At 34.0% G+C, this 288,358-nt stretch overlaps 25 protein-coding genes, 3 non-coding genes and 3 pseudogenes across 56 annotated transcripts in view; 17 read left to right on the top strand and 14 right to left on the bottom strand.

Annotated features, from left to right (window-relative positions):
* Window positions 1–10,462: 10,462 nt before the first annotated feature.
* On the bottom strand, window positions 10,463–17,838 carry LOC129899278 (flavonol synthase/flavanone 3-hydroxylase-like). Its single transcript, XM_055974183.1, has 3 exons — window positions 17,355–17,838; window positions 11,195–11,516; window positions 10,463–10,925 (listed from the first exon to the last, which is right to left on the bottom strand). The coding sequence occupies exons 1-3, from the start codon at window positions 17,738–17,740 to the stop codon at window positions 10,653–10,655; spliced, it is 981 nt and encodes a 326-aa protein (XP_055830158.1). The 5' UTR covers window positions 17,741–17,838; the 3' UTR covers window positions 10,463–10,652.
* A 311-nt stretch (window positions 17,839–18,149) lies between these two features.
* On the bottom strand, window positions 18,150–24,877 carry LOC129899279 (NAP1-related protein 2-like). Of its 3 annotated transcripts, none has more exons than XM_055974186.1 (11): window positions 24,665–24,877; window positions 22,222–22,344; window positions 22,081–22,131; window positions 21,838–21,909; window positions 21,625–21,738; window positions 21,475–21,536; window positions 20,524–20,605; window positions 20,324–20,380; window positions 20,179–20,223; window positions 18,452–18,463; window positions 18,150–18,421 (listed from the first exon to the last, which is right to left on the bottom strand). In XM_055974186.1, the coding sequence occupies exons 1-11, from the start codon at window positions 24,773–24,775 to the stop codon at window positions 18,362–18,364; spliced, it is 789 nt and encodes a 262-aa protein (XP_055830161.1). In that variant the 5' UTR covers window positions 24,776–24,877; the 3' UTR covers window positions 18,150–18,361. The 3 variants fall into 3 exon arrangements, with proteins under 3 accessions (XP_055830161.1, XP_055830162.1, XP_055830160.1); XM_055974187.1 differs by having other exon boundaries at window positions 18,150–18,415; window positions 24,665–24,876; XM_055974185.1 differs by having other exon boundaries at window positions 18,150–18,463; window positions 24,665–24,876.
* Window positions 24,878–32,070: 7,193 nt separating this feature from the next.
* On the bottom strand, window positions 32,071–33,949 carry LOC129899525 (protein PHYTOCHROME KINASE SUBSTRATE 3-like). The gene has a single exon (XM_055974525.1). The coding sequence runs from the start codon at window positions 33,636–33,638 to the stop codon at window positions 32,238–32,240; it is 1,401 nt and encodes a 466-aa protein (XP_055830500.1). The 5' UTR covers window positions 33,639–33,949; the 3' UTR covers window positions 32,071–32,237.
* Window positions 33,950–35,001: 1,052 nt separating this feature from the next.
* Window positions 35,002–40,740, bottom strand: LOC129900579 (probable methyltransferase PMT2). Its single transcript, XM_055975581.1, has 7 exons — window positions 40,542–40,740; window positions 39,113–39,770; window positions 38,684–38,894; window positions 37,613–37,901; window positions 36,545–36,934; window positions 35,767–35,844; window positions 35,002–35,549 (listed from the first exon to the last, which is right to left on the bottom strand). The coding sequence occupies exons 2-7, from the start codon at window positions 39,761–39,763 to the stop codon at window positions 35,315–35,317; spliced, it is 1,854 nt and encodes a 617-aa protein (XP_055831556.1). The 5' UTR covers window positions 39,764–39,770; window positions 40,542–40,740; the 3' UTR covers window positions 35,002–35,314.
* Window positions 40,741–43,846: 3,106 nt separating this feature from the next.
* LOC129901092 (60S ribosomal protein L34-like) lies at window positions 43,847–45,593 on the bottom strand. The gene is made up of 4 exons (XM_055976211.1): window positions 45,450–45,593; window positions 45,157–45,236; window positions 44,198–44,307; window positions 43,847–44,094 (listed from the first exon to the last, which is right to left on the bottom strand). The coding sequence occupies exons 1-4, from the start codon at window positions 45,526–45,528 to the stop codon at window positions 44,001–44,003; spliced, it is 363 nt and encodes a 120-aa protein (XP_055832186.1). The 5' UTR covers window positions 45,529–45,593; the 3' UTR covers window positions 43,847–44,000.
* An 18,270-nt stretch (window positions 45,594–63,863) lies between these two features.
* Window positions 63,864–66,297, top strand: LOC129901168 (myb-related protein 306-like). The gene is made up of 3 exons (XM_055976293.1): window positions 63,864–64,173; window positions 64,377–64,506; window positions 64,967–66,297. Exons 1-3 carry the CDS (start codon window positions 64,041–64,043, stop codon window positions 65,820–65,822), a joined length of 1,119 nt encoding a protein of 372 aa, XP_055832268.1. The 5' UTR covers window positions 63,864–64,040; the 3' UTR covers window positions 65,823–66,297.
* Window positions 66,298–78,637: 12,340 nt separating this feature from the next.
* On the bottom strand, window positions 78,638–81,585 carry LOC129899522 (uncharacterized). Of its 2 annotated transcripts, none has more exons than XM_055974523.1 (3): window positions 81,431–81,585; window positions 79,115–79,817; window positions 78,638–78,873 (listed from the first exon to the last, which is right to left on the bottom strand). In XM_055974523.1, the coding sequence occupies exons 2-3, from the start codon at window positions 79,742–79,744 to the stop codon at window positions 78,790–78,792; spliced, it is 714 nt and encodes a 237-aa protein (XP_055830498.1). In that variant the 5' UTR covers window positions 79,745–79,817; window positions 81,431–81,585; the 3' UTR covers window positions 78,638–78,789. The 2 variants fall into 2 exon arrangements, with proteins under 2 accessions (XP_055830498.1, XP_055830497.1); XM_055974522.1 differs by having other exon boundaries at window positions 79,115–79,812; window positions 81,431–81,582.
* Window positions 81,586–82,292: 707 nt separating this feature from the next.
* On the bottom strand, window positions 82,293–85,338 carry LOC129898635 (protein STABILIZED1-like; annotated as a pseudogene).
* Window positions 85,339–85,437: 99 nt separating this feature from the next.
* LOC129900144 (kinesin-like protein KIN-14E) lies at window positions 85,438–90,991 on the bottom strand. Its single transcript, XM_055975089.1, has 15 exons — window positions 90,971–90,991; window positions 90,734–90,865; window positions 90,409–90,647; window positions 89,974–90,301; window positions 88,676–88,775; window positions 88,418–88,599; window positions 88,193–88,308; window positions 87,913–88,015; window positions 87,212–87,364; window positions 86,981–87,127; window positions 86,672–86,872; window positions 86,184–86,348; window positions 86,005–86,109; window positions 85,765–85,905; window positions 85,438–85,675 (listed from the first exon to the last, which is right to left on the bottom strand). The coding sequence occupies exons 1-15, from the start codon at window positions 90,989–90,991 to the stop codon at window positions 85,463–85,465; spliced, it is 2,346 nt and encodes a 781-aa protein (XP_055831064.1). The 3' UTR covers window positions 85,438–85,462.
* A 5,544-nt stretch (window positions 90,992–96,535) lies between these two features.
* Window positions 96,536–97,596, bottom strand: LOC129899020 (uncharacterized). The gene has a single exon (XM_055973766.1). It carries the CDS (start codon window positions 97,594–97,596, stop codon window positions 97,027–97,029), a length of 570 nt encoding a protein of 189 aa, XP_055829741.1. The 3' UTR covers window positions 96,536–97,026.
* Window positions 96,614–103,587, bottom strand: LOC129899019 (N-acylphosphatidylethanolamine synthase-like). Of its 3 annotated transcripts, XR_008769461.1 has the most exons (6): window positions 102,430–103,587; window positions 100,562–102,273; window positions 99,966–100,093; window positions 98,761–98,846; window positions 98,223–98,438; window positions 96,614–97,599 (listed from the first exon to the last, which is right to left on the bottom strand). XR_008769461.1 is itself a non-coding variant. In XM_055973765.1 (5 exons), exons 2-5 carry the CDS (start codon window positions 100,771–100,773, stop codon window positions 98,277–98,279), a joined length of 588 nt encoding a protein of 195 aa, XP_055829740.1. In that variant the 5' UTR covers window positions 100,774–102,336; window positions 102,430–103,587; the 3' UTR covers window positions 96,614–98,276. The 3 variants fall into 3 exon arrangements, 2 of the variants coding, with proteins under 2 accessions (XP_055829740.1, XP_055829739.1); XM_055973765.1 differs by having other exon boundaries at window positions 96,614–98,438; window positions 100,562–102,336; XM_055973764.1 differs by having other exon boundaries at window positions 96,614–98,438.
* A 905-nt stretch (window positions 103,588–104,492) lies between these two features.
* On the top strand, window positions 104,493–110,200 carry LOC129900767 (protein STABILIZED1-like). Of its 3 annotated transcripts, none has more exons than XM_055975798.1 (4): window positions 104,493–107,674; window positions 108,005–108,212; window positions 109,847–109,946; window positions 110,023–110,200. In XM_055975798.1, exon 1 carries the CDS (start codon window positions 104,602–104,604, stop codon window positions 107,659–107,661), a length of 3,060 nt encoding a protein of 1,019 aa, XP_055831773.1. In that variant the 5' UTR covers window positions 104,493–104,601; the 3' UTR covers window positions 107,662–107,674; window positions 108,005–108,212; window positions 109,847–109,946; window positions 110,023–110,200. The 3 variants fall into 3 exon arrangements, with proteins under 3 accessions (XP_055831773.1, XP_055831774.1, XP_055831772.1); XM_055975797.1 differs by having other exon boundaries at window positions 104,494–107,674; window positions 107,995–108,212; XM_055975799.1 differs by lacking the exon at window positions 108,005–108,212.
* Window positions 110,201–118,020: 7,820 nt separating this feature from the next.
* On the top strand, window positions 118,021–125,971 carry LOC129900769 (protein STABILIZED1-like). Of its 17 annotated transcripts, none has more exons than XM_055975806.1 (7): window positions 118,022–120,946; window positions 121,266–121,483; window positions 122,249–122,374; window positions 122,467–124,023; window positions 124,171–124,316; window positions 124,452–124,509; window positions 125,289–125,971. In XM_055975806.1, the coding sequence occupies exon 1, from the start codon at window positions 118,105–118,107 to the stop codon at window positions 120,931–120,933; it is 2,829 nt and encodes a 942-aa protein (XP_055831781.1). In that variant the 5' UTR covers window positions 118,022–118,104; the 3' UTR covers window positions 120,934–120,946; window positions 121,266–121,483; window positions 122,249–122,374; window positions 122,467–124,023; window positions 124,171–124,316; window positions 124,452–124,509; window positions 125,289–125,971. The 17 variants fall into 17 exon arrangements, with proteins under 17 accessions (XP_055831790.1, XP_055831781.1, XP_055831789.1 ...); XM_055975814.1 differs by lacking the exons at window positions 124,452–124,509; window positions 125,289–125,971 and having other exon boundaries at window positions 122,467–122,608; window positions 123,680–123,725; window positions 123,881–124,023; window positions 124,171–124,403; XM_055975810.1 differs by lacking the exons at window positions 124,452–124,509; window positions 125,289–125,971 and having other exon boundaries at window positions 122,467–123,239; window positions 123,680–123,725; window positions 123,881–124,023; window positions 124,171–124,403.
* A 6,949-nt stretch (window positions 125,972–132,920) lies between these two features.
* Window positions 132,921–134,346, top strand: LOC129900368 (polygalacturonase QRT3-like; annotated as a pseudogene).
* Window positions 134,347–137,917: 3,571 nt separating this feature from the next.
* On the top strand, window positions 137,918–138,891 carry LOC129899364 (uncharacterized). The gene is made up of 2 exons (XM_055974309.1): window positions 137,918–138,584; window positions 138,670–138,891. The coding sequence occupies exons 1-2, from the start codon at window positions 137,922–137,924 to the stop codon at window positions 138,751–138,753; spliced, it is 747 nt and encodes a 248-aa protein (XP_055830284.1). The 5' UTR covers window positions 137,918–137,921; the 3' UTR covers window positions 138,754–138,891.
* Window positions 138,892–146,206: 7,315 nt separating this feature from the next.
* On the top strand, window positions 146,207–147,296 carry LOC129899363 (uncharacterized). The gene is made up of 2 exons (XM_055974308.1): window positions 146,207–146,979; window positions 147,064–147,296. Exons 1-2 carry the CDS (start codon window positions 146,275–146,277, stop codon window positions 147,145–147,147), a joined length of 789 nt encoding a protein of 262 aa, XP_055830283.1. The 5' UTR covers window positions 146,207–146,274; the 3' UTR covers window positions 147,148–147,296.
* Window positions 147,297–150,843: 3,547 nt separating this feature from the next.
* On the top strand, window positions 150,844–151,962 carry LOC129899365 (gibberellin-regulated protein 6-like). The gene is made up of 3 exons (XM_055974310.1): window positions 150,844–151,277; window positions 151,361–151,394; window positions 151,612–151,962. Exons 1-3 carry the CDS (start codon window positions 151,182–151,184, stop codon window positions 151,791–151,793), a joined length of 312 nt encoding a protein of 103 aa, XP_055830285.1. The 5' UTR covers window positions 150,844–151,181; the 3' UTR covers window positions 151,794–151,962.
* Window positions 151,963–152,833: 871 nt separating this feature from the next.
* LOC129899362 (uncharacterized) lies at window positions 152,834–161,494 on the bottom strand. Of its 5 annotated transcripts, none has more exons than XM_055974307.1 (8): window positions 161,168–161,494; window positions 159,082–159,374; window positions 157,902–157,973; window positions 157,373–157,440; window positions 156,286–156,442; window positions 155,315–155,398; window positions 155,115–155,204; window positions 152,834–153,445 (listed from the first exon to the last, which is right to left on the bottom strand). In XM_055974307.1, the coding sequence occupies exons 2-8, from the start codon at window positions 159,352–159,354 to the stop codon at window positions 153,299–153,301; spliced, it is 891 nt and encodes a 296-aa protein (XP_055830282.1). In that variant the 5' UTR covers window positions 159,355–159,374; window positions 161,168–161,494; the 3' UTR covers window positions 152,834–153,298. The 5 variants fall into 5 exon arrangements, with proteins under 5 accessions (XP_055830282.1, XP_055830277.1, XP_055830279.1 ...); XM_055974302.1 differs by having other exon boundaries at window positions 152,834–153,481; window positions 161,168–161,493; XM_055974304.1 differs by having other exon boundaries at window positions 152,834–153,481; window positions 156,286–156,439; window positions 161,168–161,490.
* A 3,369-nt stretch (window positions 161,495–164,863) lies between these two features.
* LOC129900898 (protein EMBRYO DEFECTIVE 514-like) lies at window positions 164,864–167,175 on the top strand. Its single transcript, XM_055975980.1, has 2 exons — window positions 164,864–165,339; window positions 166,612–167,175. The coding sequence occupies exons 1-2, from the start codon at window positions 164,956–164,958 to the stop codon at window positions 166,912–166,914; spliced, it is 687 nt and encodes a 228-aa protein (XP_055831955.1). The 5' UTR covers window positions 164,864–164,955; the 3' UTR covers window positions 166,915–167,175.
* Window positions 167,176–171,888: 4,713 nt separating this feature from the next.
* LOC129899721 (cyclic dof factor 1-like) lies at window positions 171,889–174,563 on the top strand. Its single transcript, XM_055974754.1, has 2 exons — window positions 171,889–172,286; window positions 172,850–174,563. The coding sequence occupies exons 1-2, from the start codon at window positions 172,071–172,073 to the stop codon at window positions 174,110–174,112; spliced, it is 1,479 nt and encodes a 492-aa protein (XP_055830729.1). The 5' UTR covers window positions 171,889–172,070; the 3' UTR covers window positions 174,113–174,563.
* A 29,589-nt stretch (window positions 174,564–204,152) lies between these two features.
* On the top strand, window positions 204,153–205,184 carry LOC129901165 (probable calcium-binding protein CML45). Its single transcript, XM_055976288.1, has one exon. It carries the CDS (start codon window positions 204,506–204,508, stop codon window positions 205,076–205,078), a length of 573 nt encoding a protein of 190 aa, XP_055832263.1. The 5' UTR covers window positions 204,153–204,505; the 3' UTR covers window positions 205,079–205,184.
* On the bottom strand, window positions 205,126–206,502 carry LOC129901163 (chlorophyll a-b binding protein 4, chloroplastic-like). Its single transcript, XM_055976287.1, has 3 exons — window positions 206,159–206,502; window positions 205,519–205,934; window positions 205,126–205,417 (listed from the first exon to the last, which is right to left on the bottom strand). Exons 1-3 carry the CDS (start codon window positions 206,359–206,361, stop codon window positions 205,284–205,286), a joined length of 753 nt encoding a protein of 250 aa, XP_055832262.1. The 5' UTR covers window positions 206,362–206,502; the 3' UTR covers window positions 205,126–205,283.
* Window positions 206,503–211,602: 5,100 nt separating this feature from the next.
* Window positions 211,603–211,671, top strand: LOC129901773 (small nucleolar RNA Z267). The gene has a single exon (XR_008769947.1). It is a non-coding gene; the product is annotated as a small nucleolar RNA Z267 (small nucleolar RNA).
* A 465-nt stretch (window positions 211,672–212,136) lies between these two features.
* On the top strand, window positions 212,137–212,219 carry LOC129901774 (small nucleolar RNA R44/J54/Z268 family). Its single transcript, XR_008769948.1, has one exon. It is a non-coding gene; the product is annotated as a small nucleolar RNA R44/J54/Z268 family (small nucleolar RNA).
* A 3,757-nt stretch (window positions 212,220–215,976) lies between these two features.
* TRNAI-AAU (transfer RNA isoleucine (anticodon AAU)) lies at window positions 215,977–216,050 on the top strand. The gene has a single exon. It is a non-coding gene; the product is annotated as a tRNA-Ile (tRNA).
* A 9,358-nt stretch (window positions 216,051–225,408) lies between these two features.
* On the top strand, window positions 225,409–227,218 carry LOC129899534 (NAC domain-containing protein 100-like). The gene is made up of 4 exons (XM_055974537.1): window positions 225,409–225,468; window positions 225,678–225,875; window positions 225,964–226,241; window positions 226,329–227,218. The coding sequence occupies exons 2-4, from the start codon at window positions 225,683–225,685 to the stop codon at window positions 226,869–226,871; spliced, it is 1,014 nt and encodes a 337-aa protein (XP_055830512.1). The 5' UTR covers window positions 225,409–225,468; window positions 225,678–225,682; the 3' UTR covers window positions 226,872–227,218.
* Window positions 227,219–232,721: 5,503 nt separating this feature from the next.
* Window positions 232,722–235,631, bottom strand: LOC129901553 (pentatricopeptide repeat-containing protein At5g61400-like). The gene is given in 2 exon segments (XM_055976772.1): window positions 232,722–233,493; window positions 233,496–235,631. Coding segments are annotated over 2 exon segments (2,001 nt in total). The 5' UTR covers window positions 235,465–235,631; the 3' UTR covers window positions 232,722–233,461.
* A 10,577-nt stretch (window positions 235,632–246,208) lies between these two features.
* Window positions 246,209–252,302, top strand: LOC129901732 (two-component response regulator-like APRR1; annotated as a pseudogene).
* A 92-nt stretch (window positions 252,303–252,394) lies between these two features.
* Window positions 252,395–259,045, top strand: LOC129901731 (uncharacterized). The gene is made up of 2 exons (XM_055976991.1): window positions 252,395–253,961; window positions 258,852–259,045. The coding sequence occupies exon 1, from the start codon at window positions 252,845–252,847 to the stop codon at window positions 253,847–253,849; it is 1,005 nt and encodes a 334-aa protein (XP_055832966.1). The 5' UTR covers window positions 252,395–252,844; the 3' UTR covers window positions 253,850–253,961; window positions 258,852–259,045.
* Window positions 259,046–259,361: 316 nt separating this feature from the next.
* On the bottom strand, window positions 259,362–280,628 carry LOC129901730 (formin-like protein 20). 2 transcript variants are annotated; one of them, XM_055976989.1, is made up of 17 exons: window positions 280,039–280,628; window positions 278,530–279,236; window positions 278,228–278,449; window positions 275,169–278,134; window positions 274,965–275,088; window positions 274,611–274,682; window positions 273,215–273,313; window positions 272,995–273,036; window positions 269,079–269,159; window positions 268,958–269,008; window positions 268,795–268,879; window positions 266,158–266,252; window positions 263,505–263,576; window positions 263,311–263,427; window positions 260,994–261,062; window positions 260,825–260,891; window positions 259,362–260,171 (listed from the first exon to the last, which is right to left on the bottom strand). In XM_055976989.1, exons 1-17 carry the CDS (start codon window positions 280,109–280,111, stop codon window positions 260,020–260,022), a joined length of 5,094 nt encoding a protein of 1,697 aa, XP_055832964.1. In that variant the 5' UTR covers window positions 280,112–280,628; the 3' UTR covers window positions 259,362–260,019. The 2 variants fall into 2 exon arrangements, with proteins under 2 accessions (XP_055832964.1, XP_055832965.1); XM_055976990.1 differs by having other exon boundaries at window positions 268,795–268,876.
* Window positions 280,629–287,349: 6,721 nt separating this feature from the next.
* Window positions 287,350–288,358, top strand: part of LOC129898547 (probable LRR receptor-like serine/threonine-protein kinase At1g74360) — a 4,191-nt gene continuing 3,182 nt past the window's right edge. Inside the window, exons 1-2 of the mRNA XM_055973129.1 lie at window positions 287,350–287,568; window positions 288,056–288,358. The exon at window positions 288,056–288,358 is cut by the window's right edge and continues 3,182 nt beyond it. Of these exons, the coding sequence (XP_055829104.1) occupies window positions 287,499–287,568; window positions 288,056–288,358 (373 nt within the window). The 5' untranslated portion in view covers window positions 287,350–287,498. The remainder of the gene's footprint in view (window positions 287,569–288,055) is intronic.

Raw genomic sequence — 288,358 nt, 5'->3', positions numbered from 1 at the left:
TGCACTAAATCATATTATTATGTATTTTTAATCTAATTATCACTAATAAGTGGTGCACTAAATCATAATGGTGCACTAAATCATAATGGTACACTAAATGATGATAATGATGGCATTCTATTATTTTTTCATCTTTGAATGATTTTCTCTCCTATAAATAGAGAGGTCTTCTTTGTTTTGAAATGGAAGAAAATGATAAGAAAAAATTGAGAGAGTTAAGTTTATATAAAAAAAAGATTTCTTATTAGTTGAAGGGAGGTATTCTTTGTGAAGAGCTTTAAACTCAACTCTTGTCCAGAGTTTGTTGAGTTACATTTTTGTGATAAGGCTGTTGTATCCTCGAGGGGACAAGTCAAGAGGACTACTGCTGGACCAGTGAAAAGATTTACTGCAGTGGGCTTGAATCTCCTTAAAGAGAGCGAGATATCCGCGCCTCAGCCAAGAAGTGAAGTTAATTTCTTCATTTTATTTTTCAATTGTAATTTGTAATCTTATAATTTCACCAACAATTTTAAGGAGATTCAATATGGCTACAATTGAAAAATCCGCGGATATCAAGATGGGAGATCTAAACAAACCATTTCGGTTTAATGGTAATCATTTCAAGAGATGGAAGGGTAAAGTACTTTTCTACTTAAGTCTTCTCAATGTTTCATATGTGTTAACTCAAAAAAATCCTAATAAAGTTGACATCCTCTCCATGGATAATGATGAACTTATTTCTCATCAAGAGAAAGTGGAAAAGTACAATAATGATTCCTACAAGTGTCGGTATTATATTCTGAATTGTCTATCTGATAATTTTTATGATTATTATGATAGAACTTACTCTAGTGCAAAGAAAATATGGAAAGCATTGCAGAGTAAATATGATACCGAAGAAGCTGGAGCGAAAAAATATGCTGCTAGTCGATTTTTTCGTTTCCAAATGGTGGATGATAAATCAGTGATAGACCAAGCTCAAGATTTTATAATGATCGTTGGAGAGCTCAGGTCCGAGGAAGTCAAAATTGGAGACAACCTTATTGTTTGTGGCATAATAGACAAACTTCCACCTTCATGGAAGGAGTTTCAAAAAACTATGCGCCACAAACAAAAGGAAACCTCTCTTGAGACTTTGATCATGAAAATCCGCATGGAAGAGGAGGCAAGGGGCCAAGATGCACTTTTACAAAATGAAGAGAGCAACATCACAACGAAGGTAAATTTAGTTACTTCAAAATATATTACTCCTGAATCTAACAAAAATACCTCTTTGAAGCCTAAGAAGAAAAAGTTCAAGAAAAATAATGGTAGACTTCCCAAGAAAAATAATGGTGAAAATAGCCAAGCACAAAATCAACAAGTTTATGATAAAGGATCGTGCTTTATCTGTGGCAAGAGTGGGCATATTGCTCGATTTTGCAGATACCGGAAACGTGGTCCTATACCTCAGGCAAACGTTACCGAAGAACCTTTTGTGGCAATGATTACAGACATAAACATGGTTGAGAATGTTGATGGATGGTGGGCTGATTCTGGTGCAAACCGTCATGTTTGTTATGACAAAGATTGGTTTAAAAAATATACTCCTTTTGGAGAGCCCAAAACCATCATGCTCGGTGATTCTCATACTACTCAAGTGCTTGGAACGGGAGATGTCGAATTGTGTTTTACCTCTGGAAGGATATTAACTTTGAAAGATGTACTTTATACTCCTTCCATGAGAAAAAACTTGATGTCTAGTTTTCTTCTTAATAAAGCAGGCTTTAAACAAATTATTGAATCTGATCAATATGTAATTGTGAAAAAAAGTATTTTTGTGGAAAAGGGGTATGCTTGTGATGGGATGTTTAAACTGAATGTTGAAATGAATAAAATTTCTACTTCTGTTTACATGCTTTCTTCTACTAATTTTTGGCATGCTCGTTTGTGTCATATTAATGATCGTTATGTTGCATCATGAGTAATTTAGGATTAATCCCAGTGATTAAAAAGAATTTTGAAAAGTGTGAAGCTTGTAGTAAAGCAAAAATCACTAAAAGGCCTCATTTTAAAGTTGAAAGAAAAACTGATTTATTAGAATTAGTTCACACTGATATTTGTGAACTTGGAGGAATTTTAACTCGTGGAGGAAATAGATATTTTATCACTTTCATTGATGATTTTTCTAAGTTTACATATGTTTACTTAATGAAAAATAAAAGTGATGCTTTTGAAAATTTTAAATTTTTTCTCCATGAGGTTGAAAATCAGTTTGGGAAGAAAATAAAAAGAATTAGAAGTGATAGAGGTCGTGAATATGAGTCAAATGAGTTTAATTCTTTTGTTAAATCATTGGGAATAATTCATGAAACTACTCCTCCTTATTCACCTTCATCTAATGGTGTAGCGGAAAGGAAAAATAGAACTTTGGTTGAATTGACTAATGCCATGCTTATTGAGTCAAATGCACCTTTGAATTTTTGGGGTGAAGCTATTTTGACTGCGTGTTATGTGTTAAATCGAGTGCCTCATAAAAAGACTAAACTAACACCTTTTGAGTTGTGGAAAGGTCATAAGCCAAAATTGGGATATCTAAGAGTTTGGGGTTGTCTAGCCTTTGTGAGGCTAATGGATCCCAAAGTTACAAAATTGGGTAAGAAAGTTACTACTTGTGCTTTTCTTGGTTATGCTTCAAATAGTACAGCCTATAGATTTTTTAATCTTGAAGATAATATTGTAATAGAATCAGGTGATGCTATTTTTCATGAAAATAAATTTCCTTTTGATTCTAAAAATAGTGGGGGTCAAAGAATTGAACAAAATATTTTATCACTACCTAGTTCTTCTTCTTCCATTTTAAAAAATAAAGAAATTGATGATTTTGAGTTAAGAAGAAGTAAAAGAGCTAGAGTAGAAAAAGATTTTGGGCCTGATTTTTATGTTTTTAATGTTGGAGATGACCCTTTCACTTTACAAGAAGCTTTATCTTCGTATGATTCTATTTTTTGGAAAGAGGCTGTAAATGATGAAATGAAATCACTAATTTCTAATAAAACTTGGAAGTTAGTTGATTTACCACCAGGTTGTAAAACAATTGGTTGCAAATGGGTCTTACGAAAAAAGTTAAAACCAGATGGATCAATCGATAAATATAAGGCTAGACTAGTTGCTAAAGGGTTTAAGCAACTAGAAGGCCTAGAGTTTTTTGATACTTTTTCTCCGGTTACAAGAATTACATCCATTAGACTTTTAATTGCTATGGCTGCAATTTTTGATTTGCATATTCATCAAATGGATGTAAAAACTGCTTTTTTAAATGGAGAACTTAATGAAGAAATTTATATGGAACAACCTGAAGGTTTTGTTGAAGCAGGCCAAGAAAGCAAAGTATGTAAACTTACTAAATCCCTATATGGCTTGAAACAGGCACCAAAGCAATGGCATGAAAAGTTTGATTCCTGCATGATTGAAAATGATTTTAAAACAAATGAGTGTGATAAGTGCATATATCATAAGTCTTGGAATAATACACATGTTATTATTTGCCTATATGTTGATGATTTATTGATCTTTGGCTCGAATATGAATGTTATTGATAATACTAAGAACATTCTTAGAAGCCATTTTGATATGAAAGATCTTGGTGAGGCAAATTTTATTCTGGGAATAAAAATTACTAGAACATGTGATGAAATTTTCCTTGACCAGTCACATTATGTTGAGAAAATTTTAAAAAAATATAACTTTCTTGATTGCAAGCATGTTTTAACTCCTTTTGATTCAAGTGTACACTTGTTTCCTGTTCAAAGTGAAATTGATGTGATAAATCAAAAGGAATATGCTAGCGTAATTGGAAGTTTGAGATATGTGACTGATTGCACTAGGCCTGATATTGCATATGCAGTAGGAGTACTTAGCAGGTTTACTAGCAAGCCAGGTAATGAACATTGGCATGCTATAACAAGAGTTATGAGATATTTAATTGGAACAAAAACTTGTGGTTTGTTCTATAAAAAATATCCTGCTGTACTTGAAGGCTTTTCTGATGCAGATTGGAACACTCTAGCAGGTGATTCCTGTTCTACCACTGGTTACATTTTTACATTGGGTGGTGGTGCTGTTTGTTGGAAATCAAAAAAACAAACTATAATTGCTAACTCTACCATGGAGGCTGAACTAATTGCTTTAGCTTCAGCTAGTGAGGAAGCGAATTGGTTAAGAGATTTATTATTTCAAATACCTTATTTTGAAAAACCAATTCCTCCAATTTTAATTCATTGTGATAGCACTGCAGCAATTGGTAGAGTTCAAAATCGTTATTACAACGGTAAATCCAGACCTATAAGGAGGAAACACAGTAATGTAAGATCATATTTGACAAGTGGTACCATTAATGTTGATTATGTCAAATCTTGTGAAAATCTTGCAGATCCTCTTACTAAGGCCTTAACAAGAGAAAAGGTCTGGAGCACATCGAGGGGGATGGGATTGAAGCCTATAAATCCATGAGTCATATATGAGGAAACCCAACTTGGAGACTAGAGATCCTATAACCAGGTTCAATGGGAAAAACGAATCATATGATGACTTGTTGTGAAAAAAATGCACTATTTTTATTCCCTCCATATGATGTGAGTGCATTGTTTCCTGTAGTAAATTGTGGAGGTTGAGTTTAAAAAAAAAACTCTTAATGAAAATCTGTAGCCCGTATGGGTGGAGTGTTAAATTTACAGGAGCACTCTCGACAGATTTCACCTATGTGAGTATGGAAGTAGGCCGCTTCCTATGAGAATTAGGCTTATTCTCAAAAGCACTCATAAAACCGGGATAGCACAAGGCCGTAATGTGCTGGCTTATAAAGCTCGTGACAATACCTTGATTATTATGTGTGAGCAGTAATATTTTATGTCCCTTAAGCAGTCATAGTTCAAGTCTGAGACCACTACGACTCTGGAGTAAAAGTTATTGTTTCACTAAGTGGAGGTTCAATGCAGAGCACACCTTCATTATGTATAGTAATCTTCCTTCAGCTGATAAACTCTCTTATACAATATTAAAATGAGTGGGGGATTGTTAGTGTGTGAACATTTTAACATTTTATTAAATTGCAATTTTAGCAATTGTCCATTGATGACATTTAATGTCATCTTTATTATTCTTTCTTTAGTGCATAAAAATGTCTTTCATTATCATCTTTATTTAGTGCAAGACTAAATCATTCCATTATGTATTTTTAATCTAATTATCACTAATAAGTGGTGCACTAAATCATATTATTATGTATTTTTAATCTAATTATCACTAATAAGTGGTGCACTAAATCATAATGGTGCACTAAATCATAATGGTACACTAAATGATGATAATGATGGCATTCTATTATTTTTTCATCTTTGAATGATTTTCTCTCCTATAAATAGAGAGGTCTTCTTTGTTTTGAAATGGAAGAAAATGATAAGAAAAAATTGAGAGAGTTAAGTTTATATAAAAAAGAGAGTTCTTATTAGTTGAAGGGAGGTATTCTTTGTGAAGAGCTTTAAACTCAACTCTTGTCCAGAGTTTGTTGAGTTACATTTTTGTGATAAGGCTGTTGTATCCTGGAGGGGACAAGTCAAGAGGACTACTGCTGGACCAGTGAAAAGATTTACTGCAGTGGGCTTGAATCTCCTTAAAGAGAGCGAGATATCCGCGCCTCAGCCAAGAAGTGAAGTTAATTTCTTCATTTTATTTTTCAATTGTAATTTGTAATCTTATAATTTCACCAACAGACTGCAATGTCAATGATATGACATTATCTAAGTCTTCAAATTCAATAGTGACATAGTTGTAAGTTTGTAATTTTCTAGAGATTGTACATGACACGGTTGTATGTTTGTAAAAAAAAAACGTAAATAGGATTAATATTTTTGTGAAGGGCAAGAATAAAGAAAACCTATTTTAGGACTTGTTTGGCCATGAATATTATTTTTTTTTGCTTTATTTTTAAAATCCGCATTTGGCCATTAATATTCCATAAATCAGCGTTTTTCAATTTCATATATGTCATAAAATGTTACTAGCAAAAAATATCAAAGAGTTGTTATGATTTCTTTATACAGAATTACGAACAGACCCCACTGGTTTTGTGCGTGTTTGTCAGTTTACTGTTCCTTTTCTCCTCGAAAAGAAATAAATCAAATTAGCAAAAAGGCCTAAGGGTCCATTTGCTCTTTTGCAGGAGTAGTGCTCTTCTTTTTTATTTATTTCTTAACTTTTTCTATTTTTGTAAAACATAAGTACTAATTTGGTGTGTTAAAGAGGGAAAAATTAGTATGTTCTGTCTATTATTTATTCTTTAATTTTATCTTTTTTTAATTAAAAAAAATCAGTAGAGCAAATTTGTCCTTTCCAACAAGAAAAGCACAAATCTCCATTTAGTTAATTAACCATCCGACCACTTAACCAGAACGCATTATAAACCATCATTCTTCTTTTTTTTTTATTAGAATTATTTAAAACGTTAATTTGTCTTTTTGTTTGATAATCAATTTATGATTTACATTGATCATAACTATGAGCTATCATCTAGCTCAAAATTTGTCAAAACTTACCCTTATTTTTTGTCAATAAGAGAGATTTGAAGATGAGAAAAAAAATTGATTGAGATACGAAATAATAGGTCAGGAGGTTGACTTCTGATACTTTCAATCAACTCGATTTCAATACCAAGTTCTAAAATTCAACTCGAAAGAACAAAGAAAAGGGAAGAGCAGAAACCTCAAATTCCTGGATATGAATCAAGGTGATAATTAACGAATCTGAAAGTGGGAATAAGATATTCAGAAAGAGATGTAACTATCAAAGAATCGCATTTTGCAGACAAATCAATTTAATAAAAGTCATTTTCTGTTGCCTTTTAGTGTCTTGTCCCCACCCTAAAACTCCCCACCTAGCTAAGAAAAGAAAAAATAAATATTTTAATATCTTATCTAGACAAGCTTTATGTAAGCCAATCAAAACACAGATATAATAACTAGTATCTCCATTCTGATATCTAAGGATCTACAGGGACGGACAGCATCTGGAGATTTGGAGAAAAACACCAACTCATATAGTTCCAGAAGCAGGAGTAGTTTGTTTGCCATCTTATGTTTTTTCCTATTTAATTTATTAATGTGACAAATATTATGTCATTTTGACCTTTTTTTTTTTAGAAAGTCCGTATAACTTCAAAAGAAAGTGAATTTATAACTAGTTCAAGTCAAAAACCAATGTAGTATTTTTTAATCTATCGTTTAAGATTTTGACACACGTGTATTAAAAAAATTTATTTAAGGTATTCGGTCGACTGTCCTCATATCTTCCTTAAACGGATAATTTTACTCCCCATGTCACATACATATTTATTGTGTTTTTCATTTACACACTTGTTAGAAAATATTAATTTATAACTAAAATTAAATATGATATCATTGAATGTTTACTTATGTATGATAATTGAGATGTTGTACTAAATATTTTGAACTGATTTTTCTTTCTCTAAAATGAATGACTAGAGGATAAGACAGAAGAGAGAATACCAAATAATTATTAGGGAAGCAAGAGATATGAAGTTGTGGACCGCGTGTTGCTAATTATACACCTAGGTCCAAGAATTAAGCTGGTGTTTTAATTAGATAAATTTGAGGGGTTTAAGGTTAGAGATCCAAGATTGTGCGTTACGTTGGTTGAATGATTAAAGAGGAAATGATGATTACTCATGGTTGTTCATAATAATAAAGGCAATACCCATACTTTTTCAATCACAAGATGAAGACAGCGCCACGTCATCCCAACAATAAGAAAAAAAAATACTTTTATAGTATTAATATTCATGACAAAAGTCAAGGGTTAATACAAGAAAGCAATTTTCCAATTAAAGTGCTCTAATAATATGATGCATGCAAACACAAGTGTGCAAACAAAACGATATAACCAAAAAAAATACTACTCATGATTTTGTTATGTTACTCTGGATCAGCATTAACATTACTTTCATTTCTTTTTATTATTTTGTTTTTTTGCAAAATGGGACCTATCAGAAATAATTGATTGTGAAACTGAGCATAGAGAACTGTGGTAGGTAAAATAAAGGTTATATAATTAATTAAAGCTTATACTATCTTTCAATTATTTTGCTTGTGTTATGAAACTTATCTTAGCCTTTGTAACCTCTTTAGCTTACAAGCTAAGTAAACTCGGTTTAAATTTCTTCATTATTAGTCAATGAAAATCTACTGAACTCCCTTTTACATTCTGCTGGATGTTAATTGATTCAAGGTAATAGGAATAAGGTAAATCCAACTCATAAGTCATTGTGTGAAAAACTCTCACCGATTCTATTAGGGTGTAATTTAAGATTTGACGGTCCATTACTTTGAGAAGAGCCAATTCATTTAATTGCGTAGTTTGCACTTTAAATGGACTGCTCTTTAATTTTTGTTATTAGAAAATCGAACTTATTCCTAACGAGACATATATAAATTCTTTAAGAGCGTGGGGTATAATAACTCGTAGGATATTGACCGGAAAATATAAACTTATGTCATGCGAAAAGTTTATTTGTCTTGAGGACAAAAGTGCAAACGACCCGATCGAGCCGATTACGTTTTGCATGTTGGACTGCTATCTCTGGGCCTAATTTGAAAAAAAAACTATATTGTGGTCAGCCCCTTTGATCTAATAGTGCGCCCAAGGCCTACTGACATGCACAGTTCAAATTTCTACGTTGCCGGTGACCATTTAACAGTTTCATTTATTTTTTTTTAAGGAAAAAGTGAAAAAAGAACACTTTGGGATCCATTCACCATCTTTTTGATCCTCAAAGGTCATCCTTTTCTATGCAATGGATAGGTAGGGATCTAGGCCTACCCCCCCCCCCCCCGGTTTCTCACCCATGGTGTATTCGGATTATAAAAGACTTTCTCATGTAAATAGGTCTTAAATAAACGTTTCACCTAACTTGATTCCGTATCATATTCTATACATGTTTTTTTTTTATTCAATGAAAAATACGACAAAGTTTTAAGATTGTTCATAAGCTACCTTATTTAAATCTGTCAAGAGCAAAAACTCCATTTCCTTGATTTGTATTATCCCACAGAAGCAAAAATTCTATACATGTCATGGACAAATACTAATCCACAAAGTTTCAACAAGCATATTACCATTTCTTTTTTCCCCTAAATTAGGCAAAGCGTTTTCAAGACTAATAAAATAAGCATGTTACCTTTTAATATATCTCTGGAATCTTGGAACTTGGACACTAGCTCTTGTTGGAAAAGTTTATTAAACAAAAAATGTGGACCTTAAATGACTTTACTCACGTTCCCATCAAGAGAAAAGAATGTCAAATACAGGAGTTGTGGCTGGTTGGCAGGAAAAAAGTTGGTTTCTCTTTTTAGGCTTAAGCAGTAAGAGGTGCTCCTGGCAAAGGCCTGAAGTTTGTTTTTTTTTTTTAATTATTTTTTTATTTTAATGACAAGGGAAATCTGCAGCCGCCCCCTAGGTGGGATAAACTCCGCTCTTATGCAATAACTCGCAAACCAAACAGGAGAGGTAACCCGCACTAGCCAAGTCCGGTGCGACGAGCTCGATAAAGAAGTGGCAAGGGGTTTCGAACTTGATACCTCCAACATGGAAGTCCCAAGCCCAAACCACTGGGTCACCCCGAAGGGTCAAGGCCTGAAGTTCAAGTCTGATTGCAGGAAGGATAAGATCTTACATTAGTTAAACTGAATAACTTAATTGTACTGTACTGCACCATCTAGAGATAGAGTCTTTCGAAAACGACCTCTCTACCTCAACGAAATAGGGGTAAAGTCCGTGTACACTGCACCCTCCCCAGACTCCACCCGTGGGATTACACTAGGTTTGTTGTTGTTGCACCATCTAGATGCTCTTTTTAGGCATATTTCAAGGGGTTTACTGTTAAAAATCTTAATATTCTTGATTCAATCTGCCTTTAATCAGGTTAATCTAATCAGAAAAAGATTGATGAATGTGATGTAACAAAATGGATTGAACTCAATGGGGGCAACTTGGAGACCAAAAAGAAGACTGCTATACTCTCTTTGACTATTGTAACTGCAGGAGGGAAGACACTCAAGACTCAACTACATAACCTAAGCTGCTTCTTTTCTTCAACCTGCAGTATACACTAAGCTAATTGGTTTGTAACAGGGAACTTAATGCAGTATATCATTCTTTGGAGCAATCTTAGAGAAAATCATCATTGGCGACGAGCCAATATGGACATATATAATTAGAAGCATTCGTCGAGGAAATCATTATCAGCAGCGAGTGAATATGGACTATGAAAGTTCCTACTCTCTGATACCATATATATCTCAATAACCTCTTCTCCACATAATCAAACAGAAGTATAAAATGATTGAGTTGTGTTATCGGGTCAAAGATAGATGAATGAGTCAAGACTATCTCAAAATGATAAGGGTCGAAAGAAAATTGACAGTTGAACTGAAGAGCTTGAACACTGACTATCAGAAAGAAAACTACACGACGGGAAATACTATTGAATTTGAGAACTCCAGAAGCAAACAAGGAAATTGTAAGTTATAGCAGTCAGTAACAGAAAACTATGAAAACGGCGAGATCATGAGCTAATGTCTTACAAGTTACAATCCATTACCTTTTTATTTTGTCTAACATCACTCTTCAGGGATTGCATAATGTGATATGGTAATCTCATCTTCAAGCCTGGTAACGTGCTTAGACTTGCTTTCTCTTCTTTTCTGCAGATACTCTTTATACAAGAATGGCCTGTATTTTGGTGGTTCTGCAATCTGTTTCGTGAACTGGGGCAGTGGTTGAATCCACTTATCCCCTGACAAATTGTGGAAGAATGCAAATGAATTCCTTGATCTTCCATGTGGTCTCAGCACTCTATGGCGTGGACTCTTGAATTTATCATTCGTAAGGACCTGTTCAGTTGTAACAACCAGAATTCCATTAAAAAAATTACATTCCAGCTAAAAGCCACTATAGGAACACATAAACTTTCATATCCTGAATCCTCCTCCATAGCTAATTACATCATTTATTTATCCTTTTTGGGGTGAGGAAGGCCCCGATAGTGAGAAGAAAGGGATTTGACAAGAATGCATTTTTTACTGTTCTACGAATGAGCTGCTACTCGATTGTCTTCGAGAATCAGCTATAGTTAACCTTTTTCATTCACAAATATATTTACCTGAAGAACATCGCCAATATTGACAACAAGTGCACCTGGTTGTGGGGCTATTAGGATCCATTCCCCGTCCTTTTCAACCTCCAGGCCTGCAACTTCATCTTGTAACACAATTGTGAAGCAACTGACATCTTTATGCGGATTTGCCCCTATCCTTTCTTTCTCTGTTGCCGGCAAATAAGATATAGCAATGAGGAAATCCCAGCTTCTGTCATTGTTGAATTCTTTAAGAACACAGGGGGGAAGCCCCAGACACTCGCTTAGGATTTTCTCAACAACCATCCCTATCTTCAAGAATTGGGAGAATAACTCTTCCATCACCTCTCTGAAATGTAAAACAAATTCATCATATAAATCAATGATATTGTTCTACTTCCAAAACTAGCCCAAAATATGAAACACCAAATTTCATTTCCAGCCCCTCTGCAAGGCAATTGAAGGGCTAAATGCATCATGCTATTATGTGTTTTTTAAGATCAAATGTATTGTCTTCTATTTGGGAAAAGAAGCATTAGATATGTAAGATAAATGACAACAACATATCTAGTGTGATCTCATAGGTAGGGTCTGGGGAGGGTGAGGTGCATTTTTTACACAGATCTTATCTCTACCTAAAAACTATCTAATTAAATATGCTTAAACGATATTTAAAAACGAATCCTTTGACAAAGCTCTCAATTCTCAAAGGTGGAGCTGAAATCACATTCACTACCATCTTAGTCTAGATCCCGCGAGGAGAAAGCCTAAAGCCTGTCATTGACTTAACATCAAGCAGAGAAGCCTGAACCAAGAGGGGATCAATTAGAAACATGTTATTTTCTGATTGACACCATTAATTAACCAAAACCAAGAGAGGGTTCTTTCGATATTCTCAAATTTCCTGTAAAGCTAACCATAGGTTTGTTAGACTTTTAAACTTATAAGAAAAATAAGGTTCAACAAAACTTCTTTTCATTCATATGGCTTATTACAAAAGGCTTAGATGCATATAACTATGTAAGCTTTTCAAAAGTAAGTAGAGACCATATCTATCCAACCACTATTTACTTTCTTACAAGACATATTCCATAAAATAAGGACTACCTTTCTTTTACAAACTAAACATAATATTCAAAAAGAGAACTATTAGACTAAAGACTATCTACAGAAATCTCATTTTCTAACACTCCTCCTTGAGATTTTTCTTGGATACTCCCACTTTAGCCCTTAGAACTTCAAATTTCCCCTTAGGAAGAGCCTTGGTCATGATGTCTGCAATCTGCTGATCTGAGCTGCAATGAACAAGTTTAACTTCGCCATCCTTCTCTGCTTGCCTGATAGCCTGAAACTTCACATTTATATGCTTGCTACAATCATGTTGCACAGGATTTTTGGCCATAGATATTGCTGACTTGTTGTCAACCTTAATGACAGTAGCTTTAATGTCATTTTGCTTCAGATCACGTAGAATCTTTCTTAACCATAAAGCCTGATTTGTTGCACCAGCAGCGGCGATGTATTCAGCTTCTGCAGAAGATTGAGCTACCACCTTTTATTTCTTTGAATTCCATGAGAACATGCCTGAACCAAGTGTAAAAGCATATCCAGAAGTGCTTTTCATATCATCAACGTTTCCTGCCCAATCACTATCTGAATAACCCATCAATTTCCCTTGCTCTTCCTTTCTAAACCAAATACCATAATCAGCAGTTCCCTTGATATACCTCAATGTTCGATTAGCGACACCAAGATGAACTTGACTTGGAGCATGCATAAATCTAGACAGAAGACTTGCGGCGAACATGAGGTCGGGTCTTGTTGTTGTCAAATACAACAAACTACCTATTAGACTTCTATAAACTGCAAGATCAGCCCTATCACCTCCTTCAAACTTCAAAATCTTTTCATTGTGAACCAATGGGGTCGATACAGGCTTGCATCTCTCCATCTTGAATCTTTTAAGAATATCCCATGTATATTTTCTCTGTGAAATGAAGATTCCATCAGTAGCTTGATGAATCTCCATTCCCAAAAAGTAATTCATTTCACCCGAATCTGACATTTCAAACTTGGTCTCTATTTCTTGCTTGAACTGATTCATGATAGCTGCATTGCTTTCTATTAACACAAGATCATCAACATAGAGTGACACCACAAGCACATCTCCTCTTTTAGCCTTCTTCACATATAAAGTGGTTTCATTTTCACTTCTCTTGAAGCCACAATAAATAAGATGAGAATCAATCTTAGCGTACCAGGCTCGAGGAGCCTGCTTTAATCCATATAATGCCTTATGTAGCTTGTAGACTTTATCCTTCATTCCTACAACTTGAAAGTCTTTTGGTTGGTCGACATAAATCTCCTCCTGGAACTGTCCATTTAAGAATGAAGATTTCACATCCAGATGATACAACTTCTAATTTGATTGATGAAATCTCCATTCCCAAAAAGTAATTCATTTCACCCAAATCTGACATTTCAAACTTGGTCTCTATTTCTTGCTTGAACTGATTCATGATAGTTTCATTGCTTCCTGTTAACAGAAGATCATCAACATAGAGTGACACCACAAGCACATCTCCTCGTTTAGCCTTCTTCACATATAAAGTGGCTTCATTTTCACTTCTCTTGAAGCCACAATAAATAAGATGAGAATCAATCTTGGCGTACCAGGCTCGAGGAGCCTGCTTTAATCCATACAATGCCTTATGTATCTTGTAGACTTTATCCTTCATTCCTACAACTTGAAAGTCTTTTGGTTGGTCAACATAAATCTCCTCCTGGAACTGTCGATTTAAGAATGAAGATTTCACATCCAGATGATACAACTTCTAATTTGATTGAGCTGCCAAAGCAAATAGAAGTCTTATTGTATCATGTCATGCAACAGGTGGAAATGTGTCTCCATAATCCAGACCTGCAACTTGTGTGTAACCCTTCACAACAAGACTTGCATTGTATTTATAAACTGAACCATCTGGATTAAGTTTGGTTCGATAAACCCATTTCACCCCTATTACATTTCTGTGTTTGGGTTTATCAACCAGCTTTCAAGTGTTATTCTTCTCTATCATACCAATCTCCTCCTTCATAGCTTCAATACAAACTTCATGTCTTGATTCTTCTTGATAGCTATTTGTTTCCGAGATTTCAATATTACATCTTTCATATATCTCAGAAAGGGACTCTGTCTTCAAAATGGGTGAATCAAGTGAGGATTCCCTATCTGATTCTTCATCTTTTCCCAGTTTTTCAGAGCCAAATGATTGGATTTTAGAAAGCGGACTCAAATTCTGAAAACTTGCATTATCTTTCTCAATTTGCTCCTTATCCCAGTTCCAATAAGCATTCTCATCTACTATTACATCTCTTCTGATGGAAATACTTTTTGCTTGCAAGTTGAAAACTCTATAACCCTTGGCTTTCGATGAATAACCAATAAAGATCCCCAATTCATCTTTCGGTTCAAGTTTGCTTCTTTTGACTGAAGGAACATGATAATAGCAAATCGAACCAAAGATTTTTAAGTGCTTGGCAGATGGTTATATTCCACACCATGCCTCAATAGGAGTTTTTTATCCACAACTTTAGTTGGCAGCCTATTTTACAGATACACTGAAGTATAAACAGTTTCTGCCCAAAAGCTTTGCGGTAGTTTTTTTTCAAACAACAAGCATCTAGCCATTTCAACAACAGTCATGTTCTTCCTCTCCGAGATTCCATTTTGTTTGGGTGAATAACTTACTGTCAACTTATGATCAATCCCCATATCTTTACAATACTTATTGAACTCATTTAAAGTGTATTCACCACCATTGTCAGTCCTCAAAGACTTCAATTTACAGCCACTTTGTCTTTCAACAAAAGCTTTAAATTTCTTAAAAACTGAAAATACTTGAGACTTGTTACTCAAAAAATACACCCAAGTTATCCTTGTTAAGTCATCAATAAAGAGAACAAAATATTTATTTTGTCCTAAAGATGATGTCTGCATAGGTCCACACACATCAGTGTGAACTAGTTTAAGTTTTTCAGTTGCCCTCCAGGTAGCACTTTTAGGAAATGTTTTCCTGTGTACCTTACCCATTTGACATGATTCACAAACTTCTTTAGATAGTGAAATCTCAGGAATATCCTTAGTCAAGCCCTTTTCATACATAGACTTTAAGGTAGCATAGTTAAAATGACCATATACTTTGTGCCACAACCAAGACTCATCCATACTTGCAAAATTTGCACTATCAAACTTCCCGTCTAAAGGAAAAGTTTTATCCACCATTTCTACTTTAACAACCAAACTATCTTCAAAGTCAAAAACCAAACAATGTTTTCCCTTAAAAAATAAGGAACAACCTTTAGACATCATTTGAGCCACACTTAACAAGTTACATGCTAAACAAGGAACATACAACACATCATGTATAAAACCTTGTGTAGTTTGAAAGGCAACTGAACCCTTTCCTTGTGCATCGACTGTTTCACCATTTCCCATCCTAACTTTAGCTTTGAACGACTTGTCAAGTGTGTGAAACAAGAGCTCATTGTGTGACATATGACTCGTACATCCACTGCCTATGAACCATGAGGATTTGTTGCTTGTGTTTTCTTCTTGAGAAGCCATAAACAAGCTTTCTTCTTCCTTTTCCGACTCTTCAACAAAATTTGTCTGCTGCGAATGATGTTGTTGTGGCTGATTCTGCTTGAATCTATAATTTTTCTCAGTATGACCCATCTTTTTACAAAATCTACACTGGATTGATGTCTTTCCTTTGAACCAGCAGCTTTTGCTTGATGATTGGTTCTTTTACAATGGTTGCAAGATGGAAACTTCCCTTTCTTTGAAGATTCCTTCCATGGTTTTCCCTTTGCTACTTTATCTAATTCCATTCTTCTATTGCCCTTCACAGGCTGCTTGCATTTATGTTGTGCCTGAAATATCACTTCTGCTAATTCTCCATCTCTTATACTTGATCTTTGTTCTTGGGCTTGCAACTTGCTGATCAGTTCTGCAATCGATAAAGTCGTCAAATAACAAGATTCCTCTATTGCTGAAATCTTGGACTCGAACCTTGCTGGTAAGCTTATCATCATCTTCTCCACCACCTTTGAATCTGAAAAGGTTTTACCAAACAACCTTATTTTGTTTACGATCTCCACAAGTTTGGCAGAATACTCTTTCACAATAGCTCTTTCTTTCATCCTTAACATCTCAAATTCTCTTATGAGAGTTAAGAGTTTGACAGCCTTCACTCTGTCACTTCCATCGAACTCCTCTTTTAGCTTCTCCTATGCTTCTTTGGGTGTTTCACAAGCCATTATTCTTGTGAAAATCACATCTGAAAGTGTTGAATGAAGACATGTGAGAGCCTTTGATTTTCTTGACTTTGCATCTTCATAAACCTTCATTTGTGCAATTGTTGGATTTGGTCCAAGTGGAGGAGGATTATCTTCACTTTATATTGTTTCCCATAGTCTAAGAGCTTTGAGATAAGCCTTCATCTTTATCACCCATATGTGATAATTTTCTCCCGTAAACATAGGAGGACCTGCACTTAAGAAGTTGTTGGATGCCATGTTACTGCTGCTCAGCTCTCACCTTAGAAGAACTGGAGAAAACCTTAACTTTCTTGCCTTCACAGATCCCTCAAGAAGAAGGGCTCTTGATACCACTGTTAGACTTTTAAACTTATAAGAAAAATAAAGTTCAACAGAACTTCTTTTCATTCATATGACATATTACAAAAGGCTTACACATATAGCTATATAAGCTTTTCAAAAGTAAGTAGAGACCATACCTATCCAACCACTATTGACTTTCTTACAAAACATATTCCATAAAACGAGGATTACCTTTCCTTTACAAACTAAACATAATATTCAAAAAGAGAACTATTAGACTAAAGACTATCTAGAAAAATCTCATTTTCTAACAAGGGTCTTATGGAAGTATAAATATTAATCTAAGATTACACTTAGAGCTCTTATACACCCTTAAAACACATAAAACGAATCCACAAACTAGAGTTACTGATTTTTAGATTTAAGTATGATCTTATTATATATACATTTTTTCTTTACGTACATATACATAATTCGAGTTGAAAGCAATTGAACCCTGGATCCGTTCTAGATTCACTTATGAATATGAAGTAGAAGACTGAAAAGGTAAAAATTATGGTCATACCGAAATTCAGGAGGATTGTCCGGGAAGATGTTAAAATCAGAGGCAGGTGGAAGCATAATAAGGTATTCATTGAACTCATAAGAAGGATTAGGCTTCTTGTTATAGCCTGCAGGAACAGGTGCATTAGGCAGTGGACAACATTTGAGTTTGGCTTCAGCTGGAGATTCAAAGAAAGACTTGGACACCTTCAGAGCTTGACTGGTGAGATCAAGAGGTACCCCATGATTCACAATTTGGAAGAATCCATACATGCAACAGGCTTCACTAATGGTATCTACAATTTTTCTCTTTTCATCTTCAGATCCTTCTCTCAAAAATGGACTCAAATCTACAGTGGGTATTTTTGCCATTTGTTTTAGTGTCAACTTGGTTTGGTTGCTCGACATACTCTGTCATGTGGACAGACATTATAAACATAAAAACAAGTGGAATAAAATAATCTCAAGATACAAACATGAGATAAAATTAATCCAAAATGTTATTTTAAAATTATTGTCCTTATTCAGTGTACCAAACGCCAAATAAGAAATAATAATATTTTAGTCATTAATAACTGTGTTGGACCATTATCTTCACAATAATATTGAGTTTCCACCTAATACGGATTTGGAATCAAGTGGATATTTTAAGGAAATACATGACGTTGTTAATGCCACGACAAATATGTGAGGTGACAATTTACCAGTATGTTATTTCCTTAATGAGGTAAGTACCCTTCTTTTCCCTAAAAAGTTTCCCCCCATTTATAACCCCCACTTCCTTTCTTTTCCTTTTTGCATTGGAAGAATCATGAAGTTAAAAAATACAAACTTAATATTAAAAAGGTTAAAAGTAAAGGTTAAAGGAAGAAGAAAATGTAAGAAAAAGCTCATTGTAGCCAAAAAGAAGTCACCCCTATATATAATTCCATTTTTTCTGCAATATGAAGCTTCTTTCCAGATACCAACTATGATGATTGAAACATTGAAGAAGAGAATTCTAATCAAATACAAGGCCCATTAACAGTATCATTTGTCTTTTTCGTCATCTTCATCGTCTTCCTCTCCTTCCTCTTCCTCTTCCTCTTCCTCTTCCTCTTCCTCTTCCTCTTCCTCTTCAGAGCCTTCGCCCTGCATAGGAATTCAAATTAAATCAACCAAACCATACCAAGGCAGAAAAGAACATCTTTCATTTTAGCACCATATACACAACTTATTTTCACATATTATACTGGAAAAATCAGGAAGAACTTTATGACCGTAGTCAAATATCCACGACTAAACTAATCAATAAGTTTACTATCTGAATGGTACATTCATCTTCCAAAAAGAATGATGAGCATGCAGTGATAGACCCCCATGAACAATTTTTCAACCATAAAATATATTTGCATTGTATCCAGAATATATGCCAAACGCCAAATTCAATCAAAGTACCCAATGCTGATCCTTGTCAAGCTTCAACCATGCACCACTCTTTAAGTTCAGAAACAGCAGAGGAAAAGGTAAGAAGATATAGGGGCAATTGCACATAATTGCATATCTTCCTACTCATGTTGTTCGGTGAGGTGAAAATCCCAACTCTTGAAGGAATCATACATGTTCCATTTTTACCTCCTTTTGGCTAGGAAAGTGAAACAACAGTAAGAAACCCAATCCCTCCTCTTATCCTAAGCAAAAAGTGTAAGGTTCCAACAGGACCTCTCTCCCTAGGCCCAAGGGAAAGAAAAGAAGAAAATAAGCACAAATTCTTTGTCAGAAAAGATACTTGATTGTTCTCAAAAACAAAGATAACTTTGATCTTCTGAAAGAAAGAGTCCCCAACCAATACCCTCCTGCCAGATAAAACCAAAAGCTATGGTTTCATCCTCTTCCTTATTATGCATTTGTTTTATACTCCCTCAGTCCCATTTTACGTGGCACCGTTTGACTTGGCACGGTGTTTAAGAAAAAAAGAAAGACTTTTAAAACTTATGGTCTAAAACAATCCTTACATATTTGTGTGGTTGAGATTCATTTCATTAAAGGTAAAAAGAGAATTTTAAAGTTAAATTGTTTCTTGTTATAGTAAGGTGACATTCATTTTAGGACGGATTAAAAAGGAAAGGGTGCCACATAAAATGAGACAGAGGGAGTACCAAGTTAACATATTTTCATTGAATAGCACCAAGAAGGTGGTGAAACAAATGTATTTACAAGTATAAAAGAATCCCCTACTCCCCTTTATGATGCTTTTAAGATGGCATCTTTAGAGACTTCGATCCAGGACTTCCTTCACAATACCCTTCCCTTTTCTCCCTCACATGTCTTGACTCCGCCTTCTATTACACCCAACTTGATATCCACCCAACTTCTCGTCAAAACGCTTCTTTTAGACATACATAACAGAAGGAAAGTTCTTGAAGAAACAATGAAAGCCTACTAACTTGAGTAGAGACTCTTTCTACTTGACGTGATAGTGAAGTGGGAGGTAGGAATAAAATTATATCTAGTACTTGAGAAAACCATTAAACTACGTATTGGAAACTACAACGTAAATTCTGAAGTCAACATGAGCAACTCAACTCACAAGGACAACAAATCGACTTATACGACAGCAAAATCACCCAAGGCGACAACCAAGCAGGGTCAAACACTTGAATTCTACTACTAAAGTTACTAAGGCCTTATTTAGAAACTTTTTCCAATAGTCCTCTTTCACCCTCATACCATGTGGGCCTAGGAAAGAAAAAAAAAAGTAAGCCCAAAAGGAGGACATATTACAGCCACAGATGACTAAGTATGACTTTTATACAGCAAATGATGTGCACAAGTTATGACGACAATTAGCAAGAATGTTGCTTTACCTCATCACCACCTTCATCACCCTCAAAATCTTCTTCATCAGGCTCCTGTGGTAAGGTAAATCTTGGATAGTGTTATCAAGTTAAAAATGCATGACTAAATCTTGATTAACAGATAAAGGAAATAAGAGCCGCAGTACGGACTAACATTGCTAAAATAAGTCAAAGGGTTTGGCCACAAGTCATCCTTGATTATTTCAGCAACCTGCAAACCAGAAAACAAAAGTATAACTTTGAAGTGCAAAAGACTTTATGCACCATAACACCTAAATTATGCTCCCCTTCTCCCATCCAAAAAATAAAAGAGCAACAAAAATCTTAATGATCTGCTGAAGATTTAGATTTTACCTCATCCTGAATCTCAAGAACCTCATTTTCATCATCATCGCTGTCATCCTTTTTATTGGCTTCACTGAACCAGGTGAAGAAGCTGTATGGAAAAACAAGTGAAAAGCAACTGAGTTAGGATGACCATGAATATGACATTTAGCTTTTATTTACAGTACAGCTACAATTAAGAGAACAGAAGACAAAGCATCGAGCACATGTTCAGTCCCTGTACCAACTTTGTACTGAGTGATTTGTGACTTTATGAGGATAGTCACAGAATGTTGTAGACAAAAAACTTAGTGAGTGCACAGAGTTGTAAATAGCTTCAACATAGCTGCACAGCCTGCACTAACTGCCATATTTTGCACTTACTATTTGGGAACTCAAATCGGTTTTCTTGAGAAAGATTTTTTCCAAAACGTTTATAAGTAATATTTTTAGTTATAATAAGTTATTATTTGTTGTACTTTTATATAGTTCCTGAATTTGTCGTACTTTTATATAGTTCCTGAATATGTAAATTTTATTTCAAAAATTTCAACAATTGGATGTCAGAAATCAAAGCGAAATTAGTGATTTGGCTTTTATATTTGATCCTGTCATTTCTTTTTGTGATGGATGGAGCAATATATTTCGCACTCGACTCCATAGAAAAGTAAACACATAACAGCAGGCAATTCTGCCCACTACTGGAACATAAGATTAGGTTGGTATGTTATTTCAAGGATCAGACTAAAATTAACCAGCTATAGGTGAGCTTTAATTACGAAAATGCGCTATACAAGATTATGTATTCCTGAGGTAGAGATCACAACCTGGTTTAATGTGTGAGCAAACCTATTTTTCTATTGTAAGATGAACCAAGGTTCCGACGATATATCAGTTGCAAATTGAAAGACTTATTACAAACAATTAATAGCCTTACAAAAAAGATAACATTCCTAAGAAATGCTAGATCTGTAAGCTGACCTTTCTTCAGCATGGGATCGCTTGCTTCCTTTCTTCTCCCGAATAACACCATTAGGAATGCCCTTCAAAAGTCAAACAACATATATAGTGAGAGTAAACGGATAAGCTACAGATGTGTAACCTTTGTCAAGTAGCAAATGGACGACTCACCTTGCCGTCTTTCCATTTTATTGTTGTAGCTGTGATTTTTGTAGGTCCATCTTCAAGGAAGGTATAGGTCTTTGAGAGCTTTGAATTTTCAAAGAAAGGATTGGGCTTAAAGTTCTGTGAGGAAGACGAGGAGTCATCAGCATTCCACATCCCAGCAAACACAAGATTCTAATGTACTAATTATTTTCATTCTCAAGAGAGTAATGAACTCACAAATGTGATTGAATAACCGAATTTCACATCTTTCGAGTCTTCCACTTCAATAGAACTTAAGAATTTGAAAATCTAGCAAGAAAGAAGGCAGTAACATTACGAGATTCAGATCAGAACGTAAGCAGCCATTCAAACTGTACTTTGACAGAGTATCAGATAAGAAACTTTGCTAATTAAGCGGGTGTTAATATTGGAGAAAATGGTTTGTTTCAGAAGATTATATACAACAAATTAGAATCAAACCTTTTGGTCCTCTTCAGTTAGAAGGTCGCCAAGAACAGGATGACTATAAAACTGCAAGCAAATGAGATAAATTATTGTGTAAAAACTACTTCAGAAGTCCAGAAATATATAGAGAGAAAAGGATCAGATGAGGCCACTAACAGCAGTCAACCAGAAGTCAGAAATAGAGTTAATGATATCATTTCGCTTATCATAAACAGGCTTGCGGATCTTGTTGTACTTCTGTTCTACTTCCAACACTTCGTCACTTGCTTTCTCATTGATCTGACAGCAAAATTGATATACCGGTTAACAATTAAAACCAAGGGCATCCCATCTTATCTTACAGAGTTAAACAGCAAAAGAAAAACTTCTAGCAAATTGATCCAAGCTAGTTATTGTGAACCCGTAAAAGTTGATAGTTTGCCAAATGATTAAACTTTCAGTGTGTAGCTGCAAAAGATAAAACACCGCGACACTGCCAGTGATATCATGTATGCATAGTTACATATGACATACAAATAAAGAAATCCCATAAGTGCATAGATTTGTAGCTTGTACTCTTCGTATACCCTTCAGATACGTGAACATGAATTTCAATTTATGGCGGAGGGAGCAGAGAAAGACATGTATAGAGAATAAGAAGGAAGGGACGGATTGGGTGGTAGACACTAGCATGCTGAATCCTATTGGGATATCTCCATCTATTGATCTTCCTGGATTCCATGTATTTGTATTTTGATCGTAATGTAACAGAGGAACCTAGCAGCTCTGGAAAAGAGGTTCTTAGAATTGAACTGCAACCATATTGGAAATAACACCTCAATTCAACGGAATTTTTTTTAGAAGCTTTTAGACTAGACGTATTTATTAATTTAAAAAAGAAAAAAGGCTTCAATATTCACTTGAACAAAGAATACACATAAGACAAACAGATCACATTATTCGAATAGCAATTACTCCCCCAAAATCTTTTGAAATAAAGTTACATACATTGCAAAGAATGAAAATTAGCATGCTCTAAATTCTGTTAACTGCACTTTGTTCTATTACAAGAAATCTAAGGCAGTACATGGCCAGCGAAGATCTCTCAAATTTTTGTTTCCATCTGAAAGAAAGACAAAAAAGCTGATAACTTTTTCTGTTGGTCAATAATATGTTGAGGTATTTATCTGAAAATATTCATAGAAATATGCTTCGATGAGGTTTGGTAGTTGAACTTCGATAGATCCCCAAGACGGGACTCTTTATATTCTTTATTATTCTTCTAACATTTTCTACACCAGTGAAGTTTCACAAATTTTTTAAACATAAAAGATAAATTAGAACTAAAAAAAAAGGGCAGCCCGGTGCACTAAAGCTCTTGTTATGCGTGGGGTCCGGGGAAGGGCCTGACCACAAGGGTCTATTGTACGCAGTCTTACCTTACATTTCTGCTAGAGGCTGTTTCCAAGGCTTGAACCCGTGACCTCCTGGTCACATGGAAGCAACTTTACCAGTTACTCTAAGGCTCCCCTTCATAAATTAGAACTAACACATCTAATAATTCCAATTTTCATCAACTTTTGATGCCATGATTTGGACATTTTACTCAATTTAGAAATAAGCTATTGGTCACCTATCTTGTTAAGAACATACAAAACGCAGCTGAAATAGTAAAATGCCTATGAATAAAACCAAAAGATGAATATCTTCCGTGCAAGATATGTGCTATGTGGCCTCGCCAGCCTAAAGCACAATTATCTCCCTAACAAGCTCACCTATTGGTGAAGGGAACTTTGGAGGTACGATGAAATAAAAGCATATAAACAAGATTGCTCTCATTGTTAATTTAGCTTTAAAGTTCTACCATATGATTTAATAAAAGCAACAGTTTATGTCCACTCTAAAAAGGAATCATATTATGGTCTTCCAAATTTCTCATGTCAGAGTCATGGACAAACTAGACAACTTTTGGAGCAATGTTAGAATACATACAAGGATGTTTAATGTATTAAAGCTTACTCGGTTTAACAATGGAAAAAGTGGAATTAAGGAAGCTCCATCAGTAATATTCTGGCCCATTTTTATTGACAGCATAAATTCAAGACTCCCCCCCCCCCAAACCCAACCCAAACACCCAAAGAAGAAAAAGAAAGTCAGAGACTTTCCACTCGGACAACCTGCTCTGCATTGAGATTAACAGCTCAATGCACACCTAACGAGACCAGGGACGGATGCACGGGTAGGGTGGGGGTTCCAGAACCCAATGACTTTTGGGCAGACACTAAATATATACTAATATTTGTTGGGAACCCACAAACAAAGTAAGTGCTTGGTTCAGTGGCAGAAATTGAAACTGCTAAATCTAACCTACCCCCCTCCTAATCCTCTCGGATACCTTATAGTACTAAAAAAAAAATTAAAATTAAATTTGAGATCGTTTGAGAACCCATAAACTTCAAATCCTGCAATCGGCCTCCGAGCAAGACTTAGCTACTACCTAATTTTCTACAATAAAAATGGAATCTTTTCTTTAAGGAATTTCTAGTTTTAAAAAAATCGACAAATTACCAAGTATTGGAATGAAAAGGAATATTTCCAGGATTTATTGATAGAAATTTACCCTTTCAAGCTCGTCTTGTATTTCTTGCAATTTTTCAATGGATAAAATGAGCTTTTCATCAATGTAGTCTTCCTCTTCCACTTTCTGCTTCTTCCCTTTGTCAACCACCATTATCACACAGCAGCTTAGGAACAGAGCTGCCTAACTGCTTTTTCTTGATTCTGCTTAAACCCTAAACGGCAATAACCTGTCTGTTTGAGACACCAACATAATAAGGGTTTTAGGTTTTTTCAAAGCCAATAAGTAAATGACACGTTGCCATTTCGGCTTTTTGCCGTAAGCTGTGACTTTGACACATCTAATATATGACAGTATATAACTGGAATTACTACTACAGTACTATAGTTAAAAGATTACTTAACTGCTGACTTGAATATTACTTATATTTTAAAAAACAAACTTTTTCTTTTTTAAAAAAAATTATTAGTATTATTTTATTGTAGTATTTCCCTTGTCATTAAATAACTATATAGTAATCAAAGTTAAATTTAACGTTAGAAATTCCTTGCTTCTTTCTGTATTTGCTTTTTTTGGTGCATAAACTAATAATAAGAAAAATGTAATTGATTAAAATAGAAACAACAAAAAATTATTGAAATTTTAACATATATGAATTCTTTTAGATTAATTATTATCTTTTTTGGTACCTTTTTTATTACCGTCTATAGCCTAATAGTTAAAATCACTTATTGCTCCAATCATCTCTCTCCTTCTTAGGCCAACCTCGACGGAAATGGCTTTGCTAGTGTCATTCAAATCCATGTTTATCGTTTTCCTATTATTTTCAACTTCAAATCCATATGATCTTCAATAGATATCTTTTTTGATTAGTGTATAGATTATCCTTCATCTTTTTTGATTAGTGTACATATTTGGCTAAAAAACTCTATTCGGCAACTACTTCTTGGATGGAATCTCTTGATTTGGTGTACACAAGATGGAGAACGTCAAGATCGATTAAGTGAATATATTGTAACGTTGTTTGTTAACCACTTTGACGTCGTGAGTTTGTCGGAGAAGACAAAGAGGACGAAAAAGGAGCGGAGTACGATATGGGTGGTGGTGTTTGCACAAAAAAAAATGGGGTAAAAGGGAGTTTTAGACTTTTAGTGGTTGTTATGGCTTTGACGACGTCGTTTAGATCCATGTTTTCGTTGGAAATACTTTCATAATTTTGGTGGATTTTTTTGGGTGCATGGGTGGATTGCGTGATAATTTAGAGCTATAGTGGTAGTCCCGTGATAGTCTGGTGGTGGTGATTCACCGTAAAATAAGAGATGAAACTCTGAAAAATTATATTAACTATAAACAATAATGTAATACGATTCGAATTCAATATATATATTATTATGAATGGGTGAAAATCATTTTCACCCCCAAACTTTGCGTTTAAACTCAAACACTTCCACCTCCACCCCCTCAACTTTGAACAATAATCAAACTCCCCTCATTTTAGAATAAACATAATACATTTTTAATAACGTAAACTAATTTAAATAAAGCTGAAATGTTGAAAGTCACATATAATATTTATAATATATTTTGTATTAAAAAAAAATTGATTGTATATTCACACCTATAATATTATAATTTATTAAATTCAAAATGTATTACAATTATTGTTTATTTTTGTTCTCTTAGTAAAAATGTATTATATCTGAATTTCAAATATTCAAATTAGTTTATGGGGTACTATATAAAAATTGAGTTAGATATGTATTATATATGTGTTTAGCTACTTTTGAATATAGAAAAAAAAAGTTAAAGCTATTTTTTGTAAGAATAAAAATAGTACTATAATTCATAATTAAGACAATATAATATATTATTAGGAAAACTACATAAAATAGACCTTTTAAACAAACTATTTACCACCCCATACCCACCCCAAAATAATTCCTTCGAGTACGCATATGGCCAAACTAATTACCCATGTACCCCTTTTAATTATTTTTAAATTCGTGAGTTGACGTTAGCGCCCACCCTACATGATACCGATATGGTATCATATACCGATGGAATATCATAAAGGATTAAGCGCAGTCCTATATGATATCGATATGGTATCAATATACCGATGGAATATCATAAAAAATATATTTACTAATTAGTTTAATAAATAAGATTGTGATTCTAACAATTTTCTCTTAATTATTTTATTTTTATTTCTTAAAAAAAATAGTTCAATCCTATATGATACCGATAAGGTATCAATATATTGTTATGGTATCATTGAGGATTTTAAAAGTGTCATTCATGTAATATCGAATGATTTAGGAAAACATTTATGATACCATCACAATATATATATATATATATATATACTATGATGATATCATTCAACATTTGTATGAAACGGTCCTTAATGATTATATGAAATGATTCTTAATGATATCATGTTAGTTACATGAAAATGTAGCCGAAGGATTGAAGTAGACATCAATAATACCATGATGATATATAGATATACTGTGGTGATATCATTAAGGATCAAAGTAGATTCAATGATACCATGTCAGTATATGATACTACGATGCTATCTTGGTCGCGAATCTCATGCTTTGGGGGGTATGAATTGTAAATGAGTATTTGTCTGTAATTATTTTGCTTTTATGGGGCATGAACTTAATTTTTCCTATATTGTAGTATAAAGGCCAAAATCACATCACTTGGAAGAATTTGGCCCAACAATCTTTCCATTTGGACTTATGTTTGCTTGGCACTAGAATGAATGGACTGGTTAAGGAAATTAAGGCCCAAAGGCTACGGTCCCTTTTGATGATGTTTTGAAGAATAGGACTGAAAATTGCATCTCTTTCATGGGAGGATAAAATTAAGATTCTTATCTTATCTTTTTTGACAAGGATGCTTACCATTAATTACTGACGGAGATAAACTATAGTATGTGGCATTTAATTGTCTCTCAAGACTGTTGAATATTCAACGTCATAATTTTAACCACAATATCATGACTTCACTATCCCTAATTTCTTTGTTTAATTTTGTTTACAGTGCATGCACTCTCTAGTTATAGCAAGTTAATTACTTAATTGTTTAGACTACCATTGTAGGTAATTTTAACCTAATAATAATGTTCATAAAAGAAGAAGCAGAATAAATCTGCGTTGCATTTAAGTTAAACTCTACATTTATTTATTTAATTAAAATAAAAAGTGAAATAGTGAACAACAAAGAGATACATTTAAAACATACGTTGTCGAAATTAACTAGTATGTCAGTCATCCTCAAACCTTAACTTCGACATTGATATCCAACTTCCAGTGGTCCTTTTTCTGCAAAACATTCCCATAGCTAGGCCTACAAATTCATTAATGCTACAGTGGGGCTGTTATATGGCCAAAAAGTGATGGCCCGTCCAAATTGCCCAACATTTTAAGGGGTGGGCATAAGATTATTTCATATTAGGCTGATTTTACCTCGTCCTAACCTAACTCATTTTGAAAGTGATCTTCAATTAATTAGCTCAATATTAGACTATTTCTAGTCTATTCTTAAGATTTACTTTAATTTAGATTTATTACTTGAGATTTACTTTGATTTTTTTAATGAGTCAGGATTTGGGTCCCAGTACTTTGGTCCCAACTCGGGGTCAGGTCCCAAATCTGGGTCGAAGCTCGGGTCTCGAGTTCTAGGTCAAAATCGGATCGAATCTCCAGTGGCAGAGCCAAAATTTTTAATAAGAGAGTTCAAAATCTGAAAAAATAGACACTAGCTGAAGAAGGTTCGACATCTTTTATATATACATAAAATATTATTTTAACCATGTATAAATAGTATAATTCTTCGCCGAAGGAGGTTCGGATGAACCCCCTGATTGTAAGGTGTCTCCGCCCTTGCGGATCTCGGGTTAAGGTCAAAATGGAGTCTTGGGTACTGAGTTAGGATCGGATCTCAACTTCTGGTTAGTTTAGGGTCATCAAAGTTGGGTCTCGAGTCTCGAATCTGAGTTGGATCTTGGGTCTCGAGTTAGGCTTAGGTATCAGATTTTAGGTCAAAGTCGAGCTTGGTGCTCAAGTCCTGGATTAGGTTCGGGTTTTAAGCTGGGGTCAAAATCAAGTCTTGATCGAGTCATGGTAGGTTCATGGGTCTAGTGGCTCGAGTGTTGGGTTGAGGTCGAAGGTTAAGGCTAGTGTCTTGGGCTTTGAGTCAGGATCGGATCAAGGTCAGGTCTTAAATTGTGGGTCGAGATTGGATCGAGCGGGGGTCAGGGTTGTGAGTAAGACCTGAAGGCTTGAGTGACCTGAGTAAGGGGTGGGGCAAGAAAGGTGGACCATTTGAAAAAATTAGATCAAATTGGACAGGTAATGATGATCAGCCCACTTTTAGCCCGTTCCGTTTCAACCCAAGTAATTTGTGGGCTTATTTTAGCTTAACCCATTTATTGACTTAGTCTATAAGTTGAAAAAAATTACTTGAGTGGGTACCTTTTAATAAATAATCACTAATTTTAACGATATTTTTTATTTATTACCATTTGTAGTAATACATAGCAATACTATAATAAATCTGCAGTAAGTATTAAAAGTGAATTATGCATGTGATATAAATATATTATAAGTGTTTTAAAAATATATTATGCTTGCTTAGTAAGAAATTGATACAGTGTATTATAAGTGTGTGATAAATGTATTATTCATTAATAAAATTTGTATTTTAGGTGTTTTATAAATTGTTTTCTGTCATATGTATTAAAACTACATTATAAATGTATTATAATTGTTTACTGAAAATAAAAATGTTACTGCTATAAATGATAAATATTTTCTTAATATATTATATCTATGTAAATTTCCCTATAATAACTTGTTCAATTTCATCTCAACCCTCCCATTTGACATCCTTATTGCTACCCATATGAGTAGGAATAATTTCCACTCTCGATTCTTCGGTGCTAGATATTGTCGACACGTCAATCTTACAGTTTTTGTCCACACATTATATTAAATATTAATTTGACAGTTAATTCATTTATTAAATTTTAAATTCTGAATTCATTTCTGAGTTGACAGTGATACTATATATACCACCTTTACAAGCATAGGTGTGTGTAGTACTATTGGCCAGATTTTCATCAATGCTATACAGTAGTTGACACCTAGAGCAAATCCAAGTAGTTGCAGGGAAAAAATCGAGACAATCTTTTGAGAATGAATATTTTAGTTTGATGCCTTCTTCATGCAACTACAGCCTAGCGCTTTCGTCATCTTCTTATTTATAACTTTGTTGACAATAACCACATGACTCCGTATGGTAGTTACCTTCTCCATCATGAATAGTAGTTTCTTTATCCTTGTGAGATTCGTATAGGTCTCATGAATTTATCCTTCAGGCTGCGTCATCGAGCTAAAAATCGTGCATATATGAACTTGTGTTATATCTTTTAAAGCTCTTACTTTCTTCTCTTATTTCAATGTGATTCACCAAATTAATGGATCATGTGCACCCCTTTAAGCTTATCTGTCTAGAAACCTCTTAGTTATTCTGTATGACTCGCGCCCTCATCGGTCCACTACCCATCATCATGAGTATCACATACACCCCCTGTATGATTGGCGCGTTCTCTGGACTACGCCATGATCGAGTTCAAATGTTTTAGAGTTCAAACGTGGGCGGAGCTTGTGTAGAGCTAGGGAGTTGGATCAAACCCAGTTATAACTTTAATTCAAATCGTATAGTTTTCTTAAGAAATTCATTAAATATGCACAAATTATTTAGTCTAGAACTCAACAACTTTTTTTTTTAAAAAAAAATATTCCAAAACCACAAACTATAAATTCTGATTGCGTCTCTGATTTCAATGTGTGGTTCGCCTAACATATCACGTCCACATCAAACATTAAGAGTATTTCTACTTAAACATTATTGATAGCATGGAATGCTAGTTGTTGCTGTTCATTATCTACAAATCGTTAGGAGTATTTCTACCCCTTTGTATATAATTTCATTTTTCTTATGAAGTACCCAATATGATTTTTTTTGTTATAGCACATCAAACACAAGTATCTGCTTGTTTGGTTTATTGCTCACCAGATTTTTAGGCTAGAGGATTGTTTGGGTGAAAGCGAGAGAAGAGAACTAAGACAACCCCATCTTAGTTGTTGGATGGGTACAAAATTGAATGTTGGTACCCAACACGTTTGGGCTGCATGTGGTATTGTCATTCCCTTTTCATCCCAAATTATTAAAATCTCATATTATTCTACAACATATAATATAACTCTACTTAAAAATTCCAATTTAAAAAAATATCAAAAGTCATCTGCTTCAACAGTTTGAACACGTGGTTTCTGTCGAGAACCTAAGGAATTGTGTTTTTAAATAAGATAATTGAAACTCTAAACTTTTTAATTTAATGTCTCAACATGATACGTCAACGCTTATCTTTTGTACTTGTTTTGTCTAATATGGTTATTGTTTGTGTCCGTCCTTATTTCTTTTTATTCAATTACTAGAACCAATATTTAGATAATGGGACTGTCTTGTATATTTATGTTTTCTGAACACAAAAATTAAGGAACAAATTAAATAGTTAGATGGATTTGATAACTGTGTTGATTGGACCAACTTGGATGCACTTTGACTATTCCACCACATAGCTACTACCTCTTGTGCGTATATATATCATATAGTATATAGGCAGAGTTGGACCTAGAGGGCACTAGGGATTCACGTGCCCAACCAACTTTGTCCATTCTTTGACGTTGGTCACTGAGACAAGTACAGAATTGCAAAGTCTCAAACCTCTAAAGATCAAAAGTTTGCTAGTGGAAAAAAAGAAGAAGATAAAGCATCCTTTAGGGACATCAATTAAAAGTCCAGAGGTATATCAGTTTGAAGCAAGATTCTGTTTAGGTAGGGAAGAAGTCTTTTGACATTGGTGCATGCCAACTATTGGATTTGGATTTACAGACTCGTAAGTAGTGGTAGAGTCAGATTTTTCATTAGTAAATATACATAAAAAGAAATCAGTACCTATCTACACCGTGTAATTTGTCAATAGGCAATTTGGCTATCCTTGGACAAAGGTGGCTCCGCCACTACTCATCATAAGTAAGGCAAACCTGTCTAGAAAAAAGTAGCTTTATTTCCATTAGATTCTCAAATTGGATGAATACCAACTATAGTATCAAGTGAACACAAGGAAAGGAAAACATAAACAACCAAGATACCTTTTTTCTTTAGACAAGGGTGGCCTCAGGTGACAATTTTTTTTAAAAAAATATACTCTAAACTGGGCCTTTGTTGCCTCTCACTGAAAAAACTTCTTTACTTTCTTGTATTGAGGCTGCTGTGTCTTTTCTTGGCAAAAAAAGATAGTCATGATATAAAGCTTTGTTTGATAACAAGATAATTAGTAGGTGCATAGCAGTTAAGTGGAAGACAAATTAGCTAAAATAATCAAACTATTTCCTTCTCTAGAGAGACAAGAAAAATACCCATTCATTACTAAGATATTACAAAGTACAAACTCCTAAAAAATCAACCGAATCATTTATTTCAACACTCTTATTTAACATGAAAACACTGATTAATTAGGGGCTAAACATCTCGATTAACCGCGCTGGTGATGTTTTGTGTTCTCACCAGTCTTGTATACAGTTTCAACCACACTTACTGCTTTGTTGCTCTTGCAACCTAAAAGCCCGCCTGGACGGGCTTTTTGATCTTCTTTGCCGACTGCATTCTTAATGGTTTTGGTTTTTGTACAGGCTGCATTTCTTGAAATAGCATCACCACTAATGCTAATTCTCTTTTCATCATAATCTGACATAACTGAAGAGTAACCAGCAGCACTGGCTGTGATAACACTCCACTCAATACTGGCCTCACTTGGTGCATACTGAGTTGTTGGGGACATGCAGCCAGGCACATAATCTCTAGTTTGTGAGTTCATGAGTCCATATCCACAGCTAGATATATTCTCAATTTCGAATAAATCAGAGCTAGCATCACTAGCCATGTCATCGCAAACTGTACTGCTTCCGATGGTTGTAGTAGGCAGGTTTTGGGCTTTAGGAATGGCGTCCCAAGATAACATGGAGAGTTTCCTTTCTAAATTCACTGCTATGTCTCCTTTTCTCATTTTTCCGGAGCCAAACACTTCTATTGATTTTCTTTGTTCTTCGATGGTTTGATCTTGATCATTCAAGTGTTTTTTGACTACTCTCAATTTTTCATCCACAGAAGCCGTGCCAGAACTTAATGCAAAATGACCTGCTGAAGGCTTTGATCCTGTCTGGGAAAGTCCAGGTTCCGAGCTTTTATCCACACAAACTGCTTTTTTTCCCGAACAAGGTCCTGGGCAACCAAAGCTGGCGAAAAATCTCCTTCTGGTCAACTTCTTCTGGTTTGTTTGATGTCTATTTCTTTGAAGATTTTGTAACAGTGCACTTTGGCTGTTAAAACTGCTTGCTTCTGAATAAATGCTTGGAGTTCCTGTCCGGGAACTAGATTTCATGTGAGGCAGATCCACCATCCCTTTGTTCGTCTGCCCGCCATACTTCACCTTAGTTGTAGGGACAGCTCCATATTCCAGTTTCTTGTTGAAATACTTGTCAGCTCCAAATATGCTTAGTTCCCCGTCTTCCAACTTGGTTCTTTCTTGGTGTTTCTGAGTGCCAACCAAAGTCCGCTGAGGAAAAACAAATGCAATAGTAGGATCTTGAACAGGAGCAGCACCTGAGGTCTTAAACGCGAAGTTGTCTTCTTCATTCTTGAGATAAGAAGAGAAAGACTCAACGCGAAGATTGGCAAGGTTATCTTGAGTTTTATTTGAGGATGGCTTAATAGTAGATGCCTTAGTAGCTCTTACAGAAAAGGGGTTCTCAGCAGCAGGATAAGGCTCTTCATAAGAGCCTCCTAGTTTATGTAAAAAGCTCTGATCATCAGGGTTGCTGAGGTAACAAGAAAATGATGCTACGCGAACGCTGGTTACATTATTATTGGCTTCCATGGAGACAAAATGCTTCAGGTTTCCGTTGTTTGATGAAAATTTTGAAGAAAGTTTGATCCAGAAGCAGCAATTTTTGGGAGAAGCTGTATTGGTTAATATCTTTACAAGTGTTGAAAAGTTTTATGGCAAACTTTGGGACAGGAAGGGACAGAACAAAACTCACAAAAAAACAGTTTACCAACAAACAAGAGATGAAAGACAACAATGATTAGAAAGCTCATAACCTATAAAATAGGAAGGAGTTCACAGACTTATGAAAGCTATAGATCAAGATCCTTATTCAATGATTTTGAGAGAAGCTTTCTTATTCTTTTTTTCAGTTAGTTTCTTTACAAGCAGCTCTTTATAATTGGCTCTTTCTTGGAGCCTATGGGGTTGAAACTTGTATAGCTTTAAGATGGTGGATCCTACATGTTTGGAGAAGCATAATATTTGACAGTCTTGTCACTTCTTTCCAATTCTCACATGACATGTAATAGTGATTTTACAGTACCTCTGTTGTTTTTTGACTAATGATACGATCTTCCATAATAATAAGAAAATATGGATATCTATCCATGTAAAATATGTAATAAATGCTAACGGGGTCAAGGAATTGGCGGCAGAAAAAGAAGTGGCTCCAAAGAAAACTCAGAAAAACAAAAATAAAGTTACACCACTTATTCAAGTGAGCCCCAAAAGTAGGACACCAACATTCACATCATAATGAATTCTGATGCATTGAAATTCCATTTTTTTTAAACTAACAACTACTTCCATGATGTAGGTAATTCAATCATTTGGCTGCTCTTTGGTTGTATCAAGATTACAAGCTGAGTTTTTACTTTTGGCTGTTATGTTAGACATATGCCAAGTTGGCTTACAAAGTACAGCAACAAAAAATGGAAGAAAATATTGGAGCAGGTGCTTGCATCTGTATTCCTTTACTGATTGAGTTGCATCGATTTTGAACCCTCAAAAAGCCATTCAATTTTCTGCTTTTTGTTTCTGTTATCTCAAAAATCTATGTTGTTCGGACTCTTCAAGAATGTGTGTAGGATCCTCCAAAAGTAGTGCATTGCTGGTACGGATGGTTTATTTATCATCAAGTAGAGATGAATACTATATGGTAGCAGCAGAAAATTCTTTAGCCTCAAATTAGGATATTTAGGATGCGACATGGGTGTGGCAGCATTTTTGGAGAGTCCGAGCAACATAGCCTAAAATTGCATTTGGTCCATTTCTAGACTTGTCATCATATATTCAATAAATGGAAGATGAATGTGCAGAAAATTTACAATAGTCGGTAACATCAAAAGAGATTACTTGATCTTTTACCACAAAAACTCAATTTACTTGCTGAAATTACAGAAAAAATGCTGGTAAAGATATGGTACAACTGTGAATGAACTAAAGAATTAATTGCAATAATGTGAAATGAAAATCAACAAAGATAGGAAGAAAGCAGTGTAAGAAAATAAACTAGCCATAGATAACCTACTCATATTTCTGCTCTGCAACCGCCAAAAATGGAAAATGAAAAATGGTTACCATGATAATTATCAGAGTTCTCTGCTTCATTCATCAATTCTGAACTCCAGTGGTGAAAGAATATTATCTCTGGCGCCAGTGAACCAAATACTGCAGCATTGACTGCTCTGCTATTATCTGCCAAAATGCTGCCTAGACGATTCTATTCAATCTGAGACAGTTGAGTTGTTATCACCTACAACCCAATATCTTCTGACAGCAAATAGAACCTTTTCAGGGATCAAAGGACCATCCTCATGATCCACCATTTTTGTGGTCCACCTCATACCAGTCCCGATTCTTTTCACTTGGGTGAGGACATCTACATGGTCTCGCAATATGATTGCACCTTCTGGCCGAAGAATCCTATCCATCTCTAGTAGAATGTCTTCAGCATTACATCTGCATTGGCATATGGCACAGTTAGCAACTTTAACAAGATCTAACTTGAAGCACATACTGGTTAGGCGTTCCTTATTGTTATCATCACTGAAACTAATAGCAGTGACAAATACCAAGTGGATATTGACTTAAATTCTAAGAGGAAACAAAAATACATGGCAATTATCTCCCTTCTATATAGATATTTTCTATGTATGAAATAGTATATAGAACTTACTTGTCTTTGTATAAGCTGAAAACTCTATTTGCATGAATAAGGTCATATGTCCGAGGGTATGTTGAGAAGGCTTCACACCTGAATGAAAGTTGGAAAGAAGATGAAGTAAGAAACTTCAACGTCAGGAAAGAGAGTAAATTCAAATCATATGATGGGAAGAAGAGAAGGGTCAGTGCATAAATTTGCAATTTTAGCAATCACAAAACTCAAGATGTGATATAAAATCTTTATATTAAAAGTCAATTTTTTAAATACCAGTGTTATCCTATCTCAGAAAAGGAGCAATGAAATATTGATGCATTTTTCTGATACAACAAATTAAACAGTCATATAGGGACTTGGGAATCATCAACTAACTACTCAGTGGTAAAATTGAGTTGAAATTTGATGGTGTGATAATTGACTGGAGGAAAACAATGTAATCGAACACATGAGAAATGAGTTAATATGACTTCAAGAAATCCAGTTTTAGAGGACCCTGAATTTGCTCTGAAGGCCAAATTATTTCTCAGTGTTGAGATGAAAGAATAATTCGCTCAAATAGATAGGAGCAAAGTATAGGATTCATACAGCCAAACCGAACCCTTAACTGATCGAATTAAAAACATTAAGCCTAGCAAGATCTATCATATGCAATTCAGCTACAAGCCTGAATGAATTATCAAACTATTCACATGTTCGCTTTCTTCAGTTCACCATCAATAAGAGAACGAAACTATAGGCGGGAACTGGGAATGATGCTAGAATCCACTGAAAAAGATAGTTTCAGAAAGTTTACCAGTCATGATATATGCCGATCAAGCCTCGTTCATATACAACTCCAAGAGTGTCTTTCTCAGCTATCGTTGGCACAACATTCATGACCCATAACTTGGGCGATTCAAGTGATGCAGCAAAACTTCCAAGGCCAGCATTCATATCCATTATATTTCGATATCTCCCACTGTCGAGGATTTTATTAACTCTCTTGTAAGAATTCACATGCTTTTTCCATAACTTGTTGTCCTCCTTGAATGACTCAACAGATAATCCAGGGACAGATCCACTTGCTATTCTCGGAGGAACAGTATTAAGTCTATCTGGAAACGGCTTAAGTTCCCCACCAGCAACTTCGTCTGAATTAGTTGTCTCAGGATAAGGAGTTACGCATGCCTCCATCTTCTTATACCTAAAGCCCCAGAATGTTGGTTTAGTATAAAGTAAGGAAGGCAATCAACTTATATCAAATGACCAAATATATCATTAAACTCACAGAGACCACGTAAACCTCAAATTGTTGGTGGATAAATGTTAATAAAGAATTTTCTGTTTTTCATTGAACAATCATTCTCCGGAAATCTCCGTGGTTTCAACATCCTTCGCTAATTAATGCTCTAATTACTTATACAGGAACTGCAAATTATTTTTTGGCATGGAAAATTCAAACCATGCATAATATAGCCGGGCATGACATGAGTTTAAATGAAGTAACAAGGCCAGTGAGGATTCATATAGCCAACCTCAACTTGTTTGAAACTGAGGCTTTGTTGTTTTAGTTTTGAAAATTCAAAACCATAATGAGCAAGTCCATGTAGATATTCAATATGCTTGCTGGCAAGAATATAAGACGCAAAACATAGCAAGAAGCAACATTCACATATATGTATTACTAACAACAAAATCTACCACAATGCAATCAAATTACTGTACAATTCAAAGTCAACTGTGAATTAACAAAGATAACAAGAATTTTATGGCAAGACTTTATCAAACATGCATCGACTGAAGAAGACAATCTCCGTTGCTTTGGCTATTTAACAATTGGATATTTTGGTTAAATAATAGATTATCAGGTGCAAGATTTTACCAGACATTTGCTGCATTCGAGGATTCACATAGAGTTACACGAGAATCACGTTCCCCGCAGAACTCATTGTTTACTCTTTTTCTCCATATGGCAATCTCACCTTTCTCATGCTTCTTTTCCCAGCAGAGAAGTTCAGCCATTTCTTCAATCTTTCTCTGTTCCTCCTCCAGCTCTTCCTTGGGACGTTTCCACGCTTGATAATTAACCCGCCAGTTGATGGGAGGACCTGAAAGTACCCAGTAGCCCCCTGGTCTGAGCACTCGGTCTACCTCCGTCATGTACAGTCCATCTGTTAAGAAACTAGAATTTTGTTAGGAAACAAACGAACAAACCCAAGCAGCATTTGTGTACTAACTCTTATCTTATTAATGAAGTCCTTTCCTCTACCCAAACGAACTGCTGGAAGAACATCATGTAGATATGCATACTGGTGCAGACACTCCACACTGAATTTGCTCATTCTACTCGGCACCATTACCAAAATGAGAATTAAAAATGTGTGTTGATTAATAGGGAGAATATTATGGCCACAAGGCAACTTTGATTTTTCAAGATTAGTGACAATTTTTATAAAGATGATAGTAGAGGATGGAGAGAGCAGTAAACCAGTGATTTTGTTCTGCATTTCGATAACTATTGCAAGATGTAAAGATATGGCACATGTGCCTAACTCAACCAAAAATCTAGCTCGAGGAGGGTTGCCCAAGTCCATTTAGGTAGACCATAGTTCATTCCCCAACCAATGTGAGATTTTTATCCACTCTAACACCCCCTTCACGCTTAGGCCCAACTAGAGCGTAGACCGCGAGTCCAAACGGGGATGGACCTGACTCTGATACCATGTAAAGATATGGCATCTAGGCCTAACTTAACCCAAAAGCTAGCACATGAGGGAGAATTGCCTAAGTCCATATAGGCAGACCACCAGTCCATTCCCCAGCCAATATAGGACTTTTTATCCACTCCACCACAAGAGAAGGAGCTATAAATTTACGTTTGCAAGTGGGCATGCATCATAAATACAAGCTGCACATTCATAACACAAAAGTGTCAAGAACTACAGATGCTTACCATTTCCACCCCAAGGAATCAAACAACGTGAACAATGCGCCATATCAAAAGCTCTTGATGGATATGGCAATTTTATGGTTCCAAGTACACCAATAACTGCTGGAACACCTCTTTCCAAAGCAAATTGAACTTGAGCTTCATGCGAGTCTCTGGGTGCGAAGGACATGGTTAGAACATTCTTCTTGAAAAGGTATGCACCCCAACTTGCAACCTAAAATATCACAAATCATACACAAACAATCAAATTTAAAACTAGTACACAATCAAACACATCTTAGGAAAACCAAGGAATTAATGCAAAATTTTATAAAGTACCATTCACAGTCATGAACTCTTAACTAGTATGGAATTCATTCAAAAGGAGTAAAACTACTAGACAGATAAATCCATGGAAAATAGTGCAGAATACTGTAGAAAGCTTTGACTCACCCCACATCCGGTATCCAATGCAGTTCGTACTGTACCATTTTCAATCGGTATAACAGAAGCAAGTTCATCAATATATGCATCTGCCCCGTTGGGGAATTGTGTTCCACCACCTGGAAATCTAAATACATTGCCTTCATATTGGACCCAATTTTGTACTGCCTTCTCAACTGTTAAGCTCTTATGTGGTGCATTCGCGAAAGGCACATAGTCACGACTCTTTGGCCACGAAAAAGGAGTCACGTATCCTTTTGGGGCTGGAATGAGACAATGCAGCTTCTCTTCATCTGGAGGACAATGTCTCTCCCTATAGTTCATATTTTCTCGAGGGAATGTCATTGCTCGCATTTGATCATGACATGGCGTATAATCAATGTATTGCTCACCACATGGCTCAATCTCCTTGATATCTTGTTTGGGATCATCGAATGAGGTGCTTTGATTCCCATGGTGAGTTTCATACTCCAAATTGGGAAGGATACCGCAGTCCTCTGCCTTCTTTGTTATCTCAAGAGCTATGCTGTCTCCCTTCCCAAAACCGCTTCTTTGCCACACTCCAAGAACATAAAAGAAACAACAGAGTCCAGCTACGATAAGTAATGATGGTAAAGAGCTTTTACTTCTGTTATCCCCTGGATTTCCTTTTGTTGCCATGATCGACCTGAAACTCAAACTTCACATTTCAGACTACATAATTTTGAAGCAACATTGAAGCATATAAAATGACTCTCAATGAACTAACTCAAAAGGAAAGAAATCATTAATGATGTAATGCTGAGAAGCTTATTTTCGTCAATAATTTTTGTCGGGTTTAAATAGGATCTTGCCAAAATCTAGATGCTCATGTTGTGTTATTTAACCAAACAAACAGAAAATTACTCAAGTAACTTCATTCAAAAGTGACTTTCCAGTGTATGATATGGATTGCTACTACTTTCTTCTTCTCACCTTTTTCCCTTTATCCTGGACATACAACGTTTAGATGAATCAGAGAATAACACGAAAAGTGGAATTGTTTTACTTCAAAGGTAGCGCTTGAAGATCTCAACAAGAGAAAGAATCTAGACAATAATCACATCACATATAACTCAAGGTTTTAAAAACTAATAATACACAAATTGATCTCAAAAAAAAAAATTACAAGAACCAACAAGCATTTAGTAAGTCACTCAATACATGGTCATCAAACTTCAAAAATTAACACTAAAAGCCTGATGCACTAAGCATCTCGTATTCACACATAATCTTGTGCCCTATATAACACTATATATCTCTTATTAATGTGACAGTAGAGACCTAAAAGAATTTAAAACAAAAGAAATCATTAGGAAGCACAATCATTATAGTGGATCCAAGATTTAAAGATAGCAGTTCATAACCTACACAAAATAAAGTAAATAACTTTAGGTTATTTGCATAAAAGAAATCTTACTGGATATCAGAAAAACAGCAATCTTGCAGTTCGTTCGGATTAGATCAAATCATTGTTTGTGTCAAGAATGGATAAAACAATATAATGCGTTGTTGTTTATTTTGGTTAAGAGAACAATTTACACTAATTAGCACGGATTCCAATGCAGTTTGGGACATTGAACAAAACCAAATCCGATGATTTCAACGATGAAGAGTGAATGTTGTTATTTTCTGTTAACTAATTGTCCTATCGATTATTACGCTTTAAACAACAAGAAGAAACCAAATTTCCCGCGAACTAGGGATTCCTATCAAGTCTCAACCAATTAAATTAATTTTTTCAATTAATTTGTTATATCATGTTATTTACTTTATTTTGTGTGTAGGTTAACCTGATAGTATATAAATTATTTCTAGTTGATGTGTAAAGGTTAAATTCTTAGGTAAATTCAAGCACCTCCCTTACTATATACTCCTCCATTCATGCCAAAAGGAATAAAAGAATTTGGAGTGAGAGAATCAAATTGTCTATAAAAAAAAAGAATTGTATGAAATCAAATAGATTATTTGAATTTTTCAAATAAAATTTATATAGTTAAAATCTACATAAATAAACAAAGGAAATTTTTTAACTAGTCGAAGTCAAAGAAAAACGTGTCTCCTCAAATAGGAATAGAGATGAAATATTAGATTACACTAAAACCTCACTAAATTAATACTAGATAAATTAATAATTTCTTTAAGATAATATTTTTCTCTAGTCCAAGACTTGGGCCAATGGAAAAAATCACCATAAGATTATAATATATTTTCAAAACACCCCTATATAAATATGGGAAACTTACATAAATATACAATATTAAGAAAATATTTACCATTTATAGCAATAAATATTTTTTTTCAGTGAACACTTATAATACATTTATAATACAATTTTAATACATATTGCAGAGAACTATTTATAAAACATATATAATACAAGTTTTATAGATGGATAATACATTTATCACATATTTTAATAGATTTATAATACATTGTGATAGTTTTTTACTACACAAACATAATATATATTTTAAAACACTTATAATACATTTATATTGTATGCATAATTCACTTTTAATACAAGTGTAGATTTATCATAGTATTGCTATAAATGGTAATAAATAAAAAATATCGCTAAAATCGGTAATTAATTTTTAAAAAGCACTCAATCAAGTAATTTTTCCTATAAATATATGGTCCCATTAATATTATAAATTAATAATTCTTTAAAAGTACAAATATATCTAAGACAAAATAGTGAAATATGATTCTATTGGTTTTTTTTTTGTTAAAATTCAAATCTAGTTTAAGCTTATCTCTATTTTTTATCATTGCATTCAAAAGTTTCGATGTTTTTTCGAACTGCACCATAAAATCGTGAAGAGCTTTAGATGCAATAAGTGCTTTCTTACACAAACTTCATCATCAACATTGTTTTTTCCAATGATATCCACAATTTCTTCTAAGCTCTGGACCTCTGGACATGTATCATTTTCACTCGGGTAATCCAACAGGTTATTGACGTCAAAATCATTAATCATGACCTCAAGTTCATGAATGGCGTTTTTCACAAATGAGTTCATTCAAAAAATGACGTTTTTTCTTATGGATTCTAATTTCGTCTTCATGTCTTGTCTATCAAAATTAACCTTCATTGAATCTCAAAACACTGTTTAAATTAATAAATTTTAATTTATCGATTAAATAATACCTCTACAAAATAATAATATGTCATGATCCACCTATATTAATTTAGTAAGGTTTTAGTGTAATTATATGTCTAACATTCCTGGTTGAATTTTTATTACAAAACAGTAGTTCCCTGCACTTGCTTCTGGTATCTGTTATATATGGCCTGAAATTTCTTTGCTCTTTCTTGTATTTATTCATACTTTATGCAATACATAATCTAAAACTGAACTTAAAAAATCCAATCTAATGCGAGCTTATTTTGATTGGATTTGGATTATAATTTCTTCAATCGAAATCCAAATTTTGATATGCAACCCGAACGGTGACCCTACAAATTAGTATATTTCAGTTAAACTTGTCACTACATGTGAAGTTCGACAGGCATAATTGGCTGCTATTATATAAAAACAAAGACAGGCTGCCAGTGGAAGTGCATCATTTGATTTAAAAAAGTTTAGATTGCTTTCATCCAGTATAATTACGAAGGCTCATTAGTCTTTGGAGATTAATCAACAAAGTGACAAGAAACTACTACTCCAGTATTTAGATGTTTCTCAACGACCTTGAGAAATCAGTTTGTGAGAAGGTGCAAGAAGAAAACAAATTAATGCCTCTTGCTCCCCCCTATTCGAAGAGAGTTGAACTTGCTCTCAAGATCAAAGGCATTTGAGTTTGTGAGAGAGGACTTGAGCAACAAGAATCCCTACACGACCTAAAGAAAGAGCCAAAGTCGTTTCTGGGCTGGTGAGATTACACAATCTGCATTTCAAAGTCCTTCCCTTGAACAGATGTTAAACTGTACTCTCTAAATTCTCAGTTGTTTGACACAGCATATCCAACACCATGGGTGAAGCCCAAGAGAAAGCATAGAGATGCTGGAAGGAGTGAAGCATTTCACCACAAAATCCACGGGGAAGAACTAGGTCTTCTGGATATCATGATGGTAGCAATACCATTTGCTTAGAGCTCAAGAAGAGATCCTTGCCCTGAAGATTCTGGACAGAGAAGAGAATCCACTGGGTGACTTTACTAAAGCAAAGGTGAACAAGAAATTAAGTGACATAAAAAACCTCCATGTCTCTATTCATGGCTCTAATGGCATACTGTAACAAGTTTACACCTTACATATTTGGATTGGGCATTACAAATTTGTATAAAGACACATCACAATAGCCACATATGGTGGAACCTTTATATTTACATTAATGGCTCCAAACTTTCTACCCTTATAAAGTGCTGTACCAGCAAGCTAAAACTTTATCCCAAATTCAACAAAAGAAATGGATTTACTTATGTCTCTGTTACAAGCAATGCGTGTATAGTTATCCTTTTAAAAACAGTCCAGTATGTGAATATAGTGATCCGAGTTGCAGCTTCATGAGTAACAAAATAACAAACATGACAGACCTCTATCAATCAATGATTGAGGACCGACCACAAGCATTTTAGTCAACCCTCACATCTTAATTGCTAGTAAGCCCATTTCGTTCACCAGGCAATGAGTTTCTCATATTAATGATCCAACTAGCTAGATGAAACCACTGCAATATAACAGGTAAATTAAGACTAGATTAACAACTCAAACTAATATAGAATGACAATGGAGTTGAAATATAATAAACTAAAGCAAAAAGATCCTTAAATTGTTGTAGCAATCAGGTCAATCTGTAGCACACAACTAGTAAACACTTGAATGTCAAAATTTCACCAAAACATAAAAAGGAAATTCCTCTAAACTCTCTGCTTAGCTCTTCGCTGCCAATTTTTCTTTGGCTTTTTGGATCTTCAAAACCTTCTTAACAATTTTTTGCTCTTCCACCAAGAAAGCTCGGACAATCCTGCAAACCAAGCATTACTCAATTATTAAAGTTTAGCACAAAAGAAAAAGAATGAGACATATAACATATATGGACAAGCCAACAAGCATTTAAGAGAACAAACCTCTCCCTCACTGCTCCGCCAGACAATACTCCACCATAGGCACGGTTTACAGTCCTCCTGTTCCTAGACAACCTGGACCTCTTATACTCAGCTGGTCTCAGGTGAGGAATCTGCAAGACAGCAAAGCTTAAAGATAAAAACATTGCTCCAAATGCTTAAATAATTAACTACCGAAGATTTTTAAACAACGACAACAAGGACGGAGGGTACTAGATCCCCCAGCAGTGCTGAAGAGTGTTTAAGGCAATACCTAACATCACGTACAACGATTCACGGAAAGAAGCAAGAAGAAAAGCCAAAGTTGGCACTAGTCAAGTGATAAATATCAAATATTAAAGTTCTGCTGATGGATCTAGTACCCATCTCCATTAGACGAATTAGAAATACATAATGACACCATATTTCTACTCAAATCTGGTAGTGGCACGATTTAAAGGAGCTAAAAGCTATCTCATTTTAGGGGCATAACAACGATGGAATTGAGCAACTAAGACTCAACTATCTTTATAGTGGAAAAAATGAAAAAATGAAATTCAACATTCATGCTCATACTAAAACATAAGAGATGCTTTAGCTTCGGTCTGAGATGGAAAAGGTCCAAAGAAATTAAACAATTACCGTTAAAGGTGAAAAATAACAAATTGAATACAAGTAGCAAACCAAAATCTACTCTTGCAAAATGCAGTTGATAAATCCACAGTGAAATTTAAGTCAACAAAATCCGATCAAGTAGATGATACATCAGAATCAACAACAATTTCTAACCCAAAGTGTAAAATGAAGCTCCTTTAGGAAAAGGTGACCTAATGACAAGACAAAAAACGTGTGGTGAACAAAATGCAGCAGAATGCTTAGTGCAAAGCACAGCCTTAGTTATGATCTAAATAACAAATATTAAGCTCGGGCAATTGAATCACGAAATGCAAAAGGAAGAATATATGAAAGAAAGATTGCATTACCCCCTGAATCCTCTTTCCAGTGACAGGGCACTTGGGACCATTAGCCCTCTTCTTAGTAGTCTGATACACCAACTTCCCACCTGTAATCCAATCAATCAAACATTAAATCAAATACGACTCAATCCAAAAAAGCAGACATCTCTATCGATCGTCTACATTCATTCTGCTCTATTCAGGCCATATCATAACAATACTAATGTATACTTAAAATTGAATGAATAAGCACAAATCAAACTAAAAGAACTACGTAATGAACAATTTAAAGTTGAAAGAAAAGTTATGGTTATCTGTACCAGGAGTTTTGACGACGCGGTGCTGGTTGGATTTGGTGGCATAGCTATGGCGCTTCCGGTAAGTGAGTCTCTGCACCATCTTTGGAACCCCTCTCTCTCTCTCTCTCTCTCTCTCGAGGCTCGGACGGAAGAGGAAGTGTTGTTTTTGAGATAGCAAACTTAAAAACCCTGCTCGGGAATTTGCCCTAGATCTGACGGCTATTAACAAATAAATTTGGACGGTTTTGATTGATAGAGGTTTGGACCTATTTTTTCCTTTTGGGCTGAAATCCAATCCAACCCAACTAGTTGTTTGGGCTGGTATTTCATGGGTGTTATCACAATTTCTTACATATGTAGCCTATTTGGACTGACTTATTTTTAAACAGCTTATAAGTTAAAAACTGTTTATAAGTTAAAATTACTTATAAGTTGAAAATTGCTTATAAGTTAAAGAAAAAAAAAAGTAGGTGCAGGTCAACTTTTTTTTTGATTTATAAGTTGTTTTCAACTTATAAACTGCTTAAAATAAGTTCATCCAAATAAACTCAACCATTTATTGGAGCTTATTTTAAGCACAAAATGACTTTAAGTTGGTCAGTCAAACACTCAAAAAAAAAATTGAAAACAGCTTATAAGCACCTTATAAGTCAATCCAAACGGCCTCATGACCTAACTCCATATTATCATGTGTATAAAGAAGAGAAAAGTTATTCTACTTCTTTTAATCGAATTAAGAGTGGTAAGATTCCAAAATCATATAGTATAGGCTGATTTTCTGCACTTTTATTTTATCAGTGTATTATATAAAAATAAAAGAATTAAAAAATGGACTAACAATGGTAGCAGAGAAATTGAGATAACATAATAAGAAGTCGTTTGGTACGTAAAATGAGATGAGATATTTAAGAGTAAGTCTAATATAAAATTTATATTGTCCATTCAGATGTAGCATAACTTTTATCACATGCTTAATCATGAAATTTGATCGCATACTTAACTATGGATGTCCACTTTATTTTATCTAGTTTGGAATTATTTACCTCATCTCCCAAATGAGATAAATTATTCCAAATTTAATTTCAAAAAAATAATCTCAGCATAATTTAATCCACGTATCAAAGGACCATATAAGTTTATTTTTACCATTGAGTTATCTTTGATATTCTTCCCAGAAGTCTCTTATAAACAGGGATCTTAATTGAGTTGCTTAAACTTCATGAATGTCTTGTGTTCTAATTTTTTTTTTTTTTTATAAACCTCTCTTTAAGAAAGTCGGCCCCAAAATGGACACTTTTTGGACATCATTTATCAAAAGGATTCCCTCTAAAAATATAGATCAAAACGTACACTTCGCCCACAAATGAGCGAACAGTCCTTACCACAATTAACTTCGTTAATTTTACTACAAACCAGGCTTTGCCCATAAAGTTTTAAAACACAAATATTTTCTTGTTAGCTTTTTACATAAAGAAATATATATTTTTACCAAATTTTAAGTGTATTATCACGTCTATTTGATACATAAATTTTTGAGCTTATTATAATAAATATCATTCTTATTCACTTTAAACAGTATTGTAAAATAAAAACATCGAGGACTTCGGGAGTATTATTGTTAAACAAGTGTGCTTCTCGATCAGTTTTTTGGCCACCAAGGCCAGTTGATTTTGCATGCCTCAGAGATAATGATTCAATTCGGATTTGATGTATTATTTATAGAATATCTTACCCGACTTAAGATATTTTGGATTTTTGGGATTCCATAGTTGCAGTCCAAAATGAATCATTATCTCTAAAACATGCAAAATCAACTGGCTTGGAGTCCAAAAACATGATCGAGAAGCACACTTGTTTAACACTTTGTTTGGATGATTGTTACATATTGGTTTATAATGTATTGTATTGTATTATTTTAATAAATACAGTATTTGGATAGATTGTATCGTACTCTGTTATTAAATAATGTCACTCATTCATGATTCAAATGATAAAACTTACAAGAAAAGTAGGATACGGGTTGAGTTAGTATGAAAAGATAGGTAAAAGATGAAATATAATTATTAAATAATAAATAAAGACAAAATGGAAAGAAAATATTAAGGCAACGACATGAACACACAAAATCGGTTGTTACATAAAATGAGTCTTTTCGTCATTATCTAACGATTGATTTAAACAGTACGATACAATAGAATTAAAGTAACAATTAAAACAAATATTATATTTAAACTAATAATACAATACAATATAACGATAACAACCATCCAAATAAGGTGCAAGAGTCCTTGATTTTTTTTACTTTACAATAATCTTTGTAATACTTTTGCAGTTACAAACATTCGGTTCAATTGAATATACAGACCTTCTGAATTGTTGAGACATGACTATATCAATTTTCAAAGATCAAAATATAAAGTAATAAAAAATATAAAAATGAATGAGAAAAAGTGAAGTGAATAACCCCAAATTTATTGTTGAAAAAAGAGAGATAGCTTCACATGAGAAGCTAATAAAAAGAATTGTAGCTTGTTTGAGTGAACTATCTTTAAAATTTTTGTAATGTATTTTGGTGAACCGACGGATTTCACTTCGTTTGGCACAGTTCGTCCATAAATGGACAAAGTGTTCATTTTGATCTGTGTTTTTAGAGAGAGTTCCTTTTAATATGTGCTTGTTCCCTATTAGTTGTCATATATACTAAAAATAGTTGTCAATCTAAAAAATCAACAAAAAATTAATTATATTTTTCCAACTTTAGCCTTAGCATTAATTATTTTAGATTTAAAAGCCACACAAATAAATAAAGATTAAAGAATAAATAAGAGGTATATTAATCAAATAATACTCTTAATTAATATTTTTCTTAAAAAATGTGTAAAATCTTATCATGCAACTAAAATAGAATGGAGGGAGTAAATCCAAAAAAAAATGTTTGTTTTGGAACTTGCAATAATCCTCAAAAGCACAGCCACAACCAATTTTAATATTGTAATACTACTCTCTTTGTTTTATATTAATTAATTTTTTAAGGAATTTTTTATTATTTAAAATAATTGAATTATTTAAAGTTTACGATGGATGTTTAATTTTTTTTTTATATTTATCTTTTCATTTATTGAAGTTTTATATTTTTTAAGAGATAAATCATATTACTTACAAAGTTATACTCCAATTAAAGGACTACTTGTATTTATAATTTCACATTTAATCATCTTTATGAGGTTGATTAAACAAAAGAATAATATAAAAACATATAATTCAAATTTTATCCTTAAATTATTTTTTTTAATATATGTGCATTACCTTAAAAATTGAGTTAATGTGGAATAGAGGAAGTGTATGAGATGTAACTTGTGTGCAAACTTTTAAGAAAATCTTTGATATTTGACAAAGATGGGAAAATGATGTGACAAACATTTTTTGTGTACCCAAATTAAAATCTTTTCCGAACAGTATGTAGGTAGGTGCTACCGTCGGTTTTAATGAATGACAAGTAATTGAAAAAAGTGACTATAGCATCAGTACCTTATGCCGAAGGGGTCATTCGAACCCTCTTCGAGGGAAAATTGTATTATTTATATATGGTTAAAATATTTTTATATATATATAAAGTAGATGTCGAACCCCCTTCGACTAGCTCGTGCGTCTAGTTATTTAGATTTTGAACCCCCTTATTTAAAATCCTGAGTCCGCCACTGTATAGCATAATACTAAAATCGTAAGTTACTAGATCGAGCTAATGTTTAGAAGCAACAGCACTTTTCGATTAAACCTTATTAGTTCAATTAACACAAAAAAAATTACTGTGAAAATATTGAACGTTTATTTGATTTAAGAAGAACGTACTATATCACTTTTTTCAATGATATAGTGAAAATTGTTCAACGATTATAATTTTTTTCCTGATGAAAAGGAGTCAAGAATGTTGGACTATAATCTAATTTGTTAATATGTATCATTCTTTACGAATCAGGAGAAAAAAGTTTTATTACATAACATTTGTCATTTTTTTTTTTTTTAAGTATCATATGTAAGTATTTGTTGTAATTATTTTGTATACAAATTCTCTAGTAGGGATGGCAATGGAACTGGACGGGTTGAGCTTAACTCGTAAATAAATTTTTTATATCGTTTAACCCTGCTTTACATAATAATTTTTTTTCATTTTCAATCTCCTCGTCCCGGACAAATCCATTTCGCATAATTTTTTATGTTTTTTATTTTTTAATTGAGTTTAATATGAAAATAAAATTCATGTTTTTTTTCATTTTTTGCTAATTAATATCTCAACAACTAATTAATTGTTTCTAGTTAATATTTCAACAATTATTTTTTGATGGCTAATTAACTCTAATTAACATTTGTCTAGTTTAATTTGTTTAAAAAAAATTAAAATTAAAGTCAAAGTTTGATATATAAAAAATTTATATCTTTAATTTTCAAGAATCAAAAAAATTAATTTTCTTCGAATTTTTATTTGATATCTTAAATCCGTATAAATTCATTATTCATCCCGCCCCACATTAATTTTAATGATAATTATTTTAACCCACCCGCCTTATTGCCATCACTATCCTCTAGAACTATCGAACTCACTAGAGACCATGTCAAAATTGACATTCTTAATTGTCATGCATTTAAGCAGAAATTGGGTCGAATAAATAAGGTGGCAGAGGTTTAACTTATTATTAACCATCCCCAAAAGCAATTAAATGCCTATTAACATAAGTCAACACTTGGCATTTTCGCATTCGCACTAATCATTTGTCGGTTGTTCGTCCACGTGGCACCAGATCACATAGATCACACAGTTTATGCTCTGCCACGTGTCCGACTGACTGAAGTTGAAATTGGGCCTAGTTTAAATTCTTCTCGATTTGGAGCCATAGGGAAGTGGACCCAAGGCCCATCTCACAGCTCTTATCTCCTTTGCTTTGGGTTTCTGATTGGTGGGCTCCAAGTGCAGCAAATACCTACCAAACACAATCATTTCTTAATGGGAAATTTATATAAATGTACTACATTAAGAAAATATTTATTATTTATAACAATAATATATTTTTTAATAAACACTTATAATACAATTTTAATACATATTAGCAAAAATAATTTATAAAATTCATATAATACAAGTTTTATTCATGGATACTTTATTTATCACATACTTTAATACACTTATAATACATTGTGTCAATTTCTTACCAAACAAGTATAATATATTTTAAAACACTTATAATACATTTATATTGCATGCATAATTCACTTTTAATACATAGTAGATATATCATAATATTGCTATATATTTTTATAAATGATAATAAATAAAAAACATCACTAAAATCAATAATTATTTATTAAAAAATATTTTTTCTAGTAATTTTTCTTTTCTTAATTGCTCAAATAGTAAGCACGCGGTTTGGTAATATTGGGCCCATTGGGCTATTTGTGTGGGCCTAGAAATTCGTTGACTTTTGAGCTACAACTCAAGAATTTCCATGGGTTGACTTCTTAAGAAGTAGTAGTGTTTAACTTTTGATTGTTTAAGAAAAATAGTGAAGTAATGTGTTTGTGAAATTTTTACACTAAAGTTTGACGATCCGTTAGGATTTACGACAAGGAAGGTTTAGCCTATCAATTTGAAATCCGTTAAGTAAGATATATGACCAAATTCTAATTGTTCATCATGATTTGGTCAAAAATTCAGAAAATTAATAACATACTTTTACACATTAGGATTTTGTAATCTAATATTGATCGCGATTTTTTAAATTTTTTTTGCAAAACTTATCAAATGAGAGTAAGAAGTAAATTGTGGCATTGAAAGACAATATATAGTTGTGCAAAATCTTTCATCTTTAACTATAGTGAACTTGCACTCAATAATCAACTTTGATATGTACAAGTGCGAGCTCACTATAGATTAGAGCTGTCAAAATGGGCTTGACCTGTGAGGTCGGTCCAACCCAACCCTTGAATTAAGTGGTATTGAGCTAAATTTTTACAGTCTATTTAGGAACGAGACTTTTTAGCCCAACTTCATCTGGCCCGCCAGCCTCATGAGCTCAACCCGCGAACCTCAGAGGCCCGCCCGTGGGTCATGAATTTTATAAATATTTATTATATATATTTTAAATAGTGTTTTATTTTGTCAAATCTTCAGCAACTATGCAATTGAGTTATTATAACTATGAATCTTTGACTTCTTTTACTTTTGTGTTTATGCCTAATTTTTCGTTTCTTCTTTATTGTCTAGTTTATAAAAAATGATCATGTAATGTATGTTGTTATGATAAACCTTATGATTGTTGATTGTTCTATCTTGCATGTTCTATTGTTTTGTAAGTATTCTACTAAAGTGTGTGGAACTCATGGACATGTGAATTTTTGACATATTAGTGTTGTGTTGATCAATGCTCGATAGTCTTTCTATGAGACCAATATTGTCCATCTTTTGATTGAAGGGCCAACCCATCCCAACCCGCAATCCGATTAGGGCTGGGTTAGACTGTTATTTTATAGGCTCTTTAGTTAAAAAGGTCAGTCCGTCTTAACCCATTTAATGCGCTAATTCTTTAGATTTGAATTGAATTAGATTGGACCAACCTATTTTGAGAGCTCCACTATAGACTATAGAGCCATTAGGAAGCTTACTCTATGAGACAATGACACTATGAGCAAAGATGAGGGATAAGGTGCAGATGTATACATTATCTTTGATTTTCAATCACATGTATATGCAATTTAAAACTTATATTAGTTTTACTAAATCTATAAAATCTCTGTCACCCAATAGTAATGACATCTCATACTCATTGACTTAAATTATTTTCTTTGCGTTTGGATTATATATAGTTTACTCCGTCAAACATTTTGGCCAGGTGATAGTTTCTTTGTCTTGTCATAAAATTCGAAATCGTTTGATCGATCCAATTACGTACTAGATCGAAACAGTAATCTTACGAAGACTTAATCTAGTTACTTTAATTAGTAAAACATTTATTTAAAATGGTATAGACACTTATTGTGTCATGCATGATATACATGATATCTGTGTAATTAATTAGTAAAAATCGATTCTTTTTTGTTTTTGGTTTTCAATTTCAAATCAATTCGAACTTCTCCTTTTCATCATCAATATTATTTTTTGTGCCTCAATTCATTACGTTTTCTCGAGACTTTTTTTGAGAAGACATCAGCCAGGAAAGGACATCATATGCACGCATGCATTTTTAAAAAAATTATTTGGCTGAACCTTCAAACTATAGAACCTTTTAGAATAAAATTTGTCGAATCAGTAGTGAGTTTTTATTTTTCAGTTATTTGACTCAATTAAATTATGTTTATCACCAAGGGTATAGTGTGATCTCGACCATCACCTTTGACCAGCAGTATAGAATTTGAGAATTTTTTGACACCTATATAGAACAATATGTAATTTTCATAGCCAATCTGCTATCGTCGGAAAAATGAACAGTAACATGCTGAATTAGTAATCAAATTACGAACTGATGGAGAATTTTTTTGATACTTTCTTTATCTTATAATTAATTTAAGTGTTTGTATACATGTTTCGTGTTTATACTGGAGATTATAATCCCCATTCCATAAGCTAATGTCATGATTTGGTTCTTTCCTCCGTTCAAGTCAAATCTTAATTTGAAAAAAGACACATAATTTGGTAAAATACAGCCAAAACGAGTTCCTAAAGGAAACTTTCAATTCACACTTGAAAAAGTATGTATCGTTAACTCTTGTATTAAAGTTAGTAAACTAGAAACGTTTAAGATGAAAATAGAGAATCAGTATTCGAGTCAACAGAGTTCACTATGTGTCATTAAAGAAATAACGATGCTTGAAAATAATTTTTCAGATCATATTTAAAATGTAGGGGTTTTTTGCCTGTGATAAAGACAAAATTAGATTTGGTGTCTAATTTAAATGTGAAAGCACTAGATATAAAATTGAATGACATTCTTAGACCCACAAAATTCTTGAAGTATATTTTGATCGTTAAGTTTCTCTTTTACTAGTATATGATATAATATGAGTAATATAAAACTACCAAATTAAATATATATACTTGTTCAAAAGAATTGTGTTCTCTTATGAAAAACTGTCACTTAAAATGTTGTGATCTTTCATGAAAATATATGTCTACTAAAATATAATTATCTGTATAAACATGAATATTGGTGAAAAAATATTTGTCATGTTTTGTGTTATAAATGAGCATTTGGTTCATATACTCTTATTGGACCCGATCATACTATGTTCATGGGTAATTCTGCAACAATCAAAATATAAGGTTATGGAAAGATCCTCTTGGAAAGGACTTCTAACAAGGTTTAGAGTTGTTACAGTCTCATTATACTGAAAAGGTACTTACACAAGTACAAAAATTTGAATTTTAGTACTTCTAAGACTCCAATAGATGTGAGCTTTGCACTTCAAAAGAATGAAGGTAAAATTGATTCACAATTGGATTATGCAGGAGTGTTTAGAAGTATGATGTATATCATGAATTGTACGTGATCAGATATAGCATATTCTATTATTTAACTGAGTCGGTTCACGAGCAATTCCAATAAACTCAAATAAACTCATTGGATGACAATGAAAAGAGTGTTGGTGTAGTTAAAACATACTTAAAACTATATTTTGTATTATAACAAATATTCAGTAGTACTGAAAGGATATAGTAATGCAAATTGGATCACTGAGTCAAATGAAGTAAAATCCACGAGTGGATATGTATTTACTCTTGGTGGAGGAGCAGTTTCTTGAAAATCTTCCAAACAGACATGTATCGCTCGCTCTACAATAAAATTTGAGCTTATCTCTCTAAATAAGGCCGGTGAAGAAACTCAGTGGCTCCGAAATTTCTTGGAAGATATTCTTTTTTGGCCCAAGTCTTTGGCACTAGTATGCATGCACTATGATAGTCAAATTGCAATATGTAGGGCAGGGAGCATGATATATAACAAAAAATCTTATCAAATACGATGAAGACACAATACCGTTAGACAACTACTCTCTAGTGGAATTATCACAATTGTCTATGTAAAATCAAAGGATAATATGTCGAATCCACTTACAAAAGGTCTAACTAGAGAGGGAGTTGAGAGATCATCAAATGGAATGAGACTATGGCCGAAGACAAATCATCGTGGTGGTAACTCTACCTAGAAGACTGGAGATCCCAAAATCCAGGTTCAAGGAGATCAAACAAAGTCATTGATGACGATTCAACATTGTCAAAATAAAATTTAGGAATCATTTTCATGATGCGACAATGTTCAGTAACAAAGATAAGGCATTAGGACCTTTTAATGATATTTAAGTTTGATACATGACATATCAAATGGTGTTTATATGGGATAATACATTTAGATATCACCTATGGAAGTGTGAAGTGTAAGCCGCTTCAAGGGTAGTCTGGTAAGGCCAGTTCTCTACGCACTTATAAATGAGAAAGTGTTCATGGCTGAAACGACCAAAACAAGAAGAACCACAAAGAGTTAAAGGGTTAATTGTGTGATTTATGTTGTCTAGGTATACACCAAAGCTCGACGGTTTAAAGATATCAAATCTACTGATTGACCGAGTATATTCGATTTATGTTCACTATGGAAAGTTCAAAGGAAAACCTACTTATCATAATGCAATTAATTCTTACTTACGAATCACATAATTTTTCATGAATATGTTTTTAAACAATAACCAATCTCCATTCATGTGGGGGATTGTTGGGTTTAAGTGGAGTGTGAATGGTAAAAAATGAGAAATAAGAATTGAGAAATGTGGGAAAACCAAATGAAGGAAAAATGAAAAGTCATTTCTCCCTCATTGGTAGAAAAAAAGAAAAGTATTGTCCTTATATTAGGAAATACTTCCTTTAACTCATAAAGAGTTAAGTAGAGAGTGCCCCTCGTGCCGTTGTCGTCGTCACTCACTAGCCACGGCTACGACTTCGATTTTCTTTCAAGAGTTAACAAGTAATGAATTACTTTCTTCAAGGATAAAATGGATAAAACATTAACGAAGTAACGGTACCTCAAACTTCTTCAATTTCAGCGAACTCAGAAAGCAACAATGTAATCATACAAAGACACAATTTTGTTTGTAAGAAAATATATGCAGAAGAGAGAGAGATTTCGATATCGAAAACTGAGAGGATGTCTCTCTATTTGTAGCCAACAATGGGTTAGAATATGTCTTTTCAGAACAGTCTCATCTGTTCAGAATAGACATAGTGTCTTTTGGGAAGAAAATGTCTTTTCGGAAGGAACAGGTCCTTTTCGAAACATTTTCGTGAAATTTAAATAAATTCCGTTTTAGTTAACTCGGTTATTTAGTTAATTCCGCAAATTTAATCAATTCAAATTAATCTGTGAATTAATTAATTAATAATCAATAATTCCGAATTAATACCGAATTAATATTAAGAAAAAGAAAATTAAATAATGAGATTAATAAATAAATTTTGTATAAAAAATTATCAATCAATCACATCATTTGCCAAAGCCAAAGCCAAAGTCGAGCGAGCGACGATGATGACGGCGCGAGGAGACACCCTTTTTGAGTTATAGGAAGTCTTTACTAATATAAGGACAAGACTTTTTCTTTCTTCTAACCAATGAGACAAAAATGACTTTTTATTTTACCTTCATTTGATTTTTCCACATTTTTAAATTCTTCTTTCCCATTCTTTTTCATTTACACTCCACTTAAACCCAACAAAGTTTACCTGCATTGTTAGTGACTAGAGTCTAGAGAAATCTTCACATTACTATAACTTTTTTGTTCTTGAAATCTAATTAATTTCATATGCAAAAAAACTTAAAATCAAGATCTCTAATTAAAAAGAAACAATAGCCTGATGGTCACATTACTATATTTCCGTACTCAACAATCACTATATTAGAAAAACTAAATGTATTTTTTTTTACTCTTAAAATACAATAAAACTAAATAAAATATTTTCAACATTTCTCATTCAAAACAAAAGTTAAAGTATTATTTGGAAATTAAATTATAAAGTAGAGTATTATTTACCCATAAAAATATATGTAATAATATTGGTCAACATGTCTTTTACTCAATCCATTTATTACCCTATTCATTTTTATTAATATGAAAAATATGAGTAATTTTCAACTCTTTCAAATGTGAACCAACCCGATCATTCATTTCCCACCACTAATTGGTACATATACTAATTCTGTATAGGAATTTTTCGTATATCTATACGTATAAAACTTTATTTTAGGTTGACTTGTTGACGCAAGGGTATACGTAAGTCAGAAACCTAGTGAGTCCACATCCTTTGAATTAATCATTCCCACATAACAATTAAATTTTGGTATTTGACTATTTATACATATAATATTAAGCAAATGATGAACCAGTCAAAACGGAAAGCCTAAAATCTGTGTGTTTCTGCCGATCTTCTTAAGTTAACTAGATCGATCGACCAAACTTACTAGTAATATTAGGGCCGTTCGCAATAAATTTTATAGTGCTAAAAATAAATTGTAATTGAAATAAATAAAAGAAAAAATAATTTTATTGATGAATCTTTATGAATACAATTTTGTTGTTCTTTTGATTCTTTTTTTCTAATATTTTCGTGGTTTGATATCTGATAGTATCATATTTTTTGAATGTAGGATGATGCATGTAGACCTCTTTGAGATGTATTTGAACTCCGAAAAAGTCAGAAAACACTCCGTCGTTTCAAGTCGATTTCCGGAAAGAACTCCAGAATGACAAGTCACCTTAATACGTGGCATGAATTTGAACTTCAACGTGAAATGAACCTTGATCTTAAATTACTTAAATGAACTTATTTATTTATAAAGTCCAAATTAATTACTCAAGCCACATGACACATAAGTTTTATCCAAATTAAATTTGATATGAATTTAATCGAATAAAATTTACGTGTCTACAATTACTCCCTCATTCTTCTTTTCAAATTAACTAGATCAAAAATATTTTTTTGTCACTGATTATAAAAGAAAGATAGGACAAAAGAAGTAGCAATAAATATATCTATTCCGTTGAATTGAAGATAAGTAGTGATCAACACATACAATAGGGTCCAAAACAAGATTTTATAAAATAATTCATGTGTGAACGTACAAACTCAGGTCCATCATGTAACGGATGAGAACTTCTTGATAAATATGTCATTTGTTTCTTCTACTATTTTTTTATAAAGCAGTGTTCAACCTTGAGTAACTATTTATTAATGGATATAATGCCAAGAAAAAACGTCATATATTATATTAATTTCTTAGTCTCCTAGTTAAACGTTTTTGCAGAAATTGTGTATATTAAATAGAAAATAATATGACAGTATTTCTCAATACCGTGGAAAATTATTGTGGACAATTCAAAGTGAGAAAGAGCTAGCTTCTTTTGAGGTCATGTGGTCATAATGCGTGAACTATTTACTGTGATATATTTTATACTGTCAATATATATAAATTAAAGTAAATTTTACTTTAAGTGATATATCCGAGCAAGGATAGAACACACAATATCAAGCAACTTTTACAACTCCTTAGCCATTACACTAAATCTTCAATTTGTGCTAAAAGATATCAATATTTATATATATATTTATTAAATCAAATTTTGGCCTATGTATACAATGTAATTTTCTGACGAAGGGGTGTCGCTTGACACCCCTCGGGCAAGGGTAGCTCCGTCCATGCCTGATACATCACGTAAATGATGTATCCAACCGATACATCGTGTAAAGTGATGTATCTGATGTCCTAATACATCGCGTACAGTGATGTATCCGAGAACAAGAAAGAGAAGATATTTTTGTAATTTTTTCAAATGATAGAAAATTTTAGAGAAAATGATAAAATAAGTTGTGTATTTAAGTAATTTTTTCTAAATTAAATCTTTTATGACGACTACTTTCAAAAACCGTCGACTCAAAATTAAATACTTATCCGGTAGTCTCCAATAGATGAACTCATCATATGCAAACTACAGTATGAATATGTTGGCTTTCAATTAATAAGCATTATTTCAGGTTTTCTATATTTGCAAGAAAATATAATGAAAAGAAATCTAGTCTTCTTTCTCCACTCTAAACTCCAAAAGAAATTAATTCGTAACTTTGAAAAAGAGAAAACCGAATCCCATAGATTGTAACTCTCACAAGCTCACAGAGTAAAGCTACATGACCAAATAATTACTTTGGCGTCACGTCTCACCTTCTTGTTGTCAAAATAAATTAACTCGAGTAATTAAAATTTATCACATTGTTCCAAATGTAGTTAAACATAGATAAACTAGTGAAAATTGCGCTTGTTTTAACAATGGAGAAGTTGATTTAACGGAGTTTTAGTAGGAGATTAACCTAATATATCTTGAATACCAAAATTTTATACCGTTATATCAATATTCAAAAACATTAAGAAATCGAGATTCTTAAAAGATAACAATTTTAGCCCAAAAATTCAATAGCGAGGAACCAAATCAACTCAATCCCCCCTCATGTAGTCCGGTGAAGGTGCAAGTTTATGTGGAAATCAATAAACGAGCTATATATGTTCCTAAAAAAAATGACCCTCCTTATTTTTGTTTAATTTGTTCCCTTCCATACTTTTAACGAAGGGTAATTATACATCTTTTCGCAATGTATAAGGATAACTTTAAACATTTTCCCTATATTAACAAATTAGTTTCTCTAATTATGAAATTTATCTACATTATATTATTAGTGATGGAACCAGAATTTTCATCGAAGAATTTAAAATCAGAAGAAGTAAGCACACAAATTAGTTGAAAGGGGTAAGACATCTACTCTATATACATAGAATATATATTTGATCATATATAAATAGTATAATTTTTTGCCGAAGTAAGTTCGATGAACTCCTAACCACAAACAGGCTCCGCCCTGCATATTATCCGTCTATTTTATTTCATCAAGGAAAAGAAAAAGAAAGGAAAAATTACGTACGTGAATAAGCAAATATATACTAGTTAATTAGTTAATATAGCTATAGTTTAGCTAATTTACAATTCGTCACTAACATTTAGCGTTAATCATGGTTCGAGTTTGTATAATTCACACATTTGTATAATTCGAAATTTGTATAACTTTTGTATTATGTAATTTTGTATAATATAATTTGTCTAATTGCATAAAGTTCATATGTTTGTATTTGTATAAATTCGTTATTTCAAGTTTATACAAAAATAGCTCAATTATACAAACTCACCCACAAATTATACAAACCTGTGAATTATATAAATGAGACAGGTTAAACTATAGCTACAAGCCTACAACTCGTAAATATACAAATTATAGTTAAGGAGCATAATTAGGTGCTTATAGTAGCTATTTGTGAAATTTTTTGAAAAAAAAAAACTATATTAAATCTTGGCCCATGATCTGAAAGGTATGCAACATACCAGGTCGGGTCACATCTTTCCCCACACTACTATTTCACTTCATACATCAAATATAAGAACAAAAAGGCCGATTAATTAGTAGACTTTTAATAGCTGTTTAAATTTGTCTTTTATTTTAACACGTTGCAACACAGATTTCTTCTTTGACTTTTTCTTTTTTCTCTTCATTTAAAAAACTTATCCATTTTTTTTTGTTAATTATTAAAACCATTTTTGTCTTTCCCTCTAGATCTTCCCAACCACCTTGCCGAGGGTTATGGAGAAGAGGTTGCTTGCACCGATTCACCAACATTTTGCTATTTACAAATAGGCCTCTTCACTAACATATCATACAAGAGCTTGCTTGCGCCATGCCTATTCAACATATTTAGGGAAGGAAATCAACTCACGCATAATTTAAATGAGAGGTTTAGACTGAATTAAGAGACTTTATAATTAATGTGTTGATTCAATAATGGGAACTTATATATTTGGCCGTTCGGTCAATAATATTTATATTGATTATCAATATGCATGTATAATGCACTTATATTATACATATATTATATATATATATCTCAGCTATTTAAATTAATTTTATCTTTCGGTAAATGTTTTTGTCCATTTTTACTTTAAAATTAGTTGGACTGAAATAAACTGAATTAATTTATTATAATACATCAACCCACCTTTAAAATTGGTTGAATTTGTACTGTAGATCAGTTAATAAATAAACAAGTTATATTCTTATGAGCTAATCTTACCTCTTCTAGTTTAATCGAAATGTCAATTTTTGAAAATGGAGCTGGAAATTATTACAAGATGCAAATGTAGCTAGAAATTAAATGTTTATGCAACTCGTCCTTACATTGTCAACGATTAATTCTGAGGTACAAGTTGGACTTCAGGTATCTTTCCTAATTTATATTGTTGATTATTAGCTAATTGCAAGTCCGATCCACAAGAATAGTACGGTTTACGTTTATTTATTGAAGGGTGACTAATGGAGACCATAGTCCATACAATTCAAAATCATCTTAAATATTATGAACCTAATCTAACAAAGTTGATAGTGAAGCTAGCCAATATAATGATCTTCAGTGGACCAATATTTTTTAATTGAAGTGATATTTTTATGTAACAACTAAAACTAATAATAGTACATGAATATCCTAATTGGTTGCCAATATAATCATCGCTTTGACATTTTTCTGGTCCAATTCAATATGCATGTATTGTCCTAATCACGTTGAAATTTTACTAAATAACCGTGAATACTTTTTATCTTGTTTCGTTTTTTCGCTTTTTAGACTTTAAAGACCACGTGATTCCGTCTTTCTATCAATAACAAAACTCTTAATTTCAATTAATATATAGTTACATATGTCAAAATTGAAATTCACTTCTTTCAATATCGATCTCTCAAATAGATATATACTTTATGTATCTGTTTTAATTTATTTATTTGGCTTTGGCTTGTCATAACGTTTATGAAAGTAAGAAAATTTTAGAATATATATTATGCTCTTAAACAAAAGATAGGTAGAATATATCAATTTTTTTAATGTTATGATCTTAAATATGCTACATGAAAAGTTAGAATTAAACGTGACACATGAAACTTTTGTTTAAGTGTTAGAGCAAATATTAACAATAATGAAACAGGGTCGTCCCAACAGGTCTGGGGGCCTAAAGCCAAACTCCATAAAGAGGCCTTATTTTTTTAGTTAACATATATAAATTGAATAATTATAGTATACTCAGTGTAACCCTACGAATGAGGTCTGGAGAAGTAGTATATATGTGGACATTATGAAGTAATAATATAAACAATGTAAATTTTCAATGAAAAATATATAATATAAAGTTAGAATAAATAAAACCTGACTCGAAAATTTGAAAAGTTTATATAATGATATCGAAATAATGTTGCGGTGAATTTGATAAGTTGATATAATGTTATTAAAATAGTGTTAGATTAGTTTTAGTGCTTGAAATTTGAAGAAGATATCAAAAAAAAAATTGATCTCTTTATAAACACAGATTGATAGATTTTGCATAATGTAGAAAGTTTGACCATTTGAGAGACTTTAGAATATTCAATAATGAGAGAATAAAAATAGTGAAAGAGGAATAAAAATGTTAAATATAAGAATAATAACGTTGGTTCATGTTGGTGAAATTACAAGATTACAAATTACAATTGAAAAATAAAATAAAGAAATTAACTTCACTTCTTGGCTGAGGAACGGATATCTCGCTCTCTTTAAGGAGATTCAAGCCCATTGCAGTAAATCGTTTCACTGGTCCAGCAGTAGTCCTCTTGACTTGTCCCCTCCAGGATACAACAACCTTATCACAAAATGTAACTCAACAAACGCTGGACAAGAGTTGAGTTTAAAACTCCACACAAAGAACACCCCTCTTCAACTAATAAGAACTCTCTTTTTAGACAAACTTAATTCTCTCAATTTTTTTCTTCTCTTATCTTACATTTCAAAACAAAGAAGACTTCTCTATTTATAGGAGAAAAAATCATACAAAGATGAAAAAAATAATGGAATGCCATTATTATCATCATTTAGTGCATCATTATGATTTAGTGCACCATTATGATTTAGTGCACCCCTTATTAGTGATAATTATGTTAAAAATACATAATGGAATGATTTAGTCTTGCACTAACTAAAGATGATAATGAAAGGCATTTTATGCACTAATGAAAAATAGAATAAAGATGACATTAAATGTCATCAATGGACAATTGCTAAAATTGCAATTTAATAAAATGTTAAAATGCCGCACTAACAGTTCATGATAATCGACAGAATATAAATGAGGCAACAAAATAGATAGCCACATAAGAACCGATGCTACAATTAACTAACACTATTCCATTCTAAATTATTACAACAATCCTTATATTGAATGAGGTAAAAGATTATTATATTTTCTACCCAAAGAGTTCTTTTCAAATTTATCAATAAATGAGATTTTTTAACAATATATATACATATACATACATCTTTAAGAGAAAGTGGGAGTCCCCAAAGATTGGGGCCCCAAAAGATTACTTTAGTGGCCTTATGATCAAGACGACCCTGTGATAAAATTTTACATAATTAATGCATGGCCCTAGAAAATATAATCAAATAAATAACAATATATTTTTACAACCGTGGAATAAAAGTTGTGCCTCGACAAGAAGCCTTGCATTTAGCATGTGAATTCCAATTCCAAAACTGTGACAAAACTGTGGGCTCATGACCTTTTCTCTAACATCTTATGCTTTTTAGTGAGATAATAATACATTTCTAAAGTACTAAACGTAACCAAAAAAATAAAATGCTGCTAGACCTGAAAGACCATTAATAGTGTGGAAAGATTCACTTGGTATACACTGATTTATTTTTACTTATCTACCATATTGAAAATATATTTTTAATTTTACTTGTCATTTTTATCTTAACAAAAGATAAACATATGTTTTTTTCATGGAACTCTCAATATTAATTATTTATTTCTTAAAATCTAATAAAATATTTATATTAATTATTATTTTTCAAAGGTGTGCACCATCCAAAATAGATAATTAAAAATGAAGAGAAAGTGTATAAGTATATACGAGCTTAATCAAAAACTAAAAGGAACAGTTATTTTTACATTTAAGAGGGTAATAAAACTTACGTGAAACAAAAACGAGCTTCATTTAAATTTTTAAATAATGCGTCATAATTATCGTCATTAGGATGAATGCCACGTGGTTTAACGAAAAGGAAAAAGATAAATATACAATTGCTAAAGCACAAGTAAACAGCTTGACTTTTTTTATTTTTTGCAAAGCAAAGGAGTAAATGCTAAGTGCTGTCCAGTTTTGACTCTTTAAAGATTAGCCACATTTACCCCTCTCTTCATCATCTTTGGTCATCTAGCGTAATAATACACACTTTTGGTCTCTTCTATATATCCCCTTCTCTCTTCTCCTAATTATATATATAGAGAGAGAGACAAGGACCCCTCTTTTATTTAGACCCTTGTCTCAAACATTTCTTCATAGAAGCTGTTTTCACTTATGTCCTTTAAAGATATATAGCTAGAGAAGAAAAAACAATCAAGAAAATCAAGTGCTTTTTTTTGTGTGTGTTTTGAATTAATCAAAGAAGATTTATTTGTTTGATTTTAGAAATGGGAAGGCCACCTTGTTGTGAAAAAACTGGGGTGAAGAAAGGGCCATGGACACCAGAAGAAGATATCATTTTGGTTTCATACATTCAAGAACATGGTCCTGGAAACTGGAGAAATATTCCAACTAATACTGGTAAATTTTTTTATTTTTTTCAAAAAATCTCTAGCCCTTTTAATTTCTCCTCTTTTGTGAATATTTTTTTTCTTCTTCTTTATGTTTTTTTTTTGGGGTTGGTTGGAAACATTAAATACGTGTAATTAATTTTTCTGCAGCTCCATCACACATCTTCTTGAATAATGAATATGTGTCAATTAATTTGATCGATTTTTTTTCAGGTTTGCTAAGATGCAGTAAAAGTTGTAGGCTCCGATGGACTAATTATCTTCGGCCGGGAATCAAACGTGGAAACTTCACTGAACATGAAGAAAAAATGATTATCCACCTTCAAGCTCTTCTTGGCAATCGGTACTAAAATAAATCAACCTTCAAACTAACTTATGTTTGTTTCTTTTTTTACTTTTAGGGTTAGATCCAAATGTTTTTAGCTTAGTTTGGTAATGATTGGAGCAACAAACTCGAATTCAGCAAGAATCTTGATTTTTTTGGTAGTACAAAAGGGAATTGGCCCAAAAATATCGATGCAAGTGTCACACACATTATGTGCTAATTCAATTTCCACTAAGCTTTTTTAGTATGAAAACCTTATGTTGCTGATCCGTTGTTAAATTGCTCATAGCTAATATTTTTATATATATATATATATATAATAATTCATTGGTAAATAGGATCATCGGCGGAGTTTGTTGTTGTTCGTCACCAATTTCTATTTTTGATAATGTTTATTTAATTTTGTATTACTTGGGGTTTGATCTTAAAATTCTTATAGTGAAATTAAGATTTATGTTGTTGTTTTTTGTTGGTATAGATGGGCAGCTATAGCTTCATACCTTCCGCAAAGGACAGACAATGATATCAAAAATTACTGGAACACTCATTTGAAAAAGAAGCTTAATAATAATAAGAAGGTTGAAGGCCATGATGATAATCATGACGAAAACAATCACCAAGAGGGAAATTCAGCATCATCATCATCATCTCAATCAAAAATCTCAAAAGGACAATGGGAAAGGAGGCTTCAAACAGACATTCACACTGCTAAACAAGCTCTGTGTGATGCTTTATCACTTGACATTATTCCAAATAATAATAATAATATTCCCCCTCCTCATGATCAGGAACAACAACCAGCATCAGTTCAAACATCTACTACCTATGCTTCAAGTGCTGAAAACATTGCTAAGTTGCTTCAAAATTGGATGAAAAATTCACCCAAATCGACCTCGTCAAGTAGTTCGAAAATTACTCAAATGTCTTCCTTGAACAACAATTTATCAATCGGTGCGGTTTCAAGTTCTAGCCCCAGCGAAGGGACCGTAAATGTTACAACCGGACAAGGTTTGGACTCGCTCTTTAGCTTTAATTCATCTAATAATTCGGATGTTTCACAATCCGTTTCGGTCGATGAGGGTGGTAATTTCAGTACACCTGAGAATAATAATGCTGGGATTTTCCAAGTTGAAAGCAAGCCAAATCTGCCTGATTTCAAGCCAGAAAATGGGAATATTCAAGAGGAGAGTAAGCAAAATTTGGAGACACAAGTCCCTTTAACTATGCTGGAGAAGTGGCTGCTTGATGATGCTAATGCACAAGCTGAACAAGAAGATCAATTAATGGGAATTGGAATGGGAATGGCCTTGGCTGAAACTTCTGATTTGTTTTGAAGAAAAAAAGAAAGAAAGATAGTTTACTAGTACTCCCTCCGTTTCAATTTATCTGCCTTAATTTAATTGAGGTTGAAGTTTAAGAAAATAAGTAAGACGCATAAATTGAAACGTAGGGAGTAGTAAATATTTCTTCAAAACAACATAGCACAGTTTCAGGTATAGTTGGTCTTTTGGCTCTTTTAATTAATTAGTTGTTACTGCTTGTTAGGATTTGGACTCCATAGGTTTTTATTTGAGTACTTTATATAGCCAGAGCAGATCTAAAACTCTGATATTTGCAAGAGCATAAAGTGTATATTCCATGTAATCTTTAAACTTGGGAATGTATTGAGTAGCTAGGAATAATGAACCCTCACCAGTACTCTATCAAGAGCTTCAATTGTTTTTATTTTGGGTTCATTTTTTGTGTAATTTCTGAGAAACCTGACTTGATCTATATGAAATCCTTAGTTACAAATTAAATTGGGGTCAACTATATGAAATTCTTGTTTGTTTATCATGTTCCCCATTTAAATTCGTCGCTGGCAAATATTATACCAAATTTGTCAAGTACTTAATTATGTTGTATATTTGCATCCAATTTCTTCTCTCTTTTTTTTTTTTTTATCTAGTAATTGTTCTTTTGCAAGTCTATCGAAAAACATCTTTCTACCCTTATAAGGTAGGGGTAAGACTGCGTACATATTATCCTTTTGATCAGACTCCATTTGTGAAATTTATTGAATATATTGTTGTTGTCGTCGTAATTGTTCTTCTGAAACTGCTTCATTTCCTTGGATATCAACATAGATAGATGATTATTGATGAAGTCACATCCTGGCTCTATCACAATCCATTAATAGGTAGTTCTATCTTCACCACATAATGGCAATGCACCGAGCAATTAGGTATTGTTTTTGACTTTCAGAACCTCCTGTTAATTTTCTTAAATCTTGTCGGTAAAGCAAGGGCTAAGCGCACAAGATTTTGCTTATATACATCGATAAAAACTTTGTACACTATTATTCTACTTTAATTTATTGTACTATGTTATCTGTCTTATTTTTTCTAGGTTACTCTTTCGTGTATTATTAATAATTTCAGAGCGTATGTGATTTAATAATATAAAATTTATTTTACATAGCTAAAACTATTTCGTGAGCTCTGATAACCATTCCTTTTGCACAGAAGTTTTACCCCTAAGACTATACTGATTTATTAAGTGAGTAAATCACATTCAATGAGAGAAGATAATGAGTCAGAAAGGCATTTAATCATGTGTTGTGTGGATGAGTGAGTAATAAGCAAGTCAATGTGTTACAGTATATATAGCAATTCTAGGAGTAGTACGTGTTGTTTTTGATTGATTTCTTTTTCTTCAATGTTAAAATCCTTTAAGAAAAAGTCCAACTTCATTAACTAAGGGAGTCAAGTTACTTTTTGCATTCTCCAGTCATACTAGTCTTCCTTCCGGTCCATACTTATTTTATGTTTTCTTTTTGTACGCATGTTAAGGAGTAAACATTAACTGAAGATATTTCATTCGTCTCCTATTAATTGTCATTTTTTGCTTCTCGATAATTAATTTTGTTAATTTTTTAAGTTAAATAATTAATTCTATAATTTAAAATTACAAATTATATAAAAAATAATGTAAGCTGCAATTTTTCTCATACCATATTGTAAAAAATATATCTTAAGTAGTTGGTCAATGTTCATGGAGTTTGACACTCGAAAAATGAAATATGACAAGTATTCCCTCCGACCATTTTTATTTATCTAGCTGACCTAGGCACATTTCTTAAGGAGCAATAAATAAAACAATAATTTTATTATATCACCCTTCGAATATAATAAATTTAATGCTTTAACAAATACATCCAAAAATAACTATAGTAGTTAATAGTAAGAGAAAAATTGGGATGAAGGAAATAATTTGACGTAATTGTGTCAAATTGGTTTTATAATTTAAAAATGAGTTAAGGGGTATTATTTCAAAAAATGGATCTTAAAAAATAGGTCGTAAATGTCCTTAAAATATTTCATGGGATATGAGAGAGTTGTTCGAATGGTAAGCACCCTTCACTTCCAATCGTGAGTTTGAATCATCAATGGAGTGAAAAGAGTGGGACTTCACTTTCCATTTGTTTTTACTTTATTAGAGACACGAGTATAGTTCGATGATCTTATTATTCAAAAAGATTCAAAGATTACATGTGTTATTTTACAAATTGAATGACCATTTAAGGAATTGATTCTATTTTGATGAAAGATAATGTGATTTAACTAATTTCTTTGCAAATCACTACATATTTTTCATGATTGTAATTTTAGTATTATGTGTGTTAAGTTATCACGTGATCTATTTTTAAGTTTTGATTGTCATTAGTTTTAATTTAAAGTAATATGTTTTTAGTAGTTACAAATTAAATCTATCTCTAATTTTAATAACTATTATTTTTTGTGATTTTCATTGTGTATATAAAAACAAAGACCAATACGAGAAGATTATTTTTTTAATTTGTTTATTCTACTAATAAACTTGATTACTGCTTTTCACACTTTGTCAAACCATTGATTATCATAGTATTATTTATTGATAGTCTTGGATTTAGTTTAAAATTTTGACTTCTTGATACGAAATTGAACTTCAAATAATTATTAAAGACAATTGATAAATATGTCATTGTCATGAAACAGAATCAATTTCCCGAAGGAAGTTTAGCATTGGATGTAAGGAATGATCAAAGATTATTAAATTGCACACTAAAAGTAAACTCATACTACCCCCCTCAAATTATCTGTGATTTAAAAAAAAAAAATTATTTCAAATTATTTGTTATTTTAGAAGTCGAAGACAAAATTAATCATTTCCTACTTTATCATTAGTAGAGTAATAATTTATTTTAATACTACAAACACCTACACATAAAAAGAGCAAATATTCAATGAAAATTATTTTAAGACATAAATAAAGATAAAATAATTAAAATAAAATTAATTAATATTATTTTAGCAGATATATAATATTTTTATGATAGATAATTTGAAATGGAGAAAGTATATCACATTTTCAGCTGAAATTGACTCATTAATTTCCTTTATTAAGTGTAACAAGAACTAAAACATCTCTTGTTTCCAATTACCTGCTGACTTTGCTAATTTGACAAAGTCTTAACTCAATGGTGTTGTCAAAATCTAGTAAGTCTTCAAGTGAAGGTTAATCAATTTAGTCTGTTCTTTTTAAGTTTAGTTATTTATTAGTGAATGTCATGAAGCAACATATAGCAAAACAAAAAAAATAAAAAAGATTATTACTTTTATAGGGTGGTGTTTGACTAGTTCTACTAATATTTTTCCTCTAACCATAATTACATGCATACCTTCATTGTGAAGCTAAGAAGGTTGACAGAAGCTAGACAGTGGTAGGGTTGATGTTAACATGGGGAACCAATAGTTAGAGCTGCAATTTTTTTTTATATATATAATGCAATTTTTCAATAAAATATATCAAGGTATCAATTCACACCACTTGAATAGAAGTGGCTCCGATCCGCCGCCAGACACAATGAGTTTTAAGTTAATTTTGTAAGGAGATGGCCGGTAATATTTTTACACCACATTAGATTAAGTTAGCTGTAATAACATATAGTAAATGTTTATAACAATTATGATATCATAACAAAGAAAATAGATCAAACAACTTGTTATACGGAGTAATGGGTTATTATACGATAGTATAAAAGTTCTTTATACGATTCTCAGTTCGTTGGCAACTATTTAGTTACGTTTAAGCTCACATTTACACAAATATAGTTTTGAGGATTATTTTTGTGTGTGTGCGCGCGTATTTTTAATTTCTTTATTTCTTTGGTTGGAGAAAAATTAAAGATCAGCTAAATGGGAACAGTAACTTTTTTCCAGGCACAGGAATAATTGGATTGGATACATATATACATCAAGAGACCAGCTAAAAGTGAACTTTAAGGAATTTCTCAAATTGAACTTCCAAATAGTAGTAGTTACTTTATTAGAAACTTTCAACAACTAAAGCTACCCTTAATTAAATTGAAGTTTATTGTTTGAGGATGAGAATCCTCGCAGCACTTGCCTTTTTCTTATCATAATAATTATCATTGAAAGCAATTTGAATTCAGGGGAATAATTATAGCCAGGAAATTTATATTGGGAAAATGCAATTTTAATTTGTATTAAATGCAAAACATGTGGAGTGTTTGACTTTGCTTGCTCCTAACCACCCACAAGGCCTAGGCCAATCCTGCCTCTCAATCAAGTGTTTGGGCTAATCTAACCCAAAAATACTCTTCTTCACGTGGTTTGATATTATCTACTTTGTGTCAATTATATACGCTTTTTCCCCAAAGCGTCACACTCGATCTTTTAAATTATAAATAGAGACTTTGTTGACACTCACATTCAGTGATCTCCATTTGAACTAAGTAAGTTTCATGTAGCCCATCACCATAATCCACATGTCTCTCCCTCAAATTTCTTATTCTAATTAGCCCATTGTTACAATGACCCACAAGTAAATTTTCCAAATTTACTGTCCTATTTTCTTTTACCAAAATCCATTCAGGGGGGCTTTCACTTCCTGTGGTGATGAGGGATTTAGCATGACTCCTACGATGCACGTCAATGAGACTAAAAAAAAATATTACAAACCAATGGAGGGAAACATACAGCCTAACCACCTTTTACATCTAACCCCAAGCATTTATGATTATGATCATCGAAACCCAAGGCTAGCTTCTTTTGTTTTGTTTGTGTGCGTTCTTAAGCTACCTTTAATTTTACATGGTAAAATGTAGTAAAGTGAATCCTAAGCAATCGCCTCGTCATCTTATACTTATTTTGTCAAATCATTTGCTTTGATAGCAGTTATTGGGCTAATCTAATCAAAAATACACTTAACATATAGTGTGATAATAGTCCATTTTGAATCAAAATCGCACTTCGAAAAGACCTTGCACCACTAAGAATATAGTTAAAATTTCTGGATGTGACTTCGCTTACGTTATACCTCTCTCCTTCCTCTTGAAAAGGAACAATAGAATGCATAAGTCCCTCATGAGTAACACCAACAAATGACATATACCACAATACATGACATATTCACCTTTTGAAGTGTCAATATACATAGAGAATTTATTGAAAGCACATTATTATTTTCTTCAACGCTGACATATTCACTTTTTGAAGTGTCAATATACATAGAGAATTTATTGAAAGCACATTATTATTTTCTTCAACGCATGAAGAAGTAAAAAGACGTAATTTTTAATTATTCCACCTGCAAAAGGAAACTTCACTTTATAAAAGACCACACTTGAGAATTTACGTATGGTGGAGGATAATAAAATGGAGTATAATTTAGCTGTCATACTATATATTATAATTGCATAGTTACAGCAGGTCATGAGCACCCATGATGTTTCTTTTCCAAATGTAAGGAAAAAATTAAACAGCTAAGCTAACTGCATATATTTTTTTTTTATCAATCTACCTTATAATATAGTCTTAACAAAAATATTCACAATGCATGCAAGTGGGGTTGCTAGACCATATAAACCATATGATCTTTTAAAAGAGTGCTATTTCATTTCATTTATACTCCTATCCCTCTGTTTCAAAATAAGTGTTACTTTAATTACCTTCTATTTATTAGACGCTCCTTGAGAAATATTGAGCACTATTAAGAAGTAGTAGATTTTTTCATACAGGAATATAATTAAAAGGATATACTAATTTTTATTTTTGATTTCTAAGATAATAATTATCTTGGAATAATTTTATTTTATTTTAAAATGACATTTACGGAGGAAAAAATTTAACACACACATGTGCATCCAAAGAGAAGCCCCTTGCCTTTTCCAGGTAAAGCTTCCTAACCCTTTATATGATGAAAGTGTGTGAACTTTCAAAAAGAATATCATAATTTAACTTGACACAAAGTTTAAGAAAATAAAATAAAATTCAATTTTGTGGTCCTAAATTAAAGTTATTTCAAATATATCAAAATGTCATTTGATCTTGTGGTTTTAAACATGCCATATAAAAATTTAAAATTAAAGTATTGCAAAAAAAAGGAATTATTCTTTTTTAAATAGACTAACAAAAAAATAAATAATTCTTTCTTAAACGCATAGAATATTTTTTTGTTGAATTTTTGTCCAATGAGATGAGAACCGTCAAGGCAGGTAGTATATACGGATGCGGCCACTCATCCAGTACCTAACTTATACCTAATTTATACCCATTCATATTGTAAAGATTAAAACTGATAGTACACAAAAATTCAAATTGAAGTTGAAGTTTTGTTTGAATGTTATAAGCAAACACTGATTCCTATTAAGATCTTAGGAATGAATCTTTTAGAGTGATAGTCGGGAGTAGATGTAGAGGCTTGTATATGGATTCACAAAAATCTAATAGCTTTACTAAATATCAATGAATACTTAATCTAATTATTATTATAATATTAACTTGAAATATAGTAGAAATACATGCCGCCTCCGGTAATTGCTAGGTAGTGATTAAATGTGGTAGGGACATATATATATATGTCTATTTCGGATGAGATGGCAATTGGATTTTCTAATCCTTCACAAGCATATATACGTAGTATTCAAATGCATGCCCAAGAAATAGTTAAGTGTTCATATTGAGGTGCTATTCTGTCCTACCGTTTTATTAATACTATAATATAATAAAATAATAAATGACAACTTGGATTCTAATTATTTTTTTTTTAAAAAAGATCCTATTCTTTAGATACATTTAGGGCTGAACACGAAAAATCAAAAAATCGAACCAAACCGATAACCAAACTAAATCGGAAAAAAAAAACGACATTTATTTGGTTTGATTTGGTTTGGTTTTTAAATTTAAAAACCGACTATATTTGGTTTGGTTTTGATTTCAAGTCTAAAAAAAATCGAAAAAACCGAACCAAACCGACTTTATATATACATATTTTAAAAATTAAATTTGTATATATATGTGTGTGTATTTTAATTTTTTTATGAAAAAAATACAATTTATATTGATTTTTTATATTTTTGATCTTGGGCCATTCTTTTGAATTATACTAAATAAAGTAAAAATAAATAAAATATAGACTTCATACACAGAAAAGCTACACACAATTACAAATAGTAAAACTTTAGGTGAGTCATTCTCTATTATTAAACATGTATGCGTCAATCTTGGCTAGTAGCTACTGGCTACAATGAAATTTATAATAAGAAAATACTTTTGAAATTTATTTTCTGTTTATTCAAATAGTGACTACAAGGTATTTTAAAAACCGACAAAACCCGAAAAAACCGATAAAAACCGACAAAAACCGAATAGTAAAAACCGATATCGTTTGGTTTGATTTGGTTTGACAATTTGAAAAATCGACTCAATTTGTTTGGTTATTTTTTAAATAAAAATCGATCCAAATCGAACCGTGAGCACCCCTAGATACATTATATATATTAGTATAATTTATAGTAATCAAATCAAATGTCCTTGTGACTACGCAATCACTTTCATTATATATTCATGATTATAGAAGGAGAGCCGTGCATGAGAATGTTGGGAAAATGTGGACTAACACAAAAATATATATGGTCAAAATAATGAAATAAAATGGAAAAATAATGACACCAAGAATTTTACGTGAAAACCCTTTTAAATAAGGGAAAAATCACGGGCCAAGAAGAGCAACTGATATCACTATAGTAAGGAATTTTACACTGGGTAGTACCGAGTGCAACACTAAAAAAAGACTACCACACACTCAAAAGGAATAACACTCTTTTGATCTCACACCTTACTAAAAAATATCGCTCACACTCTATTTTTCTTCATAGTCTATTTTCTTATAGTCTATGGAATACCTCACAACTCAAATATTTTTCTCTTTATCTGTGAATTGGATGTCTAAAATGAGGAGCTGAAGAGATCCTTTTATAGGAACTCTCTTCACCATTTTTGACAAACCTTTGCAATTGCAAATTGCAGAAGAGATTGTCTGTCATTTTTAACCAAGAAAAATGGTGCAAATTGTCTAACAGTTTGGCAGCCATTTTTGATTTTGGGGACTCGACTCCACAAATTTCCCCCTCCAGTCCCGTTCACTAGAAGGAGGTATCTTCATATTCTTAGAGAGAGCTCATGCCAACAAGTTCTTTGCACAATTTGAACTTGTCCCTTGTTACCACTTTGGTCAGCATATCTGCAGGATTCTCATTTGTAGAAATCTTTTCAAGGTCCTGTTCATCCCCTCAACCAACCCATTAAGCTGAGGAGTCTTGGGAGGAGTTTTCTGGTGTCTAATACCTTGATGCTTGCAATATTCGTCAAATGGTCCACAATATTCACCACCATTATCAATACGAATACATTTCAGTTTTTTTCCAATTTCTCTTTCAACTGATGCTTGAAACTTCTTAAAGACACCCAACACTTGGTCTTTAGTCTTCAAGACATAGACCCAAAGCTTTCTTGAGCAGTCATCAATGAAAGTGACAAAATAGAGTGCACCACCCAGAGTCCTTATCTTCATTGGACCGTATAAATCAGAATGCACCAACTCAAGTTACTTTGTCTTTCTTGAAAGAGGGTTAGACTTTAAGGAGTCCGTATTTTGTTTTCCCATCAATCAGTGCTCACACTTTTCTAATTTAGCACTTTGGAAATCAAACAATAATTTTTTCTTGGCCAAAACATTGAGTCCTTTCTCATTGATGTAGCTAAGTCTTTTGTGCCACAACGTTGAGGAGTTATCGCTCTCAATTGCATTCACCATATTGGCACAAATAGAAGTCGTAGTGCAATATAAACCATGAAGTTTGTTACCACGAGCCACAACTAAGGAACCCTTAATAAGTTTCCATTTTCCATCGCCATTGGTCTTAACATATCCTTCATCAGCTAGAACACCAACAGAAATTAGGTGCAAATGAATATCAGGTGCATGTTTTATATTGTTCAAAACTAGTTTGGTTCCAATACTAATTTCCAAACAGATTGTACCAACACCAACCACCCTAGATACAGTCTCATTATCCATACTCAAGGTTCCAAAGTCACCAGAAGTATAGAAAGAGAAAAATTCCTTCCTTGATGTCACATGAGATGCAGCACCAGTGTCCACAACCCAACTTAACTCATTACAAGAAATATTTATCAGATCTGCATCAAGGACTATAACAAGATCTTCGATGGAGATGGTGGCTAAGCAAATTTCATTGCCATCTTCTTTAACTTCTTCTTTTTCTTTGTTCTCTCTCTTCAATTTCCGACAGAACCTCTTTGTGTGCCCTTTCATGCTACAATGATAGCACTCAATATACCTAAGTCTGCCTCTGAATTTGCTTCTGCTATGTTCTCTATTTTGAGAACCACGATTTTTATTTCTCCGCCTTGAGCTAGTTATCAGGACATAGAGATCACACCATTCAAAGCAGAATTTAACAATGAAGTTCTACATGTTTTCCAAGAGTCTAGTAGAAAACCAAGTAGAAGAAGGCCTTGAATTTTTTCGTCAAATTTAATGCCCATAGCAGACAATTGGTTCATGATTCATTGAAAATTATTCAAGTGATATTTTAAACTTAACATCTGTTTTATTAAGAACATTTTGTTGTTCTCAATCTCCCGAGCATACAAGCTTTCAAGATGCTCCCATAGGGTACGAGCATGTATCTTCCTAGAAATATGGTTCAACACATTATTGTCAATCCATTGTCTAATAAATCCACACACCTGTCTGTGCAACAGATTTCATTCTTCATCTGTTTTATTTTCAGGCTTTACGGTGGTAAAGACTGATTGATAAAAATTCTTGACATAAAACTGATTTTCCATTTTTCCTTTCCAAATGATATAATTAACACCATTTAAAGTAACCATTCTACTAATGTTGGCTTCCATCGTTTTCCCCCAAAAAATATAACTATAGCAAATCAAAGTAAATCTTTTCTGATGTGAAAGTTCAAACTATGCTGCAACCACAGAGCATACTCAGATAAAACTTTGCTCTGATACTAGTTTGTTGGGAAAGCGTGGACTAACACAAAAATATATATGGTCAAAATAATGAAATAAAATGGAAAAATAATGACACCAAGAATTTTACGTGAAAACCCTTTTAAATGAAGAAAAAACCACGGGCCAAGAAGAGCAACTGATATCACTATAGTAAGGAATTTTACACTAGGTAGTACCGAGTACAACACTCAAAAAAAGACTACCACACACTTAAAAGAAATAACACTCTTTTGATCTCCTACCTTACTAAAAAATATCGTTCACACTCTATTTTTCTTCATAGACTATTTTCTTATAGTATATGAAATACCTCACAACTCAAGTATTTTTCTCTCTGCCTGTGAATTGGATGTCTAAAATGAGGAGCTGGAGAGCTCCTTTTATAGAAACTCTCGCCTGCCATTTTTGACAAACCTTTGCAATTGCAGAAGAGATTGTCCGTCATTTTTTACAAAAAAAAAATGATGCAAATTGTCTAACCATTGGGCAACCATTTTTTGACTTTGGGGACTGAACTCCACAGAGAAGTACATCCAATTAATTATTTTGACATTTGAATATTATAAGTGTTAGATATGTTCGTGAATATAAGTGAAAAAAATGAAACAAGGATAATAAAGTAAGTAAAGAAAGTGTATGAAGTATGAAGCAGTATAGTTTCGGTGACGAATGCTTACGCTGGATTCGGTGATGTTCGAGTGATCTTAGCTTCAAAACGGGATCGTTTGAGTATATAAAGACTTAGTAAAAAAAATTACTGTGAAAAGTTTGAAGCACAAGAATATGAGTGTATCGTTGTTATATTGTTCAATATCAGATCCCTTTATAAATGTATTAAAATTACTATTTATAGGTTATAAGACTAACACATCAAATGACTTGAAAGACCAATTGAGACCGATTTTACCGAAACTCACATTCGAGACTAGTTCACTTCATTGAACCAATAACCTTGAGCATCCTGCCACGTGTCCGTCCCTTATTCTGCAACGTCTACAAGGTGCTTTTTGTCCAATACAAATTAATAAAACGTTAATTATTTTTATCTTTTTTGGCCATGAAATTAAAACTCACCTTATTTAGCAATGCAACGAGGAATAGAGAGGCTACAAGCAAATGAGTAAAAGCATGTTATAAGCCATGGTCCTACATGGGCCATATTTAACGGGCTATGGAAAAGGATGGGCTGGTACTTGTCCAATCTTGGGCTCAACAGATGACTTGTAAATAGTTGTTTTGCCAAACCTCAAATTCAATTTGTTGCCAATCTGCCTAATTAAAAGGTGATTTAAGTCGCAATTAATGGTTGTAGGGTTTTATTGCCAGTAGAAACCTATTCTTTTTTATTTATTTACTTATGAATGACTATAATAAATTCACTTGAACTTCACTTGCCATGACTACAAGATTTTATAGATTCTTACAAAAGAATATATAGGATAATTACTCGAATAAATAAATATATACTACTTAATTATATGTCATAGCTGTAGTTGTAACTAATTACACCTTGCCACTAATCTCTAATCCTATTTACTAGAAAAAACTTCCGTATTTGTATATTACCATATATTTCGTTTCCCACAGATATACAAATAGACTTTCTCTCTCATCACAATCTTTTTATTAATTTTTCTCCTTAATTCACTCAAGGATAATTAGATTTTAAAATTTCAAAATTTTGGGTCTCCCTCTCATATCGTGTTCCAATATTTTCAGGTAACCTCTTTCGGGTTTTTTTCGGGAAAATTGCACATATAAGCAAACATATACTAGCAATTAGCTAACATAGTTATAGTTTGAATTAATAATGACTCGCGAAAAACATCTAGCTGCAATTACAGATTGAGTTTTGTATAATTCACACGATTTATACAAATGTGTGCGCGAATCGAATTGTATAGCAAAATATACAAACACTACAAATTGTATAGCGATTTAGACAAACGTTGTGCATGAATTGTATAATGAAATATACAAACGTTATACAAAAACTCGAAAGAAATGAGATTATCGCGAATACACACATTAATTAACCAAATTTGCCCGACGTAGAGGCAATCAAGAATTATAACTATAGCTACGAATTGTAATTAGCAAACTATAGCTATGGAGCATAATCAAGGTATTTTTGAGTGGCTATATGCGAAAAATTCCTTTTTTTTTCTTTTTTAATTTCCTTTTTCTCTTCATGCGGTTTTCAATCTCTTTTTTTTATTTGTATATCCCATTGATTTCTTCTAATTTTCCCAAGAATATACTTGGACTTAAAGATGTTTGGGCTGGGAGGATTCGAAACTATAAGCCCAGATTTTATTGAGCCCTAGCTACAATGAAGGCGGCATTAAAAACCTTTATCTATTTACACGTTTGCCATTTAAATAGGTTGCTTTTAATTTTTGCATTTTAATAATTCAATATGTTTAGTGAGACGTAAGTTCTTTAGAAATTGAAATCACATCTGAACATAACTTACGAGATGTTATAATATAAAAATATAAATTTATGTTATTTGTTATAAGGAGCGCAAATTAAAGACCATCACAAACTAAAGTCAAAACGTGCAAACGACCCTCTCTATCTGACTATTCTCTTTGATCTCCTAATTTGATAAGAACTTTACATATCAAAGAATCACAAAATTTTAGCATTCTTCTCATTTTAACATTCCATAGCACATTCCATTACACATTCTCATCTAGTTAAAAGATATCAATGCTTGAGAGGATAGACATACTCTGTAACAAAAGGATGAAAGACACAGAATATAACAAAAGCGTACTACTTTGAACACAAATATGGTTTAACAATAGATTTAACCTAGAAAATCAGAATCAATTCAGGCGGGAATCAAACAAAAGGAAACAACTATTTATATATATATAGAGAGAGAGAGAGAGAATTCCATTTTGTCTTATGACTATTTCTCCGATTTGACGCGGCTCATGAAAACACTGGTCAGAACTGTTTCCGACTCGAAAGATGCCTTCAGCAACTCCACCGCCTGCAAAATAACAGTAGGAGTTCACTAAATAGGCATAATTAACCGAATAGAAAATGATATACAAAAGACACGAGTAAAATTTTGAGTTTATTTCAACACATTACTACAACAACTCCCAACACAATCCCAATAGTTGGGGTTTGGGAAGGGTGGTGTGTATGTAGACCATAAGAGACTAGAAGCATGTTAAAACACGGTGATAGTATAAAAAAATCTTTAAATTTTAAGGATAATTGATTACCTCTTCCATTCCGAAACTTACTATTTCCTCCTTTAGCACACCTAAATCCCTGATATTAAACTTGTTGAGAAGGGCAATGCAAGAAATGGTGGACATGGGCTTAACCACCAAGTCATCTGCCACCATGTATGTCACCACATCCTTCACAAAACCCCCGGTTGCTTTCACAGCTCCACTCGCTGCTACCGGCGGAGCAACATAAACTAGCTCTGTTGACATACGATTTTGACAGCTTGTACAGATAGCAGTAGGGTCATCAGAAACAGTTAAGTGGGAACTAATGCGGTGACAGCCATAAAAAGTCTTCTCATGTGTCGGAACATCGCCATTAAGCAAAAGAAAAGGAGCTGAAGAGATCCCAACTGAAGACTTGGGTTTTAAAAGGATATCCTTGCATTGGTTCGGTTGAATATAGGTGTCCTTCAGATTTTCTACGCTTTCGTACAGGTTAGGCAAACATCCGTTCATTCCTTTCTCCTTAAGAAGATTGATAACAGTTCCCACAGGCAATGAAAGAATGTGAAAGAGAAAATCAACACAATCCTTTTCAGCCTCAGCAAATAGGACTTTGCCAGCTTTGGTGTCAATCAAAAGCTTCATGCTCAATTTGGTATCAGATGTAGTCGTCATTATCGTTGGCTGGCAAATTTTGTTCTTGGAGAGGTAGTTTTAGTATTTGTGTTCTGGATGTTGAGGACCTACACTTTATCAAAGCACAAACACAGTGAACAAAGAGAGCTAAAACATGTGTAGAATTACAATTGCAGCAACTATGATAAGTCCTACATTATCCTAGGAGATTTAGAATTTCTTTTTCAAATTGAATTTATATAGGTGTGATCTAATACACTTATTGCAATTGCTTCATCATCATATAATTTTTGACACAACAGTGAAACAATCACCAATGTAGTTGAGCCCATACACTATCAAAAATTTTCTTCGCTAATCTCAAAAAATGGAGAAATGCAAGCAGTTTGCAATGAAATACAAAGTGTATCTAAAACGTATCATCTCAAAACGTGAAGAACTTGAGAGTTGAGAGTACTGCAACAAAGTTCTCAATTCTCATTGCCCCTACTCACTAAAGAGAAAGTAAACTGTTTTCTCTAAGGACTTGTTTGATTGGGAAATAAGTTATCACGGGATTGTTATCTTACAATAACACTATAATCCCGAGATAAATTATTCGGTGATTTTATCCCAACCAAACATTGGATAAACTCATCCTTAAATCAATCTCGAGATTAGTTATCCCTTCTCTTCACACCAAACGAGCCCTAAGTCTTATGATTAAAGCATGGAACCAAAATTACATTCTTCACTCTTATTTTGTACTCATATACTCTTACCAAAATTACATTCTTTATTCTTATTTTTGGCAAGCTATTCTTGGTGACGTTCAAACATGCGTTAGGCCATAAATTTTTCGAAATTTTAGTGAAGTTTCAAAAAATATTATTTTGTAGCTGTGAGTTCTAAAAATTATTTAAAATACCCATAAGTTTGTGTTATCATTTTATAATGAACATGTTCCGTTAAAAAAAAAATTATAACATAATTGATAACAATCAACAATAACAACATAACAATATGGACAAAAGTAATACATTAATTGAATTAAAAACAAATTATTATTTTTCTCAATCTTGTCACTCAAACTATTCTTTTTCGAGAAGGTAATAACAAACTATTTTTTTATAAAATCTTTCCACATTGTATGAACAATCTCTTTTCGACAAGCTTTCATTTCTAGATCTGATGACCGAGAAGACGAAGCAACAGAGTAAGTTGGTAAATAAATACTTAGTTAGAATTAATAAATGATAGGTGTTTTTATGAAATATAAAAAATTGAAATAATTTTTAAATTTTTAAAACTTCCTAAATTCTAGTTTTTCCATTGCAAAACTTCCTCTCCTAAGGGATAAGCAAGAGTAGGATATAGGTTGAAAGGATGAGTAGATTAAAAAGAAACTTTAGGAAAATATTTTTCATTCATATATATAGGATGCGGAAAACATTTTTTGTTGGTCCGAAAAAATATATTACAATTTTTTAATATTTGGTTGGTCAAAATAATTTCACTCATGGAACAAATTTTATAAATAACCTTCCTAAGTTCAACTCTTCCCCACCTCTCCAACACCCTCCCCCTTGACGATCCCCCACCCCATCCAACCAATACTGGATTAAATCATATTGAGTCAATTTCTATTAGATAACATCCAAAATTCAGAATCTTAGAAGCTAGAATGAGCGTGCTCTTTTAAACTTTTAAGAGCAATTAATAAGGAATCTACATCAGAAAACTTACCTGCTAGGCTGCTAGAAAAGGTGAAATATTGGAGATCGATGGACCATAAACCCTACGTTCGAAAGAGAGAAAAAGGGCAATAAAATTTAGTGAAGAGAAGTTTCAGAATCTCCTCGAATTGCACAAAGGAATACATGTGTTTTCAGCAATAAAAATGAATGTATATACATAAAGAGAAAATAAAATAATGAGTTGGGCCCACTATGTTGGATCAGCAACATCTGAAGAAGGGTCATTTTTGTAGAACATAAACATCCCCTTTTTATTTTAAGTTTACAATTAATATATATGTTGTTTGAATTATCACTTCTTAACCAACTTCAAATATAAGTTTGTCAGAGTCAAAACTTCAAACATTAGTATTTTCTTGTCAGGAAACTTCAAATATTTTTGTTTAAAGTTGGCGTGACAATCTCAAACATTAGACATTTTTATTTGAACTTCAACTTTAACAATCCAAACGGACATTAAGTTTGTCAATTATTTGTATTTCACTCGTGATATCATATTTCATTTCTTTTCACTCTCATTTCATCCATATACCTCAATTTGATTTATACATTTTCAACCCTTAATTTATTTACTATGGTATCAATTGCCAAGCTGGTTGATCTAACGAGGTTTGCGATATTGTGGCATCGATTGCAAGTAGAAAATAATGAGGTTACTGTAATTAAAACAAACTGAACATGGAATTGTGTTTACTGTTTACTACTTTGTTTTCACGGGACATGGGCAGTTGAAGGCATTTGTGCATCGTTTATAATGTTCTGGAAAAACTTTAAAATTAAAATGCTTGAAAAGAGATGCTATGTAAAATAAGATGAGGGCAGAGAATAGAACTAAAAGAAACACAAAGGTATACACAAGTGAGACTTAACAATAGATTTAAGCTACAAATCAGAATCAAGTCAAGATGGAATGAAACATCCAATTCCATTGTCTTATGACTAATTCTCAGCTTTCACGCAGCTCATGAAAACATTCATCAGAATTGTTTTCGACTCGAAAGATGCCTTCACCAACTTCTGCGCCTGCAAAATGATACCAGTAGGAGTGTTCACCAAGTAGTTTAATAGACTCACACACTGTAGCAGATTAGTTGTGGTTATTTTCAGCCAGAGTCTCCTCCTTCTTTAGTGTGGCTACCACCTTCTTCAATATGCTTTCAGTCGGTTCATGAGAGTTCTCTACGGCCTTTGCAGTAGCTTGCCATTTTTCACCATGCTTTGGCTCTGCAGCAACACATCTCTTCAGCACATCGCTCATCTGCTCTTCTGCTCCATGCTGCTGTTCAAATTTGAAATGCAATGCCCAGAAATCACCAATATCTGGTGCAAGGGTCACTGCCCTGTTGAACCAATTTCTTGCTTTGTCTACTTTCCTCTCCTGCCAAAACAGCTTAGCCACAGCAGCAATAACATGAGGATCATGATCACACTTCTTTAAAGCGTCAGAGCTCTTGGTTTTTCTTTGAGGCCGAGGAGCCATCTCAATTGAAGCAGACCATAGAATGCCACTGTTGGGGCACTCCTGCAATGCTTTAGCCATCAGAACATCAGCTTCCCTTTTGTAGCCATGCCTAGCTTCAGCCCGCACAGCTGCAAGCCATAGCTCAGGGTTTTGAGGATTCCTCTTCCTGGCCATGGTAAGAACTGCTCGAGCTTTGCTTAGCCCATTCATCTTCTCCTCTAGAGAAGCAAGGGATAGCCAAAGGGGTATACAATTGGGGCAATTCTTAATGCCAGATTCAAATGCATCCTTTGCCTTGTTAGAATTACCAAGTCTTTCTTCCAACTGTCCCAACATCAACCAAAGTTTGAAAAATGAGGGGAAGCGCCTCAATGCTTCATCCAGTAATCTCCTCTCCTCATCCACATTTCCAAGCTCTCTCTCCACAATGACAGACTTCATCCAGACCCGTTCCAAGCCTCCCCTTTCACGTGCCTTAGCAAGAAGTTTCCTTGCCCTCTCTGTCTCACGGTTCTCAAACTCTAGCTTGAAAGCAGCAAGCCATATCTCCTCAGAGTCAGGAATTGCAGCAAATGCTTCCTCCAGAATTGCTCGAGCTGCAGGAACATCACCAGCAAGCCACTTCTCCTTGGCACCCATCAACCATAGAACCTCAGCCTTTGGAATATAGGTAACTGCTTTTCGAAGCAGTGCATCAAGCGATTCCCTGGTGCCATGACTTTTCTCGAGCTGTGCAGCTTTAAGCCAGATGCTTTTCTTAGTTCTAAATACAGTAAGAGCATGTGCATAAATGTATTTTGCTGTTTCAATAGAACCCCTTTTCTTGCACTCCTCAGCATCAGCAACCCAGGTCCTCTTCCTATCTTCTTCCTCAACACCAACCCCAACAGTGTTATTTATTATAGCTTGGCAAGTCCCAAGAGAACCGGCTCTTTCACATCCTTCAGCCTCCTTCATCCAAGCCTCCCTGTCAATCTCCAAACCTTCTCTCTGCAAAGCCCTGATTGCCCTTTCAATAATTTTCCCAACTGAGGCAGTATTCCCATCGGCTTCTTCAAGCCTAGCTGCAGTTATCCAGATGGCAGGCTCTTTAGGCAGCTTTTCTCTAGCCTTGTTAAGTACCTTCTTAGCATTTTCATAAGTTTCCAACTTAGCAAGAGCAAGCCACAGCTCCACATGCAATGGACAGCATTCCACAGCCCTCTGAAGCAAAAGTCTAGCATCTTCTTCATTGGCCAACTCCACAACAGCTTTCCACAACCTCACTGAATCGGGGATATGCTCTAGACCTTTCCTCAACACACGGCTCTTGTTTGCCGTATCATCCTCCAACTTTGAAGCCTGCATCCACAACTTGACTGAATTAGGATTTGCTTTAACACCTTGAGCAATCACTGACTTAGCCTCAAGGGGGCTCGCCAAACGGCACGCCTCCAACCAGACATCCTCATTCTTAGGACACTCCTCACAACCTTTCTTTATCAACTGTTTTGCTACCTGCATCTTCCCTGCAACCTCCTCCAATCTAGCAGCTGCTATCCAACCAGGAGGATGCTTTGGATTCGTCTGAGTAACCGACTTAAGCAACAATCGAGCCTTCTTTATATCGGAAATCTCAGCATCGCTAGTAATCTTCATACTCTTCAAATCAGTCAAGTACCCTTAGGATCCACAACAGTTTGCCCAGTAACAGAGTCCAAAATCCTATCCAACCTCACTGACAACACAGTTCCTCTCCCTTCACCCACCGCAGTCAAATCTGCAACTGGCGTCTGTGAAGAGGGTGTCTCCATGCCACCAACTATCCTGCTCCTCGGATCCAATGCAGTTACATGCTCTTTCTCCTGCCTAGCCTTCTCCAAAAGGGTATCAGGAACAGGCACAAAACTCTCAAACCTCTTCTTCTTGTTTCGCAACGAATAATCCCCTATTTCAGGTATACCGTCCCACTCATCACTTGACAATGTATACAATTTCCTCTTTAAATCAGCAAACTGTTCAGTAATTTTCGGATTCGATGCTCGATACTTTTCAATTTCTTGCTTTAACCTGGCTTCTCTCCTATCTTTCCTCCTAGAATCCATCCTCTGATCAATAGATTCCCAAATAGCATCAGCTTCTTTATCATCTTCATCATATTCAGCAGATGCAAACAACCCCACATCATTACCTTCAAATTCATCGAATTTCTGGTTCTCATCATACCCCTTTTCCTCAGCATCATCCTCTTCATCTTCCTCCCCTGCACCCTTTCCACGGCCACGTCCAACTCCAGCTGCCGGTGCACCGCCAACCGCTGAACGATCAGGGAGGTCAGGGGCAGCACGGGCCGGTCCAATATCAGAACGGGTCGTGAAACCCGTGGCACCACGACCTAACCCAGCAACATAACTCTGCCTGTGTGAGCTTGCTAACATTGCTGGTTCCAAACACATCTAAAGGCAGAGGTTCTTGTAAGTGTACTGCCAGCTTAAAAATAGTTACTGAATCATGAATCCTTACAATACAGAACCAATGGGTATTGAGGATCATATAACCGATAGCAACTAGTTGTAAATATCAGTACAAGATGTTCACCTCTTTCATTTCTCTCAGCTCCTCAAGCTCCTTCAAATTATTCTGTAACATTTCTAGCTCCTTGTCTTTAGCTTCAACACCTGACTGTGCACCAATCAAGTCATGTTTGGCCTCTTCTAGTTTCCTTTGAAGTTCAGAGACTTGGAGCCTCAGCCCCTTACATTCTCTTTCAAATTCTTTCTGGAGATTTTCCATCTGTACTTCAAAAAATCAGTGCAGTCAAATAAAAATATCAATACAAATACAGAATGCATGCTAAACACAAAGACATTAAGGCAGCATACCTCATTTGATTTCTTCTTCTCTAGTCCTATAACTTTTTCCTCAAGTGATGCTTTTTCACTCAAAAGCCTCCTCTTTGTTTCTTCTGCAGTACGCAAATCCATAGTACGAGCTTTCAACTCTTCTTGGATCTTCTGTAAGACGTGCAAGTGAAAGCCACATAAGTTTGTTTTTTGTAGGTTTATTAAGCTAACCAACTAATTTCGACAAAAATTTAAGGCCAAACACAAATTTGTAGCTACCTGGTTATTTGCTTCAACCAACTCTTTCGTAATATTTTTCTCCAAACCTTGAGAACTTAACTTTGAAAGCCGCATTTCCAAGTTTCGCTTCTCCGTTAGGGCAGCCTGTAAGGAATGGACTAATAAAATGAGATGATTGTTGCCTCAATTAATCAAATTCAAGGACATTTAACAAACACCTGAAGCTCTGCATCTTTATCATCGCATAAAGATCTGAATTTATCACAATCATAAGCAGCCGCTGCTAAATTTTGCTTCTCGGAACTCAAGTTATCTTTTAAGTTGTCCAATTCTTCTTGCATCTCTGATTCTTGTTTTTGCCTTTCATGTAAATCTTCCAGCAACTGCTTATCATTACAAAGACCATGAGCTCAAAGCAAATGTGTGCCTAAAATTACATCTCATTGTATTTGACTATTGTAATTGAAGAGATGGATGAATGCATAATGGGTAGAGCAAATGGGTGACGTGTACATTTCACCATAGAGACATCTGATAGAAGGAGATGAGAAATCTATTCTACTATGGCGAGTCAACTTATGTTAACATAAAAGAACAGACCCTGTTTTCATATTACCAGCAGCATATACCTTATACATTATGTATTTCAATTCTAACTTCGCAAAAAGCAAAAAAAGTTTCTTCTACAACAACAAATACCACTCACATCATTCACTTTCTTCTGAGATTCTTCAAGGGCTCTAGACAAATCCTGAATGCGTCTTTCATTAATATCAGTGTTTGCAGTTTTGAGATTATTTGGAACATCTCCGTTAACAGAACCGTTAGCAGAAGAGCGGGCTTTAGAGTAGCGGCGTAACATCACATCATCAATATGTGTTTGCAGAGCAACACAAATTTCTTCTCCCTACATAGAATGGAGATGTCAAGCTATGCAAAATGGTGAGTCAGATTCAATGACAATCTAAGAACACATAACATAAGCATGTTCCTTGGTAATAGAAACACTTGGAACCTGTTTCGTTTCAAACTGAAATATGTGCAAGACACCAGCAACTCTCATCTTAAAGAACACAGCAGTGTTGCTGCTACCAAATTGCATTATGTCCCTAAGCTCAGCTGAATGCAAATATTCCTTTGGAACTGGACGGAAAAAATGAACCTGTGGAGAAAAAGAAATCATGCCTAAAGTAAATACACATTGCACTTCTAAAATAGTTAAGCAACGCCATACATTATATCATACCCCACGCTTATTAATGCCCAAAATGATTTTCCCAGGCAAAAGTCCAATAGGATCATCAATCTTTCGAACAGCCAAGAAAACTGAATTCCCATAAGGAAGCGTCCTCAGGATCTGCAAAAATTGTTGTTTGGCATCATCTTTTGTCAGATTTTCCTAAAGAAATTAAAAGAATGAACCTTATGTTGGTAGCATTTCACAAACACAGGCAATTCATGGCTAAACTATAATCCAAGTAATTTAAACATAAATCATGGGATAGCTGGTTAGCAGATTTTCAAATAAATGAAGGGAAAACTAGCCAGAATGAAAAGAAAAAAGAAACAGATAGAACAAAGTGAACGGTTGAAAAGGAACTCAGGGACAACAGTCGAGAACTGCTGGTAGTTCTCTTTTCCTGCTCACAAAAATGGCTTCGAGAAATGCAGGAAACATAAATAATCTAATATTGATTGGAGAACACTTGTGTGGTGATGACACGAGCTTAAATGGAATAGCAAGGATCCATCAAGCTGACCACGATTGTTGGGGACTGAGGCGTAGTTGTTGTTGTTGTATTGATTAGAGAACACCTTTTAGTATGAATGAAAACACATATAGTTAAGCATAAAAAACATCATTAAGGAAAAAGTCGATAAAAGAGCTTCTATTCAATTTCTTATAACATTATTCATTGACCAAGAAGACCCAGATAAAGCTCTTACCATCACTTTGTAACGAGAAAGGATATCCAATTCCCATTCCCTCTTTGCCCGTGTCATTGCAATTTGTCTGGGTAGAAATCGCTCCAGCAGTGATGTCCAGTCAACTAGAATAAAAAAAACAATTTAGAATATAGAAAAGGCATAAACACTATAACATGTTCAAGCTTTGAAAGGAAAAGTACTAGTAAGAAGGAATAAGAAACTGGATACAAGTCAAATTTGGGAGAAAAGCATGAGGCATAATCTAAAAGGAACAAAAGTTAAAAAAGGAACTACTGACGTGCAAGATTCAGGGCCATCCACATATCCAATGTCAACCAGAATCTGCAAAGCAGACATCTGTGCAGCATCTTCCTTGCCAACAGGATAATTGCCCATTATGTAATCATGTTGCAACTGTGAACACAACAAATATTATCACGAAGTAGAATCAACTTAAATTTGAAGGTATACCAATGACTTAAACATTTAGCATAGCTCAATTAACTAAAGCAAACTAACGTACTTGAACATACGATAGTTGCACGAACATTGGCTCTGTAACAGCTTCATCTAACTCTCGAAACATCTTTTTCTTGAAAATCAACTTACAATGCAAAATCTCCCCTTTACTTCTATCTTTCGATGCCTTAAAGTCCGCCAGAAGATCTCCAATATACTTATTTTCATCCAAACCAATATACTCCTCTGCAGAAAATATACATGTTTAAAATGCAGAATATTCGACCTTAAAAGAATTTATAATGTGGAAAGGAAATAGTACCATTCCCAAGGTCTGGAGATTTAGAACCAGTAACAACCTTACGGCACTCGAACAAACTGAAGCTAGCATGAGCAGACAATTTGATTATCCCTGCAACCTCCTGAAAGAGAAGGTATGTCAAACAAAAATTATAAAGGGAATACGTCATATCATCATATCCAATGTTAAAAATATTTGTTTCCCCAAGAAACTAAGAATGCTTAAAGAGGACTTTCTTAAATAAAGACTGTCAAATTAAAAAGGTGACAATAAACCATGTCAAATGATCTCAAAGACCTTTCTGAAATTCGAGTTACAGAGACTAAGCTGTCTGTGACTATACGTCTATACACAAGTCACAACTATAAAATTCTGGAGTCTTAAGAAAAATGAGTCTAAGAAAGAGAAGAGAAAAAGAAGTAACAGACAAATGCAAAAAAATTAAGGTTCCAGAATAAGAGGCTGTCCATTTGACTGATCAGAAGTCAATTACTACCTAAACACTAAGCCAAGTAAATAAAAGATTCAGAACAGCCATGAGATGTATGTTGGAAGGAAGCAAATATTGATAAAGAAACATATACGGAATAGAACAAAGAAGAAAGGAAGAGATAAAAGAGTAAAACTGCCAATGCAAATTTTAGTGTTAAAGAACATGTCCCACATGGGTTGTGTAAGTGGAAAAATGGTTTATAATGGCCTAGGCTACTCCAATATTGCCTTAAGGTGTTGGGTTGTGTAAGTCAAGACTGTTAAAGCTATAGGAAATGAAGGCTCGCTATACCATCTTAAACTATATATCATCTATCAATTAGGTTTATTCAAGGATAACTATTTTTATGAAAATTATTTTACTAGGATGTTTCATTCAAGAATACATTTGGAGATGCAGCATTATCTTACTCCCTCCTGCACATATTGTCGCCTCCCTCTTATAGCATAGTATCTTCAGAGCAGTGTTTGCTTTCATGAACGAAGGAAAGATATATCACATATAAATTAACCAAGAAGTTACATCTATCCTACTTTTTACCAGGCAACTTTTCTCATTAAACATTACACCTGAATACCAAGGAGTAACTAGTGAACCCCACATAGTCCACATGTAAATAGAGATTTCCCAACTCTCATGTAAAGTTCATACTGAGTCAGAAATGGCCGTTAGCTCTTGGATGAAAGATTGGAGAATAAAAACAAGGATCTGCTAAATCTTGTTTTGCCCTACCAAATTATAAATTCCATTTGTATTTCTTGTTGCATAACTCAAACATTAGCATCAAATTTATCAAAAGAGTAAACTATATGGAAATCAGCAATACCTCAATAGCATCAGCAACAGTGGTGGCCATGTCATATGTAATTTCCTCAAAGGTTTCATCCAAGAAAAACACTATTGTAGTAAGCTTTTTACCAGTTAACTGAGCTTCAATCTCCTCACGACCAGGTATCGTGTGCCTAGGCCCAGCCTTAATAGAACATTTCAGTGCATTTAGAGTATTTATAGCAAAAACTTGAACCTCGGAATCAGTATTAGTTCCATGTGCTACAGTATGAATATATTCTGACAAGTACCCACCAATTTCCTTGCTCGGAGGCATGCAAGATGCGCACAAGTACATTAGCTCCCATGCTTTAATCAAAGAATGCCTGTATGTACGAAACAAGCATGTGAGGAACATCAAGTTAAAAAGCAAAAGAATCAGCAGAAAGAAGAGAATATCTTTCTCAATCAATAAACTTGATGGTCAAAGTACCGCTCCGGATTATTCCTTGTTTGTTTTGAAATTTGTGCAAACATTTCATCCCGAAGCTCAGACCGCTTCACGGCCTGCTTAAATAGCTTGCCAACAAGCTCAATCCGCTCATCCAAGCTGATTGGAGCCACTCTATCATAGGAATCAATACCCATATACTTCAGAATGGACTGAAATAACTTAACTGCCATGCTAATGAGATCACCATTTATTTTCAAAATTGATGTTGGAATGGATTCCTGCCAGGATGCAAGCTGTTTTTAGTGTGCAAGTGTCAAGAGATACATTTTCCAAAAGTGTAACAAGCTAAATAGCTTAATCTCACCCTTTGGAAACACAGCATATCCTCAAATGTAATTTTTTCTCGAACTTGTGGCCCAACAGATTTTTTCAGGAAGAACCCACGTTTGCCGGCAGAGTGGATCTGCTTTTGCATAGCCTTCAAAAAACCCTCAACCTACAACCACAAAGAATCTATGTTACCTTTCTGTAGTAGCAGCAAAGCATAATTGAGGTTGAACATGCCATTCTTAACAAATTCAGAAAATGAAAAAAAAGTCACTCCAATCTTTGTTGTGTGCATACAGACTAAAAAGATTCTCTTTTTCTACAATATATGGTATTGCACCAGCAAGTTCGGGTGACAGTACTGATGAGAGGGTATTTGGAGTGCTGCACATTACATAACGCAAAAACGCAGTTGGTAATGATAACTTGTAAGGTAGGAAATACAGCATTAGATAACACTAACCATTTTCATCAAAGTATGAAATAAGACCAAAGAAGGAAATCTAATGATAAAATTGAACAAACAAACTTACGGAGGAGGGAAATTGGAACCATCACTATCATAATCATCCCCATTTGAGGTTGGAAAGGAATAATGAGAAGGTGTTTCATATCCGTTACTTGAGCCAAAAGAAGACCTGCTTGACCTCATACTAACTGGCGGCATATCAGAAGTCATGTTCCAAATTTATAATCTCTCCTCTATACAACTCTCAGAAAGACCATCCAACTCCTCAATTAAACGGCAATCTTCAATAGCTTCAGCAGTTACCTGACCAATTTATTAACACCATGATTACTAAAAATCAAAGAAGTTCAAAAGCATAAAACGATTCATCAAATTTGAATCAGATACAGAAATAATCACCCCCACATTAAACAAGATGTCAATTTCAACAAATAGTCAACAGAGGTCCCAAACCAAAATCAAACTTGGGAATTTATTACTTGGATCGTATTTGCAAAATCCTAACAGAATCACAAAAATACGATCAACATTGCACCATAAGCTACAAAGCTTACAGAAAACTCAAAAAAATTATATATAGTTTCAATAATATTATTCATCATTACACTATATGCAACCGGATTTAGCGGTAAACTGAAGATGTGAAAGATTCACAATTAATTATTTGCCAATAAAAACTACATATTCTGTCGGTATTGCCGACGTACCATAATAAAATACTGTCACTTGTTTTAGCATTAATAACTACATAAATCTTCATTGACTGACGTATTAAAAAAACGGTACTAACTCCGTCTCATATTAGATAGGCACTTCCAACTTTACACGGTGATTAAGAAATCATTAATACATTGGAAGACTTTATCATTTTGTCCTTTGATTATATCAATGCAATATACATAGAGTATAGAAATATCTAGTATTGGGAATTGCTTACATTCAAAAGGTCATATTAATTGTAGGAGTAAAATAGAAAAAAAATAATTATTATATCTTGATTTAGTAAGTGATCAAGTAATATGGACAAACATTTTTAATAAGATGCTCATCTAATATGGGACGGAGGTAGTACTTAAGAGAAATTTTAATGTTAATGATTACAATTTTTTCTAGTATTTTGTAAGTATATAAATGCAAAATGATGGTTGCATCGATCTATCTTCAACAAATGTGGAACATGTTTAACACTCCTAAACCTATTGATAGTTGAATATCATGTATAAGTTGGTGTTTGTTTGGAAAATACAAAACTAATCTAATTTAGGATATTAAGGAATTAATCTTGTTAAATTAAATTAGATAGGAATGAAATTTAAAATTGTACTAAGGAAAGACGTGTTTAAGTTATTGATCGTTTACTCACGTGAGTTGTGGTAGGATGATTGCCTTTCAAATTCCTTCGCTCTTAATCAGGGTCTCGAGTTCGAGCTAGTATGAGAAAAAACATGTTGGGAGTGTTAGTCCCAGTAATGGTTCTTGCAATGTGCAATTTCGAATTATACGAATATCGAACACCAGGTAGGAAACAAACAAATCATATGTGCTCAATTCTCTATTATGAATGAATAAATCATATTCCTTTCGGCTCAATTTATGTGACACATTTCAATTTTTGAAATTAAAATAAGTCTATTTTTTATCGTAATTTTTTCATATATTTTTTAAATATTTAAATTTGACAATCATTGTGACTTATGCTACTTTTTACTTAGTTTCCGAATATATAATTTTTGTTTCAAAAAAAATTATAGATTCCATGACCAAATTGACGATTAAAATTAAACTGTTTGATTCTTGTAAAGCGAAAAATGTCACATAAATTGAGACGGAGGGAGTACCCGTTTTCCATATGAAAATAGAGGGGAAACTAAACTAAGCTGCAAGTGAAAATTGTAAGAAAAACAAAATCTATTGAACCAAATTTGTGAACTTCAAAGTGGTTAAATCTTGAATTTCTAGTCTTTCATCAACTAATCTCTTGTTGCATGTACTAAATACTAACAAACATACGTAATTGAACAAAATGCATTGGATGTCATGACACAAAGAATCTAAGAAATTTTGAGGGTAAAGTACAAAAAAATATATATATATAGGGGCAAAAAAATGGAAATGAAAAAAAGATTCTTTGCCTATCCATTTGGTAATGAACAAATTGGATTGAGACTTTGCAACTTTAGTAAATGGGTAGCATGTACTAGCTAGGACCAATGTCCCCTACCACATAGTGTAATATTCTAGTATCCTATAATATAATTGTCTCTCAATTTCATATATTCATTTGAGTACTCCCTCAACTATCGAGGAAGGGATGCATGATTAAGCTTTGATTTTATATTCTTAGTGTCATCGCACATGTAACGATTTGAGGAGGGAAAAGTATACGTAAATCTTAATGTTATTACCTCGTAGAGATTAAAAAAAAATATTTATGATAGACCTTTAACTCAAATAATATCCCAAGATACAAAAAAAAAACATGAAATAAGAGAAAATGGATGAAAACAACATTGATGAGTTGAAATGGAAGTTGGATTGGAACACATAAAAAGATTAACTGACGTACAAGAGCAATGCTAAGCCTTTTAAGAATTTTTGCGATTTTTTTTAATGAAAAAAGACATGATCTTATTGCTTTAATCTTGGAAATATTTCTCTCTCTTCTTATACGTCTTACTTAATTAACATTCCACTAGTTGTAACAATATGGTAATCCAAAGAATAAATGCCTTATTGTTTTGTTTAAAATATCAAATATTTTAAAACAGATTTAATTAGTTAAAACGACTAATATATGAAACTAGAAGATGTATTTGAGAACTTCACACAAATAATTGTAACAATCGTTCATTTATATATTCACCAAATTAAACATCATTGTATGTTATCTTGTATCGCTTTCAAAATATATTAATCCAATAGGTAAGTAGTATCAACGTAAATAATCATTTTTACTCTCAAGTGGCATAAGATGGACTCGTTGTGTCTCTTCTATTATGGTCGAGTTAATTAGAAGCGTATTTTGAAAATCACTTTTATTTCTTTAATTGAAAATGACTACAAAACAAAGGGATGAATAAGTATTGAAAACAACGTAACCTTTCTAAACTACAAATTAATGAGTTTTGAGGATTTGTGTGGATTCGAAATATAAACTTTATATGTTTCTATAGTCCTCTAAAGTAAATCTACAATAACAATTGGATTTACAATCAAATATTTATAAATATTTAATAGAATTTTTAATATATTATATATGTAGAATTTATAAGTTTCATGTGAATTCGCAACAACTCACTGAAAATATTTTTTTGGAAAACAAGTGAATTTCTAACTTATTTTCTCATGTAAGTAGAAAATATTTTTCAAAAAATATTTTTTAGTATTTGGTTTGTGAATGGAAAAAACATTTTTCTAAAAATATATTTTATTTTTTGCTAGAGAGTAGAAAATACATTATAGGAAAATAATGTTTGACCCAAAAAATAATTTTGATGATTGATCCAGGACCCACCCCGACATCCGATTCAAGACATGACCCCGACGATCGATTTGAAATTCGACCTTGAAATCTAACCAAGGACCTGACCTCGACTTCAAATCCAAGATCCGTCATTAGAACTAGGACCCAACACCGATCCTGACATTCAACCCAGGACCTAACCTCCAACTTCTGACCCTGACTCTAACACCAGCATCCAACCTCGATAACTAATTCAAGACCCGATCCGAACATCTAACTTGGGACCTGAGCCCGATATGAGATTCGACACCCAAATTAGGATCCGACCTCAAAACTCGACCCCAATTCCTAACCCATGACCCGACCCGGCTCCCAACCTAGGATCTAACCCCCGACTCTTGACCCAGGACTTGACCCCGACTCCTAATTCGGGACCTGAATCTACTTGACTTCCGACTCAAGATTCTACTTTCAAATTAAAATTCGATCCAGATTTTTGAATTGGGATCCGACCACACCTAACTCAGAATCTGACTTTCAAATTGGAATTTGAATTTTCTTAAATGTCTTTTTTTTTGTGTATGTTGGGGGGAGGGGGTGTTGGTAAGTGGTAGGCGTGGGATAAAAAATATGAAAATTTTTAAATTTGACTATTGTACAACAATTTGAAGACAATCTAGTTTACATTATGACAGCCTGCTTAGATTAATTATCCTTAATTTCTTTCACTATTTTTTTCATATTATAGTCCATAATCAACAGGTTTGAAGCGCTCTTTCCCCTTTTGTTTATAAGAGAGACAAAGAATAAGTTAATTCACAATTAGATAATATAACTCAAATAATAATAAGCGCTTTCAACCAGTTATAACTCGAGAAACGACTCACAAAACTATCAGTCATTTGCAATCAATTATTACTTGAGCAGATGGTCTTATTCGGAAAAAAGAGGGAACATTGTTGGTATGACTTTTATAATTGAAGATTTGGATCCACCATGTGCCTTTACTGAAAGCGTTTGTTAGGAGTGTTCTTATGATTTTGAGGAGAGGCCATTAGGCCAACACAAAGCTACAAAGTGATTGCCTTTTCTTGTTTTTCACTTTAAGCTGATAGGTGATGTCAAATCATTATGATTGTATCCTAATTTGATCAAATTTTAGGAGTAATGAAGATGAATTATGACTCTGCTAGCATTTCAACAAACAGTAATAGTGCATTAATTTCCCAAGAACGTGGGGGAATTTCAATGTGTAAGCATGTTTTCCCATGAAGTCCACCCTCAAATATTTCCATTTTGCACAAAGAAATGTTATGCAATTCATTCGGTAAGGAATTGCAATGCAGCCCAACCCAAAAAGAGTTTGCAGCCCAAAGAGCATGTGCACTTTTTTTTTTGGCAAACCACACAGGAGAAAGCTAGTTCCAGAAGGCAAACCCCTTGTTTTTGCTAGCAAGAGGTTTCGAACTTGAGAGCTCCAACATCGAAGTCCCAAGCCTAAACAACTGGGCCACCCGGAAGGGTACATGTGCACTTTGTGATGATGGGTATATATATACAAGAGGAAATAGTCCATTGGGTTATATCTTTATTTTCTTAATTGCTTAGATTAATTCTGGAACCTGGCTCCCTTTTCCTTTTCTATTTCATCTTCCCTTGGAAGATTTGGTTACTAGTTTGGAGTAATTGTATGAACTCTTACATTAATGTATGCGATTACAGTTCTCCCGGTGTGTTAGAAAATAGAAGACTCAATTCAAGCTCATCAAATCTTCAGCTGAGTACAGGTATTAACTCAAATAAGAAAATCTACACCAACGCGATGCAAAACCAAGATCAAGACTCAAGTAACACTATTTTTAGCACGAGCTTACCGGGTGCCCATATTTTTAGAATAAAAAAACAAATTCAAGAAACTTGATTTTCCAATGATTGCATTTCTGAGAATGTTGCATCAACAGGAACATCAATTCTATCAAACCTGGAACTCACAACATCAATTACTATAAATTCCAAATTAATAGTACAAAACTAAAGAGGTATTTAGAATTACAAAAACTGTGACTAGACAATTAAAGAAATTTTGGCCAAACAATTAAAGAGGGGTGCTGGAACAATTCTAGCTCCATCAAACCTTCCATGATGAGAAAAAACCAAATTCAAGATTCTTGATTTTGGTAAGAAAGAATTCACACCAAAAAAGAGCAAAAAACCAAAATCAAGATTCTTGATTTTCCAATGATTTCCATTTATGAGCTAGTGCATCAACAACACCATCAAAGCTACCAAAATTGGAACTTACCACATCAATGCCAACACCCAAACTCTCAGCACCAGCAGCTGTAACAGGGCCATGAGCTGCCACCACCATTCTTGGACACCTCCTCCTCACCATTGATCAATCCAAATCAAATTCCTTCAAGCTCTTCAACAAACCCTCCACTTCTCCAGTACTAGTAAACACAATTGCATCAAATCCACACTCCTCTTCACTCTTTCTCACCACATCCACCGCGCATTTCGCCCCAGCCCATCGCGTCTCGTATGCATCTAATCTCACTGGAATCCACCCCCTTTTGGATAAATCCTCAAGGAATTTCGGCACAACAGGTGGTTCATCCAACCCAATCACTAATGGAACTGGGCATAACACTTTTCTCCCTAGGCCTAATCCTAGTGCCTCAACTAGCCCAGATGGGGTTGCAATTGGAGGAACCAAAATTCGAATTCTTTCTGGGTTTTCACACATTTTTTGAATAAAATCTCGATCCAGGAGCTCAGCATCCTTACCCAAAGCTGCAATTCTTGGCCACCGCCCACTGGAAGATGATGAATCCCGAGAGTCAGATAGAGCCATCTTTCGCAGTTCAGGAAGGTTGAATTCCATTGGTTCACCTACAACTATTTTTATCTCCTGGTTCCATAGCGGAACTGGAGGTCTTCTCCCAAAAGCATAGTTCTCAGGCATAACCTAAAAATTGGTCAAAACACAGAATGTATCAGAATCCCAAGAATCAAATTTGAATTATTCAAATAAAAGCTGGTTCAATCTCACAATCAATACTTAATTTGGATACGAAAATACACATCCCTGTTCATAGAAGTACGACAGATGCACATGTGCATATATAAGTATATGTGTATTTTATCTCCTCGAAATGGACTGAGCATAAAGAAGAGTAGGAGATTGTTAGCTAAAAGTAATTGACAGTCACGGCATTTTGGCCATTCTTATTTTCTTTTCTAAGGATGGAGCGGAGGGAAAGGAGAAAGCAACTATGGTATTGGCAAGGCGTGTTACTTTATTAGTGAAGTTGACAAAAGGATCAATGGATTTTGTAACAACAATGAAGCAGTGCCATAAATGCAACAGAGTGGTTTTAAAAAAAACACTTTTAGAACTGCATGACCTCTAATCCTCTACACTACCTTATTCTTACAATAAAATTAGTTCCACGAAGAAGCACGTGAATTAAACAATCAGTGTGAAATATATAACAAGACAGGTACTATATAAATTACAGAATCACAATAATTCAAACATCCTAAGAAGCCCTGCCTAATGTGCATAGTGTACTACTATGCAAAACCAACCAAAACAAAATGGATCCCTTTGTCCATTGCTATTTAGGCATTAGCCTGCATTGCTCATTTCAGTGTATGGACAGCTATTATGTCAAAACCATGATGGATAATTGGCAAGACAATTGGAGTCACGGGGGCACGAGCAATGAGACTGGCAGTTCCCCATTTCAATCGTCTTATAGGAGCATCTTCTTGACAGACCTTCCTTTCTGGAAATGTATGCAGCTGCACATTTGGAAGTTAGTCTTTAGACAAACGTGTCATTTCAATTTAATGGAAACTTAATAGGAACTGTTGATAACATTATACAATATTCTCATGTATTTTGGATGAAACGGAGGCTATGTTAAGCGATACTGGATCATTTCAAATACAATTCTCAATTCCAGAATAACATAATATAAGATGCATATCCATTTTAGTGTAACAAAATAACCCCTAAAGCGTAACAAAAGATCAATTGGACTAAGCGGAAATCTAGAAAATTTGGCACTAACGTCCATAACTAGATGGAAGAATTCAAGGCAAGGGGTAAAAGACGTATTACCCAGGCTCCGTCAGTCAAACGATCAAGAGCTTCATTCATATGTTCTTGATATATTCCGCCCCCTCTTGTTATTGGTATACATTTCCCTGCACATCTTCGCACAGTGAGAAGAAACCCACACCAACAATGACATTTTGTATTTAATTGAGTGATTCATGTAGGTCTGCAAATGAAACCCCAAATCCTCAAATCCCCTACTAATGCCTATCAAATTAAGAGAGTCTTCCATTTCACGCTTTAGCAGGGGAAATAAGAAAATATAAAATTGATTGTTATACATATTAGTGGAGAATAAACCACAACGTCAAAGATCCAGATCTGAATAACTGATCAATAAGGAAGCATGTTGAGCAGAAGCATAGGTGCAGATATGAATAATTGCTCAATATGTAAGCGTGCTGTACAGAGGCATGGATGATCTGTATAACTGCTCAACGTGTAAAGCTTGATATCCATGTGAATGGCACAGAAACCACAGGCGCGCATGCAGATTTGAGTAAGTGCTAATATGGAAATTTCAAGCTAAATCTCAGTCCTATTCCACGAAGATATCATCTTGAGTTTTGAGACACTACTTCAGTTTATATATAACATAGCTAATTACACATTTTTATTACGATTATACAGCTGATTCCAAAGACATTTATTGCATCATTCCTACACCCAGAAGCTCCTTTTCTACTGAACCTCTTTTTAGCAAATGATCTGCAGATATTCTTAAAGTTCTTGATAGAATATCTATGCAAAAACATGCTACGTTCTTCCTAAGGGAACCTAATATTCTGCTACAAAAATGCATGTCCATTGACAAAGCATAACTTGCATTTTTCTTTTCGCTTTTGAACCCTTATATGCTATGGAGTTCGTTTTTTAGGGAATGGTAAGGTTGTATGGATGACGCACATGGATAATGCCAAAAATTACATACAGATCAGTTCCTTTACAATTACTGTAGGAAACTGAGAAAACCTATCATCCTACTAACGGTATTTGACATCTTCTAGGGAAATGCATCTGCTTCGAAAATTCATGTCCACTTTCAAACATCTTTGGTTCCTCTCATTCCAAATCACCCACCAAACACACACAAGAATGGTTTACCATATCTTCTGCTACGATATGAAGTTTGTAAGTAATAAAAGCACCAAAAAGATGGGGCATGAAAATACAAGAACAGAAGTGTACCAGACCAACTGATTACACACCGATCCGGAAAAAGTATGACAATACTGTATTTTTAAAGCATATGTCTTCAGCTGCTAGTACCCATCGAGCCAGCTTTGCATCACAAATTGGAAAACCTTTGAATGCCCACATAACTGGGTCATCCAACCTGTAGTTAGACACAGGTTAGGAAATAAGAGACGGTGACTACAACGATCAAAGTATTCCAGAAAATCACTCTATCCATGATTAAATCAACAATCAACTATGCTTCAATCCCAAAATGGAGTTGATTATATGAATCCTCTATATGCATTCCGCTATATCAGGCCACATTTCATACCAAATATCAGCTGATTATATGAATCCTCTATATGCATTCCGCTATATCAGGCCACATTTCATACCAAATATCAGCAAAGATTGAAAATAAAAAGATAAAGTTTTTGTGATCTCTGCAGCATCTGACACCTAAATGGCTAAAAGCATTAAACTCAATAATGAGTATTTTACCCCACAATCAATAACCCAATAAAAAATTTCTCCACAATTTCTACGGTCTCAATTAAAACATACATCAGAAAAACAAGTTTTTTCTATCACAGAGAGCTTCTAATGAAGAGACAAAGTGACATACGTGGACATATGATTGCTGACGGTGAGGAGAGGAACGCCGGCAGGTCGGGATCGAATTAGGTGGATGAGGGTGTCGCCGTTGTGCACGGTGGTGGTGTTCAGTAGATTTGCCACCGCCTTAGCGAAGGTACCTACCGCCGTGATCACCAATTTCCGCGGTAGACCACCCAGGTGGTTTGCTCTCGCCGCCCATTCCATAGTCCGGCCACCCATTTCCCCAAAAAAAAATCCCGACTGACGTTAAATCCCGGTGGCATAAACTTTCAGTGGGCACCAAGTTATTACTGATTAAGTTCGAGAAATAGACACAATTGATCCCTTATATTTGAGGATTGGTGCAAATTAGTCCATGTGTTGAACAATTTTGATAGATATGTAGTCTCATATGATAAATCTTCACAATTTATTTGTGAAAATAACTTCTTCTTCATTTTATTTTATTTTTAGTTTTTCAATTTGATGTCATATCTGTATTAGATTTTGATTAGTTTCAATTAGTGATGGCAAAGTGAGTTCATATTTCGTTAACTAGTCCAATCCGTCTATATTTTAATGAGTTGAATGAGTGATTTTTAGATGGGTAAAATATGGATTTAAACCCATATTTAACCCGTGATGCCTTGTCCAAGCATAGCCACAAGTGCACTACTCCACAGATATATCTCACTAAGCAAGAGCTACCCAAAGAGGCAAGAGCCTACTTTGAGCTTGACAAACTGGAAATGGCCAACTTCAGAAGAAGAAGGCTTAAGAGAATCAAGAAGCCACCACGACCTTTCAGCCTCATTGGTCCAACTTACTCTTCAAATTACATATTCTATGCATAGCTTTAATCAATTTGAAGGTTCTATAGTTAGGACCATGGTAAAAGGGAACACCTCCCTTGTTTTATGCTTTCTTAGAATAACCAAATTTCTTTTACAGGTTAGGATTAGAATAGAACCTTTCTTCTTTCTCTTTCTCCTTTTTGTCCTTCTACTTGTATGTAGGTGCAGGTACTCTAAGGAGATGATCATGTGGAATGCTCTCCTCCTAAAGATAACTTGCAACAACATACAATTGAACAATTCCAATATGAAGGCACCAAGAAGTTGGCTACAGGGTAGCATGTGCAGGGTGAGTTGCAGCATATGGACCTGTCCAAAGGCCTCCAATCTTTGCAGGGTTGCAGAAAATACTATATTGACAAGGCCCAAGAATTTTCAGTCCAAACGGATATTTGGAGACGTTAGGTGAGCGACATTGAAAAATTCAGCTTTCTTAAGACTAAAGAGAGGGCCTTCAGTAATTTGGACCCTTCAACATGGGAAGCAAGCCTTCAAACTTTGCATGGATAAACAAAAGGATATATATGCAAACCTCATGAAGTTTCAGCTCAAACGGATAATTGGAGACGTTAGTCGAGCGACTTGGAAAAAGATAACAGTCTCCAAAGCTCTTACTGAGGTCCCTTCTTTATTGCTAGTTTGTGCAAGTTCTTTTTTACGTGGATTTGTTTGTTGTATTATTTCAGGTTGCTGTAGTGATATAACAACTTTCTTTAACAACAAATACATAGAGAAAACTTCAAATACAACTTCCACCACCCCTGCAACATCTAAGCTTCAGCAGGCTAAGATGTGCAGGGTGTGTTGCAGCATGAGGGCATGCACCAAGGTATCCAAACTTTGCAGGATTGCAGCATATACTCTTTTGACAAGGCCCAAGAAGTTTCTGCTCAAACAGATGATTGGAGACGTTAGGCGAGCGACCTTGAAACAATCAGCTGTCTTAAGCCTAAAGAGAGAAAATTTTGCTATTTGGAAGCTCCAACTTGGGCAAAAAGCCTTCAAATCTTACAAGTATAAAGAAAAGGCTATAGGTGCATACCTCATGAAGTTTCAACTCAAACGGATAAGTGGAGACGTTAGGCGAGCGACCTTGAAAATCCTAACAGGCTCCAAAATCCATGTTTTTCTGTTAGCCTATACAGGTCCTTCTTCTTCATTGTCTTTGTTTATTTGCTGTGTAGTTGCAGGTAGTTGGAGATATACACCAACATACTTTAACAACAAATACATAGAGGACACCACTGATACAAGACTCACCAAGACTGATACAAAAGGATTGTGCAGAAATGGAGGCTCCTCATGGTTTTGGTACTTGTTTGGTTGCCTGTATTCTATTGATTGTTTTTGTCTAGGTGCAACAACTACTGGGGAGCCACACACAAAGAAGCTGAACTAGATCACAAGGAAGGGCCTTTTTTTATGTGAAGCCTGCTCCAACAAGCTCCTTAACCTCTCCTACTATGAAAGCAACTTGGAGCTGCACACAAGCCTACAGCAGCCTATCCATTTCCCCCCTATGCTACCTTGTGCAATCCCTTTCCTGCTGGTTCTTGTTTGTTTTGTAGCTGCAGATGGCAGGATGGATTCATCAACATGCCTTATCAACACCTACATCAACACCTTCATAGAGGACATCACAGATACAACCACCAAAACAAATACCTTCACTAAGAGGCCTACACAAGGACTGTGCAGAATTGCAATTCCCTCCTGGTTTTTGTGTTTGTTTGGTTGCTTGTTTTTGTTTGAATGTTTTTGTTTAGGTACATCAACAACTGGGGAGCTATCCCATCAGAACAAGTTCAGTAGATTTGCCACCGCCTTAGCGAAGGTACCTACCGCCGTGATCACCAATTTCCGCGGTAGACCACCCAGGTGGTTTGCTCTCGCCGCCCATTCCATAGTCCGGCCACCCATTTCCCCCAAAAAAAATCCCGACTGACGTTAAATCTGGTGGCATAAACTTTCAGTGGGCACCAAGTTATTACTGATTAAGTTCGAGAAATAGACACAATTGATCCCTTATATTTGAGGATTGGAGCAAATTAGTCCATGTGTTGAACAATTTTGATAGATATGTAGTCTCATATGATAAATCTTCACAATTTATTTGTGAAAATAACTTCTTCTTCATTTTATTTTATTTTTAGTTTTTCAATTTGATGTCATATCTGTATTAGATTTTGATTAGTTTCAATTAGTGATTGCAAAGTGAGTTCATATTTCGTTAACTAATCCAATCCGTCTATATTTTAATGAGTTGAATGAGTGATTTTTAGATGGATAAAATATGGATTTAAACCTATATTTAACTCGTATACGATACAAATATGAGTATTTATGGATAAAATATGGGTAAACTATAGACTAGCCAAATGAGTTAAGTTTTCAATTTTTATTGACTCAAAATTTATGATATCACAAAAAATATTGTAATTTCCCTTCCTTTTTATATTAATCATTAATACTAATTATTATCCTCCATAATTTTTTTAAAAATAATTAATTTTTTTTAAGAAATAAATAAATAAAAAATAAAAAAAATGAAGTCTTTGGCCCTCGAAAGTGGGATCTCGGTTCGAAAGTCAGTTCTGGATCGAGAGGGATTGAGTCTCAAATAAAGTATTGAGATCGAGTTTCGGATCCGTCTTTGAGGTCGATCCCGCATCGAAAGTCGGGGGTTGGGTCCCGATTTGAAAGTTGGGTCCTGGATCTGGTTTGGAGTCGGGTCCTGATTAAGAAGTCGGGTCTCGCATTAGGTGTCGAATTCAATTTTAGGCTACAATAAAATTAAATAAAATATTTTCAATATTTTTCATCCAGAAAAAGACTATAATATTTTCTCCGTATTGAATTATAAAGTAGGTTATTATTTACTCATGAAAATATGTGTAAACTAGTATTTTACTCAACCCATTTGTTATTCAACTCATTCTTACCCATATAAAATATGGGTGAATTAAATTATTACTCATTTTATATTGATCCATTTTCAATCCGCACAATTACATCCTTAAAATCTAATAGAAAATGGGGTAAAAAAATAAAAATAAAAAATCTAATCTAAAATGTTGGACTCTCTTGGATTTGACGGAAGTCTATTTTTGAGAACTTAATAACTGTTTGAACACTTCCTTCTTCTCCAACACTTCCTTCTTCTCCAACAATCTTCTTCTCTAAATTCAAGTCACATTTCAAAACTCCCAAAACCATGGTGTTCATCAATCTTCCGAATCACAAAACACTAACCCTTGAAATTAATCCTTCTGTAACTTCTCTTCAAACCCTAACCCTAGAAATCTATCAAAAGTTCCATATCCCAATCACTCAACAGCGACTCTATTCATCCTGCCGGCGTCTCCTGGATTTTGAAGCTCCCTTATCCGATCTAGGGATTTCCCCTAATTCGACTCTAACTCTGCACGTTCCTCTTCTCGGAGGTATGCAAGCTCCCGGGGCACCGAAAGCCCGACTCGAATTCCTTCACACTAGACCGCCCCCGAATTATGTTGCTGGGTTAGGTCGTGGTGCCACGGGTTTCACGACCCGTTCTGATATTGGACCGGCCCGTGCTGCCCCTGACCTCCCTGATCGTTCAGCGGTTGGCGGTGCACCGGCAGCTGGAGTTGGACGTGGCCGTGGAAAGGGTGCAGGGGAGGAAGATGAAGAGGATGATGCTGAGGAAAAGGGGTATGATGAGAACCAGAAATTCGATGAATTTGAAGGTAATGATGTGGGGTTGTTTGCATCTGCTGAATATGATGAAGATGATAAAGAAGCTGATGCTATTTGGGAATCTATTGATCAGAGGATGGATTCTAGGAGGAAAGATAGGAGAGAAGCCAGGTTAAAGCAAGAAATTGAAAAGTATCGGGCTTCGAATCCGAAAATTACTGAACAGTTTGCTGATTTAAAGAGGAAATTGTATACATTGTCAAGTGATGAGTGGGACGGTATACCTGAAATAGGGGATTATTCGTTGCGAAACAAGAAGAAGAGGTTTGAGAGTTTTGTGCCTGTTCCTGATACCCTTTTGGAGAAGGCTAGGCAGGAGAAAGAGCATGTAACTGCATTGGATCCGAGGAGCAGGATAGTTGGTGGCATGGAGACACCCTCTTCACAGACGCCAGTTGCAGATTTGACTGCGGTGGGTGAAGGGAGAGGAACTGTGTTGTCAGTGAGGTTGGATAGGATTTTGGACTCTGTTACTGGGCAAACTGTTGTGGATCCTAAGGGGTACTTGACTGATTTGAAGAGTATGAAGATTACTAGCGATGCTGAGATTTCCGATATAAAGAAGGCTCGATTGTTGCTTAAGTCGGTTACTCAGACGAATCCAAAGCATCCTCCTGGTTGGATAGCAGCTGCTAGATTGGAGGAGGTTGCAGGGAAGATGCAGGTAGCAAAACAGTTGATAAAGAAAGGTTGTGAGGAGTGTCCTAAGAATGAGGATGTCTGGTTGGAGGCGTGCCGTTTGGCGAGCCCCCTTGAGGCTAAGTCAGTGATTGCTCAAGGTGTTAAAGCAAATCCTAATTCAGTCAAGTTGTGGATGCAGGCTTCAAAGTTGGAGGATGATACGGCAAACAAGAGCCGTGTGTTGAGGAAAGGTCTAGAGCATATCCCCGATTCAGTGAGGTTGTGGAAAGCTGTTGTGGAGTTGGCCAATGAAGAAGATGCTAGACTTTTGCTTCAGAGGGCTGTGGAATGCTGTCCATTGCATGTGGAGCTGTGGCTTGCTCTTGCTAAGTTGGAAACTTATGAAAATGCTAAGAAGGTACTTAACAAGGCTAGAGAAAAGCTGCCTAAAGAGCCTGCCATCTGGATAACTGCAGCTAGGCTTGAAGAAGCCGATGGGAATACTGCCTCAGTTGGGAAAATTATTGAAAGGGCAATCAGGGCTTTGCAGAGAGAAGGTTTGGAGATTGACAGGGAGGCTTGGATGAAGGAGGCTGAAGGATGTGAAAGAGCCGGTTCTCTTGGGACTTGCCAAGCTATAATAAATAACACTGTTGGGGTTGGTGTTGAGGAAGAAGATAGGAAGAGGACCTGGGTTGCTGATGCTGAGGAGTGCAAGAAAAGGGGTTCTATTGAAACAGCAAAATACATTTATGCACATGCTCTTACTGTATTTAGAACTAAGAAAAGCATCTGGCTTAAAGCTGCACAGCTCGAGAAAAGTCATGGCACCAGGGAATCGCTTGATGCACTGCTTCGAAAAGCAGTTACCTATATTCCAAAGGCTGAGGTTCTATGGTTGATGGGTGCCAAGGAGAAGTGGCTTGCTGGTGATGTTCCTGCAGCTCGAGCAATTCTGGAGGAAGCATTTGCGGCAATTCCTGACTCTGAGGAGATATGGCTTGCTGCTTTCAAGCTAGAGTTTGAGAACCGTGAGACAGAGAGGGCAAGGAAACTTCTTGCTAAGGCACGTGAAAGGGGAGGCTTGGAACGGGTCTGGATGAAGTCTGTCATTGTGGAGAGAGAGCTTGGAAATGTGGATGAGGAGAGGAGATTACTGGATGAAGCATTGAGGCGCTTCCCCTCATTTTTCAAACTTTGGTTGATGTTGGGACAGTTGGAAGAAAGACTTGGTAATTCTAACAAGGCAAAGGATGCATTTGAATCTGGCATTAAGAATTGCCCCAATTGTATACCCCTTTGGCTATCCCTTGCTTCTCTAGAGGAGAAGATGAATGGGCTAAGCAAAGCTCGAGCAGTTCTTACCATGGCCAGGAAGAGGAATCCTCAAAACCCTGAGCTATGGCTTGCAGCTGTGCGGGCTGAAGCTAGGCATGGCTACAAAAGGGAAGCTGATGTTCTGATGGCTAAAGCATTGCAGGAGTGCCCCAACAGTGGCATTCTATGGGCTGCTTCAATTGAGATGGCTCCTCGGCCTCAAAGAAAAACCAAGAGCTCTGACGCTTTAAAGAAGTGTGATCATGATCCTCATGTTATTGCTGCTGTGGCTAAGCTGTTTTGGCAGGAGAGGAAAGTAGACAAAGCAAGAAATTGGTTCAACAGGGCAGTGACCCTTGCACCAGATATTGGTGATTTCTGGGCATTGCATTTCAAATTTGAACAGCAGCATGGAGCAGAAGAGCAGAGGAGCGATGTGCTGAAGAGATGTGTTGCTGCAGAGCCAAAGCATGGTGAAAAATGGCAAGCTACTGCAAAGGCCGTAGAGAACTCTCATGAACCGACTGAAAGCATATTGAAGAAGGTGGTAGCCACACTAAAGAAGGAGGAGACTCTGGCTGAAAATAACCACAACTAATCTGCTACAGTGGGTGAGTCTATGTACTTGATAATCTAGAGAGATTTATAGGTTAGGAGACAGTAGAAACATCCTTTTTTGGATTTTACTTCAAATGGTTGGATCTTGGTTGTATTTGTCACCTTATGTGAACTTAATATTGCAATTTTCCATTTCTCATATTATTATGAACCCAGAATGGATATTTTTCATATTGTTCTCAAGGTTATGTTTCTTCTTCCTTTTTTTTTTTTTTAGAGAAAAGTGCTATGAGATTCCCTTTAATAAAAGGTTCAATCAGTGCTCTTTTTTGGTACCTAAAATTCATGGTGCATTTATTTTTTTGGTTTGAAGTAATTCCCAGGGTAACTTTAAAGACAACAAAAGAAATAAAAGACAATAATGGAAAAAGAGAAGCGATCAAGGGCTGGACTCTTTTCTAACAGGGTGAGTCAGTAGGCTCTTGAAAAGAGAGGATAAATCAGCTGGCGTCCAACTCCACATATGGTGAAGAATATCCTAGAGCTAGATACTATAGAAGAAACAAGCATGCAGGATGCACTCATTCTCAAGTATTCCCTTACTTCTACCTGGAAATTTCATTAAATTCTATTTTCTTGAAGTGTTAGGAGTATATATTCACTTCTAGATCTTATTTTCCTTCTCATGAAAGAATGTGCGAGGTACATTGTCATGACCTTGATGTTGCTAAATGAAAGCTTCAAGTCTGAAATTGATGAAGTTTCTGCATTTTTTGTGCTTGCCTTGAGTTTACTATATTTCCTTTATAATGTCGTATATCTTCTTTCTTTTTTTTCATATACCTTCGATGTTTTATCAGAGATCTCATATAACTTTTATGTATATTACTTTTTTCACTTCGGTAATGTCAAGCATGCAGCAACTCATTTGAGTCTGTGCTAAGAAGTACCTTTGAAGTTCTGCACTTCCTCTGTATCAGTCATGGTTTGACTTTGGAATTCATTAACTGATTTCTGTGTTTTTTGAGCACTTTATGAATTGGTTTGTTAGTAGCTATCGAAAAGTGACATAGTTGCAGTGGTGCTTATGCTTTTGCACGAACAAGAACTAGATTATGCAGCGCATAACTCAGTTATCTCTGTCAGTTTAAGCATTTTACAGAATTTATGCCCTTCCCCACAGTTGACCGATTTCTGACTCAGTATGAACTTTACATGAGAGTTGGGAAATCTCTATTTACATGTGGACTATGTGGGGTTCACTAGTTACTCCTTGGTATTCAGGTGTAATGTTTAATGAGAAAAGTTGCCTGGTAAAAAGTAGGATAGATGTAACTTCTTGGTTAATTTATATGTGATATATCTTTCCTTCGTTCATGAAAGCAAACACTGCTCTGAAGATACTATGCTATAAGAGGGAGGCGACAATATGTGCAGGAGGGAGTAAGATAATGCTGCATCTCCAAATGTATTCTTGAATGAAACATCCTAGTAAAATAATTTTCATAAAAATAGTTATCCTTGAATAAACCTAATTGATAGATGATATATAGTTTAAGATGTAATAGCGAGCCTTCATTTCCTATAGCTTAAACAGTCTTGACTTACACAACCCAACACCTTAAGGCAATATTGGAGTAGCCTAGGCCATTATAAACCATTTTTCCACTTACACAACCCATGTGGGACATGTTCTTTAACACTAAAATTTGCATTGGCAGTTTCACTCTTTTATCTCTTCCTTTCTTCTTTGTTCTATTCCGTATATGTTTCTTTATCAATATTTGCTTCCTTCCAACATACATCTCATGGCTGTTCTGAATCTTTTATTTACTTGGCTTAGTGTTTAGGTAGTAATTGACTTCTGATCAGTCAAATGGACAGCCTCTTATTCTGGAACCTTAATTTTTTTGCATTTGTCTGTTACTTCTTTTTCTCTTCTCTTTCTTAGACTCATTTTTCTTAAGACTCCAGAATTTTATAGTTGTGACTTGTGTATAGACGTATAGTCATAGACAGCTTAGTCTCTGTAACTCGAATTTCAGAAAGGTCTTTGAGATCATTTGACATGGTTTATTGTCACCTTTTTAATTTGACAGTCTTTATTTAAGAAAGTCCTCTTTAAGCATTCTTAGTTTCTTGGGGAAACAAATATTTTTAACATTGGATATGATGATATGACGTATTCCCTTTATAATTTTTGTTTGACATACCTTCTCTTTCAGGAGGTTGCAGGGATAATCAAATTGTCTGCTCATGCTAGCTTCAGTTTGTTCGAGTGCCGTAAGGTTGTTACTGGTTCTAAATCTCCAGACCTTGGGAATGGTACTATTTCCTTTCCACATTATAAATTCTTTTAAGGTCGAATATTCTGCATTTTAAACATGTATATTTTCTGCAGAGGAGTATATTGGTTTGGATGAAAATAAGTATATTGGAGATCTTCTGGCGGACTTTAAGGCATCGAAAGATAGAAGTAAAGGGGAGATTTTGCATTGTAAGTTGATTTTCAAGAAAAAGTTGTTTCGAGAGTTAGATGAAGCTGTTACAGAGCCAATGTTCGTGCAACTATCGTAGGTTCAAGTACGTTAGTTTGCTTTAGTTAATTGAGCTATGCTAAATGTTTAAGTCATTGGTATACCTTCAAATTTAAGTTGATTCTACTTCTTGATAATATTTGTTGTGTTCACAGTTGCAACATGATTACATAATGGGCAATTATCCTGTTGGCAAGGAAGATGCTGCACAGATGTCTGCTTTGCAGATTCTGGTTGACATTGGATATGTGGATGGCCCTGAATCTTGCACGTCAGTAGTTCCTTTTTTAACTTTTGTTCCTTTTAGATTATGCCTCATGCTTTTCTCCCAAATTTGACTTGTATCCAGTTTCTTATTCCTTCTTACTAGTACTTTTCCTTTCAAAGCTTGAACATGTTATAGTGTTTATGCCTTTTCTATATTCTAAATTGTTTTTTTTATTCTAGTTGACTGGACATCACTGCTGGAGCGATTTCTACCCAGACAAATTGCAATGACACGGGCAAAGAGGGAATGGGAATTGGATATCCTTTCTCGTTACAAAGTGATGGTAAGAGCTTTATCTGGGTCTTCTTGGTCAATGAATAATGTTATAAGAAATTGAATAGAAGCTCTTTTATCGACTTTTTCCTTAATGATGTTTTTTATGCTTAACTATATGTGTTTTCATTCATACTAAAAGGTGTTCTCTAATCAATACAACAACAACAACTACGCCTCAGTCCCCAACAATCGTGGTCAGCTTGATGGATCCTTGCTATTCCATTTAAGCTCGTGTCATCACCACACAAGTGTTCTCCAATCAATATTAGATTATTTATGTTTCCTGCATTTCTCGAAGCCATTTTTGTGAGCAGGAAAAGAGAACTACCAGCAGTTCTCGACTGTTGTCCCTGAGTTACTTTTCAACCGTTCACTTTGTTCTATCTGTTTCTTTTTTCTTTTCATTCTGGCTAGTTTTCCCTTCATTTATTTGAAAATCTGCTAACCAGCTATCCCATGATTTATGTTTAAATTACTTGGATTATAGTTTAGCCATGAATTGCCTGTGTTTGTGAAATGCTACCAACATAAGGTTCATTCTTTTAATTTCTTTAGGAAAATCTGACAAAAGATGATGCCAAACAACAATTTTTGCGGATCCTGAGGACCCTTCCTTATGGGAATTCAGTTTTCTTTGCTGTTCGAAAGATTGATGATCCTATTGGACTTTTGCCTGGGAAAATCATTTTGGACATTAATAAGCGTGGGGTATGATATAATGTATGGTGTTGCTTAACTATTTTAGAAGTGCAATGTGTATTTACTTTAGGCATGATTTCTTTTTCTCCACAGGTTCATTTTTTCCGTCCAGTTCCAAAGGAATATTTGCATTCAGCTGAGCTTAGGGACATAATGCAATTTGGTAGCAGCAACACTGCTGTGTTCTTTAAGATGAGAGTTGCTGGTGTCTTGCACATATTTCAGTTTGAAACGAAACAGGTTCCAAGTGTTTCTATTACCAAGGAACATGCTTATGTTATGTGTTCTTAGATTGTCATTGAATCTGACTCACCATTTTGCATAGCTTGACATCTCCATTCTATGTAGGGAGAAGAAATTTGTGCTGCTCTGCAAACACATATTAATGATGTGATGTTACGCCGCTACTCTAAAGCCCGCTCTTCTGCTAACGGTTCTGTTAACGGAGATGTTCCAAATAATCTCAAAACTGCAAACACTGATATTAATGAAAGACGCATTCAGGATTTGTCTAGAGCCCTTGAAGAATCTCAGAAGAAAGTGAATGATGTGAGTGGTATTTGTTGTTGTAGAAGAAACTTTTTTGCTTTTTGCGAAGTTAGAATTGAAATACATAATGTATAAGGTATATGCTGCTGGTAATATGAAAACAGGGTCTGTTCTTTTATGTTAACATAAGTTGACTCGCCATAGTAGAATAGATTTCTCATCTCCTTCTATCAGATGTCTCTATGGTGAAATGTACACGTCACCCATTTGCTCTACCCATTATGCATTCATCCATCTCTTCAATTACAATAGTCAAATACAATGAGATGTAATTTTAGGCACACATTTGCTTTGAGCTCATGGTCTTTGTAATGATAAGCAGTTGCTGGAAGATTTACATGAAAGGCAAAAACAAGAATCAGAGATGCAAGAAGAATTGGACAACTTAAAAGATAACTTGAGTTCCGAGAAGCAAAATTTAGCAGCGGCTGCTTATGATTGTGATAAATTCAGATCTTTATGCGATGATAAAGATGCAGAGCTTCAGGTGTTTGTTAAATGTCCTTGAATTTGATTTATTGAGGCAACAATCATCTCATTTTATTAGTCCATTCCTTACAGGCTGCCCTAACGGAGAAGCGAAACTTGGAAATGCGGCTTTCAAAGTTAAGTTCTCAAGGTTTGGAGAAAAATATTACGAAAGAGTTGGTTGAAGCAAATAACCAGGTAGCTACAAATTTGTGTTTGGCCTTAAATTTTTGTCGAAATTAGTTGGTTAGCTTAATAAACCTACAAAAAACAAACTTATGTGGCTTTCACTTGCACGTCTTACAGAAGATCCAAGAAGAGTTGAAAGCTCGTACTATGGATTTGCGTACTGCAGAAGAAACAAAGAGGAGGCTTTTGAGTGAAAAAGCATCACTTGAGGAAAAAGTCATAGGACTAGAGAAGAAGAAATCAAATGAGGTATGCTGCCTTAATGTCTTTGTGTTTAGCATGCATTCTGTATTTGTATTGATATTTTTATTTGACTGCACTGATTTTTTGAAGTACAGATGGAAAATCTCCAGAAAGAATTTGAAAGAGAATGTAAGGGGCTGAGGCTCCAAGTCTCTGAACTTCAAAGGAAACTAGAAGAGGCCAAACATGACTTGATTGGTGCACAGTCAGGTGTTGAAGCTAAAGACAAGGAGCTAGAAATGTTACAGAATAATTTGAAGGAGCTTGAGGAGCTGAGAGAAATGAAAGAGGTGAACATCTTGTACTGATATTTACAACTAGTTGCTATCGGTTATATGATCCTCAATACCCATTGGTTCTGTATTGTAAGGATTCATGATTCAGTAACTATTTTTAAGCTGGCAGTACACTTACAAGACCCTCTGCCTTTAGATGTGTTTGGAACCAGCAATGTTAGCAAGCTCACACGGGCAGAGTTTATACTAGATATTTGTGTCATAATATATGCCCTATTTATTATGGTATGTCAAACATCATATTTTCATTTTTAATATGACAATTACTTAACAGGACATTGATCGAAAAAATGCACAAACTGCTGCCATCTTGAAAATGCAAGGGGCTCAATTGGCAGAAATGGAAGCACTTTACCGAGAGGAACAAGTTCTGAGGAAAAAATACTTCAACATAATAGAAGGTAAAAATTACCGGCCTTACTTTATTTTGTGCCTCTTGACATTTTTTCTTAAAAAAAATTATTTGCTATTTCTATTTGAAGTGTAATGTTATGGACCTTACTCATCCTCAGATATGAAAGGCAAGATCAGAGTCTACTGTAGATTAAGACCACTTTGTGAAAAGGAAATTATAGCGAAGGAAAGAAATGCCATCAGAAGTGTCGATGAGTTTACTGTTGAACATTTATGGAAAGATGATAAGGCAAAACAGCACATGTATGATCGTGTCTTTGATGGAAATGCTACCCAAGATGATGTGTTCGAAGATACTAAGGCGAGCAAGAAGTCAATTGATCTCTTTTAGATCTAATCTGTGCATATTGCCTGACAGCTTCTCAGTTTGATACGTTGTTGGTGCAGTATTTGGTGCAATCAGCTGTAGATGGATATAACGTTTGCATATTTGCATATGGACAAACTGGATCTGGCAAGACATTCACAATCTATGGAGCCGATACTAATCCAGGACTGACACCAAGAGCTATGTCCGAACTCTTTAGAATTATGAAACGAGACAGTAATAAGTTCTCTTTCTCTTTAAAGGTAAACTCCTCTGATTCTTTAAAAGATTATGATAGGTTTTTATTCCGGTTTTAATTAGTTTAGGTAGTACATTAATTATGCTTCAAATTATCTTACCTTATAAAAAAAAGTACATTAATTATGCTATGCTTCAACTTTCTAAATTTCCACTTCTTCGATGAAACATGAAATTACAAAAATTGTTAAGACTATTAGTATTTGAATGTTTTCACCTTGTGAGAATGAGTTCAATTTATTTTTTTTAGAATGTTTTCAACTTGTTTTCTTTTCGTATGATTTCTCTCCTTATTCGGTGCTTTTAAGTTATAGAGTTCCTGAATAGATGGACTTCCTGGAAGGCTCATAGTAATCTCATAATTGTTTATGAACTTGTTCAGGCGTACATGGTAGAGTTGTATCAGGATACGTTGGTGGATCTTTTATTGCCAAAGCATGCAAAGCGCTTGAAATTGGATATAAAAAAAGATTCAAAGGTTATTGTTATTTAGAGCTTCTCAAATTATCAATATTTCTTAAGTCAATAATTCCTTTGCAGTCCTCTTTTCATTTTACTAAGCTTGAATAAGCGTATGTTTATCTTTTTATTTTGGCTGTAACAATTAGCAAAATTTGGCACAAACAGGGCATGGTTTCTGTAGAGAATGTGACAGTGGTTTCTATTTCAACGTACGAGGAGCTTAAGACAATAATCCAAAGAGGATCTGAACAGCGTCATACGACTGGAACCTTGATGAATGAGCAGAGTTCAAGATCTCATCTTATTGTTTCAGTTATTATTGAGAGTACCAATCTTCAAACTCAGGCAATTGCCAGAGGGAAGGTAGGTGCATCACTCTCTTTTGCTTCTTGTGACAATTTGAACTCTTGCGACTTATATGATGCACATCCTAGGGGATTTGAAAGTGCATGTAGACAGAAGGTTGTAATATTGGTCACTCGCTTTGCCTTCGTTTGAATAGGAAACTTTTTTGCATCCTGATAGTTTGATGGAGTAGCTCAATTTTTTCTTTGTATCTTTAGCTTCTACTTTATTCTTTTCTATGTGTCTGCAGCTGAGTTTTGTGGATCTTGCTGGCTCAGAAAGAATTAAAAAGTCTGGTTCAGCTGGCAATCAATTAAAAGAGGCTCAAAGCATCAACAAGTCCCTGTCAGCACTTGGTGATGTTATAAGTGCATTATCTTCCGGAAATCAACACATTCCTTATCGAAATCACAAGCTAACCATGTTGATGAGCGACTCATTAGGTGGAAATGCTAAAACCCTGTAAACATCTCTCCAGCAGAATCAAACTTAGATGAGACTCACAATTCCTTGACGTATGTTCTTATTTGTGCGTATATGTTCTTTATTGTTTCATTTCTTGTTCGTGTTATTCGTAGATAAATGAGCAAATAATTTTCCTCAAATTGATCGTTTAACTATCTGGAAATTTGGTTTCCATGCTTCACAGGTATGCATCAAGAGTCCGTTCTATTGTAAATGATCCCAGCAAAAATGTTTCCTCTAAGGAAGTTGCTCGTTTAAAGAAGCTAGTGTCATATTGGAAGGAACAAGCTGGTAGAAAAGGGGATGATGAGGAATTGGAGGAAATCCAAGATGAACGACCAACTAAAGACAAGACTGATGGTCGTTATTCAATGTAAAACATCTAGAATTGAACGCGAGGAATGATAATCAAGTTGAGAATCTTGTTTAGCTGCCTCAAAAGTTTGATGAGGGAATACTGAATTATTGAACAGCTTGTTCAGCTGGTACTAAGTGGTTGAGATTTTCCTTCCCAGAATTTTGCTTTCTGATTGGGAGGCTTAAAGAATTTAGCTTAGGGAGTCCTCAATCCTTATGTTGTATAGAATATGTGTATATTATACTTATCAATCAATCAATGGTTACTTCATTCTTTCTCCCCAAATTATTTTTCTTTGTTTTGGATGTTGAAAATCCTTATTATGTTGATAATTAGGATCGAAACATAGATGTGCATGGTGAACAATCAAAACTCCTAAATATACGCAAGGCGTGGATCTTGGTTGAAATTTATTTTGAGTATATGGTTTGAGCCATGGATAAAAGGGAACCAAAATTTTTTAACGAAAAGTATTCTGGTGGTTCTTCGAATAATTTATGATAAGGGGGCTCATTACTTAGGCCAGAAGTAGTAAGTCTATTTATTAGATAAACAACATAGTGACAAGCCAATGACCACAATTCAGGTGCTAGAGAGGCTTCATTAGTTCTGGCTGTTTCAATAATGTGACGATGTCATCGTTCAGATATGGCAACTCGTTCGGATGTGTAAGGTGGTGAAATTGAATGCTCAATACCATTTTGTTGTAGGTAGGGTTTAAGACCCATGTATTCACTCCCGCCATATGTATAAACAGAGACAATTTTGTGTTTAAAATATTTTTCCACCAATGGATGAAATTTTTCAAAAATAGAGGCAACCTTACTTTAATTTTTTGTTGTATACAACCAAATATATTTGGTGTAATGATCAACAAAGATGCAGTAATACAACATCATGTCGATGGATAAAACGGGAGATGGAACCCATAAATCACTGAATAAAGTTTGCAACGGAGCATTACTATTTAAAGCGAGTCGTTGAAATGGCAAACGATGAGCTTTATTGGATGAAAAAGAATTACAAAACTCAAACTTTTCTTTGATGTTATTCAGGATGAAATCTAGAATTTTCAAATAAGAATGACCTAAGCGACAATGCTACAATTGTCGAGAGACTTTGATGGAGGTGAAATTGACGGAGGGAGGATTATGACCATGTGTTGTCACTCATAAAGTCTATTTTTGTTCCGTCTTTGTACCAGCAGTCTTCAAGTTTTGAGATCCTTCACAAGAAAAGAGTACGGAAAAACTTCAATAGAGGTTAGATTGTCATTGCAAAACTTGACAACTGAAATGAGGTTCTTTTTTATAGAAGGAGCACAAAGAGTGCCAGAAAGCATGAAATTAGCATTAGAAGCCTTCATTTGAGTTAAATCGGTATGAGTAATGGGAATAATTTTACCGTCATCCATGGACACTTCCTCATTGCTAGTATATTCTTCAAGGTTGTCCGAATCTGTTATTACATGATGTATTGCTCCAGTTCAAGGATTCAGGAATTTGCATCTGGGTGATGATTCGACACAAAATTGATTTTTGCTTCAAAGTGATTGTGTGACTTTGAGTAATACACATCAGCCGTGTGACCAATCTTTTGGGCTACTTAGCACTTGTATTAATCTGAAATAATTAGGCTAAGCAGCCCTACTTACCACATTGATTTGTTCTGTATACTCCAACCCAAAAAGAATTGATTATTTATTATATCTTGCATTTTCTTTTTGGAACCAATAGAGAAATTTCAGCAGAATAATGGTCCATTTATTTTTCAACATTCTTACCAACTTGATTTCAAAAATAATAAATCCCTTAAAAGGGGTTTAACAAAATCCCTAAGAAATCACTTTAATTGAGGAATTTTGCCTTGTAGGATTTGTTGCTACCTATAGAAGCAACGTTAGACTATTCTTACCTAATTATAAACTTCGTAGTAATGACAATGAGCAAAAACTTCTCTTATTTCATTTCTTCATTAATCTCGCCAAAAAACAACCTTAAGTAGTAAATCCTTGTTTTATCAAATACCTCACCATTCTTTTTCTTTACCATTTTTATTTAAATACGTAATTATTTTCCAGATCTCATTTATAAGATTACACTGAATATGTTATTGTCATTACAGACTCATAATCCAACCCGGAATTGACTTAATATGATATGGTAACTAGGAAAACAAATTAATACTCCCTCCATCACAAATTATTTATCGTAATTTTTAAAAATAGCAGTTTAAATTATTATTTTTTCACTTTAAAAGTTCAAGATAAAATTATTTCAAGCTCCCTTATCCGATCTAGGGATTTCCCCTAATTCGACTCTAACTCTGCACGTTCCTGTTCTCGGAGGTATGCAAGCTCCCGGGGCACCGAAAGCCCGACTCGAATTCCTTCACACTAGACCGCCCCCGAATTATGTTGCTGGGTTAGGTCGTGGTGCCACGGGTTTCACGACCCGTTCTGATATTGGACCGGCCCGTGCTGCCCCTGACCTCCCTGATCGTTCAGCGGTTGGCGGTGCACCGGCAGCTGGAGTTGGACGTGGCCGTGGAAAGGGTGCAGGGGAGGAAGATGAAGAGGATGATGCTGAGGAAAAGGGGTATGATGAGAACCAGAAATTCGATGAATTTGAAGGTAATGATGTGGGGTTGTTTGCATCTGCTGAATATGATGAAGATGATAAAGAAGCTGATGCTATTTGGGAATCTATTGATCAGAGGATGGATTCTAGGAGGAAAGATAGGAGAGAAGCCAGGTTAAAGCAAGAAATTGAAAAGTATCGGGCTTCGAATCCGAAAATTACTGAACAGTTTGCTGATTTAAAGAGGAAATTGTATACATTGTCAAGTGATGAGTGGGACGGTATACCTGAAATAGGGGATTATTCGTTGCGAAACAAGAAGAAGAGGTTTGAGAGTTTTGTGCCTGTTCCTGATACCCTTTTGGAGAAGGCTAGGCAGGAGAAAGAGCATGTAACTGCATTGGATCCGAGGAGCAGGATAGTTGGTGGCATGGAGACACCCTCTTCACAGACGCCAGTTGCAGATTTGACTGCGGTGGGTGAAGGGAGAGGAACTGTGTTGTCAGTGAGGTTGGATAGGATTTTGGACTCTGTTACTGGGCAAACTGTTGTGGATCCTAAGGGGTACTTGACTGATTTGAAGAGTATGAAGATTACTAGCGATGCTGAGATTTCCGATATAAAGAAGGCTCGATTGTTGCTTAAGTCGGTTACTCAGACGAATCCAAAGCATCCTCCTGGTTGGATAGCAGCTGCTAGATTGGAGGAGGTTGCAGGGAAGATGCAGGTAGCAAAACAGTTGATAAAGAAAGGTTGTGAGGAGTGTCCTAAGAATGAGGATGTCTGGTTGGAGGCGTGCCGTTTGGCGAGCCCCCTTGAGGCTAAGTCAGTGATTGCTCAAGGTGTTAAAGCAAATCCTAATTCAGTCAAGTTGTGGATGCAGGCTTCAAAGTTGGAGGATGATACGGCAAACAAGAGCCGTGTGTTGAGGAAAGGTCTAGAGCATATCCCCGATTCAGTGAGGTTGTGGAAAGCTGTTGTGGAGTTGGCCAATGAAGAAGATGCTAGACTTTTGCTTCAGAGGGCTGTGGAATGCTGTCCATTGCATGTGGAGCTGTGGCTTGCTCTTGCTAAGTTGGAAACTTATGAAAATGCTAAGAAGGTACTTAACAAGGCTAGAGAAAAGCTGCCTAAAGAGCCTGCCATCTGGATAACTGCAGCTAGGCTTGAAGAAGCCGATGGGAATACTGCCTCAGTTGGGAAAATTATTGAAAGGGCAATCAGGGCTTTGCAGAGAGAAGGTTTGGAGATTGACAGGGAGGCTTGGATGAAGGAGGCTGAAGGATGTGAAAGAGCCGGTTCTCTTGGGACTTGCCAAGCTATAATAAATAACACTGTTGGGGTTGGTGTTGAGGAAGAAGATAGGAAGAGGACCTGGGTTGCTGATGCTGAGGAGTGCAAGAAAAGGGGTTCTATTGAAACAGCAAAATACATTTATGCACATGCTCTTACTGTATTTAGAACTAAGAAAAGCATCTGGCTTAAAGCTGCACAGCTCGAGAAAAGTCATGGCACCAGGGAATCGCTTGATGCACTGCTTCGAAAAGCAGTTACCTATATTCCAAAGGCTGAGGTTCTATGGTTGATGGGTGCCAAGGAGAAGTGGCTTGCTGGTGATGTTCCTGCAGCTCGAGCAATTCTGGAGGAAGCATTTGCGGCAATTCCTGACTCTGAGGAGATATGGCTTGCTGCTTTCAAGCTAGAGTTTGAGAACCGTGAGACAGAGAGGGCAAGGAAACTTCTTGCTAAGGCACGTGAAAGGGGAGGCTTGGAACGGGTCTGGATGAAGTCTGTCATTGTGGAGAGAGAGCTTGGAAATGTGGATGAGGAGAGGAGATTACTTGATGAAGCATTGAGGCGCTTCCCCTCATTTTTCAAACTTTGGTTGATGTTGGGACAGTTGGAAGAAAGACTTGGTAATTCTAACAAGGCAAAGGATGCATTTGAATCTGGCATTAAGAATTGCCCCAATTGTATACCCCTTTGGCTATCCCTTGCTTCTCTAGAGGAGAAGATGAATGGGCTAAGCAAAGCTCGAGCAGTTCTTACCATGGCCAGGAAGAGGAATCCTCAAAACCCTGAGCTATGGCTTGCAGCTGTGCGGGCTGAAGCTAGGCATGGCTACAAAAGGGAAGCTGATGTTCTGATGGCTAAAGCATTGCAGGAGTGCCCCAACAGTGGCATTCTATGGGCTGCTTCAATTGAGATGGCTCCTCGGCCTCAAAGAAAAACCAAGAGCTCTGACGCTTTAAAGAAGTGTGATCATGATCCTCATGTTATTGCTGCTGTGGCTAAGCTGTTTTGGCAGGAGAGGAAAGTAGACAAAGCAAGAAATTGGTTCAACAGGGCAGTGACCCTTGCACCAGATATTGGTGATTTCTGGGCATTGCATTTCAAATTTGAACAGCAGCATGGAGCAGAAGAGCAGAGGAGCGATGTGCTGAAGAGATGTGTTGCTGCAGAGCCAAAGCATGGTGAAAAATGGCAAGCTACTGCAAAGGCCGTAGAGAACTCTCATGAACCGACTGAAAGCATATTGAAGAAGGTGGTAGCCACACTAAAGAAGGAGGAGACTCTGGCTGAAAATAACCACAACTAATCTGCTACAGTGGGTGAGTCTATGTACTTGATAATCTAGAGAGATTTATAGGTTAGGAGACAGTAGAAACATCCTTTTTTGGATTTTACTTCAAATGGTTGGATCTTGGTTGTATTTGTCACCTTATGTGAACTTAATATTGCAATTTTCCATTTCTCATATTATTATGAACCCAGAATGGATATTTTTCATATTGTTCTCAAGGTTATGTTTCTTCTTCCTTTTTTTTTTTTTAGAGAAAAGTGCTATGAGATTCCCTTTAATAAAAGGTTCAATCAGTGCTCTTGTTTGGTACCTAAAATTCATGGTGCATTTATTTTTTTGGTTTGAAGTAATTCCCAGGGTAACTTTAAAGACAACAAAAGAAATAAAAGACAATAATGGAAAAAGAGAAGCGATCAAGGGCTGGACTCTTTTCTAACAGGGTGAGTCAGTAGGCTCTTGAAAAGAGAGGATAAATCAGCTGGCGTCCAACTCCACATATGGTGAAGAATATCCTAGAGCTAGATACTATAGAAGAAACAAGCATGCAGGATGCACTCATTCTCAAGTATTCCCTTACTTCTACCTGGAAATTTCATTAAATTCTATTTTCTTGAAGTGTTAGGAGTATATATTCACTTCTAGATCTTATTTTCCTTCTCATGAAAGAATGTGCGAGGTACATTGTCATGACCTTGATGTTGCTAAATGAAAGCTTCAAGTCTGAAATTGATGAAGTTTCTGCATTTTTTGTGCTTGCCTTGAGTTTACTATATTTCCTTTATAATGTCGTATATCTTCTTTCTTTTTTTTCATATACCTTCGATGTTTTATCAGAGATCTCATATAACTTTTATGTATATTACTTTTTTCACTTCGGTAATGTCAAGCATGCAGCAACTCATTTGAGTCTGTGCTAAGAAGTACCTTTGAAGTTCTGCACTTCCTCTGTATCAGTCATGGTTTGACTTTGGAATTCATTAACTGATTTCTGTGTTTTTTGAGCACTTTATGAATTGGTTTGTTAGTAGCTATAGAAAAGTGACATAGTTGCAGTGGTGCTTATGCTTTTGCACGAACATGAACTAGATTATGCAGCGCATAACTCAGTTATCTCTGTCAGTTTAAGCATTTTACAGAATTTATGCCCTTCCCCACAGTTGACCGATTTCTGACTCAGTATGAACTTTACATGAGAGTTGGGAAATCTCTATTTACATGTGGACTATGTGGGGTTCACTAGTTACTCCTTGGTATTCAGGTGTAATGTTTAATGAGAAAAGTTGCCTGGTAAAAAGTAGGATTTTTGACAAACTGAAAGCTTTGTTGGCAGATATGGCACACATGACAATTCTATCACCATGCCTGATTACCTCAACTCAGTCCATGACAAGTCCATGGACCTTGCAGTGATTTTCTTTAGGAAAGTTGTCAAAGAGGTTAACAAGCATGCAACGAGGTAAGTTAAAAAGCTGGATTTGAATTAACTAGTACCTCGGCATCAGACGAAGTCACCTTCAAATCTCACTACCTTTTTTTTTTGTTAACAAGAAAAACCTGAAGCCGCTACCCTTTGGGTGTGCACAGGGTAAAACCCCCGTTCTTATGCAATAGTTCGCTGGTAAGGGATTTTGAACTAGGCAAGCCCGGTGCGACAACCTCGACCCAGAAGGCAAACCCCTTACTTTTGCTGGTAAGGGATTTCGAACTCTCGCTACCTTTTTTAGACCTCTCTCTTCTTCGCTAGCTAAATCTAAGAGACCGATGGAATTAATTAATTGCTAGGTAAATTAGCATCCAACGTAATAGAATTTATTATTTTATGTTACTTATGAATGTTTTGTGCGTTGTCAGAGAAAATCAATCAAGGCAGTTTTTTGGGACTTAGTAGGTGCTGACAATCTTGAAAACATTGTACTGGCAGTTATCAATGAAACAGTTTGGTTGAGCTGGTCAAAAGATGATCTCTTTATTAGCTTTTAATATCTACGAACTTAAAGGTCTTGACTTTTCTTGAGTCTTTAGCTCAGCCAATAGAAACAATTAACAGTTGTTGAGCGAACGATAATTTTGTGTTAGTTGACCTAAGCTGCACCCTTACTGCTGGGGTAGGGCTAGGCCTCTAATCCCTACGTGCCCTTGAAATAACGTCAGTGCATCACAAATTTATCATTGTTGTTTTTACATCACACTTTGATCGAATATGGCAGCTGGTATGACCAGACTCTTTCTGAACATACTTATCCAACCCAATGGAGGCAAATGACTTCAGAATTTGCAGCTTATCTGAGCAAGTCCTTAGTAAGTGCTTAAAACTTACCCAGGTAAGAGTCAATGAAGCATAATTTCCAGCTGAAGCACAATAGTTGCAGTAGTTTATTCTCAGCTACCTAAGTTAAGGTTGTGGTTTTGTCTGTGCATGTTGATTTCCTTCATGGCTGTTATGTTGGGGACCTTAGTGGAGAAGGGCTATAAACTTGTCTTAGGTGAAACTGAAAAAATCACTTGGTTTTGGTGAAGCAAAAAGCAACATAATCTAAAAGTTTGAAACCCTTAGACGGGGGTGAGAGATGGCAAATAAGTTTAACTGATGCTATTTTGTAATTTAATAGATTAGGGAACATAAGTTATTGCACTGAACTCTTTCTTCCTTAGGCAAGGTATTATATTGACTTATGTTATGATTGTTAAGGCTATGATTGTTAAGGCTTGTCCTTTAAAAGGGTACTTATGATGCTAGTGTTGAATAATCTCGAAGCTGCAGGTATTGCAGCTAAGACCACTCATGACACCATCAATTTTCATTTGTGGTAAGATTCAAGAAAACTGATCATGAGCAAGTTTGACGGTTTTATCAGAACCGTGCCTTTTATTTTGGTTTTCTCTTGCCTCTCACCCCATCCTCCTCTTTTCCTTCCTATGTTTGGGTCAAAAATTGGTCTTTTCCCTCTTTTCTTTTTCACAGTATACAAAGGTTTGTAACTCCATGTGACTGAATAATTCACAAATCAAGACTATTCTATGCTTCAACTCTCCAGCAGTTATGTCTCTCCTCTGCCTTGGTTCTTGCAAAATGGACGTTACAATGAGTGGATCTTGGGCAGATAGGTGAGATTCTCTGTCTATTTCTTTTTCTCACTTTCGATCTGGCTCAAATAGCCTGTGCATAGCTTCCTCAATTTCTCTCCTCAAACAACCAATCATATTGTCCTAATTTTATTTGATAAAATAGTTTTAACTTCCTTTAACTTGTAGGTTGACAAATTCTGTTTGGTACAGATCTCATATTCTAGCAGAACAGGATGGATTAGCATCTTGATCATGTTCCAATGTGAAAATAGTTCAGCAATTTGCTTTACTTGACATTTAAGAATGTTTAACAGAACCAGACGGAGAAGACGGTAATAGTCATCTTGAACTTTATCCATACTGAGGGATGACAACTATTTTTTGGTATAAGACTTTCTGAGATGCTGCATGATGTTTTACATTCCCGATAATCATATAATTTGCAATTAGTATTATATGGAAGGTAGCACCGATGCAGACATCATATTGTGCACTTCTTTTGGCCAGAACTTCAGCTGCTGGTAGGTTAGTAGTCTTCTCCTTGACAAACCACCATACGAAGATTCACTTGGTGATGATGTTCATGGTGAAAATGATGAAAGTACTTTGGGTGTTTGAAGGGATGAGTGAGAATATAGAGCCCGTTTGGATAGGCTTATAAGTTGGTCAAACAAACTTATAAGAGCCCGTTTGGATTGGCTTTAAGTTGGTCAAAGCCAACTTAAAGTCCCTTTTTAGCTTTTGGACGTGTTTGTCTAATGCTGACTTTAAGCCATAAAGTTCTTAAAGTCAGTCAAAAATGAAAAGTTAGGATTCCTAACTTTTTTTTTTCCAAAGTGCTTAAAGTCATTTTCTTTGACCATGAAAATTACTTTTATATCCCTTATATTTTAACTAATTCCTAAACTACATTTTTTTATTCTTTTAACCCTAAAATTCACATCATAAGCACTTTTATCCAAACACTCAACTGCTTATTTTAAAAAATAACTTTCAGCACTTCAAAGTTCTAAAAGCACTTCATACATAAAAGTTATTTTTTTTAAGCCAATCCAAACAGGCTCTAAGCCCTTTTTAGCTTATTGTGGTGTTTGGCTACCAACTTAAAATGCTAAATTTAAACCATAAAATTCTTAAAGTTATCCAAAATGAAAAGTTGGAAATCCTAACTTTTTGTTTGGAGGCCTTAAACCATTTTCGTTGACCATTGAAATTATTTTTATATCCCTTATATTTTATTTTAATTTCCAAAGTACCCTCTTAGCTAAAGCCCTAAAATTCACATTTGTTCCTCATTTCTTCAGCAACAACGCAGCCTCCACGATCTCTGTTCATCATCTTCTACAACAGCGCAGCCTCTAAACCCAATGGTCCAGCTGGTTGGTTCTACAACGTTGCCACTAATAAAAAGGCTTCATCTGATTACTCTGCTTGGACTGCTAAACAGACTTTCAATTTTGATGACTAACCAAGAAATTCGAGCATAGCCAAAAAAGGAAGAAGAATGAGGCGATAGAGAAAAATGGGATTTTCTATAAAAGGGTGGTTGCCCATCTTTGCTTTGCCAGTGATTTCTCCATTAATGGAACAAAAAATCAACAACCCTTTGAAAAACAAACATTATACCTTCATCCAAACACACGTTAATACTCTTCTTGCTTTTTCTTTTTTTCTTTCTCATTTCTTTGTGCTGCTGATATTGTAAATGGGCCATGATGATTGATTGCTTTCTTTCTAGGCTATGTTCAATCACGGCATTGAGAAAAATTCGACCCGTAGCTTGATCAGGCGACCCGGTTAAGGCTTTGAATAGCAAATTGGTGTCTGCAGCCATGGCGGCGTCGCTTTTCCCTTTTGCTTTATTAAGAAATACAACAAATTTGAGCCCTTAATCACCGTTAACATAGGATATATTTGTTGGAGGAAGAAGAATGGTTTAATTAATATTCTCATAATTAATACACAACTCTTCATTTCAAAATCAGTGTCTTTTTTAGCTCATGCACCCCCGTAACATGTATTTATAAAAAATTAACTTAAATAAATATTTTATAGTGGAAGTGATTTTACAATATAAATTACTTTTGATTTAAATCAACTTTAGAGTTTAAAAATCTTTTAAATCAACTTATTATAGTGTTAACAGCTTTAAGGGTATTTAAGTCATTTTGACAGAAAATAAGTGCTTAACAACACTTATTAAGCACTTATTTGCCAAACACATCTACAACTTATTTTCAGCATAAGCACTTTTATTCAAACACTCAACTGCTTATTTATAAAAATAACTTTCAGCATTTAAAAGTTTTAAAAACACTTCATACATAAAAGTCACTTTTTTAAGCCCATCCAAACGAGCTCATAGAAGAAAAGAGTACAGAATTATAAAAAATGAAAAAAAAATTGATGAATTTTCCACGTGTCAAATGCGTGAATTTCACATGCCAACATAGATCTGATTATGGCTTTTTAAGGGTATAATTATTTCATTTTAAAATAATTTAGGAGATGATAAAATTTCCGTAAAATTTAAGTGTGTAATTGAAAATTCGTATATAGATTGAAAGGGCTTTTGGTTATTTTCTCTTACTAGAGTGTATGGAAAAGATATATGAGCTGTCTAATTTCTGAAAATGCCCGCCAACTTTTATTAAGTTGGGATACTATTTGCAAACATAAGTAAGAGCGTGTGTCAATTGATTTATTTTAAATAGTTTTTGATTTTCAATCCTTTATTTTTATTTTTAGAGGTGTTTGATAAAGACTAAAAAATATTTTTAAGCTAAAAAGTACAAAAATAAAAAGTCAAAAGTTGGATAAAATCTACTTATGGTTTTTAGCTTTTAGCTTATAAGTTACTTAAAAATAGCTAATCCAAACACATGTGGATTACCCGAGCGGAGCCATTTGGTGCAAGGGGTTCATCTAAATCTCTTCGGTAAAAAATTAAACTATATATCTAAAATTAAAATTATATATTATATATATATATATATATATATATATATATATATAATAGATGTTGGATTTTCTTAAATTATTGGTATGTTTGCTTTTTTATGAAAAAGGATAAAAAGTTAAAATATCGAACATATTCTTACGTGAAGTCTAACTTGACAATTGGATCTAATTTTGGGTCTTTAAAAGATAGGCAAACAACAACAACAACAATTCAGTGAAATTCCACGATGTGGGGTCTGGGAAGGGTAGAGTGTACATAGACCCTACTCCTACCAAGGTACGACGGCTATTTTCGGGAGACTCTCGGCTCAAAAAAAAAACATAAAAAGCATTAAAAAATGTCAGATAAGGCTAAAGAATTAAAAGCGATATGGAAAAACAAATAACGAAAGCGTCACAAATAAAAGATAGGCAAACAACACAAATTTTATTATTTTAGGGATTAACTATGTGCCTTCTTCTGAGTTTTCGAAATTACCATTCGTGCCAGATTTCAATCTCAATATACATGTATCTGGCGCGTCCTGATACATGCATTTTATCTATCTTGAGTCATAATTAGGTGCAATTTATTCTAAATACAGTGTATCCAAGTTGATTCAGGTGTACTTGGGATACATTGACTCTCTTCGTCGTCTCTCGCCCCTCTCACTATGTATATCTATTTCAGAATATATTTAATATCCCAAATACATGTATCTCTTTCGCTCGCCTCCCTTCTCTCTCGCTCGCCTCTCTCTATGTATCTAGGTTTATCTGACTTGAAATCTGGTATGAAATTATTAATTAGTGAGATAATGTGTGATAATGTCAAATCATAGAAAGAATTAGTAAATATGATAAGAATATTTGTGTAAATAGACAATTTTTTCCAAAAAAAGATTGAGAAACTATTCTACGTTGATCTTCGGCTCAATGTAATATTGGGTTGATAGATGGATTTCACAAGTTATGAAAACTTGGGCCTGAAAATACCAAGATAGAAAGCTTCCAAATTATTGAGAGGTACAACTATACAATAAGTCTATTAATTCATGATTATGTAAAGCCAAACATATGATATTTTCCCACTTCTTTTAAATGTTTCCAAATTTCACTTAATTTATTGAAATTACATACAAAGAACGTCACCTACTTTTAAATCTTTCAAAATTTTCAAATATTTGCTTTTCATAATGTTTGGGCTTTTGTTGGCTCTAGACATTGTAGACTCAGTGGATTTGATGAAGGAAGCTCCATTATTTACAGCCCAACATGATGAGCCCAAAGAATGAGCGCACACGTCTTAATCTTAAGTATATAATTGACATAGATATACAAAGAAAAAAATTTAATAATCGACATAGTGTGTATATATTTATGAAAATGGAAGTTTTTTTTAAGGGAAAGTTGTACGTTTGATCGCTTGCAAAAAAAATCACAACCGTTAACCTGATATATATACATATATTATACACTACTTAACTAATAAAAAATATATATCTTATATGTATATGTACATTAATATACATACAACAACAACAACATACCCAGTAAATATACATTAATATACAAAAATAAATAAATTATCGGCTACACAGATTCCCCTTCTTTTTTACTACTACACAGATTCCCCTTCTTTTTTACTAATGTGTAATCTGAATTATTTTGGGCTAAGAATTATCTATCATGCTATAAGGAATTTTTATTTTATTTTGGCTTGTAAGATTAGAATATAATTATTTACATTAAAATGAAGCTTTGAATATAATGAGCAGAAAGTACTATAGATAATCTGCCATTTTTAAATGTATCAAGACTAAATATTTCTAAGACTAAAAAAGCTTTACAAATATGAGCAATCTAATAAAGCCCAGATAGTTGAATCTGATTCTCAAGGTTTTATCAATATGATTAACAAAAAAATGAAGATCCCTTGACACATACAGCAAAATTTTGTGGGTACAATTTGTTTGAGTGGTTCAATATTCATTGGGATACCTTTTTTTTTTCTCCAACCGTGCCCGATATTCATATTGGAGGTCGATTAAATCTGAATTCTCTCTAGGAAGTATCACATTGAGGAGGTAAAACTCTCCCTAACAAAGGCGATTCCTTACTCAGGGAGATTCAAACTCGAGATCTCTGATTAAGGATGAAGAAGTATCTACCGGTCAATCAATAACAAACAAACCAATTAAAAAGTAACTCTTCTTTTTCTTTATTTATTATTATTTATTGATTTATTTACTTTAACATGAAGAAGCAGTTGGGAGTTGGGACTACCCAACTCTTCCTTTTTCTTTCTCGTTTGAATGGCATCGTTCTATAAAATATAGTTAGCTACATTTATTAAATGCTACAATAAAAAAAGAAAAATATAGAACTATTAAAGTGTCATGAGTAAATTGGATTTATAAATAAAATAAAATAAAAGTCGTTGATTTATAAATTACACAAACGAATATTATAAAACACTAATTTTAGAAGAGGAAGATAATCTAAAAATTTAGTGAGACATAACTCTTTGAATAGTAACTATAATAATAATTGTGTTTCATTTCAATAAATTGAGGTTAGTTATATATATGATTTTATCTACATCTGTCTTAATTAGTTCAATATATCGTAAAAATAATATTTCTCTCTAGCACAAGAAGTTCTTTATATTTTGCATTGACATGTAATTAAACCCCCATCATTTTTAATACCTCTAAACAGGTAATTAAACCCCATCATTTTTAATACGACGAATGCATATTTAATCACAAAAAAAAAATCATATTACTAAAATAGTTTCCTAGAATAATTTCTAGCACTGACTTATATCAATTTATGTATTTGCTCATAAATAATACACCAATAAGTAGTATTTACTTTCCCGTTGTTATTTCAACATAAAGTTCTCTCATTGTGAGACTAAATGACTAACAATTTTTATTTTTCACTATTTCTATCACAAATATAAATCTTTTTTTCTTTTATTGATATATATGTTTCTCCAAAAAGCAACTAGCTCAACAAAATCTCTAACTAGGTACCAATCAACTGTTGTTGCTCAACAACAAACGAGAAGACATCAACTAATTAAGACATGAATAAATATTTAAGAGAAACTGTGAATCAACTTCTACCATTATTTTAAAAAAACAAATCTAATCAACATTTTTTATAATAAAAGGAAATCAAGATTTTGAATAAAATAAAATATAGTACAATGATGATTAGCCAAAAAGAAGTTAAACTTACATTGAGTACTTTGGTAACCTAGTAACAAATTATCTAACTAAATTTGACTACATGAATGGGATGGATAACCATTTTCTTGTTTTAGTATTCATTATCTAAGGGACAAGTAACTTTGTCCCATGCCATATTTCTTAATAAAAACATAGTACTCCCACCGTTTTAATATGTTTTTGTCCTATTTTCTTTTTTAACCCGTTTTTTAAAAAAAAAAAAAATGTAATTTTTTAAGTTCAATTTTTCATATTACAGGCATAAAATTTAAAAATATTTTGATATATTTTATAAATCATTATTTTAAGACCAGAAGTGTAAACAGAATATTCAAATTGAAACTGAGAATTCGATTCAATGTATGATTTAAAACTGAGATTTAAATACTTAGTTTTTGAATCACATGAACGATTCTAAATACTTAGTTTTTGAATCACATGAACGGTTCTAAATATTCACAAATGACAAATTAGTTTTGGGAAAAATAAAGAAAATAGTAGTAATAAATGATGCAAGAATTACTACTATAGTCCCCTAGCTAGTTATATGAAATGTAACTTAATGCATAATTATTATTTTTTAACTTATATATAAAGCTAGCACTTGTTAGATGATAAAGATCCTGTATTTACAAGGATATAGGATTCCTCCGTAGATATTAATAAGTCTCATATGTAAACTCAAAATCTTTTATTCTTTGTAATTAGGTAGCTTTTGTTTTGTATTCAAACTCTATTGTACATCATTAGACTTATATAAATCATATATGGCAGCCTTGGTTACTCATGAAAACCAACGACTGACCTCTTCCTTTTATTCCAATTGTACTATATAATGTTTCGATGTATATATTCAAAAAGTCTAACCATTTACAAGGTTAATTAAGACTGATAATAATGCTTACTAATTAAGAATTGTCATTGATTGAAATACAATGTAGAATGCTAGTTTCCAAAAATATTAGTACTCTAAAATTAGAAATTTCTATTTACAAAAATGGAGCAAAATTGATTGCATGGAACACCAATTATTATAGAGTTGATGTTGAGAATTTCCAAAAATGGAAACTTTCCACCAAAGTTTTCTACTCCTTCCACTTCAATTCCTTTGTCTATTTTTAATTTAACCCAAAATCTCATAAAGTAAAAAAAAATTAAAGAAATATAGAATGTACTAATTTATTACATGAAAAATTAAAATTAAAGGGAAAAAAAAAAGAGATACGTGGTAAATGTGGATTATGTAAAAATGGAAATTAATTTTGTCCTCATAAATTAACATAATGAAATTGTGTTTGAAAAGATCAAATAAATCCAAAAGATACCTACAGTATTTATTACACTTTAGATCAAGTCAAAAATGTCAAACAAATTAGGCGTACGTACTTACAATACCTAAGATTAATCCCCACCAAATTGATAAAAACAAAGTAGTTACATTTGTAAAAATAATTATTTGTAAGAGCTCTAATTTCGTCCTATTTTCCTAGCGTAGGAATATATTTATAAGGAAATAGGATCAAAAAATATTTCTAAACTATTCGAAATAGAATGAGTTATCCACCATTTCATTTAGAATAACAATACCCATATCGGTAGTCAAATAATCAAAAATATCATTTCCACAAGCTAAGTACGTAACTCAAAAATACCTTCTCCTAATGGTGGAAAAAGATATCAAAGGTTTAATCTGTGAATCATAATAATATTCAGGTCGTTAACGTTATTTCAAATTTAATACTCTTTTTATTTTAATTTAAGTATCTTAATTTGACTGAACATAAAATTTAAGAAATAAAAGAAAATTTTTAAATTTTATGTTCTTGGATTAAAAATATATGTAATTCGTAGTCTTAAACTAATCATGAAGAATATTGAAATTTTAAAAAATATTAAATATACATAATGCACTCTTTTATTTTTATTTTTAAAAAGTAACACAGTTAAAAAGTAGTCTGACGGCAACCAAACGCAGTGAACCATAAAAAAGCTTCAACAATAAGTTGTTCTATGTATTTTTTTTCCCCACATCCCTCCGTCTCATTTGATCTGTTATGATCTTTTCATTTATTTTATAAAATATCAATGTTAGATTCATTATTAATCAGTTGATCTTGACGAATCATGAATTTTTTTATTTTAAAGAACTTGTGATTTGACAATTATATGATTATGAAAACTTATCATTTAATAAAATTGAAATTGCAATTAAATTATTTTTAAATTTATAAAAATTAGTTTCGGAACAGATAAAGTTAGTGTTTGATTCAAAATTAAAAATCTATCTTCAAATATCAGCCTGATCAGAGATTTTGAATCATATTTTAAAAATTCATCTTCAAAAAAAATAATAAAAATCAAAGTAAAATATATGTCAAAATCACAATTTCAAGTTTCAAATTTCAAGTCAAAATCTATGACCAAACGAGAGAAAAATATAAAATAGGAGCAAAAATGGTCTTGCAATTCAAGACCTTTACTTCATTATTTGTCCAAAAAATCAAAACCAAAAAAGAGGGTTTTTGCTTAAGTTATAAACTCCCCCCCCCCCCCCCCCCCCCCCCTTTTTTTTTTTTAAAAAAGTAAAATTAAAATCCAAATAAATTAAGTGTTCACATAATTCCCAAACTTTGTAAGGATGCTTAAAGTGAGAAGTTGGTCACTGCTTTACTTTTCTTTTCTTCCATGCCACCAAAAGAAGAAGAAGAAATTAATACTACTATTCAACAAGGCAACTCATTGTAGTCCAACAACTCCTTTATTTTTTTTTAAATGAAACAGATTCATGGAGGAACACTAAAAGCTTCAGATGATTTCCCAACAGATGGATATCTTCTGGATTAATCGACATCTTCAAGCAATGCTCCTGAATATTTATTCGAATTCATAACGTTAAGAGATTTATTGCTTGATTCTAATTCCAGAGGAGAAGGTATCCAAGTGATAAATTCACTAAGAACAATCATTGACAATTGTTACATTACACATTTCACAACAAATGGTATTTTAGCTAAAGGTGGTCATGAGACATACATTAGAAATTCATTTCTTGGACAACATATTACTGCTGGTGGTGATAAAGGAGAGAGGAATTTCTCCGGCACCGCGATAAATTTAATGGGAAATGACAATTCTGTTACTGATGTTGTGATTTTTTCAGCTGAAATTGGTATAATTGTATCAGGCCAAGCAAATTTGTTATCAGGTATACATTGTTACAATAAGGCTACTGGATTTGGTGGAACTGGAATTTACCTAAAACTCCCTGGTTTAACACAAACAAGAATTGTTGATTCTTATTTGGATTTTACTGGAATTGTGGCAGAGGACCCTGTTCAACTCCAAATTTCAAACACTTTTTTTCTTGGAGATGGATTTATTAAGTTGAAATCTATAAATGGTGTTGTCAGTGGAGTTAACATAGTGGACAATATGTTTTCTGGATCAAATAAAGGGATTGATATTGTTCAATTGGATCAATCTAATGGACCATTTAAGACAATTGAACAAGTTGTGGTGGATAGAAATAATGTTAAGGGGATGAATCTTAAGGCTACAAATTGGAAGTGGGGTTGTTCAAGGGAATGGTACTTCATGGACTTTGGATCTTAATCCAATTCTTATATTTCCTAATCTTATTAAACATGTTCAGTACACTTTTTTTCCGAGCGAAAACGCTTTCGTTAATCATGCTCTGAGAAATATATCGAATAACAGGGTTTCAGTCGAATCAGACGTGCAAATTCCAGCAAGTGTTTTCGTGATGGCGGATCAAGGTAAATGATCGTATTTGAGCTAACATGTATAGGATCAAGAAATTAATAATCATAGGGATGTTATTTTATTGGTTTTATTAGATCTCTTGGAATCATTCTTGAAAAAGAAATGTTTATGTCAAGGAAAATTCAAAAATATATTCCAGCAATACAAGGAATGCTTTTTGATAGCAATTTTTATTTCCTTTCCTACTAAAGTTCAATGCATGGAAAAAAATATACTTTTTGATATCATTATCTTTTTTACTTAATTTTTATACTTTACAAGTCTCACAAGCTTAATGTACGTCTAGAATTAACTAGGTTGAATAAGGATGGGGTCTCATTCAAATTTCCAAATTAATCAATTATATATATGCCTAACTTTGAGGATTTGATTTATAAGGAATTGTCCATTTGTTGAAATACGTCCTTAAGGGCCAATTAGCATTTGTAATTTGTAGGACTTTAAAAGAAAGGTTTGACTTATGAATTTTTCGTAGTTTTAAAGCAACTTATTTTTTTTTATTCGTAATTATGCATAAAGATATTATTAATATGTTTTTATAAATATTTATAAAGCACAATTCGGTGCATAAAGCATATCTCGTTAGTAGGGGTTTAGGGCCGCATCTCAGGGGTGTGATGTGGATAGTCTAAGTACCATAATGAAAAGGGTTAGCGGCTACTTTCATGGCTCTGTTGACACATGACCTATATATCACACTGAGACAATTTTACTGTTGCTCTAAGACTTTCCTTCAATTTCGACATATAGTAGGAACCATGTCTTTTTTTTCTTTTATATAATTTATCCAAAGCGATATTCTTCAAAATAAAATACCAATCACCTTTTAAATGAATGAATTAAAAGGAGACCTTGCCGACACTATAATAACTCTTTAAAACTATTTTTAATGATCTGGTCATCGTGTGTCAATATTTGTAATGATCTGGTCATTTTTCCTAGGTAATTATTTTGTTTTATTTAAGTATATTTATCTTTATTTAACTAAATAGACATTGACATGTCATTGCTGGTTTTGCATCACATAATTTTGAATGTGGCTTCAATTTTACCCAATCCAATAGCTTTGAAATGAGGAGTATTTAACCACTATAACTAGTTTTAGGTGAATGTAGTTGGCCATGAAATCATCATATATCCATGTTGTAGTAGTTGGTGAGGGTAACCAATTTTTAACAAATGGAAGGAATTTAATTATAAACTTTAGCTTTCAAAAGTTAAACAAAAAAAAGGATCAAAATTTGTACATAACTTTCATTTAATTTTTTCAATTACATGGATATTTAAGTTTCCTATCCTATTAATTTACGATTTTTGGAATCATGGGATGTTTTTATAATTATATGAGAGAAGTATTGAAAACATTTTAAAACTCGGCGTGAATTATTAGTTTCATCCCCGAATTATTGACATCTAGCCTAAAAATACCCCTTTACTTGGCTAAGTAAACTTAAATACATCTCGATCTTACAACATGAGTGAAATACACTCCTAAATTCTCGCCAGGTTTAGGGATATTTTCAACATTTTGTTCGTTTTTTAATTAAGAGCCCCATGCTCCTATAAAAGTTTGAGACTACTTGTTATGTCACGTGGCAAATCGGGAGTGTATCTATGTTTATTTAGTCAAGTAGAGCGATATTTTTAAGCCTATCAATAATTTGGGAATGAAATCAATAATTTGGATCAAATTTAAGGATGTTTTCAATACTTCTCTCTAATAATTACTTCATTTATGGTTCAACCAATAAAATAAAGAAAGTGAAAGTAGCTAGGTTGCATAGATAAGGGGGGAATAACAACCTTGCCAATACTACGAATCCAATGACACCCATATTGCTATATTTATTTTCGGATAAAAAATTGGGTCAAAAAGTCATCCCGAGTCATTGAAGTCAAATCTGAAATTTTCTTTTCGATTATGTTCACTCATGATAAAATAAACTCACATCTCAAATTTCAGCTAAAACGGATCGTTATTCGACCCTCAAATCAAGATTTTATGTAAAGCATCGTAGGGTTATATTTTCTTATTTCAGCGTTATTTCTCCACCAATATACCCTAAAAATATGTTCATAATCACATAAAAATCTAATGGAAAGGATGAGAATCATTACCTTGACGCTTTGAAATGAAAATCCCTATTTTTCTCTTCTCCTTTATTTTTCTTTTTCCCTTTCTTTTCTTTCTTCCTCGGTATATTTTTTTTCCAGTTTCTGGTTCGTTTTCTTGTTTACGCTTTCTCGCTGCTTTATAGATCTGATGGCTTAATGCCATCAGATTTTATATATATATATATATATATATACTTTTTTCCTTTTCTTTTATTATTATTTTTTTTTTTTTCTAAATTAATCATGTACTAAAAGTGACAAACCCTACTAACCTATTTTATTAAATAAAAGAAAAGTGGTATAAGTATTAAATAAATTAACACTTTAGCCTATCAATTAAATTTATTCTCTAAAATTATCCCTCAACTAATTAACCGAAGTTACCGAAAGGTTCAAAATTTTCAACTTAAATTTATGAAAAGGGTCTTCTATGAAAGGAGAAGGACTCATTCTGAAAATGACCTAACGCTTATTACAAATGGCATGAGCTTGAAGTCTACTATTGGAAAATTAAGTGTTGCTGGAAATGGGACAAAGTGGGTAGCTGATTTTTCATCAATTGTTGTTTTTCCTAATAAGATAAATCATGTACAATATTCATTTTATTGTAGAGGGGGAGTTGTTGGATTTCCTGCACATGCTGTAACAAATGTATCAAGTAATGTTGTGGTTATTGAGAGTGAAAAAACTGTTGATGGAGTGGTGTCAGTTTATGTTGACCAACATAATATTGTGGGTGATCCACAATATTATACTTTGCATCAAGCACCACATTTACTTGTATACTCACAAATAGGCCTTCCAATACTCTCCTCTGTTGTTAATAGCCTTATTTGCTCTCACATTTTCACCAAGAAAACCAGCCATGGCCAAGATTGTTTTACTCCCATTTAATGTTTACACTCTTTAGAAATTCGACCCCAACTCAATTCGATACTCGAGTTAGTATTGTAAATCGATATCCGAGACTTAAGATAGGATGAAAAGTTGAGGTATGAGGTTCAAAATTATTTTGGAAAATGTTTTCCGTACCTTTTTAAAGAAAGTCATTTTCCTTGATTTTGAGGGAAATAAGTTAATTTGGAAAATATTTTCCAAAACATTTAAGCAACCAAAAATGTGAAAATTGAAAAACATTTTCTGAAAAATATCCTTCATACCAAACACACCCTTAGTTTGAGTTTTATGCGGACTTGGAGAACTTTATTGCAACTCCTCAAATAGCTACACAATTTTCGATCGGGAGGTTACTTTGGACAAAATCTGACCTTTCTTCGAATTATTCCTTGCCAACTCCTTGAATTCTGCATTTCTTTTTTGAGATTAGTATGATGAATCTTGATTAGTGTAGCTTTTAACTCGGCTAAATCAAATGTATGATGACTGTTAGACTACCGAGTCAAAAATATGACGATGATGAAGAAACTGTTGGGAAAAACTTAATTAACGCAAAAATATATATGGTTAAAATAGTAGAAATAAAATGGAAAAATAATGACATCAAGAATTTTACGTGGAATTTTTTTAAAATAAGGAAAAAACTATGGGCCACGAACAACTGATATCGCTATAATATGAAATTTTACACTGGATAGTATCAAATACAATACTCAAAAAATGACTATCACACACTAAAAAAAAATAACACTCTTCTGATCTTCACCTTACTAAAAATATCGCTCACACTCTATTTTATTCATAAATTAATTTTTTATAATTTATGTAATACCTCACAACTTAAATATTTTTCTCTTCGGAATTAATGTCGAAAAATGAAGAGCTGAAGAGTTTATAGGTGCGACTTTTCCACCATTTATTGGGATGGACCCCACAAAAGCAATTGTGACTATAAAAGCGACAATGGCAATTTCCTCCCAATTTATTATCCAGTTAGCCATAATGACGACTTCTAAGACCAAATTGAGCATGAAGCTATTGATTGACACCAAGGCTAAAAAAGTACTATTTGCGGAGGCTGATAAGAATTGTGTGGATTTCTTGTTTCACATCCTCTCATTACCAGTGGCAACCGTCATTAAGCTCCTTAAGAAGAAAGGGATGAATTATGGATGCTTGCCTAAACTCTATGACAGCGTAGAAAATCTAAACGACACCTATATTCAGTCGAAGGACATACTTCTAAAACCCAAGTCATCAGTAATTGGGATCTCTTCCAGTCCTTTTCTGTCGATTAATGACGTTCCGACGACACAGAAGACCTTTTATACCTGTTCCAACTATAATTATGACCGTCACAATACTGTTTCTGATGACCCTACTGCTCTATGTACAAGCTGTAACTATCCCATGTCATCAAGGTTGACATATGTTGCTCCACGGTTTGCTAGTGGAGCTGTGCCATCAACAAGTGGTTTTGTGAAGGATATGGTGACATACATGGTGATGGATGACTTGGTGATTAAGCCTATGTCCACTATTTCTAGCATTACTCTTCTCAACAAGTTCAATGTCAAAGATGTTAGTTTTCTGCAGGAGGAAGTTGTTAATTTTGGAATGGAAGAGGTAATCAATTTGTTGTCGCTTTGCTTTTGTTTTGGGTTAATTTTTTTTTCTAGACCAACTCAATAACTCCAATCATATATTGCAGGCGCTGAACTTGCTCAAGGCATCCTTCGAGTCGAAAACAGTCTTGACTAGTGTTTTTATGAGCCTCATAGAAGTGTCGAAATAGTCACATATGTAACAATGGAATTTGAATGTTTCAGTTTACTCGATGTCCTTTTAGCGTTGCTTTCTTTTGTGTCTTTTCCTGTTTGGAGTTGATTCTGTATCCGTTGCTAAATCAATCTTAGTTTGCTTTTATTGAGAATGTTTTTGTTATTTACTCTGCTTTCACCTTCGTAATGTCATTTTAATCTAACACTATTGCACTTTCAATAGCATTGAGACTGTCTCTACCACTACCCTTTATCAAGCTAGAGTTCTGCAAAAACTTCTAGGGAATCAATTATTTTCCCCTATTATAATTAAATTTAAATCAAAAGTTTCTTTTACATTTTTGACTCTTTATGGCAAATTAAAATACGATAAACAAATTGAAATGAAAAGAATATTGTATAGTTTTATCATTTTATCAGCACGTCGAAAAACCGGTTGCCTCCGCTGAGTTAGAAATTGCCCTCCATTAGGGGTTTTAATGGTACGAATTCGAAGATAGCTAAAAAAAAATTAATGTACTGTCTCAGAATGTGAATACACTCTCCTTTAGCTAATGCCTTAATGTGCCTTCAACAGCCTAAGGCTTCATTCTATTAATTGTGTTGTAAGCTTTTCCATTTTTAAAGTATAAAAGATAGGTTCAATGCTGTTTCACGACTCGACTCTTATTTTCCCTCTTTTACAATTACCACACATCGCTTGCCTAGCTTGGGCTGGATTCAATTTAACATTAGGTACCTACTATCTCTCACTGACAGAGATAATTGAGAGTTGAATCTATAAAGGCTTTTTGATGGAGATAAGTCATTTAGTGTTGTCTCCACTGAAATTTGACCCCTATTTTATTTTTTACTCCAACCCTTCCAAGACGAGATAATCTTGATAATATTTTTGTGCTGTTTGTAGTGAATGGAGCTACGGAAAATGCAAGTAATAGTTTTTTCATCTTCTGCTTAAAAACTGCCCATATAGTATAACATAACATGAAAAAGGGTTGCAAAGAGACTTAGGTTGTTATAATGAAATATTGCAATAGAGGGCAGTTCTTTCCTGCTAAAATCACAGTTACAGACGAGACATTGGAGGACTACAGTAATGCAAACATTACGCAAAAGGCATGGCAAAACTAAGTCACTTGAGAAGAAGAAACGGTATGAGTGACAGTAATCAACTAATGTGATGTGAAGATATGGTATCTACACAATTGAAGCAACGACCTGATAAAGTCGTAACTGACCCTGGAGGCTAACATTTCCACGCCGCCCAGTGGCTGCAATGTTTTGATATGGACAAACATAACGAAATAAGAAATCTGGAGCTTTTGCGTCTCTCGATGCAAAAAGATATAGCGGGTAAATGATTAAAACAAAACGAGAGAAAAAATCTTTCCCTGTTATGTAACTTACCATCAGTACAATCAACTTATCAAACTGCTAGATAAGGAAACAGAGAAAGCAGTTCATACGGGTTGTAGATGAGGAGTTGCCACCTGTTCTGGTGGCATTGCCGCCTGAGGAGTTGTTGCCCGTCCTGGTGTTGTTGAAGGTTCTGCTGGCGGTGCAGGTCCAGGTGCGACTGTGCCATGCAAACCCCTTTGCTGCCCTGCCTGCACCAGGAAAGCAACTTCAGCTGCTGCCTCCTGCTTTATAGATGCGAAAGAAAGAAAAATCATAAGCATATATTTGACTTAGTTTAAAGTAGCAAGTACTAATTTCTTTATTTAAAGTAGCGGGTACTAACTTCTTTATTTAAAGTAGCGGGTACTAACTTCTTTATTTAAAGTAGCGGGTACTAACTTCTTTATTTAAAGTAGCGGGTACTAACTTCTTTATTTAAAGTAGCTGGTACTAACTTCTTTATTTAAAGTAGCGGGTACTAACTTCTTTATTTAAAGTAGCGGGTACTAACTTCTTTATTTAAAGTAGCGGGTACTAACTTCTTTATTTAAAGAAGCGGGTACTAACTTCTTTATTTAAAGAAGCGGGTACTAACTTCTTTATTTAAAGAAGCGGGTACTAACTTCTTTATTTAAAGAAGCGGGTACTAACTTCTTTATTTAAAGAAGCGGGTACTAACTTCTTTATTTAAAGCAGCGGGTACTAACTTCTTTATTTAAAGCAGCGGGTACTAACTTCTTTATTTAAAGCAGCGGGTACTAACTTCTTTATTTAAAGCAGCGGGTACTAACTTCTTTATTTAAAGCAGCGGGTACTAACTTCTTTATTTAAAGCAGCGGGTACTAACTTCTTTATTTAAAGCAGCGGGTACTAACTTCTTTATTTAAAGCAGCGGGTACTAACTTCTTTATTTAAAGTAGCGGGTACTAACTTCTTTATTTAAAGTAGCGGGTACTAACTTCTTTATTTAAAGTAGCGGGTACTAACTTCTTTATTTAAAGTAGCGGGTACTAACTTCTTTATTTAAAGAAGCGGGTACTAACTTCTTTATTTAAAGAAGCGGGTACTAACTTCTTTATTTAAAGAAGCGGGTACTAACTTCTTTATTTAAAGAAGCGGGTACTAACTTCTTTATTTAAAGAAGCGGGTACTAACTTCTTTATTTAAAGAAGCGGGTACTAACTTCTTTATTTAAAGCAGTAATAGGGTACTAACTTTATTTAAAGTAATAGGGTAAGAATAATTATGATAAATGCCAAAAGAATTACTACATGTAGGCAAATTAAGAAAAATGTTAATTACTATAATTATTTCCTATCAGTCAAACATTTCAATCAACAAATTATGCCCGATCAGTAAAATATTAAACCTTTCCCAAATCTAAATCAAGAAAACAAAATATCAGTTATCAATTAGCTAATAAAACAAATAACCAGATTAAAGGCTATGTATTTGTCTAATAAAACAGATAACCAGATTAAAGGATATGTATTTGTCTCTGCATTTAGAGAATGGCAAATATTAACAATCTTATGTAAAAACCTCAATTATATTTGTCCATAATTAAACAATAAGAATATGAATATGGACAGAAAATAACATAAACATGTTCTGTAATCTTAATCGACCAAGAACGAACAAACATCTAAGAATGATCTATACTTGTGCATAATTAAAATGTAAGAACATGAACATGAACAGAAAACAACAACATAAGTATGCTCTGGAACCTTAATCGATTAAGAACAAACAAACATCTTTGAATCTCGAGTTTAACAAATCATTTGAAGCAGAAATAAAGAACTAAATTGATGGAGTAACATGTGAACAGTATGAATCTTATAAGCAAGAAAATAAGAATAATGGACAGAGTAATCAATCAGCCCAATATTTGTTCTAATATGAAAAGATCTAAATCTTCCAAGCAAGAAACTTATCAAGAACACCGAATACAAAATATAATCAGCCCAACATGTACACAATAATCATAAAAGGAGTATGAACTTTTAGATCTATTCATAAAAAAACACAATATATATAGTAAATAAGAATTAAATGAAACTATACCACGACGCATCTGTGAAGATCCTTCTTCGAAAAAGATCGACTCCAGAACTTCATATTTCTTGTCGATTTGAACGCGATGTCATCATCGTTACTTTCACTGCTGACCGGAGTCCGATGGTCTGCGCCTGGTGGCTGCTGTTCGGAGGGGTAGCTCGTTCGCCGTTGGGTTGCTGCTCGCCGCTGGAGGTTGCTGCTGGATCACTGGAGGATGGTGCTTCTGTTCAGAGATCTGATTGCTGCAACTGTTGGTCGCCGGTGGTGCTGGACAGCAGCTCGCCGTGGCTGCTACGTCGGTGGCTGCTTCTCGGAGGAGAAGCAGCGTGAGGGGCTGCTGGTTGCAGCGGCGAGAATGGGGGCGTTTGGGGGTGTTGTTCGGAGTGGACCAGTAGGGGCGAGGGGTCGCTTGGTTGTCTTCGCCGGCAGCGAGCTGGAGATGGGAAGAGGCGGCGTTCTCTCCGAAGAAGGAGAGACGCGGTGGGTCTGTTTGGGGTTTGCCGGCGGGATGAAGGGACGCGGCAATGGTGAGAGAGAGTGAGGGGGCGGCGGTGGTGGTTCTTCTCTAAAAGAGAAGAAGAGGATGAGAGATGGTCAGGGTGAGAGAGTTTAGAGAGAGAGTGAGTTCTTTTTTTATGAGAAGAAAAAAGAATAATAGTAATATTAGTTTTTTAGAGTTTTGGGTGTTACACAGATATAAGAATGAATGGAAGTCGTTTGATCAATCAAACGAACGGATGAGATTGAAGTTGAGATTTAAAATTAGATCACATTAAATATAATTATGTTAGAATTATAATTAATTGTCAAGAAAAATATATAAATAAATTGAATAAAAAGGATTATACTTTAAATAAATTGAAGGAAAATTGAATAGATTGTTATTTAATTAATAACCATAATATATATATATTGAATAAGTAAAATCATAAGCTTTATCAAGTAGTAATATTTATATATATAAAATAAATATGCATATACATACGAATAAATATATGTATATATATAAATATATATAAAATGTCACATGTATATAATACGTATTAAAATAGATGTGTAATATATATATTAATATAAATAAGTAAAATAAAAAAAATTTGAGAAATATATATTTATTAAGATAGCAATCCAAAAATAGTTATAAGTCGGTAAAAATTGGGTGTCAACAACATGTGCAGCGGTCAACAAGGACTCACCCTAAAAAGAGTTCAGCAACTTTATTTCAGAAAGCAAACATCTAAATCTTTCTATCAAAGTCTTGTTCATCCTCTTAGCCAACCCATTAAGCTGAGGAGTCTTAGGAAGTCTTCTGGTGTCTAATACATTTATGCTTGCAGTATTCGTCAAATGGTTCACAATATTCACCACCATTATCAATACGAATACATTTCAGTTTTCTTCCAGTTTCTCTTTCAACTTAAGCCTGGAACTGCTTAAAAATACATAACACTTGATCTTTAGTCTTCAAGACATAGACCCAAAACTTTTTTGAGCAGTCATCAATAAAAGTGGCAAAATAGAGCGCACCAGACAGAGTTTTTGTCTTCATTGGACCGCATAAATCAGAGTGCACCAACTCAAGAAACTTTGTCTTTCTCAAAGGAGGGTTAAACTTAAAGGAGACCCTGTTTTATTTTCCGCCAAGTAGTGCTCACACTTTTCTAATTTAGCTCTTTGGAAATCAGACAACAATTTCTTCTTGGCCAAAATATTGAGTCATTTCTCACTGATGTGGCTAAGCCTCTTGTGCCACAACGTTGAAGAGTTATCGCTCTCAACTGCATTTATCATATTGGCACAAGTAGAAGTCGCAGTCCAGTATAGACCACGATGTTTGTTGCCACGAGCCACAACCAAGAAACCCTTGATGAGTTTTCATTTTTCATCACCATTGGTACTAATATATCCTGCATCATCTAGAACATCAGCAGAAATTAGGTGTTGACGAACATCAGGTGCATGTTTTACATTGTTCAAAACTAGTTTAGTTTGAATACTAGTTTTCAAACAGATTGTACCAACACCAACCACTCTAGATACAGTCTCATTATCCATACTCAAGGTTCCAAAGTCACCAGGAGTATAGGAAGAGAAAAATTATTTCCTTGATGTCATATGAAATGCGGGACTAGTGTCCACAAACCAGCTTGACTCATCACAAGTAATATTTATCAAATCTGCATCAAAGACTGTGACAAGATCTTCGGTGGAGAAGGTGGCTAGGCAATTTTCATTGCCATCTTCTTTATTTTCCTTTGTCTCTGTTCTCCCTCTTCAATTTCTGGCAGAACCTCTTTGTGTGCCCTTTCATGCCATAATGATAGCACTCAATATCCTTACGTCTGTCTCTAGATTTGCTCCTTCTATGTTCTCTATTCTGAGAACCACGATTTTTATTTCTTCCTCTGGAGCCAGTTACCAGGACATCCGAAGAAGAAGAAGAAGAGGAGTCTTGAGATTTTTTTCTCATCTCTTCATTCAAGACACTACTCTTGGCAGAATCCATAGAGATCACACCATCCGTAGCAAAATTTGACAATGAAGTTCTAAATGTTTCCCAAGAGTCTAATAGGGAATCAAGTAGAAGCAAGTCTTGAATTTTTATGTCAAATTTAATTCCTATAATAGACAGCTGATTCATGATTCCTTGAAAATTATTCAGGTGATCTGTCATCGAAAAACCATCATGATATTTTAGACTTAACATCTGCTTTATTAAGAACATTTTATTATTTTCAATCTTTCGAGCATACAAACTTTCAAGATACTCTCATAGGGTACGGGTATGCGTTTCCCTTGAATATGGTTCAACACATTATCGTCAACCCATTATATGATAAATCCACAAACTTATCTATGCAACAGATTTCACTCTTCATCTGTTTTATTTTCAGGCTTCACAGTGGTAAATAATGATTGATAAAAAAATCTTGACATAAAGTAGATCTTCCATTTCTCCTTCTAAATGGCATAATTAACACTATTCAAAGTAACCATTCTACTAGTGTTGACTTCCATCATTTTTTCCAAACAATATAACTATAGCAAATCAAAGTAAATCTTTTCTGATGTGGAAATTCAGATTATGCTGCAATCACAGAGCATACTCAGATAAAACCTTGCTTTGATACCAGTTTATTGGAAAAAATGGACTAAAACAAAAATATATATGGTAAAAAATAGTAGAAATAAAATGAGAAAATAATGACACCAAGAATTTACGTGAAAACCCTTTAAATAAGGGAAAAAACCACGGGCCAAGAGGAGAACTTGATATTACTATAGTAAAGAATTTTACACTGGGTAGTACCAAGTACAAAAAGGGCAGCCCGGTGAACTAAAGATCCCGCTATGCGCAGGGTCTATTGTACGGAACTTTACCTTGCATTTCTGTTAGAGGCTGTTTCCTAGGCTTGAACCCGTGACCTCCTGTTTCCTGGGTAGTACCAAGTACAATACTCAAAAAATAACTACCATACACTCAAAAGAAATAACACACTTTTGATCTTCAACTTACTGAAAATATCACTCATACTTTATTTTTGTTCACAAACTATTTTCTTATACTCTATGGAATACCTCACAGCTCAAATATTTTTCTCTCTGTCTGTGAATTGAATATCTAAAATGAGGAGCTAATGAGCTTTTTTATAGGTAAAATTTGTATTTCAATATTTACCATTTATCAACAAAATGATAATACTTTTCCACCGAAAAACAAGTGCTAGAACAAAAACATCTTAAAATAATTCATACAGACAACCACAAAGATGGAACAAAGTAAGAGAGCTTTTTGGAAGGCAAGTACCATTTTTTCTTGTGATATATTTCAGGTGTTAACTACAGAATAGCTACAATAAAGGAAATGAAGGTCCCAAGAAAAATGCTAAAGAAATGGCCATCTTTACACCTGTACATTGGTTGGCGTGAAAGCTAGTCAAAAGCTAATCAAAGGTCATTATAAAAAGGCAAAAAAGACACTGCCCATTTCAGCTTTGGTGCAGTTCCTTGAGACCCGTTTCTAACACGCAAATTTTGTTCAATTGTTAACAAATGGAAAGAAAAAAGTTGATGGGATGGACCCCACGAAAGCCATTGTGACTATAAAAGCGACAATGGCAATTTCCTCCCAATTTATCATCCAGTTAGCCATAATGACGACTTCTGAGACCAAATTGAGCATGAAGCTATTGATTGACACCAAGGCTAAAAAAGTACTATTTGCGGAGGCTGATAAGAATTGTGTGGATTTCTTGTTTCACATTCTCTCATTACCAGTGGCAACCGTCATTAAGCTCCTTAAGGAGAAAGGGATGAATTATGGATGCTTGCATAAACTCTATGACAGCGTAGAAAATCTAAACGACACCTATATTCAGTCGAAGGACATCCTTCTAAAACCCAAGTCATCAGTAATTGGGATCTCTTCCAGTCCTTTTCTATCGATAAATGACGTTCCGACGACACAGAAGACCTTTTATACCTGTTCCAATTCCAATAATTATAACCATCACTATACTGTTTCAGATGACCCTAGTGCTACATGTACAAGCTGTAACTATGCCATGTCATCAAGGTTGACGTATGTTGCTCCACCGATTGCTAGTGGAGCTGTGCCATCAACAAGTGGTTTTGTGAAGGATATGGTGACATACATGGTGATGGATGACTTGGTGATTAAGCCTATGTCCACTATTTCTAGCATTACTCTTCTCAACAAGTTCAATGTCAAAGATGTTAGTTTTCTGCAAGAGGAAGTTGTTAATTTTGGAATGGAAGAGGTAATCAATTTGTTGTCGCTTTGCTTTTGTTTTGGGTTAATTTTTTTTCTAGACCAACTCAATAACTCCAATCATATATTGCAGGCGCTGAACTTGCTCAAGGCATCCTTCGAGTCGAAAACAGTCTTGACTAGTGTTTTTATGAGCCTCATAGAAGTGTCGAAATAGTCACATATGTAACAATGGAATTTGAATGTTTCAGTTTACTCGATGTCCTTTTATCGTTGCTTTCTTTTGTGTCTTTTCCTGTTTGGAGTTGATTCTGTATCCGTTGCTAAATCAATCTTAGTTTGCTTTGTCTGAGATTGTTTTTGTTATTCACTATGTTTTCACCTTTGTATTATGGCGTATCTTTTCTTAAACATATATTCGTACCTTCAATTTATTTGTTCTATTTTTCTTTTTAGTTCATTTCAACAAATTGTCCCTCAACTCTTTAATTTTAATGATTTGTATGACATGTTTATGATCATAAATTAAATGTCATTTTAATCTAACACTATGGCACTTTCAATACGAGGATTTTGCATTCCCCGACCAGAAAAACTTCTAGGGAATCAATCATTTTCCCCTATTATAATTATGTTAAAATCAAAAGTTTCTTTTACTTTTTTGAACTCTTTATGATACTTTAAAATATGATAAACAAATTGAAATGGAAGAAGTATTATATTGTTTATCATTTTATCAGCACGTCGAAAAACCGGTTGTCTCCGCTGAGTTAGAAATTGCCCTCCATTAGGGGTTTTAATGGTACAAATTCGAAGATAACTAAAAAAGATTAATGTGCTGTCTCAGATATTTTGACATAACATTTCGGGACTTCCCTAAAACTAGGCATTGTTTATCAAATATATGCATGGAATATTTGGTCCCAATTGCCCCTATAATTTGGTTGACATGCCACAAAATGTGAATACACTCTCCTTTAGGTGTGAGATTGATGAAAAATTTACAAATCAACTTCCAAATGGAGTATTTTTTTAACTCTTAATTGTGACACAGTTCTTACTCTTTCTTGATGTACCTCACATATTTTACCTCAACGTAACTTTGTATTTTTATTTTATTTTTTTCTTTAGGTACAATGACTATTTGTTCGTACTATGGTGTATATTTTTTAATTTTGCCCAAGTCGGTAAAAATAACATGATTGATCTAGGTTGAAAAACTTACATAAATATACTATATTAAGAAAATATTTATCATTTATAGTAAAAAAAAATTCACTGAACACTTATAATACATTTATAATACAATTTTAATACATATTGCAGAGAACTATTTATAAAACATATATAATACAAATTCTATAGATGAATAATACATTTATCACATACTTTAATATACTTATAATTTAGTTTCTTACTACACAAACATAATATATATTTTAGAACACTTATAATACATTTATATTGCATTCATAATTCACTTTTAACACAAGTGTAGATTTATCATAGTATTGTTATGTATTACTATAAATGATAATAAATAAAAAATATTGCTAAAATCAATAATTAATTTTTAAAAAGTACTCATTCAAGTAATTTTTTCATCTATGTTTCTAGCTAGATAAAATTTTATTTAGCCAAATTAATGGAGTTCCAAGTCTGTATTACTTATTATTTCTTCTTTAGATTAGATGTAATTGATATTTATTCCAATTGTCTTTTTCTTTTTAGAACTAGTTTGAACAAAAAAAAAACGGCTAGAGCTTCCTTAATTTTAGCTAAAATTTTGGAGTTAACACCTATAAACTTTATTTTATTTCTTATTTAAATGTAATTATTACTCTCATTCCTTTTAATTATCATTTATACTAAAAATAATTATCAATTTAAATAATTAATAGAGAATTAGTTTTTATTTTTCAACTTTGCCCTTAGTCAAAGTATACTTGTGATTATTTTATTTCTTTAAGGGGTCGTTTGGTTTGAATACAAGTTATGATGAGATTAATTATGATGAAATTAGTTATGATAGGATAAGTTATGCTGAGATTATTTCTTGTTGAATGTTTGATTTGTTGTATTCAAAATAATATACATTGAATAAATTTTAGGAATAGGTTGTTTGTTTACAAAAATACCCTTCACTTTATTTAGTTTTTTATATTTTCTTTGCAAGCTTTAGCTATTCAATATTCATTCTTAAAATAAAACTTTCATCTTCTTTACCTTAAATATTTTTATGTGTGCATTTCCATGGTGTCCGTATGTATTTAAAAATAAAAAAAATTCTTATTTAATTTAAAAATAGAATTTTCATTTTAAGTTTGTTAAAGTAAAAAGAATTTATGAGAAATCAAAATATAAATAAACATAAGAATTAGTTAAATAAATTTATAAATAAAAATTATATTATATAGTGTAATTTTTTAATAGAAAAAAATAAAAAATTATCGTAAAAATAAGGAGTGAATGTTGTTATATATGGTATTAGTGACGGTATCCCAACTAATAAGGTGAATTTTATGTTTCTCAGAAGTAGATCCCCAGGGAAAAAAGCGTTGGTAACGTTCTAGGTGGTGGATAATATTTTTAGGAAGAGAGAGAGTTTGCATGATATGATTTGGAGTTGCATTTAAAGTGGCACAAATTAGAGTCGCACGGCAAGCTAGATTTAAATAATTTGTTTTTCAACCCGTTTATCGATTTTTAAAGTTATCCAACAGAAATTGAAAGTCCTGTCTTTGAGGTCTATTCGTAAAGATTGGGAAACCCAAATATTTACCAAAAGTATGTTCTTCGGACATATTAAAAAGATTTAAAACTATGTTCTTGTCAAGTTGAAGATGAATCATTGGATTCTAATTCAAATAGTAGTATCACTCCCTCAGTCCATGTTCGACTTCGTACACCTTAAAATTACTCCGTCCATCCATTTATATTTGTCTAGCATGGAAAAATGACAATAATTAATAGTAATGATAAATTAAGAACTAAGGGCTTGTTTTGAAAAAAGGAGTAAGGAATAATTAATTTTAGAATGAGTTTATCTCGTGTTTGATTAGAATAAAATTTCAGAATAACTTATCACGAAATTATAAAGTTATTTTTATTTCACATTTAAGTGTGGGACAATAATCTTGGGATAATTTGTTCCCTACTAAACAAAGTAATAAATCTATCTTTTGATTTTTTAAATTAAATAGGTAAAATAGAGAGTGAAGATGTAAAAATGGAGTCGTAGCCAGTCAATGGAAATTATGAGGGCAGATGAGCAGAGGTGCCGTACTACTACAGCTAAAGCATTAACGTCGGTAATGTTGGGGTAGGTGTACTAAGATTTAAAGAGATTTCAATTACACTGTCTGTTTGCCTCATGTGGGGATTTTTTAATCACGGTACCAACAAAAGTGTGCGACAACTCTTTTTCTCGTTTAGTTTTAGCAAATTATTACTTTAAAGTAGATAAATGGCCCACTTATCCATGTGTCAAAAAGTGGTGTGGGTTTCACTCATTTACTGTAAGACCACTTGTTTCCCTTTTAATTTTGATAGGCAAGTGCCTCTCCAGCTTCGTCCATTTTAGTCTTGTCATTACTCCTCTCAGTATATTAGATATTGGTCTTTAATGATTGCCTATCCAAACATGTATTTGACCGCATTACGTTTAGTTCAATGCTTCAACCATAATCGTATACTTGTTCAAATGGGTTGGGTAAGGTTGTAACCAATATAACTCACTTTCATCTTGTTAGTAAGGTTTGATTTTCTACTTTGTAATCCCTTCCGTTCCCCTACCCCTTTAACCCTACTTGAACACTTTGTCTAATTTATTTATCGCCCACTTCTTTTAGGTACATATATTAATGGAGTTCCAATTGGCCAATTGTATTCTCCTTTTCCATCCAATCCCTCATCTCTTTTGCATTTATTTGAGGCTCTGCTATCATTCTTCAACTACCATTCGCTTCAACTACTTAATACAGTTACATTTTTTTTCTTTTTATATCCCTTAGTACTAGCCCAACCTCCAATATTTAATGCCTCTCAATTGCCAACAGGCAAACTGTAAATCCTTTATTTATTGCTACTAAACAATTGTTGCCTTTTTGGCCCTATTTATACTCCAAAACTTCAAGTATACTTTGCATCAAGCACCACATTTACTTGTATACTCACAAATAGGCCTTCCAATACTCTCCTCTGTTGTTAATAGGTTTATTTGCTCTCACATTTTCACCAAGAAAACCAGCCATGGCCAAGATTGTTTTAGTTCTCCTTTTGGCCCTCTTTGCCATCTTCATGCTTGCTACCACTGTTATGGCTGCAAATGGCAAACACCACCATGCTGTAAGTTTAACTTTTTTAAAAATTGACTTTTCCCACTTTCTGTAACCATTTGTATTTATATAGCTGTTTATTGCTGATTTCAGAAAAAATACGGACCAGGGAGCTTGATGCCCTCACGTAAGTTTTTTCTCTTTTATTTCAATCTCAAAAAATAATGAAACATTTTGAAGTACGTGAATCAAAACATCTAATGTTTATCAAGGGCAGAGCTTAGAGCTAGCTTAGTTTTTTTTATGTATTAAAAAGTGTACTAAATAGCTATTAAGATTTGGATTGTTAACCTATAAACTTCTGAATTCGCTTTAAATGTTGATTGTTTTTTGTATTTTATCAGAATGTCTACCACAATGTACGAGAAGGTGTAGCAAGACACAGTACCACAAGCCATGCATGTTTTTCTGCCAAAAATGCTGCAACAAGTGTTTGTGTGTTCCACCTGGTACCTATGGAAACAAGGCTGTTTGTCCCTGTTACAACAATTGGAAGACCAAGGAAGGAGGACCCAAATGCCCTTAAATTACTTTCTACTTTCTCTCTATTTTCTTCATCAAATATGTCTACCTAATCTTCTTGTTCTCTCCTATTGCACTTTTATCTAACCCAAGGGTTATATATCTAATGTAACCATATTTCCAGTTTAAATGGAAAAAAAAAAGTAAAATATTTTACTCCCATTTAATGTTTACACTCTTGCAAGATAGTTTTAATGCTGCTTCCGACCAAAAGTTTGGTGTGGTCCAATAAGAGATCATGTCCGGCCAGTTATTTTGGTCTACTACTCTGTATTTTTCGTTCTACATTAACTAAATTAGGTTAAATTTTCACGAATACCCACTGTAATGGAAAAATAAATATCTTGTGAATTTAAAATTTCATGATAATAACTATATTTCAAAGATAAAAGTCAAAATGGAACGTTATTTCTACACAAAAAATAAGGATATTTCTCTCTCCTCCCCCCTTTTGGAGATCAAACTAAACACCTTGCATAATTGCATAGCAGTAATTACATGAACCAAAAGCTAATTCAATTGTATCTGTTTTGAGCAAAAAAATAAAAACAAACAAACTAGTCTTTAAGCATCCTAATTAATCCCCGTAGCTAATGCCTTAATGTGCCTTCAACAGCCTAAGGCTTCATTCTATTAATTGTGTTGCAAGCTTTTCCATCTTTAAAGTATAAAAGATAGGTTCAATGCTAGGAAAAGTGTTTCACGACTCGACTCTTATTTTCCCTCTTTTACAACTACCACACATCGCTTGCCTAGCATGGTCTGGATTCAATTTAACATTAGGTACCTACTATCTCTCACTGACATAGATAATTGAGAGTTGAATCTATAAAGGCTTTTTGATGGACATAAGTCATTTAGTGTTGCCTCCACTGAAATTTGACCCCTATTTTATTTTTTACTCCAACCCTTCCAAGACGAGATAATCTTGATAATATTTTTGTGCTGTTTGTAGTGAATGGAGCTACGGAAAAATGCAAGTAATAGTTTTTTCATCTTCTGCTTAAAAACTGCCCATATAGTATAACATAACATGAAAATGGGTTGCAAAGAGACTTAGGTTGTTATAATGAAATATTGCAATAGAGGGCAGTTCTTTCCTGCTAAAATCACAGTTCCAGACGAGACATTGGAGGACTACAGTAATGCAAACATTACGCAAAAGGCATGGCAAAACTAAGTCACTTGAGAAGAAGAAACGGTAGGAGTGACAGTAATCAACTAATGTGATGTGAAGATATGGTATCTACACAATTGAAGCAACGACCTGATAAAGTCGTAACTGACCCTGGAGGCTAACATTTCCACGCCACCCAGTGGCTGCAATGTTTTGATATGGACAAACATAACGAAATAAGAAATCTGGAGCTTTTGCGTCTCTCGATGCAAAAAGATATAGCGGGTAAATGATTAAAACAAAACGAGAGAAAAAATCTTTCCCTGTTATGTAACTTACCATCAGTACAATCAACTTATCAAACTGCTAGATAAGGAAACAGAGAAAGCAGTTCATACGGGTTGTAGATGAGGAGTTGCCACCTGTTCTGGTGGCATTGCCGCCTGAGGAGTTGTTGCCCGTCCTGGTGTTGTTGAAGGTTCTGCTGGCGGTACAGGTCCAGGTGCGACTGTGCCATGCAAACCCCTTTGCTGCCCTGCCTGCACCAGGAAAGCAACTTCAGCTGCTGCCTCCTGCTTTATAGATGCGAAAGAAAGAAAAATCATAAGCATATATTTGACATTTACACAATGACATGTGAAATGAAGTTTATAATTTAAGAGTCAACTCACTTAAAAGGCAATGAAAATAAAAGATACCTGCATATCGTACAGTTGAATTGGTAACTTAGAAAATATGCAAGTAACCTACTATAACCATTAGTATACTCGGGTGTATAACTTAAATACACCTTCAGATGTCTCCCGTTATTTTTTGAAACTTTTAAGTGTCTATCTACCTAAGGAAGGCATCTACGTACTTGTGAAAAGGAACCCTAATGTTGGTTACACTAAAAGTCGAGCATAATCAAAATTGTATGAAAATAAACTGCACCATCAACAACTAGCGGGAATGATCACCTTCTACACGGCTAGAACAGGTGGTGAAAATTCTTAAATGTTGAGCCTGCTCTTAATTTCTATTAAAAAAAAATTATCATGATAACGACATGCTCTGATCCTCATTTGATTCAACCAACTTACACCAGTAGTTAAAAATGGAGTTCTGAAATCACAGAGGAACCTCAAATCTCGCAGATTCAAAGTAGTTCTGATGTCTCTCTACTGTGCAAGATGGCCCTTGAATAACTTCCACAATGAATATAACCATTTGCCTACTGTTATTTACATCATTATCATTATGAAAGTGTGATGTTTAACACTTGTGGGAATTTTTTTTTAAAAGAAAAACAAGTATACCAATTAAGAGTTTATGTAAGAAAAAAGAATAATTGTGTATTTCATTCGTGAAAGTTGGACTTTTAAACAGCCAAAGATGGAAAATCAAACGGGGAAGGGTAAAAAATGCCCTTAAACTATGTGAAATTGAACAAAAATGCCCTCCAGTTAATAGATTGGTCTACAAATGCCCATGGGTCAAAAATGTTTTTTTTCCAAATTAATGTATTATTTCTTTTCTATTTAAGCATATTCTTTTCCTAATACTAACCTTTTTTATTAGCAAATACTTATCCTACTTCAATTCGGGAAAAGATAAAAAAATAAAAAAATCTTCTTCGTTATCCAAAATGAAAATTAATGATGAGGTTACTATGATCTCTCTCTATATATAAAAGGTACATAGAGTTGTTCTACTAATTGATAAAGTAAGATTAAAAAGAAAAAAAAAGATCATTCCTACTTAAAAGAAACAAGAATAGGGTTTTTAATAATAATATTTTTATTAGAAATAGAATGTGTTTAAAAAGAAAAGAAAATATTTGTTAGGAAAAGGGCATTTTTGGTCCATTAAGTAAAAACATGGGCAATTCTGAACCAAACTATTAGCGGTAGGGAAATTTTTAGACCAACCTATTAACGGAGGGCAATTTTGTTCAATTTCCATAGTTTAAGGGCAGTTGACCCTTCTCCAAAATTCAAATAGTTGGTTCAAAATGGAACAAATATGACTTAAAAAAAAATTATGAATGAGCATAAATATAGCAACTAGTTATCCTACCACCAAAAGAAAAGCAGAAAAAACTAAGGGATTTGTGCCATAAGATTGATACATTTGGCATGAACACAAAGAATCACTAAAATGCGCAAGAATGAAGACAAATGTTAATAGAGTTCTGAAAGTTGTAAAAAGAAGAAAAAAGTATCTAACCTGTCTTTGCCTGCGACGCTGCAATATACCGATAGCCCAAGCTATAATGTAACAAGGTAAAAGAAAACCGGCAGCACGGAGCAGGAAAAGCTATATCAAGAATCAACTAAATCATTAGTCCACACGCCGTCTAGAGTAGATGTGTCATAAACTTATCATAGAAAGTAACAAGTAGACTTAAAACTCATTGTATTACTTACAGTGAAAAAGGTGGAAATATCATCCTCATCCTCATCAGCATCTCCAACTATCAGAGCATGCCTCAATAACAGAAGGGCCATTAACTGAAGGAAAACAGAGAGCATAATTTAATATGGTGAGCAAACAAAGTGAGAAGATAAAAAACAAATTTGTCACCAAGATCTACTGTTTTTTGGCACATCGAAAAGATTCTTCCTAATCTTCTCCAAGTTTAACATCCATAAACATGTAGGATACATGCCATGCATACTGCGGAAATCTTTATATATTTAGGAAAGAGATTGAATCTCATTTTCAATCCCGTTGGACAACCAGAAGAAAAATAGCATAAAGAAACAAGACAGGGTAATAAAAGGAAAGAGAAGAAAAGCATGCACTCTACCAAGAAACCATTGCAGTGACATAATATCATATACTTATACAGACTGTCATTTCAAGGACTTGCTGGAAAATCTTTATTTTTTATTTATTTATTCAAGTGTAACCAGAAATATGGTCCCCACGAGCTCGAACCTGCGACCTTCACATGCATGAGGGTCTAAGTATTGACGGGTGTAGAAGCTTGTTTGTCATATAGACAAAGAATGGATGAGTAAATATCTATCTTTTTAAGTATAAATAATGTTTTCTCTTACATATCATCACTAAAATATGCCTCCAATGAGATGAAAATCCCTGTTGTATTTTCTCTAAAGATGGAATCGGCCCAAAAATGCGACCTTGATAAAATTCTACTACCAATTCAACTGCACTTTACCATCTCAGAGCTTAACGTGAAAATTCATTTATCACACTACCAATTTCACCCCCACCCTCCTCTCTTGAGAAACTTTTAATCCATTCATGAACATACCAGCTAGAAGAACAATTCTAATGCATGTCCAACATCACACTAGCCACTACTAAGCAAAAATTGTTTGCACTGCAACGAAACAAAATGAATTAACTACACAATACTTCAGTTGCTTACAATTAAAGCAGCAGAACGACAAAATGCAGCTCCACTAGCATTTGAATCTGCATATTCATCATAGTTAGCCTCTAGAAGACGGCGTTCCGCAGCAGCCATTGCAAGAAGTCGAGGATCACGAAAGTCGACCTGAGTGCCACCCACTGTCCAACCTCTACTTAAGCCACATGATTAAATTCATCATTGACAAGATAAGACAGAAAAGAAGTTTTTCAGAACATTAAGATTGCAAAAGGATGTGCTGTTTATATTTCGAGCGCTACATGACCCCAGAAGCATAGAAAAACTGTCTGGATTTTATTGAAAAAAACTAGAAATCACTCTTAAAAAGGGAAAAGAAAGAAGTTAAGGGACAAATAGCCAGAACAATCACTTACCACTGGCAGAAGTTACTAAAGACAAAAACTAGCACCAAAGCATTGGTTCCATCAGATTATGTTACAAAATTTTACTAAAAAGGACATATTATGTATCAACAGTGTAGATTGGGGCAAACTAAGCCACCCCAGAAGATAAAGATTAAACATGTTACACTAATCATAAATGGATGGTAAAGATCTTTATGGCTAGTTAATAATCTTTAAAGAAGCCATTCTTGTTGATCCACAGGTAATGCAAAAAATATTTCCATGCCAATGAAGCTGAATCTTCCATTAACGACTCAATTTATTGTAGAACTAGATAACAAACAAATAACAAAAATCAATAGAAATAGTGCACACCAACTATTTGTTTTATATGACTTGGCTTCCGTGAGTAAATAATGTTTGCTAAAATCTATCAAATAGCTGAGCATATTGTGAGGTTTCTGAAGAAGCAGAGGAGATGCACATACTCAAGTAAAAGGGAAGCCTGAACACAAACAACAGAAAGCTTATCCGTTGCATGGTCTTTCATCTCTCTTTTGTTTGTTTTTCTGGATGAAGGGGAGAGGGGCATCTGTATATATATATATACAACATACTTAGCGCTGTAATTACCAAAACCAGCACAATATCAACTCTCTCTAGGTAATTCAAAGTGAATGACTGGAACCATGAATAAAATTTGGTACGTGTATGATAAAATAGTCATGACTTGAACATACCTGATGTCAATGGATGTATCTTCAGATTGAGGAGGCCGGGGGAGAGCAGTATAGCCAGGTTGATAAAGCTGCAGATTAGACAGAAAATTTTCTATAAGTCTGCCCGCTAGACAGGAAAATTTCCGCGTGTAACTGAACTAAAACTCTTTCAGCAAGCATTCACTGGCATTCCAAATTTGTGATTCTTAAGTATCAATGCCCTTTGTTTTTTATTGGTAGCATCAATGTCCTGTATTTCTGAAGTATAAAAATGAATAAACAGCTGAATTGCTGCGTAGGGATAAGTGACACTCCCTCTCGTCAGGAAAGAGTATTGAGGAGGGAAAGCGCGAGCACACATAAAGGAAATACTATTGTCTATACTCTCAGCTGGTAGTCTGGTACAGAATCAATTATGTTATCTCACCTAGACACCTACCCTCACTCTTTTATGGCTCAATTGTCTTATACTGGTTTTGGGATGGGGAGAAGGAAAAGATTAATCATCATACTCAATAAAACAAGGTAAGTAGAACACACACTGGAGTACCTGATGGCAAATCTCGCAAGTTATATCTCCCTTCTCATCACACCAGCGCTGAACACATTTTCTATGAGCATACTGGATATTGTGACAGTGAAGTAGATGACAAATAAAAAAGAATAGTTAGCATACCAATAAAAGTTCATATAAGTACACAAAATAATTGTTGGACACTGCAACACAGAGAGATAACTAAGCTCCAGCTTTAAAAATTGTAAAACAAATAAAGGAGAAGGTAAAAAACTATAAACGTTCGACATACAAAATCTTATCTGAATTGCTAAATGAAAAACATTTGTTAGCTTTAGTAGGTAATCGCAGCAAACAAAGCCCTCTACTGATGTATTGCACACAAAAGGCCTGGTTATACCTAAACAGAACTGTGATTAAGTGAAAGTATCCTTCCCATAGATTGGGCGACTTTAACACGCCTAAATGGGCAGGAAGATGAGCACTATCACCGCAAGCATGGTGTTAAAATGTCTTTCGTGTCTGCATGTTCATCATTTTGAGATGACTTTAGAAGATGAGGACGACACATGCTACTCTTCAACAAATAAACACTGTATCTGAGAATTACTCCGAGGTCTTATAGATGAAACCACATAAAGTTAATTACTACAATAATCAATTCTAACTACTATTTGTTTCAATCCACGCAATTAAACTAAAGAAAAGATTGAAAGCAAAATAAAAGGACAAAAATAACAATGAAAGCAGCAGTGCTCAGGAATAATGATGCTCTTCAACTACCAAGTAAAAGAAACTAGGTGCACCAACCAAAGGTAACGACCAAAAAGGCACCAACTGCTAAAATGCAGGTATAATGGAAGCATACAGAAGTTTAGTACCGTTGCCTAGTATAAAAAGGAGCGAGGAAAAGAATATGTAACCAGATCACCCTTATTAACAAAAAATTCAAAAAAAACAAAATAAAAATATTTCACTGATGTGAGGCTTAGATGTACTAGAATGCTTTAAACTTTGTTGAAGAGGATAGAAAACTTAAATGTCAAGCTTCCGTAGAACGTTGAATCATTCAAATCCTAAGTTCTTAGAAAAAATGTATCAGGTATTAGCAAATTTTAGGCTTTAGCTGTAAGAAAACGTGATTGACATAATTATAAAAGCATAAGCAACTCACTGAACAAGAAGAGCACAAACTTTACCAACTTCACAAAGATACCTTCAAGCTGCCACTGCAACCACAAGGAATCTCCAAAATTTTCAAGCTATCTTCTTCCTGGCAAATCCGACATTCCACAGTCTGAAGTAATGGCTCTTCTTCATCTCCAGCTCCTGGATCTTCATTCTTCTTAGCATCAATACCCGAGGACGTACCAACTGTCTGAGAGCCAGTTCTGCCTCCAGAGGATTCTGTATGCTCGGGCCGTGGCAGAGAATGCAAAGATTCGGGTGCGATGAGACGGTCAACACGCAAAACCAAATGTTCTTCCATAAGCAGTTCACCAACTTATCCTAAAATCCTCAACCATTATGACAATAATATAAGAGGAAGGAAGATTCTCCAACCATCCTATTTAACAGACTTCTAGAGATATTGGTTTTGGTGAATTTGGTATACTTTAGTGTTGTATAGTTTTTCTTTACCTTTGTATAGCTTTGCACAAAGTTAGCAACCTATGTTGCCACATTAAAAAACGAATTTTGCTACTTACTAAAAGGGCCATCACATGTCAAGAGGAAGGGAATTGAAAAGCATGAAATGTACTTCCCTTTAATTTCCTATTAACAAGGTTTAGGCTCTTCTAGTTTAGAATCAAAAATCCAGAATGCCATATTAAACATGCAAGGAAACTGGATTTCGTAGTTCAAATTCACAAACACACACCCCACATTCTTGTCAAATTAGGCCTTGAATCTAATTCACACTCCAAAAGCTAGCTCAAAGGTAGGAGGATTGCCCAAGGCTTATAAGGAGCCTAGGGTTCCATTCATTCACCAATGTGGGACAATCACCCCCTCACGCCCGGATCCGGAGATTCTTTATCAAGGGTTCTACTGTCCGCTCCATTGCGTGCACATTCATGGACCGAAGGTATTTCCACCCCCGCAACTGTCCAGTTTTCTGGGGACCAGCATCGGGCATGTTGGGAAAACGCGAACTAACACAAAAATATACAGAATCAAAATAATGGGGATAAAGTGGAAAAATAAACACACCAAGATTTTTACGTGAAAACCATTTAAATAAGAGAAAAACCACGAGTCAAGAGGAACAACTGATATCGCTATAACAAGAAATTTTACATGTGTACGAGTACAATACTCAAAGTGACTACTACACATTCAAAAGAAATAACTTCTTTAGATTTTCCACCTAACTATAATATCACCCACACTTTATTTTTCTTTCATGGACTATTTTCTTACACAATCTATGAAATATCTCACTGCTCTCTCTATATTTTCATAAGATATCAAAAAAGGATTATTTCTTTTGAGTGTGTAGTAGTCATTGTGAGTATTGTACTCGAACCTATACAATGTAAAATTTCTTGCCATAGTGATATCAGTTGCTCCTCTTGGCAGCCCATGGTTTTTCCCTTATTTAAATGATTTTCACGTAAAATTTTTGGTGTCATTATTTTTCTATTTTATCCCCATTATTTTGACTCTGAATATGTTTGTGTTAGTTAGTGTTTTCCCAGCACGGCCTTGCTCTGTTACCATGTCAAAATAGGCCTTAAGCCTAACTTCACTACTAAAGAACAACACTCTTGAACATAAATTTAGAGGATAGTAGCTAAAGGATTTTGAAACCTAACATCAAATTTACCCATTGACCCATAAAATAAGTTCGAAAATCCAACCCAAACATTGAAACAAAACCGTTTAACAAACACATAATCAACCTTCTGAGTTCCGTCAGTCCCATTTCCTCTATTTTTTCTAAGAGTCAACAATCTTGACAAAATCAAGACCATACATTTCCAGGTAGAACTTCTAAAAAGATAACCAAGCGTGAAAGCTTCAAGCTTTGTGCATAAAATGGATGAAAATACAACATACTTTACCTTCAGTTTCAATAAATCGCAATAAATAAATAAATGAGAAGTCAGAATCCAGCGATTAATTAACTCACCCAATCAAAGAAATCTTCCACCCAAAACAAAAAGTTTCAATCTTGAACTAGAAATTTAGTTTAATCGTTGGAATTTGAGGTAATTGAACAGAATCAACTCACCAAAATGTAAAATCTTAAACCCCAAAGCAAATTTAGGATAAAAAAAGATAGGAATTGGAGGTACCTGAATATGCAATTCTTGATGGGTTTGCTATCTGAATCCCAGCTTAGAAGCTAATGAATATATACGAGTCTTTTTCAGACAAGAAAAGTCGCAGCAACACTTTTTCCTTGTGGGGTTTGCTTAGAAACTGATGACAAAATTGATTATCAAGGAAACGTAGTTATACTCTTCTAGTTTATTGTAGAACAAGTCTTCTCTGTCTACTCTTCCAATGGAAGTTTATGGGCGTTTATATCTGCGGGTTAAAATTATATATTACATACTCTTGTCTAAATTCACAAAATTCAATCTTGTTATTTGATATTTATCTATTAATGAAAGGTAAATAGGTGATATATATTCTATAAAATAATTTGAGATGGATAAAAACCGATTGAAACAATACAATTATATATTAAGAAAAACACAAATCTTCTTTCTTATCCTTGACCTTGGTAAAGTTCGCCTGAAGCCAAAAGAAAAAATCTCGAGATAAATTTCAAAATTAAAAAAATATATTTTCAATTGGTATTCATATCTAAAAAGTGAATATTATAAAGCTACATATCTTATATCAGACATACAATATATTGTAAGTTGAATTATCCATATGTCTCACTTAATCAGACATTATTAATTATAATAATAAAAGTTTTTGTACAAAACTTATGTTTTGCATTATTTACTTGATACATAATTAATCCTCTTAGTTAAAGCCTTGGGGAAGAGGTCTCCTTCCAACAAGAAGCAAAGGAGCACCATAAAAAGTCAATAGTCATAAACAAGGACATTAATCTCTTCTAGTTGCTTTGGCCAAAAATGAGTAAGCACAAGGAGAGGAATAAAATGTACCACGTAATTTCAGCTCCCTTCCGTATCCCACCCACACTACACACAATTGATACAAAAAGTCCAATAATAGTACTAAAAGCCCGTTTGAATTGAATTAAAAAAAAATAGTAAATTTAAATGACTTTTAAATTAAAAAATAAAAAGTAGGAGAGATCTACTTTTGATTTTTAACTTATTTTAAACTTATTTCAAGTTATTTTATATTTGTCAAATATTTTCAAAAATTAAAAACGGACTTAAAAGTATAGTTGACTAACTTTTAAGCCAATCCAAACGGGTTTGCCGTATGTATGACTTTTAAAGAGTTGATGAATTGATAAAAAGTAAAAAAGGGAAATGAGGTGTGTAGACAATAAAATTCGTGTCGAGAAAATAATAATCAAGAATGAAAAATATTGCAACAATCGTAGTATTTGATTTTCGAATATGAGTGTTACAATCTCTATGTATTCTCTGATTCGTCTTTTCAAATATAAATTTAAGGGCTCTTGAGCTTGATCTTGAATTTGGTTGAACTTGATGGATTTGATCTTGACTTGTTACTTCAATTCAAGGGCTTTGGGGCTTGATCTTAAATTTTGTGATCTTGATTTGTTGATTTGATGATCTTGAACTTGACAATCTTGATATTCACTTGTTCTTGAACTTGATCTTCACTTGTACTTGAATTCAAGATTTTTTGGGCTTGTTCTTAAATCTGGTGGTCTTGATCTTGAGTTGTTCTTGAACTTGATGAACTTGATCTTGAATTCTTGAACTTGTAGCTTGTAGAGAAATTTGCGGCGTTTGATCTACGAGCTCTTTCTGACTTCTTGTTAGAATTCTGGTGTCTTTTCTGAATTATGAGGACCCCTATTTATAGTTGTAGAATAAAGGAGTTGTGATAAGAATATGTTTTCCTCCGGTCAATCAAATTTAAGCGACATGACATATTGGGCTTTAGCAAATGGGCTTGTCATTTTAACACATGACATGGTCCTATTAGCTTATTTGTTTGACTTGGCATGACACGTCACTTGACACGTGGTGCCACATCAATAAATTTAGATTTTTAATTAAATCCACATTTCTTAGACTTAAATAATTGACTCAATTTTATTAATCTATAATATTTATTTGAACTAATATATCTTAAATTTAATATAAATTAAATTATTTTATAAATTTATATTTAATAAATTTTAAATGATTACAGAGTGGTTGATGAATTTTTTAGAGTGCTAATCATTAATCTTCTATTATCAGTTTGGTTTTGCATTTTCTCTTTCCTTCTTTCGACGTACTATCTAAATTTTCTAATTTCGATGTGAATTATTTAGTTATAGATACGAGATATTCTCACAGAAGTAAATTATAGATGGGATACAATTACTATATGGATCATATTATATTCTTTTAGCTTTTGTTGCTTTGATTTTTGAAGAAGTTATTTGAATTCAATAGCACTCAAAATATTATTCAATTCATTACATATTAAGATGGTGTATATTACAAATTTACGAGACAAAAAAATATTTAAACGAAGTTTCTGAAAATCCAAAGGTTGAACAACTAGATAAAACCATTAAAGAATTCATATTATGAGGGTGCAAAACAACATTATTTAATCAACAAAAATTTTAAAAAAAGTTGGAAGGAAGGGGGACAAATAGAAGGAAAAAAGTTGGGTGACATATGAGTCATTATAGGTTATGTTTGCTTATGATCATCATTAATGTTTATTATTATTAATAATTTACAAGAATTCCTTTTCTTGTTGTATGTCTTTCTAGATGTTGCATATTTTATTTATATGAGTATCATATTAATAACACCTACATTTTTTTTAATGTAATGAGCTCTCTTGTTTTCTTTTTCCTCTTTTATCTATTGTAAGCGTTATAATTAATTTACTATATTCTTCGTCAAGTATATTGATTAGTATCAATAATCAATATGTTATTCTTTAACTTAAAGAATCGATTTCTTATAAGACATTATGACTACTTGTGAAATTCAGATTTGTTAGTCTCACACTTGATTCTTACACTTGAGTCTTGGTTTAGCAAGTTAATGATAGATCTATCTTTGAAAAGTAATATACTATATACTCTTGGTTTGATAATTGAGAAATTCAACACTAAATTCTTACCCAAGTATCTTGGTTTAACAATGGAGAGAATTCATTGTATTTTAGGATTAAAAAATAATAGCCAAGATTGGTCTATTTATTATTTTTGACTTGAATATTGTACATTTGATTCATTAATTAAGGTTCGAGCATTAAACAATTTTATATTTTGATGTCCAAAATTAAAGACTTACACATTTAAGGTCATATTTGTAAATCGCGTGAAAAAATTCCGAAAGCACAATTGGAATCCTGAATTTTGCTAAAGATCGAATTACAATTCTAACTTGAAGTTGATCAGTTTAGTGTCTGTTTGACTTAACTTATTTTATAGAAATCAAGCTAAGAGCCCGTTTGGATGGACTTAAAAAAAATAACTTTTATGTATGAAGTGCTTTTAAAATTTTAAAGTGCTGAAAGTTATTTTTATAAATAAGCAGTTGAGTGTTTGGATAAAAGGGCTTAAATGAGGAAAATTATGTGAATTTTAGGGTTAAAAGAATAAAAATGGTAGTTTGGAAATTTAGTTAAAATATAAGGGAGATAAAAGTAATTTCCATGGTCAAAGAAAATGACTTTAAGAACTTAGAAAAAAAAGTTAGGAATACTAACTTTTTATTTTTGACTGACTTTAAAAACTTTCTGGCTTAAATTTAGCATTAGGCAAACATGTTCAAAAGCTGAAAAGTGGCTTTAAGTTGGTCAATTTTTTTGGGGCTTATTTTAAATATAAAATCACTTTAAATTTGGCTCTTAATTGGGTTGAAACCTACATCAAAACCCTAGGGTTCATTTTGCCCCATTTCTAACGGCTTCACTTGCTCCCGTGTACTTACGCAGCATACCCATGGCAGAAACAGAACCTGAAACCGCCGCCGCACCCGCCGTCGAAGCCGTAATAGAGGCCGAGAAAGAGGACACTTCGGCTCAGGACATGGATGTCGAAGCTCAAGCCGCCGATGATACGTCAGAGAACGGAGGGTCGAAGCGTCCAAGGGAGGAGGAAAACGAGCCGGAGAATGAAGACGCCACGAAGAAACTGAAGGTAGACAAGTCTGTGGAAGAAGAACGACTCGAGAATTTAGATGGAAAGGGAACGGTGGATGAAAAAAAGAAAGACGAGTCGGGTCCTGTTAGCGTGGGTCCAAAACACTTTGGGTCGTCTGTGGAGATGTTCGATTACTTTCATAAGCTTCTTCATTCTTGGTCTACCAACCTCAACCTCAACAAGGTAAGCTGTTTTATAGATGATTCGTATAACTAACACTGACCCCAGTTATTTGGTATTAAGGTTTAGATGTTTGACTGTATATATAGATGCCAATTGAGCATATTCACAAAATTTGTAGAGGATTGATTGTGCATTATTCCATAAAGCAAGATTTGATCTTTGTAGTGTTTTTGGTCTCTGGTTTTAGTTTATCATCGGAAGGCTAAAAATGTGGGAATTAGGATATCATTCATGGAATAGTCTGAAAGTTTGTAGCTTTAGAGCATTAAGCTGAATTATATGTTTGTATCAGTCAGCCAAAGCACTATGCTGTTCTGTTCCTTTGTGTGGCTTTGTAGTACCAATTGGATTTACTTGTTTATTTGTCAGAGATAAATTTATCTCCAGCCTGCCAAAGGTTGCTTCATGTCTAAAGCATCCGACATTTAGATGGATGTGATGGCAGATTTCTGTTCTCTGTGTTTATACGACTATGAATATTGACTCAGACAACTAGTTTTTTGTAAGATATGATAATAATTGTGATATTGCACCTCTCTTATTTTGGCACATATATTTATTTGGTTTTAGCAAATATTAAAAGGCAAAATTAGAGAATACCTAACTTCTCGCTGAATAATGGGCCAAAACTGGATTAATTGCAGTTCAAAAAGTACGATCACATGGCTGATGATCCCCTGTGCTATCATTTGGTGTTTATGGACAAAGAGGAACAAAAGATGTTTTGATGGAATTTCAACTTCTAGAAATTTTTTGTGAGGCAATTTCTACTTAGCCTTTTTAGCTGGTCCAAATTGGCCCCTGTAAATAATTTAGAACTCGTTCTTGGATGTTGTTAGCTCTATTGTTTAAGAAGAAGCTACAAATCCTTATTTTCGTGAGCTTAGCTGATTTATCCTTGTAAAGCTTGCATCTTCTTGATGCCTTTAAATGAATCTACTTCATCAAAAAAAAAAGAAGGTACGATCACATGGACCACACCTTCCATTTCTTTCCATCCTTGGTTAATTGGAAGCAAAATGCATTTAGAAACAATGGATGTATTATGTGAAGTGAGTATTGGATGGTACATTTGTTGTGTGACCTACTTGATTAAGTAAAGTGATCTACTTTCCATTGCTTGTAAAAAAAAATGCCGGTTTTTAAATGGTATTAGTACTGATTATAATTGTGTCCGGTGTTCAAAGGTGCTGGGTAATCTATTTTGGTTGGTTAGATGCTCATTGCTTAAAATTTTATCCGTGCTTTCTAATAACTTTTGCTGTATTGCAGTATGAGCACATTGTTTTGCTTGACCTGCTCAAGAAGGGTCATTTAGAGCCAGATAGAAAGATTGGTACAGGAATTCGCGCATTCCAAATCCGGTTTCATCCTCACTTTAAAAGTCGCTGCTACTTTGTCATTAGGGAGGATGGTTCTGTGGATGATTTTAGCTTCAGGAAATGTGTTGATCACATTCTGCCCCTCCCAGAGAACATGCAAGTAAAACATGAGGCCAACAAGGATTTGGCTCGTGGTGGAAAAGGAGGTGGACATGGGCGTGGCCGTGGAAGAGGAGGGAAGCCAAGATGTTGAAGGCAGCTGTGTGTTTGTTGGAATCTACTGCCAATTGTTCTGTATGTCGCCCTATGCTGCTGTTTGGTCCACATTTTGTTCAGTACCGCTTTCAATCCTACAGTTTGACATAATGGTTTGTTACTAGTGAAGTTACCTGGCTACAAGGATGGCATCAACTAGTATAATCTTACCGTAGTATGCATTAAATTAATGGAATGTATTAATACATCAGATGAAGCTATCATATGAAGAACGTATTAGTCAATTTTTGTCTGTTCATTTCAATCCCTAACAATCAATTACGAACCAAAGAGTGCAAAATATATTGTATGAGGTATTAACTAAACATATTGCTCTGGTAAATTGTGAAGATCAATAATGTAGCCTATTATACACTCAGCTTTTCCATCTCCGAAGTGCATTAGCCCTCACCAAACTCCCAATTGTATTCATAGCTAATGTTATGGAGTTCAAATTCAACAGGTGAAGCTTCACAACAAGATCCTCGAGTTTCACATGTAGTTTGAAACTTGATAATGGCTACTTGTGAAGTTTATCCCATCAAAAGCTGTTCGGACTCTTGTTATACCAACCCAAAATTGCCTGTCTTTGTAGCCAAACTAAATAAATCTTCGAAAAGATGATGCTTGGAATTATTTAAGTCCAGAAGTAGCTCTTCGGCTTCCGAAAGTCCTATCATTCTGCTAAAGATTAAAGTAAGATTTTTTATGAGTGGCTACCTAATTTTGGACTCTTATATATTTCTTTGGCCCCAACATGTCTAAATCGAAACTTGTCCTCAACTAATGGAAACCAATTTATTATTTCCCTACTAAAAGAGTACGAAGGGTCCAAATGAATCCTAGATTTTAGAAAGCTGGTGGGGGTAGAGGGCGGTTGAGGGGCGAGGGGGGATTTAAATTTAAAGGTCTCTTTGTAAAGATTAATCTTATAATATTAGTAATAAGACACCAATAATCAGCTGGACTTTACACCTAAATAGGACATAAGGATATGGCGTGCACTTTTTATCTATTCTTATGAGTATTAGGAATTTTAAATAGGACATATGCTTATCTCTCCAATGTTCCTACTAGATAGGGGAAAGGACTTCGGATTTACAAAGATTAACACGTGTCATCCACTTAAATAAGTCTCTTTTGATTAATGACATTGATTAAGACACTTACGTTAAAATGGTTCCATATTTTAGAATAATATAGCTTTTTATTGATATCGTCGAGCTGTCTACCTTACGCAGACAACGCACCAAATTCATTTGTGAGATAATTTAATTATTTTTTTTAAAAGAACTTCTGAATTCAATGCTTTACAAAAAAAAAAAAAACTTAAAATCTATTCACTTTATATCTTTCTGTTGATAATGGAGGACTAGACACGTATAGCCATTTGAAACAGTCGTCTATACTAGAGATTTTGACAATTTAATAAATAAAAAAAGTCTATTGTGTAGATGCTGCTAAGTGATTGATGCTATATTCTTGATAAAAGAAAAATTAGTACTATAATTTTGAACAAAGAACTTTATATCAACGCGCTCCTAGTGTAAATTCACTATTTCTTTGGACTTTCTTCTTGAATTTTACGTTTTAATTTTTGCCACTATTATGTCATTATAAACAATATTTCTCTAAATCAATATGCATTAAACTAAAGAGTTACTACTATGAAATCATTATAGACAATAGTTGATAAATGAACATGCTTTAGGCTAATGAGTTAGTACTATAAATAGTCAAAAAGGATGAAATACACTAGAGACAAAAGCATATAGTATAACATAATTAATGGTATAGGGGGGAAAAGTGTGAAGGAGATGATAGCATAATTTTAAATCAAAATGCAAAAGAAGAGGATTGAATTGATAATTAGATAAATTTAAGAGTTATAAGTGGAAGGAATGATTAAATTTTGGGTTGTTCTTATCTTCTCATTTTCTGCTCTTTACATTCCATATATAGTTGCAGTGTCTTTCAACTTTAAAGATTTAGGTAATTGCAACTTTGATATAAAAATTTATCAAAATATATTTATACCTCAATTAAATACAATATAAATTAATATCCCATATCATACCAACTACTTTAAGTCCTTGAACAGACCACGTGCACCATAACTACCTTACCACTATACTCCTTCCTCTGCTTTATGCTGTTTCGTTTTTGATAGCCTTTTTTTTTTTTTTTTTTTTGTTTTTGAAGTAAATCAATCTGACATTCGAAAACTATATTAAAATGTTATAAATTATAATTTTTTTTATGTTAATATGATGAAAAAAATTATATTTTAAAATATTGATCACAATTCATATAATCTGATTTTCAAAAAACAAATCATGTCAACTAAATTATGATAGAAGGAATATAAAGCTATGTATAAAATAGATAATAATATGGCATTCCCTAAAGTCAAGGAATTTATTTTATCTTTTTTCTCCTATTTTACACTTTTTCCCTCCAATATTAAAAGGCCACAATCAGTTTTATTCATTTATATCTACTATGCCTTCTTATTTCATTGGTTTTGCGCATTTTTTTCTTTCATTGTCAACAATCAACAATCATTTTAATCTCCAATTAAATTGAGCAATTAATACATTAATATCTATACTTTTTATCTTCTTTCATATTACAGTAGTTCTTTTTTGTTTCTTCCAAATTTTTCCATTCACGTGTCATTGTGATGCTTCAACTTTGTAGTTTGCAGCTTATGCCTTATGTATGGTAAAGTATATGTAGTTATTTAAATATATTATTTGATTTCTTTTCAATTATTTTGTGTTAGATTGGGAATTGATTATGTATGTTGGTGTTAATTTAGAAGCATTTTCATATTAAACTATTAAAGTACATGATATATTAGTGGTATCATTATTTCTTCTAACCCATGTAATCAGTATGACATGGGTCTCACATTATCTTTTTCTAATCATCCCATTACAATTTAAATTATTATTGATCATCTTGACATATACTTATGAAAAAAATCCTACACATATATAAAAGATGTCTTCTTCCTTGTGTTAAGGGGAGAAAAAGTAGATGAGAAGTATCGTGTTGTAGATGAAAATAACACTATATTGTGTTTATATTTTGAGATTAGTGTAGTGAAAGAGAAAGTTGAGACAAAAAAAGAGATTTTAGGTCTTCAATTTATTCACTATAAAAGAAAGTAATTATATGTTCTCACTGGTGAATCTTTGGACTCTTTAATTAGTTTGGAGTTGTTTAAGTCACATGGCGCTGTCGGAGTACAACAATGGACTTGAATCTTCTTTAAAAAAGCAAGATATCTGTGCCTCAATCTGAATATTTATTTATTCTTTTTTTTGATCTATAATTTATAATTTATTCACCAACAATTATGTACCTAAAGATAGAGAAGTCGAAGGAAGAATGTTAATCATAATTTATCTTGTGAAATTCATGTGTAACATTAGATATTCTATCTTATTGGTTGAACATATTTGTGCCATTTTCCCAACATATCAAATGGACCCATTTCTTTACCGGGAAAGATATGTAACATTTTAGTTGGAAACTTTACACGTTTGAATCCCATAATTAATCTCACTCGGTATTTACTAAATTGAATAAATATTGTATAATGATATCTATGGTTCTTCATATTTTATAATATGTTTTTCTGCACTATTTCTTTAATATCTTCTTTTATAATTCATGTTTGAGATTTGAGAATTTATCTTTTGATTACTTAATTTTAATTGTTGGAAGGTAAAGGAGAAACAAAATAAAATTTGATATTTTTCAAAAGAAAATGAGTGCTTGACCAGGAAAGTAAGAAAAGTAAAGAAAAAGAAAAGGAAAAAGTTAAAGATAAAAAGGTTAAAAGGGGGAAAAGAAAAAGAAAAAAATAAGATAAAACTTAAATAGGAGATTCCTACAATTCGATACGCATAAAGATATAACATATGTACAAGAAATAATTGTATGTTAAAATTTGAATATATACCCAAAAATACATTAGTTTGTCTTGATTTTTTTTTATTTGTTATAAAAGAAAAGACTATAAAGTAAATGCACTAGAGAAAAATATTTAAAGAGAGATTGATATTTTATTCACTTCAAACTTATTATCCAAATAAACTGAAATGACTTCCTATTTATAGAAGAATTAAAGTTGCTGGCAAAGCTGCTTATAGGAATTTGCTTGCAGAGCTGCTTATAAGCTGTTTAAGGAACCTGCTTGTAGAACTACTTATAAGTTATTTAAGGAACCTGCTTGTAGAATTGCTTATATGAGTAATAAATGAATATCCACAATTAAGTGTATTTATAACACTCCTCCTTAGATATTCATTAATAGATAATGTGCCTAGTTAAAATTTTACAAGAAGAACTTTAGTGGAAAAAAGTCTTGGTGAAGGAAAAAAGAGTACACGTATTTAGTAATGTGCATTTGTTAGCCGCCTCATTAAAAATCTTAATTACCAAGAAAATCTAATGAAAAAAAACTTAATTAAGAAAAAAAGAATACAATAAATATATTACTCCCAATGCGATTCAAGCGGTAGAATTTTCACATTCCAATCTTGTGTATTATTTTTTCAAGAGTTGGAATTGATAAAAAAAATTAATGAATAGATTTGTTGGATTATCACTTTGAACGGATTTGTAGTAGATCACTCACTTGTGGAGTCCCTTGATACTAAAGACTCTCCCAACTATGTTAAGGTCTCTACCTTTTCTCAACGGACCAAAAAGTACATCTTTTCTAATAAAAAATTTGAACTAGTGACTAAGGAGTAATACTTCTCTACAATTCTTTATTTAATTTAAACAATAAAAAAAGCACGACTACTCGAATAACAACGAAAATTGTTTTGGAAAAAAACAAAAAAACTAAATTAGTAATAAAGGACCCACCATTAAAAACTTGTGGCTGAGAAAATTAGTGGGTGGGTGACCTGGCACCATGTTTAAATTAAACGATATCTAAATCACTTTCAGTAGAACGCCAACAGAGTTTGCTTCTAAAAACCGTATCTTTCAAAAGAAAGAAAAAAAAACCACTTTCGAAACGTCGTCAACTCGCCGGCGGCGACTTTGTCGGATACTAAACGAGAATAGTAGAGTCTTCCTACAGTTTCCCTTTTCATTTTATTGAATCCCCTTTTCGTTTTAGTCTGGAAAATGACCTGTGATTCAGAGATCAAGCTGTTTGGCAAGATACTTCCGGTGGTCGTCTCCAGCGACGGTAGGGCTTCAACTGGTAGTGATGGTGTTAGATATGAGGGAAATAGAAATGGGTCTGATCAGGATCGATGTTTAGAGGGAAATAAAGCAAGCAGTCCAGAGAAAGATGAAGCAAATGAAGGAAGTAACTACGAAAAGCAAGAAGCTGAAAAGGTACTTCGTTATGTAATTTATGTGGAATTAAATTGAGACCCAAATGAGTTAAGGTACTTATAGATTCAATAGAAGGAATGGATCGGTTCCTGTTCGTCTAATTGGTGATTTTGCTTCTTCTTTTTGCTTAAATTGTTAATGAATTTTTAATGTCTGTTCTCTTGGAAGTAGTTCAATTCAGAAAGCAATGGGTGAGAACATACCCATCAACCATATGGAGTTCTAGATCTGGCACTGCTTATTGTTCTTTTGCTGCCCTCTTTTTTTTTTTTTTTTTTTTAGGAATTATTGATTAATTTGAGAATTCAAAGAACCAAATTTGGTATTTCAGCATCATAATTTATGCGTTTATTCAATGATGTTTCCCCTTTACGTTTGTGTACTTTGTCTTGTTTATCATAGTTGAAGAGGGATCCTCTATGGAAAAGTTTTGAACTTGTCATTTAACTATCTGTGTTTGATTCTTACTATTATGCAGATTGGATTTAGCTCACATAGTTTACTGTAAGATATTTAATTGCAATTTCACAAGCAGCTTATGCAGTTTTGTGTTTTGATTTTAGGATGATATAACAAGAGAGGTCAGTGAAGCTAAATTTGAGGAGGGAGATCAAAATCAGATTATGGAAGAATCAGAAAATCCCAAGACTTCATCTGAATCAGAGAACAGTCATAAATTTCCAACTGATGAAGACCCTCAAGCAGTAAAATCATCTGAGACTGAGAATGAACTAACTAATGCGGCAAATTCCGAGCAGAACAATCTGAAGAAGCCAGACAAAATTCTCCCATGCCCTCGTTGCAATAGTTCGGATACAAAATTTTGTTACTATAATAACAACAATGTCAACCAGCCTCGTCATTTCTGCAGGAGCTGCCAGAGGTATTGGACTGCTGGTGGTACCATGAGGAATCTCCCTGTGGGAGCTGGTCGTCGCAAGAACAAGAATCTTGCATCTCATTATCGTATTCCCGAAGGATTACTAGCAGCAGGACTTGAATCTCCAAATGGATTAATTCATCATCCAATATTCAAACCAAATGGCACTATTCTATCTTTTGGTCCTGACTTGCCCCTGTGTGAATCTATGTCTTCTGCATTAAATCAAGCAGAGAAAAGGGCATCAAATGGTATCCAAAATGGTTCTCACAAAGCTGAAGTCATGAATTCTTCTTGCAAAGGTGGAGATACTAGGGATGAGTGCTATAGGGGTTCTAGCATCCCGACTCCAAATATGATGGTGGAAGAAGGTAAAAGAGAGCCCCACAAGGCAGTTATGCATGATATAAATGGCATCCTATCTCCCGTTCCTTGCCTCCATGGAGTACCTTGGCCTTTTCCATGGAATGCTGCAGTTCCTGTGTCAGCTATTTGCCCCATTCCCTTCCCTATGCCATTCTTCCCTACACCTTATTGGAATTGTGGTGTGTCTCCTTGGAGTAATCCTTGGCTAAGTCCACCTATGCGAGCAGCAAACGAGAAAACATCAGGTTCTGATCCTACTTCACCTTTAGGGAAGCATTCAAGAGAAGGGGATTTGCTTAAGCCAAGCAATCCCGGGGGCAAAGAACAATTAGAACAAAAGTATTCAGAGAGGTCTATTTTGGTCCCTAAGACATTGCGGATTGATGATCCTGATGAAGCTGCTAAGAGTTCTATATGGTCAACACTTGGGATTAAATATGATTCTGCTAACAGGGGAGGGTTTTTCAAGGCCTTACAACCAAAAAGCAATGACGAGCCCAACAACGCCAATACATCTCCAGTGTTGCATACTAACCCTGCAGCTTTATCTAGATCTATCACCTTCCAACAAAGTGCCTAAAGATGATCCTATGAACCTCCGAAGGATGGTCATCCCTTGAAATTAAGAACGACTGTGTTATCTGATGAGGGTTTTTAGGTCCTAGCAACCAAAAAGTAACAAAGCTAAGATAATGCTTTTTTCTCCCATTGAGCTCCAACGGGAAGTACTTAATCAACTTCATGGATTTCCTGCCTGATAGACACAGCGCGCAGATCAGTTGCAAAGCTGAGAGGCTAATATCTCTCAAGTGATCCAATGAAACCCGGGGAATGCCATGAGGAAGCTATGTTTATAGTTTTCCTGGTAACAATAAGAGCTGGCTTGGTTTCTACTTTTGTGTGTTTTTTAATGTACATACCTTTTTACAGCTAACACTAGAAGGTGAAAGACAAAGATGTTTAGATCCAACAGGTGTAACATATTTAAATCAATGTCAAAAGTTAGTTTGGAGAGCCACTCCCTATTAGTATCTCTTTTCTTGGTGACTTGAAATCTTTATCAACTTAAGAGAGATTGTGCCTCTTCTTTATGTGCCTCATCTTTTGGAAAAATGTGTTTATAATAACAAATTATTGCTAAGATACACTGCACAATAATATAGGATAGTCAATACATGCAGATTATAGTTTTCAGCCTCTAAAGAATCTACAAAAAGGTAGCCAAGTACTATTCCTTCTCAAATCCAAACAACTTAATAAAGTAGTAAGTAGAAAGATAATATCTTTGCTGCTTCTTTTTTCCCTTTTCCAAACCCCAAAAGCCAGTGGGAAGTGGCCAGCAAAGATAATTCACTTCAAATTCTTTTTATTTATTTTTCTCTATTATGTGGAAAATGAAATGTTAAACTTTTCTCAACCTAAAATATTAAATACAAAATCAAAGCTGATAGATATCTCTACTTGACCCTGCAGTTTCAAGAATTGTTTTGTCTGTTAATTAGACAAGAAATGATCAAGCAATTAACTACCCTTCAATCCCAAATTAATTCGGACCACAAATATCAGTGAAACTGTTTCATCTGATGTGAACATTCGAATATGGCCAGGTACCACCAAGGTTGCGGTGGAATGGATCTCCGTGCCTCAGGTTTGTGTCATGTGAATGAAAAAAATCTTGATAAATAATGCTCCCATTTAACGGTTTTAATGGCCTAAATTCAAATTAGTTCAAACTCCAAAGTAAAAATAACATATTTTGTGAAAATTTTAGAAAGTGAGATCCGAATAAAATAGATGTACGCACCCGGCAGACACCTAACTGGACTTTGCAATTTATCAATACCAAAATAAAGTAGATATTTTTAATGGGGCCGGGCAACTCTAAGCCACATCTTTTGATTAAAATTAGTTGGGGTTGGGTCCCAAATTCCAAATGTTCATAATGACATTAAGGCATTTGTCATTTTCAATTAACTTTTGCTTTTCTTTTTCATTTTTCCTTAACCTTTTAAAGGCTTTTATAATGTCTGGTGTACATCTGCACGTTCTTTGTTTTTCTGTTCCTTAGACAACTGATAATCCAAGATTGAAGATTTTTCATGGTAGGGTTCATCAATTTCAAGCCACTCCTTTTTTTTCATCCCTAAAAATAATAATCTATTTATGAATAATACAGCTCATTTTGTAGATAATTAATGTTGGATAAACTTCCCTGGATCCCTAATATAAATATTAGAATAAGGTGTTTCATGATTTGATGTTGCTTGATGATGATTGTTACCCTATGTCTACATTTTTATGTACTTCATGAGTTTGTCTCCTGTTTCAAAATTTATTACCGTACCTCTTTAATTCTTAAACTGAGGTTGCAAAGTGTTAGGGATATACATTGTCAGACACTTACCGAAATTTCACTAATTTAGGAGTTAATTACTTAAATACATCTTAAGTTGTAATATTACGAATCTTACTAAATTTTGGTGTGTCCAAATACGTCCAGATACATGTATCTCGAAATACATGGAGTCAGAATGAGGTGTAATTTGTTCTAGATACACTGTATCCAAGTGGATTCGCATGTATCTGGGATACATAGGCAAATCTCGCTCGCCTCCCTTGCATCTCACTCGCCACTTTCCTGTGTATCTCGTATCATAGATACGTGTGAATCACAACAGATACATACAAATACATGTACCTAATGTGTATCTAGTGTGATTCGTATGAATTTAGGATACATGACTATCTCACTCGTCTTCCTCCCCATCTCGCTCGCATCTCTCCCTATTTTTAGTGTATTTGGTAGCAAAAATACATGTATCTAGGAGTATCTTCCTCAATATATGATAACAAACACTTAATTAGTGGTAAGATACATAATTATTTAAAAGTATAAGTAGAATTAGTATATATGGTATGGATGTATGTCTATTAAGATAGTTTCTCCATTTATTATTAATCAAATATTTAGATATAATATTTATTTTAATAATTATCGTGAGAAAATTTCAAACGGAAAATTATTGGGATATATATATATATATAATATTTGTTATGAAATAATTTCTAATAAATTTTTAAATAGATCATATATTCATTTGTGTATCCAATCCGTTCTTCGTGTTGTAGATTATTTAGTCTATAAGGTTCTAGCTTATACATGGAAGAATAAATTATCGATTTTCATAAGTATAAAATTTATATTCACAATTTAAGGTAAAAATTGGACAAGCTATCGTCATGATTGTAACACAAAATTAAATACAATTTATCTTAATTACGGGAATCATATAGTTCCAACTTCTTGTGTTATTACATTATATTAAATATGTATTCTCTATTACTCCATTAAATGCACATATATACTCTTAATCTTGATAATAGTAGTAAGAGCAATGTACGTGATAAGTTGAATGAAGAAAATATTCATTTACGAAATAATAATTAATTGTGATAGAATTCATGTCTCGATTTAGAAATTGATGATATATTTTTATAAAAGCTTATAAATTTTTATGTGTAAACCCAATCAGTAAAGTTTGTATCACGTAAAGAAGCCTCACAAAATTAAAAGTAAATTACACTAAAAACTCTTGTGATATGATTCCCTACTTGTGAAGAGAAAATCAAATACCTATATTCCTTATATTATAAAAATTCTACACAAATATAATGATTCAATTATGATAAATTCACTATATTTAAAAATTAATCACCCACCCTTGAATGTGGGAGAAATATTAAAGTGTTATGACTTTTGAGTTACCTAAATACTTGCAACACTTCTTTTCTAAATAAATCGAAAGAGTATAACTCAAGTGTCATGTCCAATGGGTTCATGATTCGATTTATAATGCAATTGGTGTTCGTGATTCAAAATCAAACTAAATTAAAAATAATTTAATAACTAAATTATTGATGCAAAACAATGTAAAATGACTTTACTAGATACTTTTTTTTAATAATTGGATGGCTTTTGAGATATTTACTTTAGATATACCTTAGGTTTGTCGAAACTAAGCACTTAACACTATAGTAAAATTAAACTGTCACTCTAGTTAATTTTTGTGTAAGGTTTTAATTGTTTATGTGTCACGATCCCAATCCACCGTGATCGATATACACGCTAATCATTCGGTGGGAGAACCATTCTTACAATCCAAATTAAGACATTTACGAAATATACACAATTTAAAGATACAGAAGCAAGTTTAAACGATAATAAATACTGAGTTCCCATAAACTCAGAAAACAATATAGTAATCAAACTTAACATGCAAAAATATCTTAGAACTGAAAGTTATCGTACCAAAACTCTAAACTAAACAAGTCTAGAAAAGGGAATGTAATTCCCACAAGAAAGTCATTAACGAATAAATCAGTGTTTGAACATCTAAGTTCCAGAGGAAGGACTAATATAAATGAGGGAGAGTCCACGACAGCATGACAGAATAGCTCACCCTTAGACTCGAACAAGATCATTACTCCTCTAGGCAAGGTCTCTATGCAAGCGGCTGAATATGCCCTGTACTCAACAAAAGACAGAGCAATTGTAGTATCACTACACAATGTTAACAACGTACTGGTAGGAACATGCGGTTAGCTAGTAAGTGGATCATGGACAAGTAAACTCAACACAATAAATAAATATGTACAAACTAAGTTAATCAATGTCATCTCAAATATTACTCAGCAAGATCACAGTTCAACAACCTCAAAATCATATAACTACACATAGGGGTCCTCTCATGGACCTACAAACACTCACCTTGTGTCGGAACGTGACACCTGGTCCAAGATTTGTGTCGGAACGTGACACCCGATTATGGCTGACAGCGATACCAGAAATGGAACAACCTGACTGGTATCTACCTGAACCGGTACTAATCAGTAATTCCTATAATGTTGTCCCGATCCGATACATACCGAGACGGCACCGGGACGAACCGGACCAGTCTTCCGGATTAATTGTTTTTTTAATTAGTTAAATTAACTTAATTAATGATTGAAAGAAATTCTAAAATCCATTATTAATTTAAATATTTCTTCCAAAATACGTTTTTAAAGTTTAAAATTCAAAATTTAAACTTTTAAAGTTTAAATTTCAAATTTGAAAAAATTGATTTTGAAAATTGAAGTTTAAAGTTTTAAAGTTTAAAATATTTGAAAATTAAAATACATGAAAAATACTTAAATTAAATTGAAGACAATAATTTAAAAAAAATTAAGGTGAATAGCCTATCATTTTATTTATAAAAAAGTAATTAGTACAATTTATATTACAATTTACAAATATTAGAAGAAAATTTAAAATCGCAACTGCTGAAATCTTTCAATTTCTTATTTTACTATGTTCAACTCTATGTATTCCACTTGTCATTCCGATTACTTCATCCATAAACCTTTTGAAGACTTGCTCTTTCAATTCATTTGTCTTGGTTTTTTCCAAGAATTTGCTTTATATAGGGAGACTCGTGCCCGCGTGCTGCAAGATCGAGTTGAGTACCTAAGTTACGCATCCACCTTTCAGGAAGAGTTCTTTTTTAATTAGGCCTCAAATTATTTAATATTTGTACTTTTCAAAATAGCGTCGTCTTAATTCTTCTAACATTTGTATAGTTACTTGTTCTGAATTACTTGTTCTGAAAGTGGTTGTATAGCTTGTTCCTAAAATGCATCCATTCCGTCTTCACTTGAATCTGCCAAAATATTGTCAACATCATATTCAAATTGGGCAGGTAGTGCCGGACGTCCAAAATTTCTATGCTCCGCATTAATCTAATCTCTAAATAATATTGATATCTCTAAGCTATTAGATGTTAACGAATGCCTATGCTCTCATATTTGAAATCTGACTGCACTAAATGCTGCCTCTGAAGCTACTGAAGATGCCTGAATAGCAAACAAATTTTGAACAACCCGTTGAAACTTTGTGTCACTCCCCGGGAGGGTACCCTAGACGTAACCGGCACCCGAAGGCCATTTCTGACCTCTGAGCGAACCATCTGGTCCAGTCACACATTCATTCAATCACATTCTCTTAGCGGAAACTCAATTAATGAAATACTATTCGCAATATGAGGGCCGGAGGTCAAGCATTCATCAACTCAACAATAAATATAATAAGACTCCTCGAATTAACCGTTCAACCTCCCCACACTCCAGTCTATGAAGCCTCTATCCAAGTCTAAAAGGTGCCAATGACAAGTCCATGGCTACCAACAATCAAAATAAAAGAAATGACAACAAAACTGTACAAGAAGGCTCAATATCCTCCGGGAACTAGGAGGACTCACCAACTAGCTGAAAGTATATGTGGATCTTCAACGGAGCGTCGGTTGATGATCTCTAGTACCTGTCTCTGCATCATAAAATAATGTAGGCCAAATGGCGTCAGTACATGGAATGTACGAGTATGTAAAATGGCCGAATACAACGAATATCAAGGAAGAATTAATCAACTCGGAAGCTCAACTCAAAAGGGATAACAACTCAATCAAATGTCCTAAGTCTAAACAAGAATATGATTTAGACGGGACCACTCACATACAATTCAACTCAATTTGACTCAGAGTACTATCAAGACCTATTTGGGAGTTTCTCTTAACCGACAACCATCACTTATGAGCCAGTGAAAGTACAACAAACCGACGTTGTTGCCGCATCCATTCATACTTTGCCAGGGTATGAACGAATCAACAAATCATGGATCCAATCCAACCAGGTCCTATAATGTCAGGACAAATCTCTCAGGGAAGCATCCGACTTTAACGGTTCCATCCCCCCTATGTTTGGCGATGCAGTTATTGGGTTCGAGTATGGACTATACTCTTGCCCAATTCGGTGCTCGATACTCCTTCCAAGACTCAATGCTCATAAAACTCCATCCAATCAACTCAATCAAATCACATCGACAAGTCTCATTACAACCTTATCAACTCATCAACTCTATTACAATCAAATCTCTTCTACTCATACTATCCGATCAATCTCAATCATATCTTCAAAAGAAATTTAAATGCACATATATAGCAACATCTAGATATAATCAATCATTTCCTCCATCCATATGAGAAATCTTTGAGACTCATCACAATTTCAAGACTTTAAATTTACATTTTTATAATAAGCAACATTTCTTAGGAAAATAACCTCTTTTATCATAATCCACATAGTTAAGGAGATTAATAAAACATATTTAACAACTTCATCTTCATCGACTCATACTCACATAAAGGCTCAATTTAGGAACTCCTTGGCTCAACAACATCAACACATATAGAATCAAATACATAGGGGACAAAATTCATACAAGCATAAACCATACCAAGAAACTCTATTTTCATGAACATCTAACCTCAAAGCAAGAGTAGGGCACATGGGTGGACTCAACTCATGTTTTAGATAGCCTTACATACCTTGGTGAAAACTTGAAGAAAAACCTTGATGTTGGGTCTTTAATGGAGGACTCAAATCTTGAAGCTCTTGGACTCTTTTATTGGAAATGGAGGAGAAGAAGAAGAAGAGAGAGAGAGAAGCTCCTAGGGCTTTTTAGAGAGAGAGTGAGGGCTGAAAATTTGTTCCCAAAATGTTCAAGGCTTGTGTATATATATAATTTGGGACAATTCCCAAATTGCCCTCCTTCCAAAATTCTGAAAATTAGGCCAAAACGCCCTTGGCGCAATAGTGGCGCGTCGCGCCCTTACAGCGCCAAGGCCAATTTCGCCTAAAAACCTGCACACCTCGCAGTGGCGCGCCGCGCCAGAGACCAAACTACTGAGGCATGTTTCTGGTGCGATAGTGGTGCGTCGCGCCCTAATAGCGCCAAGGCCATTTCCCCAGCAGTTGTAACCCAGGCCAAAAATGGAATTCCTACCGTGCTAGTTCGCCTTAGGATCGTCATATCTTTCGACTCCGAACTCCAAAATTTACATTCTTGGTGGCGTTGGAAAGAAAACTCGACGACCTTTGATTTAATAGGTCATGGTCCACTAGATTGATGTCTTTCAAAAGGTAGGGTCGTTAGAAGTCGACCCCTTGAACAACTCATCCTGAAACTTAACCGCGACGGATCCTTTGGACTTAGCTCGGTCCTAGGGGTCCTTGGTGACCCCACATCACCTCTAACACTGCTCAATCCCTCAGAGACTTATCTTAATTCATGAACATACTTCAAAATACTCGGGTTTGATCCCACTCGAATACAAGAAGGGTCTGAATCTTAGGAAAAAATTTTGAGGGGTGTTACATTATCTCCCCCTTGGGATCATTCGTCCTCGAATGACGAAAAATTAAGAATAGACTCGGGGTGCAAATCACAATCAAAACTCAGTCATTCAATCAATCAAATTTTCAATCAATTATCAATCAAGACTCATAATGCACAAATGGATTCAATGTCAAGGAAATGGATATTACCTTTAACATTCTCCTCGGTGGGCACGAATAGATGAGGATATTTAGATTTCATGGTTTCCTCCGCTTCCCATGTGGCTTCCTCAACAAATTGATTCCTCCACAGGACCTTGACTGAGGCGACCTCTTTGTTCCTCAATTTGCGAATTTGGCGATCAAGAATTTGGACTAGAACCTCTTCATAAGACAAGCTATCCTTAACTCCAACGCTATCAATGGGGACTACCAATGAGGGATCATCAAGCACTTTTTCAACATCGAAATGTGGAACACCGGATGAATATAGGCTAGCTCTGAGGGTAACTCCAACTCATAGGCAACACTCCCAATCCGCCTCGAAATCTGGTAAGGACCAATATATCGAGGACTGAGCTTCCCTTTTCTTCCAAACCTCATGACACCCTTCCTGGGTGACACCTTCAAATACACCCAATCGCCCACCTCAAACTCTAAGTCTCTCCTCCTCACATCAGTGTAAGATTTTTGGCGGCTTTGGGCTGTCTTTAGCCTCTCTCGAATAACTCGCACATTCTCTATGGCTTGATGAACAAAATTGGGCCCAATCAACTCGGCTTCACCAACTTCAAACCACCCAATGGGAGATCTACACCTCCTCCCATACAAGGCTTCATAAGGAGCCATTTAAATGCTTGCATGATAGCTATTGTTATATGCAAACTCTATGAGAGGCAAGTGATCATCCCAATTTCCTTTGAAGTCAAGCACACATGCCCTCAACATATCTTCCAATGTCTGAATGGTGCGCTTTGCTTGGCCATCTATCTGGGGATGGAAGGCTGTACTCAAGCTCACCTTCGAACCCAGTCCCTTCTGAAAGGATTTCCAAAATTGGGAAGTGAATTGAGCTCCTCTGTCTGAGATAATAGACAAAGGGACCCCATGTAATCTTACGATCTCCTGTATGTACAACTTTGCATAATCCTCTGCGGTGTCAGTAGTCTTAACCGCCAAGAAGTGAGCCAATTTCGTCTTTCTATCCACAATTACCCAAATCGAATCATGTTGCTTTCGAGACCTCGGTAGACCTGTAATAAAGTCCATATTGATCATTTCCCACTTTCATTCCAGAATTTCTATATTTTGAGCTAAACCACATGGCCTTTGATGCTCAACCTTCACCTGTTGGCAATTCGGGCACTTGGAAGCAAATTCCGCAATATCCCTCTTCATCCCACTCCACAAATAGATTTCCCTCAAATCATGATATATTTTCGTGGAGCCTGGAGGAATGGAGTACCTAGAACTATGCACTTCGGCCATAATCCTCTCTCGAACATCATCGACATCCGGCACACACAATCTACTTTGGTACCTCAACACACCATCTCCACCTTGGGTGGAAACCATCACTCCTTGTTTGTGAACAACTTCCTTCAACTGGAGGAGGATGGGATCCTGATCTTGTTTCTCCTTTACCTCTGCTATGGTGACTTTATTCAGCTGCCTGTAGTCGATACACATTCTAAGGGACCCATCTTTCTTTCGGACAAATAGGACCGGAGCTCCCCATGGTAAGACACTCGGCCTAATAAATCCCTTATCTAACAAGTCCTTCAATTGCTCCTTCAACTCCTTCAACTCAGCTGGGGCTATTCTATAAGGAGGAATTGAGATAGGCTGAGTATCAGAAAGAACATCAATCCCAAAGTCAATCTCCCTATTAGGAGGGACTCCAGGCAGATCTTCAGGAAAGACATTCGGAAACTCGTTGACAATCGGAACCGACTCAAGGGATGGAGATTCAATACTGTCATCTTTCACTCGGACAATGTGATAAACACACCCTTTTGAGATTAGCTTCCTGGCCCTAAGGTATGAAATAAACTTACCCTTAGGCATAACAGGACTACCCCTCCACTCTATGACAGCTTCATTCGGGAATTTGAATGTGACAATCTGAGTTCTACAATCAATAGAGACATAATAGACATAAAGCCAGTCCATGCCAAGGATCACGTTGAACTCAACCATGTCTAACTCAACCAAGTCAGCCAAGGTATCCCTGTGATAAATTGACATAGTGCAATCCCTATAGACTCTCTCAGCTAAGATAGGATCACCGACAGGAGTAGCTACACTGAAAGGCTCAAGAAGACATTTGGGAATTTTATTGAATTTACTAGCCACGTAAAGAGTCACAAAAGATAGGGTGGCACCCGGATCCATCAACACATAACAATCAAGAGAAGAGACTCGAATCAAACCCGTCACAACGTTTAGAGAGTTCTCCTGATCTTGGCGACTACCCATAGCATATAGGCGGTTTGTACCTCCACTCGTACTTGAAGTAGTGCCCCTCTAATTACCCCTAGCCGGTGGTGCGGTGGTAGAGAACTGGACTCTGTTCCCCCATGCTGGACACTCCTTTTGAAAATGGTCTATTTGGCCGCATTTATAACAACCCATCCTTCCCTCTCTGCACTCTCCTAAGTGAAGCTTACCACACTTGACGCATGTGGGCTTCTCTTGTGAACCTTGACCCACGCTAGTTTGGGATTGAGAACCCTGGGGTCTGAGATTCTGGCGACCTTGTCCCTGCCGATCATACCTGTTCTGTGGCATATGTGCACTTGCGGTAGATGAGGCATAATTGGGAGGCCTCTTTTGGAAGAAGGACCTGTTGCCCTTGTTTTGCCTCTGTTCACTCTCATGCCCAGCTGATCTTGCCTTTTTGCTCAGATGCTCCTCTCTGTCTTTCCTCTTCTCATCCTTTACCTGTTGAGCATACACCATCAACCTGGAAATATCCATGTCCGAGATCAACAATGTTGCTTTGCACTCCTTCTTCACATGCCTCCCTAACTCGAAGACGAACTTCCTCATCTTTGACCTCACATCTGGGATCATTTCTGGAGCATACCTGGATAACTGGATGAACTTCAGGCTATACTCCTTAACAGTCATGCCTTCTTATTTCAGATTTATAAATTCCTCCACTTTCGCTTCCCTCAATTCTCGGGGAAAGAAGTGGTCAAGGAAGGCTCCTTCAAATTCATCCCATCTAGAAGGTTCAACATCCTCACCCCTACCCTGTTCCCATTAGTTATACCAAATGTTCGCCACATCTTTGAGTTAATAGGACACCAACTCGACCCCCTCAATCTCCATAGCATGCATAGCTTTTAGAATTTTCCACATCTCATTAATAAAGTTTTGGGGATCTTCATCGACCTTAGAACCCGTGAATGCCGGCGGATTCATTCTCAGAAAGTCTCTAATTCTAGTGGCAGCAGATGGCTCTTGGGAACTAGAGCTGAGAGTCGGCGAACTCTGGTTATCATTTTAGGCAGCCATTAATTGCGTGAGCATTGCAATCGCTCCTCTAAATTCTGCCTCTGACGAGGATGTAAGCGGAGTAGCAGGCACTTTGGTTGCCTCCGCATACCTCGCAGGTCGGCCCCTAGCCCTTGCTGGACGTACCTCTGCTTGGGGCATCTCGGCGTTATCAACATTCCTCTGGCTAGCAGTACGTTTTGGAAGCATTATCTGTAACGTATAAACGCACGACTTAGAAAGGAGTTTTATAGAGTTTAATTCTATCGCACGAATTCAGAGTATGAAAGAGGTGAAACAATTCCTAATGTCTTATAGCCTCCTGATTATAAGTGTAGTGCACAACACACCCATAAGCAAGACTCTACTAGACACGGCTTCATAGACTCCCTAGGACACTTGAACTCTGTGCTCTGATACCATGTTTGTCACGCTCCGAGAGGGTACCCTAGACGTAACCAGCACCCGAAGGCCATTTCTGACCTCCGAGCGAACCACCTGGTCCAGTCACACATTCATTCAATCACATTCTCTTAGCGGAAACTCAATTAATGAAATACTATTCACAATATGAGGGCCGGAGGCCAAGCATTCATCAATTCAATAATAAATATAATAAGACTCCTTGAATTAACCGTTCAACCTCCCCACACTCCAGTCTATGAAGCCTCTATCCAAGTCTAAAAGGTGCCAATGACAAGTCCATGGCTACCAATAATCAAAATAAAAGAAATGACAACAAAACTGTACAAGAAGGCTCAATATCCTCTGGGAACTAGGAGGACTCACCAACTAGCTGGAAGTGTATGCGGATCTTCAACGGAACGCCGGTTGATGATCTCTAGTACCTGTCTCTGCATCATGAAATAATGCAGGCCAAATGACGTCAGTACATGGAATGTACGAGTATGTAAAATGGCCGAATACAACGAATATCAAGGAAGAATTAATCAACTCGGAAGCTCAACTCAAGAGGGATAACAACTCAATCAAATGTCCTAAGTCTAAACAAAAATATGATTTAGACGGGACTACTCACAGACAATTCAACTCAATCTGACTCAGAGTACTATTCGGTGCTCGATACTCCTTCCAAGACTCAATGCTCATAAAACTCCATCCAATCAAATCACATAGACAAGTCTCATTACAACCTTGTCAACTCATTAACTCTATTACAATCAAATCTCTTCTAATCATACTATCCGATCAATCTCAATCATATCTTCAAAAGAAATTTAAATGCACATATATAGCAACATCTAGATATAATCAATCATTTCCTCCATCCATATGAGAAATCTTTGAGACTCATCACAATTTCAAGACTTTAAATTTACATTTTTATAATAAGCAACATTTCTTAGGAAAATAACCTCTTTTATCATAATCCACATAGTTAAGGAGATTAATAAAACATATTTAACAACTTCATCTTCATCGACTCATACTCACATAAAGGCTCAATTTAGGAACTCCTTGGCTCAACAACATCAACACATATAGAATCAAATACATAGGGGACAAAATTCATACAAGCATAAACCATACCAAGAAACTCTATTTTCATGAACATCTAACCTCAAAGAAAGAGTAGGGCACATGGGTGGACTCAACCCATGTTTTAGATAGCCTTACATACCTTGGTGAAGACTTGAAGAAAAACCTTGATGTTGGGTCTTCAATGAAGGACTCAAATCTTGAAGCTCTTGGACTCTTTTATTGGAAATGGAGGAGAAGAAGAAGAGAGAGAGAGAGAGAAGCTCCTAGGGCTTTTTAGAGAGAGAGTGAGGGCTGAAAATTTGTTCCCAAAATGTTCAAGGCTTGTGTATATATATAATTTGGGACAATTACCAAATTGCCCTCCTTCCAAAATTCTGAAAATTAGGCCAAAATGCCCTTGGCGCAATAGTGGCGCATCGCGCCCTTACAGCGCCAAGGCCAATTTCGCCTAAAAACCTGCACACCTCGCAGTGGCGTGCCGCGCCAGAGACCAAACTACTGAGGCATGTTTCTAGCGCGATAGTGGCGCGTCACGCCCTTATAGCGCCAAGTCCATTTCCCCAGTAGTTGTAACCCAGGCCAAAAATGGAATTCCTACCGTGCTAGTTCGCCTTAGGATCGTCATATCTTTCGATTCTGAACTCCAAAATTCACATTCTTGGTGGCATTGGAAAGAAAACTCGACGACCTTTGATTTAATAGGTCGTGGGCTACTTAGATTGATGTCTTTCAAAAGGTAGGGTCGTTAGAAGTCGACCCCTTGGACAACTCATCCAAAAACTTAGCCGCGATGGATCCTTTGGACTTAGCTCGGTCCTAGGGGTCCTTGGTGACCCCACATCACCTCTAACACTGCTCAATCCCTCAGAGACTCATCTTAATTCATGAACATACTTCAAAATACTCGGGTTCGACCCCACCCAAATACAAAAAGGATTTGAATCTTAGGGAAAATTTTTGAGGGATGTTACACTTTGGAAAAGTCTTTCTGTGGTTTCTCCACCAATTCAAAAGGACGGATTTACCTTCTGCATCCTTAATGCTTTCCAATTTCTGATTAGGATATTTATCAAAATCATTTTTTCGTTAGAAGTAAGTCCTAGATAACTTTCTAACATATCATCAATATTATCTTCAGAATAATTACACTTAGATGTTTGGGGTTCTTCTTGACGTACTATTTCATTTAAAATAGTAGAATTATACAAGTCATATAATTTTCTAGCTTTATTTTTAATACTATATTTAACCATGGATAAACTAGGTTCTTTGACATCTTTAATACCTAAATTTAAATAAATTTTTTCAACCATTAGTGATGCACCAACTTCTTTGTATGTTGTATTTAATAAACAAGCAGTTAAATAAATTTGAGGAATAGGAAAAAAATATTTTTAAAAATTTTCAATTATCTTAGTAATAGAATCTTTAAGTCTTTGTTTATTTCTATAGTCATAAAATTTAGTCAAAATTGCACAAATATTTGATAAAACAGAATAAATAGTAGGGTAATAAAGTACAGAAATTTGATTCGTAGCTAAGTAAAAAAAATTTAAAAACTCTACAAGTTCTTTTATGTCATCCAGTCTGTTTTTGAAAGTCTATAATCCTTATCTACGTTATGAGTATTCCAAACCATTTGCAAAGGTTTTCTATATTTATAAGCTACCTTAAGCATTTCATATAAAGAATTCCACATGGTAGCAACAGTTCTTGAAATTTTTCTATATGGAAGACTAAATTCATGACACCTATTTTCAAATTCTTTAAGTCTAGCTTTTACTTGACATTTAAAAATAAAATGATATGCATCTTCACATTTAATGCAACCATTATTATACATTGCTATACCATCACTAATAATTAAATTATATATATGTGCAACATATCTAATATGAAAAATGTCATCATAAATAAGGCTAAGTACATCTTTTAAAATATCACTAGCAAATGTATTATTAGAAACATTATCTAAACCGACACTCACTATTTTATTAGTTATTCCAAAAAATTATGTAACTCCTAAACTAGTTTGAGCAATATAAACACCGATTTTTGAAACTTCACAACTTTTATAACCCAAAATATGTTTTTGTAAATTAAAATTTTCATCAATCTAATGACCAATAATTATAAAATAATCATTGCCATTTACACGATGACCCATATTAGAAGTTATAGTTATTCTATAAGTATTATAATTAAATAAACAACGAAGATAATGAAAATATTGGCCTTGATAATAAAAATGGTCTTTTTAATAGTGTTTCTTGAAAAACTATTAAACGATGGATTATACACTAATCTAATGTAATGAATAAAACCAAGATTTTCACCAAAACTAAAAGGCAATCCAGTAACAACAATCATTTTAACCATTTTTTCTAGATCTCTTTCTCTACTATATGATCAATGTGTACTAGGGCCAGAAATATTAAAAGGGTTTAATGTTGATTGTACCATGTTAGAGCCCCACAGATCCACCAGGAAGGGGTGTACCATTTTTTTATTATCCTGTACAACCCATCAAATAATTTCGTAAATATCCTGTACCACCATCCTTTCCCGCAATTTTATAGTCATGACATGTTTACATTTATTACAAATTGCTTGAGTTTTATCTTCACTTTGAGTCATAAATTGCCAAACAACGGATTTTTTTTACGTTCAGGCTTAGGCTTAGCTCTACTAGGATGTACAGGGAGAATGGGAGCGGGAGCAGGAGCACAAAAAGGACTAGTAGCCGTATGTGGCTCAGTTTCATCATCATCAAAAGTATCAATATCATCATTAACTACATTATCATCATCATAATCTAGTGATTCATCAAAATTACCATATCTTCTATCTAAATATTCATGGTCTAATTGAGTATTACTATCAATATCAAAACAAGTTCATTTACATGTGTATAATCATCCGTGTTAATACGTAATGATGGTTGTCTAATTTTAGATTTAGAAGAACTACTATCAAATTTATTTATTTTTGGTTAAAACATTAGCAACACTACCCAAAATTAATTTTTTACCTTTTCTTGAAATATTTTTATCACCAGAATCCATATTAAAATCTTATAAACAGGCAAATTAAATATAATACAAAAATTAAAGACAAACAAATAAATAATTAAACTAGTAAAGACTAATAAGTAAACTTTTAAAATTATAGAAATAGGCAAATTAAATATAATAGGTAAATTAAACACAAACAAATAATTAAGTAAACTATACAGACTAAATAGATGAAAATTGTAAGTTAGAACGAATGTACCAAACGTCTGCGTAAAAGCAGACGTAAAAGCCGAAAATTGATGAAACTTGAAGTTTGAAGATGCTCCAAAATAATCCACCAAAATTTTCCAAATTAATAAAATTTCAGAATACTTAAGAAAGTATTTTAGAAGTAATGAAACTTGAAAGAGTTGAGTGTTGAGAGTTGAGAGAGTAGAAAGTAGTGTAAAAAAATTATAAGGGGGTGGGGTTTTTTACAGTTAAAAAAGGATCTAATTGTATTTTTTATAAACTTTAGGGTATTATAAAAAATTGGGGGATAGGCAGACTGTTTAGGGGGCTGATGGACTGATAGAGCCGTTGGGGTGAGCCCTCTCAATGGCTATATAATGGCTAATTTATAAATAAAAAATTTAAATTTTCGTGTATAAATTTCGGACCCATACCGACACAAACCGGACAGGAACGGACAGATACCCCCATGCCCACCCATCACGTTCCCCCTACCAAACCTCCCTACCCCTACCCCTATCGAAGCTTAACGAATGAGGACGGAATCGAACGAGGACCGGTAACAATATCGGTAAGCTCCAATTCCGCTGCCACTCATATACCCGATCCATTTATGTGTCAAATCGTGATACCCAATTCCAACGTGTAAACAACCACAATTACACTTAGTATTTAACATTTTATCATCAAGAATAGGCTCATAACAAAACAGGCCAGAAATTTATCATTTCATACAAAAACTAGCATATTTCCCTATTCATATACACATATGCCTATTGTTGAGATGGATGTGTGGGCATACTAGGAGCGACATGATTAGAAATGAGGTTATTCGAGACAAGGTAGGAGTGGCCTCGGTGGAAGACAAGATGCGGGAGACGCGACTGAGATGGTTTGGGCATGTGAAGAGGAGAGTCCCAGATGCATCAGTGCGGAGATGTGAGAGGTTGGCCATGGATGGTTTCAGAAGAGGTAGGGGTAGGCCGAAGAAATACTGGGGAGAGGTGATCAGACAGGACATGACGCATTTACGACTTACCGAGGACATGACCTTAGATAGGAGGGTATGGAGGACACACATTAGGGTAGAAGGCTAGCACATAGTGGCATTTCTCCCCCTTAGCCGTAGGCGTATTAATGCACTATGATTCCTTGTACTTTGATTTATGGTATTTATGTTACTTTCTAATAATACCTACTGCTTTTTGTGCTTTGATTATTTCGTTATCTATTTATCTACTTTTAATACTCTTGTCTGACCTTTTTTTATGCTTCTAATGAGCCTAGGGTCTTTCGGAAACAGTTGTCCTACATTGGTAGGAGTCAGGTCTGCGTACACTTTACCCTCCCCAGACCCTACGATGTGGGATTGCACTGGGTTGTTGTTGTTGTTATATGCCTATTGTTGACACCAATTTTGCCCCTCCACAACGCAAATTAGCTATCGAGTTTCTTTGAATTTCGAATATTTTTGAAATAATTAGTTTTAATAAAAAATAAAGATATTTTCATGTTATTCTTAACTATTTTTATCTTTTTTATAAATTTTAGTATAATATACATATTTCTATATCATTATATCTTGAGGGATTTGAGGTTTTTGAAGCCTATATATTTCAATCTCCCACATCGAAAGTCCTTGAGGGATTTGAGGTTTTTGAAGCCTATATATTTTTGAAGCCTATATAAAGGCTTATACTCTCATTACGAAGAGGGAGGTTTTTTAGCCACCCCAAAATTATAAATTTCCTTTACTTGGCTAGGATTTGTACTCTTGTCCCCAGCTTAAAAGTTGTAAAAATTTCTAACTTTCAATCTATATTTTTCTTCGAGAAAAATAGGAGATTGAATTCGAAATTTAGGCTAAGAACAGAGTTCTTATAATGTTGAACCCATAAAAGTTCGAGTCTAAATTTTTAATTTTTTTTTTGTGGATTGAAGTTCCGTCAAGCTCTTAGGTGGTGGTGAAGTTGTCTTTTGCTTGTCGTTTTCAGTCTCGCTACCTGAAAAGAGGTAAAATCTTTTTTCAACTTTATTTTATTTAATTATTTCATATTTTACATTTAGTTGATTCGTAGTCTTGTATATTTTTTTAGTTAGCATGTATTAAGAATAATTAGATTAATGATAGAAATTTATTATAGTTAGCATGTGTTAGGATTAATTAGCTAGCATATGTTAGGATTATTTCATTAAAGCACATAGTTTTGTTCATTATTTTTCCAAGTAGTTTTCTTTGACAATATAGATTTTCACGTTTTCAATTTATTCTTTTAGCATGATTTAGATAACAAAAATATGCTTAAGTTATTATTTAGTTAGAACTTTAATGACCTAATTGATTTAATTCTTTCTTTAAAATTTGAGTTAGTATAACATATATATTAATTTTGTATCCTTTAGTTACTTGAATATATTTTTTCTTTTATTTCCTTTCCTTTGTCTACTTATATACATGTTGTTAGTCACCTCTAGGATGCTCATCAATTTGATACCTTAAAATATCTCAGGAGGTTGGCAGGGAAGTAAGGCTTGGTGACTAGGTCATCCAAAAGAAAAGTAGTTTTAAGTACCTTGGGTTTATTATGCAAGGCAGCGGAGAGATTGACGATGATGTCACACATCGTATTGGGGTAGGGTGGATAAAATGGAGGCTCACTTCGGGTGTTATATGTGACAAAAAGGTGCCTCTACAACTTAAGGACAAGTTCTACAAAGTGATGGTTAGACCGACTATGTTATACGGGGCGGAGTGCTGGCCAGTTAAGGTATCTCACATTCAAAAGATGAAAGTTACTGAAATGAGAATGTTGATATGGATGTGTAGGCAAACCAGGAGTGACAGGATTAGAAATGAGGCTATTCAGGACAAGGTTGGAGTGGTCTCGGTGGAAGACAAGAAGCGGAAAATGCGACTGAGATAGTTTGGGCATGTGAAGAGGAGAGATACAAAGGCCCCAGTGCGGAGGTGTGAGAGGTTAGCCATGGATGATTTCAGAAGAGGTAGGGGTAGGCCGAAGAAATATTGAGGAGATGTGATTAGATAAGACATGATGCAATTACAACTTACCAAGGACATGACCTTAGATAGGAGGGTGTGGAGGACCCACATTAGGGTAGAAGACTAGTTCATAGTCTCATTATTCTTCCTTATTAGTAGGCGTATTAGCGCACTATAATTTCCTGTGGTCTGATGTCTATTATTATTTATTACTTTCATTACTTTTTGTACTTTGATTGCTCTATCTTATCTAGGTTGCTTTCGTTACTTGCCTTTTCATATCGCTTTGAACTTCTTATTCTTATCTGACTTGTTTTTTTTGATTTTACTGAGCTAAGGGTCTTTCAGAAAAAGTTGTCCTACCTTGATAGGAGTCAGGTTTGCGTACACTTTACCCTCCCTAGATCCCATGTTATGGGATTTCACTAGTTGGTTGGTTGGTTATTGTTGTTGTATATTTCAAGATTTAACTTAAAATGAGTAGATGCTTATGTAATTTTATTTTGGTGCATGTGATATCAATTCAAGTTCATATTTGGACTCCATCCTTATATATCGTTGAGTTTTGAGTCTTCCATCATCTTGCTTGAATTGCTGAAAAGTTGATACGTGGAAAGAAAGTAAATATACATGGTTTGAATATTGATATTGGATTGTAAACACGAAATACAGGTGGAAAATAGTGGTGTATACACTGATATACAGTATATATATAGTTTCATATACAAGAAAATAATATTGTATACACTGATATACAGTTTATATATAGTCTGATATATAGTGATATACATTAGATATAGGGAAAAAACAGATGGTATACAGTTTGATATACAGAAATAATATTATATACACTGTATACAGTGTATATACAGTATCTATACAGATGCGATATACAGTGGAAATGGGTTTAAGGACCAAAACGCAGATGACCCAACAGCTTAGTCCAGGTGTACGAAACTAAGTGTCGGCCCATATTTTCACGTGTTATTTGTTGCTTATTTATATTGATTCGCGTTGTAATAATTTATTTACTTATATTATTTATGCTTGCTTAGATATTAATTTTAATTTTTTTTAACTTAATTAGATTCTCCTAAAGATAAATCAATTTATGTTAATTTACACTTTAAATGATTGTCTACCTTTACTTAGTCATTTGATAAACTTTTACTTTCTTTTTTATATACATGTATATTATTTTCAATGTTTAAGTTTGATCAGTTTTTTTTAAAAAATAATTTTAAAGTCTCTATTTCCTTTTAAATTAATATTTTCAAAAGTTAGTCAAGTAATTTTTCAAATCATCAGATAACCGCGCGTTAGCGGCCACTTTGAATGCTAGCACCTTCTCAAAGTAGAAATAAGGACCTCTTACCCATTTTCTCTAATTTTAAGACTTAAATCTGTTAGAATCTTTAAATTAAGATTTCTTGATTTTCCTTAAAAATTAAGTGGCGACTCTCTTTTCTAAAATTGATTTTTTTTTCTAAAAATCTAAATTAATTTTAAACCATCTTTTTCCGATAATACACCTATCATGAAGCAATTTAACAAGCACATGAAGCACATACAAGAAAAAAAATCATCACCTACCTCGAATTCGGGCTTCAACCACTCTAAGATGCAAGAACTTTCCTTTTTCTGGTTCTTTCTGCTAGTTCTTAGTCTAAAAACAAGTCACATATACACAAGGATCGATAAAATAGCCTATTTCACAAGAATTATAACATAATTTTCCTCCTAGGCGAAAACCCATGATCCTAACCCCTAGGGCTATTTTCCACCATTAGTTTCAGTTCAAACCCTCCCCCAATGATTATCAACCATAGTTTCTAGGTTCTAGGAATCAAAGGATGAGTTTAGGGAGTAAAATCCTTACCTTAAGTGTGAAAATTCGTGGAAAATTGATGAAAATCTCCTTAGGTCGCCTCATGTCGTTCTAAAAACTGTTTGTACAGGGATAGGCCATTTCTAGGGTTTTTTCCCAACTTAAGTCGCGATTGTCCCGCTTTGGCGGGACCATCCCACTCTAGCAGCCCCGCTTTGGTGGGTTATGCGGAAAAAGTGAGCTTGTAGTTTGAGCTCCAAGCCCCCATTTCACAACACACCTCTTCCAAAGACGTATTAAAATATATCCTTCACGCCAAGTCCAATTTCGGGAGTTTTACTCTCCCGAATGTAATTTCGCAAAGTCATAAATGCTTGGCCTAGTCTAAATTTTATCGAAGTTACTACCCAAAGTTTTCTATCCCAAAATCCCTCCCCATTGGCCTTTCCATAACAACGAGGATAGGTCGTTACAACATGGGTAGGTGCAGATCTATGTAGATCAGAGGGGGTTCCATGCCACCCCGTGGTCTCGGTTGAAAATATGTATATACATTTATATTAGTTTATATATTTATGAGCAAAGTATAAATATTAAACGTGACACATCTTAGAAATAATGAGCCTTGTGATATCATTGCTTAAGGCTCATGTTTAACACCATAGGGATGTGATACCAGTGCTTAAAGCTCATGTTTAACACCGTAGGGATGCAAGTTTGAGCGCAGGTGTATTATCTTAAATCTTTTTTTTTATCAAGCAAGACATCATTAGCTAATTTATTGTAAAAGAATTTTTGTGAATAAGTAGATTAGAACCCTAGACCTCTTGTAAGTAAAACTTAACAAAATCAACAGAACAAGTCTAAATTTTGTATATAAATTTGGTAATAAATATTAAGTATTGTCTTACTCTACGCTAGAGTTTTGCCATAGGTTATTGTTCAAAGCAGTGTGACACCCAGAGATTCAAAATCCTGAATCCGCCTCTATACACGAGTATATTTGAGTCGTTTTAGTTTTATAGGATTTCTTGATATAAAAGTATAAGTGTTAAGATATATCTGTAACTAAATCATGATATTTGTGTAAGATTTTCATAATATATATATATATGACGTATAAGTGTTTGATTTTAAAGTATAAATGATATATTTATGATTAAATTATACTTCCTCTATCTCAAAATAATTGTCATATTTTACTTCTCAAAACTTAATTTGATTAATTTTTGAAATATTAAGATTCAATTAGAATAGTTTAATATTTTAAAATTAAATTTACATAGTAAAAAATTACACAAAAAATATTATGAATTGCAATTCTTTTTATATTAATATAATTAAAATAATAAAAATATTGGTCAACGTTCAAATAATTTGACTTTTAAAAAACCTTTCCTCTCAACATTGGCAGAATTGGAACACATTGTATGCAGCACTAAGAAATAAATCGTAAACTAGTGGGAATGTAGAAATTATCTAAATTAATTTTTTAAGTGTATTGAAATAATGAACTAAGGCACTAGAATATAATAATGTGAAGAACCAAGGTTAATGAATGAATGAATGAAGGAGAAATGCGGTTTCATCGCTGAAATCTAATTAGGGGTCTGCTGACAAGCATAAATAATCCTTGAGAGAATTTTTTTATCGGATTTATAAAAATAGATCACTGTAAAACGAGTCAAATTCATTTCAAAATTTAAGGTCTGTTAAGATTTTGTGGAAGCTATTCTATCAAAATCTAGCTCACACCTAAAAGGAAAAAGGAATATACATTCTATTGAGAAACCTTTCAAATATCCTATTAATTTTTGAATATTTATAAACAGATCAAATATTATTTTTTTCAAAGACAAAGTAATTAAGAGTCGATCTTCCTCAAAATGCGATTAAATGAATGACAAGGAGGTCAAAAGCATCATGTATTCAAGAAATACTCTACTAATCACCATCGAATCACAAAAAAAATAATTAGAAGAGAAAAATCAAGGGAATACATATAATTGTACTCACAATCTTGATAAATATTATACGATCACATTTTCTAATTCATTTTGTGACTATACTTTGTTTTTTATACTTGAGAATTTTTCTTGCAATTAAATTGGCAAGCCCAGGAGATCAAATCTGTCCTTCATCTCTTATCTCACAAATCAGATATGCAAAATATGGAGTCACTAAATTGCAAATAGGGAAGCTCTATTTTTATGGATATTTCAAAGTCTCGTCTTTGAGTTTCTGTAAGTCTATGCTCTGACAAATCTTGAAGTAGAGAATAGTTGTAGATATTGAAATTACCGGATTTAAAATGGAACTCTACAAGATGAGTCCAAACCATCTGCAAACCGTAAGGTCCGTTAGAATTTCTTGGAGGCTATTCCACTTGAACATAACCCCTAGCTCACATCAATAATAATTAAAAAAAAAGCTACACATTCCATTGAGGAAGTAGTTGAACCCACTAACTCAATCAATTTGAATTTGCACCACATATAAGACACAAGAAGTATTTTCACTCATTTTTTGTATTCTCAGGTCTCAAATTCAAGATCCTTGATTCATTTCACTATAATTCGTGGACGAATTAGCATGTACCCATTTAACTAGTTCCGATACACATATAGAGGCATGGATGGCTTGAAATGGATTCAATAGCTTTTGTTTAAATTTTTTTATTTATATTAATTTTTTTAAAAAATATATATGAATTTTTAATTGCAAACGTAGTAACCAAGATAGAGCTATGAGTTTGATTTCACTTCAAAATCCATTTTTTAAAATTTTTAGCTCTAATATATATGAACACTCACCCAAATGTTTTTGTTACGTGTAGATCCTTCTTGAATTCTTGTTAGACACTAACATGTTTAGCACACATTCCTCAAAATAGGACCACTGCAAATGAAAAAAAACAAAAAGATCTGTAATTATTGTTGATTAGTGTATTCTTCTGCACATCTTGGTGAGAGTAGTGGCCCAATATTGATAAATATCAATTTTGTTTTTATCTTATGTGTTGTTCCTTTCTTAGAAAAAGTATCCTATATATCACGTGTATGTATATCACTTGGAAAATTTAACGAACAACATGTATTGTATGATTAAAAAGATATGATAATATACCAGTATAATTTTTTAACGAAAAAATCTTAAATCAATGACACCCCTCGATGCTACTGGTTGAATAGGGTTTTTCCATCACACGTCATTGATTTTATGCAATGTATTTCCACTATAAATAGTTCACTCTGAGGAGCTTATAATTTATACATCAACCAAATTACAAGATCATAGTATATAACTCACTATGCACTCTAAGTGACTCATATGATAGTACTCATGATAAGGTTGAAACTGAAACCGCGTTTGTAATGTTGAATGTTCTCTTGTCCATTGTTCCAAATTTTTGATTCAATAGGCATGGCAACTAATCACAAACTCGGTTTAGAGTTTCAACTTTATCAGTAGTACATCTATCACCAAAAATGATTTATTCTAAACTTAAAGTGAAAGTTCAGGTAGTCGACCAATTGTGCTACTATGATTTTTTATTTCTTTATTGTTAATTAGATGTATACATCACCAACATTTTTGTTTGTGTGAGATATTTCCAGGTCAAGCTTTCAAAGTTTTTAATTTCCACTAATAATGAGATTTGTAGGTAAGAATTCTTTTATATGGTTTGGGCCAAATCCAGCAATGCTCATCATTGACCAAGAACTTATTTAAGGGAAATCTTATCAAAGAGTACTAATATTTTCCAGAAGCCTTCCCCTGCACCCATGAAGCAGATAAATGGGCTAAATATAGAAGAATCATCAATCCTGCTTTTGATCACCTTGACAAGTTGAAGGTGTCTCTAATCTCCATATATAGTTCCTTAATGTTACTGTTTAGATTAGGAGTAATGATAAAAAGATCACATCTGAACTATTATCATTTTTTCGCGAGTTTCATACCTCAACCATCAGTAGTTAAAATAGAGCTATATATATATATATGAGTTTAATGTCGATTCAGAATTCATAAATTTTAAATTTTAGCTCAGCCATATATACTCGCCCAAGTATTTTTTGTTGTGTGTAGATCCTTCTTGAATTCTTGTTAGATACTAACATTTTTAACACATATTCCACCTTGACAAGTTGAAGGTATCTCTAATCTACGTATAGTTCCTTAATGTTACTATTCAAATCAGAGATAATGGTAAAAAAAACATATCTGAACTATTATAACTTTTTTGCGAGTTTCATACGCCAACCATTAGTTATTTCCTTTATTTTATCTAAACTATCATCATCTATGTATTAAAACACACCTAGTTGAGTAGATCGTGATAGTTCATGTAGGAAAAAGGAACAACTGACCTAGTTAGCGCGAAAAAATGATAGTTTAGGTATTTTTTTGACCATTATTATTTAACTTCTTTATATAAATAATGTAAAACTGTTGACAACTGTCCGTAATCAGGGGCGGACCCACGTGGTATCCAGGGGTTCATCCGAACCCCCTTCGTTAAAAAATTACACTGTATATATAAGATAATTTTTTTAATTTATTAGTATATATTTAACATTGAACCCCCCTGAACATAAGCCAAGGGACTAGCTTAGTGGCAAAGGGGTTCAATATTTTGCCTTAGCTTGTCTCAACTAGCGGGTTCGAATCCGAATAAGCACATTTTTTTTTCTGATTTTAGATAATAAAATGTTGAACCCCCTTCATAAAATTTCTGGTTCCGCCACTGTCCGTAATAAGTGAAATTAGTAATCTGAAAATCCTTTAGATTTTTACTTTTTCAGGTATACCAACTCTAGGCCGATACTGACTGTGATTTGTTATAAATGTAATATGATATACAGCAGATGGATGTAGCTATGAAGAAGGTAGAAAGATATATATGTTCTTCAAGTTTATTGTAAAAGAGACAAAGACAAGTTACATAAGGTAATTTACCTTCATTTTCTAACCCCAGGTGTTGTTTAATTCATCAAAACTTTTGAAAAGTATCAGCCAAAGTGTTTATAAGCTAATTTGATTAGTTTATAAGCTTAGTCAAACATCCCGACTAGAAAAGTTATCATTTTTATAAATATAATTACCTTAAGAACTATCCGATTGTGTAATTTTTTTTTTTATAATTATCAATATATAAAACTTAAACTCTTTTCCAAATAGTAGGTTTTTACCGACCAAAGAGAAGAGAAGGATGACCTATGCATCAGGAAAAACAATCACTCTAATTGAGAATTATCAATAAAAGAATGAATGAAATTGAAGCAAGAGAAGCATGTAATAGTGACAACTTATTGGGAATTTATTGGGCATATTATTGCCTTTTGTTTTGTTTTTTTAACATTATATTAGTTGGAAAGGTACGTAGTCGACAATTTCTCAATATTTCTAAAACATTAAATCATATAAAAAAATTGTAAGTTAAAAAATAACATTTTCCTTAGAGTATATATATATATATATATATATATATATATATATATATATATATATATATATATATATATATATATATATATATTATGGACTTTCTTTTTATTTTCAAACAAATGCATGCACCAAATATCTTCTTTTATTTTACAGAAAGTTTTGAGATTAAAGTTTTTTAATGATCCAAATTGAGTTTTATCTTATGTTGGATTAACTTCGTTATCTTTTTTCTCGATTAAACTTATATTGGCTAACCCATTTTTTGCAAATAAATAAATAAATTACAGTAATAATATAAAAAAAATAGTTATTAATGCTACAAATTGTTGTATTGTGACGTCAATGAAGTTGACTTATAAATAAAAATAATATTTAAAATTAAATAATTAAAAGTCTTGATACAACAAAATACTTTCATAGATATTCTTTCGAATTAAACCATATAAAGGAACGGGAAAGTTAATTATTTGTTTTTTTAATGTACTTCAATCTTTCCTTTTCCTTAAAAATGCATGTTAAAAATGATGCATTTTCAAATATTTCCTGATTTAATTTATTTTTAAAGAAATTTATATTGTAATTTCTTAAACGTGTATTGAGCTTTAGTTATTTCCAGGAAGTTGAAGTGTTGATGACCCCAATCATTGCTTTCTAGGGTCGTTTGGTACTCTGATATAATGTTTCTCCTACGTGACAGAATGAAAGCTGGAATTGTGGAAAAGTAAAAAAGATTGCATAATTTTTTATTATGGAAAATCAAAAATGGCGTGAAGAGAAGAGAAGACAATTTTGATTTTTCATTTGAAAAATTAAAGCTCACCTAACTCATTTTATTTGGCTAAAAATAATCCATTCTCTCTTTGATTTTAATATATCATAACACAACAATAAGAGTAAGTGGAGCATTCTTCGTTTAGAGAGATCGAAGACGTTCTTCGATAAAAGAGAGTTATTTTGTATTTCTTTTAAGAGGTTCCTAAAAGAGTGAGTTAGTAATCAAAGAAGTTCTTTGATTAGAGTGAGTTGTTGTGAGGCTCTCTTTGTACACTACTATTTGTAATAGTGGAAGATTGTTCGGAATTGGTTTGTGGATGTAGTCCAAAAATTTTGGGTGAACCACAACCACGTTAAATTTTTAGTGTCTACTTTGCTCTATTTATTCCTCCTAATTTTTTTATCGCTTATTCCGCTACGTGCCCCAATAGGTACAAGATTTAGAGATGAGTTATGCATGTATTAAAATCTTTCATAAGTAATAATGTCGATAGTTAATGATTTTAATAAGTAATAATGTCAATAGTTAATTAGGAGGTAAGTTATTTATGTATATATAAAATCAATATGGTGTTTGATTTGTAATTTAGAAATTCATATAATTAATCCATGTATAAATTATAAAAAGAATTATTTATTATTTTATAATAAAATAACTAATACATGAATAACTAAAATCATACATAAAATAATATTATATAGATATATGTGCAGTAATGCAGACGTCTAATGAAATCAATAAATGCAATACATATGTCTTTCATACACACATATTTTTGTTACTTCACCATATTTAAGCCATATATATTCTCAATTAATTTATCATTATTATTAAGATTAAATTATTTGATAGTATATATCTTCTTTTTATTTAATCCTGAGTTTTTTTCTAAGAATATTCGTGTATACTGTATATAATATATTTTATATAGATATTCGCAGGGCGGGTAAGTATTTAATTACTTGGAAGCAACTCCAATATTTACTGTGAAGCTTCCTTCCCTTAAAAGTAAGAACGCAGCCTTCTTCACATTCTCGGTAAAATCATTAATTCTTTCCGTAGCAAGTCTTGCAACAATCTGTCTACAATTACAGTCTAACAAATTATTATAATTATTTAACGTGTTATACTAAAAAAAAACTGACTTTTTATCATTAGACAAAATGTCTTACGGTTTTTGTTAGAATATATGAAAATATATTCTGACAGATTGTATATATTTAGTTTAACAGTTTACGAGGAAGAATATTGAGAAGGTAAGTTGTCATTTGTAAAGCATGATGCCAAAAGGAAGGAGGAAGGGAAGCATGGGCCAATAAGGTACGAACAATATTATTAATCGTACGAATTTGTCTTTCGGCTTTCCCATTTTAAGGGGATGTGTGAGGACAGGATAAACGAAACGACAGACCATTGATTTTACAGAAGTCCCAAAAAGGGCCATTATCAAATTTCTTGCCATTATCACCTTGTATATTCTTTATATCCCTCTCAAAGTGAGTTAGAATAAATGTTTTGAAATCTAAAAATGTGGAAAAGGTTTGTGATTTGTGTGATAAAGGAAATATCCACAAGAATTTAGAATAATAATCCATAAACAAGACATAATATCGATGACCGGAGTAACTCAAAATGGGTGACGTCCAAAGATCACTATGTATAATATCAAACGATATAAGAGTGCGAGAATTCGACGCATAAAACGACAACTTAACATGTTTTCCAAGAGGATGCGGATGACAAATATGAACATCTCTACTTGGATTACAATCAATCAATTTAGTCTTCCTAAGAGAATTCAATACAGGTGCTCCTGGGTGACCCAAACGATCATGCCAAAGAGAAGGTGCCAAAGTAGTAAAAGTAGATGGTGAAGTGACTGGAGTGGTGATAAGATAAAACTCCCCTCGACTGTTATACCTTATTACCAGCCTACCCGTCTAAAAATCCTTCACAGAAAACTCAAAGAAATCAAAATTAACAGAGACAGAGTTATCAATGGTAAATTTGCAGACGGACACCAAATTTTTAACTAGATGAGGTGCATGGAGGATATTTTTTAACTGCAAGTGAGCATACGGGGAAGACGAAGTTGTGTGACCATAGCCTTGAATTGAAATTGAGTGACCATTACCAACCATTATACCACGATTAATGCTCTTATTAAAATAGGACATGAGGTTACCTTGATTGAATGTCATGTGGGAAGTGGCATCGGAGTCCATGTACCAATTTGCATCCGGAGAAGTGATCCCAACAATATGCATCGTGGCCTCAATGTCCGTAGGTGTATGGGCTGTCTGTATGCCTGCTGAGGTCGGGGGCCAAGAACACCCGCTCGTGGTGGTTGCAGCTGTCCATAATTGGGTCGGGACCAAGCGGTTGACGGATATGGACAAGGTGGGACAGCCCAAGGACCCCAAGAGGCCATCCATGGTCATTGTTGCCCGCCAGACTAAGGAGAAAAAGGTGGAGGGTGCGGCGCCACTGAATGCTGCCAGTGTTGCCGCGACTGCTGCCGCCACCCAACTGACCACCACGGCTAGCAGGACTGTCGCTGCTGGCAGCTCCTCTGCCGCCTCCACGACTGCCATGGCTGCTACGAGATCTGCCACCATTATTGTTGCGATTGTGGTTCCTCTTCCCACCATTATTATTGCGGTTGGAAGAGGAATTATCAGGAACATCAGGGGGACCTTCAGACGAGCGAGCAACTAATGCAACAGAGGAACTATGGGCTGCTTTCTTAGCACGGCCAGTCTCTTCAAGAGTGAGCATCGAACAGGCGTCATATATTCTAACAGAAAATATATTCTGACAGATTGTATATATTTAGTTTCTAATATAAAGATATTTAGTTTATTTAGTTCCTAATATAGAGATATTTAGTTTTCTTAATTACAGCCTAATTATACTCTTGTATTTGTGTATATAAACTATTGAGGTTAACGAAATAAATCAAGGGATTAATCGCTTTCAATTTTTATTAATAATAAATTAAAAATCTCAATGTGAATAAGTACGAGCAAGGACGCGCACTGACCATGAAAATGTGTTTTTTTTCGCATCTATGTGTATAACTTAAAATCCTTCTATTATTGGACACTAAATCACTTGCACTTTTACAGTGTGTAAACACATTTTTCTCTTTTTTCCTTCAACGTTTATCTTTTTCCCTAGTGATGTAAATTACCTGGAAGAAATTGTAGCGACTGATAATGCAACTCCCACAAACAACAATAACGAAAACAGGAAAACTCATCAATTTCTTTTCTCTGGGGGAAACTTATTAACATTTTCAACATTCTTTCCTCCATAGTTTCCACCAAGATTGGACTCATTTGAAATGTCTCTATATATAGAAATGAAATTTCTACATTCATCCCATGACTTGATATTACTCAAGACTTATTAATATCTCTTAAGGTAAAAAACCCCAAGGAAAATTGAAGGAACACAAGTCCATGGAGAAAATATTTTCATTCTCAGTTCAGGCCAACAAGATAGGTGATGCACTCAATCATTTTAATTCAACCATCTTAAGTTATGTGATAGTTTGCCTAGTAATAATATTTCAGGAATTTCGTTCTTGTTTTACTCCATTATTTCGAGCCATTCTTTTGTTTTTTAGTACTCCATTTAAGAAGTCTGATAATGCTGAAATTTCATCTAAGGAGAATGTCAATAGCGAGGGGCTATTAGAGGAGGATGTTGAGTTAGTACTGGACACACTAATGAATTTTTGCAACCAAAATGGGGATAAGAACATTGATGAGTTAGAATTGGTAGAGGTTTTCGATTCGTTTGATGAAACAGAGCCTAGTTTGGAGGAAGTAAAAGAAGCATTTGATGTGTTTGATGAGAATGGAGATGGCTACATTGATGCAAATGAATTAGAGAAAGTCATTTCCAAGATGGGATTCTTGGAATTATCGGTGTTGGATTGCCAGAGGATGATTGCTCCATTCGATGAAAACAGAGATGGAAAAATTGAATTTGGTGAATTTGTGAAGCTCATGGAGCATATCTTTCAATAACTCTGCATAATTCTTGTGAATACTAATTAATAAAACCACTTGCCAAATTTCAAGAAATATGATAGTAGTAGTACTATAAATGAATGAGAAATACAATTCTAGTTGATCTGTACAGTAGAGTTCCATTGTTTACAATAAATCTCTCTGTTTTTGTAGTTCCATAAAAAAAAATTACTAACTCATAATCACAAGGTAGGTTAATTTTCTAGTAGGAAAATGTTTGGATAATGGTATTGTGCCATGGGTCGGAGATGTGCTGCAACAAGTTGTCAAATGGACCTTTTCCTGTCACATTGTGCTGCACTATAAATCCCAAAAATGCTAACATTGCCAATCTCCCTGCAAATCCACAACATCACAGGAAAGAATTTAACTTAGGATGATGATAATATATGGACTCGATAAAGATGACCACTAGTTTGTGTTAATTAGGGACTTACCATTAGCAATTTCCTTCTCCTTAGCCTCCAAAGTGGGTGCAAAGTTGAGTGGGTTGAAAATGCCACCTGGGTATCCAACTTCATTAGGAGGCAAGCTGTAGCTCTTGAAAATAGGATCTTGGTTCACACTTCCAGGGTTCTTAATGTCTTGCCAACGTCGAATTTCAACGTAGTGGAACAAGATGAACTCGATCACGAACAGTGTTGAAGAAGATGCAAAGTAGTCAGATTTTCCAGCATCGTACCATTTTGGTACGTTAAGGAGGCCGAGGTTCGTGAAAACCTCAGGCAGTAACATCCCTGCAACACCCAACATAGCCCATCGACCGTTCACTAGCTCGGCCTGAACGAACCATTTCAAGTTCTCTGGGTCCTCCGCGAGTCCCAAAGGATCAAAGCCATTGTCACCAGCAAGACTACAATAATTATATTACAAGTTGTTTAGTTGGCAGTATGAAGAAAAATAATTTTGGCCTAAAATTTCACATAAACTAATAGTAAGACGTTTGTTTAATTTGTAGCCTAATCTCTGCATCGATAATGCAACTTTTGGTATCTGCACAGTTATGGTTAAATTTAACAATTAAAGTTGGATGGAGACGAAAAATGTGATGTGGAATGTACATACGTACATACATACCTTCCATTAAGGTAAGTAGGAGAGGTTAAGCCTGGAAGCCATTCACCTTTCTTGGCTTCGACTTTAAATGAATTGTAAGATAAAGTTGATGGTTTAAAAGACACCTCTCTGTTTAGTTTACCGGATGATCCACCAAGGAACCTTGTCTTAGAGGCGGATGGACGGAAGACGGCGGCGGAGGTTTGCGTCGTTACAGTGGCCATTTTAGAATTATCAAGAAAATGGCAATGGAGTTTACTTAAAATAATTTGTGTCGGTTCTGTATGCAAAATTGTGCTTCTATTTGAATGGGATTATTGTGCAATCTTGGAGAGTGATTATAGGTTGTGAATTTGAGAGTAGCCAATGAGAAGATATGTCTCTTATCCTTATCTCTTTTGGCCATTATCCAAAGAATCTTAGTTCTTTTTAGAAGAAAGCAGGGAACCCAAATCTTTTCTTGTCCAATAAGAATGTGACATTTGGTTAATCACAAGTCTGTCATGTCTCACGTGGAGATTTCAGGCGATAAGAAATCTACTCCTAAGTCCTAACACATCCGCCAAAGGAATTTCTTTTACCCGGAACACTTCGGCTAAGTTTTGCGCCGCGTAGGGCGAGGCGCTTTCTATCAACAATTTATTAAGTTTATTTTTGTATTTAAAATTATAAAATTGAAGAACATTTCGATACATTCTAAAAGTCATTTCTTATTTATAACAACAATCGGGTGAATGAGAGAAAACATTGTTATTCCTCATGTATTAAAGTCAGTAAATCAGAAACAATGTAGATGTAAAGTAAAAATAGTATCCGAGTCCACAGAATTTATTGTGTATCCTTAAGGAATTTAATTCCTTCACTGTATCCGAGGTTATAGATTATTACCTCCCAGGATAAAACGGATAGAACATTAAAGAAGTAGCGGTACCTCAAACTTCTTCAATTTCAGTGAACTCAGAAAGCAACAACGTAATTACACAAAGACACAATTTTGTTTGCAAGAGAAAAAATATATGCAAAAGAGAAGAAAATTTGATGTCGAAAGTTGAGAGCAGATATCTCTATTTATAGCCAACAACGGGTTAGAATATGCATATTCAGAACAGTCTCATCTGTTTAGAATAGGCACAGTGTCTTTTGGGAAGGAAATGTCTTTTCGGAAGGAACAGGTCCTTCCGACAAAATGTCCTTCCGAAACATTTCCGCGAAATTTAAAATAAAATCCCATTTTTTAGTTATTTGGGTTATTTACTTAATTTCGTGAAATTAATTAATTCAAATTAATCCGCGAATTAATTAATTAATAATCAATAATTTCGAATTAAAACTGAACTAATATTCAGAAAAAGGAAATCAAATAATGAGATTAATAAATTTTTTCTAAAAAATTATCAACCAATCACATCATTTGACAAAGCTAAAGTCAAAGCCGTAGCCCGTAGCCGAGCCGAGCGGACGACAACGACAGTAGGATGGGACACCCTCTACTTAACCTTTTATGAGTTAAAGGAAGTCTTTCCTAATATAAGGACACGACTTTTCTTTTCTTTTACCAATGAGGGAGAAATAATTTTTCATTTTTCCTTCATTTGGTTCCCCCACATTTCACAATTCTTCTTTTTCATTCTTTTTCATTCACACTCCACTTAAATCTAACAAACATTTCATTAGAATGAATAAAGTTTTCGTCCGAATTCCATGGAGTTATATAATATGAATGAGATTATCTATAATAATTGACAAATGAAAGAAATTATATATCTTAATTGATACAAAATGAAGTTTTATTATCCTTTGTTTCAACTTAATTGTCTTAGTTTTTTTTATCACGAATTTTATGAAATAAAGGTAGATTTTTGAATTTTGTAATTTTAATTTTAAAATGTGTGCATTCTTTAAAATTTTGTGATTTTAAACTTATTATATAAGATGTTAGAATTAGAAAAACTTACTAAATATAGAAGGAGATATTTTTTTTTTTTTGATAGTTGAGACAAATTAACGTAGAAATGATTCAGGGTCCTTGAAATTAATTTAGTTTGATTTGGCTAATATGGTGGAGAGTAATGGTCTTATGGACTCTTTTCAAGTGTTGAAAGGTATACTTAGACATTTTCATTTTTAGTAGGCGTTTGGCCATGAGATGAAGTCTCAGATTTACTAAAAATCATGATTTGGGAATTTCAAATTATGATATGAGATTTTTCAAATACAAAAATTGACCCACAAGTTTATTTTTTATAAAAATAATTCATATTTATTTTATATATATCTACTAGCCATTTGTTTCATATGTAAATAAAATTTATAATTCATATCATTACTTTTAAAATCGTTTATATCTCATATAATGATTATTCTCTCCAATATAAAATTTATTTTTACTTCAAATCAATTCTTGGTTTATCATTTATATCACCAAATTCATTATTTTTGATCAAATTTATTACTACTTTATTCAAGCCAATGTTTAATAATAATAAAAAATCCATCATTATATTGAGTAAAGAAGACTAATTACTGTGATCTGTGACATTAATTTCAACAAGAATTTTTTAGTTACTAACAATTTGAACACTACAACTTATGTTCAATTTTATTTTTTTATTGAATTTATTAAGGTTTAATCAATAAATGTTGTATTTTTTTAGAATAACTTTGTAATAATGTATAATGCGATTTTATAATTTTTTGCTTATTTAGGAAAGAGACTCAAATATGCTATCGAACTTTGAGAAAAGACTCATTTATGTCATCCATTAAAAGTTTGGCTTATCTATGTCATTGTCGTTTGAGAAAAAAACTCATTTATGCCATTATTTTTTTAATTTCGATTTTGTAAAACCACCTAAACAATTTTTAACACATTTCTATGGTGTTTTGAATCAAATGTATTTTTTTGCTTCTTCTTCTCCAAGAATACATGAAGAACACCAAAAATTTAAATTTTCAACTTCTTCAATTTTTTACGAAATTACCTCAAATTTTAATAATAGCATCCTTTCGAGCTAGATATCAAAACTCAATATCTTTTAAGCTTGAATTCAACCTAATGCAAAAGACACTTAAAATTTCTTCAAAGTTTTAAAACTTTAACCTCCTTTAATGGTGAAATTTTTGCCACAATTCCAAATTACTTAAAATTTTGAATGTAGACCCAAAACACACTATTTTAAAGTTCGCTATGTCTATATTTAACATTTCAAGTGATTTGAAGTTGTGGAGAAAATTCTACCATTAAAAGAGGTTAAAGTTTTAAAATTTTGAAGAAATTTTAAGTGTATCTTGTTGGTTAGGTTGAATTTGAAGTTGAAAGATATTGAGTTTTGATATCTAGCTCGGAGGGATGTTAATATTGAAATTTGAGGTGATTTCGTAAAAAAGTGAAGAAGTTGAAATTTTGAATTTTTGGTGTTCTTCATGTGTTCTTGGTGTTTTGAAGAAGAAGAAGAAGCAAAAAAAGTACATTTGATTCAAAACTCCAATAGAAAAGTGTTAAAAGTTGTTTAGGTGGTTTTGCAAAATCAAAGTTAAAAAATAATGGCATAGATGAGTCATTTTTCAAACAGCAATGGCATAAATGAGCCAAATTTTTAACATATGACATAAATAAGTCTTTTCCCTATAAGCAATTGGGATAATTTACCCCTAATTTTGTTTGAACTACATGCTCTACCATAACAAATACTAGAGCAAAATTGGACAATCGTGATAGGGAGAGAGACATATTTAAGACGAAAGATAATAACACATGGATTGATTAGGGGTGTGCAAACTGATCAATAAATTGAACTGAAAAAATGTTATTGGTAATTGTTATTGGATAATTGAGTTAACTGATTTTTAGTGATTTTATATAAACAAAAAATATCAGGTTATTGGTTATTTTTTATATTGGGTTATACCCAATAATCCAATAAAATAATAGTCATTTATTACTTTACCACTATATAAATATTAAATGTTAATATCACTACCTTATGGGTTATTGCTTTTCCCCTTTAGTATTCAATTCACATTATTGTTCTAGTTCTTCTATGTGTGTTGCACTTGTATAGTTTTTTTCATGTTGGATACTACTGTTTTTATTTTATAAGTTTTTAAAGTCAATTTTTTGTCTTGTCGCGTCAAATTGTTAGGGAAGTCATATAATTGTTTGATGAATATTTTTTTATTGGTTAAACGAAAAATCGAACCGTTAGGATCAAAAATCGATAAAAAAATATCTTATTGATTTGATTAATGATTTAGCATATTTAAAAATGAAAAACCAATTAATCGAATAAATAATACATTAAATCGAACAAACTAACCGATGCACCTTGATTAGAGCTGTCAAAATGGGCTTCGCCCGTGAGGCCGACCCAACGCAGCTTATGAATTAAGTGGGCCTGGGCTAAATTTTTTTAGCCTATGTAGAAATGAGATTTTTTAGCCCAACCTCATTTGGCCCGCCAGCCTCAAAGGCCAGTATGTGGGTCGTAAATTTTAAAAGAGCCTCAAAGGCCAGTATGTGAGTCGTAAATTTTAAAATTATTTATTATACATATTTTAAGTAGTGTTTATTTTGCCAAATCTTCAGTAATTAGGCAATTAAAGTTATTATAGCTATGAATTTTTGATTTCTTTTACTTTGTGTTTATGTCTATTTTTCGTTTCTCGAGTTTATGAAAAAAATGATCATGTAATGCATGTTATTCTGATGAATTCTGTGAATATTGATTATTGTATTTTGCCTATTATGTTGTTTTATAAGTATTCCACTAAAGTGTATGCAACTCATGGACATATAAATTTTTAACCTATTGATATTGTGTTTATCAATGTTCGATAATCATTCTAAGATGTCAATGTTGTTCATCTTTTGATTGAAATGTCCCAATCCGTAGCCTGCTTAGGGCTGGATTGATCTGTTATTTTATAGGCTCTTTAGTTAAAAAGATCAACATATCTTAACACATTTAAGTCGCTAGCCCTTTAAGATTGAATTGAATTGGGTTAGGCTAGTCCATTTTGACAGCTCACACGTAAATGAGGACAAGTGGGAGACAAATAAAATACTTGAGAGGTAAATTTGGATATTTTTATTTAGATCAATAAAAATTAAAAATAGAAACCACACAATTGCAGGGGTACCTTGGTAAAATTGTTCTCCCTCAAGTAAACCCTAGTTTGTGGGGTCACACCTATAAAACCTCAAAATGGCACCACTCGCAGAATAAGAACCCTAGCCACCAGCCTTTTTGGTATCAAGTTCTCATTTTCTTCTATTTTGATTTTCAGTTGTTATTTTTATTTATTTGTTGTATTTTATGTTATGATTCTTAGTTTTTGTGGAAATGCGTTTAAATGATTTTTTCAAGTGATGTAAGAAATTCACAAGTTGGATCTGTGTTTTCCTATGCCCCTTAGATTGTGGTAAATTGTGTTTCTTGCCTTATGTATCAGCTCAAATCTGCGCGCCTCTGCCTATGATGGTATTAAATATACTTTGAGTATTTCGCTATGAAACGATTTTTAATCTGAGGCTTGAGGCTTTATCAATTCCTTATTTTTTCGTAAATTTTTGCAATCCTTATTTTAGCTTTTAGCTTTTTTTAATGGAATAATCTTATGGGTTGATCTTATTGATTAGTGGGTATGATGTACTTTTGACAAAGGAAATAGTTAGATATCTAGGATTTCAAATTGTCACTCCTTTTGTTGAATCTTCTTTTTGAAATTAATCATGATTCTACTTTTCCAAGGACTTAAGAGTCTTAGTTATTATGATGTATGTAATCGTCGTGTCAATTGTCAAGATTATGATGTTGTAAACCCTTAGCTTGATTCTATCTAATTTGCAAATTCAATGCCAAATAATAGTAATGCTGCGTTCTTGGTTGATAGTTCATAATAATTTGATTTGAGGCATGCACTTATTTTTCTTAAATATGAACTCGTGATAATTATTCCCCCCCTCCTTTTTTGGGTTAAAGTCTTCATTTGATTTGGTCCTTGCAATGATGATAGAACAGACAGGGACATCAGCACCCTCTGGGGGATGATGATTTGTCGATGGGAATCTCTCTGATGCTTGAGACTTGTGTTATTTTCAACTGCGTGCACTACCATTGCCGTAGTTCCTGTTTTGTATTTCTCGTCCAGTTATTCATTTTCACTTCAGCTGTTATGGGTTCTTTAACCCTTAATTGGTGATTGACTGATTGCTTGAGCAACCTCTCTTTTAACTAATGATTAATTCATTAGTTGTATTTTTGGTTTAGAAAGAGCGTCCCAACTATATATTTGTGAGCTTTACACACCAATCACATTGCATTTCGAGTTAGAAATTCGGCACATTGCTAGTGTTGTATTTGTTACTCTATAGCGAGTGATTGCCGCTATCAATCATCTCAGCAAGTTAAGCACTGGATCTTCGTGGCTTTGTTATTTTGAAACTGTACCTTCGTGGTTCATGTTATCAGAATTCAGAACGAAGAAAGATGATAGTGTGTGAGCACTACTTCTCCAAGGCTACCTGTTAATACACATACTATTTTGTTCTGTTTTTCTATGATTTTTGAAGGGTTGCAGTAAGCACAGTTGATCCTTCATGTTGAGTTAATCATGCAAGTGCTTTCTTCGCCTTGTCTAAAAGTGCCAGTGATGTTTCTGCACGTATTATCTTGATATGTAAAAATGATGATGTTAATGTGATTGTCACTACCTCTGAGGCACAACTTTTTTTTTTTGACATTTCAGTTGATCTTTACTCTCTTGTGTGGGATTTTTGGCTCCTCCAGAGTCATCTTTTTGCAGCTATTGCTCATTTTTGGTATAAGCCTGATGATTGTCAATTAAGAACGGAGATTCGAATGTTGCTATCTGTTGAAGCCTTCTTTTAAGTTGGGCTCCAGTGGCATTACATGTGATAAAACTTTCTTACATATGATGAAGGCCTTTTGTTTTAACCAGAAATAATCAGATATAGAGTTTTTTTTTATCTATTTGTCTTCAAACTTGGTGGATTTTTTTCTTGCAGACGGATCTTGTAATCCGTAAGATTGGTCTGCTGGATCATACTGTTAAACTACCATGATAATCATCTCGTCATTGTTATTCTTGATGCATTCTTTTGAAGAAAACCATGATAAACTGCAGCATCTTTTGAAGAAAACCAAGAAAATGGAACAGCAGCTTCCATTGGTAGGTTACCTTCAGTGACGTTTTGCACAGTTTCTGCAAGCTGGGATTTTCATCATTGGGGTTATATGCGTCGTTGAAGTTGCGAGATTTTGAATAGGCCATAAAGCAAATATCTTTTACAATTAGTTTGAGACTCGGTTGTATATCATCCATTGTTTAGTTTGTTATTAAAAATCTTCACATCTCTTATTATTGCTATTGTGAATATGATCTACTAACATATTTCGGGTATTTTCACAAGTGAGGTTAGAAAATGGTAAGATATAAATAGATCTTACTATCTTTGATGTATATAGATTTTCGGCCTTGAATAAATAACAATGTACAAAATGAGATATTAATACACATTTGAGAAAAAGTCTACAAAATACCCCTTTAGGAACTTCTGACCTTTTACTGATGATATTATTATTATTATTGATTCATATAGTTTAAAGACAATTTAAACTCCTTTTCTGTTGTAACTACCTATTAAATACCTCTTTAGAAAGACCATCCAATCCTCTTGAAAGAATCAATTGAAATTCAATCTCCTTAACCAAATCATCATTTGTTCAGATTTAAGTACCAAATGATGATTTCTTTGATATTTGTCCAAATGAGGCTAAAGCTAAAAGCTCAGATTCATCAAGACCTTTTTCTGGACAGAAGCTACGCCCATCATTCCAATACCTTGCTACTGCATCTTTAAATTTCCTTATCTGCACAAGACAGGTTACATGTAGAACATGGCACATGGTTTTCAGTTCTTTATAGTTTACATTGAGGAATATGGCATTGGGATTTGCTTCAGCTAGCTCACACATGTGCAAACATTAAGTAACAAAAATGACATTATTAATTACTGGAACACGTAGAGAGCAGAGGTGAATCTTGAATTTAGCATCAACGGCTTTTTGCATATGTAGTCATAGTTTGAATTGAAAGTAATGAATACATTTTAAAACCCCACAGAATGAAGTCCGCCTCTGAATAGAGAGAGGGGAGAGACTTATGATTTGATAATGTATGTACATATAGTTGAAGTCGAAAGTAATGCATTCAATTGCTAACTAAATTCTTGGACATTTATTTTTTATAACTGTGTTATTTGGATCAACTTGCACGCATTTCGACTAATTTCACTAGTACATTCTGCCTCCTATCAGCACATAACACTGTCCACTCAGTCTTGAACAGAAAATACTAGATTCTTGAACATTTTGGTACCATACCTTAGGATGTAAAGTCTTGCAACCTCCACATCCAGGAGAATAGAAGTCAATTATGACCAATCTATCACCAGCCTTTAACAATGAATCAACAAGTTGTTGTGCTGAATTGGTCTCTACAATGTTGGGCTTAATTAAGGGTCCTCTCCCACCATCTCTCGTCACTGCCAATACAAATTTCTACTTGTGCCTAACTCATTAGACAAAACACTTACTTACTCTCAAAACTCAAAAAAAGAAGGAAAAATACAAGAAGGAAGGCAAATGAAAATTGTGCTTCTCTTCCTTTTAAAGCTGAGAAATAAGGATTCAACTTATACACGCATATATAAGCTATTTACAATAGGTGAAAATGGTTTGATGGTATGAACATTTCTTACACTGATAAACTCTAATTATATTATTAACTTCACTCGTGAACAATAGTGTAAATTTTTAAGTGAATATGAACTTTATTCATTAAAATTTTATCCTGTGTTGTATATTAACAAAAACTCCAATAAATTCGTCAGGTGATTGAATTGGTGCAACATGTGGTATCTTATAAGAGAGGTCAAGGATCAATTTCCTCGGCCAATGCCTTCTTAGTTGAGCTCATAGCATCAGACTTTTCTTGTACGGTTTGCGTCTCCTGCATATATATAATGTTCTAGTTTGGATGATGATTACTAACAGAGTACATATATTTAGGTGGTGGGGTGAGTCTCAGATCTAACGTGGGCAATTATTATAATTTATCAGGCTTGTTTATATATAGGAGGTGCTTGCGTGTAATTGAGTTGGCATTTTTTGTTTTTTGTCAGATGTTTGAAACAATTGATGAGGATGCAAAGAATCCAAAAAAATGGGAATGTCAATCAATGCTGTATTATTATGAGTTAGGCATATTTTACAGTTTGCCAGTCTAGCAGATTCTGTCTCTCTTATTATTTGGATAACAATTCCACAAAGTCTTTACTATTACCATCGAAGCAAAGATCTTTATGCCGCCATGCATCTTTCTTTTTCCATTCAACTCATGAATAAAGATGACGCTTTTTGTTATTACAATTTAATTACGGGCATATAATTAGATTTAGCCCATGATTTTTTTCATTCGGATAATTACGCTACATGGCCATTCGACAAAAATAATTATCAAAAAAATGGTCATTCGCTCTATAGGAATGTATAGTCAGTGTATATTTCATGTATAGTCAAGTTATATTCAATTTTTGAGTGTATCATAATGTATATTTAGTATATCGCTCATGTATAAGTAATGTAAATAAAACATGACTATATTTGTTGTAAACTAATTAGTTTATTGTATATATTTTAAATTGTCCCTTATTTTTTTTGGACCACCTTTGTTTTTTCACACCATAGTTTAATTTGCCTATGCCAAGCATTAAATGCCGATGCTATTAAAATAATAAGCACAAAAGAAAAACACTTGGCCCATTAGCTCAGTTGGTTAGAGCGTCGTGCTAATAACGCGAAGGTCGCAGGTTCGAGACCTGCATGGGCCAATTTTTCCACAGTTTTTAGCAAGCCAAATATCGCTTCTCATTTCTCTTGTTTTGCATGTGTGTTGTGTGATGGAAGTCTTCTTTCCCTTTTGGATGAAAAAAAGTTTTTTTTTTATTTTCGCACGGTTTAAAAATGATAGTGTATATGCATATTTTATCTTTATTTTTGAAAGATAAATAGACGTTTTTTTTATAGATTCTTGTGTTACAAACTTAGACTTCAACTAAGATCTCTGTGCGGCATTTGACAACTTACTCACGAATCTACTCTAGGTTCTTCCCCCTTCTTCAATATCAAGTGGCGGGTCATAACACTTGGCTCTAGAAAATCAGCCGAAAAATATTGATAACAATTCCAACTAGTTGTGCAATAAACGATGATTTTGTTGAAGAACTTTTTTTTCTTCTTCTAAAGATAATACTCTCGCCATTTCAGTGTACATGTATTTTTCATAGTGCAACTTATTAGTATGTTATATCTTAAACATATAATTATATTTGTATGGTTATACAAATTTCATACTAAGAGTAATATTGAAAAAATTCCATGTGACTACGTACATAATAATATAAACTCTTGAGAATGACACAATATCATTTCAAATTTTGATGGGTAAGTTCTACTAGTTACACTTTATCATAGGTGTTCAATAATTAGAACAGATGAATATATGAATGAAATTTATTTCAAGTTTGAGGTGCCTTAAAAGTTTGGAATGTACAATGTAGACATGGACAACCAGGGGCGGACCCACATGTAGTTGAGGGGTTCATTTGAACTTCCTTCGTTAAAAAATTATACTGTATATATAAGATAAAAATTTTAATTTATATGTATATATAATAACATTGAGTCCCTTGAGCATAAGCCAAAATACTAGCTCAGTGGCAAATGTGGTTCAATATTTCGCCTTAACTTATCTCAGTTCTCTCGGATTTGAATCCGAATAAGCACATTTTTTTTTCTGATTAGCGTGTTTAATTTTTTTGAACCTCCTTCATAAAATCTCTAGGTCCGCCGCTGTGGACAACTACACATGAGTAATAGCATTAGGTTTGGCTTTGCATCTAGAATAGAATTATATATAGAAAATGTGGAGCAGTGACAATGAGAGCATCAACATGGCCCTGGATTTAGATATTATTGTCTTGACTTGTATATGTATCCCTACACTACAAGTTTATTTGTTGTTGTTTTTTGTGACTAGGACTAATCTAATATAATTCTTATTCTTTTCTCTTGATCCTATTAACGTTAGCTTACCTGCCCACTCCAACTGTTGCCATCATTATATATAGATCCTTGTAGCTAGCTACACTCTTTTACACAATGATTAAGTGGGGAGTTTTTTTTTTTTTTGGCCATAACAAACACTTGGTGGAACATATAACACGTTCCATTGTTAAGCCATTGTCACAGATACGGATGCAAAATTATATTCAATAATTATAATATATGAATAATATTTTATCTTGAATTCACCTGTCTTGTACGATGTATCAATAATAGTAGTAAATCAATCGTGGTTGCATATATTTCTATCTCTCCATTTTAATTTGTTTGTATGATTATGAATATTTGGTACGGAGTTTAAAAAGTAAAGAGTTTTTTTGAATTTTATGATCTGAAATTAAAGATTTGTAGAATGTACCAAAATGTCTTTAAATTTTGTGGTCTTAAAGATGTCATGTGGAAAGTTAAAATTAAAGAGTAACAAAAAAAAGTAAAAAGACATTCTTTTAGAAATAGATAATAAAAAAAAAGGTAAGACAAACAAATTGAAACAGAAAAAGTAGTAAATTACTTAAACTGAGGAAGTAGTAAAAATTAAACATGGGCCAGATAAATAAATTATACTGATATACATGACTAACAATGTATTGAGAAATATTTGTACTATATTAGTGTAGTTTCAACACTAACATGACATCATTGCTTCATTAGTTGAACCAAACATATATTCAAATAATGGAGCATTTTTCCCTCGGTGGGTAAAGAGTGCTACGCTGTTCAAATGTCGACTTCACAAAAAAGTAATTCTAGTAATTTCAAAGAATTTTAGCTTAAAAAGATTCATTTTTAAAAGCAATAGATTTAATATTTTATCATTAAAATTCTGCATTTATATTAGGTGACTGTCAGTCAATGAAATCTGTGCGTTAGTTATTTAATCATCAAACGACAAAGAGAATATTCTTAATAACTCAATTGGTTGCCTATCTAAATTTCATCTTATTGGTAAGAAAAATATAAAAAAATAAAAATTGATAATTTTCTTTTAATGTCACGTGCCAATAAATTAAAGGGCACGTGTTTAAATGTTATATAGTAAAAAAAAAAAAAAACTCACTAAGCTCTGGAGCATGAGAATTCATGTGAAGCTGGCACTTTTGCATCCATAGATTAAAAGAGAGTCATAATCGCAATGAAATATTATAAGTAAGCCACGTATCTAATAAAACATATATAATATGATCTCCTAATCATATAAAAGTGATGTGCAATATATATAGTGTGGACCTTAACAAGAAATATCATCAAAAAGAGTTGAACATCCATAAGAAAACAAAAGAGACTAGCTACTCAATCACCATCTTATAATGACAGTCGGCTAGTGCATGAAAATATAGACGATCTTTGTGTAATATTTGCATATTTTAGAAAAGTACTTTTAAAGATTTGGAAAAAGGGAAGAAAAAAAAGGATAGTAGGAATTGACTAAACTATTTTATAGAGGTGAGTCACACCAAAATACCTAAACTACAATTTTTTTTGTGATCACTAATCTTTAATTACTTCTAAAAGATCACATATTCATTTTGATTAAAAATACACTATATCCTCCGAGACTTCATGATTTACGGGAAATACATTGAGTATCTATTATTATTATTGTTGTTGAATATATTATTTTCTTAAAAGTAAAGAGAGCAGTGGCTCAAAATAGGAGTGGGCCTTGAGTAGGGACGAAATGCACACATCATAACTGTTTTAAGGACTCCAATTTAAAGAAGAATCGAAATTTATAAATTAAAAAAATAAAATTTAACCGCTTCATTATTAATTTCAGACGTGCAAATTTGAAGTAAAATATTTCAAGATGACGGGTCTAAAGTTAGGTTATCATAGAGTCTAACTTCATATCCAAAACTCTAAAGTTTGAAAAGTCTTAATTCATACCTCGATTTTTGAAATTAGGCTTTGGCGGAGCCATTTTCATGTCCCGAAGAAAAGAAGTAGCAACAACAACTAGTTCAGTTTGAAATTTGTCAAAATTGACTAAATTTTAAAAACTAAATATATTTTAAATAAGGATGCACAAGCGGCTACCTTGTGTTATTTCTGATGGAAGTACAAAAAAACAAGTTTTATAAGTAATTTTCAAGTTTATTCCCCCTTCCCAATGTCTCCAATCCCGATCTCTTGACTATTCCAGCCCCGAACCCCACTCTCTACCCATTCTACCTTCATAATATTTTGCTAGCTTATAAATAAATGCTCTTGAAATATTATTTTCTTATTTACTTATCAAAAAAAAACTCATTTATTTTCAAGGAAAATATTTTTTAGATAAACATTTTTTTGATGCCAAACACACCCCTAGTTTTGATGGTATATGAGAGAATCTGGACATTCATCACTATACCTTAAGGTACTGGAGCAGTGGCCAAGCATATATTATATATATATATTATTTTTTTCCATTACATATTATTTATTACATTATTCTTTTGCACGCTTTTAATTTTAAAAAGTTATAAATAAAAGATATTTTATTACTAATTTATCGTTTACCTCTTTTTGATGTAATTTGAATCATCAAATTGAATGTATGGTTGCGTGAGGGTCTTCAACTCTTCATTGGCTGTGGCGGCACTAAAGTTTTTCTTTTTTTTATTTGAGTCAATTTAAATGGAGTTTCAAAAGAGATTACATTTTCCTTTTAAAGATGAAGTTTGACATTTGTTCCTTCCATAATTGGTTTTCTATATACATTTATACTCAAAAAGAAAAGAGTGTCTTTCTTTTTATACTCCTATAGTTTTTTTCGGAAGTAGAAAAGGTCATTTTATTAAATTTCTCTTCTTACTCCTTCCATTTATTTTTACTTATCTATTATATTTAAAAAAAATTATTTATTATTTGTCCACTTTAATATGTTAATGAAAAGATGCATCGGTGGCGACAATGTTAATAGTGGCTAAAGAATGCACGGAGGTTAATGATGTGTTGATGATAATTAGAAGCATTGCTAATTAAAATGATGGAGTTGATTGGCACTAGAAATGACTGCATAGGTGATAGTGATGGTGGATGTGGCGATAACGATAATAGTGCTGACTATAAATATAATTATAATAATGAAAGTGATAGCTTTGATAACGACTGATAATAGTGATTATCAATGGTGATTGCAATAACAAAGATGGTTGGTGTGGTTGACGATAAGAGTTGGTGATTGACAATGTTGATGGTATTTGTGATAATAGATATGGTTAGAGTGGTAGTGGATATTATCCACAAAAGAATATTACTTTATTAAAAATTATAAGGATTAAAATCTATTACGATCAATTAAGTGTGAATCTTGATGAAAATAAATGCATTTAATGGCCTAAGGGACATCCACTAAGTGCAAATAAATGAAGCTTATATCTTAACACATAAATAAAGGTAAATTAGTCAAACGTCTCTTCTAATTAATATTCCTTTCGTCCCAAATTAGTTGTCAATTTAAATAATCAAGAAACAATTAGTCTTTTTTTTTTTCAATTCAACCCTTAATAATTACTACAGTTACTAAGTTTTTAAAAATTCATTTTAAAGTTACAAGACTATTTCAATGTGAAAAAAAGATATTAGTCCAAGTTACAAGACTTCTTCAATTAATGCACTTATTCCCTTTTAACTTTACTCTATAAATCAGTTTTAGAAGAATCATTAGAGTATGATGCATATATTTTTAAATACATGGACACAAAAATTAAAATTAAAATTTCAGCAGATATAAGAATTAACGACTTCAGCAGGTAACTTTGTTTGATATTCATATTTCAAGTACCATGCATTTTTTTATAATGTTAATTTTAGTGGGAAATTGTAATTTTTCATATAGTATGAAAGAAATATTTTTTGTTTGAACCAAATTGGGGAAGCAAAAATTTTCATTCACGGAAATGGCGGCAAAAAATTTTCATTGAGCAGTGTAAATTTTTTTAGTACTATTGAAAAGTTGTTAAATTTTTGATATTCCTTTGTAGCATTCAATACAGAACACATCAATAAATGATATTGATTTTTCTATTAGCGGTATATTAGTCAAATAACACTCTTAATAATTGTTTTCTTAAAAGGTGTGCAAAATCTCAACTTGACAATTAATTTGGGATGGAAAAAATAATAATATTTTATTAAGAAATGTGTAAATAAAAAATATGACAAGTATTTTGAGACAATGGAAATAAATCGATATGGACGTTTACACAAAATCAATTTGCATTGTAAAGCTGGAATTTTCTGTGTCTTGTGCACCAATTTGGTATCATAAAATCATAATAAATGGAATAAAGTGTTCTCTGTCACCTTTATTTTTCCCTGTTACATAAGCTTCATAAGTGATTATACCATTGGTGCATGCATAATATAATGAATCATCTATTCTTTTAATATATGCTTTTTTTTTCTTCTTAATTCTGCTTTTATAAATTAACATAACGGATTTTAATTTCTCATTTTCTTCTAAAGAAAATGGCCAACTCGCTCAAACTTAGGTGGGTAAAGGTAGGTGTGTTAAAGTAGATGCATAATAATTATTAATGGGACATTTTGTGCATAATCCAAGTTAGAGAATTTAAATGTTTACGTCAATTTAGATTGCATATGGGCGCTAAATTAAACCATACAAAGTTTATCAAAACATAAAAAATAAGAAAATTTTGGATTTGATTTCTTTGATATAGTCATGATTAATTTTTTTTGTACATAAAATAGAATATATACATAAGTTTATTTTTAAAATAAAAAATAAATAATTGAAAGTTAATTTTGAATAAAGCGAGTTGTGTTATGATCCGTTGTGTGCCCCAAATTGAATCACTCATTTTGATCCAAACAATCATTGGATGAGTTATGACACAACTTATATTTACTGAAATGTAGCCAAATCTACCTATTTGATCTTTAATTTTGATTAAGTTACTATTTTCTTCATCAATGATGAAACAATCAAATCTCAGAAAGAAATACTTACAACTTGCAAGTATCTTTTTGGTAAGGGTCCTTACCAGAACAATTTTAATTTGTTCTCATTTATTTGCAAGTAATAGTGAAAGTGGCCCAAAAGTACTATGGGCAGAGTCCCACATGAAATATAGCTACTCATCTTTTAAACAACCCCATTATAACAAAGTATTTATAAAGACAAGGATGACTTCAATACTTATCTCTTTTTCTTTTTTTTTGCATCTACATAAAGACAATTAATCAAGTTGAGTCCAAAAGAGTATCTTTAATTAGCTGAACTTCCTAGATCCATATTGTAACATATGACTTAACATAAATTTAACTTATGGCTAATTCGTTTTTTAACTAATACATGTACTTAAAAGGGTATTCACAGGTTGGTTGTTGGTCAAAATCAAAATCAAATCAATTTAATTGATTTTTAAATTATTAAAATCAAATCAAACCAAATATAATTTATATTATCGATTTGTTTTGTTGTCTTTTTTGATTCGATTATTCGGTTATTATCCATACACGAAAAATAAAAGAAACTACTCATTCAAAAGAGAAAAAAAAAGACAACAATTCATTCAAAGTAGAAAAATAGAAAGACAACAATTTATTCAAAAGGAAATGAATTGTCTTCGTACCTGCCATTTTGGATCTTATATTCTTATACGAAACTTCAAATTTGTTTAACTTGAAGCTTATATAGTTAGTTAATCCATTGTACTAAATAATATAGACTTACTAAATAATACATAAGCTACCGATATTGCTACAAAAATATAAGATGCATCATGTCTTACTCTTTTTCATTGGAGTGTTGCATTTTTTGTATGAAAAATTACTCATATATATATAAAAAAAATTATCAGTGCGGTTCGATTATTTCTTCGATTTTTATGCACAAAACAAAAATCAAACCAAATATTATCGATTTTTAAAAATGCAAAACCAAACCAAAGCAAATAAAAATAGTTTTTTTTTAATAAGTTTGATTTGGATTTTCAGTTTGAATATTTTTTAAAATGTTATATATAGCTGTAATACGAAAAAATTATAGGTAATTAAAGTATATCATAAAAGTACAAACAAAGAGTTTTTTTAAAAAAAAAAACTCAGAATTGGACAAATTGTGCTATGAACCATTATTTAGCTAATTTGACTTAACCCGTTTCAGTTCAAGTAATCTTCTGACCAACTCATTTTGACTTAATCAAAAACGTCCATTTGACACTCTTAGTGAAGAAAAAATTAAATTAACTAGAAGTTTAACTTTATGAATTCTGAATTATGGTGAGCGCTAAAATAATTGAATTTAAATAGAGCATTTTATAAAAGTTAATAAATTTAACCTTACCGGTAGCTATAGACTTGTACCTCCACCCCTAATTGAGCGTCAAAGTGGTAGACGAGTAGTAGAATCTTGTTTAAATAGATAGTGAAGTTCCTTTTCAGTGAACAGAAAAAGTTAGGGCTCTGATAATTAAGAGTATAGAGCCTTGAGATAGGTTTAATTCTAAGAGCAAATAATATTTTCCCATTGAAAGTGTGACAGCTTTTAAATGAACTTTAAAACCTTTTTGACAAATTTTATAGTTTATACGGCAAGAGTGGACTTGGCTAAATTGAAAGCTAACAGCATGAAGATTCTGCGCAGTGTTGGTCTGCACAAATTAAGTTGTGTTTAGAATGGTCACATTCACTTTGATTAATGAAATTTAATATCTATTTTCAGTTACATGATGTATATATAGCCTTATTTTTGTATGTATTACATGAAGATACATAGTCCTTTTCACACGTACCTTTAAGTATTTTAAATACACTTTTTAAGCTTTTTTATTTTTCGCCCGATATTTGATATCCTTGTTGGAGTCTGAGGCACAACTCCCAACAATTTTTTTTTTCATATTTAGAACCTGGACTTGTAACGTGTGTACAAAATATTTACATAATTAAGTCAATTTATTTTTTTAGTGTTTAAGTGTTTATATTGTCAATAGAGGTAATTTTTACACTATCACCTATTATAATAAATAAAATATTTTATTTTTAAATTTTCAAGTCCATATTTAAAAATCATCTAGGATGATGATTTGATGGTGTATAAAAATATTTACATGCAAAATCAGTTTATGTAATAGAACTCCAATCTTTTTGCCTAACGAAGGTTGATTTGGGAATAATAGAATTGTATTAGCAGAACATAAGCGAGTAGATACATATTTAAAGCACTCTTAATTGCTTTTTTAACAACTTAATATTAAGTCATATTGGATGGTTCTGGTATACAGTTGGAACCACCATGAAAGCAACATTTTTAGCCTTCACATAGCTGTTCACACCACAGGAAGAAAAAAAAGAACTATTCACACAGTAGAAGTTCCAAAAACAAATCAATATTGACACCAAATAACTACGTCTCAATCCTAAATAAAAATACAATAATTTTAAAGTCAATATACTAACAAAACTAAAACTTATTCCACTAGTACAATGATCCCTCTATTAACACCTATTCTTTATAATAATATTTCACTAAGCATTTAATTATATTAATAAAAGAAATATCAAAAAAATAACATTGTTATAATAGAGAGATTTAACTGCATATGTTAGCTATATCATGACTCTTTTTCATCCGTCATTCCTAATAACTTTCTTTTATAGTTATAGGTCCACTTAGCTTGCACCCAAATGTGGAGCATAGTAATCAATAAAATGAATCCAGAATAATAAGATTTTAGGTTCAAATCTCAATGACGACAAACACAATAGATCATTTATTTCTATCTGTCTAAGCTAACAAATGCCCCATAAAATTAGCCAGCGAACCTGAACACCACGGTTATAAAAATAAAACACAAAGTAGTGTAGCAATTATACATCTACCTCATCCCCCTTTCAACCCCTCATAATCCAGATAAAATAAATAAATGAACATATAAAAATGACAAAAGCAGTTGAAAATTGTTACATGCATGATTTTTAACTTTTAGGGATGAGTTGTATTTGGTCAAATTATATATTTGTATCATAGTTAGGAAGAGTTAAAGAGAAGAAGGCCTAAACAACCTCCCCCCACCCCCCAAACGATTAGTTCCTTAAACTTCACGTATCCATTTCATACAAAAAACTCTATTTATGGCCTTGTATTCTTGTTACTTCTTTTTTTCAATCTTTCAGGTTAGTTCCCATGGATTCTGTGTATCCTAATTTTTTCCCTCTTGTCCATTCTTGATTTAGTATTCTTGCTCGTGGTTTTCTTTAAGCTGTTTGGGAAAAAAAACCGTTTTGTATAACTTTATTTCAGAGCCAGCTGGTGACTCGGTGGTTATGAAAACAATTTATTTACATGTATAAGGCTAAAGCAAATTAGTTCTTGATTATATTAGTTGTGATGGAGAATTATTCTGGAGTTGTTAAGGATGATCATCAGGATCAGATGGAGCTGCCACCTGGATTTCGATTTCATCCAACTGATGAAGAATTGATTACTCATTATTTGTCTAACAAAGTTGTGGATACCAATTTCATTGCTATAGCTATTGGTGATGTTGATTTGAACAAAATTGAACCTTGGGACCTCCCACGTAAGCCTTTTCATTTTATTTTTTTCATGAAGCGAGATTCATATAGCTGATCTTAACTTGATTTTCTTTTGGTTGTGTTTGAATGTAGGGAAGGCGAAAATGGGGGAAAAAGAATGGTATTTTTTCTGTGTGAGAGACAAGAAGTATCCAACAGGACTGAGGACAAACAGGGCAACTGCTGCAGGTTATTGGAAAGCTACTGGAAAAGACAGAGAGATTTTCAGAGGAAAATCTTTGATTGGTATGAAGAAAACTCTGGTTTTCTACAAAGGGAGAGCTCCAAAAGGTGAAAAGACAAATTGGGTCATTCATGAATATAGATTAGAAGGAAAATTGTCTCTTCACAATCTGCCAAAGACAGCAAAGGTATACATCATAATCCTCAAATGTTTTCAATCAAGATTCTGTTTTTTTTTTGTAACTTTTTTTTGTTTTGTTTTTGCTGTGTTGTAGAATGAATGGGTGATTTGCAGAGTGTTTCAAAAGAGCAGTGGCGGAAAGAAAATCCACATTTCAGGGCTTGTGAAATTGAATTGTAATGAAAATGAAATGGGGAATTCATTTCTGCCACAATTAACAGATTTTGGTACTGCTTCCAAATCCAGCCACGTGCACTGCTTCTCCAATTTTTTCACTGCTCAAAACAATTCTCCTTTCCCTCTTCTGTCAAATCCAATGGATATTTTCCCTACAAGTTCTCTTCCAAATACATTTTCTTGTAACCAAATAGCCCCATTCAATACAAATCCAGCTTCATTTGGGGTTCAAGATCCTTCAATTCTTTTAAGGACTTCACTTGACAATTATGGTCAGAATTTCAAGAAAGAGGACATTTTTAGTGTACCCCAAGAAACAGGGGTAATTAGCACTGATATGAATACTGAAATTTCCTCAATTGTCTCAAATCTTGAAATGAAAAGGAGGTTTCTTGAAGATCAGGTGCCATCAGCTGCTATGGTTGGACTACAGGGTCTTGATTGTCTCTGGAGTTGCTGAAATTCTTTAAAACAAAATGCCAAATAAGCCAAAAACAGAAAAAAAGAGCAGAGAAGAGGTAGAACTTTAGTTATTCTGGTGTGGAATGAATTGTATGTGCATGGATTTCTGATTCCTTAAGCTGCATTGAAGACAGTAAAGCGTATCACATCAGGGTTGTTGCACTGATGCCGTAAAAATTCATTTATACTGTGAGCGAATATAAGTTAAATCCATCATCGCACAAATACTATTACTATGTTAATGTTTTGTTTTGTTGCTTTTTTGTTTACAAGTTGCTTCTCATGGGCAACTTATTAGATGGTGATATTGAAGTAATATAAATTAAGTAGTGAATGATGTATGCATGATGACTTTGTGATCATTTTATTGTGTTTTTTTTGTCTGGAAAAAAACTATATTCAGCGGACCCTCTTCCCTCTCTATTATTTGTATTTTGTTATATGTCATAATTCAAAAATAATATCTCATCATATACTAATTGTGCTTTGATCCTTTTATTATTGGTTGTCGATTGGTAATGAAGCAAATTTAAGATTATTGCTCGTTTAGTCTTTGCATTATTTGATAGTATTTCCCAGGGATACAGTGTAAGTTGATTGCCAACCAAAGAAATTTCCCTCATATAAGTAATAGTAAAATCAGGTAATATTCCTCTTTTGATGAAAAGAAAAGGTACTCATATACCTCTTAATGTTCTAAAAGTGTCACTTTATTTAATCTCCTTACCCTTTATTACTAAACACAAAATTGTGAGTCAACGTCAACCTAATCGACCAAACTATATTTTGTCAAAACAATAATATTATTGTATTTCTTCGTTTTAATTTGTTTTTTTTTTATTTTTTTATTTCATTTTAAAAAAATAACATTATACTTTCTTTTTAGTACTCTTTAATTCTATTTTTTTTCATAATATATATAAGATTACACGATTAAAAGATATAATATGTTCTAAATATCTTTAATTTTAAATTATAAGATTCAAAAGCTTTTTTTTTTGTTTTTTTTAAAATTTCTTGTTAACTTAAAATTAGAAAATCAAATAAAAACGGAGGGTGTATTATATATCCACTTCGATATGAGGTTTAATTTGTCTTTTTATTGGTTCTTTTCTCTGTGATGGTCAAAGACTTTTTAAGTACTTTACATGTCATATAGTAATATTTTCCACAAAAGATAAGTTTTTTACTTTCATAAGTTTTTTATTATGATGCAAATTTTCTCTACTTGGCGATATATCATTTGCTCGGTTGTTCCTACTAAGCATGGAACAAATATTTTCACACGACGGTATTTGATTAGGTATGAGACTTTAAGAATTCTTTTTAGGACTTGTGATTCTATGATTATATTTATTTGCAATAAATTTTAAAGTGAAAAAAATTAAAATTATATTCACAAAAAAATATGAATAAATAAGAATATTTTGTTGATAAATAGTATTGGTACAATTATGTTCCTTCCCTGATTCTTCTTTTTGGATATTCTCCTTGATTCAAGAGTCGTTAATGACATATTTTTCAAACTAGAATGATTTGGATTTGATATCCATCGTAATTCGAAAGTCGTTAGACGTGGCATATCTCTCGAATTAGGTAGGATAATTTGAATTTGATCTCCATGAAAAAAAAATTGTGGATCTTCCTGAAGGTATTTGATTATCAAGAAGAGTTTGACATAATAATATTTCATGAATTTGTAAAATTTTTGAGATACCTTTTCAAAGAAATATAATTAGAATTTAGGAGAGAGTAGCCTTCAAAAAATCCTAACGGTAGGATAAGAGGAGTTAAAATTTCATTCTCGTTTACCTTGCCAAGCTTGTCTCGCCTCGCTCTAGTCTATACCTCTTATATCATCCCTAAATATCAGAGACGTGTGAGGATTTTTCTACTTTCAAGTGTGTGCTACAATCCCTAATTGTAAAACAGTGAATTTTAGGTTGTTCAATTATGTTTCCACACATGTCAATTTGCTAAATCAACATTTTGGACAAACATTCTATTGTGACGCCACAATATTCTTATTGTTTGTCATACTCACCCCCACTACTGAATTTTTCAATAGAATTCACGAATATAATATGTTGGCCGATATAGAAATAAGAATTAATAATCTTTTTCGTCACAATGGAAACAGTGCTGAAGATTCTTCTTCTCCATCATTAGATATGAGGTACATACAAAAAGAAATACTAAACTACTAAGAAAAAATCCACTTCTTCAATGAATTCTTATTGATTTCTTTATATTCCTTTCATTTCAATTCTCATGATGTTAATTTGACTGAATACGAAATTTAAGAAAGTAAAAAAAAATTAAAATTTGATATTTAAATATGTCATAATTATATCTATATGATTATAATTTTTTTTAAAATTTATAATCTTAAATATGTCATACTATTTTTGGGTGACTATAAAAAGTTGTCATTAGATGTAAAATGAGAAGATAAAGTTGTTTTTATAAAATCTAATTCCTAACTAACAAGAAAATAGTCTCTTTATGGGATGTGGAGTATATATTTTGCTTGTTTACTCCCAACAATTAAACTTTATACTCCCTCTAGAGTCAAATTATATGAACTTTGATTAATATTTTAAGATATATTTTTTTACTATATTGATATGAAATTATAACTTATAGTATTTTCGTATAGTTTTTGAATATCTAATTTTTACTTTATAATATGGAGTTAAAGTAATATAATTTAACTTTAAAAATTAGTCTAATTGACTTTCAAAAAACACAACATGACAATTAAAATGAGATGGAGGGAGTATCAATTTTGCCAAAAGTAACCCTAATGACATTCCGAGCTTATTTATTGAAAAAAGTTAACCCTCCCGAGTCCAGATGTCACCATATTACATATGACAATATAATTGAGAAGTGCACGTTACATACATTAATCTTAAGATAATGAACGAAATTTGTCGGTATAATATGTTGTTCTTTCACTGCCGTGAGAGGCGGATTAAGGATTTGAAGTCTCTCAATGATACAGTGGGTCGATCGTCTGATATCGACGGAGAAAGCAGCAGTATTAGTCGATGGAGCCAAAATTTTCAATAAGGGGGTTCAAAATCTGAAGAAGTAGACTCATGAACGACATCTACTATTTATATATACAAAATTATTTGACCATGTATAAATAATATAATTTTTCATGAAAGGGGGTTCTGATGAACCCCCCTAGCCACAATGTGGCTCCGCTCTTGATAGCAGCGTGACGCTGAGGCGGCTGAGCTAGTGAGGTTGATATTTAGAGGATCCGACTCCTCTCCATGTCTTATTTATATATCAATAATTCAAAATTTTAAGTAATCAAGTGTCTAAAGATTAAAGGATATATATTATCATTTAAATCTATCTTGTTTTAACTATAAAATAAGTCATATCACACTTTTTAGCACCATTATTTAAATCATTTTCGTTATCTATAATTTTTCCATTCACAAAAAAAAATGTTTCTTCATAGACTAAATTTCTGTCAATTCACAATCCACATTTAAATAAGTTATTTTACGAAGAAAAAACATTGTAAATTATAAAATAGAATTTGTAGCATTTAGATATTAAATAAAAAGTATTGAAAATTACTTTGCCATAAAATATCAAAGAAAAATAAAGTAATTTTATGTTAGACAATTTTTTCAAAAATAGATAGATTTCTTTTTTTAAAAATGTCTATAGACCTTGATCGTGACTCAAGTTGTAAAACTATAGTTCTATATTAAAAAAATTAATATTATTTAACTGAAGTAGTTCCATTTGTTCTCAGAATTTTAGAAAATGAATATTTTCCAAAATCTTACCAAAGTTGGAAAGTTTAAATACCAACATCTCTTCTTTTAATCATAGTTAATTAATAAACTTTATTACAAAAAATTGATCCCGCAACCTCACATAAAATACATATGACCCTTTGCCACTGGCACTAGAGACTTTATTGATTCTCTGGGTGGCACGCTTATTATTTATATAAGTTATATATATATATAGAGAGAGAGAGAGATATTCCGTCGAAGTTTGTGGATGGCATAGCAGCCCTATGGGCTTAATAAATCCGCCTCTGACTATAAATATATACATTTCAAGATTTGAATTTTGGAATTTATAGCCTTATTTTATTTTATTTTATTTAAATTTCTTGAGTCCTATCCCGATGATACAAACTGCCCGGTCCTCTTCTCCTGTGTCGAAAGTGTAGTGTAGTGTGGTGGGATTTCCTGCGATTTAACTTAAAATTTAAGAAAAAGAGACGTGGGTTTTGAAATGAAATCACATGAACATCCACTTTAATTATTAATTATCATATAGAATATTAGTCATTAGTAGCTAACTACTAAAACGATATTTTTGTCCCTAAGGGGTTAGCAAATTAATTAACAAACTAAGGTCATGATTTGTGATGTGCATTATTTTGTTGGAGATTTTCTACCAATCATAAGGGCTCACGTCAAACAATTCTCCATATATTTAAACACTAAAATATTATTGGGTTTAATAAAATATGTTATCAAACATTCTCACGTGTTCCCTACTATATATCGTTATATCGACATTGACCTAATAATATCCTTCCCTAATTTGACACGTAACGTATGAGAAAATGCTATAACTACATCATTTGTTGAGATATTTTTTGGTTGCAATAGAAAATACTGTTATAGAGACACATAGAATATATAGTGAAATATGTTATTGAGGATTATTATAGAGAATTTTGATTATAATTAGTTAGTTGAGAATTGAGATTAGAAAAAAAATTATTTTATTCCCTTTTTTTTTGGCGGAATGATCTCGGACATTTCTATACTTGACTTCATTTGTCAGTTGAACCCTCCTACTTAGCAGTTTGTCAACTGAATCCTTAAACCCATTAGAACACAACATTTCAAGTCCTTTTCTCATCCAATTATTGTGCGTGTAATATACTCGACTCCACGTGACATTCCACATCATTTTTTAATGACAAATAAGAAATTATATTTTAAAAAAATAAAAAATCAAATAGGTCACTTTTGCAATTTCAGAAAAAATTCAAATAGTCATCTTCCTCATATTACTTACAAATTGAATACCAAATTCATGCTAAATAGGTGAAATTCTTCCCATTTAACTTGAAAATTCAACTACAAGTTTACCAACACAAACCCAATGAGCATCAATCACATTTTAAAATTAATTTCACAAATTTATAAGACCCATTTATTGTTTTTTAAGTTTTTTCAAATTCATCCATGAAGTTTAAAATTTTTCAATACCCATCACCACCCTTCATGTTAATCCATACACACACCTCTTCTTTGAAACTAACACAAATAATGATACCAATATTTTTAAAATCTAGAAAACTAAAAATTAGAGAGGTAGGGAGTGGCCAGCAAAGGGACTATGGGATGGAATGTTAAGTTGAGGAAGAAGAAGATGAGGAGGAGAAGAATGGGTGTGATGATGAATTCGAAGAAGAAAAAGGCCGGAGGAGAAGAATTTTGAGGATTGGGTGCGGAAGAGGCTAAGTTAGAAGAAGAAAGTTAGGCGTGGGTGTGTTTTTTTTTAAAAAAAATTAAAATTAATTATTATTTTTAAAAATAATTTTAATTTAAAATTATGTATGTACTCGCTTTAAAATGCATGCTTCATGCGTTTATCCAACTCAACGCCACATAAGTCGGTCAATGGTCAGAGGGGTTTGAAATGTTGTGTTCTAATGGGTTTAAGGGTTCAGTTGGCAAATTGTTAAGTAGGAGGGTTCAACTGACAAACGAAGCCAAATACAGAGTCTCCGAGGTCATTCCGCCTTTTTCTTTTGTGGGACTTGAATCTGTATGTATATACTATATACTATGTGAAACTAGCCAACTAGGAGAGGAACTACAATATATTCCAAACAGATCTTAGAAGTTGGAAGCATCTGTCAAAGAACTCCAACCCAAAGAAACATGAATGAAGTATCAAGTAATTTACATTCGCGAGCTTAGCTTAAAAATCAGCTCTAGCTGCAGATAATTGAATGAGAGTTATTTATTTTGACTTACAGTGCCTTGACACTTTTTGCAGTTATGAAGTTGTATCATCAAGATCTATGGTTTTCTACTAGATTGTAAGACCAAAACATAATGCTAAAACAATTTAGGCCAGGAGGCTCGCGATCATGTGCCTGCAGTGAAATGAAATTCTGCATTTCCTGCCTCTTATTGGTTATGCATGCTAGTCTATAGCATCAGATTTCTGACAACTCTTTCAATATCAGGTCCAGCTTCTCCACAATCATCCCCTGCCATAGCATCTGCAGGATAATGGCCATTGAAAACTATGACATCTTTCATATTCCGAAGTTTTGCTACAGTTGTAATCCGAGGGTGCACTTGAGCCTTAGTGATGCTCCAATCCAGAAGTTTGAGGTTGCTCACTTCAGTTGCTCTTCGCTCTTTCCCCTAACTGCAAAATCGATAGCTCCCCAGAGATACTCCTCTATAATCAGCACAACTCAAAAGGCTGGTGCTACTCAGAAGATACTGAATTTTACAGACAGACAAGGATGCCTCTAACATAATAATTAGTTAAGTCAACAGGGCACTGCTATTTACATGATCCTGGAGGCTTTGCATTAGAGATGCTCCGGAACAAACTAGACCTGAATCTTTTAATTCCTCATAACACTTACGAGTTGAACTGAGATCAACCATGTCTTGGTAGCCCTTGAGCAAGACCTTGTACATGAAAGGATTAGGCATAAAACCAGTCTTTAACATATCTGCCTTTAGCATCATGACACGAGTTATGTGCCTGCCCTCAAAATGACGTCGTATCATCATGGCATAAGTAGGAAAATCTGGATAAAGACCATTGCGCCGTAGATCCACGAAAAACTTATTGGCTTTGAAATACTGCCCATCTTTGCATAAACCATGGATTAACGCCGAATAAGTAACATTGTTAGGGAAAGAAAGAGCACCATTACTGCAGCCTACTTCTACTCCTGCAGATCCAGAACTGCTTATTTTCAAGAAAAAATTGATTGCATCACCAATCATTCCATTCTTGAGAAATCCATCAACCAAACAAGTAAAAGTCAAAGCGTTAGGAGCAACTCCAGCCTCCATCATCTCTTTATGTAGCCTTAGAGCAGCTTTTGTGTTTCCTTTTTTGAAGTGACCATCAATCAAAGCTGTATAAGCAACCACATCAGGCTTCAAGCCTTTAATAACCATTTCAGTATAGACACCCATTGCAGCTTCTAGATCCCCTACCTTACCAAAACCATCTATCAATATAGAGAAAGTGACTACATCGGGCTGGACACCCTTCTCTATCATCTGAGAACACAATGCCAAAGCCTTCTCCATATTTCTATCCTTGCAATACCTATCAATCAGCTGATTATAAACCACAGAGTTCATGACCACCCCTGTTGCGTCCATTTTCAGCAAAAACCTCTCTGCTTCGTCCACTTTCCCCAGCGTACAATGACCCTTTATCAGCGTACCATAAGTCACAACATCCGGAGAAATACCAAGCTTTTCCATCTCAGAATGCATCTCTAGTGCGGTTGACATATCATACGAATTACAACAGCCATCAATCAGACAATTATAGACAAATAAATTGGGACCTACCCCAAACTTCACCATAGATGCGAATAAGTTTCTTGCTGCTATCACCTCACCCGCTTTGCAAAGCATGTCAACCAAGATACCAAAAGTAACAACATTTGGAAGAATTCCATGATTCAGCATTTCTTGATAAAGTTGAAAGGCTCCGGCATCGGCCATCTTGCTATATCCATCCATTAGAGTATTATAAGTGAAAAGATTAGGCATAACTCCAATCTCCCACATTTTGCTGAACATGCTATCGGCTTCCTGTATCTTATTCTCATTGCAAAACCCACGTATCAAAGTGGTGTATATCACAACATTTGGTTGAATCCCTTTCTCCGCCATCTCATCATGTAGCATTTTAGCTTTCAAAATCTCACCTTCCAGACAACATGCATCAATCAGTACTCCATATGTCACTACACTAGGACATAACCCAAATGAGATCATATTCCTATAAATACCCCACATAAATTCAAACTTGCCCAATTTTACAAACCCATCTAAAAGAGCATTACAAGCATGCAAAGGGGGTAACTCTCCCATCTTTTGGTACACCCAGTAAGCGTCATCAACAAAACCCATTTCACATAACGCAATAATCAACACCCCAAACACATTACAGCTAGACCCAGAATCTATTTTACCAAGATCATTGAAAATTAAAGAACAAAACTTTTTGGGGTTGCTTCTTTTTCTAAGATTTTCAATGAGGCGTTTTATCAAACACCTGGCGTCAAGATACAATCTTGCTCTGGTTAAATAATGAATGATGGCTGAATGTAGTGTAAGATCCTTTGTTGGGTCTGTTCTTAAGGTTGCTGAAGTGAAAAGCCGCATGGCTTGGCTACGGGTCTTGGCATTGAGAATTGCGGCGGTTAAGTTTGATGGAGAAGGGGCAGTAGAAAATGGCAACGCTGCAATGGTTCTTGAAATCACTTGGGACTTTACGAGGAAAAGGGTTTTCAAGTTTTGAGACGACATTGCTGATCACGCAGGTGATTATCAGATGCATCCATATCTACATCTCCATTACCAGTTCTTGCTGTAGTAGTTTCTGTGCGTTTAGTATTGACTTCAAGAAATAGATCTAAAATTAAGGTAAAATATTTTACATGAAAAATAAAGAAAAAGATAAAGTTGATTTAGCTAAAAGTTTTTCTGATTTGTCAAATTACTTGATTTGATTGTTATAATAAATATGATATACAGTCAAAATCTTTCTCTAGTCATCATTCATTATAACAACAATTTTAATATAATAGCCTGATATTTTTAACTGATTTTTCATGTTACTGGTCCAGGGGACGTGCTTTTGCACGTTTATCCCAAAATATTTCATTAATTTTATATTACAAATAGCATATTTTATCTTTTTTAGATTTATTGATATTTACTAAAAATATTCATCATTTTTATGATAAAAAAATACATATATCTTCCTAGTAAAAAAATATATTCTTAATTACAAAATTTACTAAAAGTACATAAAGTAAAAATAACTAACTATTATAGAATATAATTTTCAAATGAGGTTACAAAAATATCACATGCTAGGCTAATCTATACAAAGCAGTAAACCACGGTAAATTCTCAATAATAATAACAACAACATAATAAAAAGTTGTACAATAACAAGAAACATAAACACTAAAGGATAGTCCGGTACACTAAATCTTTCGATATGCGCGGGATTCGGGAAAAAGAGACAAAAGAAACATAAACACTAAACAAAATAAATTAAAAGAGACAAAAGAAGAGAGCATAGAGATTTTTGTTAGGGGGAGGAAGCACCACAACTAAAATTTGATATGATAATAAATAATAAATATAAATTGAACACGAGAATTTTCGGTGAAAATCTCTCAAACAGATAGAGGAGAAAAACCACGGGTAGAAGAATTTTACTATGATAATATGGGGGTACACTGCTCTCAAATACAAGGAGAAAACAATAATAAACAATATTTATCTTGGTGTATAACTCCCTTTGTGTTCTTACTCTTTTAGATTGTATTTTTGTGGGATAATCTAAATGAGGGCAAGAGGCTCTCTATTTATAAGAAACTGAAAACGCGTAAAATACACGTTTTTGTGTAAAATAAACTTTTGAAACGCGTAAAATACGCATTTTCTTCTTAAACGGTACATGTGCACCTCCTTTTTTGTCTTTTTTGCAATTTTCTCATTTTTTTTCAATTGATATTGTGTCAAATATCACTATTTATAGAATAGACTTGAGGAATACAAAGAGTTGCATGATGTCATTGGATGAGGATGAGATGTGTGATTAAAAATCATATTGAATATAATTAGTGGGAGTTACATATATTCACATAATGGAAAGTTAGTGGTAATAAAATTTATGTAATATACTTCACATTAATATAGATTTGTATGATTTTTTCTTTTTGTGAAGGACAAACATAACTATTCATATTTTCAATTGGAAGATGAACAAAAACAAAAATTAATGAATACTTAAACATGAAATTAATACAAAGAAAATAAATTTAAGAGACTTTATGGTGGTTGATTCATGTACTAATATGATGATTTAATATTTAATATTTAATTATTAAATAATTTATAATATTTAAATTTAATGTAGGGATAAAACTGTAATCTAACTTTTGTCTAAAATTCTTCCCACTTTTAATATAATATAATAATATAATACTCTCTCCATTCTATATTAAATGAATTTTTGAAGTAATGCACACATATTAAGAAAAACATTCAATGACATAATTTGAACCATACTTTTCCTTATTGTCCTTTTAAAATCATAAATATAACTTTGCAAGTAGTGTGATTTATCTCCTAGACAATATAAAACTTCAATAAATGAAAGGGCAAATATGGAAAAAGTCTCAAACATCTTTCTTGAATTTTGAACAATTCAATTATTTTGAACAATGAAAAATCCCTCAAAAATTCACTTAGTATGAAATGGAGGAAGTATAATATAATATAATATAAAATAATATAAAATAATATAATATAATATAATATAAAATAATATAATATAATATAATATAATATAATATTATATAATATAATATAATATAATATAATATAATATTATGATGTTTCACTTTTCTATATTAACATTTTATTTATAGGCTATGACAACAATCTCGTAATTTAAGTAAAAAAAAATTCTGGAAAATATATGTTTAATTTAATTGCTAATGATGCTACTCACTCTTTTAATCTTTAGACATAATTTTTGAAATATGATATCCTGAGGCGAGAATTGCTCAAGACAATTGAGGGCAACACCTCATTATACTTCAACCAAATATGGGATATTCTTACATTTTCATTTAAAGTAATCTAAACTCTCTATTTATTTATACTAGTACAAGTGATTCTGCTAAATTTCATTTTGTTAAAATCCATAAATGATTTTTTTTACCCATTATGTTTGGGCTGCATTCACACCTTCAACTAATTCGACGGGATACATGAAATCTCCCACCAACAAGTATATATTAGGCTAATTTGCGGTGTCTTCAATTTTGATGCCACACCCATGTCAGATTCTTCAAAAATACGCTACTTTTGGAGAATCTGATATGCACCCGTTGACATTTTTTAAGAGTTCGAGCAACATAAATATAAGGTAATGGGAAGAATATCACCTAGGTGAACCCACTTCATTGACCACCATTGGGACACACCTTTGGGTGCTTAAAGAAATAGATTTTGCTTCTACTTATTTGTTTCTTGCGTGTAGTTGATAGTTTAAATGTAGGGACATGGATTCATACAACTAACAACATGATGATATTTAGTTTGTATATGGAAAAGTACACACACATACTTTTGCTAATCAGAATTAGTTTACGTGTTTGTACTTCTGATCACCAAATTCAATCCACGAAAGTTTCCGTCCCCAGTGCCCACAGCATTAGTAGTCAAGTAAGTGAATGATTTGTCACAGATAAAGTGTGCTTCAGTCCATATGATACCTGAACAGAAGTTGATTATATTGTCTTTCATTGGATTTCGAATTGTTTAGGTGATCCAAAGATAAGTATTTGATTTTCTCCAACACGTGAAGCTGATGAAAAATGCATAGATTGGTGGCTATCTTTTGCATTGCTTTAGTTTCTGTTTGGTGCCAAAGAGGAATTTGTGCTTTTAGAAAGAAAGCTGACTAACTTCCTCCTTCCTACTATAAACAAACACATGTGATGATGTGATGCTCCCAAATGGTCCCCATTGCTAAAAACTTGTGTGCTGTATGAGAAGCTCTGGCCAAACTTTTTTCCATGGTGATTATAGCAATCATAACAACTAGAATATGAACTCTGTCCTTACTGATCAGCAATTTCTTAACTCGTTTGCTATTAGAGATGCATATACTCAATCCCCTTAGAGAACCTTGGTCTTTGAGAAGCGATGAGTATGAACATCAGTGGCCGAGAGTATGAGGGTTCTTCTTCTTCAGATTTGCTCCCAGGAATATGGAATTCGAAGGGAAAGAGAAATTGAAATTGCAGTTAAACTGCAAATGGAATTAGCAAAACCACTTTAGTTTTCCTTTCTGCTAATTGGAGCTAATCCTAAATTTCTTTCAAACAAATGCAGCACACGGGACAAACGTATACAGTCAACTAGAAGTTAGGCTTGCTTTAAAAATTTGGTAAACCAAACTTCCTGTTGGATATAGCTCATGTATATATGACAAACACAGACTCGATAGAATATTGACAGTCCTCGTTTGCCAAACTATATAGTAACTACTTCTTCCAAACTATATAGTGTCAATGGACTCGGTTGAGAGCATTATTGTCAGTGAAAATAGTAGCAAGAGGGATCATGTTATGACCAATAATCTGATGGATTTGAGCAATGTGAGTGTTCTGCTTTGTGACACTGACGTCGAGGGTTGCCAGCAAGTGTTAGCCCTTCTTAAGAAATGTTGTTACCAGGGTAATATTTCTGCCAATACCTTATTCCATGAAAAAATTGCTTCCTAATTATCATTGGCACCTTGTAGTATAATGCAAAATTTTATACCTTATTATTGTCGTTTCCTACATTGCTTTCTAAAATCATTCTGTTATATATTCTATTTTGGGCAATTATTAGATTAGGTATGTTACTCCTTAATTGAATAGCATATTGTCATTAGGTACAGTGAAATTTCCTAATTAAAGCTTGTCATTAGGATTGCTGCCCTGTGTTTCCGTTAGGAAGACTTGTCATTAGGTCAGTGACATGATTCAACAGCAACTAACCCAGGTATAACGCTTGAAAAAATCTCATCCTTGAGATTTGGAGAGAGTGATTTTTCGTTACTATCTCTTAAAACTTGAGAGGAAGATGTTATATAAATTCATGATTGTGAGTTATTGAGTCAAGGATTCTTCACTCTAATTGCTTAAAAGAAGATTAATGCCTCATTTTAAATGTTCCACTCAATGATCAAGAAATCTGGATTTGTTTTTCTTCTTTCGTCTCTTTTACATTGAGATTTTTTCACCTTCTATTTTTGCTTCTTGCTGCACAGTTACCCCAGTGTATTCAGCAGCAGATGCGTTAGATGCACTAAACTCTCGCGGGCATTGTATAGATATCATACTTGCTGAACCCTCTCTTCTTATATCCAATGGAGCCAAGATTTTCAATTTCATCAATCAGGACATCAATTTAAAACACATTCCAGTGATCAGTAATCTCTTTTTCCATTTTGTATTTCTACTCGGAATAATAGAAATCTCGTACAAGGGTTTGATGTGGAAGTGATGTTGGATGTATCTCGTATATATATCCTTTCTTTTCGTCTAATGTATATTTTCTTTTTGTCTACGATTCTGTTGTGGAAGTGATGTTGGATGAGGACGAGATTCCTCTCGTCTTGAAGGGTTTGATGCTTGGAGCAACAGATTATCTAGTCAAACCATTGAGCAGTAACGAGCTAATGAAGCTCTGGACTCACTTCAAGAGAAAAGGCTAACATTTAGTATATTAATGAGATGTTAAATGTGTTATTATTACTTAAGTATAATAATCCAATATTGTTCAACCAGCAGAAAATGCATATGGTGGCAAATGATTCTTGATTATATAATCCAGTTAGTAGTCAAATGTCTGTCGTAAAATAGGAACCAAGTCAAGGAAATTAATAATGTTCTGTAATAGTTTCTCAACATCTTCCAGAATTGGTTGATTATAAAGGACACTCTCTGTTGCTTCTTGTTAATGCTTATTCTTTCTTGCTCTGAGCTTCTCTCTTTCGCGAAGTTCACTTGCTTTGAGTTTGTAAGATGAAGACAACAGAAAGAGACGTAGATGGTGTCAACTGGGAATGGAGATAAGAAAAAAAAATGGTATTATTACCTATGTTGCTCAGACTTATTAAAAATATTGTAAGGTGAGTGAAACATCTTGTAAAAATTAAGCATTTATGAAGGATTCAACACAGTGTGAGAGTCTGAACAAAAGAGGTAATAACATAAATGAATAAGCGATTTCATATGTTCATACAGTCTACTTCAATTTGTTTGGTATTAAGGTGTAGTTATTGTAATATCCCAACATTAGCATGTAGACAACTTTTCCTCAATGAGTAATTTAAGGCACATGGTACTTGAAAGTCCTACCAGAGCCATCCTTGTTCCTCTTTTTTCTACCCTTTCCTCTGTTTCTATTAGTGGAAATTCAAATCTTATACACCAGCTTAATTATTATAGTTAATGAGTACATGGCCCCAAAATTGCCTATATAAGGTACTGACTATGAGTAGATGACCCTTAACTAGTCTTGTGAATAGTCACATGCATAAACAATGGGAACTTTTTTCTATAACTATATATACTTCTAGAACATTTTTTAAAATATTATTTGTTTGTTGAGTCAGCACTAAATTGCACAGTTGACAAAATGAAGTCCAAAAATATTTTAATTCAATTTCTTATTACTTATTTACACAAATTTGAAATAAACCACAAGCTATAGATAAAAAAAAAATTATATGGACAAAAGTATCTCCTTTAAGTTTTGAGCATTGCTCTCTTTACTCAAAATTAAATTCGAGTTGAGAAAATTTCTAATTTTTTTCATAAAAAGAAAAATTAATCATGTTTATGCAAAATCAACATATGCATAATATATAATAATGATATTTTTATATGTAATTATTTTATTTGTGACTCTTACAATGAGGATAAAAATCGTTGCAACAAGACGATGGAGAAGATATTTAGCTATAAAGGAAAGCTATCGTTGACGTGAGACACTTGGAAAAGGAAAGTAGGGGAGACGTGTCAATTAAGTAGAAAAAAGGACGATTTTTAAGTTTTTTTTTCAACCAATGAGAAAAAGATATTTGGTGCCGCTACGTTTTGCCTTTTAGTTGTATAATCTACGCAACACCAAGAGCCCGTTTGGATGAATTTAAAAAAACTAATTTTTATGTATGAATTGTTTTTAAAATTTTGAAGTGCTGAAAGTTATTTTTATAAATAAGCAGTTGAGTGTTTGGATAAAAGTGCTTAAATAAGGAAAATGATGTGAATTTTAGGATTAAAAGAATAAAAAGGGTAGTTTGGGAATTTAATTAAAATATAAGGGATATAAAAGTAATTTTCATGGTCAAAGAAAATGACTTTAAGCACTTAGAAAAAAAAGTTAGGAATCCTAACTTTTCATTTTTGACTGCTTTAAGAATTTTATGGGTTAAAATTAAAACACGTCCAAAAATTAAAAAGAAACTTTAAATTGATTTTGACCAACTTAAAGTCTATCCAAACGGACTCCCTTTCATAAATCAAGTGTTTTTATAACCCTCGGTACGCACGTAGACCCATTTTTAGAAGCGCCGCCTCAATTTTTTAATTTTTTTTTTCCATTCCCAATCCGAATTTTTTAATTGAAAAAGGATAAAAAATATTCCTGAATTATAGTTAAATTTTATATATAGGTAATTTTTTTTAATGTATATATAATATATGTCGAACCCCTTTTGACTAGTTTGTATGTTTACTCTTCAGATTTTGAACTCTCTTAATAAAATTTTTAGCTTCGCCTCTACTAACAACCCTCTTTTATTTTTTTATTTTTAAAAATATTTATGATGTGTCATTTTTTATTGGATGAAATAAAAATCCCACCTCCATGAATTTTTTTTTATAATTTATCTAAGCCAAAAACAATATAACTTAGAACCACCACCACCCCCCCACCCGCTTCCAATATTTTTTTTAAAAAAAGCTACATTAATAAACAAGAGAAGATTTTTTATCTGGTTAACTAGAAAAAAAAAGACTAAATTTTTTTTAGTTCTTGACTTGATTTTTCTTCTCTGTTTAATAATATTGATTTTTTTATAATACATATAAATAAAATAACTAAAATATTTTTTAGTTATTACAAGATAGTAAAAGAATATTTTAAGCTAAATTAGTTATTATAAAATAGTTAAAAATAAATAAATAATTTTTTTATTACAAGATAGTTTTTAGATAGTTATTATAAAACTATCTTGTAATAAAATGTATAACTAAAAGATTTTTTAAATAATTTTTTCAATTTTTTTTATAATTTATCCAAACCAAAACAATGTACATGCTTGATGACCATAAAAAAATTAAATTAAAAAAAAATACAGCAAATAAAAAAACTATTTTTTATATTTTTTCATAATTTATCCAAATCAAAACAATATCCTTTTTCATGATTCTAAAATATTTTTTTTTTAAAAAATAAGAACAAAAAGATATAGCAATAAAAAACTATTAGATTTTTTTAAAAAAAAATTAAAGTCTTAAAGAGGTATCTTGTTTTTGATTTAGATAAATTATGAAAAAAAATTAATTAATTTTTTTTATTATTTTATCTAATAAAAAAATAATACATCATAAATATTATTAAAAAATAATTATTAGTTTCATACGTTATAATTAGCAAAAAGTGAATTGGAAGGAAAGATTTTATGGTTGGGCGAGGGATAAATATGATGTGGAAGACAAAACTTGTATGAGGTTCCTCTCATTATTTGCCAAGTGGATTATTGGGTTTCATTTTCAGAAAAAGGGCCAAAGTTCCTTTTCTCTATCATCCTTTTTAACTTTTTCCCCTTTGCTCCAACTATTCAAGCTCTTTTTTTTTTTTTATTTATTTATTTATAATTGTTTCAAATTTTGCTACTCTCCTCATCTTTAAATATCTTTATTCATGAAAAATGTGAAATTTAATATTTTTTGTCTTATTCATCCTATTTCTAACATCTGATATTTTTTTATCCTATATTAATTATTCACATTACTAAAAATAGTTATTTAAAATAATTTATTTATTAACAAAATTAAAATATAATTTTTTTTATTTTTAATTTACCCTAATAATTAATTCCTCTTTAAAGTGTAAACATGATTTGTAAAGTTTCAAAAAAAATACTTAAAGGAGTAAATTAGTAAACTATCATTTTTATTTGTAACTTTTTGAAGAACATGTAAAAACAAAAAGTGAACAACTAATATAAAAAATGAAAGGAGTATAAAATTAATTTATTTTCTTCTCAACAACTTCATAATTTCATAAACACTTAAATGAATATTCCCCAACAAGGAAATAACATAAAGTGCATCAATGATCTTGACAAATATCTACATAAATTTTGGCACTATTTTCATGTATCCCAAATCGAAAAGCATGCATAAACACCTACATATATACATACTCTCCCTGTCAATTTATATGATTTTTTTTTGTTTTTTGAATTCAAGCTATGTAAAATTTAATTAATGTCTAAAATGTATTTTTTAAAATTATATTCTAAACAAGGTAGAATTATATTCAGTTATATTTTTAAAATTCATTAATCTCAAATTAAGCTAATCATGACGTGCCTGTGAAAAGATGACCAATTTCAGGTGATCATATCTTTCTTTTAGATTCTTCCACAGTTTAAGGAGGTCTTTTAGTGTGAGGTACTGTAATTTTAATCCCTCGTTAAGATGGTGACAGAGAAATATTATGGCTTTGGCACGATCTTGTCTAAATGCATCTAGTGTCTATCAGATCTCTAGGTGTATTTCGGCATCTAGTGCCCATGATGAGTAGCCTTTTCCAGATATATCAAGAGCAACAACTTCAAATTTAGAAATATTAGATATTTTAAGAAAATAAAATTCCTATCCTTTTGTTACCTTTTTAAAAAACTCAAAATGATGGAGGCTCGTGCTGATAACGTGTTATAAAACAAACAAACTTAGCAAATTAAGAAAGAAATAGTAAGAGAAAGAGAGAGAATTGAAAGAATTCTTAGTATCTCTGCATTCTCTGATTTCCAAGACTATTTATAGCTAAAAAAATCAGATGATAAGTAAAAAAGAAATAACAATTTGCTATTTAGTGGGTTCCATTAATGAAAGTGGAATATTTTTATTGTGCTTTGATCATGTTGTTGTGTTGTTTTAAATTTGTGTAATGAAATATATTTAAATAAATTCAAAAAATAATTTACAAAGTATATGGGATTGAGGGTGAGGGGTAAATGGAAGGTGGGTTAGAGGAGTGAAAAGAGAAAGGCAGAAGTTATAAAGGCATGAGACCCATAAATATATTTTTATCTATTAAAAAAATCCCTCACACAATTATGACATGGTATACCTCAACCATCATAAAATTTTTCGATTAGAAGTATATTTTTAAACCAAAAAAATGAATAGAAGAGTATTTTTAGATCAAAAGATGGATGAAAGGTATTTTAAAATATTTTTTTATAATTCAAGGATATTTTTGGTTTTTTTCCATTTTCTAATTAAGATGAAGAATCAAAATAGTTCCTCTACGACTCGTGTTTATTCATATTTATTTGTTTATTATTTCATAACTAAATTTTTATTTTTATTTGTTACTTTTAATATATTAAGAAAAACTAAATATTTTGCATGTCGTAGGAAAACAACTGTTGATATTATTATATTCATATTCATGGGTATATATTTAGGCTTTAAGAAATAATTGAAGAAGAAATAATTAATTTTAAAGATAAAATAAGAAAAGAGGCCAGGGATGGAAGGAGAATAAATTAATACTGCATGAATTGTATTAGCCAGATGACACCAAATTCCAGCTAAAAAGACTTTTCTGCCCAACTCTGCATGGACTTGATACACTAAGATAGGAGAACTCACCCAGTGGCCGCAGAATTACATTGCTAACGTGCGCCTGATCGGCCGGCGACGTTTTTTTTTCTTCTTCACAATCTTCCTTTTGGGCTTTTATTCTAAAATCTACGGCAGTTGGATGTCGAACTCAGTGGTCCATCTTCCTATATCAGTGAAACAGAGTTGCCAGAGGATTGCATGCAAAAGTGCGCCGATCCGTCCGACAACGGGGATAATTTTATTCTTCTTTTGATTGGTGATTCCGACTTGCGAATTGTATGGTATTTATCGGTCGGCGGCAGTTCAGAAATGGCCGAAGTTTCTAGATTGATTGCTCTGCTTTGTTGTTGTACCGTGCTTGGGGAATGAGCACTGAGCAGCATAACGGTTTGTTGCTAAATGAATTGGATTGGATGACCAGGTGATCAGCAAGATGATGCTATGCTAAACTGGTAGCCATAACTCTAATTATTGCAGTTTTGTATCCCTGTAATGGAGCGGGAAGTAATAGTAATGGAAGTTCTCCAATAATAGTTTTCGGGAGAGCTAGGGTTGTATTAGAACCCTAATTTGTTGTTGATTTCTAATATTTTTGTGTGGTAGTTATGGAGATGAATGAGATTGTGAGGACAGGGGATGGGTTTATTGACAGGTGTGAAGTTAGGATTTTGCTGTGTGATAACGATGCCAAGAGCTCGGAGGAAGTTTTTACACTCTTGTGCAAATGTTCTTATCAAGGTAATAACCAATTCTCACAATTAATTCACATTTTGGAGTTTGTAGTTTGTTTTTATCTGATAAAATTCAGATTGCTAATTGATATCATTTGCTTGAGCTCTGATGTTGTCATCCTTGACCTTCTGTTGTTAATGTATTTTTTGACTTTGTCACTTCGCATTATTTGTTTGACAAATAGCCCCCTATGGGCTATGAATATGAATTGCATGAAAGTAGGATACTCCAATTCGAGGGTCAAAGAGTTTTAAGCACCTTTGGCACTCTTCAGAGTATGATTTGATTGACTTGAATTTAAGTATGAAGCATGAAAAATATGTCTATGTATTTTTCTTCTCTCCTTTAGGCCTGCGTCTTGTCATTTTAGGGGGAAATAAGGGTTCTTTCTATTGGAATCCAATGGGTCGTCAATATAGGATTGTGGTACATTTTGGGTCTTAGTCTGTCACAAAGCGTTATAGTTCTCCCACAAATTCTATTTGAAAGCTTCACAAAGAGTTATAGTTCTCCCACAAATTATATTTGATTTCAAATAGCCTATGATCCATTATGTCAGCGATAAAGGATTTTTCCTCTTTTAACGTATTGTTGAATTTTATTTTATTTCTTTATTATGATAATGATGTATCTCAGCTAGCTAGATTGCACTTCGATAAACACAGGTACCAAGTAACTCGGTGGCTAGGCAGAAGAGAAAAATTCACCCTGTGTTACCTTTGTTAGGATATGAACCTTGGTTTTCAAGGTTGTTACTCTAGATTTTTGTTTGGATATGGGGAAAGTTTAGTTTGCAACTTGTTAAGGGTTCAATATCCAGAGTTCTTCTCCTCCCTTCCTTCCCAAAACCGGGAGAAGAACAATAAAGAAACACATGAAGGAGAAAAAGGAAAAAAGTGTTTGGAAGAAAACCTTAAGAGGGAAAAATTGGGGATTAGGGGCGGCTGAGAGGAGGAGTTGATGTTAGTAAGTTACTCTTGTTTTCTGATGCTAGGTCAATCTTCAGTTGCTTGCCACACAGTAGTACTAGACTCAACTTTTGAATGATCCTATGTCTAGTTGTGATGATTGTTGCATTGCAGTGATATCAGTGAGGTCACCCAGACAGGTGATAGATGCATTGAATGCAGAAGGACCTCATATTGATCTCATCCTTTCAGAAGTTGACCTTCCTATGTCTAAAGGATTTAAGATGTTGAATTACATTATGAGGGATAAGCAGTTGCGACGCATTCCAGTGATCAGTAAGCTTAAGTTTTTGTACATTGTACACTACCTCGAAATGTATTTATGAGTGTGGTCAAACATACTGTTTCGTTTTCTTTTTGTAGTGATGTCATCGCAAGATGAAGTCTCTATTGTTGTCAAGTCACTGAAATTTGGAGCAGCTGACTACCTGGTAAAGCCTCTTAGAACTAATGAGCTATTGAACTTGTGGACACACATGTGGAGAAGGAGGAGAATGGCACTTTTTTCTGTTTTACTGTTTGCTTTTCAAATTATCTTTCTTATTTTTACTTGAAATATTTATTTACACCAAGGATATCTGGAAATTTAGGGTAGGAAAAGCATGTGAGAGTGACTGGTATAAACAAATCTTTGATGAATGTCTTTTCTCTCATCGGTTTGAAACTTTGAATATATTTATTGTTGCTTGTTCTAATATAAGTGGAAACTGTGTTGGAACCCTTCATTTTGTTGTTTATTTTTGTGTTATTTAGGCTGCATGTGAAGGAGGTTTTCCTTGTACCAATTTTTGATGTTGGTGATCTGCAAACATTCTATGTCAACACATCTGGAATAATCATTTTATTTTGCTTTGTTTCATGTACAACTCGGACTAGTGGAGAAGAACATCTTAAATTATGACTTCGATTTGGTTGTGTCAGAGCCCAGTGATCCTAGTACAAATAGCACTACTCTTTTCTCGGATGACACTGATGATAAGTCGTGGAAGTGTGTTAATCCAGACATGTGTTCCTCTACTATGCTGCAAGAAGAGGCAAGATACAAGGTGGAGAAGCAAGTTCTTTTAAAGTTACTTTTGAAACCCTTTCTTGTACTTTTATGTTTACACCAAATTCAAGTTGCTAATATGGTTGATGAGTGATATCCCATGACTTGTTCTTTTGAGGTCTTAAAATTTGACTTTTTTGTATTTTCTTATAACATCAGGGAGGAGAGGGAAAGGGGAAGGGGGAGAGGTTGCTACATTACTGATGGGATTGGAATCCTCCACCTACAATGTGAAAGGCTGGGTGCTCACCAAGTTAACTTCCCCCCAATCCCTTGTTGTTAGAAACCTTAAAGTGCAAGCCTCAGCACTTAAGACGTGAGAGTGGAAACTTGAGCTAAAAGCATATATGAAGTGGTAGTGTGACTTTTATTTTGTGACTTTCCTAAAGGGGGAGGGTGGTAACATATATTAACTTGCAATCTACAGGTTGGACACACTGCTTTCTCCTCTAGATAAACTGAAAGAAAATTTATTGACCTTTGATAATTCAGCTGGTTCATATTTCATTGCTAGTCATACACTCTTATATCAGGGTTAGCTGGTGAGGGATTTTTCATTCAAAAATGACTGTTCTGGAGTGTTTGTGGATAAAACTCAAAAGACTTTCTAATATAAATTGCAGAAACTTGCAATTCTGATATCCCAAAACACGGATGGTACCTTTTATTTTTGGTAGCAGCACCAGTTGCTCCTTGAGGTCTACTAGTGAGAAGTTATGTTTTGTAGCTACAGATAATAAATGCACCTTTGTATAAATTGCGGTAACTTGCAGTTCTGTTGTCCCAATACCTGATAGTAAATTCTATTTTGAGCAGCAATCACCAAATGCTCCTTAGTCCAAGATGTAGTAGTGACAGATCATGTTCTGTAGCTACAGATGACAAATGTTCTTTGGCAAAATTGCTTCTTGATCAAACATTGTTGAACTAACATGTGTGTCTTCTGCGTTTATTGTCTGTCGTTTTCTATGTTTTCAGTCTAATGCTTCCACTGATGCTGCTCCTGTAGAGACTGCAGTTGTAGTTCCATTTGAGCATCAGCGTGATGCACCAGGAACTGATGATCAAAGGACAGGTCAGTGGTTCACATGATTTTGAAACACTTAATGGAAGTATTTATCTAAAACTGCATGTTGATAGTTGATGAAAATGAGTACAATCTTCATTTAGAAAACAAATAAGCGAATCATTATCACTGAAAAGGAGATTATTGCATTTGGATAGTATTATCTCATCTTCCGCTATGTCATGTTTACTCAACCCTATAAGATAGAGAAAGCAACTGTATAGTTGAAGGTATAGCTATTAGTTGTCAACTTGTTATATGGCTCAAACCCTTTCCAGCAGTGTCCTCCCCACCCACCCCAAAAAATAAATAAATTAGTAATAATAATGAAAATTGAGTTTGTTGGAAATGGTGGTGAGATTTTCTTTCCCTTTGTGCTCGACTGTTATCTAAGTTTCTAGGAACTTGAGTATTTTCCTGTTAGCTTTGCGTTTGAACTGTTAGTTTTTCTTTGAACTGTTAGTGTTTATACCATTTAGAAGTTACAAGGCATGCCTAAGAAAGCTAAGCACAAATAAGAAAGCAGAAGTAAGCTTTATGTAGCATGTAGATTTGACATATATACAGGCTAAATTAATAAGTTCTCGCTATAATACTGTGCCAAAAGTCTGAGGAAGATACTAAGAAAATGCTGTATTCAAGTGAAGCCTATTAGAGCAGTTATTAAGTTCTTGTTAACTGATGTCGAAATGCCTGTCTATAGTGCAGTGTTGGATGCATCTTGATGGTAGTCTCTCTGTTCCGTGTGTTCTGGTTTTATTTGGTTTATAATCTCGTGTAACTAAATTCTTGTGTCAGTGTATTTAAGAGGCTCTAAAATTGATTAATAGGTGATATGCCTTGCTTTACATGCTTAGAGAAACTGCATATTTTTTGAGAGATGCAACTTTTCTATATCTTCAGATAAGTTTCAACTGACATATGCTTATGTTTAACAGGAGAAATTTCACCATTTCCTAAGAAGAGTGAATTGAAGATAGGTGAGTCTTCCGCCTTCTTTACATATGTCAAGTCAAGCTTGCTGAAAAGCAATGGCCAAAACCCAACCTCTATCCATGGAAATGTGCCTCAGCAATTAGGGATTGAAGGAAAGACTTCATTTGGCGGACATGAACACATTGATACTAACATACAAGTCACTGGAGATGTAGAGAGTCATTTGCAAGGTGATGGCTATCCAAAAAGCAACAATATTCCAAATTCTTTTTCTATTGAGAGGTCATGTACTCCCCCTTTATCACAGGAATTTCCACATTACAGGAACTCAAAAATGGAGGAATTCTCTCAGGTGTATATGCATGCATCTCAAAAATGAGGCTCAGCATGCTGTTTCCAGTTTTCATGCACAAACTCATCCCTATTTTATTTCAGGAGTAATGAATCAGGTCATGATGCCATCAACTCAAATTTATCATGAGAGCATGCAACATCTCCATAATCATGCTAATTCAGCTATGTTGCCTCAGTGCAATCATATGCCGCAATATCCTCATATGTATGGAATATCATCATATCCTTTCTACCCGATCGGCATGTGCTTACAACCAGGTCAATTGCCAACAGCACATCCGTGGCATTCATTTGGCAGTTCATCTTCTGTGGAAATCAAGGTGAGTAAAGTTGATCTTAGAGAGACAGTTTTGATGAAGTTCAGACAGAAGAGAAAGGAAAGATGTTTTGACAAGAAGATTAGGTATGTTAACCGGAAACAACTGGCAGAGCAGAGACCACGTTTGAGGGGACAGTTTGTAAGGAAGGTCAATGGTATGAATGTAGATCTTAACGGGCAACCTACTTCAGCAGGCAATGACGATGTTGAAGAAGAGGAAGAGGAGGAAGAATAAATAGAATATCTGGATTCTTCACATGGGGATGATCTGTGAAGTTGATTGCAATTTTGTGGTAGTTTTCTCTTGTATTATCAGAATTCCCTGGGGCAGAGATGTATTGTAGCTATGGATGAATGCAGAATGACACCTTGATCTACATGCACACAAATGGCTCAAGCTTTCTTTCAGCTTCCAATCAAAGGCATCAGTGGTCTACATGCATTATCAGGTGTGCAACGAGATTAAATCTTATTCCTGCTCCCTATCGCTTTCAGTCCTGTGATTTAGAGTTTAAGTGGAAACTCTTGAGAAGCAGACTGTAATAAGATCTCAAGTGTGTGGCAGGTGCTATGGTTTTGCCATGTAATGTCCTTGGAAGTAAAAGTTCTTAGATCCATGTGGAATGGGAAATCAGAGACACAATGCACTTTCACAATAACATTCTTTGTGGGAAGTTTCATGAAGTTCACCATATGAAATTAATGAGACGGCATGTAATAGACTGGTCATATGGTAATCTTTTGAGATATTTCTGAGACTTGGTTGTAATGATTAAGTTCTGTTTCAATCCCATAATGCAGCATGTTATTTAGCAGTACCCTAGTTTGAGCAATCATAACTGATCACTATATATTGATCTTGCCAAAAATCACTAGTGGAATTAAAAGTACAAGTAATGGTACACATGCCTTCGAAAGCTTATTCTCGAGTTTGGAGCATGAAGCGGTTTTGTGGATAGTTATCCGGTTCGGGTACCAAGGAAATGGAGTACCAAGGAAATGGAGCAAGAAAATTTATTTCACTAACGCACAGCGGCAAGTAGCCCGGTGTTTGTTCAGACCTATCTGTTTTGAATGTCTAAGGGCATGAGTTAGGACCCTATTTTAGCCATGAAATGCAAGTCTTGGGATCACTCTCTTTGTTATAGTTTGACATCAAATTGGAATTGTGTATATAAAAATCATCACGGATAAGATGGTTTTGTTTTTAAAATATCAAAATAACAATATGGATTAAACTATTAGCAGGAGAAATAAGATTGCAGGTTACTTATTTTATATGCTGGAATAATGTCAGTGGCGAAGGCAAAAGGGTTCCCTTACGTTAAATGATTCCTAAACAAATAATTGATTTCATTGTACGTTGAAGTATATTCCAAGCCAATTAAAAGTGCCTATCTTTTTCATCAGCAAGCAAAACAATAAAAAAGCCAAGACATTGCTAAGGTTCTCAATGTTAATGATGTTATCTATTTTTTCACGTCTTTGGTAATGTGCCTTCTTTAAAACAACCACTCCCCACCACCCACCACCCCAACACAGTCTGTCTTTTTACACACAAAGTTAAGCCAACTAATACTTAAGATGTTTTGGAGATCACAAGGACAAAACTAACAACGAGCCCAAACAAAACAAAACAGAAACAACTCCACTGAACCAAGTCCTCTTAGGATGATGACAGCATTTTGTTGTTGGCCTATCTGTCAACAAACCTCTATCTTAACTACTGTGAAGAATGAAATTTCCATTAAAATGCATCATCTGAAATAGAGGAGGAAACATCATTGCCAACTACTTTGCTTCGAAAATACCAATATGAAAGACTGCTCATCTGTTCCAATGCAGGGGACTGGCAAGATTATCAGAAGATCAATCTTTATCTTTCTGCAGAATTACCAGTTTTTCACTACAAGAGCAGCACTTCTAGCCTTCCCTTTTGCTGCCTCGATTCTTATGCTACAAGCATTCGTCCCTTCAACGTGTTTCCTTCGAGCAATCCATGATCACCTGCATTCTCTATTTGATGCAGCAGGATTACCATCGTCTTCAAAACTCTTCACACTTCTCAATTCAAAGTTTTCTCAGACCATTGTCATCTCTTTTCTTGCATTTCCTTTCACTCTTTCCTCTCTTATTTTCGCAAAGGCATCTGTAATTGAAGCTCTCAGTGATCAGAAACCATCCAAGAAAGCTGCATTTCCTTCTTTTTGCTCCCTCTACAGTTCCATTCTTCTCACTCAACTTTGCAACTCAATAGTCATCATCTCAGCAAATGCAACTTGTTTTACTCTCCTATTTTTCGCCTTCAATATTTTTGTTTACGGATTTAACCTTTCATCTCCAAGATTCATTCTTTTTATTTCAGCAACAGGAGCAATAATTTGTTCGATCATTTTAGCCAGCACTCTGATCATCTGCAACTCGGCTCTGGTATTATCAGGAATGGAGAAAATCGGAGGGTATATGGCGATTCTCAAGGCTTGTTTTTTAATCAGAGGGAAAAATGCAACAGCATTATCATTAGCCCTGATTTTCAACTTGGCCTTGGCTGCAGTTGAAGTTCTATTCCAATACAGAATTATCAAAGCTTATCATCACAAAAGAACAGGCTTTTCTGCTATTGCTTTGGAAGGAATGCTCATTGCTTATTTGTATGCCATTCTTCTGGTTCTTGATACCATCTCTAGCTGTCTTTTTTTCGAATGCTGTAAAACGGGTTGCCAGATGGATGAAGAGGGATGTTTTCCGTATCAAATTCAGATTGAAGACAGAGATCACCATGCAGTTCTGTTGATAAGGACCTTAGAAGAGCTTTCTTGAATTTTCTGAGTAATTCAACTGATTCTGTATTATGATTCAGTTGTCACGTGAACTCGTTCAAATATAGGTTCCTACAAGGAGTTAGTATTGTTTCAAACATGAAAGATAGGATGTTACAAGAAGGGGAAAAAGGATTAGAAAACAGAAAGTTGAAGCAATTAAAATGTAGCTGTAAATTGCTACAAAACTGCAGGGAAGAAAAGAGAAAGCTGAAATATTTTAAGTATTCTTCTTATTTCTTAGATTGATAATTGCATAGGCTACACACACATATATATAGTGTGTGTATGAGGACTACAAACCACAAAACAAGCAGAAAAAAAAACTCACACAATACATATGTGGCCAACTAACCACCACTCTTTGTGGCCAACTAACCACCACTTATTGTGGCCAACTAACCACCACTAAGTTTTAAATAAAAGACTTGGTTACTACATAAAAATATCTACTAAGTAGGAGTTTCTTAGATAAATCTTAATTTCCTAACACTCCTCCTTAAGATTTTTCATTGAAACTCCCTGCAACGACCTTTGAAACTCAAACTTATTGGTGGGAAGAGCCTTGGTTAGAATATCGGCTTGTTGTTCTTTACTTCTGCAATGCACCAGCTTAACTTCCCCATTCTTCTCGGCATCTCGCAAAGCATGGAATCTGATGTTGATATGCTTCGTCCTTCCATGTTGCACTGGATTTTTAGCCATAGCAATGGCTGATTTATTGTCTACATAGATCACTGTTGGTTCTTTTGGCAAAAGATCTAATTCAAACAAGATTTTTCTCAACCAAATTCCTTGATTTGTAGCAGATGCAGCTGCCACATACTCGGCTTCTGCTGAAGATTGAGCTACGATATCTTGCTTCTTTGTGCTCCAAGAAAAAATGCCTGAACCAAATGAAAAGGAGTAACCAGATGTGCTTTTGTAATCATCCACACATCCACCCCAATCGCTATCTGAATAGCCAATAAGAGATCCATTCTCCACACTTCTATACCAAATGCCATAATCAGTTGTCCCTCTAATATACCTCAACACCCTTTTAGCAGCTCCAAGATGCTTAGTGCTGGGACATTGCATATATCGGGACAGTAGACTAGCTGCAAACATCACATCTGGCCTGATAGCAGTCAGATATAACACGCTTCCAATAAGGCTCCTATAAAGTTTTGAATCTGCCCGTTCTTCTCCATCATCCTTCATTAACTTTTCATTCACAACAAGTGGAGTTGCAACAGGTTTGCACTTATCAAGCTTGAACCTTTTTAAGAGATTCAGGGCATACCTCTTTTGGAACAAGAAAATTCCTTCAGAAGATTGAGAAATTTCTATTCCCAGGAAGAACTTCATCTCCCCTAGATCAGACATTTCAAAAACTTTTAGCATCGCATTTTTAACTTCTTGAACCGCAAGAGAATCTTCACCTGTGATCATCAAATCATCAACATAAACGGATATCACAATTAGCTTTCCATCAGCTTGCCTTTTGAAGTATAAAGTAGGCTCATTTAGGCTTCGGTTGAAGCCTTGAGACAATGAGTATCCAGCCTACTGTACCAAGCTCTCGGAGCTTGTTTAAGACCGTAGAGAGCCTTTTTAAGCTTATACACCTTGTCTTCTTCACCTGCAACTATAAAACCTTCAGGTTGTTCAACATAAATATCTTCTTCAAGAAATCCATTTAGAAATGCAGATTTGACATCTAAATGATAGATTTTCCATTTGTACTGTGCTGCAAGAGCAATTAGAAATCTTACTGTCTCATGCCTCGCAACAGGTGCAAACGTATCTCCAAAGTCCACTACAGGCTGCTGGGAATAGCCTTTAACTACGAGCCTGGATTTATGTTTGAAGATGGATCCATCTGGATTGAACTTCGTTCTATAGACCCATTTAACACCAATAATGTTCTTTTGTTCGGGCCTATCAACCAGCTCCCACGTATCATTTTTATTAATCATGGCAAGCTCCTCCTCCATTGCGGAAATCCAAGCTTCATGACTTGCTGCTTCTTCAAAGGAAGATGGTTCCACAAGAGCAAAATTGCATTGCTCATAAACTTCAGCTAGTGACCTGGTCTTCAAAACTGGAGAATCAGTTGTCAATTCAACATTTGAAAGGTGTCCTGCTCCAGTAATAGGACTGGAAGAAATATCACTCGTCCGCGGACTTTGAGCTGCAACTGAGGTGCTCCCATCTTGGTTCTTCACAACAATATCTCGATCCCAATCATAGTGGCTAGACTCGTCCACTGCAAGATCTCTACTGATAAGCACCTTCTTCGTACGAACATTATACACTTTGTACCCTTTTGCAACTGCGCTATAGCCCAACAAAATACAGAGTTCTGCCTTGTTATCCAATTTGCCTCTTTTAGCATCTGGAACATGTGCATAGCAGACTGAACCAAAGACTTTTAAGTGTCTAGCAGATGGCTTTATACCCCTCCATATTTCAAATGGTGTCATGTCTTGGAGTGCTCTAGTTGGTAACCTGTTCAGCAAATAGACTGCAGTATTGACTGCCTCAGCCCAAAAATATTTAGGCATTTTCTTTTCTGCCAGCATGCATCTTGCCATCTCCATCACTGTTCTGTTCTTCCTCTCAGAAACCCCGTTCTGTTCTGGAGTGTAGCTTACAGTGAATTGTTGTTGAATACCTAAGTCTTTACAATACTTGCTGAACTGATGTGAAGTATATTCAGTTCCATTATCTGACCTGATATACTTCAACCGGCAGCCACTCTCCATTTCTACCATAGCCTTGAATTCTTTGAAAATAGAGAACACCTGAACTTTGCTACTTAGAAAAAAGACCCATGTCATTCGAGTAAGGTCATCTATAAAGAGAATAAAATATTTATTCCTACTCAAAGAAGACGTCCTCATTGGTCCACATATATTTGTATGAACCAACTCTAGCTTTTCCTTCGCCCTCCAAAGACTTCCTTTAGGAAAGGATAGTCTATGCAATTTACCAAGTTGACATGACTCACAAACATCTCGGCACATGTCAATTTTGGGTACATCAAGCACCATACCCTTGGATTGCATATACACCAATGAACTAAGGTTGTAATGACCGAATCTTTTGTGCCAAAGCCAAGTATCACTCATTTCAACATTGAAAGAGCAAATTTTAGCAGAATAACATGAAATTGGAAAGGAATTGCCAATCATGCTAATTTTAGCTACTTCACAACCTTTAGGATCATAAATGACACATTTTTTATCCTTAAAAGTAAGTGAGTAATTATTATGAAGTAACTGAGCAACACTCAACAAGTTTTGAGTTAAGCTTGGCACATAAAGAACATCATTTATGATTTTCATACCTTCATCCGCAGGAAATTTTACGGACCCTCTACCTTGAGCTTGCACCAGTGCACCATTTCCAAGCTTCTCTTTGGTCCTATCAGACCTGTCCAAGCTAACAAACAGATTTTCATCAATTGCCATGTGCCTTGTGCACGCACTATCGACATACCAATTGCATCGATCAACATGTGATGTGTGTGAAGCCATGAATACCTCCTCCTCTGTTTTTTCAACTTGGTGATCTTCCGCAAAATTTACTCGTTGGGAAGACTGACCACTTTGAGTTTGCTTTTGCCTGCAATACTTCTCAATGTGCCCATATTTCTTGCAATATCTGCATTGAATAAGGGACCTCTTGGACTTCTGCCAACAATTCTTCTCCAAGTGGTTTGTCTTCTTACAAATACCACAAGGTGGAAATTTACCTCTCCTCGACGATTCACCTTGGTATCCACCAGATTTCACCTCTCCAGAGTGGTCTAAAAAGACTTTTTTTTCTTCCTTTTGTTGCCTGAATTTATGCCTTACTTGAAAGGCATCTTCGACTGTCCCTTTGCTTCTCATGGTTACCCGTTGCTCTTGGATTTGCAATTTAGAGATCAGCTCAGCTATTGAAAGAGTAGTCAAGTCACAAGACTCTTCAATAGCTGAGATTTTTGATTCAAACTTGTCCAGAAGGCTGACCATGATCTTCTCTACAACCTTCTGGTCTGGAAAGTTTTCACCAAGTATCCTTATTTGGTTCACAATATCCATCAGTTTGGAAGAGTACTCTTTCACACTATCCAAATCCTTCATCTTCAAGAGCTCAAACTCCCTCTTCAAAGCTAAGACCTTAACGGACTTAACTCTGTTGCTGCCTTCAAACTCCTCCTTTAGCTTATCCCAGGCTTCTTTGGCTGTCTCACAAGCCATAATCCTTGTAAACATCACTTCCGTAAGGCTGGAATATATGCAAGTGAGAGCTCTTGGTGATTTAGTCACCAACTCATCATACTTTTTTATATCATTGAGAGTTGGGTTGTCTCTCAATGGCTGGACAACAGGTTCTCCTCTCTCAATGACATCCCACAAGTTGAGAGCCTTCAAATAGGCCTTCATTTTAATGGCCCAAATATGATAATTATCGCCATAAAAAATCGGAGGACCCGTCGTTGGTTGATTTTCTGGTGCCATGTTTTCTAGCAAACAGATCCAAGAAAAAAAGCTTAAAAAAGATGAGTCAATCAACAAAAAAACAAATTCAGATCCCGTAAGAAATGGGCTCTGATACCATGTTACAAGAAGGGGAAAAAGGATTAGAAAACAGAAAGTTGAAGCAATTAAAATGTAGCTGTAAATTGCTACAAAACTGCAGGGAAGAAGAAGAGAAAGCTGAAATATTTTAAGTATTTTTCTTATTTCTTAGATTGATAATTGCATAGGCAACACACACATATATATAGTGTGTGTATGAGGACTACAAACCACAAAACAAGCAGAAAAAAAAACTCACACAATACATATGTGGCCAACTATCCACCACTCTTTGTGGCCAACTAACCACCACTCTTTGTGGCCAACTAACCACCACTTATTGTGGCCAACTAACCACCACTAAGTTTTAAATAAAAGACTTGGTTACTACATAAAAATATCTACTAAGTAGGAGTTTCTTAGATAAATCTTAATTTCCTAACATAGGAGGCAATTCTTCGGTTTATTTTTTGTATAATTATGATCTCAAGAAGACTCGTTAAGAGAACGTGTTATTGTGAATGATTTCTGGTTAGATATCTCATTAAAGAAGTGTGAAGATTCAGAGACGGGAAAGTCATGATGTGACAACTCACATATTAGGTATACGATTTACAAAGTAATGATAGTATAGAATTTGAGTCCCTGTTTTATCTACTACTTCCTATATTTAACAATGGAAGGAACATATACATGAAGATTAACAAAGTAGCAAATTTCCTTCCAAATAGTGGAAATTCAGACAGTAGATTATCAAGATTGCAGGTGTTCTTGTGTAACACATGGACGGCCAAGTATGAAAAATAATAAGATTTCAAGATCAATGAATGAAGAGATCATATTATTTTCCAAAATTTGACTCTAAGGTGGGAAACTAATCCTACAGCCTACATTAGTTACATTGATATTGCTAAAAATACCTATTTCTATCCTCTTTCTATGCTTTCTGTACAACTTTCCCTGTTGGATTCCCATGATAAGGAACCCATTTCTATGTTACAATGAAAAGAATCAACTAGAAATCTAAATACAGGGGTGGGTTAGTAGAGCTTTGTACAAACCACTCATGTTACACTTCCAATTTACAGTTTGCATGGCATAATCTCCATCAAGGCGAACACGCCGACACTTGAGTGACTACATTTGCACCGACAACAACTCCACCGTGTAGGTTCAACAAATGCATACCCAAATTTGCATTCTTTAGATGCATTTCTCTGTTTAATCATGCAGCACACGCTCCAGGATGGACGGCAGACACGATCACCTGTCAATAACAAAATCCAGGCGATCGATTTCTGGACCAATGGGTTGCTTACATCATCCAAGATCTCAGACGACAGCGTGTCTTCTTGAGCTTCTCTCTGCATAGCACTCCAAGAGCCCAGACAAGAATGTGTCCTTTTCAGTTTCCCTCTGCAAAGCACTTCTGCCATTTCCAGGTTCACGAGCTCTAATGTTCGACGTTCTTTCTTGAGCTCAGAGAAAGCCAACGCCAATAGATCAATATTGGAGGCTTCTGGTTTGACTTAAGACCAATGTCCTTAGTCAACACAGTTAACCAACAGACAGAGGCCACATGACACCAAAAATTCCCTGAAGCATGAATTATCCCCATTTACTTCTCACCTTCTTTCTTAAGCTGCTTCCTTTCTGCATTCTCCATTTCGGCTTCCTTCTGAACTTTCTTCTTATCTTGTTCAGCCTGCTTCAAGTTCTCCTCATGGGCTTTCCGGAACAACCTCACAAAATTTAAGAGGGTTGCAGTGACTGCAGAGTATAAAACAGATACCACACAACAAATAATTAGGAGTCAAACCCTCAATAGCTAGCGCACAAGTGAGAACGATGCGAGAATGAGCATATAAGGAATAAGATGCACCAGATTGAATAAAATTGCAATGCGGACATACATTCCGAATTTCTCTAGTAAATTCTTTGCATGTAACACATATACCAGGTGGTGCAAACCAAGTCAAATGCTGATTTGATTAAAGTTAGCTCATTTTAACTAGAAAGTACAGTTTAAGCTCCATCCACAGCTATGCCCGAATGGTTTGGCAGAGCACTAGACAATGTAAGCCTCTACTAGGGAACTTCTCCACATATGCTAGATGTCCCAAGTTTGATAACTTAGAAATCTTGTTGGAAAAATTCATGTCTGGTACAATCTTAATTGAATCTAAAGTTTTCTTCCTCGGAAACAGGCTGAGTATATTAAGGAAAGGTTTCTATTGCCAAGGAGATTAGCAGTGGCGTACCTGTAATACACCTATTACTATATTTTCATATTTGGTAGTGTAACTCTGAAGGACATCAAAGGCAACAATGTAAAGTTCACAACTCTAGGGGACTACTTTCATCAGCTCAATTTTGTTACCAGAAGGCCAATGAGGGGATAAAATATCTTGTACAAATGCTACCTTGTTCAAATGGACATTTGGCAGGATCCTCATTAAAATATAGTGCAAGTGCATCTGCATTTCTGCCCTGTGCATCAAGTACAACCATAAAACATATCATTGATCCACTATAGAAATTGATTCTGTAACATAATACAACAAAGAGGTGACTAAATGCAAAGGAAATTACCGCCACAGAATACAACTCCCGGAGAGAGCCCACCTCTGCTTCAGATGCACCAATGAATTCCTTTAAGGTCTGGTTTACCGGACATAGAAAATTAAACTTATAAGGACCAAAAGATGGCGCAGATTATACTAAATTCAAGTGAAAAAATGATTGCAACTTAATATCATCATGGTAATGAATCCTATCAACTTTTATGTTAAATGAATGCTAAATTAAGGAAAGAAAGTAGAAAATGATAAAAGATAAAGATATTCAATTACATGAGGATGCCAAATGGTGCTAGTACTTCAAAGTGCAGCTGCAAGCTAAAAGACTATTCTATCCATCAATCAAGTAGGAGGAAAAAATGACAATCACAATTCTTTGTTATCTCCTATCCAAATGCAAACCGCAGTGCTTTACTTCTCCAGAAAACTATTGCCCTCTTTTTTTGGGAAGAGGGGGATACATCAGTGAAGATAGATAAGAAAAATTTCTCACTAACAGCAACAATTTTCATCCTGCTGTCAAACCATTAGGGACTTATCAAGACATAAAACTATGTTTCATTTTATCAGCTATCATAGGTGAATACTTGTAAAAACGATACTCTTAAAAGGAGACCAAGGCTTTTGTGAAGAAGATGGATCATGGGCCTAACTCAACCGAAAGCTAGCTCATGAGGTGAAAATTGCTCAAGACCATATAAGGAGACAAACCACTCATCCCTCATCTAATGTGGGGCACTTAACAACTTTCACTTTGACCAAGGAAAACTCTTTCACATATCACATAAGAGGTCGACTTGATTTGTTTAAAGCTAGATTGTCTATATTCAAAATTGACAGCTTAACAAGCATATATTGAATATGAGTGAAGTGTGAAAAACACACCTAAACTATCTCCTTTTTTCGAGTTTCATACCTAAACTATTGGGAGTGTGTAAACTATCACTCATTAGTTTGAAAAACACATCTCATTGGTGTGTGTAATACACTCTCTCTTTTATTTAAAAGAAAACCTTTCCACATGACATTCCACATGGATAAAACATTCTTGATAAAAATTAAATAAACTATTAGTATTAATTAAAAATTAAAGATTAAAGTAGCATTATCAATAAAAAAAGAAATTATTGTTTAAAAAATAAAATTTAAAATATTTTTCTTACCCCACTCCACCACCTCCTCCCCCGTATCTCCCCCTCCCCCCCCCCCCAAAAAAAAAAAAAACTCCGCCCAAATTTACTTTTTTTAAAAGAAATTCTTTTATAAATTTTTTTAAAAAAATCTTACTTCAATCCCCTCCCCCAAACCAGCCACTCATTCCCAAAAAAAAAAATTAAATATTATTTCTTTAAAAAAAAAAAAAAATCTACCCCACCCCATCTAACCTTCCATTCTCAATTTTATTTTATTTTACATTTTTCTCATTTTGTGTTAGATATATACATACGTTCTTAGAAAAGTATTTTTTCCAACTTGCTTACTAAATATAACAAAAGTTAAAATTTTATTTTAAGAAAAATCTTGCGGCAAGTATAAAATACTTTCCTAAAAATATATGTATATGTCTAACAAAAAACGAGAAAACTGAAAAAAAAATTGGGAGCAGATGGTTAGATGGGGTGGGGTCGAGTTTTTTTTAAAATAAAAATAATATATAATTTTTTTTTGGAAGAAGGGGGTGTGTTAGGGGAGGAGGGGGAAGGGGGAGGGGATGTGTTGGGGGGTATGGTGGATGGAAGTGGTGGAGTGGGATAAGAAAAATGTTTTAATTTTATTTTTTTTAAAAATTAATTCCTTTAATTTTTTTGGGATAGTGATATTTTAATCTTTAACTTTTAACTAATACTAATAGTTTATTTAATTTTTGTCTATGTGGAGTGTCATGTGACAATTTTTTTTAAATAAAAAAGAGAGTGTAGTACACATACCATCAAGAGAGTGTAATAAAAGAGAGGTGTGTTTCTCAAAATAATGAGTGATAGTTTAGATATGAAACTCACAGTTTCAATAGTTTAGGTATGAAACTTTAAAAAAATGGATAGTTTAAGCTTGATCTGCTTTAAGGTTAAAAATGGACCTTGTAAATAGAGACGGGGAAGGGGGGAGCAAACATGAAAGATAAAGACCTATAAACGCGTCTGAGCTTGGTAAAGGACAATTTGCAACAGAAAAGGACTTTTTGATCCAATTTTCAATTCTACAGGAAGAGGGAGAAATCTAGGAAGTCCTAAAATGCAGTATTGCAGCACTCCTAAAGTGTAGGAGACTATAAATTGTGAACACATGGAGCTGAGATGTCGTTTATGAAAGATTTACAAGCACCGTCTTACCTTGCAAAAGATTTCAGACACGGGGCCATCATTCGCAGATGACTCTAGTTCCTTCTTAACTTTTTCCAGCCCCTTGATGATTGCCTGCATTTCTTCTGCCAAAGACTTCAATTGAATCTGCAAGGAGAAACTAATTTCTTACCAATCTGGATGCCAAAGACTTGTCAACAGAAAGAGATAAGTAGATAGATAACCTTTGATGCAGCTTCCATGCTTACAAGACCTTCATGGAAGTCTAAAAGTGCTGGTGTCTTGGAAGCAAGAACCTGAGAAAAGAGAGATAATGTTAACATGATTACCTCACATAGTATAATCAGTTAATAATGCCTTATTCAGAGAGGAAGGATAAATTAGGATAAAGTAAAACATGATAAGATGTTCAGGTAAAAGAATAAATAAAAAGAAACGAAGAAAGAGATTCTATGTGAGAAATGTTCAATCAACAAGTAAAGAAGCATTACATGGAAGAGAAGAAAACTGTGAATAGTACTAAAGGAAATCGACAAATCCTTTACCAGGAAAAAAAAACAATGAACATCAGTCGTATGAGGTAGAATACAAGTGATATTTCATATAAGCATGGCTTCATTAGAACAAGAAAAATATTTATGATCTTCAAGAGAGTAATTAAGAACATTGTGTAGAATATTCTTAAGATTATGCATAATTAAGAATCCCAAAAATATCCTTATTTCATTTAGCTCAAAGCTCCTTCATTAGACACCCGCTTGTACTTCCTTTTCATTTTTTATGCATAAGATAGAGAGTTCTAAAAAAGTTAGAACTCTTGAAACTATTTAGAAGTCTATTTCTTAGTAAAGATATTATAATATAAGAGCTTATTGCTGGATAAATAAAAACCAAAGATATTGATAGTGCAATCTCTTTATTGCTAAATCACTATGAGCTCCAGAGCAAGTCCAATACAACTTTTTCTTTGACACTGACATGAAATAAAGATTCCATATGCACCCAAATAGTGCAAACTTCCTGTGCAAGGCTTTGATGAAACAATTTCCAACTAGATGCTTGAGTTACAAAATGATGGAATTTTTCAACCATCTTAAAACCTAAGTTGCGGGGACTCTTCAATTTTGATGCCGCACCCGTGTCATATTCTCCAAAAATGCACTACTTTTGGAGAATCCGACACGCACATGTTGCTATTTTTGAAGAGTCTGAGCAACATAGCTTAAAACTAATAGCAGTTGCAATTGATTGATTGTGATTTTCAGAACTCTCATCCTTTTCAGCCTTTGAAGAAAAGTTTTTTCAAAATGCTTTCTAGACAGTCAACAATGGAATTAAAAAAAAGAAGGTGAAAAAACAAAAATAGAGGAAATAAAACCTATAGGAAATATTAATGGTTTAAAACATTTTTGGTCATGAAGTACTTTTTACTGATAACTGCATAGACAAAGATACCACTTTTAGTTCGAGCGGATTGAGATAGGGGGGCTTATTATCTCCTATGTTGTTCATCTTGGCAATGGAAGCATTGATCAAAATGATGGATAAAGGGGCTTCACTGCAGCGATTGGGGGGCAACAACACGTGAGTGGTTTCAGTCCAATTAATAGAGGATGAGACTGAGGCATTTTGTGATGTAAATAGGAACCAACTAAAATACTTAAGGCAGGTGCTTACATGATTTCAGGTGGTGCCAGGTCTCAAGATCAACTTTGGAAAGTGTGAGATCATCCTAGCGGTGAAGTTGAGAACATCGACAATTTAGTACAAGTGCTTAATTGCTGGGTTTGGAGCTCTTCCCAGCAGCTACATCGGTTTTGCCCCTGGGCGCTCCGACAAGGACCAAGCAACACAGAATCCATTGATAAAAAAAAATAGAAAAGAGGTTCTCAGGATGGAAAACAAGGTATTTGTCAAAATGTGGAAATGAAGAGCATACTATCGAGCATTTTCACATACTTTATGTCTTTGTTACAAACACCGACCAGTATTACAGGTAAATTGGAAAGACTTTAAAGGAACTTTTAGGTTCTCAGCAAATGGTGCTAGGAAGTTTCACTTGATTCGTAGGGAGACTGTAACGACGCAAAGAGTTCATGCGGCCTTGGGGTGAAAGATGTCCGGGTTGTTAACAAGGCCTTATTAGGGAAATGCCTAAAGTTGATAAGAGAGCAGACTCTACAGATGGAGATGACAGCGGAAAAATATGGGATTGTGAAAGGAGAATGGAAGACAAGAGAAAACCTACATTCCTCTTTGAGTGCGAGGAACATTTTGAAGGATTGGGGAAAAATTCAGTAAAAGTCACTTACATGGCAAGGGGTTCAGGGTTAATTTTTGGGGCACAAGTGGTGTGGAGATAATGCATTCAGATTCACAATGCCTAACAATTATAGCATTTCCAGCAAAAAAGAGATGACAGTCCAACAAGTTCAGAGGTTACATGAATGGGAGTCTCACTGGACTAAGGGACCGAAGGTTTAGAAGGAACCTTCCAAAATATGGTTGAATTGTTCTATAAACAAAGCTATAGCATAACTAGGATTCTGGGAGGTGGAAAGAGAGTAGTGGGTTGTTTATAGTAAAGTTTCATCATAATAAACTCATGGTCAGAAAAGCATCCGCAATTTCACTTTATCAATTGGATTTCCTTTTCATGCATCCATGAGATTCCAGTTTGTTTAGAATATGAGGTAACTTTTGTAGAGAATCATATTTTCTTTTAGATTCTCTGCTTTTTGGTATTCCACGTGCATGTGAGAGTTTTCTCCCAATCATAAAATTATTCTACCTTCTCAAAAATAATTAATTAAACAGAGGGGAAATGTGTGAACACAAGAATCTTTTTGGAAACAGCAAAGATGAAACGGACAGTACCTGACAAAGATAATGCATGAGTGTCATCTTGTTGTTAGTAGCACGTGTATCAGTGAGCTTCAAAAGACTGTCCAACTTAAATCCAATGGCAGAACCTGGAGTAAAGAATTACATGGAATTTAATCTTGAAATTTTGTTGACCCAAACTTCCAAACTTTTTGTTCAGACACCTTATAATGTCCTCAACATGAAATCAGATCTTAAGTTCCATCGGACTAATTCAGCCACATAAATAAAGCATAATTTTCTTAGTGAAAGAAGCAGTAGTAAGTTATAATCACACTCATGTTTATACTCATAAAACACTGACTATATTTCCAAAATAGAATCTACACTAAACTTTCCAGATCCCAAAATCGCAAAATCCACTAACTTTGGAGCAAAACTATGAGTCAGCATCATGAATGTCATCTCTCCAAAATTTTGCAAAGTCTATCAAATTAATGAATTATGTGGCTTAACTTTCTAAGTTTGCACACTGATCGTGAAACTAAATGAACTCCAATGGAGAAGAATGGATATAGAGGATCATATTGCCACCTCAACTAATTTTGGATTACCAAACAACATACTTAGGGTCAATGCTTATGCTACTTATTTAGGTAGAAAATGATACATGTGAGAAATATAAGAGAAAAAAATTATTGAATTGTGTATCTACATTATTACACAGAGCCCCTATTTATAGATACTACAATACAATCCTTTACCAATTAGGATACTATTTACTATTTTTATTCCTACTAATATTCCTATTTCTATTCCTATTCTAAGTAGGATTGTATATACCTATTCCTATAACACTCCCCCTCAAGCTAGTGCATACAAGTCATATGTACCTAGCTTGTTACAAATGTAATTAATACTAGGACAGATGAGGGGCTTGGTGAGATATCTGCAAGTTGATCACTCGACTTCACAAAATTGATAGTCAATCTCAATATGCTTAGTCTTCTCATGAAATATTAGATTTGATGTATAATGCCAGTCAATCTCAATGTACTTGGTCTTCTCATGAAATACTAGATTTGATGCATATGTCGATACAACACAGAGTGATAAATTCTTGAATTGCAGTGTTGAACTTCCCGAACAAAGTTTGAGAAGACTGTTTCACACCATAGAGTGACTTACACAATCGACATACGAGGCTAGCAGACTCTCATTGAGCAACAAAATCAGGTGATTGCTCTATATAGACTTCTTACTCGAGATTCTCGTAGAGAAGAACATTATTACTGTCCAGCTGATTAAAAGGTCAATGGAGAATGACAACCATAGATAGAAAAAAGGGACATATGCTATTTTAGCCACGGAAGAGAAAACATTACTCTAATCCAACCCAAATATCTGAGTATATCCTTTTTATATTTGGCAAAAGTAATCTGAAACAGAAAGAAAACACAGCAAAACAACTCAGATTTGTCGGAAACAATGCAATGGTCGTTGGAAAGTGCATGAAATCTGGTATAAAATATATGGAACGACTCAAAATCAAGAGATGAGTAGATTTTAAACAAGAAAGTCACCTTAAAACTGGCAGGAACATGCTCATGCACTGGATTATTAGATTTGATGGCTGAAAGTGGTCACAATCTGAGAAATAAAATTATATGGATCGGAATGATGGCATGACCCTACTGAGAAAGAGAATGATATGGGTAGGATCGGAATGATGGCACGAGCTTACAGAAAAATAGAAATTATATGGGTAGGGTCGAAATGATGGCACGGCCCTACACAAATAAGAAATTAGTCATCGGAAAGATGGCACGGTGCTATGCAAATCGGATATGAAAAAATAGTCACCAGAAAGATGGCAAGGTGCTACACAAATTGAATATGAGAAAGTAGTCACCGAAAAGATGGCACGGTGCTACACAAATAAGATATGAAAAAGTAGTCACTGGAATGATGCACGGTGCTACACAAATCAGATATGAGAAAGTAGTCCGAAAAAATGCACGGTACTACGCAAATTAAATATGAAAAAGTAGTCACTGAAAAGATGCACAGTGCTACACAAATTAGATATGAGAAAATAGTCACGACTTTTGCTAACATAATCATTGGCCCGACGGGCGGCATATATGGGTAATAGTCGCCCGCCGGCAGCAGAAGCTCTTTGATTCTCTACCAAAATCGTAGAGGCTCTGATACCATGTGAGAAATATAACAGAAAAATATTATTGAATTGTGTATCTATATTATTACATAGAGCCCCTATTTATAGACACTACAATACAATCCTTTACTAAGTAGGATACTTTTACTATTTTTATTCCTACTACTATTCCTATTCCTATTCTAAGTAGGATTGTATATACCTATTCCTATTCTAACAATACAAAAAATTGAAACTAAACTCCCCCTGAATTACTAAAACAAATATTTCCCATTCTAGCAACACACAATTATTGTTTTGAGTTTACCCCATAAACAAAGAGCATTAAGTCCCACAGTTGCAACATTCAAAAAAATCCATTATTGTATTTTAGAATAAAATTTTCCCCATAACTTTATATTTGATAGAGTTGAAAGTTTTGAAAACCTACATGATGGGCATCAATGGTTGGTAAAAAAAAGCTTGTAAAGTTGTAATGCTCACAGAGACATTCTAAAAACAGGAATTCTTACCTCTGGCAGTTCCCTCATTTAATGTATTCCCTAGAAACAAAATTTTCTTCAATATCTCCTTCAATTTTAAAGAGCTTCGGACCTGCTACATGCACATCGATTTTTGTTAAAAATAGGTAAAAAGAAAGAACAAAGAAGAGATATGCAGAACCTAGCAAACTACCTCTTCGCATGCTGAGTTCACAGTGTTTAAGCTTTTCTTGAAGTCTGTCACCTGAAATGAAGCTAAATTCAGATGACACAGAAATTACTTTAGTACAGAAGATCTGTAGATGCACACAAACCTGAGACTTGAACTGAATCTTGAAAAGAAACACTCTTAATTTCGACTCTACTCGTGGCACCTTCATCAACTCCAAAAAGAACTGACAGTCAAAGGTAAAATCAGGAACACCGGAGAAGCATGGGATCTAAGCTAGAAGGTACTGTAAAATGAAAGCAAGTATCAGCTATTCCTCAAATCTTGAAATTGCAAGACCTCCAAAGGCAGGGAAAAGAAACAATTCTTTCAAGAATTTCCCAAACGAGATAACGGAATAAGGGAGTACATCATAAATATAATCCTTTTTTCACCAGGGGAAGGCCACTAGTGTTGTTAATTATTTATTTAGAACTCAAGATGTTCATCATTTGGTCAGAACTAAATATATTGCCTGAGCAATTAAAATTTGGTCAATGAGATCTCGTCATTTTAGATTTCACGTGCTGGTTAAGATATCCTCACTAGCCAAAGGAAAAGAACAACTTCCAATTATACTAAGGTGGCACAATGGTCAATGGATGTCAGTATACCAGAGGTGCAGCTTCTAAACTATGTCAAAGAAATTCCATCCTTCTTTCTTCTGTTTCCTCAAATTTGTGTAGGCCTCCTTTCTATTCTAACAGTTGCCAAAGTTAATTGTATATTTTCTAGATCAAAGAACCCCTTTTCTCTCTCTTATTTTCCTGTTCTTTTTTACCTTAGTTCTTTCCATTATTATCGAAACACAAATTGATGCAACATGCTCATTGGCTCTCTGCTTTCCACCTCCTCTTATCTTCGCTGCGGCTCCCTATAAACATTGACACATTCTTCTTTCCTCCCTCTCACTATGACTCTCATAGTCAACCTCCTACTGTCACGTATCTGGAAGCTTTTACAGAAGTTGGTAAAAACTTTAAATGGGGCAGTAGGCTAGAGACCAGCAGCAGACGTTGAAAGGAAATAGCTAGCACCAAATAATAGTCATTAGGATGCACAGATGCATCCTAGACTTTGACAGGATAGGACCCTTGATTTTTCTATCAGAATATTGGAACTCATAAGGAGCTCTTGTTTTGTCCATGTTATAAGCTTTGTATGACATCTGTTTCAAACTGAATTTGGTAAATGATTAATTCATCAGACAGGTTGACACTAACAATGGAGATTTCACCATCAAAGAGAAAACGCCTTTGTTTAATTCCAACCAAGTTTATTTTGTTTTAGTTCATTAATGAGAAAGTAATCTTGTCCTTTTTCAAAATCTCTCTCTTTTAAAACAGAAGTCAGTTAATGTTACTGATTCTATTAGATGGTAAAGAAGACTTCAGATTGTGCAGACTTGTCCTTTTACTTAAGGATATCTACCATGTCCAACCTAGTAAATCATGTTACATTGCACAAGCTAAGATCCTGTAACACCCCAAAATTTTTTCACTAAGATTCGGACCATTCTTCATGTACGTATAGGATCGTACTTGACGATTTTAAAGTGCATGCATGAGTTAGGAGCAATTCCTAAGTAATTTAAGGGTATTATATGTGATTTAGAGTCACAAGGGATCCCTAAAACCAAGCCAAGTCCAAAGAATTCGTCTCGGCTAAGTTTCCGAATGAGTGCGTATAAGGGTCAACTCCCAACGACCATATCTCTTTGAATATAATGAACTGGGTGGCCCACGACCTATAAAATTAAAGGTCTTTGAGTCTTCTTTCCAATGCCACCAAGATTTCAATTTTTGGAGTTCGGAGTCAAAAGTTATGACTAGTTTACGACAGACTATCACTGTAGGAATTTCAGGCCTGGACTATCACTGCAGGAATTTCAGGCCTGGCGCTCCAGTGGCGCCCGGTGCCACTATAGCGCCAGAAACTAGCCTCAGTAGTTTGTCCCTTGGCGTGACGCGCCACTAAAGCACCTGCAGGGTTTTTAAGCCCATTTTCCAGATTTCAGAAATTTCAGGCTTGGCGCTGCAGTGGCGCGGCGCGCCACTATAGCGCCAACAGGGTTTTAGCCCATTTTTCCAGATTTTTGATGAAGGGAAACTTGGACATTTTCCCTAAACATATATACACTAACTTGGAATGTTTTGGACCATATTTTTTCAGTCTTTTGCCTCTCTAAAAAACCCTAATCTTCATCCTCTTCTCTCTCAATCCATCTCCAACAAGATTTGCCCTCAAAAAAATTCAAGGATTTAAGCTTCCCATTGAAGACCTAACAATAAGGTTTCTTCAAAATCTACTCTAAGGTATGTAAGGCTACTCAAAGCATGGGTTGAATCCACCCATGTGCCCTACATCTTCTTTGAGATTGAATGTTCATAAGAATGGAGTTTCTTGATAGATTTATGTCCAAATGAGTCTTTTTCATCTATTAACTTAATTTTTTGTTATGTTGATGTTGTTGAGTCAAGAAATTGATAAATGCTTATGTTGATGTGAGTTGATTGATATGAATTGTTATACATAATTTTTATGTCTAAGAGTCGGTTGATATGAGTTGTTGAATATATTTTTGTTAAAAACTTAAATATTTTGAGTATCTTAAATTGTTGATCTAGAGTCTTGGAGTCTTGATGAGTCCCCAAAAGATTTGTAAAATGAACGAAGGAATGATTGGATAGAATTAAATTTCACCATAAATGCATATTTAAACTACTCTTGAGATGTGATTGGGATTGATTGGATGGTATGATTGGTTGAGATGTTGATTGCGATAGAATTGATGAATTGACAAGGCCCCAAATGAGACTTGTCGATATGATTAGATTGAGTTGATTGTATAGAGTTTTATGAGCATTGAGTCTTGGGAGGAGTATTGAGCACCGAATTGGGTAAGAGTAAGTAATACTCGAATCCAATAACTATGTCGCCAAACGTAGGAGGGGATTGGACTGTTAAAGTCGGATGTTTCCCAAATTATTGTCCTGACATGATAGGACTTGATTGGTTATGGATCCATGATTAGTTGATTCGTTCATACCCTGGCAAGGTATGAACGGACGTGGCAATAACGTCGGCTTGTTGTACTATCACTGGCTCATAAGTGATAGTTGTCGGATAAGAGAAACTCTCATATAGGTCTTGATAGTACTTTGAGTCGGATTGAGTTGAATTGTATGTGATTGGTCTTGTCTAAACCATATTCTTGTTTAGACTTACGACACTTGATTGAGTTGTTCCTTCCTCTGAGTTGAGATTCCGAGTTGATTTGATTCTTCCTTGATGTTTGTTTCATTCGGCCATTTTACATACTCGTACATTCCACGTACTGACGTCATTTGGCCTGCATCGTTTCATGATGCAGAGACAAGTACTAGAGATCATCAACCGGCGCACCGTTGAAGATCTATTCACTTCCAGCTAGTTGGTGAGTCCTCCTTATTTTCGGAGGATACCGAAATTATCTTTTTAGCTTTGATTATTTTTCTTTTATTTTGAATTGTGGTAGCCATGGACCTGTCATTGGCACCTCCTAGATTGTTGATAGAGGCTTCATAGACTAGAGTGTGGATGTTGTTGATTTGTTTCGTTTTGACTAGTTTTATTCTTACTAGTTGTTGATTGGATATGTGGTTGGCCTTTGGCCTTAATTATGAATAGTATTCTTGTGAGTTGAGTCTTCCGCTAATAGAATGTGACTGAATGGAAGTGTGATTGGACCAAGTGGTTCGCTTGAAGGCCAGCAATGGTTTTCGAGTGCCGGCCACGTCTAGGATACCCTCCCGGGGTGTGACAGATCCAATCGTCAAATATTAGTTACAAAAGATTTATTTAACACCAAATTCAGTTCCAAAATACCACTGGATGTCCCAACTTCATAGAGAACCTACGACAACATATCACAGTAAAGAGAGATGAAAACTTGAAAACGATAGGCATTTATAAAAATGACATAAAACAAAGGCCATCATCATGCAGTGATTAGATAGTAACTATAAAATTGATGTGCTAACCTGTTCACACTTTCCCAGGAGCTCCTTGTTACCAGTGTAACCCTGAGCAGTTGTATTAGTAAACAATCATTTAAAAGATTTAAAAGCAAGAATAATAATACTTTGCAGAGATATCAACTGAGAGAGAGAGAGAGAGAGGAGAATGAAAGGAGTAGAGGAGCAGAAAAGAACGACAAATCAAAGTCAGGAGGGATAAGATCTTCAGATCAGTAAACTTTACCTTAAGAAGATCCATCTCATCTTTCGTAGGACAAAATTTTATCAGATTCTCCACCTGATCTGCATCTAAAATAGACTCATCCATTGCCAGTGCAGCTGCCTATGGCCATAACAGAACCATTGTCAGTGCGTTTACAAGAGAGGACTAGAGAACATTGAGAGGGCAAGCATGAATATTAATCAATTAGTTTGGCCTCAATCTAAGACCAGTTGGATATGCTCTATGCATGCTTGATATGCATTTTTCTTTATTCAGGCCTGTTTCATTCCAACACAAAATAATGCCTTTTATTCGTTTAAAGTTTGTCTTTTCTTGCAAATTAGGTTCTCTAAACCTCGCACTTCTACACCGAAATCACCAAGGGACAAAGCAAAAATATTCAAGAGAAAGGGAATCACCTAGGTCTACCAAGTAGAGCTCAGTATGTAAAGAAACTTTCTAATTCTATTTTCTGTTCTCCGTCTACCCTAATTTCAGGTTATACACATTTCTAATACACCTTGACAAAGAAGGACAGACTGTAGCCTCAGATTCTCCACATTGTAAATAAAAGGACCAAAATAGTCGAAAGAAAAAGTAGAAAGATGAAGGAGAGCTAATAGAAGAAAGGAAAGTCCTATGAGGTCTCATCATCTTGCGTGGGGTCCTAGACCATTTGAACCACAATGAGAAGTCTAATTAACAACAAAGTAAGATGATGAACAAAGATAAGCTGGATTAAGAGCTAATGCCCAGGTGTTGTTGTATTCTTTTCAAGATTAAAGGAAAGGAGGGAAAACAAATGACGGATCGCTTATACTGTGACTTGATAAGGATGGGTAGCTTGACTGGGCACCCCAAACACATTTAAAATATATCAGCTCTTCTTTCTGTATAACCTAAACATAGTCTGAATTATGTGAACCATGCTTACATGACCAGGTAGCTTTCCTGTGTCACCAGCATTCCTTTTTCCCTAGATTACAACACATATGTTTAGCCTCTAGAATTTTATGATGTGATCTGGAAGAAAAGTTTAAACTAGTAGGATATTGGAAGAAAGCAAATAATTTAGGTCACTGACAAGGGATCGGTATTTCCTTATACTATTAGCCATGAGCAGTTTAAAATTTGATACGCACAGTGCAGTCTGTGACTTCTAGGTGGGCTGAAAGAAGTGAAATTCAGAACGTTTGAAGATATATAGTCTCTCACTAACCTAAACAAAGATATAGAATCCCACTATCTTATTCAGTTACGTTGCATGACTTAAACCCCCCCCCCCCCCCGCCCCCCACATGTGCGTGGGCTGCGCAACCAGACAGAGAGTTATTTTTCTGTAAAAATAAAGGAGGCAAGCCTTCAAAGAAGAAAACTATAGAAAATAGAAAATATTTAAGAGAAGCACTAAACTAACCATCATGTCTGGAAGTGGCATTTTCACCTTTGTGAGCATAATCTCCGTATTGTTTGCCCTTCTTAGTTCAACCTACCGAAGAAATACAAAGGAAAGAAATTAGGAAAATAAGAATTCATGTGAAACAGTTAAATAAAAGAAAAAGAGTTCCTCAAAATAACCAATGTCAAATTCTCATAGAAGGCAACTACAGTTAATCATATAAGAAGGATCTGGCATAGAAAAAAGAAGAAATAAACATGATAGGACCATGAGAGACTGCAAGAATAAAGCATCAAAATAGATAGCAGTCTATTTTTGTTAGATTCTTTGCAGACAGTTCCTAGAAGAAAGGCATTGAGTAGTATTAATTACCAGATGAACCTTGTCTGGTTTTGAATCAGCAGACTTCTTCTTTGCTCCAGATTTACTCGCACTACTCGACTTGGGAGTGGCTGAGAAAAGAATCTCAATTTCTGACACATCAAACTCTGGTGCACTTGATTTGGAGCAAAAATTATCAGTATTTCAGTTGAGTTGAATATAAGCACTGTCAAACTAAAAATGCCTGGAACATACACTTGAGGCCCTCCATGTCTCTGCAGTTCCTCCCATAGGCTTCCCTGTAGTGCCCTGGTTACCTTGCTCCAGTGCAATGGTTTTAAATTAGATCTTGACCGTGAAAGTGCTGGAGCTCTCCCAGCAGGAAGTCCTCCACTGGCTGCCCCAGGTCGTTTAGAGCCAAATGGTGGTGCTGGGGGAGGTCCACCACCTGGAGCTCTTGGAGCTCCAGGTGGGGGAGGTGGACCAGGTGCGCTGCCTCCGGGAGGTGGGGGGGGAGGTGGACCCGGTGCTCTGCCTCCAGGAGGTGGGGGGGGAGGTAGACCTGGTGCTCTACCTCCTAGAGGTGGTGGAGGAGGTGGACCAAGTCCTCCACCTCCAGGAGGGGGTGGAGGAGCGGGTGCTCCGCCAGGAGGAGGAGGAGGTGGTGGAGGACCACCACCAGGGGGAGGCGGAGGTGGTGGAGGCCCTCCACCAGGGGGAGGTGGAGGAGCTGGAGGGCCTCCACCCGGGGGAGGTGGAGGAGCTGGTGGGCCGCCGTAAGGGGGAGGTGGAGGAGCTGGTGGCCCGCCATAGAAGGGGGGTTGAGGAACTGGAGGGCCGCCACAAGGTGGAGGAGGAGGAGCCGGAGGAGGTGGTGGAGCTCCTGGTAATGGAGGAGGAGAAGGCGGTGGAGCTCCCAACAATGGAGGAGATGATAAAGGTGCAACATGCAAAAGAGGTGGAGGAGGCGGTGGTGGTGGTGCTCTAGATAAAGAAGATGGGGTGGAAAGAGGATGAGGACAAGCAATTGAAGGTGGAGTATCGTACGAAAAGGGTGGGGGAGGGGGAGTTGGTGCTGGAGCATTTCTTGAAGGAGGTAAGGGTGGAGGAGGTGGAGGCAGAATTAATATCGGAGAATTTCTTGAAACAGGTGGGGGTGGGGGTGGGGTTGGAGTTAGAGGTTGAGTTGGGGTCGGATCATTTCTTGGTGGAGGTGGAGGTGGGGGAGGTGGTGGTGGAGGTGGAGGCAGAAATGACATCGGAGAATTTCTTGAAACAGGTGGGGGTGGAGGTGGAGGTGGAGGTGGAGGTGGAGGTAAAGGTGCAGATAGAGGTGAACTTGGTGGAGACGAAGGTGGGGAAGGTGCATTTAGTGAAGGAGTTGAGGTTGGAACAAGTGAATCACTCTGTGAAGGTGGTGAAGGAGGATAAACCTGCATAGGAGGTGGTGGGGGAGGTGAAGCTGAAGCACCAAGTAAAGAAGGAAGCTCAGGTGAAGAAGGAAGTGGTGGTGGTGATGGAGCACTCATTGTTAGCAAAGAAGAAACTCCAGGCACAATTGAAAATGGCGGAGGTGGTGGAGGGGGACTGTAAATTGCAGGTATAGGGGGAGGGGGAGGAGGTGGTGGTGGTGGTACAGTGGATATCCCAAACCTTTCTAGCTTTGGTGTAGTGGGTGCATGTGGAGGTGGAGGTGGAGGTGGAGGCGGAGTTAATGCTACCAAGGAGGATGTTGCACAAGCCGCACTTGGCAAAGAAGTGGGTGAGGGGGTTGGTGACAATACCCTATCAACTCTCAGTACAGTAGAAAATGTGGGTGGTAAAGGTGGGGGAGGAGAGCTACCCATATGAGCCATTCTCAAGCCATTTGATAATGGAGGGGAAGGCGGAGGTGGAGGCGGGGGTGGTGGTGAAAAAGATTTGACATTTTGACTATGAGAGCTACCTATATGAGTCTTTCTCAAGCTGTTTGATGGTGGAGGTGGAGGTGGAGGGGGAGGAGGAGGGGGAGGTGGAGGTGGTGATAAGGATTTCACATTATGACTAAGTGATAGGATTTGAGAAGGCGGAGGTGGGGGTGGGGGTGGAGGTGGAGGAGGGGAGAAGTGGTGGGTCAAAGAAGCAGTTATATTATGGCCTTCCTGCGAAGAGTCAGGTGGCGTTGCGGAAGCTGGCATGTTAGTACTTGCTTCCTGAATAGGAGGCAATTCAAGTGATAAAGTACTTGGATATGGAAATGAAGGTAGGGGACTTGAAGGGGATCCCTGAAGGTCAAGTGCCTGACTCTCAATTGATTCTGATGAAGAGGTCATTGCAACAGGTGCCTCCTTGACTGTTGACATGTCTAATGATGCAGGACATGAAGAGCGTTTCTTTGGAATATGACCTGCCCCAGCTAGAATTTTAGCTTCTGAGGAAGCTCGAGGAGAGGGCGATTTTGATTTTAATCCAGACTGAGAATCCTTGGTAACAGCAAGCGCAGGTGGAGCACTCTTATACCTTGATGCTGGATATGCCACATGCATTGAATTAGTGTAAGAACCTTTATTAGAAGGGATCCACCGAGACACTGCATTTGGCTTTGCCAGTCGCGACAGAGTTCCCAGAGATTCTTTCTGTTTAGATTTATTTTTAGGTCCAATCCCATCTGCAGCAAGTTTGGAGTTGGATGCTAGTTGTTTCTTTAGGGATGAAGGTGCCTTGTCATTCTTTCCGTTATTGATATCAACAGTCAACTGTGAACCCTGCTTCTGTTGTCTAAAGGTGCCTTCTACATATTGCTTATCCTCCCCTTCTTCTGACATGACACTTGTCCCCGGTGTTTCTGCTTCTGAGTCCTTATGACTAGAAACATCAGAAATAACAGCCTCGGAGTTTATCAAGTTGTCCTTATCCCCTAAATCATTTTTTTTTGATGCTTTCTGAGTAGAATCCATATTTCCTTCTAGTTTGCGATTACCTTCAACAAATGCACAGTCTTGAAAGGCATGATGCTCCAACTCTTCTTTCCATATTTCAATGTTTTCATCATCCTGCATACTGTCCTGAACTGAATGGGCATCAGATTCCCCTCTTCCATCCTGTCCATCAACAGCATTGGTGAATATCTCTTCCACCTCAAAGAACTCGTCCGGTGAAGCACCTTCAGTCTCATTATCATCTTCATCTGGTGCTTCAGAGGTGATAATATGTGGAAGAGCATCAGCATCCGAAAAGAGTACCTGGTACAGTAATGAGCATTCTTCAACTCCTATAGTTCCCTGTTAAAGGATAATGAAAAAAAAGAGCCAAGTTCAGAGGAACAAATACCAAACCTCTGCTTTGAACTCCCTAGAAAATTGGTCTTTTGCATCCCATGGGACATCAACTTCATCACGAGTTAACATCAAAACATTTGAGCGAATAAATGCCGTGTGAAACATAACTCTGAATATCATTACTTCCCTAACTAGATCATCTTCCAAATGGATGCACTCAAGAACAACATCTCCTTGAACACGACAATGGATATCTATTTTCACCAGTGCACACTCTTCCTGGAGAGGGGAAGTCAGCAGAATACTTCAGATTTAAGCTAATTACCTGGTAGTCTCAAATGTTTGAAGCTTAGCATTACCTGTCGGTAGAGGCGACCATGTTGTTTTGTGTTTGAAGTTGAAAAGAGGAGTTTAGAACTCCTATTGGATGTCGGTGAAGCAGGGTCCAAACCATAGGCACGAACCACCAGTCGGCAGCCCCTCCCACCATCAAATTGAGGAAGGACCCTGAGTATAATACAATCTAAAGCAAAAGGTATATCTGATGGCAGCCAATCTAAGCCAATATTTCTTCTGGTGATATAGTGAAGATATCTAAGCTGAGATGGCTGTGGATTCAGAGGTGATAAAACATAAAGAAGTTCCCTAGGAGCTTGCCTGTATACCATGTCAAGAGTCTTCTGCTCGCCGGTGTACTGTTCTCTGTACAAAAGAAGACCAGCAAGCATGAAAGCAAGTACAGGCCACCCACCCCTCTCACAGTGCATCAATAGCACATTTTGTTGGCCCTCGATTGAAAGCCAACTCTCACTGGATCGCAAGAAGTGCTTGATCATCTCCAGTGGCAATACAGGACACCCCTCATATTTCCGAGGATAATCCATGACAGTCATATCATACTGTGTTAATATATCTGATATTTGACTCCTGTGATCTCCTTCTTTGAAATTAAAAACCATGAAAGAAGCATCTGGATAATGATCCTGCAGCTGAGCTACAATACCTCCCATGTACGTCTTGTACTCATATTCGTCCAATGCGTCCGTTGAGAAGCAACAATCAAACACTGTAAAAGTGAGTTATAAGAAAAAGCAAGAAGCATCAATAGTCATAAAACCAACCACATGAAATATTGGTCTAAGTTACATCCACCTTTAAGATAATGAAGATAGTAAGCTTTGCAGATATCACTTAAAATTGTAAAATGAAGTTCACCTTCCAAGCCACAGAGCACAATAGCTAGGCAGCAACAACAACATACCATAAGTGGGGTCAATGGAGGGTAGAGCCTATGCAAACCTTACCCCTAACTTAGGAGGTAAAGTGGTTGTTTCTGATAGATCCTCTGCTCAAGGAAAAGCATATAAAAGCAGATCGAAAAAAGAAATAACAGAAGTGAAGAAGTTATGGCTACAAAGCATTCTGAAAAAAGGAACAGTAACTACAAGAGAGCACATTAGCTAGGCAAACTACCAAAATGATGGAACATCAGATTTTCATTATTCTTTTTAACGACTATATATATATATATATATATATATATATATATATATATTATTCAGCTCATTCACTGCAAAGCAAATTGTGATATTCTCATAGTTAAACTGAACGACAGACATTTCGAAATGTGTAAGGTGTAGTTCCAAATGTAGCTAACTATGATAATCATTTAAGCTTTTGTTTCAAAAACAGCTGGAAAATATGTTTTTCCGGGGAAAGTTCCCTGTTTCTGTAAAACTGAACTTTTTCACCCAAAATCCATTAGAGAAACTTTTTCGGATTATTGCAAAAACTGAAAAACAGAAATGTGGCGCAAAAAATACAGAGAAATGTCAAACACAACAGAATTTGGGGGAGAAAAAGCATACCATAGACCCTTTCAGAGATCTCTAGAAGCCGATCCGGCGGCTTCCGATAGAAGAATCGTCTGAACAGCGCCATCTAATGGCGCCGTTTCTCTATCAATCGCATACAAAAAAAAAACTTCCGGTTCCCCCTCTTCGTTTAACTTCCAATGCACACCAATTGATCGGTAAAATGTCTCAATGGATCCTCAAAAAATTCCCACAATACGACATTTGATCATTAAAAAAAATCCAAAAATGGAATAACACGGTCGGCGATGAATGCAGAAATCGGAGCTGGGTTTTTGTTAAAATGAAAGCAGCTCAGTTACAATTGAAAGAAATTGGATAATAAGGTTGAGAAAATTGTATTAAGAAAGATTTAGAGTAAGGGAAAGTGACAGTAAATTGAAGAAAAAATTTAGGCACTAAGAAAATGAAATGAAAATGATGAGATTCATGATCATTGCCATTGATGATGAAAGTCTGCGAGGTGGTAAGACAAACAGGAACCGGATTCGGGAAACTGACCCGAACCGTAACTGTCACGGTCGTTGTTCGTTAGATTGGACGATCTAATGTGTACGTGGCACATCCCAACAAAGCTGACACAAAGAGAATGTCAGAAAGGAGATCTTACTTTTTGTTTACCAACGACATCTTTGTAAATAAATTTTAAAAAGTCATAATTTGAACGTAGTATTTTGTCCTATTAGGGGCCAATTTCTTTTTCTTTTTCCTTTTTTTTTGTCTTGTTTAATTTAAAAAATTAACCAGTAAGAATTACATAAATCTCATATTGTTAAAAATTAATTACAACATATATTCTTACGCTTTTTCAAATTATAAAAATCTTTTAAATTTGATGGAATTCAAATACATCCCCAAAATGCTCTGATACATCACGTCTATGTTCTAAATACATCCTAATACATCACGTCTCAGTTCCGAATACATCACTCAACGTCTCGATGCATCACGTAAAGTGATGTATCCTAGAGTAGGACAAAGTAGGAATTTTTGAAATTTTTTTAAATGATAAGAAAATTTTAAAAAATATAATAAAATAAGTTGTGTATTTAAATAATTTTTTTATAATAATATCTATGAATTGTATATGTAATTATTTTTCGCCTTTTCGGTATGTCATTGGTATTTCAGTTTATTTAGACATGAAATGTTAGACACCAATTTTATTTTGCGAAAACAAAATGATTCCTATTTGTCTGTACTTTTAATCCTCTATACTTTTTGGTCAAAGGGTATTATGTGCCATGATTGAAATTTGGAGGTTACTTTTGTAGTTTATAAAGATAAAAAATTAACACATCCTGACACGTGATAGCACGTTTATTTTTTTTTCTAAATAAATGAACTAAGTGGAATATTTGGTTGACATTTGATTGCAGATTTTATCTGATGCCGCAATCACGTTGTATCAATGTATAATATTTTTCCATTCTGCTCTTTCAAGAAATTGAAATTAGAAAGTTAGAAAGAGAAGTGTCCATTAGCTTAAATGAGTAAGGAGCAGGGTTAAGGTGGGCAAAAAAAATGTTATTCATATATTCAAAGTATAAACTAAAAATAATTGACGTGGAGATTTAAATTTCATCAATCACATGGCACTCTATTCTCATACTTCCAATATAATAAATGTTATTCCTATATTCAAAGTATAAATTAAAAATAATGATAAATTTATTATAAAGCTATGAGTTATCCAGAGAAAATTACTTGTATTTCCTTAAAGAATTTATCTTTCTCACAATTATTTAAAGATTTGAATTAATTTCTCCTAGAATAAAAAGAAATATTGTTCAACGATCTCAACAAATGAAGCAAATTATACGACACTCACCTTTTGTCTTTAAAAAAAATGCAGAAAAAATGAGAGGAAGAAGAAGAATTATGTTTGCTTTTCAAGAAGACGAAGAATTCTATCAGCACTTCAGTGTGTGAAAATAAAGCGAAATTTCTGAAAATTTATAGTCACCTGTTCAGAAAAACAAGTGTCTGTTTGGTCGCAAATTTTAAATTCATAAATGGCCGTTGTTGGGAAATTTAAGAGGAAAATTACGCGGTATGGCAAACCTTATTATTATATTACGCGTTTAGGGTATAGTTTAAAAATAATTACGTCTCGCAGCAAACATAGCTATCTATTTACGCGGTATGGCAATATATATGTATATTAGTTACCATTATACAATTATTCTGACAGATATACATATACAATTCGTCTCTCGCTCGCCTCTCTCGATCTCGCTCGCCTCTCTTATCCTTTCTCTCAATCTCGCTTGCAAGATATACAAATACATATGTATATCAGTGTTTGTATATTTTGGTATACAAATAATTTGTGAGTATAACGGTTGTATAATTCGCTACACATTTTGTATAACTCGCTACAACATTTGTATAATGACAAATTTTATGTTTGTCATTATGAATAATTAGAAAAATTATACTCATATAGAGTAATTATTCTTAAAAGGTTTGTCATATCTGAATCACACTTCTCTGTTCTATGTGGCCGTTGGATTTGGGAGTAGCAATAGGACTTTCTTTTGGGCCACTAGCTTTAGATATCTCTTTTTGGGCCAATGACTATATATGAACACGGTTATAGTTTTTTTAAAAAAATAATTACAATAAATCACTCTATGTTTTTTGAAGAAGGATTACACAAATTTCATAATATTAAGAGCTAATTGCATCATATTCCTACTATTTTCTCCCTCTCTCCTTTGCTTCTCCTCCCACTGCCCCCCCTCCCCCTCCACCTCTCTCTCTCCCTCTTGCCTTTGCCAATAAGAAGAAATACATTCAAATATATTATGTGGCAATTGTATTCAGTCAAATATAGGTGAGAGATTTATATTTTATATTAATTGTATTCAAAAAATTATAATTGCATTTTGTATCAACTGTATTTGTATTTATATGAATACAATATACATTCATCCTCTCTGTCAAATGTATTATGTATCAACTGCATCCGATTAAATATAGGTGAAAGATTTTATTTTATACTAATTGTATTCGAAATATTCGAAAAACTAAATTTATATTCAACTTTATTTGTATCATGTATTTTTGTATTTGTAATACAATGAATACAACATTTAATTCGAAAAACTAAATTATTCAACTTTATTTGTATTATGTATTTTTGTATTTGTAATACAATGAATACAACATTTATTCATCCTCTCTCCTCCCTCTCTCGAACTCGCTCGCCTCTCTCTTCCATCACTCGATCTCACTCGCCTCTTTCCTCCTAATATATATTCATTTTGATACAAATCAGTTTGTTTTTCTATGTTTTTCTCTTAAATCTGTGAAACATACAAAAATACAAATGCATAGCATACCAAAGTGTAATTGAAAATTGTAATTAGTGATATTATAGCTAAGGAATCCAATTAAAGGCCTAATATTTGTTGTTTTTGAAAGTTGACTTGTGATAAGCCCAGCACGGTTGTGTACGAGGTACTCCACCAAAATATATGTCAAAGTGTTTAACAAAATTGAAATATTATTCTTCAATTGGCGTTATTATTAACGTATTAACATGATTGAGGGCCAATATGACAATCTATATATAGCGACATTATAAATAAATAAATATATATAAATATATATATATATATATATATATATATATATAGCGGCATTACTCATGTCTAATGTGAGGAGATCAGTGGCGGATCTAGGATTTTCATTAAAGGGTGTTAAAATATAAGGTAAAAAAGTAAATGCTACTAGCAATGGTAGAACACACAACCTCAAGTAATTTTTACAACCCTTTAACCACTACACTAAACCTTCAACTTCTATTAAGAGGTTTCAACACTTGTATATATATTTATTAAATCAAATTTTGACCTATATATACAATGTAATTTTCCGACGAAGGGATGTCCCCTCGGACAAGGGTAGCTCTGCCTCTGAGGCGCATAGGGACAGAGCTAACCCTTTAGCTATTGGTTCGGTAGAATTCAGTTGTTTCAGCTCAAATTCTATATTTATATTTAAAAAATTATTAATATATATAAATATTATGTTAAGAATTCAGTAAATAAAAATAATTGTGATTCAAAATTAATCTATAAACTAAAAATCTTCACTAGAGTCAATGGCATTAGTCTGCATTATTTACAATGTTGGGACAAACATTCATTTTAAGCTATTGTAACAGACCCATCTACTTTATCATATAAGGTGGGGAAAAAAGCTTGACATGAGCAGACTAAATTATGGAAGTACTACTATAATGCAGTGAGCATGAAGAATTAATTACTACTATATACGTTCTATATAGATTGGTCAAAGGTAATTAAGTTGGAATTATAAACAATTCATATATTTCCATCTCGGGAGATTATATTATAATGAATTAGAAGAATCCCCAAAGAAGACTCGTAAGCTAACCACTATCAATAATGTTTTCACCAATATTGTTTCAAAAAGAATACAAAAAAAAGAGACGTCCCTCTTTGAAAGTTATAACACACTAGTCTCACTCATTCAACGAAACCGACAAAAATATATTATTTCTTTGATTTTAATTTATTTGTCTTATTTTTTTTTTGGTTTGTTTTTTTTAAAAAAAAAACATTTCTTTCTTTTTTGGCAATTCTTAGATAATTTCAACTTCTCGTGTGAAATGTTTATACCACAAAATTAAATCACTTTGATACATACTACATATCTTTAGTTTAAGATCCACGTACAAAATTCAATATTTTTTTTAAAAAGCTCCATATCAAATCAAAACCAAACTGAAATGACGCAAGCGTAGCAACCTTTGAAGGACCTCAATTCAATTTTGCTTTAATGCTACGTAATACTTTTATCCTTTTATTTTATGTGTCCAAATTTACTGAACATCAAACATAAAAAGGTTTTATTTGGGGATTTTAAATTATATAAAGATGTGTAACGTATCAAAAATGTCTTTGAAATTCGTGGCCTCTAAAAACGTATCATCATCATTAAGAATAAAATTGAATTAATCAAAAACTTTACCAAATTAAATATAAAAAATTATTTTTCAAATAAACTAAAAACGCTAGATAGAGCAGTAATCTTCAACGTTCTATATACCCATTAATCACTAGTAATAACTAGTAACTATGCAATCACAGATTATAATTAAGTTTACTTGATGTGCACGGACAATTGGCATAGAAAAAGGAATTTTTATATATCATATAAATTAGATCCTTCGAATAGTACAAATAATTATTCGACGTGGTCTATAGTCTAAAATTGACGAACAAAAATGAATAGAGAGATATTACTTAAACCTCTTGTATTTTACGTACAAATAAAATAATGCATGTATGTTTTCAACGTTCACACGTGATGTTGATTGTTGAACGCGTGCGACGACGACAGGTCGTCCTTGAATTCCATGACGTGAATTTTCAGCATGAGTATGCCTTTGTTATTTAATTTAAGTGTCTTAGTTTAATTTATTGAGATTTTTTAAAAAAATTAAATTTTGTGATCTTTCAGAATGTGTAATGTATTAAAACTTTCTGAGAATCGTATAAATAAGTCACATAGGATGTTGAGAGTAATTAAGAAATTAGTTGGAGCACTAAATATATAAAGTAATTAATACTCCATTTCTTAATTAAGCAAGCTAATAGCCTGTTTGAATCTGCTTATAATTTTTTATTGATTTTTGTTATTTTGTCTTACAATTAAAATTTTAATTTTTTTTTATTTTATCCAAATGTTATAAAAATTATTTTGACTTAAAAGTATTTAAAATAAGTCAATAAATGTAATAAGAGGTGTGTTCTTCTTCTTGTTGTTGTTTACTATGCATAACAAAGCCCTGGGTCATCTAATTAATAGATAATTGGGTAATTAATTTTAATTGACAGAGTTATCTAATTAAATAATTTTACTGGTGAAAGATATCGGTTGCATAATAAATTAATTAAGGTGCACCAAACATCACCATTATACACACACAACCATGACATACATGTATAGAACAGGTGCAACGTTTCAATTGAATTTCCTTTGTTGAACAATTTAACATTTAATACGGCAAAATTGATTCTTTTGCATATATTTATAAATTTCTTTTTTTTTCTTTCTATTTTATGTTTAAGGATGATCAGGTTTGACGCCTACTTCATGACCTTTATTTTTTTACCATACTTGATGACCTTTGTTTCTCAAATTTCTATTTAACAAACTTTTAATATTAAAAAAAAAAACAGTCATTAGCGAGTTTTATAATAATTGGCAAATACTCACGTAGATAACAGATCATGCCCATATAATTAGACAACTGAATTATGATGAATTTTATAACATTTGTTTTCTTAGTTTTAATTTGTTTGTCTTACTTTCGTTTTTAGTCCATTTAAAAAAATATATATATACATTTTCTTTTCTTTTTTTTGACAACTCTTTAATTTCAAATTTTCACATAACATGTTTAAGACACAAGATTAAATGTTATTTTAGTACATTTGTAATTTGACATATTTTAAGTTTAAGACCACAAAATTCAATAGTCTTATTTACTTTATTAAACTTTGTGCCAAGTTAAAATTAGACAAACAAATTGAAATGGAAAGTAAACCATTATATTGTCCATACTAAAGGGAGTAAGAAGGGTAAAAACTTTTCCGCACCCAGTATTTATATCAAGTCAATAGATGATGTTCAATTCACACATAAATTCTTACCACTTAATTATTTATGATTGATTTAACATACATTCTCATTTTATTAAATTAATTTTATAATAAATTTATACAACTTAATTTAAATATCAAATGTGAATAAGTATTTATCGAGTATCGCCGGAGGAGAAGAGAAGGCAAAATCTAGGAGCAGAGAGGTCAAAATGGTCAATATTGAGTTCTAGAGAATAGTATATAAAAATCTACAATAACACCCCCCACTTCACCCCCCCACCCCCCCACCCCCCAAAAAAATAACCACCTCTGACCACTAGCCATGCAAAATCATGGTCAAGTTGGACGGCTTGGTTTGCCAATTGCTCCACGTCACACTTGACACTACTAAACTTCTCTTAAAGAAACATTAAATAACTACAAGACATTATATTATATTATATATATTAGAACTAAACAAACAACCTTTTGATTTTTAAAATAACACACAAGATAAGAGTCAATTTAGTCAAAATTAAACTACTAAGAGACCATAAACAATTATTAAGGAAATATAGTATACTGTATTCATGCATGTGTTCCAATTTGTTTTGGTCCCGCATGTTCTCTTAAACTCATCTTCCTATGTTTATTCCTCACATTTCATATTGTTCCTAAATTAAAGAACCAACCCCTTTCTTCTTTTTTGCATTAATATTCCCAGCAGGACAGGAACAAGAACTCCATTGATCACTCAGTAATATACAAAGCAAAAAAATAAATAAAGAGAGGAGAAGTGGCATAAAACAAGATTCCTTGACACTTAATATCATGTCACAAGTGGAATCTCATATTTTTCTTCCCATTGCGTTACTGATCAATTTCTTCATTCTCAATTCAGGTTTGTATATTTAATTTGAACGAAACTAGCTAGATCTTCTGAAATTATACTGGATATTTGACAATACATTTATATATGTACCTTGCACGCTAAAAACCTGATCAACCGGATCCTAGTTTATATATATATATATAAGCAACTCTATTCACATGTCATGTTTGATAGCTTTATTAGTTCAGATCTTTTAATTTGTACATAACCAACTTTCTTCTTGATCTATGTAAAAGAGACAATCCTTACATGTAAAAGAAAAAGTCAATTTTTAAGCAACTTTTTAAATGGTTTTTTGAGTTTTGGAGAGCAACACTTGCATTTATTGCAGCATAACTACTGTTTTTTTCACTTAGCAAAATCATAGGACCAGGCTTGTTTAATTTGTGATACTCTTAACACCAAGCATTAAATGTTTTTCTTTTAAAACTTTGGAGAGTTGACTTTTATTTATTGCAGAATGATTAATTTTATTTTATTTTCACTTTGTATATAGGTAGGCTTGTTTGTGGAGACTCAATTGAGACAGACAAGCAATTGCTGCTGAACTTGAAGTTATTTCTTAAGGACCAAAACCCTGTTGACAAAGGATTCAAATATAACCATTGGAATCCTACAGATTTGTCACCCTGTAGATGGCCTGGAATTTCATGCAGTACTTCCATCAATCGTGTCACTGGAATCGACCTATCAGAAAGCAACCTGGCTGGGAAATTGTTTAATAACTTCTCAGCCCTGACAGAATTGAACTCTCTTGACCTGTCCAAGAACACATTTTCAGAGTCTATTCCACCAGACT

The sequence above is a fragment of the Solanum dulcamara genome, chromosome 8, assembly GCF_947179165.1.
Source record: "Solanum dulcamara chromosome 8, daSolDulc1.2, whole genome shotgun sequence".
NCBI classification, from domain to species: Eukaryota; Viridiplantae; Streptophyta; class Magnoliopsida; order Solanales; family Solanaceae; genus Solanum; species Solanum dulcamara.
The sequence above is the reverse complement of the archived record's forward strand: the minus strand, read 5'-3'. Positions and strand labels throughout refer to the sequence as shown.

Excerpts from the sequence above, each read along its gene's own strand:
- LOC129899534 (XM_055974537.1), top strand. The coding sequence starts at position 225,683 with ATGGAGAATTATTCTGGAGTTGTTAAGGATGATCATCAGGATCAGATG. Across the intron at positions 225,876-225,963 it reads TGAACCTTGGGACCTCCCAC|GGAAGGCGAAAATGGGGGAA; the intron begins GTAAGCCTTTTC and ends GTTTGAATGTAG. Across the intron at positions 226,242-226,328 it reads ATCTGCCAAAGACAGCAAAG|AATGAATGGGTGATTTGCAG; the intron begins GTATACATCATA and ends GCTGTGTTGTAG.
- LOC129901168 (XM_055976293.1), top strand. The coding sequence starts at position 64,041 with ATGGGAAGGCCACCTTGTTGTGAAAAAACTGGGGTGAAGAAAGGGCCA. Across the intron at positions 64,174-64,376 it reads AAATATTCCAACTAATACTG|GTTTGCTAAGATGCAGTAAA; the intron begins GTAAATTTTTTT and ends ATTTTTTTTCAG. Across the intron at positions 64,507-64,966 it reads CAAGCTCTTCTTGGCAATCG|ATGGGCAGCTATAGCTTCAT; the intron begins GTACTAAAATAA and ends TTGTTGGTATAG.
- LOC129901163 (XM_055976287.1), bottom strand. The coding sequence starts at position 206,361 with ATGGCCACTGTAACGACGCAAACCTCCGCCGCCGTCTTCCGTCCATCC. Across the intron at positions 205,935-206,158 it reads CCTACTTACCTTAATGGAAG|TCTTGCTGGTGACAATGGCT; the intron begins GTATGTATGTAC and ends TAATTATTGTAG. Across the intron at positions 205,418-205,518 it reads GGAGAAGGAAATTGCTAATG|GGAGATTGGCAATGTTAGCA; the intron begins GTAAGTCCCTAA and ends GTGGATTTGCAG.
- LOC129900769 (XM_055975809.1), top strand. The coding sequence starts at position 118,105 with ATGCAAGCTCCCGGGGCACCGAAAGCCCGACTCGAATTCCTTCACACT.
- LOC129901730 (XM_055976989.1), bottom strand. The coding sequence starts at position 280,111 with ATGGCGCTGTTCAGACGATTCTTCTATCGGAAGCCGCCGGATCGGCTT. Across the intron at positions 263,577-266,157 it reads TCATGCATTATCTTTGTCAG|GTTCTTGCTTCCAAGACACC; the intron begins GTACTGTCCGTT and ends CTCTTTTCTCAG. Across the intron at positions 263,428-263,504 it reads GCATGGAAGCTGCATCAAAG|ATTCAATTGAAGTCTTTGGC; the intron begins GTTATCTATCTA and ends TTCTCCTTGCAG.
- LOC129899721 (XM_055974754.1), top strand. The coding sequence starts at position 172,071 with ATGACCTGTGATTCAGAGATCAAGCTGTTTGGCAAGATACTTCCGGTG. Across the intron at positions 172,287-172,849 it reads AAAAGCAAGAAGCTGAAAAG|GATGATATAACAAGAGAGGT; the intron begins GTACTTCGTTAT and ends TTTTGATTTTAG.
- LOC129900898 (XM_055975980.1), top strand. The coding sequence starts at position 164,956 with ATGGCAGAAACAGAACCTGAAACCGCCGCCGCACCCGCCGTCGAAGCC. Across the intron at positions 165,340-166,611 it reads CCAACCTCAACCTCAACAAG|TATGAGCACATTGTTTTGCT; the intron begins GTAAGCTGTTTT and ends GCTGTATTGCAG.
- LOC129899365 (XM_055974310.1), top strand. The coding sequence starts at position 151,182 with ATGGCCAAGATTGTTTTAGTTCTCCTTTTGGCCCTCTTTGCCATCTTC. Across the intron at positions 151,278-151,360 it reads ATGGCAAACACCACCATGCT|AAAAAATACGGACCAGGGAG; the intron begins GTAAGTTTAACT and ends TGCTGATTTCAG. Across the intron at positions 151,395-151,611 it reads AGGGAGCTTGATGCCCTCAC|AATGTCTACCACAATGTACG; the intron begins GTAAGTTTTTTC and ends GTATTTTATCAG.
- LOC129899525 (XM_055974525.1), bottom strand. The coding sequence starts at position 33,638 with ATGGAAGCCAATAATAATGTAACCAGCGTTCGCGTAGCATCATTTTCT.
- LOC129901165 (XM_055976288.1), top strand. The coding sequence starts at position 204,506 with ATGGAGAAAATATTTTCATTCTCAGTTCAGGCCAACAAGATAGGTGAT.
- LOC129901092 (XM_055976211.1), bottom strand. The coding sequence starts at position 45,528 with ATGGTGCAGAGACTCACTTACCGGAAGCGCCATAGCTATGCCACCAAA. Across the intron at positions 44,308-45,156 it reads CTGGAAAGAGGATTCAGGGG|ATTCCTCACCTGAGACCAGC; the intron begins GTAATGCAATCT and ends GCTGTCTTGCAG. Across the intron at positions 44,095-44,197 it reads GGCGGAGCAGTGAGGGAGAG|GATTGTCCGAGCTTTCTTGG; the intron begins GTTTGTTCTCTT and ends CTTGGTTTGCAG.
- LOC129899362 (XM_055974302.1), bottom strand. The coding sequence starts at position 159,354 with ATGGAAGAACATTTGGTTTTGCGTGTTGACCGTCTCATCGCACCCGAA. Across the intron at positions 157,974-159,081 it reads GTTGCAGTGGCAGCTTGAAG|TATGCTCATAGAAAATGTGT; the intron begins GTATCTTTGTGA and ends CACAATATCCAG. Across the intron at positions 153,482-155,114 it reads AGCGTCGCAGGCAAAGACAG|CAGGAGGCAGCAGCTGAAGT; the intron begins GTTAGATACTTT and ends GCATCTATAAAG.
- LOC129899364 (XM_055974309.1), top strand. The coding sequence starts at position 137,922 with ATGGCAATTTCCTCCCAATTTATTATCCAGTTAGCCATAATGACGACT. Across the intron at positions 138,585-138,669 it reads TTAATTTTGGAATGGAAGAG|GCGCTGAACTTGCTCAAGGC; the intron begins GTAATCAATTTG and ends CATATATTGCAG.
- LOC129899363 (XM_055974308.1), top strand. The coding sequence starts at position 146,275 with ATGGACCCCACGAAAGCCATTGTGACTATAAAAGCGACAATGGCAATT. Across the intron at positions 146,980-147,063 it reads TTAATTTTGGAATGGAAGAG|GCGCTGAACTTGCTCAAGGC; the intron begins GTAATCAATTTG and ends CATATATTGCAG.
- LOC129900579 (XM_055975581.1), bottom strand. The coding sequence starts at position 39,763 with ATGGCAACAAAAGGAAATCCAGGGGATAACAGAAGTAAAAGCTCTTTA. Across the intron at positions 37,902-38,683 it reads GATTCCTTGGGGTGGAAATG|ATGGACTGTACATGACGGAG; the intron begins GTAAGCATCTGT and ends GTTTCTTAACAG. Across the intron at positions 35,845-36,544 it reads ATCGGCATATATCATGACTG|GTGTGAAGCCTTCTCAACAT; the intron begins GTAAACTTTCTG and ends ACTTTCATTCAG.
- LOC129900767 (XM_055975799.1), top strand. The coding sequence starts at position 104,602 with ATGGTGTTCATCAATCTTCCGAATCACAAAACACTAACCCTTGAAATT.
- LOC129899279 (XM_055974185.1), bottom strand. The coding sequence starts at position 24,775 with ATGGTGGTTGACAAAGGGAAGAAGCAGAAAGTGGAAGAGGAAGACTAC. Across the intron at positions 20,381-20,523 it reads TTCTTGAGATTCAGGATGAG|GTTGCTGAAATAATCAAGGA; the intron begins GTAAAATCTAAA and ends TCTGGTTTGCAG. Across the intron at positions 18,464-20,178 it reads GTGATGAAGGTGGTGATGAG|GGCGAAGGCTCTGAAGAGGA; the intron begins GTAAAGCAACAT and ends ATTCCTATGCAG.
- LOC129901731 (XM_055976991.1), top strand. The coding sequence starts at position 252,845 with ATGAAAGACTGCTCATCTGTTCCAATGCAGGGGACTGGCAAGATTATC.
- LOC129899019 (XM_055973765.1), bottom strand. The coding sequence starts at position 100,773 with ATGGGTGGCCGGACTATGGAATGGGCGGCGAGAGCAAACCACCTGGGT. Across the intron at positions 98,847-99,965 it reads GTCATACTTTTTCCGGATCG|GGAAATGTATACCAATAACA; the intron begins GTGTGTAATCAG and ends GAAGATGTGCAG. Across the intron at positions 98,439-98,760 it reads GTTTGACTGACGGAGCCTGG|CTGCATACATTTCCAGAAAG; the intron begins GTAATACGTCTT and ends CCAAATGTGCAG.
- LOC129899278 (XM_055974183.1), bottom strand. The coding sequence starts at position 17,740 with ATGTCGAGCAACCAAACCAAGTTGACACTAAAACAAATGGCAAAAATA. Across the intron at positions 11,517-17,354 it reads GACAATCCTCCTGAATTTCG|AGAGGTGATGGAAGAGTTAT; the intron begins GTATGACCATAA and ends TTTACATTTCAG. Across the intron at positions 10,926-11,194 it reads ATATTGGCGATGTTCTTCAG|GTCCTTACGAATGATAAATT; the intron begins GTAAATATATTT and ends ACAACTGAACAG.
- LOC129899020 (XM_055973766.1), bottom strand. The coding sequence starts at position 97,596 with ATGCCTGAGAACTATGCTTTTGGGAGAAGACCTCCAGTTCCGCTATGG.
- LOC129899522 (XM_055974523.1), bottom strand. The coding sequence starts at position 79,744 with ATGACGACTACATCTGATACCAAATTGAGCATGAAGCTTTTGATTGAC. Across the intron at positions 78,874-79,114 it reads TAAGTTTCGGAATGGAAGAG|GCGGTGGAGTTGCTGAAGGC; the intron begins GTAATCAATTAT and ends GTTATTTTGCAG.
- LOC129900144 (XM_055975089.1), bottom strand. The coding sequence starts at position 90,991 with ATGCACACAACAAAGATTGGA. Across the intron at positions 88,776-89,973 it reads CTGTTGCTGATGCTATTGAG|GAGGTTGCAGGGATAATCAA; the intron begins GTATTGCTGATT and ends CTTCTCTTTCAG. Across the intron at positions 87,128-87,211 it reads TGGGCATTAATAAGCGTGGG|GTTCATTTTTTCCGTCCAGT; the intron begins GTATGATATAAT and ends TTTTCTCCACAG.